Genomic DNA, 288358 nt, shown 5'->3' on the forward strand with positions numbered 1-288358 from the left:
ACGCTTGGGCCGTGCTGCCTTAAATGTTTGATCAGATTTGATGTGTAACCTGATTTATAGCTAATTAGCTTCTCACATGCCTTGCACTTTGCCTTGTCGTTTTCTTTAATAAAGTGATGCCACATTTTAGAGCGTTTTACTGCGGTCAATCTTTCTCTCAGCACTGTCGTGATGTTAGCGACGCATGCTCGTATGTAAACAAACAAAGCATTATTCAGTTTGTTGCACTAAATCCTACACATTGCACCTTTATTGTTTGCTGAAAATATTGTGTTTTCTTCCATATCCTAGAGAGACTGTGTTTATATCTTTTCAATTAAAAAAATAACCAAAGTACATTATTTGTCAAGGGGCGCCTAAACTTTTGCATACAACTGTAATTCATGAGCATCATAGTGCTCAGTTGTGAGAACTAAATCATGATGATTGCAGTGACCAATGTGTAAACATGATTTGTAAATGTATAGTCATTTTTCCAAATTAACATTTGTTGACTTATACTATATTAAGGAAACCCTGCACCTTGCACCTAGCACATCTTGTAAGTTTAACCCTTACATACTGTTCATATTCTGACCCTTCATGGTATGGAGCAGGTCATTTTTGACCCGGCTCCACTATCCCTTTATAATTAGTCCCTATACCAAATTTTGAACCACAAATGTATTTTGCGTCCATATATGTGTTATTAGTCATTAATAAATTGGTTTATAATCCTTCATTAATGTTTCAGAGAGCAGAGATAGTGCTTTCTTTAGGTATGACACTTTGTTTTCAGAGAAAATACCGTACTTTAATAATCACACTATTATGATTTCATGTTATCTAAAACAGGAGAACATAACAGCCATAATTATTTCTATGAATTTTATTGAAATTGAAGGATGCAACAACATTTTTAATGGTACATTTAATTATAACCATTAAATCCATCAATCAACACTGCCGGCAAACCACATGCCCTCTTTTTCTGTCAATTGTACACAATCAACTCTGCATTGAGCGTATAAATCATAAAACAAAACAACAAAACTGTTTGCAAATTTCAAACTTTGTGACAGTTGACTGTGGGACTGCAGATTGATAAGGGCAAGATTCAGACTACTGTGCTTCTGTGTGGGGATGGTGGCGTCGCCTTTGCATGAGACAAGTCAAAAGGTCATTTTCTCCATGTTGTTCTCTTCTAATACTTTCTCTTCAACTCACTGTCTTCTTTTTCATCTTGGAACAGATCCACCAAATCACTCCTTCCATTCAACCAAATCAGTGAAATAGGGGCACAGGTACTTTTTTATAATCCTATGAAAGCTGCTCTCCACTTCATGGAGGACTATGTTGGGCAACCACTATGTTGGTTGCCTGGGAATTGATGGGCTTGATTTGTTACTTTGTACAGGCTTGTTTGCAGGTGCAGATGCTGCGACAATGTCAAGACACCTCATGACCCTGTGTTCCTACTGTATGTACACCATATATGATGATGCCTATGCACAGTTTTACTTGTTCAGTGTTTCAAGACTCCCCCATAACACCTCAAAGGTGTAGAGGAGCCCACCTGGGTGGGAATCCTGACAAATGCCGTAATAGGGGGGGGGACTTGGGAAGTTCTTGTGACAGTGTCACGGTGCCCCTCTGTCCCCACTGTCCCAATGACAGAAATACACACACATGCCAATCTATAGTTTCACTGTTTCAACATTCCCCATAACAACTCTTGATTTGACCCTCTCTGGTGACTTTAAAATCCCTTCGAATAAATATTGGTCAAAATTGACCTGGATGACATATGTGCAAAAATTTGTACCAGTTGCACAAAAACAAATAATTTAATATCAATTAATAAATATTGCTGTTTTTGTATATTCCTGGCCACTTTAAAAATTCCAGGCTTAAAAAATGTAATTTAGGTTTTTAAAAAAAAAAAAGAAAAATTGGTTTCAAATGTCAAAATGGGTCAAATTTGACCCACATAGTATGTAAGTGTTTAACAAATAATAAAATAATGGTGTGGATACCACAAAACTATAACTTTTGATTACTGGAACTTTTGACGCCAAATAAATGATGCATTATAAGTAAATTTAGTTGATGTAACTTAAGACTGCAAATTACATTTCAGTTTCAACAGAAGTGAAGTGCTAAGGCCATGCAATTTGCAAATCATGTCCTCTACTTTCTTTCTGTGCAGGAAAGATGGAAATATTCTAAATGAAAAAAAAGACATGCAGAATTCCTCATCTGTCAAAATAACACTTAAAGCAAGTTATTACAACATCTGTCAAATGATTCTGATGGTATAAACTTGTTTGTAGAAAAAAAAAGAAACAATTCCAGTTAAAATGGTAGCAAGGGTCTTTCTAGACCCTAGCCAGGGTCTTTCTGATACTACCACTAGGACTTGTCAGTCAGAAATTTTTAAGTTCTATATGCAAGAGGTTTCAAGAGTAACTTAACACTCCATGAAAATGGACACAGGTGTACTCCAGGACCCTGTGACATCACTGTTGGAAGGTGTTATAGGTGCAACAGGCTTGAAAGTTTCAACCAGAGAGGGCAGTGAAGAAGTGCTGTTAAGTTGATGTTTTAAGTTTGGCCTCTGCGTGAGAGGTGTACATCTTTAGTGTGCTCCAGTGCCTCTAACACAATTAGAATGTACATACTGTATATCCAACAGTCTTACAACAGGAGATACTGCAGTATCAAGGAAAAGTGAGTAAAGATAATGGATGGATGGACGTATAGGGGTTTGATTTTCTGGTTGCTCAGCATAGTTCACATCCTCTGCATCTAGTGTTGTGGAAAGCTTTCTAAGTTGTCAGGTTAGAAAAATAACTCACCTCAGTATGAAAGAATTTTTGCTTTTGTTTTTAATCTTACAAAAAGTCTGTTTTTGAAAGACAAACAAAATCAAACATCAAGAACATTTAAAAGATACAGACCAATTAAAACCAAATCAATTTTCAAAAGTATATTTACAAGTATAATTACATATATGATTAGTGCCGGTACTACACAAGAGGTAAACCATGCACTGTCCAGTGTTGGTGGCAAACTGCATCACTACTTAATCACACATCATAATAGACTGCATATCAGCAAGAAAATCTTATGGAAACTGGCACTAGCCTGAAACAGAACATACCACTGATTGTTGTGGAACATGTTGTTGGATATTAAAAAAGACAAACATGTTCAAAGAAAATAAAGGAGCATGAAAAGAAAGAAAGAAAGAAAGAAAGAAAGAAAGAACAACACTTAAAATGAACTGGCCCGTATATATGGCCAGAAAAACGTTAAATAAGAAAAGCAGCAGTAGCTTTGGAGTCACATGTTCAGTGCATAAAAATACACAACAGGAAAAGGTCAAATCCCCATTGAAAGCAGCCTTGAAGCTTATTTTAGAGTTTGACACCCCCCAAAAATGACTAGCTGGTATTTTTTCATTTGTGAGGACTCCTGTAGCTCACTTGCATCTGTCCTGACTGACCAATCAGCTAACGTTGCCTTTTGTTAAACATTTCACAAGCTTCTGATTGGCTCACAGGTCAGACAAATCAACTGGTGTGTTGCTGTAAACGTAGGCAGCATTTTCTGTGTGCTACCTGCCTAACATACCAGGAAGGAGCCTAATTTACGTTACAAGCTATGTAAGACAAGTAATCATCTGATTTGTTTCCATGTGCTGCTAACTGAATGTATATAGATACATGGGTTTATATGGGTCTGCAAAACTATTTCTGACTATTTGTGCCTCTTTTGTGACTGACATTTTATTGAATTTTAGAAAGGCAGGAATATGAACAGACATAAAATAAGGAGAAAAGGACAATATGTACAATTGTAAGTGGGACCAAGTGAGCAAATACATTGATGCATGTGTGTGCGTGTACATGGGAGGGAGTTAAGCCATGGGGTTGTCTTTAAGGGCCATTAATGTAGTGAAGAAATCTTTCCCATTTCAAATCATACCATTCTATCCTGCCCAGCAGAGAGAAGGATACCTGTTCATATGCTGCTACGCTAGCAAGAAGATTATGCCAGTCCATGATTGATGGTGCGTTGGCTGACTTCCATTGTTGGACGAGCAGTCTCCTACTAAACATGATAGCAGTCTGGACCCATTCAGTATAGATAAAGGGTATTGTGTCTTTCAAGGTGGATGGGTCCCCCAACAGAAATAAACAAATGCAAAAGTTAATTTCAGCAAACCATGAATTTACACATACCACTAGTATTGTTGTTTGTGCAACTTAAATTTGGCCTGTAAGTTGTTGGAAGGATTTGAGCTCCTGCTCTATGTAAAAGGTCACTGAGCACTACAATGCCCTTCTGCAACCAATTTCCAATAGAAGGAAGATTTACCAATACGTGGGCAGGGACTGTACTATATACTAGACGTTGTGTCAAGGAAGGGGTCCAAATTGAGGATCTTTACAGTCTTCTTCCAAACTCCCATAAGGCATGACAGTGCAGGATGAGACTGAGCACTTGAAGGTAGAGAGGCAGAAAGGTAGGCAACCAAGGGAAGAGCAAGAGTGTGCTTTTACACTGAACCATGGGGGTGTCCACTCTGGAGGGAGAGACCCCTGTGCCAAGTGCTGTAGGCAAAAGGCATAATGGTACAGAAGTAGGTTCAGTATCCCTTAGCCTCCCTGATCCATCCTGTTTTGAGGTTTTTTACGGCGCACCCTAGCTAATTTACCATTTCAAAGAAAAAGGCCACACAGCTGATTAAACCTGTGGAAATACTTCACTGGGACTGTCACTGACAGTGATTGTAAAATGTAGCTGAAGTTGGGGACTACATTCATCTTTAATACATTAACCTTTACCCACAGAGAGAGATGAAGGGGTTCCCATCTTTCTGTGTCTAGTTTAAATTTCTCAAGTAAGGGTTCTATACTTGTCTGACAGGTTGGGTGGGAATAGGACCCCAAGGTACCCAATACCCTGATCCGACCATCTAAAGTTCCCTGGTTGGAATAAGGTTTTGGGACAGTATGCTGTTAGGGCAAAAGCTTCACATTTAGACCAATTTATTTTGAGAATCAAAGAAGAGTTGATAGTGGATAACAATGCAGGGATGGAAGTCTCTGGATTGCTAACAAAGGTCAAGAAATCATCTGCATAAAGCATCACCTTATGTGATGGGGGCCCTACGTGTATACTGGGGAAGTTAGGATCTAGGTGAATGGCGGTAAGTAATGGTTTTAGGACAGGAGCAAAAATGGCTGGGGAGGTGGGTACCTCTACAAACTTAAAGTATAGGGAAATGAGTCCATTAGTTACCACAGCTGCAGGTAGCAACACACTGCTAGACTCTGAAGCTAATGACCAGCCAAGCCCGTAGCTGATCCAGCGGGTTGCTAGCCCCGGCATGCTAGTTACCAGTTACCAGCCGGTAGTCACAGCTTATTGATAAAGTCCAGGGCCTTTTTCGGGTCATTGAACAACTGCTCTGATCCATTCCTTATCTGGGAAGACTTTGAGAGTGGCCGGGTACACAAGAGCAAATTTCACGCCTCACTCATTGAGCCTTCTCTTGCACTCCCTGAACTTTTGGCGCTGCATCTCCACCCCTCTAGTAAAGTTAGGAAAAATCCAAATTTTGTGGCCCTTTCAGCTGATATCCTGCTTCTCTCTTGCTGAATGTTAGATCAGAGACATGTCTTGAAAACACAGGAACTATGCAATGATAGACCTTGCTGGTTGGCTGTCCATATATACTTTTACTTTTCAAATAAATGATCTTAATATTCTTCAGTTTGAGTGATTGTTTTCTTTTGGTTTAAAACAACAGCTCCATTCTTGCTGTTGAAATCACTGAGATTATTTCTCACATTGAATTTTTGTAATTGAAATGAATATCAATGCAGTCTAAATATCAATATTGTTATATTATTTACTAAAATATTCAAAATCCGATTATGAAAATCTTATTCTTAATAATCAAATTAATTTGTTTCAGGGGATTAAAATCTTACATTTTGACAAAATCTGAACTTCATCGCAATCCATGGCAGATTATGGTTACATTTTGCCTTTACTAACAGAGGACGCATACAGTCTGTGCAGGCAGATGGGAGAGTAGTGCAATGTGCCTCTAATGTACATCTTTACAGTAGCGCCACTGTTAAATGGAAACAATTCAAAGCTCATAAAAGCTAACTAGCACCTACAACACATAGTGTGGAGTCTGCTATTTACTACAGATACCTTTGTTTTCACTGCAGCTTTCAGCATTTCAGGATACCGGATTTGTCAAATTAGAATAACAGTTATAATAATCATCCTTAATAATGTTATTCTTGAGGAGGAACAAATACTTATGCCTTGTTGTACGTCACTGTATCAGAGGACATTAAAAAAAATTGGCAATTGTTTAAATGATAGAAAATGAAAGTGTGTATTTAGCACCATATGTCTCTGTTGAGAACACTGTAAAGTCACCTTTTGCTCATATTTATGGAAACTGAATTAGGCCAAATACCCACTCAGACCTCTAAAACTGTCACAAAACTTAATCCAAAATTTAAAATGACTCTTTGGTTGAACTGCTCACAGCTCATAAACACATAGAACATGTGGTGAGGGGTCACAAGTACAGACTGCTTCACTTTAAATGGTCACAAGCCAAAAAAGATGGGAACCAGTGAATTAGACTAACAATTTAGACACCGGCAGAATTTTTCAGAAGACCTGATGATGAAATGGAGTGTGCTTTGTGGGCCACTGGCATCAGAAGTCATCAAACTGTGGCAGTGCAGCATAATCTGCACAGTGTTGTGATATCCTCATTTATATACTATACAGGGTTTGTGCTCCTCTTTCATGTCTACAATCTGATGTGATCTACAGTCTACTGTGTTTGTTTGAGGCTGGATCTTAAAAGTAAGCTGTTGTGGATTCTATGTGACTGGTAACCTGTTAAAAAACCAAGCAGAAAGTATGGCTGGAGCTCTGCTGATATGTGGAGCTGACACTGACCTTAAATTAAATATTGTATATCAAACACACAGTGTTGCCCACACCTGTTAATGTGGCACTATAATCAAAACTATTACTATTCATATTGAGTTATAGTAGATTTTAGAGCCTTGTGGTCTAAAATGCTGCTTCAAACACTTTTCTACTCTACCAGTAAAACAAAAAGCTAAAACAAATGGAAGCATCGGTCATGTTTGGCCTGAAAACGCTCAGATGTAAAGATACTGCATATGTTATGAAAATATCTGCCTTCTTTAAAGATACACACCCCATGTCTATTTTAGTGTTCTGTAGCAACCCTATACTCAGGGACGTATCTTTAAATCCATAAATGAAAGAAGAAAAAACTACCATAGCTTATGATATTTGACCCTGAGCTTCAGTTGTGGTGGTCGTGGCCATTGGAGGGCAGTGTAACTGTGTGCTCACACAGCCTCAGATATAGATATATAGAGAGGAGCACTGTGTGCTGGCCACAACAGAAAGTGAAAGAAGCTGATCTACCTGAAAACAATTTCATCATTGGCCTCCTCAGGATAAAGTGGGGGGTGTGGGGGCCCTTCAACATGTCAAGTTGTTACTGTGATGAGTGACTCTCTAAAACACTGCAGTCTTCATTCCCTCTACAGAGGAAACCAGTGCACCCTGTTAAACACTGAAGTATCACGTGCACAGCGAGAGGCTTTGTGTCTGATCTAATGAATCCCGTTGATGATGTGATTGTGCAGCAGCTCCTCTTTGTGGTTGTGCAGGGTGGGGTCCATCTCCTTGTCCCGCAGCCGAGCGTTCTTCCTGATCTCCTCCAGGGAGTACTCCTGCAGCAAGCTGCCATTCTCAAACACCGTCACCAGCAGATCCTGACGTATGCAGAGCACACAAAGGATGAGGTTTATTAAGCAAGCATCAAACTCATTCAAGCTGTAATTAATATGTGAGTCAAGAATTGAGGGCACAAAAATAGGAAAACTTCTTTTCAGTTAGAATTTTAAGTTAAAAAAAGATTTTCATGAAATCAAACCTCATTGTAAAAAAGTTTTTTGTGTCAAAGATTGCATTTTTTTGTGTAACAGCAATTCAGTGTATTTACAATCAGTGATTGTCTCTCATATAGTAGTTTATTGTTTATTGTTAGTGGCAGAGTCCGCCATTCCTACATGGGATTCAGATTACCTATAATGTTATCCAGCACAATTTGATCTCATTGATATCAGCCTCGATCTTCACTGTTCACCCTCTGTGCACTGTATCAGAGCTGTATTAAGTTACTGCTAATGCAAACCCAGCAATATCCTATTACTGCTGCTTCATATTAAAATCATTCAACTGGCAAGACACGATGTGACTTTTATTGTGAAGCAGTCACAGGAAACACAATTTATTTGTCACAGAGATTAGAACTGAATGCAATCGTTCATCAAGAAAAAGCAAAACAACTGTCATTTTGGTCATTTTTGGCAGTGGATCTGTTTCAATATTTCACAGAGTAATGGAAAAGTCAGGAGCAGTCACAGAGAGCTGTTAGTGGAAGAGCTGCAGGCGACAGGCTGCACATCTCCAACTCCTCACCAAGTTAACCAACTTAACTGTGTCCTGCTGTTGTGTGGAAAAATACTCTTGCTGTGTGCTGTTGGTTTGGGCGTTACCTTTTTCTTCATATATTCCTGACATTTCACTGGGGCTGTGTGTCTAATATGCAAAAAGCCTACTTAGACAAGTCTACCTAGGTGTAAATACTTATGGCCCATAGAATAATGAATACATAGGAAATAAGCGCCCTTCTTCCATAGATTCTTGCTGGAGGACCTGATGGCACTTGTTGTCGCGGCGGATACCAACACATCAGTGGGCTGAATAGAGACAATGTGCGGGTGGTGGTGGCAGACTGACAGTTGAATAAAACCAAGTGGCTAATAGACTGCTTTTGTAGCTGGAAGAAGTCATCTCATGATAAAGTTTTATGTGGAAATATTTTCATGATTCCATGCCATTCACAGTTGCCATCTTTCTCAGCTCAGCTGCCTGTTCCTCCAGTAGAGACTGACCTCTGGTGGTGCGTGCTGTGCACTGCAATACATCACCTCAATACAGCATCTCTGTATCAGTTTAATAGAAAGAAGAGTGTCTGTATTTTTGACAGTATTGAAAATCCCACCTTTGGGATTTCTAGATACCCTGGTATATGTACTACCTTGATACTGCCCAAGCCTAGTGTGCAGCATGAAATCAGATTGTGGTTATCACTGACAAACTTTTAATAGGATTGGATACTGGACTATACAGAACTGAAATCTTGACTACACCCATCAGTGATGTTGGGTGTGATCAGAGGTGCAGTGAACTCCTGCTTTTCAGCCTGCTATTTATTGACTCTTTAAAATGAAAGCTGAGACCCACCTCCTCAGGCTTGCCTGCCCCTTTCTCTACTGTCTCTATGAAACCATCAGAGTTTCTCCTCAGTGATAATCGACCCTTCTTTGACCTCTTAGATGGGTCGGTCACTGGTTGCTTGTAGACATCCATCTGGAAAAAGATGTACAAAAAAAATAGTTGAAAGAAATTTTAACAACATGCTTTTGACATGCTCACATCCCATGAGCACATTGAAAACCAGGCTCTGTGAAGATTACTGTATCCCATGATTAAGACAAAAAAGCATGTCTGGTCATAGAATGTTTTTATCAACATGTCTTATTACAGATTTAACAATTACTTTAATGAAAGTCATGGTTTTCATGCTGTAAGTGTGATAGGTATTAGTGTTTTTTAGCCCAGTAGATCTGTATAACAGAGCCACACACAGGCAAGTAACAATCAAAATACAGTAGCTTTACACACATAGTTTGTCACAAAGGGAAGGTTTGTTGTTTTTGCTCCGTGGGTCCTGATTTTATAGTTTCCAACAACATTTGAGTCATTCATTTCTGAGATTTGAGGAACACAGCAGCAACATGAGCAGTCCAACAACAGGCTTAAAACAAATGCTAAGTTGATGCAATTACGAAATCACTTATTTGGAATTAAGACAAAGGTGAATTTGTGCAATATATCCATTATTGTCATCCATTGCATTACAAAACTGTGTGTTTGCACAATAACATGAAGTATGAGGGGTCAAATTTGAATCACGACGTGCAATCACGACGTGCACGCCCTGCAAAGGTTGACTCAAGACCAAATCTACAAAAAGTGTGCGAAAGTGCATACCTAGCTGATGATCATGGTTATTCAAGACAACTTCACCCAGGATTAACAATCAATTATACAACTACACAGAACCAAGTTAGCTGTATAAGAGTTCAAGAATAGGATCACATTGTTTCCAAGGATGTCCAACTGATGAGTTAACAGCTACACATACAACTAAAACAATATAAACGTGTCCTGTATCAGGGCTAATCACTGGCTCGCTAGCTACACTGTACAGTGTACAGTAAGTTTTTAGAGGTTTGCCTGTTGTGGCTGAAAATGGCATTATGAGAGCGGTAAGAGTGAACAAAAGCTGAAAAGTTGCAAACGGACGGCTAAACAATGAGCTGAAACTTGTTATAAAGCTCCGTAAAGCTGAGTCGCTGATAATTCTCATAATAATTGTCATTTCATTCACTGTTATCATGAAAATATAGATTATAGCTGCTTTACACCTGTCTGATTGTCACACTGCTCATGCTGCTTGTCCTGATTGACTCTGTTTTAAAGGTGCGTGGAGTCCTTGAGAAATCTGTAAAACTAGAAAAGCAGGACCCAGGTTATAGGACAAGTTGCACCCTTCATTTAGTCCATGAATGTTGTATTTACTATAATCATGTCAGTTAATGAAATTTGAAAATCTCTTACATAAGGCAATGCAATGTCACAGCATCCACTCACCCCCTTGCCGTTAGTCTCCACATAGCTGCACTTGAAGGCACAGCTTAGTGTATCTCTGTTGAGTTTCTGAAGCAAAGCACTGCCACAACCAAAGAAAACATTCTCAGCACTCCAGCCTTCATCACTCAGCTTCTGCAGAATCTACAGAAAACAAAGAAAGTAATATTTCAAACACAGCATGACATCATCGTGACTTATATTTTATGTTGAGGCAAAGCAGACTTAATTGCTTATCACCTGGCGGTGCAAGAATGGAAAAAAAAGGAATAAACATACAGTATGAGCATTTCATAGCATATTTCATTAAAACCAACTTTAATTATAACTATTCTGAGGTAAGACAGTGAAGGTGTAACTGTCTTTTGGTAAAGACACAACACCATCTGTTCTTTGAAGGGTAAGGCTGGCATTATAAAATAAACAAATATTGATTTTACTCATTTTTTGACCATGACAAATACACTTTCTAATATGTGAACATAGTGGCCTTCATCAGAGCATTCGGCATGACTGTGCAAACCCTTTAATTCATCATCAAATACAAATATAAATACACCCTGGGTCTTTGGACCATCATTCCTATTCTGTGTCTACATAAGAGGTGTAGCACGAGCAGTCTGTTAACAGAGCAGCAGCAGCAGCGAGTGCTCCGTTTTTGTGTCTACACAGGAGGCATTCAGGCACACTGTTGAGTGTAGGTCAGTTGCATTTTGGAAGCGCTCAGAGCCAGAGACGAGCCATATGTAAATAGAAATGTATCTGTTCCATCAGACACACATGATACATGCTTTCTGTGTACACACAATTACCCATCAGCTTCTATGCTGAGATCTGAGCATACAGTGACATTGTCAGTCGCAGTTTCACATAAGTGAGCATACAGGTTTTGACTTGTCAACAGTTCAATGGAATTATCATTACTTGGAAATGAAAACAAAGGTCAGCATTTTATTATTGTTCAAACTGTTTGTTATAAGTGTCTGTTGGAGCACAGCAATTTTAGTACCATAAATTTCACAATCCAGATAACTGGGTAGTATTTTTTAAATGTATTGTTAATATTTTTGTATTACTAGAATGAAGAAAAAAAAGTCTTTAGGGCAGTGGTGGATCTAGAAAATTTTACACATTGTGGCAAAGGGGTGGCAAGAAGCTTTGGCAGGATGGCATGGCTGGGTGGTGGGAAGGGATCCCTCCGAAAATATACACATTTCTTCAGGTAAATGGCAACAGACAATGGCCAGTAACTATTTTACTGAGTGTGTTTTTGTTCTGGAACTTTTTATACACAGAAAGAAAACAAACCACACAGTCCAGCTAAAACTGATGCAAGAGTTTGTCATCCAGAGTGTCCCCCAGTCTTTATCTCTCCCAACTGGTTTCTATTTCTGTCCCTCTCTCATTCTACTTCTGTCTCATCTTTCTCACTCTGTTCTTTTCACATTTTATCAATGATTTTTACCACAAAATCTATGTTTTTATTGTAGGAGCATGTGGTTAATACAGTGAACTAAAATCAGTGATATTTGGATCATGGCTAAAATATAGTTCCAGTCTGTTAGTCAAGGATGCAACCTTTATGTGCAGACTCATGTGCTCACATCAACATGTAGGACTGTTTTAAATATATTTATATATTTAATATGTAATCAATTTATAATAAGCACTCACCAGACCTTTACTAAATTCCTATGAATGAACTGTCAAGCTCCACATTCCCTAAATGTCATACTCAGACATAATGTACTGCAATGACGCACCTGCAGCTCTTTGATATTTAATAAGATAAGGACTCAGTTAACCGCACAGGCTGTTTCATTTTACAACAAGTGATGAACTCAACTTATTCAAAAAAATGGGATACTAGCACTATTAGAACCATACTAGTTCCTTTGTAGCAAGCAACTTAACTTTTTGGCTAACATAACTTTGAATAAGATCTAATTATTGAATGTGGTTTGTCAGACAGGAGTTACAGTCATTACTGACTTGATTTTACTAACATTTCAAACAGTGAAGCTCTGACTTCACCTACAGATGCAGCAGAATGCTCTCAGCTGCTGTGTGTGTTACTTGTGGACTGACAGTGACTTACTGTGACTGAGTGCATCTGTGCATGTTTGGTGCAGTGCCGCACCAACAGTTTTCAGGTGCCTAAGTGGGCATTATGAATTATGAATTTTCTTTCTATTTCTTGTTTCTTTTCCCACTTTGGACAGCTTAAGAACAGTGGTGATCGAGAAATACGATATTTTAAAATGACAGTTTTAGGAGGTGGAAAGCTGGGGGGGTAGCTGGGTGGTCCAGTCCTACAGTAGGAGGGGCAGTCCTTGTAGATCTGCTCTTGCTTTGGGGAAATACCAGAAATGCTCCTTTTTGTCTTAGCCAGCTGGGGGTGCGTTTTGTAGGCTTGTTTGATTGAGATTAGCTGGCAGGCTACCAATGTTACACCGTACTGAACGGAGACAAAGTAAACAAACTGTTCTGGCTACAAGTCATGGATAGACAGTATTTTGCTAACAGGGATTTTGAAGAGCAATGACCAAACCAGCATGTAACGGGTCCGAAGTGACATTTGCAGGTGTGTTTACATGCTGTTTAATGTGCTGCAGCTGAGCAGTTCATTAGCTATCTAGCTGCTAACTGACATTTGTCTGGTGGCTCATTCAACAAGTTAAGGTGCAGGACAAGATGTGTGTTCATGTTTGTAAGGTAGATAAGAAAGAGACGTTAGCAGGAAAGCTAATGTTGGTTGTTGTTCAGAGTCTGTGGCTTGTGTTGTGTAGCAGGATGCAATCAGGCTCAGTGTGACCATCTGCTCTGCCTACAATAGAATGCCAAGCTACTTCTTTATTCAAGATTTAATGTCCTGAAATAAGGACTCCAGCTACTTAAGGGGATAATGGAACGGTAAATCAAAGAATTTAAAATATATATTTCTCCCTTTGGTTTGATTTATTTCTCAAGGATCACAGGACAAGTGATTTGCAGAGCAGATATGTTGTAGAAAACTGCTGTAGAAAACAAAAAAGGCAGTTTAATTTCAGTTGGACTTTAAGACTAGTGGGGACTATGCCTTTGCCGTCAAGGCACCTAAACCCTGGAATTCCTTGCCTGAGGAGCTCAGACTAACCGTAACTATCTTCTTTTAAATAACTTCTTAAAACTCATTTTTATCTCTTAGCCTATGAATATATTTTTGCTATTTTTATAGTACCATTGTGAGTCTTACACACACAATAGGGGCTTTAATTTCCCTATAATTTTGGTCGGTCAAGAATCCAGCCATTGTTTTAGTGACAAAAGAACAGACTGAAGGCATTTGTAATAGCTGAAGTAATGATCACAGGAAAACAAAAATAGAATATGCTAAATAAGATGTATAAAGGCTAGTCTAGATAACACCGTCTGCTACAACAACTAAACTGTTTCTTACCTCATCCACTGAGCTGAGGTCAATGCCGTCTCCTTGAATAATTCGCAGGTAAGAAGGCAGCACCTTGTATCCCATAGAGTTCAGAGAACAGCCAAAACACTCCTCCAAAATCTTGATGACCTGGAAGACACGTGGAATTTCTATTATATATTTTTTTATATTATAACTTAACATATCAGTCATGATAAATTGGTGCCATCTGAACATCTCATAATGTCAGTTAGTCTACATTAAATCATTTACTATTAATCAATACAAAGGAGAGCCAAAAAGAATAAAAAAATCCAGAAATTAAGTTAAAAGACACTTTTTTATACGTTTCGGAATTTGTGGGACTAACAGACCCACTAACAGTCAATACTTAGTTAATAAATAAATACTTGGTTAAACACTAGTTAAAGGAAACTTTGCCAATTTTCAGCCAGAACTGTATCATTGCAATGTGGGTAGTATATGCAAATGAGCAATGTTTAACTTCCCTCCATGTTCCCTTCACTCAGAGCTCCCCACTCATTTGCTGGCAGAAGTTGCCGGGTGACGCAAAACACGATATCCAGTGGACTTTGGAGATTTGCCTTAAGCCCCTTTCACATATGCACTGCAACTTTAATTGCAATTTTCCAGACATTATCCAGAGGAGCTGTATGTATGAATGCAAATGTCCGAATCAGTTGGACTTATATATTATCCTGCAGTGTGTTTACATGCACCTGAGTAAGCAGGATACAGTCGGTTTTCTCCAGAAAGTTGATTTCTTAACTGTCATATGAAAGAGAAAGCTGCTTTCTGTGATGGAAGTTTGGGATTAGAGAAACCAGGTTTCCACAGGTAGATTTACTACCTGGAGAACACACATTTCTCTGCCATGTGTAAGTGTAACCAGGTTTCTAATCAGCTTTTTACAAATAAATGTGCACAATAACAGACTGCAGACAGAACACATGGCGCTGAGCAGCTGGATGAAAGGAAAGATCATTACACAGAGCAAAGCATCCTAATATCTAAAATAATAGCAACCAAAGTCTGTCTGAAACTAAAACACAGTAGTCTGTGCACTCCAGCCTAGATGTCTAAATAAGTCTGTTTCCAGCACTCAACATTTGACACATTCATGCTGTGAAGAAGAGCTCTGCTCTTCCTGTCTGTCTGTCTGTCTGTCTGTCACTGTGCTGTCTGGCTGCTCTGACACACAATGTGCTGGATTTATAACACAAGACAAAACCAGAGCATCACTGTGAGATGGAATGCAGCACAATTATCATTGTATCTCCATTATCTTGTTTTCATAATCACTGGAAGCCAAAATAATAATTGAAAATAAAATTTGATTAACCGCCCAGCCCTATGTCTTACTGCTTAGTTTGAGAGAAAGGAGACTCAGTTGAACATTTTTATGTTTAATTTGCGTACAAAGAGTGTAACCTGAGGGAGTGGAGTTAAAAAAGTCTTTTTCTTCCTGTATGAAGAACTGAAGTAGTGTCTATATTGTGTTGTTGTCACTGCTATGCTGATGCAAAGCAGACCCATCACTGAGTGAAAACTTTTTTAACTTCTAAAAAACTGAAAAATAAGTTGAAAAAACAGTTTTAACAAAATTTCTAGCTTAAAGTATATGGAAGTATATAGAGCTCCAATAAGTGTGACTTTGAAAGTTTATCCTATAGGCTTGTCTAAAAAAAGTTCAAGAAGTTAAAGTACAATGTTACTTAAGTACAAAGCTGAGTCTGAAATCACACTAACGCAAACATAAAATGACCTCAGACGTGTTTATTTCTGTTGCCCCACATTGTCTAATCCAGCCCTGTTATTTACCTCAATAAGCGTCTCTGCGGGGTCTCCAGAGTCCGGCCGGATAACCAGACAGGAGTCCTGGCTGCGCTCCATGACTCGCTCCTTCAGCTTGTCTCCCCAGATGTGTTTGCAGGCATTGAAGATATCATAGCTGTCACTGACCACTGAGACTGGTCCAGAGGAGAACTGGTCAAGGACTCGCTCAAATGCATCCTTCTCTCTGCTCTTCCCCCAGGATATGATGGTGCTGGATGACAGGAAGGAATAATCAACAGTCTATAGATATTCAGAATGGTTTACACAAATGTAAATGACAATGCTCCACTTCTGCATTGCAAATACTCAGCAAAGTTGTACACACTCAAACATATGTTCTTTACATCCCTGTGAAAGTAAACCATCAAACTGGTTACACTGGACTGTCAGATGTACATGTGTAGCTTGAAACACGTGCATTTGCATATTAACCTAGGGCATGTTATGGTAAAATTAAACTGTGAAAGACACTACATATCAGTGTTTTTGAACAGAGACATGTTCATTTACTCTGGAGAAAGGAGTGCACTGTGAGATCAGCAGGCTACAGTATGAAACACATTTATCACTTTGTCTGTAGTCATATTAGTCACATTTCATCTACATAAAAAGTCACAAGCAGGATCTTTTTGTAATCAGTTATGATATTGGCAAACATTACACATTTACCTATGTGCATAGTCTCATCCCTGATGTGTGTGTGTGTGTGTGTGTGTGTGTGTGTGTGTGTGTGTGTGTGTGTGTGTAGTACCTATGCTCTGCTGCTGGGATTGAGAAACCAGCCATCGGGCAGCCATAGTATCTCTGAGCCATTAACAACCCAGCTACTGTGTCTGTACTGCAGAAGTTAACCAGATGAGCGGCTCCACCTAGAGCTGCAGACTGGAGAGCAGAAGTAGAAAATTAGCACTCACTTAGCTGATTCAAAACAATTCATTTACTTCAGTTCAGTTCAGTTCAAGGAGTCATGGTCACACACAATGTGACATTATCATTTTTTGCCAAGCTAACCACTGCTTAATAAAAATACAACAAAAACAAACAAACAAAAAACTCATTGAGGTGTTTGATCACATCACCGATTAGATAAGATTATTTTTATTTCGAACATGTTAAAATAACAATATATAGCCCCCCCCCTTTTTTAAATACTTTATCAATCAAATCAAAGCCAAATCAATCAATCTGCCTGACATCATTATTTTATGCCTCCAAAATAACTGAGATTTTCTTCGAACTAGTACATTTATCCCTCAACACATCTTGTGAATGATATAGTCCTGGATGGTAAGTTCCCCTCCAGTCAAACACCTATTTTGCTTCCTGTTCCTTTGGTTGCATGTTTACGCTTCACTGTGCAGAATGACGACACACAGAGATTGACACAAGGCTGTTTTCACATGTATGAGCTGGAGGGGGAACATTTCTCTGTGCCCACCATGAATCTGAGTTTAAAACATGGATGTACAAGCATGATTTTGTGACATCATGTGTGATACAGTGTGCATACATTGTGAAGGGACTTTTCAGTGAAGTAGGAGACATCTTGTGAAAATGTTTCCTAATCGGCTTCTTACTCTGAGTGATGGATTCCTACATGAACACAAAAATACTCTGCCAAATAGTTTTGGTTATTTCACAATGGGAGATTTCTGTTTTTGTGTTTTTGTCCTTGCTTTTCTCATTGGTTTGAAGTGGGTGGAACTCTGTTATTGCTTGAAAAAGGTCATGTCACAGTTGTTGGGTTGTTTCACCACTGTCACTGTCAAAAATATATAGACACTGCACCCCAATTGCTGCAGATGGTCGGGCCAGTGTGCTGCATGGTAGCTCTGTTTGTTCCTCAAGCACTTAAGTGTCAGAGCTGTGTGCCCCTTTTCTCAATGTCCCTCTTTCTCCTCCTGTCCTCCTCGGCTCTCAGGCATCTCTTGCTGGACCATCCTGGAACTGCTCTGCTTCCCTGGCTGTCGGTGCCATTTCCTGAGGTTTTCTATCTGGTTCCCCCGTCCTGCAGGGGTTCAGCCTCACCTCATGTCTCTCTCTCTTTGAATGATATCTTTATCCTTCTCTGTCTCCTGTGAGAATAATGTCTTTTCTTGTCTCTTCTCTCGTGTATGTGAACGGTGTGATATGAGTCTCCCATGTGTGCATGTGTAGTCCGTCCTCCTCCCAGTTCTCCATGGTGATGGAGGTCGTGTGACTATTCTGTTCTGGTGGCACCTGGAAACTGCTCAGCATCCTCTTCATCGCATTCTTCACATATATTATAAATCCATTATAATTTTGTTACCCTGTTAAATGCTGTATTCTGTAATTTGTGTTCTATTCTGTATATCTGTCTGTCCTGGGAGAGGGATTCCTCCTCTGTTGCTCTTCCTGTGGTTCCCCTTTAGAGAGGTTTTCTAGGGAGTTTTTCCTGATTCGACTTGAAGGTTTAAGGACAGAGGATGTTGTATTTCTGTATAGACAGTAAAGCCCCCTGAGGCAAATTTATGATATTGGGCTATACAAATAAAACTGACTTGACTTGACTTGACTGGCTTCCATCAGTGTGTGAGTATGTGTGTGTGAATGGTTGAATGAGAGGCAAAAACTGTATTAAACAAATGATCATTCAAGGCAGAGGATTTTTTACATGTCTAGAGGGGATTTTTAAACTTAGCTGACCGTGGCGTTTCCAGTCACCAGTGAGTGGAGCTCCAATGCAAAAAGCTACTGACTGACACAGATAATTCAGTACACTCAGTTCAGCTTGACTATTTGCTGTTAAAGATGTGTTCTTTCATGTACTGAACAGCTCTACTATACAAATAGTGCACTTACTATTGTATGATATCATAAACAGACTGCTGCTTAAAAATGTCAAACTCACAATGGGAGGGATTTTTTAAGAATCTTATTACAATGAAACACTTTCACCAAATCCGTGGTTCAGTTGCACAAGAGATTGATAAGTGAATTTACATTCCAGCTTTATGTGTTATTATGTAAGCCTGTGAGTTCTGTTAATCTGACCTCTGCCTGTAATCGGTGATATGAACAGTGCTATAATATATCATGGACATCATTTGATAAGGTCAGCATGGCACAGTCATATGCACAAAGAAGATATTTTAAGGTCATGAGGTCATCATGTGCATAGGTCACTCCCCATAGCACCCCATGCTATCTAACTTAACTTAAAGAGGCAAGGTGGCTGCTAAAGAAATAAAATGAGAAGGCCAACAGTTTTAGATATGAAAGGTAACCAACCTCAATGCTGCTTTTTTCTTACAAACTAATGATAAGAAAGAAAGACTTCCTAACCTCTTGTGAAGACACTCCTCTGTAGCCGAAGTCATGCAGTTTCAGGTCCAGGCCTTCCAGGCTCCCTGAAGTGGCTTTCAGGTGTTTGGCCAGGATCTTCTTAAACTCCCGGGATATGGTTGCTACTGTGATGGGATACCACATCTGAACCAGCATAGTCTATAGCCAGCAAGAAGAGGAGGTGGTTAAAAATAGGATGGGTGTGGAAAGAAGTAAGACAGAAGGACAGTTATCAGTTGATAAGAGAGGCAGAAGAGAAGAGAGAGGCCAGCTGTTGAAGCAAAGGACAGTGAAGATAAGCATCACTACTACAATATTGAGGGTGGGTCATGTCAAAACCTCTCTCACCTGAGGGACACGTCTCTATTTAGATTAGTTGTACATGAGGTGGTAAAGATACAGATTACCAGGGCATAATCAGAATCTTGTCACAGCAATTTCTTACCTCCAGTTAAATGTATGTATGTAACAATGCCCACAGCAGTACTGTGCAAAACTGACATCCTTGGTAAATATTAGGCCATTTCCTGTGAGAAAAGAGCATATAAACATGGAGGCACTCCAGGAATCTCTCCGATCTTCAACCTGAGTCCAATGATTATTATTGGCCAGCCTAAACATTAAAGGGGAACTCCGTTGATTTTACATATCAAATTGTTACAGGTGTTGGGGAGTACAACTGCATATGTGAAAAAAGTAGTATAAAGTGTGAAATCTGATAAACTGCCTCATGTGATGTCACTTGAGTCAGCATTGGTTGGGGCTGAAGACTATGAGTTTGAAAATGAAACAAATCTGGGGGTGTGGAGCAGACCTCTGTAGCCCACTCCTCACCTCTGCTGGAGGCTAGCAGCTACAGTCTACATTAGCCTCTACTAGCGTATCACACTCCAATCTGTACAGTCAAGTAAATAGAGTCTAGTTGCGCCAGGTTTTGACAAGGAAGCATATGCCTGGAATAAAAAGGACAATATCTGTGGTTCTGTTGCATCAATTTTAATCTGATTTTTAAAACTATCCATTCTGAGTCTGATAATGTTATAGGAGTGCAATGCTAATCTGTGGAGTACTCTTTGTGGTGTATGTATTAAAAAACCAGAAAATCAATTCAAAGACACTCACACTTTATCATACTGTCAATTGATTTTAGTCCTAGTCTTATTGTTCATTGCAGTGGTAGTTCTTTGCCTGCGACACTGCAAGCAACATCATGTCCCCTCGGACCTCTCCAATCTGCTCATCCAGAACATTTATGGATTTCATTTACCTCAATGTAGTTGGTGAGCCAGTAGAAGTTGGGATCGGTGTTTTCCACAGTGAAGAGCACGTTGCCTCTTGGTATGATCCTGCCCTCGGGGACAGCTTTGATCCGAATAGGAAGACGGCCATCATGTTTCTGACACAGAAGCAAGCACATGTACTTCAGCTTTCATATACTGTAGATGATGATGCTGTCTAGACAGAAAGTTGGAAACTTTCTCTATACCTCAAGGACTTTCCTCCAGCCTTCTTCATCAAATACAGCCTGTTTGAAGTGCATCTGGTAGAAGAGCTTAGCTTCCTGAATCTTCTCCTCTGTGATCACTGGGCCTGTAGAGAAGAAAACAAGCTACTAGAACCTCAGTCACATGCAGAGAACTGCCCAGCAGCTATGATCAAATAGTCATCAGTAAATATTTGCTGTATATTAACTATACAAGCTTAGTTAATCTTATATTTCGTGTCGACATGGTGTTGGATGTGAACGTACCTGTGAGGTACTTCTTTAGCAGATACTGGAGACCGAAGAACACCACTTCACTGAACTGAGAGCCTTTCTTGCGTCTGCATTCAAAGTAGGAGTAGATTTTACTGATGTTGGGAGGATACTGTTTGTAGTGTGTGATCTGCAAGAGAAACAGACAGAAGTCAAGCACAAACATTACAAACACAGACTTACTGAGTGTAACTTAGATATGTCAAAATGCAATTTTATTATTTTTAGGGTTCAGTCATCCCTTTCTAATCTTATCACGCCAAACAGATTTATATTGCCAAACAGGATGAAATGAAACCCTAGTAAGCACACTAATAATAAGCTGGAAACCGGAGGATTGTCTGCTCAACGTGATGCTTGTGTGTATAGTTAACATGTTTCCTGGATTCAAGTGGGAAAGAATGATGACAGTTTAAAGCATTGAGTCTCTTTTTGGGCTTCTACAGCACTAACTAAATAATCAACAGCAACAACCAGTCAATCACTGTGAGAAATAGCTTCAAGAGGCAGTCAGTCCACATACTTGTGTCTGACCATGCATTTCCCCTCCTCTACCCTTCTTCTAACTCAGAATCACTCAACTTACCAAAGAGGGAAAACTTAGGAACAGGCTCTGTCTTCACTGGAAGCAATACTAAGAATAGGCTCAGTCTTTACTAGAAGCAATGCTAAGAATAATCCTCTATGTAACATTAAGCAAGATAAAAAAAGTAGAAGAGGGTGGAAAAGTAGTGTGGTAACTCATTCAAAATAAAGTGTATGAAAAAAGAGTACAGATATTATGATTATTATTATGAACCTTTGACTCCTATGTTGTTTTTGCACAGTTTATAATCTCTTTATCTTAAGGCTTCTAGCATAGTCACTACATGTCTTAGCCATGCATGTCATATATTGTTCATTCTCAGAATATGTTACCATCATTTGGTATGTCAGTGGTATCACACATGTTCTAGGACAGTTTTTATGAAATCAAAATACACAATGTGAAATGGTCTGGACATATCTTCCCATTCACTTGAATGAGTAAGTGTGTCCAAACTTTTGACTGGTACTGTAACATATACAACAGTCACTCTGATTGTTAATTACTTTTAGATTCATAAATATTAAAGCCCCCCTCCACTCAAAAACGTCAAGTCTTCTTCCTACAGTTGAATGTTTAAGCTTCACTGTGCTAAATGATATGTGCATATATGTGCAGAGTTTGACACTCGAAGGCTGTTTTCACATTCATCTGATGAAGGGATAATGTTTCTCTACGCTCTCTGAAAAACATGAAGCCTAGTACACTGTGACTATGGACTTTACAGTGAAATAAAAGAAACATCTTGTGTCAAGCAGTTAAACTTTTGAAAATGAAACCATTTCTATATTCAGAGATTTGGATTTTCTCATAAGGGATAAGGAGTAGATTAGTAATTTTAAGAATGTTTAACTAGGTAACAATCTCTTGGAGCATCAGACACTCTGATCAGCCCTGTCAGCAGCTCCATAACCCCATAATTTATTTATAATTTATATTTTAACTCTTCAACACTGATAGTAAAATCATTTGTGTAATAATTTGACTCTGGTGTATATTTATACTGCATTTATACTGTATATTTCAATTAATATTACTTATTTACACATTCTTGCATATTTCTAATTTTCTATTTTTCTTAGAATTTCTCTATGCTTATATATATATATATAAATATATATACACACACACACATGTAATATATTAATATATGTTGTAGAATGTGAGCAACTGTAACATGGCCCAATTTCCCCTCAGGGATCAATAAAGTATTTCTGATTCTGATTAATTGAACTTTTTGTGCGAAAAACATATCTGACACAAATGATTATTCACAGCATATATGTCTTAAAACATGTCTGGAGGAGATCTTTGAGCATTGTGTTTTCACTGCCTATAGTTGAGTGAACTGTATGACAGATGACATTAAATCTTGAACTGGGGAACCATGGCAACCAAAGGGGAATGTAGTACTGAGAACCACCTCATGTTCACAGTTCATTTGAATGAAATCAGATACAGCCGTGCCCAGTCACACAAAACCAATGTAGTTAGAACTCCATGGAAACACCCTAAAATATCTGTCTGTACAACATGGAGGTAACATGATGTGGGGGACACCCCTACCACATAGGGTGGTGGTGGCCTAAAGGTTAGAGAAGTGAGCTTGTGACTGGAAGGTTCAATCCCCCAGACTGGCAGGATAAATCTGGGTAGGGAAAGTGAAGGAGCCCCTCTCTCGTTACCATCACTGAGGTGCACTTGACCAAGTAAACCCAACTGATCCAGTGGAGCAGCCTATGGTTGTACTGGGCAGCTTCCAGATTTGAATGTGTAACTGTGTGAATGTGATCAGGGCATTCCTGAAAAAGAGAAACTCCTTTGAATAAATAACAGTTAAAAATATTGTACACACACGCCCATAATGGTAGTAGTCATTTTGTTTTATAAAAAGCCAAAATTTGCCCGTCATACAATTTTAATACAACTTATACCATGTACCTTAGTGCTGAAAATAGTACATTCACACTCAAAAAAATGATAAAATGCAAGAATGCTTAAAAATGCCAGTAAAGGCATACCCCAGTAGCCTACTGGCTAAGACACATGCCACATAACCACAATGTCAGCATTTCGGTTCTGGCAGCAGACCTCTGTTGCATGTCATTCTCTATCTCTCTCTCCTCTTGTTTCCATCTCTCAACTGTCATTGTCCAATACAGGCATAAAATGCCCTGAAAATAAATATTTTTAAAAAAATTCCAGTAAAATTACTGGGCATCTGTGTGAAGTGTTATGGGCGCTGCTACACACACCAGAACTGGAGTGTGAAATTCTCAAATTTGAAATTGGCAGAAACATCCCAACACCGGTGTGATTGATATCCATGGTATATTACCTTTAATAGTAATACAGTACACACACGCTAACTTAAGACACCACCTAAAACACCCAAGACAGAGACACAGCAGGGACTCTGAGTTGGACAGCCAGTGGCAATGTATGAAGTTTGTTGCGTGATCATGACTTCTGGATAGAGAGAAAATATGCATAGAATATTGAGCTAATCAGGTTCACCTCGGATATCTTGTGATCCAGATGAAGAGAGGAGCATTATTATATAATCTGAATCAGATACTGTATGATACTACTTAGTGGCTTCGTTTGTTTCTTCAACCTGATATTTGGTGTGGTTACCTCATTTTTTTCAGTTCCTCTGACCTATAGAAAATATTGTTACTGGCCACAGTGGCAAAAATGTTTGACAGATTCACTGTCTGATTACAAATCTGGCCACTTTTCATTTACCACCCTGAAATGTGACAGGTGATTGTTTAATCATTTTTTGGTTTTGTTTTCCTATTGGCTTCAAAACTCATCAGAATTCACCTGAACAAAAACAGAAATAGCTGAAAAAACAGAGCAACCCTAAAGATGGTAAACACCACTAGAAAACAACCATTTACTAACACTAACAAACAATACCATTCATGTTCAGCTGGAAAATATTAGCACTGAGCCAACCATATACTCACATTTAGAGTTTTATCCAGAGGCTAAGCCCCTGTGCTCATGACAGTGCTAAAAGTTGCCAGAATTAAAGGAAGAAAACACAGGTCGCTGTGTCTTTGTGTGATGTGTTCAGGTGTTGATAGAAAGATCTGGACATCTGAAACTCTCGGCTGCAGAGCAGCATTGCAATCACCTGCTACTGTGTCACAACATCAGATCCAAAGCAAAAAGTTAACATAAAATATAGTACCATGTGCATCTGCTGGGATTATTGGCTACCAAATGACTGATAACAATTCATCTGTGGAAGGCTGAAGAAGAGGAAGGCTTTCATGTTCTGGAAAACATGTACACAAAAAGTGGAATATTAAACAGATTATAATAGATTTTTTGGTTACATTTGCTTTTTGATATGTTGAATTGGTAACGCATTTCTTTAAGTCCCTCTATTTAGCATTTATAAACTGTATACCAACATTTAATACATGTTTTACAACACACTATAATGTAATCATAGGCAGATGTAAATGTTTATTAATGTATTAGTCAACAATTATAACTCTTCCTATAGAGGTTGCTGTATAAAACAGCAACAATATAGTTACAATTACAATATGGTTTGTTGCAATCTGTAACCTCACCACTAGATGCCACTAAATCCTACACACTGCACCTTTAAAGTAAAGTGTTACTCTAAAATTTTAAAAAATAACACTGGTTAATGGGACTTCTTGGTTATCGAGGAGGTTTATGACCTGAAACACATCACTGAGACAAAATGCTGCTGAAGAACAAGAGTAGCAGGCAGCAGGTATGTGCACACAACAACATGATTATGGTATTAGCTTGCTCTTAACCAACCAAATCCAAAGTGTATGTAGCAAGGCGTGAGGACATATCAGACCTCAATGAATTCCTCAGAAGCTTCTGTAGTGAAAAGAAAAGCTCACAGTGCTCTGCTGTACTGGATAGAGTTGTTAATTATTACACTGGTTATGCAACTGAGAATTTCAGTAGAAAACAAAACACACAGCCAAGTCACATGTATACCTTTGGTCAGTGCTCAAGTGAAAAAGCATGTAGTCATAATCAACATCATCAGTGCTGTGAGACTCCAATTAAACAAGCAGGAATAATAAAATCTAGACTTAGAGAACATACACACCAACATACAACACATGTACTCCTGACTTATACAGAGATGGTGGGGCATCTATGATTAAAGGGAGATGTCTCTTCCTCTTCATTTGCTGTCTTGTAGTTCTTAATTTCATGTTCAGTTCATTTTACTTTCAACAGACTGACACCCATTAACTGGTAACTAACTGATTAATTTTTAAGATAAGTGGCTGGACCGTGTATGAAATGAGAGGGCTTTTCATTTGTATGTCTCCTTGTTACCATCAGACATAGACATAGCCAGTACTTTCAAGATGTTTGTTTTTATGTAAGTTTAAGTTTATTTATTTGTATAGCACTTTTCATACAGTAGCTGTAACTCAAGGTGCTGTACACATTAAAAACATTAAAAATACTTAAAATACAAAATATACCAGATTTTGGGTGTAGACTATATAGTGCTGTTGTCCTGCATCCAGTCAGATTCCATTCATAAATTCCAGGTTTAAGGGGACTCGGCTGTAGGCCAACGTTGTTTCCTGCCACAGCACAATTTTAAGTGTTTTCTGTTTGTCAAGTACTGCTGCTCCATTCGGCCGACACACAATCAGACGAACAAACCTTGATTTTCACCAAAAAAAGTGCTAATACCACACAGACTGCATCTTGAGCCACCTTGAATCACCACAGGGGAAATTCCTTCACTGCGACAGCCTTATAAATGACCCCAATACAGTGTGTTTCATGTGTGTAAAGTTTGCATTCAAAAATTTATTCATTATATTGCTTTTATTTTATTTGCCAGGAACACATAAGTGCTTTATTTTGAAAAGACATCAATTGCATGTGACTTGCGAAAATTGACAGTAAATTACACTGGCAATGGCACATAGATTCTCTCTTCTCAAATAGGTGTTATTTGGATTAACTGACCACATATTGGGAATCTAGATGGTTACTTTCTTACCTGAGAAATAATAAAGTGATATATTAACAGTACTACAGTGAAAATTACAACAGCTTTATCTCATTGCATTGCTGTCAGTTGGTGTGAAATGCATTCTGGGATCATTCTCAGCTGGCTTTGGCTGACCAACGGTGTATCTTCATCACTCAGCTACTCAGTAAGTCAGTCACAGACAATTGTGGTTGTAGGGCTAGCCCCGCTGTCGCGGTCTAGCCAAAAAGAAGTAGAGTGCAGCAGTAATGCCATGTTGTGTGTAATAATGTCTGCAAACCAATTTCCTGGAGGAAACTGCTTGATATGAGTACTGGCCTAATGCTGTGCATGTGGTCACCTTTAAATACCCTGCAGGAACATGCTAGGTATGTGTTGTAGTAATATTAGGCTCATTCAAATTAAAATTTCTAGATGAGTTAATGAAAAGGCTTTCATTGTTCGATCAACCATCAATACAGAAAAAAGGGTGGTTATGTCATGTACTACAGTATTTACAAAAGGACTTGACACATTAATGTTTTTTTTTTTTTTTTTAAATCAAGCAAAATGCTGCGCTGTAAACCTGGTCACCCCAGTCGACTTTTAGATGAGCTCATCACAATGTACCAAATCAGTTTCTATTATGTGATTGTGATGACAGACACATTGGAGGAATCCTCTTGGCTGTGCTGCTGCTATGGACTGCTTTTCAGGGGTTGTTGGAGCTAATAAAAAGGCCAGCTGGTCATCATCCAGAACTTTGCCATTTGGCTGCAGTGCAAACTTTGCATGACATCTAACAGTGACATTTGACATTTAACTCTACTGAGCTGAGCATATGCTACACACCCTGTCCCGGCTGTGCACTGACTCACTACTGGGTTTAGGTTGCGAATTGACTGAAATGAAACTGAAAGCTAAACAGCCAATGAAGGGTTGGGCTCTGTGACACACACAACTACAATTGCATGGTAGACAAAGAGGGCATGCATTACTGGCTAAGCATTGCAACATAATGAGTCACATCATGACTTGCACGTCAGAACGTACGTCTTGGTTCATCACACTGGACTCCAGGGACTACTGAAAAGTCTTGGGCTTCCATGGCCTCAAAGAAAAACTAAAGTGTAACTTTTTACTGTCATGTAATTCTCTTGAGGTTTGCACTTTGAGACAATTAGTGTTTCAAATTTCAACACTGGTTTCTCAGGTCTATGAAGATTCTCTGTCAGTGTTCCCAGACTGGGTGGTTTTCCACCCAATTGGTCTATTTTTAAAAATTTAATCAGGCTGGTAAAATTTGTTTTGAGTGGGTGTTAATCATTTATACCATTTGGGGAGTTTCCACAAATGAAAAGTTCAGCTAGTATATTCCAATAACTCTGCCCTTCCTCTGATCTGAGAGATAGTGCACTGAGTTAAGTAGACACAGCTCGACACACAATGACTGATAAATGCCTAAACCCAGTGCAATTTCAGTTTATTACAACAAAGTTGAAACTTTTTTTCCTGTTCTAATTATTATTCAGTCACAGTCCTGTGGTAAAAACACTTGTAACATGACTTGTAAAACTTTTAACATTTAATGCCATATTAACCTATCTAAGACATTTCTATAATAAAACTTCCATTATTGTAACTGCAGTTTTGAGTTCTATACTGTGGTATAGAATTATACTGATAAAACAAGACTACTGTTTATGGGGGCAATATATATGTGAATGTAATATAATAGTCAGTGCCAAGTCTTTGATTCTTTTTGCGCACCTACTGAATACAATGTTAATACTCACACCCTAAAGTGTGAATGCTCTAATACACTCCAAAATAGCCATAGACACAGACAGCAGGATGGACCTATACATGATTCTGTTTATACTACACTGAAAGTCTGCATACGCTTACATGTACACACACTGGTGCATACTGTGTGTACACCCATGCAGGCCCTGCGGTCATACATTTGCTGACATGGGCACTGGGCAGACAACAAATTGACCCTTGCAGCTCTGCTGACATGAAAAGAATATTTGGAGTTTAACAACACAGTTTGTGCTGGTGGCCACACCATTTAGTAACAGCACATTCCCAAGATACGTTTAGAGCCCTCTGCCAGACTGAGCCCCTGAGAGTGCAGCGGGTGTCTGAAGCAGCAGTTATCAAAAACCACACTGTACAGTGTCTGGTCACACTGGCAGTCTTGTTTGCTAATTCTTTGAACAGATATTACTTAATTAAAGCTATAATTTCGTTTTTTTCATATTCCTTAGTATTTTAGTTATTCAACTTTGCAGTTTGAGTAACAACCACATTTAACACTTATGCATAAGAGAAAGCTTAGAATGCTTGTTAAATAAAAAAAAATGTTAAGAAAAATGTGTTCACTACTCAGCAAAGATGTGAAGTATAGTTTGTTTCAGTATGGTGGTAAGTTACCGAAACTCAAGCACTGGCATTAGTCAAAATACATGGTTACTCATCCCCTGCCAAGTCCTATCAGATAAGGTTCCATGAATTCAACTTTCATAAATGTCTACGGCTGGGGCTTTATGGACTCTACCCTCTGTAGCCCGGGCTCCTGATTTTAACTAAGTATGGGCGTACTGACAACAGAATACATACAATAACTTATTGTGTAACGTTGCTATAGAACTACTGTTGGTGGCTTACACTTTAGTTTCGGTTTTTACATACCGTCATCTATTACACTGTTGTAGCACAGTCGAAGCATTCATTTCACCAGAAACGCAACGGCAAAGATATCTGTGGTGTGCAGTGGTATGTAGGGAAATACTGAACGTTAGCTAACTGTTTCGCGAAATAAACTGAATTTCTTTCAATTTAACAGGCAAACTCCCGAAAAAGGACAGAAAAGGAGGTAAGCAAGAAGAGCAGGTCAACTCACCTTATACGAATCCGTCGCAAGCAAGAAATTAAAATCCTGTGCTGCCATTGTTGTGATGAATGAATTAACGTAACTTAACGGTAAATGTAACTTCAGTCTCCGTCTCCTCGTAACAACTTAACAAGGAGGAACAGCAGCAGCAGGGAAAAGAAGCCTTGTGCGTCGAATTAATGTGATTTAACCTCCCTTGTCAACTCAGGTTGTGGCGTTAAGGCGCTGGTGAAATAGCCACAGCAGTATTCATTTTGTAGGTTGGGGGGTTGTTGTAAAGGGGCGGGTTTCAGTACGCATGGCCACGCGCATGTCTTCTCACCGCCTTTCTGACCTGGTACGTCATGCCGCATTCAGGCACACTGGATAATTTAAAAACGTTAAAGGAACACTCCGACGCTGGGAAACACACACGGTTTCTGTATTTATCGAGTTCGAAAACATGATTGATGTCGATGTAAATTCTATCTATCTATCTATCTATCTATCTATCTATCTATCTATCTATCTATCTATCTATCTATCTATCCATCCATCCATCCATCTATCTATCTATCTATCTATCTATCTATCTATCTGTCTGTCTGTCTGTCTGTGTCTGTCATTTGGAACTGAGAAATGCAAGACAGTCCTTCTTCTCAAACATCATCGCCAAAAACAATAATAATGCACGTGCCTTGTTTGCTACTGTCGATAAGCTAACAAATCCTCCTGTGTCAGTAGCCTCTGGACTTCTATCCACCAGGGCCTGCAATGAATTTGCCTTTGTCTTTGCTGACAAAATTCAGAAATTTAGACAAGCAATCGGTGCCTCCATATCAGGTACAGTGTATGTGTTGTCCCTGTGTCCACTCAAAATTAATTCATGTAGTATAACACAAGTTTATCCTATCAACCACAAAAAATTGGATCATACAAGATCTGAAATCCTCCTGCTGCTTTGATATTCTGCTGACAGACTTTTTCAAAAATGTTTCTAATTGCATGGCCTCAGATCTACAAATTGTAAACACGTCTGAAAACTGCCATCTCTCTCTCTGCTTTCTCTCTTAAAAAGAACAATCTAGACACTTCACTAATGAACAATTATAAGCCCATATCAAACCGTTTTTAGATAAAATATCTGAAAAAGCTGTTTTTCAGCAGCTGAACAACTTCTTGGCACTATTCAACTGTTTTGATGTCTTCCAGTCAGGATTTCGACCACACCACAACAGTGAGACTGCCCCTGTTAAGGTCTTCAATGACATCCACTTAAACACAGACAGTGGCAGAGTTTCGGTCTTGGTATTACAGGATCTCACATGATTGGAAAAAAAAAGTCTGATGTCGGTGCTACCTGTTTCCGGTTTATGCAGTGACAGCTCATAAAACACACATAAAACTCCTTGCTTGGTGCAAGCACTAAAAATAGTGAGATGAGAGTTGGGGCATCATTTTCTTCATCAGACTTTACCTAGGGCAGAGGCATTTTTATAGCAAGTGAAGTAATGTTCATTCCTATTTGTATGATTAATTATTTGTTGTTCATATATTGCAAAATGTATTTGTCCAAAGTACATAAATATATTTTTAAACAATTGTACACAGTGCTTTCTATGTATTGTACATAGGATATATACATGGTAACAATTCATGTAACCTTTTCTTCTAGCTTCACCTCATTGATTTCATGTGTTTGTTTGCTGTGAATTGCAGATTCCTCCATCAAACAAAGTGTTCAGAATTGCAGACTTTAAGAGTGTACTATACTGCAGGATTGCAGTCTTACAGCAGGGGTGCTTTAAGGACTCAAAAAGTGCACGAGATCCCTCAAGAACATACCGATTTTACTGAGGGACCACCCTTGGCGCTCAGACTAAAGTGTTTGAGTCCATGAGGGCAGACAATGCAATTGGAACAAACGTTCTTTCAGGAATCTGTAAGTGATATCACAAATGTTACATTCAAGTTGAACACAAGCACGACCACTGCAAGACACAATATGAACAATTGTAGAATACAGGGGGAAAAATGAGAGTATGGGATAAAGAACAATTCAACACCTTTTACTATTAATAGTGTTGATTTTATCCCTGATACTTTTCCTCCTTGTAATTACAAAATCAATCAAATATGTAAACAAGAAAAAAGAAAAAAGTAAGCAGATGTTTAATATAAAACAAAGCCTCACATATCAGTTAATGAGATAGAATTACTCTGGTAGAAAGATATTTATTTACAAAAACACAGATTTGCACAATTACTATTAGTAAGTATTGAAACAAGTGAGATGCAAACCTTAAGAATTTAAATATTGTTCAAGTGAACCTCACTGTAAAAGGTCTTAATCCACTGCTGCCTGCTTTTCTTCCTTTTTGTTGTTGTGCAGTGGCTTTAGTTTTATAATGTCTTTGGTGTTTTTGTGTTATGTTAAAAAAAAGGAAAAAAACTTTGAATTGCAAAAGAAAAACAAGAAGAAAAAGATGGACTGGTGAGACGAATATTTATGTTTGTGCTACACTGCAGACTACTTCATAGCTGATGTGATATAATTAAAACACAATACAGGCTTATCATGTACATGGTACATTTGTCTAGTGTTGCAGTGGTTTTATCATTACATGAAATCTGATATTGGACTTTAAAGGAGAAATTCACATTTTTCAAGTCACATTTTTCAAATATTTTCTAAATACAATATTTACATGCCCATATGTGCATTAAATTATTGGTCATTGTCATTGTTCCACTCAGAAATGTGTTTTGCTTATTATTACTTACTTATTACTATGATGTTACTTATTATTATTATTATAACTATTATTACTAGTTGGGTATTTGAGCTTCACTGTGCATAATGACATATGTGCACCTTAAAACAACAGTCAGGTGTCCATATAAACAGTGAAAGAGGTTTTCCTCACTGTAATCATTCCTCCTTTTCATACTGACTATTAAAAGATCTTTCAAATGTGTTTTCAGTCAGTTCTGAGTCACATCAAGGGGATATCTGACACATTTACAGTCTTTTTAGCATCCAATTCCCTCTTTGTGTTTCCTCAGACAGCGTTTCGAACAGCTACGGTGGAAGTATAGTAACAAAAAGAGGGACTTTGGCACTAAAAAGACTGTAACTTTGAAAGATATCTACTTGATTTGACTCATTTGGATGCTGAAGCTTCATATTAGCTTCAGATAAACTTTTAAATCCATTTTTACACAGAAGGAGGACTGTGGATTTTGTCCCCCATCACTTCCATTGTAAGTGCATTATGAAGGGATCTTGTAATGGTCAGTATGAACAGGAGGGATGATTACAGCAAGAAAAACCTGTTTCAATGTTCATTTGGGCATCTGACTGTTGTTTTTATACAGACTTGAAAAACTGTGAGCCCGTCCATTAAATATGAGTTTAAGGCATGTACCTGTAAGCATGATTTGTAGGTTCACACCTTATTTTTGTGCACAACTCGTAACAATAAGAAAATACATTTTTGAGTCTAGGGGGACTTTAAAGGGGACATATTATGATTTTTGTGATTTTTTTGTTATTTGTACAGGCTGCTGCTATGATGTTGGATGTCCATGTTAAACAAAGTTTCAGAACTTGGGGGAAAACGTATGTAAAAATGCTCCCTGTAAAAAAAAAAAAAAAAAAAAGCCCAGGTTTCAGCCTGTCCTGAACGTGTTGTTTGCAATGTTTGTTACTTTCCTGACGAGATGACGTCAGCTTGTCACACATGTCCATAAACAGCTGTCTGTTCTGTAATATTTGTTGCTGAGGTTGTTCCCATTGTCCACTCTCTTATTCTGGATCTTATCTGGGTGGATGTATTTGAGAATTTGCCATTTTGAGTAAAGACCGAGAAAGATAAGTTAAATCCTCCTACTGCTACTATTGTTTATGTAGGCTCTGAAGTTGGAAGCTGGCTAATAAGAACAGAATGTCTCATCAGGAGGGGGGCCTTACAGAGACATGATCTAAAATGGCCTGTTTCAGACAGAGGCTGAACTAGCTTGTTGTGCTACATATCACAGCCTCTTGATTTTGTACTAGATTATACATTTCTCAAAGAACTTCAGTACAATGTCAAGACATTGTGATATGTAGCACAACAAGCTAGTAGAGCTCTGTAAACGCAACCACGTTGCATGCTCACTGCCTTCCACAGAACTACTCTCCAGAGATTGAAAACATGATTACTGTTATCAGTCTTTGGAGCCACTTCTAAAGAAACTATGATGACCATAATCTTTTGTGGTGACGGAACATGTCACCCAGTGCAGCCGTGGGGCTCATTGATTTGTTTTTAATAGTTTCTGGACAACAACGGAAGTCTACAGCACAGAGGAATAAGATATATCAGGCTTTATCAGGCCATCATTATCCTTTTAGCAATTTCCATGTAAGAGATGGGGGACAACATCCACAGTCCGCGTTCTGTATAAAAATGCTTTCCTAAGTTCAACAAAAACTAATATGAGACTTCAGTAGTCTGAGTTAGACAAATCAAGTGGGTATCTTCCAAAGTTTGTGTGCTCTTAGTGCAAAATGTCCTCTTTGAGCTTCCACAGACAGCGTTAGCTTAGTTTGCTTGATAGTAACACAAAGACATTTCATAATAGAGAGACTGTAACCTTGAAAGATACCTTCCTGATTTCTCTAACTCAGACTGCTGAAGCCTCATATAATCTTCAGAATGCATCAGAATCACAATGGAATAGCATTAGGAAGGGATTTTTTGTGGTCAGTGCAGCAGACATCACCTGCTACCACAGACCTACACATTTGTATTTTTGTATTTCTTATTTATTAAAACATTTGCATTAATATAAAGCCTATGCATTACGGCAGTTTAACTGGATTACTGTCATCTTTTTTTGACCTTCTGCAAGGTACCCACCTAGCTTTAATTGAAACAATTAAAAATAACTTATTTATATTTTTTCCATTTATTTTGATCTCTGAGTGCACCAGAATTATTTATTTACATGTTACAATTGCAGATAGAGCACTTTGTTAATCCCAAGGGAAATTACAGTATTACAGCAGCCACTTAAAATAAATCACAAAATACAAAAACAATGAGGTAGGTAAGAAAACAAATACAATCAAAGCTTAAATTATATACAATAACTAAGTAACCTAACTCAAGTATAAAAATGAACAGAGTACAATTTTTTAATGCCACATTGCAGGCCCATGTGTCCTTTGTGTGCTGATAATACAACCTGGCCAGTGTTTGCTCTGTCTTTGTTCATAACTGTTCTTACATCATGTGTTGTATTCATTTACCTGGTTCATCCTCTCTTGGCACCTCTTGTCAATTCTCTCTGTGAATGGTATCCTTGAGTTTACCTCTTGTGTGGGTGAGTAGTCTGTCTTCTTCTGGGTCCTACCACTGCTTCGCTGCACCTGGAGGTTGCTTAATGTCTTCTCTGATTCCCTTTCTTCACTCTAAACACTTTTGCACTCCTGGCTGAACCTCAAACTTATTACTCTTTACTTAATATTATATGTTGATATTTTATTTACTTAATATTGTCATTCTGTTCCTCCATATTGTAATACCACTCCCTCTAGCTTGTACAATACAAGTATTGTATCTGTTCATCCTGGAAGAGGTATCTCTTCTGTTTGCTTTCCTGTAGTTACTCATTTTTTAAAACGTTTTTGGGGGAGGTTTTTCTTATCAGAATCGAGAGTATAAGGATAGAGGATGTCATATATACAACTGACTTCACAGCAGCAGAGTATGGAGGGCATCTTCAACCACAACAACATATGAGTTTTATGGTAGTACACCACTGACATATAAGCAGTAGGCTACTGAATATGTGTAAACAGTAACCTGCAAAATTGTTTCAGTTGAGATGGGTTTCTTGTGTTTCCAATGATGCCACGTATGACCTCGCTTTCAGATGTTCCCTCCTTCCTCCATCTCTTCAAACATTCCTACACAACATTGCGTGTTGCACTTAGGCAGAGCTGTGGGATACTCATGATTATAGTGTAGACTGTACTGTAAACTAGTGTACCTATAATAACTAGGCCTCAATCTCTTAGGACATTTTGATGTTATTGCTCAGTATTGTTTTGTTTACATATCCAGTTGTGTATCATGTGATTGTCTTCTTTTTATCATTCACCTGCCTTCTCTCATCTCTCTCAATTCATTTCTTATTTAATGAGTTTTACTGGCACAAAAGTTCATAAACAATTGCCAAAGCAATTATGTGCAGTCAACATATTGTTAAGGAAATGGTGAGTCACTCAATCAGTGTGTTGCAGTGTGTGTGTCCAGTGTGTACGTGTACCAGAAGAGGCATAAAAAAAAGATGAATAAAGTCATTATAGCAGCATGATGACACATGTGAAGATTCTTTTTTTTTCATGCCATAGATGGATGGTTGCCTACAGTCATGTTTTTTTCTGCCTTTTCACTGGATGTATCAGATTCTTTGGAGCGAGTGCAGGCAGCCAACTCGAGCTGCTATGCTACATTGACGTGTCATTAATGTACCACTCTCTGCATCACCTATCCAAAGCACTCCGAAAATGCCCAGCTCTTCCTCTGCTCTACCGATGCTGCTGCTGCCTCTTTACCCTGCAAATACATCCCCACTGATGCTGTTGCTTTGCTTTGTTTAGCACCCTCACCTCCCAGTCCCCTCCCCCATGGGGAGGTATCTGCTATCATCACACAGTATAATAGTGTATTCAGAAGGGAGTGGTGAGGTCAGAGCTAAGATGCTGAACACAAACTGTACTGCAGTGCTGTATTCTCAAGTAAACACATGTCCTACATAAGATGATTGACTCAAGAACATTGTCCTTATTTGACCCTGTAAGTGGAAAAGGAGGTTTGTTTGTGTCTGCCACTCAGCCTTTGATCAGTCACAGTGTGTGGGCAGTGTGCCATGAAGTGTTTAGCTAAATGACGTGATGTCTTCTTTGTCCTTTGTTTTGTTTCAAAGTCGAAATTTAATTTGTTTCTTCTTTTGCCAAGGAAGGTCTACAGTGTATTCTCCCATTGGCATTGAATTATTTTTATAAGCTGGAGTTGGAGTCAGTTGTTTTTAACTCATTAGACTTTTAATAATTTTGTGAATCCTGATTAAATGAAAAAAACTACTGTATGTACTGTAGCTGGATGTGGTATCCATTTTTTGGATTTTACTACTGTACTATGTCCCAAAACTGTTCCAGTCAAATTAATTTATTATATCCTTTTGAAATGCAGCGACACATAACACATTAAAGTTAGCCAGTTATTTGGAGAAATCGTTGGCGATAAGTGTCATTTATTATAAACTTTTTATAGTATATTTAATATTTCCATGTACAGTACTGTGCAAAAGTTTTAGGCACTAAAAGTAAAGTGAGAATGCTTACGAAAATATTGCTATAAACTGTTTTAATTTATCAATTAACTTCTTACAAAGTTGAGTAAACAGCAGAAACCTAATTGAAATCAATATTTGCTGTGAGCAGCTTTGCCTTTAAAACAGCAGCAGTTCTCCTCAGTTCACTTGAACACAGTTTTTCATGGTAACTTGCAGGTAGGTTGTTGTAATCATCCTGGAGAAAGAATGTTCTTCTTTGGATTTATTATTTAGGCCATCTCAGGTGCTTCTTCATGTAATCCCAGATTGACTCCATGATGTTGAGATCAGGGCTCTGTGGCCATACCATACCATCTGTTGCAGGACTCATCATTCTTCTTGTTGTTGAAAATAGTTCTTTATGACTCTAGCTGTATGCTTGGGGTCATTGTCATGTCATAAACAAATTTGGGACCAATCAAACACCTCCTTGATGGTATTGCATAATGGATAAGGATCTAAACATCTAGGGGGCCTAAAACTTTCGTACAGTACTGTATATTGTCACAACCTGACTCAAGGCTGGACAAAGGATGGGAGACCACAATTGAGTTGTAATTAAAATGAATTTTATATAACAAAGATAAATGAAACTTAACACAACCAAAAACCAACATGGTGGAAGTCAGAGGGGAGAGGCCCAATGACTGACTACCTCCAGCTTATATGGAAATGGGCAGTCCAAGTGAGCTGAATCTTCCCGATGACCCAACTCTGCCCACCAAGCTCCTGCAGGTAGAGGACTAATAGTCGGTTCAGAGAGGGTCGTCAAAATGGACAATTGTTCAACTGATATATCTCTTTTGGTTTTGTTACTTGAAGAGGTCTTGTTATATTTTGGATGTATGGATATATGGTGTTTTGTAATTGGATGGGCCAAATGTTTGGCATCCTACTATTAATAACTGATATCTTGTTTTTTATGTCGTAAAAATTATAAATATTTTCAGGTGTACACTGCTGATGTTTTTGACGTTATGGCTTGATTTGGGACCCACACCAGGTGAAGCCTGTCAAAACTTCACAGCTGTTTTTGGGAGTATTTTTCTTTACATTATGTTTGTTATTGTTGTTGTTGGCTTAATTTTCTGTGTATAGGTTATCTCAACATCCCAGACGTATATATGAAGTTTATTCATTAAATTAACAATTTATATTCATCATTAATTTAATTATTTGTTTGTTACGAACCAGCCGCGACGCTTTTATTGTGAAAGCCAACCCACTTTGAATCCGGTCTGGTGCTGTCTAAACCTGTCCTCTTTTGACTCAGCTGGATATCATCAAGTGGTCGCTTATCTATTGTGCTCACAGCTTGATCAAACTGATCCCAGAGCAGCCGGGGATCGAGTTTCAGCACCGCGGTCAGCTCCGAGCCCTGCCTCTTCCTCCCCAGCCGCCAGGCATCAGAGCACCAACACATCAACGTTTCCTCCTGTTTTCTCTCTTTGCGACCCCTCCCCCTGTATATCTGCTCTTATGATAAATCCCTCCTATGTGCTACTGACTGGCAGAGTTGTAACATCGGAAATCACGCAAGCAACTCGACTCTACAACACTTTCATTTTTCCTGCTGAGATTGACTCGTTTGACGGCAGTTTTTTTTTTCTTGAGAAGCAACAGTCTGAGGCGCTCATCAGTCACATTTTGCGTCTCCACAGCGGCTTCTCCACAGTGGATCTTTTCTTCTGTGGCTGACACTGAAGCTGATCGGCATCTTTTTTTCTACTTTTACAGTTTTACCTTCCCAGCAGGTATAGTCTCCATCCAAGCTCCAGCAGCATGTTGGATCCGTCTTCCAGCGAGGAGGAAGGGGATGAGATACTGGAGGTAGAGCGCAAAGAGGTGGCGGCCCCGAAGATCACCGGAGGAGCCCGGCTGTCACCGGGCCGAGGGGCCGACGGCCACGGTGGCGGAGGGCTCCAGCCCCGGGGCCGCGGTACCGGCGGTGGCCGACCCTCCAGCCCCAGCCCGTCGGTGGGCAGCGACAAGGAGAAAGAAGACCTGGAGAAGATGCAGAGGGAGGAGGAGGAGAGGAAAAAGAGACTCCAGCTGTATGTGTTTGTGATGCGCTGCATCGCCTATCCGTTCAACGCAAAGCAACCTACTGATATGGCCAGGAGGCAGCAGAAGGTAAGGGCAGAGTGGTAAAGGAGAAAAAGCCCAGACGTAACTTCATAGCTGTGATTCAAATGCATCTTTCATTCCTAGAAGGCATCTCATAGATACATGACACCAACTGTTGCTTCCACTGTCGCACCATGTTGCTGCATCCCTGTTGGCCGAATATTCAGTTATGTAAAAAAGAAATAGCTCAATTTAATCTACATTATAGCCTGAAATGAATGTTTTTTCCACATATTTGTGGTGTACAGCTCAAACCTTTAATACTTTATTGGAAAAGGTATCGACTGTGGTGGAGGAAGTGCAGTGAGATGATAGTTTACACATAAAGCATCTCCCAGAGGCATGGCCGTAACTCCTCGAGAGCAAATGTCGACTTGTATCTCTTTTAATTTCAAATATTTTCTCCTTCCACCCAACATCCTGGAATGATAATGACAAATTTAAACTGTGCTAGAAAGGGTTAAATAGGCTTCAGAAACAAAGACGTGTATTCATTCAAACTAAAGACAGACAGGGTTGACAACAAAAGGAGAAGCTAAAGGAAGGATGACGAGAGAGAGATAGGGAGAGAGAGAGAGAGAGAGAGAGAGAGAGAGAGAGAGAGAGAGAGAGAGAGCATGTGTATTCATGTTGTTCCCACCCATTGTAGTAGCGGTTGCATATGTGTGTATTGTCTCTGGGGAATTGCCCTCCTCCTGCTAGTCTCAAGCCCAGCTCTTCTTAGAACAATCTATTGCACAGGTATAGCTCCTCTACACCACTCACCAGTGCAACTGAATGACATCCTCTATCTGGGAGTAATGTGTCTTCTCTGTGCTCTTTATGAAGTGAAGAAGCTTTAACTGTGGCCTCAGACAACTTAATGTATATTAGACCAATGTGTTGGTTTGGTTGCAAAATACTGGAAACCATTCCATTTCAAAGATACGCTCTGTGACTTCTTTATAGCACTGTTTCTCGACTGGGAGTCTGCAGTACTGTATCAGTACTGCAGGCCTTTATGGGCACGTGTTAAGTGTTTATAGCTGTTCTAAACAGCGAGGTAAAAAATCGTCCATCTTAGGAAAGGGCAAGATGTGAAAAGCATCCAAATACTGTATGACGATAATGGTACACATTATTGGACAATCTTTCCTTGCAGGCAGTCACAGAACTCTATTTTCCTGAAATAGAGTGCAAATGCAAGCACAATCCTCAGGTATGAACACACATGTATGATAAGTATGAGTATGAGTATGATAAGCACATTTTTGCACTTTTGGTGACCACAGGCATTGGTGCAAACTGTAAGATGGAAAAAAGGCTGAATATATTATTAGTAGGAGGAATACAGAATCAGCAGGTGGGTGGGATGGGGATGAACATCAGTAAGGATCACAGACTGTATATAAAGATGGATGTAGTAAGGTGTGACGTCTCCTGTTGGTTTTCATTGGAGCCAGTTTAAAGCCCAGAGTTGCTGCTTTCGGTCGCATCTTTTCTGTTTGGAGCCAAGATCTTCTAAATAAGGAGTGCAGGTGTTACCTGTCATGCTCTGGAAACACACCCCGCTACCTCGGACCCAAGCTAGTGCTAGTTCACTGGGAACACTGTTTGGTGCACACATGGGTAATGCTAGATACTTTAGCTAAACTGTGCTAACAGGGCAGTTATCATAATCAAGTAACATTAAACTTTGTGAAATATTGTGACAATAATCTGACTCAGTGCGAGTCCCAGAGCCAGGGAGAGCAGCAGGTGAGCCAACTGTCAGTCATGGCAGTCAATCAATGCCCACATGGCAGACATCAGAGCCACTATAAGTCTTCAAATCTTATTAACAGAGCAATAATTTCCAAAATGACCACCAGCACACTTATTAGAGGGTCTAAATTTAGAGGTTGAGACCGTAATGACAAGTTTGATGTTTAGAACACAGATCATCAATTAGCAATCCAGTCAGAAAATTTAAACGAGGTTACCCCTGCTGTGCCATTAGTACATAAAATCTGCACACAGACCTTCTTTCAGATTGTAGATTTTAGATGAAATACACCATCATTCCTGCTGTTGTGTGATGACTACTGGTATCAACTACATGGAAAAGTTGTCGTGGTCTGCTCAATTAAACAGCATATTGGTACTGATGTTTGATTACACTCAGTGACATGTGGGTATTATTGATCTGACTCTTCCTCATTCATATAAAAAAAAATAATTTTGAAGCACATATCAATCTGCACTAGATGAGAAAATGTGAGCAAACCAAAAGAGGCATACGTAACATAACTGAAAGGATGATTTTGGAGAGATCTGTGTGCTTGTGCCTCAGCCAACTAAAGCCTTGAAAATTGCCCTGCATTTGTGATAAGAGGTGGTCTGAGCAGGTTTTAACACTAAAGCAATTTCATGCCAAAATGAGCACCAAAATTGCACTGTGCTGCCTAATCAGCATAAACACAGCCTTAGCTGTGCCTCTCCTCCCACCTTGGCACAAACATGTTTGTTAGGCGCAGATGCAAAAAAATAGACCAGTGCCTGAAGAAAATTGCATAAAGACTGCATTTGCCCTAACACTGGCTTTGCGCCGGTAAAGTAAAGCTGTAATGTCGCACTCAGCTGTAAATACAAAGAGTGACGGTAGTAGTTGTGTAAAATGAAAAAAGACAGCAGCAAAGAGAAGTTCATCCCACACATCCAGCCAGTCACTGTGGTAGTGGGTGTGTATTGTCAGATCATTTGTTTCAGAACTTTACAGAAATTGTCAAACACAACCCCAATTCCAATGTCAGAAAGGATTGGGGGAGGGGTTTTCAGACACAGTTTGACCATTTGACAAGCTTTTTTGGTTGAAGCACACTGATACCTTTACATTTTTTCTGAACTTGGGGCCCACGGAGCCCTAGTGGTCTGTGTTGGTATTACAGCCATTCAACAACAGCATGAGCCATGAGCTCTGAGCCTACACCTTGTCTACACCAGTCATGTAGTGGAAGCGGGATATCAGCAGCTTCAGTCCTCCAGTATCTACACTCAGTGATCTGTGTTGCCACAGTTCTGCTGTGCACTCAGAGTTTTGACAGAGCCCAATACAAAGTCACAGTACTCACATGCAAGTTAGAGGTAAAGAGGCTTTGGGTTGCAGCTATATGCATAAAGCCTGAACTATTATGCTGGTCTGCAGCTACCTCTCCAAAGGGTCCAGTTCTTAGAAGAGGTTGAGAACCACTGTGTTACAGCCAAACAAGAATTTCTGGGTCTGAAAAATTAGGCCAATGCGGTTGTAACTGAAACCTGCATTCTCTCTAATGGCCAGCAGGGGGCAACTCAACTAGTTGCAAAAAGAAGTCCAATTGTATGGAAGTCTATGAGAAAATTACCCTATTTCTCACTTGATACATTACCTCAGAAAACATTTTCCTGATGTGTTCATGGTCTCAATCATTAGTTTTAAGTTATCTTCAATACAGCATGATGTTCTTTTAAATTATGGTCCTATTTAGAGTAAAATAGATGATAAAGCAGGGTGTATTTAAGGGTGTGGTTACCTTTTGATTGACAAGTCACTACCATGGTGACAACACTGGTTATGTATGTTATATAAGGTAACCCCAGATTAGTGTAGCTGTTGCTATTTTAGTGTGTTTTCAGTTCATGAAAGTTAATTGTAACATTTTGGTCACCTAAAAAAGTCTTGTTCAGCATTTGGTTGTACTTTTTGTTTTAAGCCTATTTTTTCGCTAGCCAAAATTACCATCAGCAATATGACAGTTAATTATAGACTGTAAATGCACCATGCTAACCAAGCTAGCAGCTAATGCTAGCGTTAGGGTCAGCTCAACCCTCTTGTCCAAATATGGTCACTTCTGGCTCCAAAAAACCAGGATGGTGATGGTCAAAATGCTGAACTCAAGGCTTCAAATTTGGAGTTCACAAATCAATGGGTGATGTCATGGTGGCTTCGTCCATTATTTTTTTCTACAGACTATGGTTATAGCACCCAAACAAAAATCAGACACGCCACAATACACTGCTTTCAGCAGTAACTTGATTTATAAGATGTTTCCTTAGACACTGGCAGATTGTTCTTGAGGAAGTTGATGATTTGGTCATGAAACATGTTTCTTGAAAAATGTAAGAGTGCAGATGACAGAGACCCAAGACACGAAAGCATACTGTGACAGCCACTTACTGAAATAAGAGAAAAATCGATGTTTGTATCTGTGCGTCATTCTGACAATAATAATTGCATCTACAATTTGAGTTAAGCCAAGCAACTTTGCATTGATTCCACTGATATAAACTGTCAGGTTGAATCAATAATGAAGTTAGTTTCCACAGCTCAACTGTAAATGTATTTGTAAAACTTAAGCTCAGGTGAAAAGTAAGAGAAAGCAGTCTAGTGTTGTCTCCCAGTAAAGAACCTGTCATCTGGTTGCAACATCAGGTATCATAACAAATCTCTTAAAGTAGCAGCTATAAATTCACCACTGGTAACATTAAAGCAGCATCAATCAGTTTTTGACCACTAGAGGGAAGAAAAACATCAAAGTTTTCCTGTGCGCTGGTTTGCTTCCTCGTTGTGTGCATGTGCACATTGCTGTGTGTTCCTGGCCCCGCCTGCTTTGTTCTGCTTGGCCCATGAACTTTCCATCGGAATGATGTCATGCATGTAAACATAGCTTTGCTAGACTCTGGAAGAGTTTTATACATATAAAAATCTGCAGAGAGTAATAATTGGCCTAGTTTGCAGGTGAATGCTGTTTCACAGACGTCTCTTTTAGAATGGTGGTCTATGGGGAACATACTTTTTTGGCCACAGGGGATTTTTTTTTTGTTGCTGTAGCGAAGTTGATGACTGGGACAGCAGGGTTGACTCACCAAGCTATATCCAGCTTTCTCAATACATCCATTGCTTCATCACAGTGTCTTCCTGGAATCTTGACATTACTGTGAGGTTGCCAGGCAACCTGCCAAGACTAGGAAGTCAGTGCACCTAGTGGCTGTCCGCTGAAGAAAGTGTTCCAGCATGTAAGTCCCTGTAAATCCACAAACTGTTTGTAATACAAACTTTGTATTAAACAAAGGAGATACCATGGTAGGTGTATTCTTGAACTTTGGAGAGAGTCAGTCTAGCTTTCCCCCCCTGCTTTAAAGGTGTATGCTCAGCCAAATTAATTGCCCTCTGGCTGCATAAATCTTCACATCTAACTCTTGGCATAAAAGAGAATAAACATATTTATGTCCCAAACCTAACTATTCCATTAATATCAGTAAAAAAAGAGTAAAAGTCTGTTAAAAATATATTGTCATAGCTAACTGCAGGGTATTCCTTGCTTACTAGCAGTAGAGTTTGATGATTGTGATGTAAGTTGTTTGATCACCTTTATGTACAGTATATATGGGATCTGTTCACTGGTTGCTTAACAGTGTGTGTATAATCCAACTAGTGAATATGGCATCCTTATCCACCATGGAATTCAGAATTAATCAAAAGCACTTGTTTGCATAATGATTGATTATTGCCATTAGCATTTACTGAAACTGTGCTTTCTGAAGCATGAAATAATACAATAGAAAGTAAATGGAATACACTTCCTGCACCTGCTGAAGGCAACAGACCACACCACAGAAAGCTCAGCCAGTGGGGGAGGTGCTGGTTATAAATCATATAAACTGAGATGTCAGGCTGACTTGTGATTCTGCCATCAACAGGCAGCAGCCATTAAGACAGATATCTGTGGATCTGTGACTGTAAGGGCGTAGGTTTGGAGGCTGTGCACAGCCTTGACAACTTCCAACAATAAGACAAAGTGTCTTAAGAGTCATCACCTGGCTTCAGGGACATGCCAAAAATGGGAAACATATATGAAATGGCAGCAAATTTTATTTATTATAACAAAAACTATTAAGGCCGTGAAGCATATCAATATTAGATTATTAATAATGATACATCAATGTGTAAGCAGCATTTTACTGCTACAGCTAGTTTGAACTACTTTGTACAGTTAGCTAGTTTAGTCCAGTGGTTCCCAATATAAGGATTGGGCCACTCCAAAGGTCTCAAAAGATAAATCTGAGAGACAATTCATGGAAGAAGAAAGAAGAAAAAAACTGCTATGGCACAAATCTGTTTTCAGTTTTTGGACTTTTTGTCTAATCTTTGAATTGGATCATCTGGACAGTTATTGAAATAAACCCATGTGAGAGGGGAAATGTCTGTCTGGTTGAACTGCTGACAACTGATAGTACCAACTGGCTAAATTACACAGGCTCACAGAAGCTCCAGTACAGACTCAAACTTAAAGATCCCCTTCAGACATGCATAGAGAAATATAATGTATGTCTGATATGGTTTTTAAAATCACATATATGCCTTCTCTCTCATATATAGCTTACAGAATCTAATCTATGATTATGCAAATATATTTCATTTCAGAAGTTGAACTGCTGGACACAAAATGTCTCCTACTTCACTGTAAAGTCCATTCACAGTATTTGTGCACTAGAGGCTTCAAGTTTCAGCATCACACTTGTGTAAGTTGAATATTGGAGCAGGATTAGCTTCCAAACTAGTTGTGATGTCACAAATAGGCCCATCCCTAAAAATCAGATTTTCAAAGAGCAGAGAAAAGATTTCCACTTTCAACAGATGAATGTGAAAACAGCCTTCTAGTGTCAAACTCTGTACATACATCATTCTGTACAATGAAGCCCAAACATCCAACTGTAGGAACAATAAGAAAAACACATATTTGAGTGGAGGGGAACTTTAAAACTTAAAGCTTGACTTAGTGTAAAGTCAACCTTTAAGTCAAGTAATAAGTCAATCCACTGCAGTCAGATGAATGCACATTGACTAACTAACTGATGTGTCGAACACATAGTGGATTCTTGTATCTGCTGTGTTGTGGTAGCACGTATGTGGATGGACATTCATATAAAAATCCAGCTTAGACAGCTGAAGTGGAGCACACGATGTTTCAAATACTCAGCTAAAGATCATCCTCATGTTTACTCCATATTTCACACAAAGGCTACTGGTGAGAGCAGAGATCACCCCTACAGTGCTCACTAAAGGTCTTGTTATTTTCTGTCTGTGTCAACATGTTATTTTGGTGTCATCATGTTACACTGTATCCTTCACTGTCCCCATGAGGTTGTCCTCCACTCTGGAGAATGCATGATGAGAGACACTGCAGTAAGGGGCTTTAACGTCACCATCCCGCATGTATGAAGTGAGGAATGCTACATAAATTGACTGTGCTTACTAGCATATTTATTGATTACGCCCACTTGTAATCTAGTCTTTTAAAAAATATCAATATGCTATGTAATACCTTGGTGACTGAAATTGAAAGCAAATAACATCCACAGTATTTCAACTTTACATATGTCCAGTCAGTGTGGTAGTGAAAAAGCAACAGTCCCTGCTGCAATGTGATCACCACAGAAACAAAACTGATAGTGCATGCGTTACCATCAAGTTTCCATTCAAATGTCTCAAAATTAAAACCCCAAACAACAACAACAAAAAACTCATTAAAAAGCATTTCTGTCAAATGCCGTACCAATTCCTCCAGATCCAGGAATTCAGTTAGAGTTCTACATTCATGAGTCTGAAGGGTTATCAGATGACACAGGCACAGCAGTATACAATACCATGAGACATCTCCATTGGGAGATGTCTCCATCGAGGAAAGCAATGTAAAGTAATGTGCCAGGAATGAGCCATTGCAGGTATTTGATTGGTTATACAGTGAGTTGCTGGATGAGATTGCATTTTTTCTTCTTTTGCATCGATGGCGATCCATGCTGAGCAGTGATTCATTGAAATGAATGAGGGGGTTGCATTGACACTGTTTTTTTAATTTTTTTGTCCAACACCAAGTCTTATTACAATATCTGTGTATGGCAGCAATGTAATGGTTAATGTAATGGCAAAAAACAGTTTAAGTTATGGTTAGGATTAGGCAAGCAACGTTTGATTAAGGTTTGGGAAAGATCGTGGTTACAGTTCTTAAAAGGGCAAACATAATCGTAGGTCTGTGAAAGGACAAACACATGAAAGACTGACTTACTACATTCCCAACCACCAACTCAGTGTTTCTACCCTTACTTTCAGCCTTGCTGAATAAAAGGAACACTACTCTTGCATTGGCACTGAACATTGGCTCTGGATGTAAATTGTGAGGTGCGTAATCATCCTATACGAACATAATTCCTCGGGATAGTGGGCTGACATTAGCAGGTGTTCAGACTGAAAATAGTGCTGCATAAAAAAACACAAGGGGCTGTGTTGGTGGGAGTGTGTTGATACAAGTGAGAAGATGAAATACGATCCAGGAAGTCCAGTTTAAGTAATACATCCATGAGTTTGCAGGCTGCACAGCAGTTTATAATACTGAGGAAGGTTTTTACAGCTCAGGTGCTGGAGACAAGGGATGTCAACGCAGGATCTCACTGAAATAAATGAAGAGGCTGTGTTTTTTGTGTGCTAATATCAGTCTTTGAACATTCTAACTCTTCTGTTTTTCTGGAACATCGTGGCATTGTATTGCTTCTTCACAACTAATATGACATACATGTTCACAAATTAATTTGTTTGCTCTGTCCACCATGTGCTATTTCTTTTTACTGCATTCCACACAATTTATTTCCTGTATTGTTTGATATTTCCTGTGGAGAGGAAGCGTGCTGCATCTAAACGACCGGGAATAAAACAATAATTTATTCATTTATTCATTCAAAAAATCAGTTTTCATCTGTACTTTTTGCATCCCCACTTTATTTAAACACAAACACATCCATTGTGTGATCTAAACACAACATCCCATTCCCATTCAACTTAATTAAATTAATCATTTTGCAGCCATGCTGAACTCGCTCAGCTGAGAAGCTTTAGCAAAGCTGGCTTTTAGGTGCAAATATTTTCATCAGTTCATTCATCACTAAAAAAAAAGGAAACTGGTCCTGATTTTGGATTGGAAGAAAGGTGGGAATCACAGAAACATTTTGGTCATCAGTTTCAAGTGTTCTCTGCACTCGCAGAGAACACTTGAAAGACTCATGAATGCAAGACATTAAAAAACACGCCAGCATCACAGTTCAGACACAAAGTCAGAATCAGTCTGTGTGTTACGAGAGGATCTGTAGAGGTAGACAGAGAATGAAAGTCTAATTTGATATTCTGTGTTTAGATCTCACTCTGGAGCTCATACGCCTTCTCAAACACATTTGCCAGTCAGCTGGGAAGTGGGTGGTACTGCACCGGGCATGAGATGCTGTGGGCTGAAAAGAGAGGCTGTTCGTTGTTTCTTTAATGATCAAAACCTGTCTTATAAAGTCTTTTCAAATTGCAGTTTTAGCTCTTTAAATGTTTGTTGCAGGTAAAACTGCTTTTGAGGCAGAAATAATCTTAATGCCAAGTTAAATTTGGCAGCAGTATCTTTTTATACAAGGCTGTTTCTCATACCTTTATGGGTCTCCAGTAATGCCATATGCTTCCAAACCATAGTATTATGTCTAAACAAAATAATGCAAGCAAGGACAGTGTTTCCATGATGTCTTAAAAGACATCAATTTCCAGGATATATCCAGAACATTTTTCAATTACCTAGAGACTGATATTTTTGTGTACGTGTTACTTAAGTGTAACAGTTTATCTATGTGAAAAAGTGGCTAAGGATAGCATGAACTTAAACTTCAAGTGTGTGACATCAGGCACAGTGCACAGCTATCTTCACTGGAAAAACAATGTATAAAGTCTTGCACTTTAATGAGAAGACTGTTTTCACCAAAACAAACTGCTCTTTCTCCACAAGGTCCAGTGTCAAACATCTTTGAACAAATCTTTACATTTGGCCAAAGTCCTACATCAGGACTTTCATACTAGGTGTTACAACTCCAGAAGTCAGCCATTGTTAATGTTTATTACACGGCTTTGTTGAGTTCCCGATTATGATTGGTCAATTATGCCGTTCAATGGTCTGTTATTTCTGAATAGCAGATCGCTGCTATGAATGACAGACCATTGCCAAGGACACATGTCTGTTCATAGACTCTGGAAGACCACGTCCAATCATATCAATCTCCAGAAAGAACTCTGGTAAGATTACCAACTACAGCTCATTCGCCACACCCTGTGGCAAAAAAACGTTAGAGATAATGTCTGTGACTGGGCACAGATGTGACGGCAGCTACTCCGCTTCGCGTCAGGGTCCTGCATCACCCTATTGGGGTTCATTTCACAATAATGACCCACTCGCTGTACATTATCCCTTACTTTGATTGTTGAAAGTTAGAACTCACTGTAGACAAGATGAACTTTTCAGAACCAACCTCAAAGGCTTGAGGCCATCGAAGGCTTTAGAAGCCTGTGGGATGAAGGGCGGCCGAAGGGTGGGATGAATGGGGGTTGAGGGGAGGGAGAAAAAAGGGTGGAGACATGCATGTGAAGACTGAGTGGAAACCATGGGACGACCATGTATGAGAAAATAGATGTTCTGGTGGTCTGGATGGTTCTTTGGAGCTAACGGAAATGAAGTGGGTTGGAAGGAGGAAGATTCATGGCTTGCTGATGGTATGAACTAGTGATGGAGGAAAGAAAGCTGACTGAAGCACTGAATCGATATGAGGAAATTGCACTGAAAATGGTTCATTGTGTCGAAGCATTTGATACAGCTGGTCGACATCGATGAAAATGAGGGCATGCCCTCAATGATACCTCGAGATTTAAATAAAGGTTGAATGAATGAAAAAGAAGCAGACGGAGTTGAGGGAACTATATAGCTGTGGCTGGAAGAAGCGAAGAGAAGGGGGTGCTGTTTAATGGATAATATGGAAGGAGGAGAGTCAGGATAATGTAGGAGGGATGGGTTGAGGGTCTGGAGGGAGGGATGAGGGATGAAGGGATGAAAGGATGAGGGATGATGGGATGAAGCAATAGGGGTTGAGGGATGAAGGGATGAAGGATGAGGGGATGTGTGTGTAGGGGTAGAATGTGTGGCCCATGGATGCAGAGATGAAAGAAACAAGGAAAAAACACGAGACAATTCAGACACAGAGGGAGCAGGCACATGGGGAAATACGACCTGGCCCTCAGTGAGGGCTGAGGTAGTCTGCTGCTCTGCTATAGTGGGCAGTGTGATGACGTCATTGGTGTGCCGTGGCACACCAATACAGGAAGTGAGTGCCCTACCTAGTGCAGGTGGCACTGGGTAGGGAACCCAAAAGTGAGTGGCCAGCTGAAGCGGTGGTGGAAATGGAGGCTGTGTGCTCCTTAAGAAACTCTGCCCCCCAAATTCATGGATACACATTGCCAAGGCAACGGCCAAAGAGACATATGGTGGAATCCAGAGTGATGCACCAGCTGTAGAGTCAACTCTGTTCCTCTCAAACATCATCACAAGCAGCAAAAAGATTTTGTCTCATGTGAGCACAACAGTCCATCCACACTCTCCGCCTACCTGCAGCCTCCCCACTTCTCACTGGACCTGTGTTCAGCATCTCTGTCCACAGAAGCAGCCGTCTGTCAGCTGCAGCTCCTGTAGAGCTGAGAGGACAGCGGCCGGACAAACTGCCGTCACCAGGCTGACTGACAGCAGAAATTTACATGTTGGCTCCACGGGAAGAAATCAACAGTGTTTGTATTTATTGATTCATTGATACAGTTAATTCAAAACACATATACAGTGGGATATTTGTGTGATTTAAACAGCTACTTGCACAGATTATGCTTCACTAAACATGGCAGAGACAGACTTGGAGCGTAAAAAGTCTCATGGGGGGGGGGGTCCTCTGTGAGACTGTCTTGGATTCAGTGTGGATTGATACATTTAATAAAATGGAAGCGTATCTGTTCTGTGAGAAAACACCTTCTGGGCTGGAGACGGGAGACTGTCATGTCCTCATACAGATAACTGCTCTGACGACTGTGCACGAGCGCTAACGCCCCCTTCTGATTGGCTGTGGCTCGCTCTGAGCAACTGTATTTACATGACCATTTAAAGAGCCAGAGCTGTGTATGGACACCGGATTTTTTTCAGTGCACACACAGAACAGACAGCTAGTGGACCGTGAGGAGATATTGTTGAATTTGACAAAAAATGTATTGGATTAGAATCTCTGACTCTACCTTTAAGTCTTAGGGCTTGGGGGATATTTTTTTGAGCCAAGGGGATGACGTCAGAGTCAGGTAGAATGTATGTGTAATGTGGTGAAGATGACCAGCAGCCCATTTGTTGGAGGGAAAAGGATGAGATTCCCTGAATGGTTGCGGAAGTAGCAATGCCTATCCTGATGGAGTGGCCTGAGTATTGCAAAAGGCTTAGACAGACCACACTTGCCTTAAGCACTTAAAGGAAAATTTTTAAAAGTTTTTTTATGTGGATCAATCAGTCAATCAGCGTTGATGGTAAATACAGTATATTGAAGCAATAAATTACTCCATGCGTGCTATATTGATCGAGAAAGCTGAGTTTTTCTTTTGAAACTGCACCCCAGAGACACAGAGAACATAAAAAAATAGTTGTTGTTTTTTACACTATATCTCCATAGTTGAAAATTGGCAAAGTGGTTCTGCCTCAATTATGAATAAACCAAGAGTTAGACATGGGATAACCATAAGGCAATAAAAGAGGAGAAGATGGGTCTGAATTTTCATAGCTTTAAAATGTTAACGTGGAAACATAATGACAGAAAGCGGAATCAGTATGAGCAATAATAATGGGCTCTGTTGTAGTAGGCGGTGTGGTCATTGGTGTGCTGCATTGAGGTGGCGTAGGGCAGTGAACCTGGAAGAGCAGGAGGATTTGAGCTACTGGCCAGAGTGATGAAAGTTGAGTCTTTGTAGAGTTGGAAAACTTTGGCTTTATCATCATTTCAGAGGAACGGGATGTCCGTCTACCTGAGAATGCTGGAGGTTAGCAAGCGTCTGGTTGAAGATGTTAATTGCGGGAGGTAGAGCCGCCTCTGATTTGGCTATTGCGTGGAGGCGTGTGAAGTATCTCGATCCAAGCTGATCAGAAGTCTGGCGTTTGGAGGAGTAGCTCTCCTCCGAGCAGCAGCGATAAAAATGGCCTCTGTGGGGATGTGGTGGTGAAGGAGGAATGTCGTTGGTGCTGCTGGATCGAGAGTCATGGACAGTATTTCACTGAGGAATGTGGATCACGGAGCACAGGCGAGAGGTAAGCGTTTGCAATGCAAGTCTGTCATGGGTCATGTAAAAGCTGAGATGAAAGGGAAAGGAACAGATAAAGTGTGCCTTTGTGTGGAAATAGGATGAGTACAAGACATGGTCTTTGTTCCCTAACTTATTTATAAAACTTCATAAGTTGAAAATGTTTTTACTAATCTGATAGATGGAATCATTAAAACCAATATATAAGAGGACTATGTAAACCAACATGATGACAGAAAAACCCATCAGGAAAGCAAGATTCCATAAAAGCTCATCAAACGGGCTGTTGTAATGTCAGCTACAGGTAGGTACTGCTCTTTTTCCATTATAAGTCTGCTGAATGAGCTATTAGCAGTTCCTGTTTGCAGTGTAGCCATGGATGTACAGATAACTATCAATGGATTACTGTGGTACTGAAAAAATGTGATGATTCTCAAGCAAGTTCTGAAGGTTCTTTTGTCTCTGATTTCTAAGTGGATTTATGGAGGTTTATTGGCGATGGACATCGGAGATAATGATATCCTTAGGAGGTGTTAGTTACACTGAATTATATCAATATGTGTTTCATGTCTGTGTGTTCAGATTTGACTCAGTTATGATTCAGAGAAGGAGGGCGATTTTTTACGCTTCTTCACCTCACGCAATGTCTTTGCCTCACATTCAACTCCCTTTTGGCTTTCTCAAATGTCCATGGTCTATTATAGACCAGATCCTGTTATTCATTTGCATACTGTAATGCATTTAAAAGTTGATCTGAAGCTTATATGAGACTTCAGCAGTCTGAGTTAGTCATATCTAGTGGATATCTGCCACACTGACAGTCTTTTTAGCATCAAATTCCCTCTTTGTGTTTCCTCAGACAGTGTTTCCCTGTTGAGCTGTGGTGGAAGTATAGTAACAAAAAGAGGTACTTTGGGACTAAAAAGACTGTAACGTTGAAAGATATCTACTTGATTTGACTCATTTGGATGGCTGAAGTTTCTGATAACCCGGATTTCATCACTAGATTTCACTACCTGTGTATGCCCCGGAAACACCCATTTTCACAATCTACTGATCGATTTGAAGCTGATCATTCACCCACAACCCAGCAGCAAACCCAGACTGGACTCTCAGACTGACTGGAGAAAACCTGACTAAGCATCTTAAATGCCAGGAGAGAGACCTAGCTGGCAGCCCTAACAAAATACTAAAAAATAAAAAAGGAAAACACATAAAATCCAAGCTTCATATTAGCTTCAAATAAACTTTTAAATGCCTTTTTGCACAGAAGGAAGACTGTGGATTTGGCCCCCATCACTTACATTGTAAGTTTATTATTAAGGGTTCTTCTAATGGCCAGTAAGAACAGGAGACACAATTAAAGCAAGTAAAATCCAGTGTTCATTTGGGCACCTGAGTATTAGGGGTGGAACCAAATTCATACATGGTATTTGGAAAAGCACAAATAGTGGATTTTTACGAATGTTTTTTCGTACAAATATTTAAAAAAATTATTTGTTTCCAGGAAGAAAAAAAGAGTCAAATAACAGCACACAGGTCGGTTACATTGCTATCTCAGTCGCTCTCCTCTTTTACGCCGTGTTATGTCTGTTAGCAGCTCTCAAAAGGGGGAGTCACATCCACCTGCTGCATGACGCACATTTCCTTATTTGGACATCACTCCAGGAGTTGGGGGTGTTTCCCAGAGATAAAGCTGAGCTACTGACACATGCGAAGTGCTCCCAAGGGACTCTCCATAACCTTACACAAAGGTAGGTTAAAAAAAAGGCAATAAGGCCTACACCTTTCTGCTGTCTCTGGGGACATCCTTTGCAAGATAATTTATCGATGAACACTTTTTTTTTTAACACCTTAATATCCTATCCTAAGTGTTATAAAAACAGAGCAGGATTTTTACCCCTATTTCCACTTTTATTCAAATACAAATACAAATAATTTTGCCGGCTCAACAAATACAGATACAAATACAAATACTGGGCTCTCTGCACATCCTACTGACTATTGTTTTAAAACAGACTTGAAAAACTGTGAAACTTTAACGCTGTTACATTGTTTTCAATCAATTATTTGACTGAGCAAGAAAAAAGACATTATTTGCAGTATAAATGGTACCCCATATTCTCCATAGAATATATGTTGCATCTCTATGGGCAGACATTCCCAAAAATTTGAATATCTGGAATCTCATAAAAATTGACAGATATCAGTTAGTTTGCAACAAAACTGTTAGTTTGGCACCTAACAGATAATAAGAGTTGACATGTAAATACTCAGATGTCATGAAAGTAAATGATTATTATTTTAAATGTATAACATCTCTGCAATTGATGTTACTGATTATCTTGCAGCAGGCTACTTGCTTATATCTGCCATTCTGACAGAGACATATCATCCCTGTCAATCATGTCTGCTATCTGCACCGGCTACCGATCAATCATTTCTAATCCTGTTTCTTATCAAGATCCATTTTCAACAGTTGTGAGAGCTTTGCCAAAATCTCTGTATCTATATCTGTATCTGCAGAGAGCTAAACAACTTTAAATTGCTGTCTGAAGGATGGATAGCCGTGCTGATATAAGACAAGTTTCATGAAATGGTCAATACTGATATTCAGCATTCATTCTTCTGTTTTATGATCCAAAGTGAACTGATCACAGAGCCAACATCCCTGTCAGAAGCAAATCAGGTTATCCGATTGTGATTAATATCTACAGCACAGATTTATACTTGATGGGTTCCTCTTGTTCACATCATACATCTGTCATTTACTGAATTTATGCTATACATTAACATTGATAGTCATAGACTGAAGCAGAACTAAACTTGAGGATATGGATGGAGGATGGGGAAGAGAGATGCTACAGTATGTACACAGGGATGTGCAGAGTTGTATTTGTATCTCTATTTGTTGAGGCAGCAAAATTATTTGTATTTGTATTTGTATTTGAATAAAAGTGGAAAGAGGCTTAAAAATCCTGTTTTTGTTTTTATTATGCTTTTAATTTTAGTGTTACAATAAGTGCTTATGAATAAACTACCTTACGAAGGAGGTCCCCACACTGGGTCTCGAACTGGAATCTCCCAGATCACAGACTACCTATTTATACACCCATAACACAGAGACAGCACAGCGTGTAACGTGTCAGGAAGAACTTAAAAGGAGATTATTGCTTTGCACTTTTCACTTATTGCTTATTTTTTACAACCTAACTTTGTGGATAGGAGAAGGGGAACAACAGGTTATGGAGAGTCCCTCGGGAGCACTTTGCGTGTGTCAATAGCTCAGCTTTATCTCTGGGGAACACCCCCAACTCTGGGAGTGATGTCCAAATTAGGAAATGTGCATCATGTAGCAGGTTGATGTGACTCCCCTAGTTGAGACCTGCTGGTAGACATAACAGCGGAGAAGAGGAGAGAGACTGAGATAGCGATGTAACCAACCTGCGGGCTGGTGTTTGACATGGGTTTTTTTTCTTCTTGAAAACAAATAATTTCTGAAATTTCTGTGTGAAACAAATATTCGTTTAAAAAAACCCCACTATTTGTGCTTTGCTGAAAAACGTATTTCTATTCAGGCACACCCCTAATGTACACTATGATATTTTCTGTGCTGTCTTAAAATCAGGGAAAATGCATCGGCTGCGTAGGAGATTTAACTTAACTAAAGAACTAAAACCAGTCACTACACATGAAAACTTAGAAATCACTTAAATAACAATAGTCCAGAGGTGGAGATTGAAGAACCAATAAAGCTCTCTTAATTGTGTCCGCTCCATCTGGAAACAGAATTCAGTGTGGCTGTCAACGGTTCAGCTGAGACTTGAGCAACTAAACAAATCTGTCTCATGAAGCTGTGGGTTAACCTGCTAAAGCCCTATCTGCACAGGGCTGGCTTTACCTGTGATCCTCATGTGATTTGTCATAATTACAGAGATCATCTGTGCTCTTGATCCTGTGCAAATCTGCCACTTTCCAATCTGTGAGGTAAAAAAATCCCACAGCAAATTATTCAGTTTTATTGAACACAGAGGTCATCTCTGTGTGAATTTGCATCTCACTGTTACTTTTTTCCGACAAGGCCTCCTTGTTTCAATCATACCCAGATATAATCCTTTGGATTTGGTCACTAAATTTGAGTGAAGCCCACACTTTGTTTATCCTGCTGCATAAAACACAGATGTGACGGGTAAATTACAATGATTACAGCCTAAATCATTTGAGGTCCCCAGCTAGTACTAGTCCATAAAAATAGGGTACAAGTTTGAGTTCAACCCACATTTCTTTATTTGAAAAAACTGTCTGACTTTAAAGCAGGGTAGATCACAATGAACGCAAAATAATTTTGTGCTTCATGAAATAGGTGATTTACAAGTTGTTTGATGTTGTGATTACTTGTGCTCTCAATCACTAATTGAGCAATAAGTCAACACAGTTCATTTAAACCTGCAATAAACATCCAGCAGTTACGGAGCAACATTATCATTCATTTGGAGTTGTGTTTCTGTCCACCCAGTGAATATAAATCTGATATTCACTCTCTTTTAGCTCTGTTTTTGCTCTCTACCAACTCCTGGGGGAAATATCTGTCTCTTTAGCTGCTAAATGCTCCACTGTGTTCACCAGCTAGTTGCTAACTGTTCACTAGTTCACTAGTTGAACTCTGCTCGGAGGCAGATTTACTTGTTTTTATGCCAATCCACTGATTGTGCCTATTCCATTGAGATCAACTGATCTTTGTCTAAAATGTCACTGTTATAAATGCTGGTGTGACTGGGCCCTACATGGTACCTACATGGTACCTCCCTGATAAAGGATCAAAGGTTTTCAAGTGCAGTGTCAAAAAGGAACAATAGTATACTTTGCAGAGTTGCCCATTTGGCTCCAGTGAAGCTGTGTTGATACTCCTACTTGCCATTCTGTCTGAAGAAAACATCTCCTTTAATTAAACATGGGCCCCATGAGGCCTCTAGTTCACTGTGTAATATGTAAACTACTTCCAGCACCACTGATTGTCTTTACAACACCAATTATGTAAGACCTGGTGATGGTGCTGAAGATGAACTTCATATTACAAAGTCATGAATATACATACAGTATGTGCAGCCCACATGAGCTGACAACACATTACAAATGAATAATGCAAGTGCAAAACAGACATTTCCAAATGAGTTTTAAAAAGACCAAGAATTAGCAAAGAAAATTAATTTTCAATAAGTTATATTCAGACTTTCCTGCCTATAAATACAGTCTTGCATTTAGGCTAGACAATTATAACATTGAGTTGGCTGAAAATCAAGACAAACAAAAGTTCTCATTTTTAATTATCTCCAGAATTATTTGGGGTTTAGCACAATACTGAATAAAATGGAACTCTTCCCAAATCACATCAATCACACATCTCACACTATTTTCACATCTAATTTCTTGTTTTTTTTTTAAATCTGCCACCCTCATTAGCCAGAGGAAGAATACCAGTTCTTAATTGGACACCTAAAGATCTGTAGTGAAATGCTTTCTTGTTCTCTTTTGTTTTTTATTTACATTGCTTTTCTCTTCTAATCAGGCCTGGGGGGATTAGATTAGTATGCCCAGGTGAGATACTCGAAGCAGTAACACAATCAGGCCATCTGTCTGCTTGTTTTCTGCACCACAATAGGGGCTCTGATGAATCCACTCCTCTTTCCTCTCCTGCTCTGCTGCTCAACAGCTCTATTTCCTTCTCTTCTCGTTCTGCTTTTGCCATTTTTCCAAATCAGTGCTGCCTTAATCACCAACTAGCCTACAACAAACATGCGAGATGCTTAAAGGGTGTCTCTGGTGGTTCTGGGCAAGGGCAGTGCCCATGTAGCAATGACCCCCTGTAACCTCCCTAAAATGCAGTAAAGTTTTCTCTAAGGAACCATGGAAAGCCAGGACTCTCTCACTATAAAAATACCTATCACTGTCTTTGGAATAAAAGAGTTGATCATTTTCCTTATCAAACAAAAGGCACTTTGCCCATGTTTATTCCATCTTAATAGCGTTTTTTCAAATGAGTGCAACAGCGCCCCTCTGTGTTGTAATGGCTGGTACATATCAGCTAGCGTGTGTGGTCAAACCCAGAGTTACAGCCTTACCAGAGTGTATGGGAGGGATGACTATAGACTAGAGTATATAATATTATATTTATATACAGTCTATGGGGACGACTGGTGAGGTTATCATCCTTTGATTAAAAAACAGTTAGCTAAGTATCAGACAAATCACATATGGTCATTGTCATGTCACCGTGAATGGACAAGTCGCTAAAAAGAAACTCTGAGGTGAACTGTGAAGTCATACTCAGAACAAGATAAAAAGTTTCATTTCAATGGGCAATTGTGAGAGTTAGCTAGTTTTCGGCTGTAGCTAGGTCAATATATTAGCTCCAGTGTTTTGTAAGACTTGTTAGCTAGCAGCGATGTGTTCTGTCTACAAACAAACAACAAAGCCAGCACAGCAACACATGTAGTGAAACATAAATATAACATAAATAATGTATTTCCATGAAAGAAAGGGTCAACTTCAACGTCTCTCTCTCTCACACACACACACACACACACACACACACACACACACCTAAATCTCTCTCTCTTCTCTCCCTCTCTCTCTCTCTCTCTCTCTCTCTCTCTCTCTCTCTCTCTGTGTATGTCTGGCTTTTCATGCTGGTTTCTTTCCTGGTGGGTAAACGTTTCTCTGTGGTAGTCTGTTATTATTTATGTCTTTGACAATAAATTAGCAAAGGGATCATATTATGTACTGTATATGGTAATTAGTCTGGACACTGGAGATGTTTTTTTAAGATGAATTTCTTTAGATGATGTGTCTGATTTGGCTTCTGAACCTCTCCACTGCTAAACTGAGCAGTTTAGTTTAATTTCAGAGTAAATTAACTGGCCCCTCTGAAAGATTAGCCAGCTGCTTCTGCCTATAGGTGACATTGGTGGAGAGACATTTCATTCAGAAGCATTCATGTTGCTTTCTGAAGTGCTGCTTATGTCAGATTTTTCTGGATGACTGATCTGATCTTTGGTAGGATGTAATTTATATCCAATATCAACATAAAATGACTAATATTGGAATAAAAAAAAAAGTATCAAAAATCATTTCCTGGTGTCCACTTTTGTACAGTACATTGACACCTCCCACTTCTTTTAAACACATTTTGGTTGTGTTATGTGCCTTTAAGTTTTGACAAAAGGGTTCTTCTCAGACAGTCTAAAGCCTTTCTAAAGCTTTGTGATTTAGACAGGAATTTGCAGTGATCCAGACATGATGAAACAAAGGCTTGTAAGACAGATTCAGTGACTGTAAATCTGCAGGTCAGATCTTTGTAATGCTCTCAAATTAAAAACAAAACTGGACTAGTGTTGTGCCTGCAGTTGATAAATTTGAAACTGGGATCATAATAATTGCAGATTAAAGGTAGAGTCAGCTACTCTAAACCAATACACTTTTTGTCAAATTCCGCGAATATCTCTTCATGGTCCTCTAGCTGTCCCTTCTGCCAATCAGCAGCAGGGGATGTTGATGCTCGTGTACAGGACAGGGCAAAGTCATCAGAGCAGCTGTCTGTGTGAGGACATGACAGTCTCCCATCTCCAGCACCCATTGACTGGTGGGAGGGCTGACGAACTGGATAGTGAGAGGCTGTGGCCAATTCTCACAGAAAGTGTTTTCTCACAGAACAGATATGCTTTGATGTTATTAAATGTATCAATCCACACTGAATCAGAGACAGTCACACAGAGACCCCCCACATTTCTTTACATTCCAAGTCTGTTTCTGTCATGTTTAATGAAGTGTAATCTGAGCAGGCAGCTGTTTAAATCACACAAATATCCCGCTGTATGCATGTTTTGAACTAATTAACTGTATCAATGAATCAATAAATACAAACACTGTTGATTTCTTCCCGTGAAGCCAACATGTAGTAAATTTCTGCTGTCAGTCAGCCTGGTGAAGGCAGTTTGTCTGGTAGCTGTCCTCTCAGCTCTACAGCGAGCTGCAGCTGACAGACGGCTGCTTCTGTGGACAGAGACGCTGAACACAGGTCCAGTGAGAAGTGAGGAGGCTGCAGAGAGGCGGAGAGTGTGGATGGACTGTTGTGCTCACATGAGATGAAATTTTTTTTTCTGCTTGTGATGATGTTTGAGAGGAACAGAGTTGACTCTACAGCTGACGCATCACTCTGGATTCCACCATATTTCTCTTTTGGTCGTTGCCTTGGTAATATGCATCCATGAGTTTGGGGGGCAGAGTTACTGAAGGAGCATGGGTGGGGTGAATTTGTTTGGGTGTTTACTTCGAATATCAACAACCTTTCTCCAAAATGACTGACTCTCTAAGGGAATCTCCGATTGGACAGTTGCCTGCCTCCAATGTGCCCTCAAGGAGAAAAACATCCCCTGCACAGTCTGCAAAGCCAGGTTTTACTTCGAATATCAACAATCTTTCTCCAGAATGACTGACTCTACCTTTAATTTTCTGTCAGTCGACTAATTGACTTTGTTTCTTCAGCTGAAAGAGCCACTTAACAGCAATTGAAGATCTAGTTTGTGTTTACCTCCAATGGTTTAAACCCTCACCTTACTGCAGTGAGGTGAAGCACACTCCAGGATGTGTCAGTACACTATAACATCACTTTTGGGTGTGGTGCAACAGAACACACTTGTGACCCAACTACACCCATCACTGATGCGAAGTGTGGTCAGAGAGGGCAGTGAAATGCTTTTTTTGAAGGTAGTGTTAAAGAAGAAGGCTGGTGACTTTTTAAAAATGTTTTTCTTATTGTCAACAAATCTCATGTTTAGACTCAAACCAACAATGAACTCATCAAGTACTGTGTGTGTATCCAAAGCCTGATATATCTTATTCCTCTGTGCCATAGACCTTGTTGTCCAAAACTATTGAAAACAAGTAAGTGAGTCACAGCGCTGCTCTGGGTAACATGTTCCTTCATAATGAAAAGTTTGGTCAGGTTAGTTTGTTTAGAAAACCCATTTTCAGCCTCCAGAGAGTAGTTCTGTGTAAGGCAGACACCTCTGCACATTCGTGGGAACGTGGTTCTGTTACATTTGTGATGAATGTGGTTTTAGCTTAGTCAGTCAGTGCAGTCGTCTATGATCTGGGAGACTTGAGTTCAAGATCCGGTGTGGGGATCTCCTTTGTAAGAGAGTTTGTTCAGCTGCCTCAACAAATATAGATACAAATACAAATACTGGGCTCTCTGCACATCCCTACTAGCTTGTTGTGCTACATATAACAATCTTTTGATTTTCACTCTACATTTCTGGAAGAAGTTGTGAGGGGCAGAACTGCAGTATTTGAGACCTACTAATTAGTAACAGTTTTTTGCTCAGTTTTTACAGTTTTTTGTTATTATTTTATGAAAACTTGGGTCTTGCCTTCATCCAGTCACACAGAAAAGGGTGCACACAAGGAGCAAGACATAAAAATTCCCCCCTGAACTACAGCAGTGAATAGACTTTCCCCCCAACACTAACTACTTCTCACAGCTTCCAGTATCAGTGTGCCTGGCAACACAAAACCAGGCAGTTAAAGAAAGGAAAACCTTTTTGAATGATGCCATCAAAGGTTTACAGCACTTGTCTGTGTATATGTGTGTTTGTGTGCGTGTGTATGTGTGTGTGTGTGTGTGTGTTTGTAGCAACAGTTCAGTAGTGTCTGCATAATTCATGAGGACAGCATGTAGGCTGCTAATGATGATGAAAGCCTTGTCAGTTGGCCTGTTGTGTTCATGTACAAACACACACACACACCCACCCACGCACTCACACACATACACAGCACACACATGAACATACACCACATGCTTCAGTGTACGGCGGCCCTTTGACACATCCACTTATAGAAAGCAATGAGTGCGCTGTAATTAGGCTGGAGGTGAGTCATCATGCCAATCTGATCTATTGAGACTCTTAATATGATACTCATCGCCACCGTCTGCAGGGCCACAGGGCAATTACCATAACAAGTCTGCAGCCTTTTAGATAGCTGACCAGAACTTTCTCCACAAGCTTAGCATAAATACAAGCACTGCTGTAAATAATCTGTAATATGAATGCAATATAGGGCTGCAACTAAAGATTATTTTCATTATCAATTAATCTGTCGATTATTTGCTTGATTAATGGATTAGTTGTTTGGTCTGTAAAATGTCAGAATATGGTGAAAAATGTTGATCACTATTTCCCAAAGCTGAAGGTGACGTCCTCAAATGTCTTGTTTTATCCCAACCAACAAAGATATTCAGTTTACTGTCATAGAGGACTAAAGAAACCAGAAAATATTCACATTTGAGAAGTTGGAATCAGAGAATTTGAATTTGAACTCACTCTAAACGATTAATTGATAGAAAATAGTTGATGATTAATTTAATAATTGACAACTAATCGATTAATTGACTAATTGTTGCAGTTGTAATGTAATATAATATGTAATATGTCATCAAATATAGCAACTGTACTCAGGCCAGAACAAATGTAAGTAAATTGTACTCAAACTGTTTGGAGTTGAGAATAAAACCAAATCAGCATTTGCACCGTGCGCTCTGAAATCCATCCATACACTGATATAAAACACAACAGAAGAGGTGCTATTTAGATATAATAAAGACAAAAACAGGTGCTCCTGATGCAGCCAGAAGTCAGGGGAATGCAGATGACATAGAGTTGCAGTTCTATCAGGAGCTGTAAAGACTGATCCCTAATAAAAGCTGCAGGAAAAACATTGAGGGGGCGTGGAATTAAATGTACTATAATAGCTCACATGGTAAATTCACCATAAAGTACATTTCCACCGCACCAATCAATATCAATACAACAGAGTCATATCATGCTCACCAGTCTGCTGCTCTGAGTCTCTCCTTTTAAACTAAAGTACTGGTTTCATTCACTAATGCACTTTATTTCTACTTTACCAGGTTTTCACTCACTAAGATTCTGTCAGTGAAATCAGACACTTCCTGCAGAAGCTTCACATTAAAAGCTTTACGGGAAAGGGAGGGATTAAGTCAAATGTGAAAGATCTGCGCAGGAAGTCTTGACTTTCATTGACGGCACACTGATCAGAGAAATTGCAAAGTAAAACTGACTGGAATTAAGAAGTGAATGAAAAGGGAAAGAGAAACTCACCAGTAGAGTGGTGAGTATAACATCATACTCTGTTGTTGTAAGGACTTTTAGTAAATAAACTATATATAGAAATATAGATACAGGACAGGACAGGTTGAAGAAGTGTTGGGTTTACAATAACATGAAAGAGAATCACCAGCTGTAATAGTCTGCAGATGTAAAAGAGTGCTAAGCTAATTCTGGTACAATACATCAAATACATGAAAAAAGTGCATGGAAATTATATGTTGCATTTGTATTTAACTATGTAGACGTGTTAGTAAAGGCTTTTTAATTTTTATATTTGCAATGATATGGCAAGCCACTGAACCCACCAGGTGTGTGCGTTAACATGTATGTGCGTTAATGTACATACCATTACCCAGTGTTAACGTGTATACAGCTGGGAGCAACCGCTCTCTAGTCTACTTGTATTTTTGAAATGAGCTCGGGGAAAAAGCTGATCTCATACCCCTCAGGGTACCCTGATCTTCCTCTTGCTTTTATGTTGTGATGGACTAAACTTTTTAGTTTTGTTAAATTCCTTTTTTAAAACAAAGAGTGAAAAGATTTTCCAAAAATGCTTTTTAATTACTGTATTTGGATATTGTGATACGTCAGATAAACCCTTATGGCAAATGCTTATGTTCCTCTTAAAAGCTTTTTCCATACTCATCGGCTGGGCTGGAGTATGAAGAGGAGACATGTTTAAATTTCATAGTAGAATGATCTGCATTTTCTTGACAGAGTACACCAGTGAGTTAGTATAGCACTTTCACAAAGTTTAGGAAATTTTTAGAGACAAGATATCCAAAAACACTGGATCCTACACTTTGATAATGCAACTCAATCATTAGATCATCTATGCCTGATAAATGTGTAACCTCCTCAGAACTTCTGTAATAAATTTGTTTGGAAGCACAAGCAGAGATAACTCAGATGATGTCACTATGGCATCACAAGGGAGTCTTTTTTTCCTCCAGAGCCACAGGAGATATTATACAACTGTCTTCCTCATAACTAATAAACTGCCATATGTTTCTTAAACATTTTTCAAAGCATGAGGAACTCCTCAGACATCTGATACCACATGTGCTACGACAGCAAGGACACACTGCTCCTGTAGAAACACATCTCCTGTTAAAACTGCTTTGGTTTAGAGCTGCAACGATTAGTAGAGAAAATGATTGACAGATTAATTGATAATGAAAATAATCGTTAGCTGCAGCTCTGCTTTGGATGAACTGAACCATAGACCATGACCCAGCACGGTCTGGAGTCTAGAAAGCAGACACCTAACTGACACACAGACAGATTTCCGAGCTGTCTGTGCTTCTATTTACTGACAGCTTCTTGGACTAATCCCTGCTCTGTCAGTACTAGATTAGTGAAATCTATCTAAATTGAAAGCTTTACACACTGTCGATGACATTAGCATTAGTGAGATAATAATCATAAAAGGTTCATGTAAAGCCACTGAATGGAGGAAGTACAGTATTTTTTGGCACTGTGCGCCTGTTGGCCAGTGAGGAAACATTGACACAGTTTAACTATAGACAGAGACTTGCTAGTAGCTGATCCTGTGCCAGTAAATAGTGGTTGGTGTGTTTTGAAGCTGACTGAATACACAGGAACTATACACTCTCAATCTCAGCCTCATCTCAGCGCAGTGAGAACAGACAAGTCTTGCATATGGATATTTTCTGTCACATGAAAGGCTGAAAAAAAGAAATTGGAAACTTGCTTGCAGACGAGTGTTAACAGTTGTGTGTGTGTGTGTGTGTGTGTGTGTGTGTGTGTGTGTGTGTGTGTGTGTGTGTGTGTAGTCACGTGAGTGTGTGTTGTAAGCATTTGCCACTGCCCTGCATTTGTGTGTGAGTGTGTGAATAGGAGCTCTCGCCCTGATGAGCACTTTCTCCATCCTTTGTCGGTCTGCTGTGCAGTGTGTAATCTGGGATTAGCCGTCCATTTGATGTTATGTCATCACCAGGGAGCTCAGGCATGCTCTCTGCTAAGGGAGGGAGAAAGGGTTAATCTCAGTTCTAACATCTGTGAGAACACAAGTGTGTGTACTCATGTTTATTGTAGTTTTAACGTGTAGGTCCAATGTACAAATCTAAAATTCAATTTTTTTTTATCCTTATGTTGTCTGGATTTGTGTGAGCAGGAATTAGAAGGAATGTTCAGAAATTCTGAGGCTCCAATACAACATCAAACACCAAATTCACTTTAATTATCCTTTGAATCAGTAACTAGTAGCCATCATTGTAGCTGCAACTCACAGTTACTTTCATTATTGATTAATCTTCAGATTATTTACTTGTTTATTTGATTAATCATTCTGTCTATAAATGCTATTCAACCAGTGAATATTTGGCATTTTGCTTTAAATAGTAAACAGAATCATTTTCTGCCAATCAACTAATTGATTAATCGTTGCAGCTCTAATTATATAAGTACTAAAATAAACATAAATCCATGAAAGCACTCTAAATCTGCACAATTCTCAACTTCAAATTTGATCACTTTTAAAACCTTCTTAATAGCTATACAAAGAAAAAAATAATACCATTTCCACAGCAAAAAAGTTAAAACTATAATAAAGTATACAATGTTATTTTGTTTTGTAAGTTAATTAGGGATGCACTGCTGCTGATATGAACATTCTTGGCTGAATAGGGGTGATAGTGAATGAGGAATGATGTTCTATAGTCCCTGCTCTTGAAACTATACAAGCCTAACCGTAGTCTAAGGTAACACAACTGTTCTGACTACAGATCTTACATGAATTAAATGGTATGATGAATATAACATAAGAGATGGCTACCGCTGAATATGAACATATCTGCTGAAACAGTGGAAGGGTGCCAACAGTCACATCCCTCTTTACATAGGTGTCAAAAAAAGAATTTATTTTCTTGTACAAGAAGGAACGTTTCACAGCGCAACACACAGGATGAGGTTACAAAGAAAAGGCTCGTCATGGAGCATTCACAGTTGGTTTATATACCTTACAAATGGGCGTTTCAGTTTTCTCCTGTTGTTTACAGACACATTCCACAGATAACGTCATGACATTTTCTCAGTTCTCTAATTGGTGGCCAGCTGAAGATCCTTAAATCAAGATGACACCCTCCTGACCTGTCTCTGACCTTTATTCTTTTCTGACTTCCTCTAAAGTACTGACCTCCACTGTTAGCCTTAGCTGCTGTGTTTGCTATTTATGCAACATTGTAGAACCAAACAGGAACATTCACCATGACATGTAAAAGCAAGAACACACACATAGTATGATTTTATGACATCTAATCACAATATAATCCTAATTTTTATAACAATAGATCTACTTGTATTTTTCCCCCTTGAAATCTTCATAGAGTAACTTGTAGACTACACAGTGCAAGGACACTTCTAAACAGTTTGATGTGATCTTCCTGTGCGTAGTGCTATAGAATCACAATCGTTTATGGTTAGAACAGATGTCACATTTCTATCAAACCACGGGGCGCTATACAGCAGAAGAATGAGGCCTTTCTGGTCAAATGAATCTGACAAGTCAGCAGAAATATCTGTAAGCATGACAGCTGAAATAAAAAGTTTTATCAAATTAGGAGGTGTCCTAGGTAAACAAACTTCACATGGTGCTCCATTCAACTTGCATTGAGGTGTTATTTTTACATGTCCAGACATGCCTGGTCATAAGAAGAATAATGAATAATGACCCTGGGTGAATGCAGCCTGCAGGTCTGTTATTCTTTGACAGGTAAGCTCTGGTAGCTCTGCCAGAGGGCTAGACTTTCTTGTTTTTAGTTTTGCGGTGCACTGCTGTTTGGACTCTCTTGCTTCCTCTAGTTGTTGGATAACTGACAACATGTGTGCAGGTGTTTGTCATATAGAATTTAAGTTTATCCCTGGTTTTATTGGAAACATTACAATATCTATCCTCATTGACTCATATGTCTGTTCTTACTGTGTTAAATTTCAAAAAGATTTACAAAAACTGCAGCTTTTCTATAACTCAAAGGTCTCAAATGTAAAAACAATGATTGTATGGGAGGTGCAAACAGGTTATGCAAACCAATGATTGTGTATGTTACCTATCATCCTGGGTGGTTGAGTCTCGAGAGCAGGCATCACCCAAAGCCAAATATAAGAGCCAGGACTTGATGATTTAATGAGAGGACATAATCACAGAGCTGAACAGGAGAGCAAATCTGTAGAGACTGTGAGAGGCCCACTGCAACAAATCCTCCAAATTCAATCACCAAAAAGATCATTTGATCATGTGCCCTCCAGAGAGGAGAGAGAACATTGGAACATTTTCTAATCTGGCACCCCTATTGGCAGTAATCGGCAGGGCAACTGCCTTTGTCTGTGCTTTCCAAAACTGTTACAAATCATTGTTAAAAAAGAATGATGTTTTATGATGTGACAACAAGTGTTAAAGGGGACATTTTCTGCACATTTACAGGTCTATATTTTTAATCTAGGGCTCTACTGGAATATCTATTAATAAAAAAACTCCTTATTTAACTCTTATTGACCCTTTACACAGCCCCTCAGCTCAGCCTCTGTCTGAAACAGGCTGTTTTAGCTCCTGTCTCTTTAAGGCCCCTACTGAGCCCACTCTGTTCTGATCTTCCAGAAGCTGCGGCTTGGGAGGCTATGTAAGCAAACAGTAGTAGCAAGATTTCCCTTCTTTTTCTTGTTCTTTACTGGAAATGCAAACTCAAATACATCCATACATGTTTGAGCGGGAATATGAAAGTGGATAATGCAATCAACACGGAAAAACCTTAGCAACAACCTTAGCAACAAAGGCTAAAGAACTGACTCCCATTTATGGGCGTGTGAGGATATAACACCGCTCGCCACCTCACTGTTACCTGACGAGACGAGCCATGCTGGCTGGTCTGAAAAATAACAGTTCCAGTGAGCGCAGCGAGAGAAAGATCTGCTTTTGAGTGTGGCTTTCTTATTACATTGTTCCTAATATAGCACTCATGGATGAGCTCAACACCAAGCTTTTTTTGGCTAGCACAGCCTTAGTTGGTCTGGGAGGTGGCTGAAGCGGCAGGTACTGATGGTGCTCTGCCCTGCCTGCGTGCTCTCCTCCTTGCTGTGGTGTTGCGGCGATGGACCTGGTCTTGTCTCTGGCTTGAAGAAGGTGCAAGCGGCAGATGATGGCTCAGCTGTGCCTTCTCCTATTCCAGCCTCTTGAAGCGCTGAGCTAATCCTAACCCTAACCCAACACGCAGTCAGGTTTTTAATCGTGCTGATGGTGTGGCCTAGAAAATCAGCCTGCTCTGTTGTGACGGGGGCGTCCAGCGGTGTATTAGCTGCAGCAACACCCAACATTCCCAGATTGTTAGCTGCTGCAGCCACCTGTGCCACGGCAGCCTGAATATTTTTTGGAAAATATTCCAGCGTGTCCCTATCCTGCACCAGTGGAGGCTGCAGCTTCCTGCTCCCCAACCAGCCAGCTGAGTGAGGAATCAGGAGGCAGAGACAGCTTGTCTCTGTATGGCCCTGCCCTTTCAGGAAGGAAACCAGTCGCGCCGCTAGTGACTTCGTTTTCAGCGGCTCCTTCCAGGATGCTTCGACACACTGCCAAATGTCTAGGAGTAGAGGCAAAGCAAAGGCGGGTTGGCCTGCTACGTAATGCAAATTTCAGTGGGCGATTACGTGAGTATGATTGGAGGAGAGTATTCCCCATAGAGTCCAGTAGAGGACGGAGCCTGTCATGGAGAAACATGCACCTTTGGTTCAAACGGTTTACACTTCAGTGAAACAAAACTCACAGAAAAAAGTAAAAGAGTTTTAGGATAAGAATATGAACATTGTCTTATATTCAGGCCAATTCAGCAGTTGTCTATCTTTTCCATACCTTAACCATTGTGTAGCTGCTACAGTATGCACACATCTTCTAGAAATAATGTAAAAAACATTGCTGCTGAATGTTCCAGAACTTGGAATCCAGGGTATAGCAGAGTTGTCCTGCAGCAATTGTCCTGCTTTTTCTCTTCCTCATCCTTCCTGTAACATTCAAAACTGATCCACCAACCTAAAAGAGCTGAAAATGTTCAAAACTAGATGCAGATCAATCAGTGGACAAAGAGTCAGCAGGTGATCTATAACCTTTCCCTAGTCCCAGTATGATACTATGTATTTGTAATGTGGACTCATGGCCCTGTTTCAGAGCAGAGCTTAACCATTGCACTTGTAAACAAGCTGTGCACAAGACAATGCTATTCTTCCTGTAAGTTATCAACAAATATCTGAAGAGCACCTTTAAAAGAGGCACGTGACTGAGACCTCTGAGTTGTAATTTATCACTTTAATTTACAATGATTTGTAAGAGTATCCTCAGTAAAGATGCTTTGCAGAAACAATCATCTTTGACTTAAGATCCACCAGGGAAACAAGGCCCTGAATTTAAATCAAAGGCAAATATCACACTGCTATGCTGGGTAAGTCAATGTTATCTGAATTTGCTCCTAAAATACCTGCTGCTTTCAGGCTGTGATCTCAGCTGTGTGTAAGCCAGATCCAGCTCCACTCCAGCAGCCACACTGACTGGAACAATTACTGGCTGAGAGATAGCACCCACTGAGAGGTGCACACACACACACACACACACACACACACACGCGCGCGCTAACGGTGTTATCTCAGTTTTCTAGGTCTCAGATGGAAGCCGTAGTGAGTGGTCATCCACCACTCGTACCAGACACTGCACTGACACACTGCATTGCTGTTTGTCTGCTTCTGTCAGTCTGCCTGCCTGTCTGCGTCTCTCTGTCTGTCTGTCTGTCTGTCTGCGTCTATCTGTCTGTCTTCCTGTCTGTCTGTCTGCTTCTGTCTGCCTGTCTGTGTAGTAAATTTTTAGATTTTCAAACATGTCCTGAAGGCAGAGAAGAAGGGGATGATGAGCAATAGCTAACGTAGCTAACCTTTAATATGTTTAAAGACTATATTAAGTTTAAAATGCTTTTTTCAAATGACTTTCGTCGATGTCATTGCTGTCAGACAGTTTTACTTGTTTGTTTAATATGTTTGGCTCAGTTTAATATGCTTTGTTGTGTTCGCTTCATATTTGTAGTTGTGAATGCCTGATATGGAGCAACATAAAAGCAACATTTGTTCACCGACTTTGTCCTTAAGACAAATTCTCCCCAGACTTGGTGTTGTTTTACAGGGGTACTTGCCTGGGAGGCGGCACTGCCTTAGAGGCTAAAGTCAGGGAACAAACATCACGGATTACATGAAAGACTATAACATGTTTGCCTGCAGTCTTGCTCTGCAATATGTGCACTGATACTGTATGTATCTATATGTTTAGGTAGGTATGCACTGTATACCTGTGTATAAGCACCACTACACCCCTGCCCTCACTGTATGTTCTCATAGTTCTTGACTGGCTTGTCAAGCTGATGATGTTAAATGTATTAGTGTCATGGGCTTCTGGGAAATGTTGTCCTTAAAAGGCCTCTAAAAACAACTATACTGCATTGGGTTTTTGTTGTAGTTGTTGTTGTTTTCTTGTAGAAATGTACCATAACCAGACTAGAGAAAAAGAGTGAACCACATGACAAGAGCGAGATTATGTTGTAGGACTGGATTGTAAGTCATTTCCATTACTACCAATGTCAGAGTGATTTTTGGAAGTTTTCTTTTTTCTTGAAAATAAATGGAAAGTTGCGATTTCCCTGCAGTTCTCTATAACTACAAAACAATAAACTCTGTTTTCCAGTATTGCTCCTGTTTTTCCCCTTCCTCTCTGGCCTTCTTTTTTCTTCCCCCATTTTTCACTCTCTGTCATCTTCTCCCTGGAGAGGCAGTGCTATCAATGCGTTACATTATAACAGATGCCTCTTAACATGCACAACTGGAGTGGAACGATATTTTCAGAAAAGAGTGTATAGAGCCCCAGAGTGGTTGTCCTGGGGGGAAAGTGCTTCTTGTGAAAACAAAATGTTCTCTACATGCTGCCATGTGTGTCAGTATACTATTGAACGTGCACTCCAGATACTGTATACTGTATGTTGACAATACAAACCATACAAGACATAGTTACTGTATGAAATCCATTCAGTCTGCATATTTGATAACCGGAAATCCCATTAGCTCTCATAAGCATAGCGAATTATGAGTTCAGTATCAGAGCACTGTCAACAGCTGGTTTGATAACTCACTGCCCAAACTTCTTGCAGGAAAGATAAAATCTGAACTCAACAAATTATTAAGCTGATTAACAACAATCAAGAAAATGTTTGTGTCACAACAAGGATTTAAAAAAGAAGCTGTATTTTTTCAATGTTGAGATTTGTCTTGCATTTCTCGGAAGAGTTAGCATAGCTGCTAGCAAGAGCTAACTAGGTAGAATTAAACCTGTATTAAATTATTTTTTGTCCGTTTGGGGGAAGCACAACAAGCTGTTACCATCTCACAAAGTTGATATGGCAAAGCAGCAAGCAGTTGCCTGTTTACCCATCCAGTAGAGCAACATTAGTATTCATTTGGAATGGTGTTTCTGGCCTCATGACGAATGAAAGTCCAATGCTCACTGTCCTTTCAGTTCTGTTTAGGTCTAAACCAACTCCTTAGAAGAAATATCTGTCTCTTTAGCTGCTAAATGCTCCACTATGTTCCTCAGCTAGTTGCTAACTGTCCACCTGCTGATTGATGCTACGTATGTAGTGTATAGTCAGTTTATCTGGAAACAGGTTGATGAGAGAGGTGAGAGTGAACCAAACAGTAAAGCTGTGGGCTGAAAATGCTAAAACAATCCATAGAGCTGATGAGAACTGCACGTGTGAACTGCACGTGACTCACGTATGTGGCTTTGACTATGGGCAACCCGCTTTCACATTACACATAGTCATTTGAGCCATTGTTCAAATAAAAATATTAGGGATGTCCTGATCTAGTTTTTGTGGCCCTATCTGAGTCCCTTAATATTGTATATCTGCCAATACTGAGTCTGATCTGATGTTTTTTATATTACAGCTGAAGATATGCAGTGTTGATTTAATGACTGACAACTGATGTGCAGTAATACTATGTTCTGTTGAAGGTACACCAAATATAGCCATGCTATGGATTTGGATGTATTGTTTTGTTGCAGATATATGAATATGCTTCAAATATTGAGGTCCAGAAATTATTTAATGGGTTGCAAGAGCAGAAAATATGGCCTTTGGCACAAATTTTTTAACAAAGTACTTGATCCAAATACTGAAGGTCCTGGTTAAAAACTATAAAACTGATCAGCTCAAATTATTATAGCCAGTAGCTCTGGACCAAAGTATTGGACAGACAGACATCATCATTGTTAAACTCAACAAGAAGCATTCTCACAAAAAACAAATTTAAAATCCACAGTACAATGACATAAGTAGTTACTATTGACTTCATCAAGCATTGCTTGTTGGATGTTAAACCCTGCAGTCCTGCAAACTCATCTGCTGAGTTTCTTTATCAGCCAACTGTAGAGAAAGTTAATGGTATGATATATGTTGATCATGATTATCACAAGGTTAAAATAATGTAAGTTAAACCAAGTGCATTCTTATTTTGTTTCTGTAATAAAATGCTCTATCCTCATTCCAGTGACACATATTTTGTACATTACAGTTGAATATTTTAATGTATCAAATAACAGGTGAGCATCGTATTTTAAATGTTTGTTTGCATCCTTTGAGAACACTGGAGTCTATAGAGTCTCAGTACCTCAGAAATCATACATAATTAGATGGAGATAGTTGATGTAAACCACAGCATGAGTGTGAAAATGCCTCTGAGCAAACCTGTGCACTTTCCCTCTCAGTTTCAGGGAAAACCTTGTTGTTTTTATGAATGTAAATCTTATTTCTCATCTCAAGTCAAGTTACACAAAAACAAATTTATTACGGCCCCAAATCACAATACACAAAATCTGAAGTAATTTGTAGAGCATACAACATCCTCTCTCCACAGACACCAGTTTGGATATGACCCCTGCAGTTAGAGAACCAGTGGTATGAATAAGTGCTATTCCCCTTCATCATCTTGTTGTATATGCATGTTTGTGGTATAAAAAGCAGTGCACAGTAGTGCAGCAAAGCAGAAAGGGAACCCTCCTGATTTTTTTATCTCTCTATTATAACACGTTCTCACACACATATTGATACTGCTAATAACTTGTAACTTGTAGTTGAAATATGCTCCAAAGCATATCTTAATATGGAGAGGTGTTGCCAAAGGCTTCTGTGAACCAGGCTTATTGAACAAGCTGGCAGCAGTATAGAGATATTTCCCTCTCAAGTTTTTAAGCGAGCCTCATCCTTCTAACCATTCAGAGAGGGCCAAGTCAGGGGTGGGAGCTTACAGCTGTCAATCAATATGTGAATGCACCTCTGATCTACTACTCCTCTTGGCTCCAACCTTGCTTTGCTTAAGAGTCTCATACAGATGATAGCTTGATTTCCTGAACTTGCATATTGTAACTTAAAAAAAATAAAGACTGTCCTCACACAACATTATTCATCATTTGTTCAAACATTTAACCTGTATTAATGTTTCCCCTACAAGCAACATCTGCGTTTCTCCTAGAAGCAATAGCAGATGTAGACATTGTTATAGTGACACAAAATGACTGAGGGAAGAGGTTGGAGTAGATGGATGAGAGTATAGAGTGTCAGAATTCAACCCAAGAGATTGTGGTTCACATCCTTTGTCACGCAAGTCAGTGTTGGTTTCTTTGTACCATGACAATGACCTTTCTCTAACCTTGACCAAGTAGAGCCTGAGAGTTTATTTTTGACCTGGAAAGAAGAAGTTTTAACTGCATCTCAGCAAACCATTTTCTGTGATTCAAATCTTAACCATGGTGCAGTTTTTAAAAATTCATTGGACATTTTTGCATTATTAGACAGTCTGTAGGAAAAGCAGACAGAAAAGATAGAAGACTTCAATAATGGATAACATGGTTACATGGTGTGCACCTACAGCTATGCCAACAAAATAATTCCTTGTGCAGCTTTAAAAGTGAAAGTTCTTGCAAGAGTCTGGTGCTGCTGAGGTTGGTAGTGACAAATCTGCCACTGAGACACTCAAACCAAGCGAGACAACATACTGACTTACAGTTTATTTGTCTACTGCGGGGGTTTTCAAAGTCTGAGACTGTGTGCCTCGCCTCAGACAGAGCTTGGAAAAAGTTAGTTTACTTGCTTTGTTTCGCTCAATTCCTGGATGCCTACAGGATCATGATTATGTTATTCGATCCCATAGACACTCAACAGTTGAGCCAAGATAGCCTAATATTGCTGTTTGACATGTCTTCGGACTACACCAAACACATAAAAAAGTCTGTTCTAAGGCAAGTTTCTAAGTTTCTAAGGCGAGTTTCTGACTCATAAGGGGAAGTGGGAAAAACAGTAAAATTCCCCCAAAATACTGTATCTCTGAACTGTCTATTTAACCAAATCACACACATTTAGGCTATTCTATGTGATCTCCTTTTGATAACTAATATAATAACTAACATATTATTTTTTCACTTCCATTCACTGAGCCTCCCCTGAAACTGTTTGGAGCCCCCCTGGGGAAGCCTGCCTCCCACTTTGAAAACCTGTAGTTTACTGTACATATTTCCATCTGACCTCTTCTTCATTTAATGCACTGATGTATTATGGATTAACAGTAGCACACAGCTGGCTCTCCTGTCATTCATCTGAACTGTGAACTTTGACCCCCATTAAGGAAGCTGTAATCTCATACTGCTTCCTCTCCTGCAGTGGCCATGGTAACAGTTACCAGGGCTGCGGACGGGAGCTGGCCAGTGGGTGTGGAGTCTCCTAGCAGGGGGGCAGGCTCTTATTGGTCATTTCATTGTAGTGCTCTATTGTTTCTGTTGAAGGATGATGACTCAGTAGAACATATACATGTGATCATATATAACTGAGTTTATGAAATATTTCAACATGTTAATTTTATCTTTGCAAAACTATCCACCACCTCATTAAAACCCAAAGCTCTCACCATATCACTAGATGCTAATAGCTGAGCTAACAGGGAGATTTTTTCCTCTTTTGGATGTTGAACATTTTTCACCCAATACTTTTGCTATTTATGCAGTTAAAGGCACAAACACAATTTCTCATGTTGATCCACCCATCTGTGGTTTTCAAAATCATTCTCCATATTTCTCTTTTGTTTTGTGAGCATTATATTGGTGGCTTGGATCCACACCATTACTCTTAGCCATAGCAAACTGATATCTTCATGTCTATACAAGAAGACATACTTCCAGGGGACTGGAACTTGATTTTTATCTAGGCATAAAGGATAAATATTTAAGAAAGAAAAGGGAACAGGAACAACATTTCTGTAATTGCAAGCCATTTTAATGACAAAAGGATTATGTTTTGTTTTGATTTTAAATATAGATTGGGATTTTTAAAGTTTATGCTGTGCTTTTCATTAACTACAATAATCTCCCTGTCTTCTTTCTCTAAACGTCTCCCTCAGATCAGTAAGCAGCAGCTGCAGACAGTCAAAGAGCGTTTCCAGCAGTTCCTCAATGGAGAAACACAGATTGTGGCAGATGAGGCCTTCATCAACGCCGTCCAGAGCTACTATGAGGTGAGTCAGGGAGTCTAAATCTACAATATATACTCAAAAGACCTACGTATATTAAATCTAGTTATTGTTCATCTCAGGTGAATCATTTTGATTGTTTGCAATTTATTTACATATTAATTATATACTGTTTAGTTTTGTAAGCCGTTGACAGTGCCTTTTGTAGCTGTAGCTGACCTCTGACTTTGCTGTAGAATTAGTTAAATACCAAATTCTGTATGATTACTATAAATAGAAACTGTCTATTCTAACTTTTGCAAGCTGTTAAATTCCTCTCACTGAGCCTTCTCTGGTTTAAATGAATCTGTCCAAGCAGGAAAACTAATAATGGGTGGAAAAGTATCCAAACCTCAGTGGAGATAACTTGTCTTGCTCTGAGAAATGATGCAGAGCATGCGCTAAGCTCCTCAGGGCAGTCTTAATAATGTGCTCCCAAATGGCTAGGATTCAGTGGGCTTTATCCACCCAGAATAGAATAGGGAAATAAAAAGTGTAGAAAGAAGAGGCAGGATCCTCACTGCAGTCTCTATTCCACTGTTCATTTACTGTTTTTGGCATTTGACACATTTGGAGTGACTCACAGTGAGTAGAATAAGCTTCAATTCTTGGATCGCTGGCACTACGAGAGGCCAATAATAACAAGTCAAAGGTCTCGGCCTTAGTGCTGCTACTGTATTTACTGTGAACACAGAATAATTATGTTCAAGCAGAATGCTTAGTAAAGAGACCAAGAGCAGAGACAAGGATACCGGATATACAGCATCATACAAGATAAGTGTTGTGTTAAAGGTGCAGTGTGTAGAATTTAGTGGCATCTGGCAGAATGGACTTGGCAAAAATGAAATATAGTATACATAATATTGTGTATAATCACCTAAAAATAAGAATAGTTGTGCTTTTGTTACCTTAGAATGAGCCCTTTATATCTACATAGGGAGTGGGTCCTCTTCCATGGAGGCCGCCATATTTCTACAGTAGCCCAGAACAGACAAACCAAACACTGGCTCTAGAGAGGGCCTTTCACACTTTTTGTGAGTTTTGCGGCCATCGTAGGTTCACATTCATCTCCAAAAGGCATATGCTAATAACTCTGCTCACTATTTTATATGAATAAACATATTGCATATTCTGCAAAATGAAAATGAAGACATTTAAGCTGTAATTTGCACTTTTGTTCCTTAAAAGTCTCTTGAAACATAAAGACGATTGAGATTCAAAGTTTGTTTTTGACTTGGACCTTGATAGAGTTTTTGATTATATCATATTTTATGATCAATCGTTTTGGAATTGTTGATGTATAAATTTCTATTTTTTCCTGAGCACTTTAAGGACTTCTTACATATATATTGGCTAAAGGTTGAGGATATGTTTATTGTTGACCTTGGAAACAGCAGTTGAGAAAACAATTCCACCACAAAGCATTTAGTAGTTTAGTTCTGAGAACTGGGCAAACTGCCTGCTGATGAAGATCATGTGATAAGATCAAAAACCTCAGAAAAAGTACTAAATGGAGTGTGGTCAGATCGTTTTCTCAGTTAAGACAGCTGTTTATTTTAATATCCACTTTGAAATCCACAAGATGGGTATAAAAAAAACAACAAAACTCTTCTTCACCACATTTACACAGATAATATGATGCCGATATTTTTTATCATTCACTGGACAGAATATTTCACTGTTATCACAATTATGGTTCTTTACATCCTCCCACAAAAGATGAACCCTTTGCAATGCTATTTGCATCAATAAGCACACTCTGTCAACTCAGTCAAAACTGAGCACAAAGACATGAAACACATCTTGTTGGATTCAGTGTGACTTACACTTGGATCAAAATCCATAAAGACCCCCCTCATAACTGCAGATCTTATAATAATCACATCTTTTGGTTTTATTCACTATCAACATAATGCAGTGATTGTCTATGGTTACAGTGCAAACAGGACATTCTAATAGTTCATTTAGCAAAACTTCTCATGATATAAATTTGCCAGAATATAAACGAATATAGGTTAAGGAAACAGAGCTCAGGTTAATTCAAACTAGCTGTATCTAAAATTACTCCCTGTTTATTATATAGTGCTCGATATTTACCATCTGCCATTTTATTGACTGTCTGAATGCTGAGTATGTTAATATATTCACTGTATAGTGCCCTCAAAAATTCCACAATGGAATGAAAAAGTAGAGTTCATGACATGTACACTACTTTCTGTTAACAATCCCATAATGCAATGCTGAAAATTACTGTTGTGCGACAGCTGATGGTGATGACGCGAAATGAAGATGATTAGTTAGTGTTTGAAATCTTGATTTGCTGCTCACTATTGAGTAAACTATTTAGTGTCTATTATATAGGGAGAAGTGAATGAGTGAATAAGGGAGGATATTGGACACAGCCACTGACTCCATGGCAACATTACTTCCTGCCTTTATCCCCCAAAGCATTATGGGAACTGTAGTTTCAAAACTACGAACTAGATTATCCCCAGTAAAAGAGAAAGAATCTCAATAAGAGTGACAAAATCTGTTAATATGATCTTTTCAAACTTTTTTTGACACTATTTAGGCTCAAAATGTCCTGTCATGGTTCTTATATCCCTGGAATGCTGACACTCTCTATCCATCCATGTACAGATATTTTGCCGACGTGTGTTGAAAACCTGTGGACATACAAGCAAAAAAATTCAAATAATTTCAAATCGCACAAAACTTTTTTTTTTTTTTTTCCCAAAAAAAGCTGTTCTAAAACATGTATAGTACAACTCATTGAGTTATAACTATGTAGGTATTTGCATTACTTAATATAGAATAGCCATGTAGAAAACGTTATGACAGGATAGAAACATGACATAAATATTAAAGGTACAGTTCCTGATTTTTCAAATTTTCCTTCAGTCACAGTGTTTTAAAACTAATCATCTCTGCTGCGCTGTGAATTATGTCCATAAAAGCTCATCCAAGTAGAAGTGTTGCAAAGGAGGACATTTGGGGATTCGGAGGAGCTTTAGCAAAACAAGGTTTAGTTGGTGGTGCTGACACATTGACTGGCACTTCCTTATCAGTTAATGTGGCAGCACAAGCAAGCCAAATGAGAATGGTGTGATATTTAGCAGATGAAGCTGGTGGCACAGGTTATCCAATTCAATTAAACCTAAAGCTCTCAGCCCAGCTTTATCTTCAGGCTGAAACTGAGGCTGGCAGACAGAGAAGGAGAGGGAGAGATAGGGGGACAGGCAGAAATAGAAAGATAGAGAAAAAGAGAGGTCAGAGATGACAGGAATTTACCATCTATCAATCACAAGCCTGTACAGTCTCTCAAATATAAATCAGCTTTCACTCAACTCAAAAATGTTTGGTTTGTGATTGAAATTCTTCTTGTTTTCTCTTAATTGGTGAAAAACTTGTAAAATGAAGAAATCACTGTGTATAAGAGCTGCTAGGAGAATACTGTGTTTTCATGAAAGGATAAGACTGGATTTATTCTATACTTTTCTAATTGTCAACAGATACCATGAAAAGACTAAAACCAGCAATTAGTTTGTCTGTCTCTCAGTGCTTTACTATACCCTGTCTGTGGTACCCCAAACCTATTTGTTCCTACTGAAGATGTAAATCTAACCAGGACACAAATACTGCGTATACCTTTATTCTAAAAAAAGGCTCAGCAATTTTCTAAAACAGCTGGGCACTGTAGTTTTTTAACAAACATTACTCAAACAGTAGGCAATAGTGCATTTGTTGGGGACTATTTTCAGCGGTGGATTAGTCCACATTTTCTGCTCTAGAGAGTATTTCTGGAAGCAGGACAGTATGTGTGAGATTGAGTCAAAATAAACTAGTGTGTGTGTTCATAGTGATGAAGGAACATGTCACCCAGTGCAACAGTGTGGCTCACTGATGTGTTTTTAATAGGTTTTGGACAACATAAGGCACTGTGACACAGAGCAATAAGATATATCACACTTTGATACACACACAATGCTTGTAAGTAGATCAATTCATTGTTGGTTTTGGCTTTTTAATGTATGGGATATATTGATAATGAGGTAGTAACATTTGAGACTTTTGTACTGATGATTAAAATCCACTCAGATACAAGTTTTATTTAATTTATTATACATCAATAAATTATTATAAATAAATGTGTGCTTATACAGTATATTGCTTATTCCTAAATTAATGTATTTAATCAGATTACCACACAGCAAATCTGGACCATGTAGTATTCTAACATAGAAAACTGGTACTGCAAAGAGAAGGGGAGGCCCACCAGGAAGTTAGTCCAGCCATGCTTACAGAAATAAGCTGCTGTTTTTATGAATGATGAAAAAAAATTCTCAAAGTCTCTTCTATTCTGTTGTTTGAAAATATTCTCTTTGCTGTACAGTTAATTAGAAAAGACTGCCCTTTATTTTTTTCTGATCAATTTATTATACCATTTTTGTAGGTATATAATGTAAACAAATCATGGATAAATGCACACAGAGACACAAGTAGTCGAAAAAGTCAAAATAGGATACTGCATGTTGCATTGAGGTGAGTTATACAGAAGAAATAGAAGGGAAAAGAAAAAAAGAATAAGACTAAGAGATCCACATATAAAACACAACCAATACAGTCCTCACCCCCCTCTGAAAGATTACAACAGGATACAAAAATAAAACTTGTCTGTCAATTCACAAATCACTCTGTTGACTGCAGGTCTTCCTAAAAAGTGACCGTGTGTCTCGGATGGTCCAGAGCGGTGGCTGCTCAGCCAGCGACTCTCGGGAGGTTTTTAAGAAGCACATAGAGAAGCGGGTGCGCAGCCTGCCTGAGATCGACGGCCTGAGCAAAGAAACGGTGTTGAGCTCGTGGATTGCCAAGTTTGACACCATCTATCGTGGTGAAGAGGACCCCAGGAAACACCAGCAGAGAATGACAGCCAGCGCCGCCTCCGAGCTCATCCTCAGCAAAGACCAGCTCTATGAGATGTTTCAGCAGATCCTGGGGATCAAGAAGTTTGAGCACCAGCTCCTCTATAATGCCTGCCAGGTCAGTCCTCAACTCTAGTGTTTTTTACAGATGATATGAAACTTGCATTTTGGATTATGTGTGTGTGACATGTCTGTTCATCTGTCCTCATTAATTCCAAGACACTATGCCTAGTGTTTGGCCCACAGAATACCTACGTGTGTCCTTTGACTCATATATGCGGAGCAGATTGAGGGAGATGTTAAACCATTATTCCAAATTACTCCAACACTCAGATTGAATTGTCATTTACTTTGACTTCATTATCCAGGGGTGAGGGGATGTTAGTTTGCCCTAACCAATCAGTGGTGGCTGCCATATCCATCCAGTTGACATCATTTTCAGTAGATATACTGGAGAAGCAGTGGTAGCGGTTGCTAGGGGCAGGTTTGATTTGAGTTATTTCTCCACTTGTTGGCCATTTTTGTGACCATGACAATGACAATCGCCATGACAATTTTTCACCACCTAGCTCAGCCTGTGGTACTCTGATTGGCTCGGTTTTTTTTTTGTTTTGGTTTGGTTTTTTGGGTGGGGGGTTGGGGGGTGGGACCAACCTCCAATGGCCACAAGGGGCAACAATGAGCCCATTTTACACTTGGATAAGTGACATATACAGTATAAAAATGTGTTTTCAAACTATATTTTTCAGTTTTACAAGAGAAAGGACTTTACTGGACTAAGACTAACTGGTTGGTTTGAACTGATTAACTTACTCTGATATAGAACAATGCACAGCTGCTTCCCTAAGCTTTTCCGTGGGAACCAAAAGGGGCTAGCTGTCACCCTGCTTGTTACTGCCGTGTAGTTCATACACTTCACTGATAAACCTGAGAATTACACTGAATAAGTACCAGATAAAAGTTTCAGTTTCACTTCTGTGTCTGTCCATGCACACACCCTCTCTCTTGATCATGCATACGCGTTTTCTCTCTCTCTTTCTTTCTTTTTGGTGGGTCAGGTAATGACATTTAAATGTCGGTATCATTGAATACATTTCCATTCCTGGAAATTGCACCAGTTCACCGAAGCCGGGCTGCCTCTCTATCATTCCTCCTATCAATACTGGCCATGAATTGATCCCTTCTTAGAGCAACTACACTATGGGAAATGGCGGAGTCTATGGATCTCATCAGCAGTCTGAGCTACACCAATCAAGTGCCCTGAGAAATTACAGTCTTTGTCTCACTACCAAATTACCTCTGTGTTTCCACGAGACACAACACCAGTTATAAACCTATACACAGCTACCAGCATGAAGATACACACTCAACTTGCTTAACTGAGAATGTTAAAGTTTTAGCTGAAATTTAAAAACCATTTTTGCACAAAATGTGGATTGTGGATTTTGTCCCTCATTTCTTTCACTGTAGTTGGATTTCTTCCTGGCCAGTATGGAGAGGAGGAATGACAACAGTGACCTCAGCAAACATGAGAGTATTTTATAAAGAAATATAAAATTAGCCATAATTAGCCATAATTAACAGTCTCTCATCACCACAATATACTTTTGATATGACAGAAAGAGTACCAACTGTCTTGACTATAGTGTTGTTTGTATACAGCGATTTCATTTAAAATATGGGTTTGTGATTCTGAGCCTTTAGGTCAACAGTTTTTGTGGTTTTTTGTTATTCATATACTGTCATAATGTTAGATATTAAACATGGTCAAAGTTCCAAAACTTGAGGTTAATGTGCACAGCAATGCTTAATTAAGCTGGCCAGTCAGAACAGAATGGGCTCATTGGGAGGGGGTTCTTAAAACGACAGGAGCTAAAACAGTCTGTTTCAGACAGGGGCTAAACTGAGGGGCTGCATAAAGGACCTGTATAAAATAAAAAGGGCTTAAAGCAACTGTTTCCGAAAGAAACCATAAACGAAAATGCAAAAGAAGCCCAATACATCTCCAAAAATGCTAGCACAAGAAGAACAATGTGTGTGGAGACTTTTCAGGTTTTGTGGCAAACTGAATGCAGATAAGCAGTCTGAGCATGGAGGAGGAACAATAAGACAGGCTTCTATACATAGACGATCCACTATTAAAGTACCAGGTATTGCATCAGTGGCACTAGATGGAAAATGAGTTATTAATATATGCAGAGTGTAATGATAATAACAGGGCAGAGAGCTGGGCTGTAAAGGCAGATTGATATGGTAATAATGGTGTCCAGTCGTTGGCAGCTGAAGGCTGGCCTGCAGGTACTCAGCCAGTCTTTTGTCAGAACTCAGTCCATCACTGCAGAAAGTGCTCACTGTCAGAGCTCCTTTTATCTTTTCTATTCCCTTCACTGTTTCATTCCAACAATGGCTGAAGGAGGGTTTCTTACAGTATGTGCACACTAAAGGCACCGGTATACTCCATCAGAAGTGCTTATCAGATGGTCGAACAACTTTGGATACCCCAAAGGATAAGAATGTAGATGTAGATGTGAATATAGCCAATAACTCAATACAGGTGTTCCCATTGATGTTGATTTTGTTAGACAACTTTGCAATCATAAAATGGCGATGTGCAGCAGCGCCAGAGTCACTTTTTGCGTGTATAACAGGTAGCAATTATGAGCGGTGATCATGTCAGAATTTCCCGCTCATTCAGTTGTCTGACAAGAGAAATAGATTTAAGTGAGAATAATTAAATTTTGAGTGCTCTATCATTTCAAGACTACCTCTTCATCCTACATATTCCACATGTACGGGGACTGACCCCACGGTGGGAGCTTATGTGGATTACTCTCTCAGATACATCACCTGTGGTGGCCATGCTCTGAGCAACCCGTGGTTATATAAGTTTTAGTGTGTGTGTTTTGACATGAGCGTTGTCTGCTTATCTATTGAGTAGGAGAGATGGTCTACAGGTCCCTCTCTGGATCGCTACAGTGTCTTTCCTACACAGGCTGTTGAAAGCTGGTCTGCTCGCATATCCATCCATTGTGTTGAAATCCGACTTCGTTGGAGGTAGCGGCAGGCATGCTTCCCAGCTGATTGCTACATTACTGTGGCCAAGTGTGACTTGTGTGTATCGGTGGCAGCACTGTCTGCAATCACAGCCATATTCTCCTCGTGAAGTCCGACCTAGTTGGAGGACACAAACAGGCGTACTTTAGCCTCGGGTTATTCCCAAGGGAAAACTAAACAAACGGAAAAAAGCTGAGTAACAGACATGCCTCCACGGTCCACCTGGGCTTCCATGTCTTCGTGCTGATTGTATGGGGGGTAATTAGTGCCGCTTAGCGCATACTTTCCTTTCAGTCCACAAGCATTCACATATTTCATTTGTTGTGCTGAGAAAATGGCGAGCCCAGTAGGCCACACCTGTTCGGGCTGTGGGATAAGGATGCCAATGGAGGATGGTTGTGAGGGCTATTCTAGCCTTGTTTCAGTGCTAGATGGCCAAAGGAGGAGGTTGGCTCCTCAAGGGCAGCTGGATCTGCTTAGTTTCCTCATGGTGTATCTTACAGAGTCCCCGTACACATGGAATATATAGGGTGGAGAGACAGTCTTGACATGAAAGAGAACTGAAGGTTACATTGTAATCCAGGTTCTCTGAGTCAAGAGACTATTTCTCCAGCTAAGAGCTGCTCCGAAACATATTCCAATCAAGGTTAACTGGATAGGCCACACATGCGTGGTGCTTATATAACCATGGGTTGCTAATCAGTGCGTGGCCACCACAGGTGATGTGTCGTAAATTCAGTTCAATTTAATTTTTATCCATATAGCGCCAAATCACAACAGAAGTTATCACTTAGCGCATGTCTAGATCATGACCCAACATTTCCCCATGAGCAAGCAATTGGCAAATGAAAAACTCACCTTTAACGGGAAGAAATCTCAAGCATGACTGGGGTCTAGGTGGGTGTCCATCTGCCTGGGAACCTGGGTTACAATGTAACCCTCCATTCTTCTGTCATAAAACACAGTACAGATGATCACAGAGAGAGCAAGAGAGGACTGAACAGATTTACTATTAGCCAGGAGAAGCATATTCCCTCCTTCAGTCTAGGGATTGAGACTCCTCACTGGGCTGCTTGATATGAAGATGTGACCAAAGAACAGAAGATATATTGACATTGATATTATTTGATACCCTTGGAGTTCATATTATAAGAGATATGGCTAAAAGTTATTTTCGTTGAAGATTAATAGTATTATCAATAAAACGTCAACAATTTTGACATTTAAATGCTCATTACCTGTTCCCTGTGCCCAAAGTAATGTTCTTAGATTACTTTTGTTTGACCAACAGTCCAAAACTCCCAAATGTTGAACTTAAATTGTGATAGAGAGAAACAGCAAATCTTTTCATGTTTCAGTGGTTGGGATATTTACTGATTTCTTGGTTCTCAAAATGTTCAATTATAAATCAATTAATGGTCTGTTTTTAACTAATCAATTAATAGATTAATCATATCAGCACTATTTTGGGGACTGGAGAATTTTATATGAAGAAAATAAGCTCTGTAGTGAATTAAAACGTATAGACTCATGTTTTGATCAAGCATATAATCAAAACAAGATTATTCAAGGTTGTAGAATAGTTATGTTGTAGAATGAACTGTGAAATGTTTTAGGCATAAACTGAAACGCCTGTGGGAGGAAAAAAAACCCATAGAAATCTGGCAGAGAAGCCAAGGCTTACATGCTTTGGTTTTAAGACTACAAACTGTTTCACTCTAAATCCTTGACTGCCAGATTTTTAGTATTTACTGTTGCTATTTATATACTTTATGTGGATTTGACAAAGCATTTAAAATGATGTTGTATTGCCCAAAGCTAAAAGTATCTTCCACAAAAGTAACCATCGGTTTCTCAAGTGAACTAAGGATAAATAATCCTACAGTTAATTATACAAAACACTGAGTGACTGATTTTATGACATTTGTTCAGATAAAATGACTCACTGGAAAGCCAAAGGTTATGTTGGCATTTCCTAACAATAGACTCACCAGTGATTTTGACATCAATGCGTATACTACAATAAGATTAATTTGTACACTCTTGAGTGAAAATATGCAAATGTACATGGCAATACAAAGGATTCTCAGAGGACAATGTACTAGACAAGGCAGAGGATATAGAGGTTTATAGTATAACTTTTTTGTAGTTATGTCCCTGTTATAATGTACCAAAATGCAAAGCACAGATTTAAGGCCAGTGACTGTCTGTAAACATGATTAGGGCTGTAACTAATGATTCTGTTTTCAAAGCACCATAATCTCTAGCTTGGTAAGATTTTATCAAATAACCAGATATTTTCAAATGCACTTGTTCATCTTTTGTTCTGATGATTTAACCGGGAGAGTTTCATAACAATCCAAGTTGTAGAAGTGCTCAAACTGTGAGTCACGTAACATTGTCTATGGGAAAAATGAATGGTATTTTTACTTCCGGAACCAGGGGTGCCCGAAATAGCTTGTCCCACAATGTTCCTCTTTCAAACTTTGCCTTTTAAAACATTCATAATTCAAGGTTTCTGTTTATGATTTGTATTCTAGAGCCTATGGCAAGATAACTCTTATGAAACAACTCTGTGGCCAACGATGGTGTTGTATCAGATTGCATGACATTAAAAAAAGGTGTTTCTAACATTTTCCCAACTCATATATGTAAATGAGGTGGACAAAATATTAGAAAACACCTTTCAATATAATGCAGACCAATGAAACATCACCACAACACAGGTTTAAGACAGACCATATAACACATCAACAAGAAAAACTGGACATTTTAAGTAAAACTCAGTAGTATTTACTGCAGGACTGTTGTATTACATTACATCCTACAGGTGTTTCTATTTTTCTGGTCATTCAGTGTGTTTCCTAATATAGCCTAAAAACCTCTTTCCATGTCAGACCGGGGCACAAAATGGAAGCTTTTTTCCCCCTTTTCTTCTCTTGTGATGGACAATTGCCATTTCTCGAGTAGCCACTCAGAATTAATGAGGTGTAAGCTGAGAAATCCGCTGCTGTCTGTTCCAATACAGCACTGAAAGGAGACGTGGGGGAAGGGATAATGGGAGGTCTTGTTGGTGATTGCGAGGCTGTTACTCTGCGTTTGGGATGCTGCTTCGCAATCCTTAATGAATTATCATTTTAATATATGCTATTTTCATTTGTAAGTCCTGATACCCATGGCTGTGTGAAAGCTTTTCCTGCTCTCTGGATCCATCCAATGGTTGTGGAATATTATGAGCCATAGGAGCCTGAGCGTAGAGGAAATTTGTACTTACCTACCATAAATTAAACTCTTATTTACCTGGAATGAGGGGAGACAGGCTCCCCCTCTTTTTTTTAAGTGTTTTTCGATCATATTTTGGTAAGAGGTCCTGTTTTTTTGCTGTGCACTTATTTGCCATGGTTATTACTGCTATTTGCAGTGAATACAGATATAGTACATCAACACTGCACTCAATCAGTTTTACTCACATATTTGAGTATGCTTACATTCGTCACTTCTCATGTGTACACTCACAACATACTCAGAACTTCCTTAGAATTGTTATACTATTATACAGATACCAGTAATTTAATTTTTTCACCCCATTTCCCCCCAGCCTTCATCTGAGATGGATCTTTAGTAACAGGCAGCATCTAAGTGTTTTTTTTTGCATATTCATGTTGCAATATGGTATTAATGCAGGTGATTCTTCCAACCATACACATATTTTGTATAAAAGCAACCTTTTCTTCTCAAAATTAGCTTGTTGAGTTCATCCAAACTTCCTAGGCCAGTCCCTAACTGTGATGTATCAGGTTCTGAATATTTTTGCAGAACACTGGCTAACTATAATCTCAGTTTGTGTCTCTCACACATAGCTGCTGCTGTTATCAAGCCTGATTAGAGACAATGAAGAGACAACGTTGTACATGAACAATAGATTTATTCCTTTTCTGTGGCAGTAAACACAACACATGGGCCTGCCAATAACGAACAGTAATGTTAACCAGGATAAACAGCAGGGCTATGGCTATGTACTGACACTCTCCCACCATTCCCCAAGGCCCATAAATGAGCTTCTAGTGACTGTCAAAGCTCCACCGAACACTGGACTCTCTGTCTTTCCAGAGTGGACACAGAGAGTCTGACAGCAGCTGCCCATGGTTGGTTAGTTCCCCTGTGTCCCCTGACACCCACCCCAAATTTAGCTGTTTTCTGGTGTAGATTTCTGCTTCCCTCAGATAACTTTCTTTGAGCTGAGACATTCTAGGATATGCTCACAAATAGATTCCAGAATGATAACTAGTAAATTAATTTCTAAAGATGGACTGTCCTTGTGTATAAACTATAATGATATGACTACTCAGTATGGAGTATATTTCTCCATCTTTCAACATGAGATAAAACAGTTTTTAGACCTCTATCTTGTAAAACTGAAAGATCATGCTGGAAAACAAATCTCCCTGGCAGTGGATGAGACAGTCCCAAATGGGGTTAGTGTTTGTCCTGCATCATAAAGAGAGGGGGTTGAGCTAGAATGAACTGTCTCGCTTTCAGGGCTCCAGGTGTGATGATGGTGTTGGGATTTGGTTAGTAGCAGGTTTGGTTACTAGTAATAATTAATGATTATTAAAGATAATTATTAATTATTAACAGTCAAGAAAATTCTTTAACAAGAATTACTAATCACGGGGCACCACCCTGGGGTCAGGGACCAAACAGTGGATCTAGTCTCAAGAAGGAGTGTTCACTTAAAAAGGTCAATATCTGAGAGACATGAACATTCATAAGGTAAACAGTGAAGGTTTGAATCCGAGCACTGACTCTTGCAACCAACCTTTACCACAATAATACCAAAATAACTTCTCTTTCAGGTATAACAGAGTTTATTAACGTTGGCAATATAAATTAACAATCAATAGCAATTCAGTCAATAAACATCTCTCATCCAACTACAAACTATTAAATACAAGCAGCTATAAACAACAAGCAAGCACATGGCACATGTAGATGTGTGTGTGTGTGTGGGTGGGGGGGACCCATGTGGGGGAATACGTCAGGTCAGAGGAGGTGACCGCAAGATTTGAACAGAGACAATGGCTAATGGCTTCTGCCAGCTTAACATGTGTCTCTGACAATACAATAGCTTGGAGACAGAGCTAAGCTCTGCTATTGAGTTATCTACTCACCAAATGTGTGTATGAATATGTTTTGGAACGTATATGTGCGTGGTTAGTAAGAGGAGAAAGGGGCTGAATGCACCAAAAGCATAAAGAGATCCTAGCGGTTGTTGGAAGAAGCAATAATTGCTTTTATGACTCAGAGACACCATAAATGGACTGTGATCTGTCCACCGTGGTCACTGGCCTTCTAACAGATAAAATGCAATTTACTGGCTTCACACATGGTGGCAAAGTAACACAAAGCAGCCAAACAAAATCGGACAAAACACAAATCAGCTTAGCATGATAAACACAACCAAAACAAGCAGCAAACAACAATAATACTTCCACAGTATTCTCAGCAGCAATAACCAGACTCATGGTCCGTCAACTTCACAACAACAGCAATAAAGCTTCAAATAACACATTAGTAACCTATCTTTGGCAAGACTTAACCCTCTTACTTGTATTGCTTAAGGAGGCGAATAGAATATGTTTCAGTCCGTCTTTTGGGTCCGTCTCGGTTCCTCGGAGTTTGGATGCTGATGGGGCCGTCTTCTCACTCTGTCGGCGGGTTTCAAGAAGAAAAGCAGGTTATCCTCCTCCTTAACTTCTGCAGGTAAAGGGTGAGATCACTGGGTTGCATAGCAGTCTTCTTCTTCAGTTCCAGTAACATGCTCAGTTGAACACAGAGAAATCTCTACCTGTCCAGCAGCCTAATTAGAGTCAACGTACATATGGGAGTTTATCCCTCATAGCCGTGGAAACAGCTGGAAGCACGAATTTGAGAGTGTCTTAGGTGTTTATACTTTTGGTGATGTCACTGCCAGGGGACAGCATTCCCATGTGGGTTTTGGCAGGTCTCGTCCAATGGGAGCCGAGAGTTTGACTCTGCCAGATTTCACACCTGGGTGAAACCCCACCAGTTCATATGTTACTCTGTGAATCACAGTGCTGAAAATGAACTAAAGTGCTGAGTGCTGAAGTCACATATACTGTATGTGTAAGCAACAGGCAACAACGCTGACCCACAGCTGGTTCAAACATATACAACAGTGTGCTCAGTACTGCCTGGTAGAATAGAAGCGATAGAGCAAACGGTTATTAGTTCAGATATTGCGCCAATCAAATTATACTATCAACATCATCACCAAAATGAACAAAGCTTGGAGAAACACCAGTATAGGAGAGCTAAGACTGCAGAAAAATAATTTACATTTTTTCTTTTAGGGATTACAATTTTGACCAAATATGTGCACAAGTCAAACCAAACCATGAGGAGATATTAATGAATTTCTTACAAAAATTCAATCATCTACTTAACTTACAAAGACCACACCTCAGGTAAGAAATGATTCAGTCATTTATGGAGGTTAAAACAAACCAGGAGTAGCAGGATAGAGGTCAGTGGCCAGAACAGTCAGATGAGTCAGAAAGCCCAAGGTAATGAGAGGGTGAGTATCTCATTTTCAGAGTGTTAAGGCTCCCCAGAGCGGCCCAGCAGAACAGCAGAATGAGTAAGAGACAGAGAGAGAGAGAGGGGGGGAGGAAGGAGAAGAGACAGAAGACGAAGAGGATGGGGGAATGGAAGGGAGCGTGAAATGGAAAAAGAGAAGGATGAGAGTTGGACTGTTAGAATTGGGGTGGTGATTAGAAGGAGGCAGACAGGAAGTGAGGACCGGGCATTACACGAAACAAATACATTTCCACTAAATGAGCCATTTGTTTTCCAGTTATCAGTGCTGAGAGTAAATATTGGTTTCTTGGTGCGGGAGCTGCACTCTGTGGCTAATAACCACTTAAAATCCAATTAAAATCCAACAGTACCAAGCCACACTTAAATAACCAATCTCACAGAAGGCATATCTATAACAGTGCTTTCATTGGGAGTGGAGATGGCAATGATGGCAAGGCTTCAGTTCAACAACAGCTGCTGTTCCTCAAACTCAATGTGAAATAATTCTACAGTATATAAAACCTTGTGAAATTACTGACAGATGGCTCGCTGAGTCAAAAAAATAATATGATGCTAAGTAACTTCTGTACAAATATTTTTTATATGTGTCTCACACATCATTTGAACAGGCTTGAAATCCAAACACACAGCATACTGTATGAGGTTAATCCTTTAAATCCACATTGTGAGCTTGGAAATCCCTGCACTAAACGAGATGCTGAAACATCCTTTGCCACACAAGCATATGGTTTGACTTTGGTTCTAATGCAGCAGGCTAATGCAGCGCGTGCGTAACCTGAAGACGACCCTGGTTGGAACCAGTTGAGCACAGATGCAGGTTATGGCAGCTGGAACGGGATTTGTACCCCGCTGTCATCTTGTGCCGCCCGTGGCTCAGGTCAGATGCTTTTGAAGAAGAGCCAGACAGAGAACACCCCCTCCCAACTGTTTCAAAGCAACATGTTGCTGCCCTCATTAGTGGAGTGACTGCTGTCTGGCCCACGCACAATGAGCCAGATGATGAACGTCTCTATAGCTCAACCTAAGAGAAATGCAAATATGACCTATCAAAGTGTAAGTTCACTGTACTACAAGCAAAAAGTCTACATCCCAACAAGTCATTTGGTGTGTCCTTTTGCCAGTTATTTGAGTACTAAATATTTTGCATGGTGTTTTACGGGCTGTACCAAATGAACTATTTTGCCTTGCAGTGCGAAGTTTAAGATTCATGCTAGTTATGTGCCCATTACTGTTAGGGCTGTCCCATGAAACCCAGTTCTGAACTGGAACCAGTTCTAAATTTGTAAGAACCTGGTGCATTTTTAAGGTCGGCTCTTCTATCGGTAATAGAAGAAACCAGGGAGTGAGATAAGTAGATCAGAAAATATGGCTTTGGTGTAATTTATGGTGGGGCTGCAGCCTCTCCTCTCCTCTGCTCTCTGTGTCGAGGTTTGACCAAGGGTGGGGCTGAGCTCCTCCAACACACACACACACACACACACACACACACACACACACACAACGGTGTTATCTCAGTTTTCTAGGAGGGGATAGTGAACCCAGGTGAAGTGAAAGATAACGTTTTAGTCGACTTAATGATAACTATGCTTGTTAAGTAAGTGCCAATGAACATTTGCAAGTAAAGTGATAGTAATATATTAATATCCCAACTTTTCCACTTTAGCCAAGTATAATGTAAAAATGCATTAAGAGGTAAAAATAGGTGGATGGAAACATACCTGCTGAAGTTTTTACCATCAAACCAAGGCTTATAACCACAAAGTCACACAGAGAGACAAGAAGCTCATTCATTGGGCTTTTCCTTTGGTTGTCTTGAATCCTGACAGCAGCTTGGACCCGCAGGGGAAATTCAAAAGCTAGTTTATTCTGATGACTGACAGCAAGTCAGGCATCAGAACAGCTGTGCTCTTTTCTTTGTGTCGTTTTCTGCTCACTGGGAGCTCAGGAAGCTCAGAGAGAAATAGTAACTAATTAATAGTTGAGTGTTAGCTGCACCACAGCTAGACTTTGCCTGTCATTTGTTTATTGAGTTTACAGTAATATAGTAATAAGCTATAGAATAATAGAACAGAATAGAATAATAGTGGCAATAACAGAAAAATATTTATTTTAAAATAGTACATTTGTACATCACATGTGTCTGTTAAGTGGTTGTTTGTGTGAGCAACTTACATGCATGTTGGTAGAGCCATTAGTTCAAACAGGCCAGTGAACGCCTCAGAACAGCAAATGAGATGATTGTTCTGTAACAAACTGCACACATCACATAAAAAGCAGTGGGGTCAAAAAGCAAGGCACATCTCTTTTGATGAATGTGCCTTTGGCAGTAATGATGGCTGGAGCCGGGAGACAAATTGAATTGCAGGCCAACACAGCGGATATGTAGTGAGGGAAGAAGAGAGTGGGTGTTCTTTCCTTTTTATCAGATGGGTTTTAGCCATTAGGGCTGTGGTGGAGTCAGTAGCCACTGAAAGCCTCTAACTGGTCACAATAGACTGGAGACAATGCACTGTAAAGCATGGTGAGTGCTGAACCATTCAGTCCATGAATCAATAGAAAAATATCAAAGATGATTTCAATAATTAATTAAGGGGTCAGTTCATTCAAATCACAAAAAACTCAACAGCATCATCTCTTTCCAGAAAAAGAGGTCCTGTTGATTGGAACTGCTCTCTCACGAAGAAATAGTTCCTATATAAATGGTTGACAGTGTGTTGTTGATTGTACAGAGTAACAGGAAAAGCTGCTTCTGGAAAAGATATTGCTGCACCACAACTATCGGGTGAGTCTCTTCTTGTATAGGCAATGAGAAATGACATATTGTGTTGTTTAGTTTGGAGGACTTGCTGAAATATAGTTTCTCATGTGACAAGTATTTAAAGATTAAAAAAAACATTCATAAAACAAACAGACAAAAGTCTACAGGACTGTGAGACCACTAAAGCCTCATTCACACAATGCTTGTGACAGTTCCTGGTCAGGAACAGGACTCTGTGAACTTTTGCAAAATTAAATCTAGAACCAAGATGTAATTGCATAGCCTTTGCCCTTTTGTCTACAATTTTTCAACAGCATTCCCATTTGTCTGAGTGACACAAGATGCAATTGGAAACATGTAAGCCTGCCGTTACCATTTTTTCTCATTCTGTGACTGTCTGTGTAAATTCTCTCCCAGCTTGCTGTTCATGAAAGGTAAACAAGATGGGGTGGGACATGTACTGTGGTTGATAATCCAGTACAAGCTCACAGTATTGCTGTGAAACCCTTGAATTCTCTGTGCATATTTGCTCTGATAACACAAATGACAGAGGAGAGACCAAATAACCTGCAACTATGCTTCATCAAAGACACCGTGGCTGTCCTGGTCAAACAGAGACCTTGACCGCTTTGAAGTAGGCCTATGTGTCTGCGGTTAAGCTTAGCGTTTGGCCTCAGCACCGTGTGTGTTTATGTGTCTGTGTGTGAGAGAGAAAGAGAGATATGGAGTGTGCTCTGATGATGATGTATACCTTAAACTACTTTGTGAAACCTTTAAATGGTTATACACACGCACACACACACACACACACACACACACACACACACACACACACACAAACACAAACATGCACAAACACTCCCCTGTGCCCTTTATCCCCTTGTAGGTGGTTGCCATGGGAACTGTACACAGAGGCTACCGCTCATCCCCCCTCCCCTTCCCTTGCCATGCCAACTGTTGGCCCCTTATCTGAATTAAGGACAAGTGATTGCTTTTCTTTTAATCACTATCAGGGTTTGGGCCTGTTAATCCATCCAGAGGAGATAGAAGCTCGTTTAGATCAATGGAGAGAAGCAAGGAGACGAGGAGAGGCAAGATGAAGGGAGGAGAGGATTAGTAAGGATGAGGAAGCACTGACGTTTTTAATCTAATCAAATGTTGATGCTGATGATAGAAATGTTCTTTGTTACTCTTGGTAAAATGATAAATGTTTGGGTGTCAGTGACGCCTAAGGGACAGTGGGAAAATTATTGGAGTGGGAATGGAGGCTAAATTTTATCCCCAGAGTTAATATTTTTTATCAATAATAGTTATTAATAATAATTTGATCAATTCAAATTTTAGTTTTTGCATGATGTGTAAAATGTCTAAATCTTTAAAACCGAGTTATTACAACATGGACAAACAGGCTATTTGTAGTTAAAAAAAACTACATGCAAACCTGCTGCAGTTTACAGGACTGTGGTCACTCCACGTGGCTAGCTACTCTGATTATGTCTCAGTGAACCTAACGGGCACCTGTACGAAAGGGACAGACTGAAAATGACTCTGCACACTGATGTTCTGCACTTGTGTTTGTTGGCGAGGTATCACCTCTGCTTCCAGTTGAAACACTGGGAGATGACTGAACAGTTTGCAGATTCTTCTTCGGTCAATCTGCTCCTCCCTTCCTACTGGGTCACTAATGCTAGCTACCTAGTCTTGTCAAGAAACACCAATAGCGGCAGATCAATTAATGAGCAGATTTTTCAGCTCTGTCTGTGGGGGATATTCTGTATTTTATGTATAATACAGGTTTACAGGTGGTGCAGATCTTTTATTATTTTTGCTCAACTGTCTGAAAAAAAAAGAAAGGATCCTGCATTTTGTGAGCAAAAGAGAATCAATTAAAATTGTGAATTGACCCCAAGCTTGAAAAAAATCACGATTCTTTTATATGGCCATATCGCCAAGCCCTAGCAACTCGTGAAATTGACATGATGTGATCCACTAAGGAGAAGACGTATCACTCTGTTGGAGTTGTTGTAACTACAGAAACTCTCAGTCCACTCTGATTGTACAGTGGTGTTACAGAGTGGAACTTCTTCCCTCACAAATGATCTTTGGCTGAGCACAGAAACACAAGCCCAACAACAGCCAAGTTTAAATTTGGCCTGCCATCAAGTTACTCTCAGAATTAACATTAATTGGCTATTTTAGCCGATACTGATACTATTTAGCCATATACCGATAAATATGCTTTGAGTGGGCCTGATACTGATCCTTAGGATCGGATCAGGACATCTCTATTTATTGTTGTCCTCTGCATATGGCCATAGCACACCTAGCCCACACAAAAGGAATCTTTTTGATGTAATTATTCTATTTTATTTTTGATTATAAATCTCACAAGGAAAGAATGAAATAAAATATACATTTGGGATGAGAAGATGTGAGAAAAAGACCTTCCCTGCTCTCCCAAAGAAGAAAATCTGTATGGAAGATACACCATACAGATTTTTTTTTAAAGGGCATTATATAGTGTATAAGATGCACAGTGAGGTTTTGGAAACTCAAATAAAAATGGAAGAAAGTAAGTAGTATACAGGGAGGGATGATGTACAATCTTAAGAAAAATGCTCCAGATCAATGTGACACATTGCAGTTGTTAGCTGATTAGATATAGTAGATGAGCCAGCTCAGATTCAATTTTTACTCAGCTCAGATTTGATATGATTTGTCATATTTTGTTGAACTTGAATCATCATGCATGAGTACTGAATCAGTTGTCTAAGGTAATCATTTTCAACAACGCTTATTTCCTTTGAACAGACTGAGTTAGAGCTGAGTGTGATTTGGACATAGTGTTGATTGATAAAGGTTAAGCTGTGGACTGCTCCTGCAGGTGGCATTAATGTCATCATTCTACACTTCTATATGTCACCTTTTTAGACAAGTAGTTTGCAGCGTGCATGTTGTGTATAGTGCTTCTGAGTAGTTTTCAGGCTTAAAACTGCATAATTAGTTTTTGGCTTTTTTAAATGAATTTGTCTCAATTTGATTCATATCGTTGGTTTTGAGTTGATGTAATCATTCAGATTTTTCCACACATAATGGTTGTACTTTAGACCCCTTTAAATCAATTCTCTTCATATCAGTGGCTGGTTACCTGATGATGGTCAAAGCTGCTGCATTATTGCATTGGTTCTAAACTTTTTGTTTCTTCTTTTCTGGTTGCCTGATGATGATCACCAACTAGAGGTCACCATTTCTGAAATCTCATTTGAACAGAATTTATTTCAGATTCATGCTGCTGAAACTAAGATTCCTGTCAATTCTAGTAAAAAAACAAAAAGCAATTTATTATTGTTATCTCTATCAGACACCTCTCAGCAGAAGCTGCAGAGGAGTAACTGAAAACATTGATCCTGTGTGCATTACATTTATGAGTTTCAGGGCTCTAATACTGTTCATGCTGTCTTACTGACAGCCTATACCTAAAATGATTAGTTACACCTGGGCTTTTCCTGCTCTGACATCAGGTAAAGTTCAACTTCTTAACTCAGTGAGACAACAGTGAATTAATGGAAAATTCTGTGTTTATTTGAATCTGATGTATTTCCCATAAATGTGGCCATTGTGGCTCTTATGTCCCATGATAGTTAAAATGGGAATTAAAATGGGACCATAATTTACAAAATGAACATCGCGCTGTATTGAGTAAGACTTGAAACTAGCGATTGAAACCATAAACTCATTAGGAAATTGTTTACTGAGGTAATAAATCAAGTGAGAAGTAGGGTCATTTTCTCACAGACTTCAGACAGTCGGATTTCTTTTTGCAGCCAGTGTAGTCATGCCCCTCCTGGCCATTAGAAATACTGCCGGTTTAAGGCACTTCCGCATTGGCTTCACTTTTCAGGCCGGGGGCTAGATGCTTGGTTGCACTTCTCAAGTCTGCATGGGCTCCATGAGGGAGCGCTAATGCATAAAATTAATAAATACAGAAAAACAAGTCCCAGTGGAGAATTGCAAAGAATATTGAATGAAACAGTAAAAATACTTTGTAAAAAATAAAATAAAATAAAATGGGGACTAATGGTGATGGCAAGTGGAAGCATTTCAACTCTGCTACACTGCAGTTAGAAACTTGATTAAATGAACAAAATCACTCTGAAATAAAAAGTATTCTGTCAAAGTTCAAGTTACTTGATTAAAAGACCAAATAAATAAATTTTGAAATAATAGAGTGTAGCCTATCTAGCAAAAAGCTGTAAATGTAGCTACCTAATGTGAAGTTACAGTATCCTGAGTTAGGCTTGTTAAAGTTAGCTAGCTAGCTAACAGTAGCATGAAAAGAAATGTTAAGGTCCAGTTACTTACCCCTGAATTTTCTTGACTCTTCTTTGTTAATTTTTTATTCCATCTTCAATTATTTTTTCATTAGTTCATCCGTGGACAAAACAAAGTTTTCACTGTCTCCTGCCATTCCATGTCTGGGAACATAATGGGGGATGAACCAGTTTGAACCGGTTTAAGCTTGTTGAAAGTACAATTATGTACCTTTTTCTGTCAGCAATGATTTTGTACCTTTAAAATAAAACATCCACAGTTATCACCTTCAGGACCATTTCTGTACCTTGTAGGGTAATTTTCTGATGAATGTACCTTTAGGTACAGAAATGATACCCTCTCTCATCAACCTCATCTCCAGCAGCAGCACGTAGCTGTTTTCAGCAAAAAAACAAAAAACAAAGACAAAGTAAGCAACCAGCTGGTGAATGTAGTGGAGCATTTAGCAACAACAGATATTTTTCTTAGCAGTTGTTTCAGAGGAAGCCAGAGCTAAAAAGAGGGTGACTTCTGGATTTACATTCATTTGGGGCACAGACACACAACTTCAAATGGATGCTAATGTTGCTTTGTGTCTGTTGGATGTGTAAATTAGCAAAATAGGCATGTTTGCTAATGTGCTTGCCAGATCATTTTTAGCCATGCTAAAACATGCTTGAGCATGACTCTAGGGATAGCAGTGGTCTGTCAGTCCATCACTTTGGTCCAGACTGAAATATTATAGTATGCTATGCAATTTTGTTCAGACATTCATGTTTGCTTCAGGATGAATCATACTGACTTTGTGGAACTCCTGGCTGTTCCTCTAGTGTCACCATGAGACATATGTGGTCCAGACTGAAATATCTAACTATAATATGGAAAGCCATGAAATTTTCAACAGATATTCAAGGTCCCTAGAGGATTTATTCTAACCTCTTTGATGATCCTCTGACTTTTCCCTCTAGTGCCACCAGCAGGTCAGAGTTTTCACTTATATTGTGTTATATCTCAACACAACATCTACTTGATTAGCACGAAATTTGGTGCAGACATTAATGATTTTCAGACAATGTTTTCTGATAACTTCAGTGATCCTCTGACTTTTCCACTAATGCCATCATGAGGTTGACCTTTTAGTTCTGTACTGAAATATCTCAACAACTATTAAATGGATTACTGTGAAATGTGATTCCCACATTCATGGTCACCAGAGGATGAATTGTAATAAACTATTCATCTTGCAACATCATTTGGTCAAATTTTCATTTTGTCTGATACTTACCTGCAAAACTAATGACATTTCCATAAGCCTCAGCTGTACTTTGTGTTTAGTGCTAATTAGGAAGTGTTAGCATAATAACATGTTAGATCAACATGATGAACATGGTAAATATTATGCCTGCTGAACATCACCATGCTAGTATTATCATTGTGGGCATGTTATCATTTAGCTCAAGTACAGGCTCATAGCTGCTAGTGCAGCAAGCAGGTAAATCTGGCCTGCTCTCTGTTTGATGAGGAAAAATCCTACAGTGACCCCTCTGTAGAGCTTACTTGGTGCTGAATGGTACATTTAGAGATAGAGTGAGTTTAAGCCTTTAAGTAAACATAATGATGGAGCACCAGCCAAGGACAGCTCATATAGGAGACTCATCAAAGTTCCAGGAAACTTGAGGTATCAATGGCTTCTATTTAGAATATTAACTTTGTATCTATGAGGCTGATAACTATTCAACCAGCTTTTACCACTCAAAGCAAAGCCTCAGGAAAGCCTAGGAGCCCAAAAAGCAGTCATCAGATCAAGCAGTAGACACAGACCAGGAGGGATCAGTAATGGAACAAAAGAGAGGAGATCAAGGTAGCAGGCTAGACAGAAGGCAGAATAGGAAATGATGAGGAAACAGTTTGGAGGAGTTGTTATTCTCTGGGTGAAGAGGCCAGCTGCAAAAGCTTTACTCAGGGACTGAAGGAGGGAGGCAGGTAAATTGAAGATGGAGGAACCAGAGGCTGACTTGAAAAAGAGCACAAAAAAAGGGACATTGTGCATATAACAGCATACAGATCAAACCTCTACTCCTTGAAATTTGTGTAAAACAACTGTGATAGAAAAAATAAGATAAAACAATGCTTCAATCATAAAAGTTATTCCCTAAAATTGCTAAATAACATTCAGACATTCCTTAGTATCTTACTGATAATTTCACCTCGGATGAAATGAGGTGCACTTTGAACGACTGGGGCCTTAAATAAACATGAAGTTATCAGTGACTGACATTGACTGATGTCTGGAATATTTTATTTAAAAAAAAATGCAGTCCAGGCTGGAAAGTGTAACTGTGTCACAATTACACACTTTGTAATAGTTTTATTTGTGTTTTAAGTAGGTGATAAATTCACAATTCACAAAATAAAGTAGACATCTACCTTCCAGCATGCAGACTAAAATCACATGAAGCGTTGATGGACAATGTTGTACCACAGTTTACTCTCCCATTGTGAATTTAGCAGCAGTGTCCCAGTGTGAGAAATTGGCGTCTGGTGGCGCAGGTATGATTTCCGGAAATATGTGTGTGTGTGTGTGTGTGTGTGTGTGTGTGTGTGTGTGTGTGTGTGTGTGTGGTGTGTGTATGGAGAGAAGCAGGTTTCAGGAGTATCAGTTTTGACAATTTGTCATTACAAATAAGTAACTCCATTGTCCTTGTCACCTTGCCTCTCTGTCTCATACAGTTTTAATGCTTCACTGGATATTATTTCAGCACCTCTTGTTTACTCTCTGCTGGTCAGCTTTGGCTGCTGGGTAATCACATGCTGCTCTGTAATGTTGTGCAAAATAAACATGGACGCTCATGGACAATCTAAATGAAATAATACATGGCTGTAATTAGATTTTTGGCTATTGAACACATCATTGTCTTTGACATGCTTTTACAGGACAACAGATGTTCATAATGTGAGGGTACAAAGTAAATTTTAAGATATAAATTATGATCTTGAGAGCATGTATAACTAAATATTTTGCACTTATTATCGAAAAAATCTATCTGTGATGCTCCGTGTGTGTGTGTTTGCGTCAAAAATGGCTGTTAACAATCTAGCTGGGGGAGCGGTAGTCATGACAACAGGCTCAGACTGTCTGTTGTTTACTGAAGCAGAAACTCTGTGAGCCAGAGTTCCTCAGTCAAGGAACCAAGCTCAGTTCACTGACCCAAACATTCCACACCTGTTCCCATCATCACCTCCAGGCACAGTGTCCTTACATGCTTGTCAAACATGACATCGACCGAAGTACCACACTGGTAGATCTCCCATGCTGGTAGTGGGGAAAGTTTTCTTTGTTTTTAGAGATCATTTAGAGATCAACTGCAATACCCAGCAGCCATGACACCACTCAGCTACAGTTGAACACTAGGGCACTAATGTTTGCTATGGAGAAAGTGCTTTGCTGGACATACTGTAATAACAGAGTACTATTTAGTACAACATGTTGTCCAACCACATCTAAAGGTAAACAAGTAGCCGTTCCAATTGGCCACACTTGAATGTGTTGTAAAAAATCTGCCATCATAGAGAAGAGAGTGTCTGTCATGACAGCCAGGTGTACAGGACAGGCACAGTCTGCTTCCCCCTCAGCATTCCCTCTTTAGCCTCGATAAATTGATCCTGAAGGTTGTTCCTTGTTATATTGACCTCCCCCTGGCTGCATCACACTGCCTTGTTGATCTTCTTTGTAGTATCAACACAATGAATCCTACAAATGGAGCTAACAGCAGACATTTTCAGAGAGCCTGTCTTTAAAAGCATTTGTGGTGTTGTACACACGAAATGTGATGGGTAGTGGTTGTGTGGAAAAATGGAGAGAGAGACAGAAGTGAGAGAGCTTGAGAGAGAAGTTCAACCTCTGCCTTTCCTTCTCCCTGCACACACCTGGCAAATGCGTGAAGTTGGCATGATTGTCAGATTTGTCTGTTCCAGAAATGTATAGAAATCAATTCTGACATTGGACAGAGAGTTTCAGATGCTGTTAGACAATCCAACAACATGCACCTTGTGTGCAGCATATTGAGGCCTGAAGAGGTGCACTCTCTTGTGTGGTACCTATACGTTGTTGTGGCTCTGCCTGCTTTCAGGATGTCCTACTGTAAACTTCCTTGTTTGGTTGAAGTTGAGAAATGTTCCCATATTTTTGAAACATTGCAGCTCCTTTAAGGGCTGCAATGAAGAGGAGTGTGGTACCTTGGGGTGCGTCGAGGATGATTTCAGCTTTTTTACTGTACATTTATAATATTTTAACACATAAAAAATGAGACAACATTTACATTAACTACAATTTCATATAACGTTTTATCTTCTGTTACAGGGTAAACTTGGGAGCCACTGTCCCAGTCTAATACAGTTCAATGAGTGGATTCCACTACCACTCTAGGAACCTGACATCTTAGATCACATAAACAAAAACTTACAGTGGGGTAAACTGTTTTTGGCATTGGTTGCTTCTTTCAGATGATCTTTCAATGACACATTCAGAAGTTTATGCACAACACAGTTGTGAGAAAAATAAAGTCCCCTCTATGAAAAAGCTCTGAAGATTTTCAGAGTAGCAGAGGAGCTGTGCTCAGCCATTACAAAGGGACCGCTAGAATTCAAGGGAACATATTTGTCAGGCACACAAGGGATCACAGTTTTGGAGGTTTTCTATGCACTTCCTTTTTGTTCCCTACTGATCAAGACTCGACAGTGAGCTTAATATTTTGTTGAGGGGGTTTATTGTGCTCCACTGAACTGGTGCTTGGATTCACTTTGGATCACCATCAGGAGGAAAGCCAATCCTATGTGTAGTGTATAACCATTCATGCCATTTGAACCATTTAGTGGATGACATTACTGTACCAACTTTGATTACACTTTATTTTACTGGTCCAATATTTTATTAATAATTAACTATAAAGGAATTGTAACTGTGAATTCATAGGAAGGTTCTTGGACATGTGATAATGTAATTTGGTACTAACTAAAGGTAAAATGGATACTGTGTTCAGTTGGTCCACTTTTTATTGATTAATTCCAATTAATTGCTTGTAACTTTTAGTTAGTGCACAGCAGGTCGACTGAACATACAAACATCAGATCTTTCTACAGGCAAACATGCAGTTCAACAGATATGGAGAATCAAGTTTCCAATAACCAACTAATTTCTTGGGTTTAAATTGAGCAGTTCTTTCAAGAACATGCCTCTGAAAATCAACATCTGTTTATAAACTCAACACAACTGGCAACCCAAATAACTTAATTAATATGGCTTATATATTTGAAAAATTTACTGCTATGGTTAAGTTTAGGTTTAGGCACAAAAAAACTTGGTTAGAGTTAAAGAAAGGAATTTTTTGGTTTAAAATAACTTCTTTATTAAGGTTAAGGGACCTTTGTCATTACGGCTACTATAATTAGCACTTGGTTAAGAAACCAACATTGACTGTCGGTAGGAAATGGGGAAACACTGGACAGGAGTCGTACTGCCACTACAGGGCTTTGTCATTTGAACGTATATAGTTGTTTTTCGGTCATCTGCTGAAATAACTGATTCTGGCGCTTATCCTGGGAAGACAGACTCCTCAAGCAGGTCAGTCCAGTGCAAATAGATAGAAGCAGCCAATAATATTTAAACTGACAACTGACAACATCAGACTTTAATATTTCTTCACAGACTTCCTCTTGTGGGATTAATGCACCCTTTCAGTTCCAAAAAATGTCTTCTTATCAACCAATATTTAAAGTATATAGGCAAAAAACATTTCTCCTCCATTGCTTTCCAGACGTGTGCAAAACACATCATAACAGCCCAGCATCTGCTGTTTTTAGTTGGATTTTATGCAAATCAGCTGAACTAAACATCTTTATTCTTAGTAAATACCTGCTGAATTGAAGACTTGCAATGACTTTGTGCTCCTGGTGATAATTTGCAACAGGCTCTCTAAATATTTCCCGTGAAATCATTATGGTGTCTTCTCACCTGCCAGAGAGCTTCACGATTAGGGTGTAATCTATGGGTGGTTCTTACTGTCACCTTAATTCTCACCCCCTCTGTGCAGATGCGCTACACGAACACTGGGTGTCAAATATAGTGACTAACTGAAATGCTGCCAAGTGTGTTTGTTGGAAAGTACGACCAAACTGGAGGTACTGCTTAAGTACCCAGGACTCATGTTAGTAGCAGATGAAAGTGGGTACTCACAGTGACGCAGACACAGGAACAGGAAATGTTTGCATCACTTCCTGGAGGTTATTTTAGGACAGCCTGCAGCTTCTTGGAGAAGCAAGTCCAGAGTCCGATTGATTGATTGAAGACATCGGGGGCAGTGAAATTCAGTATTTTTCAACTCTGCAACTTTAATGTGAGAGCAAAGAAAGAGGAAAAAACATTGCATGACTTGAATCTGAGACACCAGACTCACTGTGATGTGTATGCATTCCTTTCTCTCTGGATATCAGAGGATAACAACATGGGAGTGTATACACAGTGTTGCTTTGCACACTTTTTGATGTGTACATTCTCTGGTTTGTATCACGGTTTGAGTGTGTGTGTGAGTGTGTGTGCATGTGTGTGAGACAGCAGTAATTCAAACATGCTCCTCAGTCAGTGGTAACAGCAGGGGTGGGTGTTCTGGCAAGATGTTAATGCAGCAAGGACAGATGGGTGAGAGAGAAAAAGACAGAGTGAGAGAACGTTCCCATCAGCCTTCTGTGCTTGATACTTTTTTCTGCTTACCTATGTGTCACTACACTACAGCTGAGAGACTAGATTCCTTACTGAAAAATAACAATCACAGAAAGGATATAAGACAATTGTAAAAGCAACAAATGTTTCTAGGAGTACAGTAAGGTCAGTCATAAAAAAAAAATGAAGGTACTTGTATATAATGTACATACATACACATGTGTACGGCATAGGGATGCAAATTTTAAGCAATTTCCTTAATCAATAGTCAACCACATTAACAATCGATTATCAATTAATCATTTATAGTTTAGGGGTGTGCCTCAGGAAAAAAAAACCCCAAAACATGTCAAATGCCAGCGCACAGGTCGGTTACATCGCTATCTCAGTCTCTTTCCTCTGCTCCGCTGTTACGTCTATCAGCAGGTCTCAACTAGGGGAGTCACATCCACCTGCTACATGATGCACATTTCCTTATTTGGACATTAGTCCCGGCGTTGGGAGTGTTCCCCAGAGATAAAGCAGAGCCACTGACACACGCAAAGCTCTCTCAAGGGACTCTCCATAACCTGTTGATCCCCTTCTCCTTTCCACAAAGTTAGGTTGTAAAAAATAGGCAATAAATGAAAAGCAATAATCGCCTTTTAATTTCCTCCCTACACATTACACACTGTGCTTTCTCTGTATTATGGGCGTATAAATAGGTAGAGGTCTGTCTGCAATGAGCAAAGATTTAGCTGCGCCTTTCAGTAGTCCGGTTTGCTGGTCTTCATATTTTATTTCATTTTATTTTATTCCTACTTTCTTAATGGATTTTAACTCACATGCATTATTTGTGTTTGTTGTAATTGTATTTACATGTGTCTAATGTTTTATCTTGTACACTATCCACATAGTTTTTGTGGCTGCAATTTCCGTGGTAGCTCATGCTCTGTAAAACACATTGTGCTTCCACCTGGAATGAAATGTGCTATATAGATAAATTTTTGCTTGCTTGCTTGAATGTCAAACCTGCATTTTTAAGCTGAATCACACTCTGGTTGAGTTTCCTCCTTGGTACGATTTGTGGTCTGTGGTTGGTCTGGTCATAAATGAATCCTGGAGTGGTTTGTTTGTGGTGGGAATGTGATTGGACATCCATCTGACCTCCAGGCACAAGGTGTACTCTGCAAATTTGAGCTGAATGGCTCCAGTAACCAGGTGTGCTTTATATATTGGGATGTGAATGAGAGAAGTCAACAGTGGCCAGCAGCTAGTGATTGAGGTCTGACTTGGACTACAATTAAGTACGTTGTCCTCTTGATATTTGGGCAGATAGGACCTTCCCTTGAACCTTATTCTTGTGTTTACGTTCTCATAAGGCTTTTTGTCATGCATTTTGGTTCACTTCAGGTTGTTTCTGTGTGAAAACCAAGGGGAAAACACAACACGTTTGCGAACTCATCCTCTGATCCACAATCAAACTATAGGTCTGACAATGCCCTAAGAGTACGAACAGGAATTTAGCAGTGAAAATAAGCTCCCAACCACAGAGATTCAGCAATAAGTTACAAAAGTCTTGAGAGCTGAAAAGCGTGAGATGGTTTAAGTGTAAGACATAGCTTTGTTTATCAGTCATTAGTTGCATGTTTTAGATTGACAAGTGACCCATGATGCATCACCTCAACAGTTAAACTAATGTATTCTGTGACAAAAAATCCCACCCGTCTGTTGAAATATATGTAGTAGAAAAGGATTTCTGCGTTTGTGTGAATAGACCATCAAGAACATGCAGAGTTCCATGGCTGCCATGGGCACACAGCAAATGTTAGACATGTGCTTTGGAAAGTCCCATGACATCTGGGCTATTGTTTGCCAGAAAGCATTTGGGAGACTCTGAAACAAAGTGGCAGAACGGTCTCTATTCTCTATCTTTTGGACTATACCAACACACTGAAATGATTACTGCATATCAGCAGAAACACCATCCACAGCACGAAGCCTGGTGGTGGCAGCATCATGCTGTGAGGAGGCTTCCCTGCAGGAGGACTTGGGAGGCTTGTGAAGGTAAAGGCAAACATAAATGTGGTAAAATACAGAGAAATCCTGGAGGGAAACCTGCTGTGGTCTGACAGTGAACTAAGGGAAAGATTTATTATCCAGCAAGATGACAATCCGAACTGTAAAGCCTAAGCTGCACAAGACTGAATTAAAATGTCTTGGAGTGATGGAGTGACAGCCAGACTTAAATAATTCTGCTCACACACGGTTCCAAATTGACAGCCGCAGCAAGACCCATGGGGTAAAAATGTTTCCAGATGTGTAACACTGATACAGACCCATCCGCAGACTCAAGGTTGTAACTGCTGCCAAATGTTACTAATTATTGCTTGAAGCGAATATTTACTGTATGTGTACACGCACACACACACAAAATGCACACTGTGGTGCTCTTATTCCCCATCAGCAGCAGCTGAAATGACTTTATCAACCCCCTGTGACTGTGAAGGTCTCCAGGGATGGCTCATGATATGAGCTGGGTCTCAGTGACTGGACTTTGTGAAGCAAAACATCACTGCAAATACGCTCCCAACAGCAATGTCACATCTTGAGTTGTATGTGTCAGGGAGCAGTAAAATTTGTAGTGATGTGATGTTAAACAACAAAATCAGGTTACCAAGGCAACAACCACTGAAATAAACTGATGTCATTTGTTGATTTTTTTTATATGTCCTTTTTTGATCAGGAGCAAGTGGAAAAGCTCAACAGAGTGTTACCACTTGTGTTTATTACAAACCCTGGTAGAGGTCACTGTAATGCAGGTCAGTAAGATTACAGACCGCATTTTTCCTAAAAATAACTCAATATGCTTTTTCAAACCAGGATCTCAGACCGTTTATTTCACATATGGCAAATTTTTTGGCCATTCGGGGGCAGCAGAACAAGCTGTAAGCACTAGCATAGGTATATTATCACCTTAAAAAGTTTTTTTTGGTGAATGTGTTAGCAAACCATTGCTTATTAACACATGCAGCAGACATAGAGCATTCATTTGGAATCATGTCTCTGGTCACCTGATGACTGTAAATCCAACATTACCACCACCAACTGAGAAAAATAGCTGACTTGTTAGCTGCTGAATGCCCCACTATGTTAACCAGCTGGTCACTAATTGTGTCTGTCTGCTGTTTGGTGCTGAGCAGGTAGTGTGCAGTCGGTTTATCATGCCTTATTACACATGCTGTGGCTTATGAGAGTGAATCAAACTGAGCTGGGTTAAACATGTTATTTGACCCATTGTTAATATAAAAATATTGATTGAGCTGCTTTAATATATTGCAATATAATAATCACATCAGTAACCAGAGCAGTGCTGTCAACCTCATGGAAAGAGAACAAACTTTGGTATGACTCTACCATTTAGTGACATAACTTCAATGAATGTATTCAAATTAGTGTATATATCATGATAATAAATTTGGCGCAACTGTAAATTGTGAGAGACAAATGAAATATGTCAACTATTTTTGCCCAGGTTACAGGAGGTAATCAGAGTTTGTCTTTTGGCATATTGTTTGTGGTGGGTTGTCCATCAGTTAAAATGGTTCCTGGCTTCCCCCTGTAGCAGGCTGTTTCATCTCCCTGCTCCAAATGGCCCTGTCTGCCCACGCTTCCTCTACCATCTGCCCCCCTGTGAAGACATGAGGCATTTCTTGGAACAACCATCCAACAGCTTACATAGGAAGCAGGGGGAAGGCAGCAGCCCATAACACTGACAGTGGTTTGAGGAAACTCAATCTGGTCCAGTGTAGTATAAGAGGTACATTTGATTTTTTAATCTATGATTGGCTTTGTTCCAAGAGCTGGAGGAGCTTTCTGCAGCATAATAACAAAATTCTTACTACAGTCTTAACCAGAGGAAGCAGTTTGTTAAAACCCTAATCCCTGATTGTTCTCCTTTAATGTTTACTGTTACGCGAAAGACCCTCTCTAGAGCCAATGTAGATATAAAGGGCTCAATCTAAGGTAACGATAACACAATGATTCTTATTTTCAGGTGATTATACACTAATGAAAACATACTTATGAATATAATATTCCATTTCTGCCAATAGAGCCCTCTAAATCCTACACACTGGTCCTTTAACATACAGTATGAACACAGACAGAAACCATTCCAAAATACTTATTAAATACTTATTATTCTCAATGCTCTCAGCACAGCACTTCTCTTGAATTGATATTTTTCTTTGTCCTCCTCTCTTTTTCAGTGTCTGCCTCCAATAGGCTCATTTTTTTAAAGAGATTTTTTTGGGACATTTTTTCTATTCATTATTGAATAGTGGGCAGTGAATAGGCAGACAGGAAACACGGGGAGAGAGAAATGGGTATGACATGCAACAAGAGTCCCTGGCTGGAATCGAATCAAGGACGTTGCGGTTATGTGGCATGCGCAGTAAGCATTCAGCTACCAGGACACTCCCCGATAGGCTCATATTAAATAAGACCCGTGCTCTTGACATTTGGGAACCAATCAATAGAACAATAAGAAACATGTGACCATGACAATAATGTGCATTTTTTCAATAGTAGTAGATAAATACTTGTAAGGGAGAAAAGTAAAGGAGAGAAGGCTGCTTCCTCCCTTTCCACTTGTCCCTGTTCGGTGATAGTAAAACAGCTGTGTGTCATTGGTGACTGGGCACTGTCAAGTTGTGAAAGAAAGGCTGAAAGTGTTCTGCAGTAATTGACATTAATATTAAAGTGTGGGCACTAATGTGTGGCACACACATATGTGGTAATAGTGACTGAGAAATATTCATTTCTCAGTCAGTTGTGTATTCTTAAAGAAGTTGTGTATTCTTTAAGATATTCTTTATTTCTTTTCTTTTCTTTTCTTTTCTTTTCTTTTCTTTTCTTTTCTTTTCTTTTCTTTTCTTTTCTTTTCTTTTCTTTTCTTTTCGCACTTTGTGACTGGTGTCTGTGAAAGGTGCTATATAAATAAACTTTGCTTGCTTGTTTGCTTAAGCGCTTTATCTTTCCATCTCACCCTGCGCTTACCAGAGCAGGTGGTAGGTTCCAGTTAGGTGAGACTCTGAGATTAGTAAAAAAAAAAAAAAATGCTTCTTTGCATGTCATCCTCCAAAAAATGTTATCTAGGCAGCATTACATTTCCCTCAAAACATATTTAGCTAATGCAAAATTCTTGTATAAAGAACTGGAGCACCCTGAATGAGAAGCTGTCCAGCGTGTGGCTTTTATTTTAGATAAAATACAGTATAACGGCATGACTACTGTACATTCCATGTGAAATCTCTTTTTGCAGTGAGCAACTGAAGTTAGCAACAGGGACAGTCACAGCAGCAGCTGAATGATGGATGATGAAGTTTGCATCAGTCTATATTTTGGTTTGATTAAGTTTTAGTCAGAGACTTGTGCATAATGGTGGGAATCAGTAGGTAGCAGTATGCAGTAAGAAGTGCAGATACTCATGGGCAAAGGTCAGAAGTTCCGGTACTCTAGCACTGTGTCATGATATACTTCTTAAGAGAAATGGCTGTTCAGTACTGCAACTTTACATCTGTAATTAATTTAGTTTTAAACTTTACCTGTATGGTAACTAGTGTTTACTATTTCCATTCTTCATTATTTTTCATTATTCATTCATTCTTCTTCATCATTATAATTACACATTATATATTGTAGTGATTTCATCAGTAAAATTCAGTGTGTGTGTGTGTGTGTGTGTGTGTGTGTGTGTGTGTGTCTTTCCTCAGCTGGACAACCCTGATGAACAGGCAGCCCAGATCAGAAGAGAGCTGGACGGACGACTTCAAATGGCTGACCAGATCACCAGGGTAAGAGACAAAGGATGGACGCATGGAGAGATGGAGGGATAGATGGATATACAAGTGGTTGGATAGAAAGGTGGAGGAATGAATGGGTGGATGGAGGGATGGATGGATGGATGAAAGAACAGATGGAAGGATGGACAGATGGATCGAGGGATGAAGGAGCAGATGGATGATGGATGGATGACTATGTGAAGGACCACATTAATGGATGTATGTATGAAGGAACAGATGTATGATAGATGGATGGATGAAGCAACAGATGGATGGATGGACAGATGGATGGAGGGATGAAAGAACAGATGGATGGATGGATGGATGGATGAAGGAGCAGATGGATGATGGATGAATGGGTGAAGGAACACAGTAATGGTTGTATGTGTGAAGGAACAGATGTATGATGATGGATGGATGAAGCAACAGATGGATGGATGGACAGATGGATGGAGGGATGAAAGAACAGATGGATGGATGGATGGATGGATGAAGGAGCAGATGGATGATGGATGAATGGGTGAAGGAACACAGTAATGGATGTATGTGTGAAGCAACAGATGTATGATGATGGATGGATGAAGGAACAGATGGATGGATGGATGGATGTATGTATGAATGAATGAAAGAACAGATGAATGGATGGATGGATGGGTTGATGGCCATGGGCTATGATGTGATAAATCTTCTTATCTTTCCACATTAACTGCTTTGTTAATATTTGATATTCACTTCAGTTGCCCCGAAAATATCTAACTTTGATTATATACAGTAAATGAATACTTGAGGGAATATTGAGTTGTCATGAACAGCCATGCTTGCAATTATTATTTTTTTAATGCTGTTGTATCAAGATCACAAGTTAATTTATGTCATTATCTTTAGAAAACAAAAGGCCAATTTCTTGAGATAACAAGATAATTTATCATGGGTGGAGCTCATTCTCATTTGTTCATTCCTGTCTTTTCCTCTCCATGTCTCCCTCACATGGATAGCTCAACTATTTAGATCAAGAAGTCTTCAGGTGGCTCTTAAGGACATGGGTTCAAATCTGTCATATGTTGGTTCTTATTTCCTCTCTCCACCCCACTTTCCTTTCTCCCATTAAGTCTAATAAAATGAAAATGCTTGGAAGGTATTGTTTGGAACTTCTCTTTGGCTACATGAAACATCCCATCATATTATGACCAGGAGTTAATCAACCTGCCATTTGGCAGTGACACATATGTCATTAATAAAGATGCTGTTAATAATAATGGGTACTCCTTGATCTACAGTTGTCAAGACGCCGTCTGTGCATGGTGTCATGGCACTCCTGATCTTTGATAAACATTTGTTTTCTCATGATATCGGGTTGATTACCTCATCTCTCTATAAAAGCATTAAAAAAATATAATTGCAAGCACAGCCATTCTTGGATTCCATAGATTTGGGTTGATAATAGTAATAATAATAATTAAGGATTAAGGATTAAGGATTAAAATAAGTAAACACAGTAAGACTAGAACAATAAGAACAATACTACTTTTTTTCTTATGAAGTCATTTTGGACATCATGCTCATTAATCAATGTGTTGTCCTCCTGTTTCTATTAGCTGGGTGGAAGGTTCCCCAGGTTTGCCTCAAGAGAGATGGAGGCCATGTACATCGAGGAGCTGCGATCTTCTGTCAACCTGCTGATGGCCAACTTGGAGAGCATGCCAGTGTCCAAGGGAGGAGAGTTCAAGCTGCAGAAGCTGAAACGAGGCCACAACACCTCCATCATGGACATGGGCCAGGAGGATGAGAACACCCTGTCCAAATCTGACGTGGTGCTGTCCTTTACCTTGGAGGTTGGTGGAGACTGATCAAGGAGTGCCACTGAATTTTGAAGATTTATTATCAGCACAAGTTAGCATGGTAATTTTACTGGTATATATTAAAAAGTGTAAGGCCAGAAGAAGAAGAAGATATTTGATGGGAATCTCCCTTTTAGATTGTGTGATATCTTTTGTGAGGTAGTGACAGTTTGGCCTAAGGTTGGTGCTACACTGTCCAAAATGGAAATGCTTCATCCTCTGGCAAGCATTAATGTGTCATGTGAAGATTATGGCAATCTGCCTGTTAGATTTTGATATTTATTGACATCCTGGAAGTGGCATCAGAGAGGTTAGACACAGCAATAGACAGACTAAACAAATGTACCATAATAACTTGAATATGAAATAAGAGCACTTTAGAATGATGGATGTGGTTAAGTATGCACATCCATCATTCTAAAGTCACTTATGGCAGACTTTTTTCCATAGTCTGACCTTTTGGCAACAGTGAATTACATAATGGCACTTGAATGATTACTTCTGGGACATCGAGATATACACCATCCAAACATGATGAACATGATGTACATTTGAATAAAAGCACAAAAGGTACTCCAGTGATTTAGTACTGCACTTCCATAATGTTGACAGGAAAAGAATGGTCAAAATCAAAGCAACAAAGGCTGACATATCCTTTTAACCTCTATGCCCACAGGCTTTCTGTTGGAAATCTTTAAACCAAACCAAACTTTGTTTATATAGCACCTCAAAATTGCAATACAAGGTACTTAACAATACAATGAAAATTCAACAACATAATGAAAATACAACAATACAGTGAAATTAAAAGGTAATATAACAAAATGATAAAACAAGAGTCATGGTAGAACAGAGAGACCAGTGTAGTGCACAGTAGAAGTGGTTAGATTATAATAAAATAGATTAAGAGAATGCTAAGCGAAAAAGGTATGTTTTAAGATTTCTTTTAAAGGTGTTTACAGATTGTGATTCCCTTAGCTCCTCTGGCAGGCTGTTCCAGAGGTGAGGACCATAGACACTAAATGCCGCCTCCCTATAGTTCTTTGTCATCTTTGTGATCTAGAGGGAGCATACATTAAAAGCATATCTGACAAGTATTCAGGCGCTAGTCCACTGAGTGATTTGAACACCAATAAAAGGACCTGGAAATCTATTCTAAAACTGACAGGTAACCAATGAAGAGACTTTAGGAAAGGTGAGATGTGTGTTCTCCTTCTGGTATTGGTCAATACACATGCTGCTGCATCTCAATGATCTGTAGCTTATTTATAACTTTCCTAGGTAGACTAGAAAGGAGAGCATTGCAGTTATCAAGCCTGCTAGTGATAAAAGCATGCATAAGTCTCTCAGTATCTGCCTGAGAGAGAAGTGGTTGCACTTTAGCAATATTTCTAAGGTGATAAAAGATAGTGTTTCCTAACAACCTGCTTGGTAACAAAACTAGAAGATGATAGCAATGCAGAGAGTAAAATACAGTAGTGGTCCGAGATTGACAAGTCAATTACAGACGATACATCAATCCTTACGCCTGGGACACACTGGGACAACCTCTTGCTTTTCATTTCGGCGCCCATGTTAACAGGTTAGAGCAGCCACACAGCCCGAGGCTGCTGCGTTGCGTCATCTAGAGATTCGAGGTTTCGCCTATTTTCTCCGTGTGATGCGTGTGGTTCTCAGGCGTTAGACCATGAGTGATAATTAGATCCAACATGTGACTGCGGTTGTGAGTCGGTCCATACATGTTTAATAAAATTCATAGAGCTCTACACATTTAGGAACTCAGCGGCTTTGGAGTCTGCTGCATTATCCACATGTAGATTAAAATCACCTATGACCATAATGTTGTCATAATTGGTACTGACAATAGACAACATTTTGGAGAAGTGATCTAAAAAGATAGGGCACTGTTTGGGGGGTCTATATATTGTTATAACAAGTACAGGGGGTTGGGATTTTAACAGTATAGCATGATGTTCAAAGGAGCAAAAATCACCAATAGGGATATTTTTACAGTTTAGGGCGTCAGCAAATATAGAATTATTCTCAGATATGAGTTTGTTATTAACAAAAAATGCTTATTGTTTAGTGATCGAACACTGAGAAGTGCTATATGCATTTTTTCCCATCCAGTCTTTCTTAGTGCATGACATGAAACATTTAATGGGATGGAGTTCAGATTACTTGCAGTTATACCATGAGTAGTAAAGTTTAACTGATGGTTAGTGGATCTCACATGTTGCCTGTTATAAATGTTAACTGGGATGAAATTAGAATGAAAACAAACAGCCCGACTGGGAGTATAGGGAGTATTTGTTTAGTAGTCCAGGCCCCTTGTAGTGACAGTGACAGACTGTAGTAACCACACAAGGTAACTGATTTAACTGACTTTGTTCTATTGGCATAGATGATATGATTACTTTGTGGGGGCATGGACTTTCTCAGTCAACTGGGACAGTGTGTAGGATGGCAAAGTCCATGTTTGCACAGAGAAAGTGTGCACCAGTGTAGTTGGGATGGAGTCCATGGGTGATTTTCATTACACTAACATGTCTCCTCACTTCCCTCATTTGTGTCTCTTTCTTGCGCCTTAGCTCCTCCCAGCGAGGATGAGAGAGAAAGATGCGAGGAAGAGATGTGAGGACGGAGGAATTTAATTAACAAATGGGACGTCCTCGCTCACTCCAGCGTCATTTTGAGGAGATGACAAGTAGTCATGACGCACTTCTCCCTAAATGTTAAACATGAATAAGTCAAAAATAGAAATTACTAAGTAACAGTTTAAACTCGAAAGTTTGCATTCAAAATTCATGTACAATTAATCAACACTTTACACTGTTACTTAATCATTTCTGCATTGTAATAGCTGGAAGGAAAACACCTGATAACTGCTCCAATGTTTTATCATTTGATTATAGATCCATAGCAGCGTCTGGCTGTCACAGAATGAGACACAAATAGACAGTTTAAATCTGTTACTGAAAGAACAGAACCGACATTAAGGAACAATAGAAACAACTGTGGCCTGCAGAATATGTTTAAATAAAATGTTGCTTATTTAGTTTGTGAAAATCTGATGTGCTTTTCAGGCTCAGGATGATTTTATAGGAGACACACAGCTGTGCTGCGTCATATTTTCCTGAAGGAGCTGAGTCGCACTGAAACTGACTGTTTACTGTCCTGTCAGATCAGCTGACCAGGGTCTGGGTCACAGAGGAGAGAGGACGTGAGGAAGCATAGAATTAGCATAATGAAAAGCACCTCATCTCTCTTATAGTATTGACTATGGTTCCAGAAGAGGCTGAAATTGTCAATGAAATGGATTCCAAGGGTTGTGCACTCTGCCTTGAGCCAGTTGTGGAGAGCCCAGCGGAGCGGCTGTAGCCAAGTGCAAGAGTTGGAATTTGACCAGAAATCAGGATCCTTTTACCAGTGGACAGGGGTGTAGCCAGGAGATGTCTGAAATCTTCCTTTAACATCTCAGACTGCTGTTTCCTGGTGTCATTTGACCCAACATACTCAATGATCATCCGGGTGGTGTTGTAGTGCTTTGGGTAGCTGTTCTAGGATGTCTGACACACAGGCTCCAGGAAGACAGTAGGCATGGCCCTCCTATGCATATTATGGGGTGTAAAAATAAACGTCTATAATAACTGTATTATGCATGAAAATTATATATTTTTGTATTTTTTCAACATAATTATATGTATTCTTTGACTAATTTTGTACATATGAATTCCCTGTGTCCATAAGATGCATTATACTGTCATGCCTCTCTTTTAAGCTTTTAAGGCAAGGCAAGTTTATTTGTTTTGCACCAGCAATTTAAAGGGCTTTACATAAAACATAAAGACATTAAGACAAAATGTAACACACTCGATGACACTAAAACCTACACACTGGTCCTTTAAGATGTTGCATGGTGCATATGGCTGTTTCACGGTTTTGGTCCATAATAAGAAACGACTGCACTCTGTACATCTTTGTATTAACTGTTGATACATTTAATGCTGTAGTGTTTGATGACTTAGACTAAGAAACACACTGGCCATAGAAGAAAATCATAGGGGTAGGATTCATCCCCTGGGAACCATACATATACACGACACATTTTATGCAATTCTAGACATTTTTTTTCAAGATATCTTGTCATGGTCCAAAGAGTTGTTCAGTAGAATTCAGACCTGATGGTGTTGTTGGAGAAAAAAGGTCAGGGGTGTAATGCTTATCAATTAAATTTTCCATATTAAAAAAAAACAATTATTGAAAATAAAAAAATTGGAATTAAATTGAATTAAATTTTATATCTATGGTTGGATAGAAAAATTAATATTAGAAAATAGGAGTGCTTTTATTTCTTTTTCCAGAAACCTAAGCATTCGACTCAGGTTGCATCTGATTGACTGGTGGGGCTGCCCATTGCCATGTCTTGCTTTAGAGTTATTTATACCACTTTCCCTAAGATGAAAGATGAAAAAGAATAATACACTAAACAATTTAGTTAGCCTATTTTGTGCCACTGGGGAATACATATGCAGTGTTTCTGTACCCAGTGAAGACCTGCAGGGACAGCTGCTGTCACCTGAAAAAAATAGAGAACTATGACAATATTTCATTTATATAAGTATCTGAATACAGTGTAACATATACAAAAATATAATTTGCTTAAATTCCACATGCAATCAAAAATAGATTAAATCATACTGTATGTAGCTCCATCTAATCCAGAAATGAGACATATATTGATGTCAGTTATAAAATGAGCTCCTATTTCTTTTACCCATCCATGTACAGTATGCACGTACTCATTCATCATGTAGCATTCTGCAGAACAACTGGTGATAGACATAACACATTTCTATTGTATCTACTTTGTTTTGTGTTGTGTGTAGCACATTTCTACACACAGGGCCCTATTTTCATGAAGGTGCAACAACCAGCGTAAGCAGCGTTCCAACTGTTTGGTATTTTCCTGACCTTGAAATTTGCTTTGCTCGTCTGTGTGGTATGTAGGTGACCAGTGCAGAGCACACAGTGCACAGGTGGGAGGAGACGCGTAGACAGGTGGGAGGCGCAAAGACAGTTGAATTTTGGTTCTAGATGTTGAAAACAGATGTCTCAGAACCACATCTGTTTCTGGTGCAACATCAATCTACTGCTGCTTTGGCGATTTTATCAAGAGCAAATTAAATACTTGCTGCAGATGTGCTGCAACAACAGATTAATGCTTGAAATAGAAATCATTTATTTCAGTTAAACACTTACCAACCAAAAAAAGAAAAACGGAAAAAAAAAACATTTAATGTGGTTAAAGCAGAGAAGTCAGTAAATTATCTGCTGTCCACAGCTGCTTTATACTGTATGAAAAACTTCTTCAGTTCATTAAATCCATGCGGCATCTGAAGGCAGCAGGACTGATATGTTGATAAATCTGCAGCCTCTGAGAAGTGCTGCGCCAGAGCACAGTGCTGTTACGCACGGCTGTTCATTGTAAATCACCTGATGTCACCAGGCTGATACTGTATAACCACACACACCTCTACACACATCAGACTAGTCGGTTAAAACTCAATATTCTGTTTTTGTATGAAGGAGACGTTGGAATAGCAGAGCTCATCAGCCTCTTTTCCAAATTTCTTTTTAGCAAAAGTGTGTCTCATTTTATCCTTGGAAGACATCACGGTGTAAACGCTGTTGTGTAACATTAATTACTAAACTATGTGACTGTGTATGAAGTGAGATACATTAGAATTATTGCTGAAAATGAGGTGAGTCGGTCCAATATAATCATATAAACGGCTTCATCAAATCAATTTCTTTATTTTTATTTCTACTGTTGTTGTAGTAACTATATATAAAAAATATTCCATCTGTCTTTGGCTCTAGATGTGTGGTGGTGTGTGTTCTTCATGTTGTGGTGCTCTGAACCGTCCAGACATTTCCTGAAGAAAAGCTTTCCATTGGCTGAGGTGATGTGATCATGCTTAACTGTGATTGGCACAGTTGTTTCAGAGCTATGAGAGCAGTGATGTGACTGGCTCAGAGAGTATTTAATAATCACCACACCCACTGATCTATATTCACCTTTGCTCAGTCCTTTTGCACGTTGCACTGCTGCACATACATGAACCAAAATAGCAGGTGCACATGCAGACGCTGACACAGTCCATGCGCCTAAGACCTACTACTTGCACTTGTCTTTGCACTTGCGTGCTTAAAATAGGGCCCACAGTGTGGTATCATGCAATAGATGCTCTTAAGCAAGACACTGACTACCAGGGTGGTCCAGGAAAGCAGAGACATGTCTCTGTTGGAGTAAACTGGCAAATAAATATCTTTTTCTGATTTAAAACAACCCAGCTACTTTCAAATTAATCCAAATCGCAGTTTTCCTCATGAACCATGGTTTCTCGCGATTAGCGTCTGGAGATGCTAATGAGACTTTCTACTGACTGATTTTTTTTTAACCTCACCTTAATTGGTTGACAAGCATATCTACTTCTATGTTGAAAACAAACAAACAAAAAAAAAAAGACTTCTTGCCGCTCGGATGAGAAATTATCTGTCCAGCATCTGTGGGTGTTGTTCCTCTACAAGGATCTATGAAGCATAACAGTCCAGAGGCACCATGGTTATTTTACTGCCTCCCTGTCTGTAGCATCAAGTTATATAAAAAAAATCCAATGTGAGTGAGGTGATCTTTCGAACAATGCATGTTTTCTTTAGCCTGGCAGCACCTGTCCACAATTTGTGCTTATCTGGTTGTAGTCTGGCAAGGCTCAGTGGAACCTGGAACCTTATTAATGACTAAACTATGAGAGCACAGAACAAGCTTTAAATCTGCAAGATTTGTAAGTGAGCAGATGGAGATTTACAAATGTGAATGCAAAACAGAAACTTAACTTTATGTGTGGTCAGTTTGAAGTGCAACCTTACTCTCACAACATTGATAACATCGAACAGTCTGTCCTTGCTCTGCTCTCTGCAACTGCCCTGTGATTACACACATGCTGGATGTATAGCTTTCTGTGCTCTTAGTTTTCAAACTGAAGAAACATGCTGACTCTTGTGAAATTGTTGTCAGATTGCTTCTACTGCCCCCCCCCCCCCAAGTCTCAGAGGCCAGAATCAAGCTTTATAGTTGCTCATGGGGCGTCCTGTTGACTAAATGAGTAAAGCCCCATTGGGACTGGATTTATTTCTCTAGGGGAAGTGCGGTGACTTTAACATTACCTGCCATGGTCAGTGATTTCAATCCCATCTGGAGTGCATAAGCAGGAAATATTTCCCCCCCCCACCACAGTAATAATTACAGTCCAAATGACCCACTGTTTTTCAGTGAACAAGCTCTTCCTCTTGTAATTTAAATCCCATCCAGAGTTACATTCCTGTATTTTAGTTTATTTCAGTGAATCTGTTTGTCCTTCTACTTCTTTTTTTATCAGTTCAGCGTAAAATTTAACTTTAGTGTGAAAATGTATCTAATCCAAGCTAATTGAATTGATGGAAACATTTGGACAAGATTTAATGTATGTGTTATGACTCAGAGGAGAATGATTTTTGACTCAGATTTACCTCATGCAGTATCTTTGCCTCACATTCAACTCTCCTGCACCACCCTGAGGAGGCTTTGGTCTTTGTTCTGTAGAATATCCAGAACAAAGCTGTCCAGAATGATGAGTGAAATTACAGAGCAACACTGCCCACCTTCCCCTGCAATGTTGTTGTAATGTTGTCAGTTGAGGCTTTAGAGGTTAAACTGTCAACTGTACAACAAAGGTAACCATGGACCATGTACATGATCATGAATTCAAACCACATTTCTTGTCAAGCAGGGTTCTGTCCTCACAGTTTCTAGATTTATTTTTAAAAGCTTGTTGTTCACACTGAAATTTCAAAAAAGGAAACGACAGCAACAACAGAAAAGTGGTTCAATTCTTCTTCTTCATCCTATTCATCCTGTTTCATTTGGCAAACAACACAATTGTGTGATACTGCCACCATCTGGTGAATAGTGTGGTTGAGCAGGTAAATACTAAATGCCTGGTCTACAGGGTAAACATCCAAACCGTCCCTTGCAACACTCCTTGATGCCTTATTTAGTGTTTTGGGGCAGCCAGCCACATAATACAGATGTTGACATGAAAATGTTGTTTTATGTTTATACGGTTAGACAACTGCACAAGTTTAAAATAGTGATTTGATTGAAGTTCATAAATGCCTCCTGCCAACCCCAGCTAACAACAATTCCTTGGCACTGACACTCAAATGTTACTAACACTCATGCAGTTGTGCGACAGCATAAATATATAGATATAGTTGACAATAACTGCACCTATTGTTTGATCACCTTCTTGACATACAAAATGGAAGAGGCAATATTAGCTTTATTGTCTTCTTTTTTCTAAGTTGTGGTTTAAACTTGTAATTTTGGGCTGTATAAATGTCCAATTATTTTGTTTCTCATTGTGTTTAAAATATGTCTCTCTGTGTGCGTTGCAGGTGGTGATCATGGAGGTCCATGGTCTGAAGTCGTTGGCTCCAAACAGGATTGTTTACTGCACTATGGAGGTGGAGGGAGGACACAAGCTGCAGACGGACCAGGCAGAGGCATCAAAACCCACGTATGTTCAGTACACACACACACACACACACAGCAAAACAAAGCCTTGGTGACTCTCATCACACTTTTTTGGTGGACACAATGCCTTGAGAATAGAGAGTGTAACTTCAGAGATGAAAATCTCTGATATTCTTAGTAAGATATGTTCCCAGCAGTGTCTTGACTAGCGGGGGTTAACATGTAATTTCATGACTGACTGAGGTAACAGTAGTTTGCGTCTTCATCATTTACACAATCATTTCTATAATTAAGCAGCAGTACCAATAAAACTGACAATGCTTCCGTCTCAGATGTAACATCACAGGTCCCATCTCGTTTCCATGGTAGCCACTCATTCATTGTCTCATCACTTACACTTCCTGAGAAACACCAGGTTTCTCCCAATTAACATACATATTATGTGATATTTTGTGATTCTGATACAACCTAGACAGTCTTGTCTTGACCAAAACTGTCTAGCCTCTGTTCCACTAGCTTCTGTAACTCAAGTCTAATCTCTCATTTAGCATTTCTTTCATCGTCTTGAAAAAATGAGGCGTGTTCCTGGGTTTACTTTCTGTTTTCTATTACAAATTAGCTCCACTACAGAAATTGCTTTACAGAAATTGCATACAATAAACTACAGCTCCCATGACAATTTACCAGCACAGCAGCTCAGCTACTTTCAGTCATGGTAACTTGGTTTCATCCATATCCATAATATTCACAAGCACTCTCTTCTGAAGTCAGTTTTCCAACTTTAGCTGTAATCTCTGCTGTCTAAACACTTCCACAGCGTTCAGTCCTCTCTGTTCTGCTGTTATTATAGATGGACTGCATTGGAGGCAGCAGAAAACAGATGTATTGAATAAAGAACGATATTAGATCACTTCTTTTCCAAATCACCCTCCTTATCTAAACATATGGCGTAAACACCATAGCATACTGTTAAGTAAGGTCAAGTTCCAATGTTGGATTTTTAGTTTAGCATTATTAGAAATATTAATTTGATTTTAAATGAAGTTTTCCTGCTTCTGGATCAGAACCTGGAAGTTCTGGTTTCACTTTTTTCTCTGTATGCTGGAGAATACTGTTTGTCTAATGTAAGGTCTCTGCACTATATGAACTGTTGATTAACTCAGGCACATTATTGATCCCTATAGGAACATTACAGGAATATTGCAGAGACTTTGTCTAATTCACCACTGGTTGCTGTAAAGTGTTAATCTGTTATTATTAGTCCCTGTAGGAACATTACAGGGACATTTTGTTCCAACAGTAACAGTTACAATACACTGTTATCTGCTCATGTCAGATGTGGCAACATAATTGGCAGGGACTGCCTTATGTCTGCTAATTACAAATGATTACCACATTAGAATCTAATGATCAGGAAAAGACATATTGTGATTTGATCTAATGTTCAACAGAGGAAAGTTTGGGTTATATCACTTATGAGGTAACAAAGGCTTCTTTGTAGAGATCGGTTGTGAATTATCTCACAATCACATGAGAAAACAAAGCTGTTATGATGGGATAACAAAATAAAGAGTGTAAATGATCACAGCCATGTCCTCTACAGACTTCAGCTCTGCTTGGCCTGATGGACATAAGTATGATAGACACCCGTGGGTGATGTCACAGGCGCTGCATTTATATTTTGTACAGTCAACGATTCAGACACTGTTTGTGCTCAGAAATTTCCTCAGTGGACCTCCGGATGCCAGACTGGGTTAACAGATGAAATACAACTATAAAGCCTTTTATAGTTCTCTTGCCTGACAGCTTTTTCGATCTACAATATTTATCTTACTCTGTCTTGATCATCCATTTTTTTCTGTGAGTCTGTGTCCTCTGTTAAAGAGAGGATGTGAGTAACATCTGAGGTGTGTGTGGGATGCTAAATGGATTTCTCCGGTGGAAACATCATTACTCTGCACAACCACAGGCCTCAAATCAGCATCACAGCAAATAACAAGGAAACATGCAGGAGTAGCACATGAAAAGGCCTAGTGGCTGCATGTCTAACATAATATATAATATAGCTGCAAGCGGCAACAACAAATTGGGAAGAATTGAAAAATTTGACATTTAGAGCAGAAGACCAGATGCAGATGACTGGAGAGATTAAAATGATGAAAGCATTTTGACTCTAGGCCAAGCCATTTTTTCAAAATAATTGTGAAAACGTAAACTTGATTATTACAGTGTCACCTTGAGGTCAATGACTGTCATTATATGTGCCTGAGTAGCAGGTGGAATTTGCAGCCCAACCTGCCAATTTTTGGTATTTACAGTTTTTGCCACACAAACACAGCAGAAAAAAAATAAAAATACATTTTCATGGGGTCACGAGAGACAACGTTCGATTTAATATGACCTCAATAAGCACTTGAAAACATATCTCATGCATCACTTGCTACATAGTTGCCAAGTAGGACTCACCCACCCAGGGATTCAAACCCTGGACCTTTGTATCATATTCAGCAGCTTAACCCCTGGACTACTGGCTCTTCTGTTGAACAAGCTGTCTTTTGTTTTCACGATCTCAAAGTTGAATACAAGGGAAGTCTATGGGACTGCAGCTGAAGTTCAAATATTCACCATGATTACAGATTTAAAGATAAATAGCTGAAAGACAAATCACATGATTGTGATCAACAAAGAAAGTTTGCTTGGTGCCAGGCTGGATTCAAAGTGTTGACGTCACAGTTGTAAGCTGACAGTAAATATTAACTTAGTTCTGCATACAGTAAAGCACTGCATTGAAGTCAATGAGAGTGAATAACTTGTATGAATGAAGCATATTTGATGTGTGCAAACAAAACACTAAACCTTAACCCATCTGGCTGGTGGAGGCCTGGGAGGAGGACAAAAGAAAGAGGTTAACAAGGAAGCCACAACTACCCAGGTGCAGGTAGTTCCTGATGCCCTCTCCAACCCGGCCACCAGCTCCTGAGCACAAGGCAGAGAGAGGGATTTCACAAAACTTTAACAACAACAATTTAACTGTTGGGGATACAACTCTGAAAAAAATCACACATCAACCTGCCTTTCTCTGGTATATTGTCAAATATTTTGGTGAATTATGTTCAAAAAGTGGATGAAATGTTGTGTTTAGAGTACAAATTACAGTAAGCTGTGATGCACTGTATGTTCTGACACCTGTCTATAATAGTCAGCATTACATTTTTCAGCAATTTGTGCTATAGTAGCTCTTCTGAGGGATCAGATTAGATGGGCTAGCCTTCGCTTCCCACATGCATCAATGAGTCCTGGGTGCCCATGACCCTGTCGCAGGTTCACTGGTTGTCCTTCCTTGCACTACTTTTGGTAGGTACTGACCACTGCATACTGGGAAGACCCTACAAGACCTGCCATCTTGGAGATGCTCTGACCCAGTCATCTAGCCATCACAATTTGGCCATTGTCAAAGTCGCTCAGATACGCTTGCCCATTTTTCCTGCTTCCAACACATCAACTTCAACAACTGACTGTTCACTTGCTGCCTAATATACCCCACCCCTTAACCGGTGCCATTTTAATGAGATAATCAATGTTATTCACTTTGCCTGTCAGTGGTCTTAATGTTTTGGCTGATCGGTGTAGATGTTAATTGATTTTGCATATTTTGAAAAATATAGAGCAACTTCTAAATTGACCATAGGTTGCAGTGAGGCAAACTTTTGTCACAATTCAGTGGATGTGCTGGAAAAAATCAGCTCTGTAGGATGTATGGGTGATTTATTTTGATATTTTGAAGTTTGGAATGTGAAATGTCTAGAAATTTAGATTTGTGATAATAAGCCACGCCCACTTTAATCATTCATCACCAAATTTTATGCATCGACTGAGTCATCACCCTGGATCGTGCGAAGTGAATTTCGTACGAATCCATGTGAATCTGCGATATAAACTTTTCATGTTTGTGGCGCCCCTAGTGGCAGAATATCCCAGGACTGCATTAGCGAAGCTCAGACCTAGTATCCGAACATGTGCACCAAGTTTGGTTACAATAGCTTAAGCCAATTTTGATTTATGAGTGTTTATGTAAAATTGAACTTAAAGACACGTCTAAAAGTGTATAATTTCAAAACGGATGTCCTGTTACTGACAAAGTTTCGGGATGATTGGCCCAATGGTCTCTGAAGGGTTCTTGAAAATAGGTTTTTGAGAGACTTGAGAAAAATCTCAAAAGTTGACATTTTTAGAGCAGAAGACCATCGGAGCGAAGATGCAGATAAATTGAGAGAAAACAGCTTGGCTTAGAGTCAAGTCAAGCCATTTTTAAGATAATTGCAAATTGAAAACGTAAACTTGATAGTAACAGCACCATCTTGAGGTCAATGAGTGTCACTTTATGGGCCTGAGTAGTGGGTGGAATTTGCAATCCACCTGCCACTTTTGGTGACTTTTGCTCTCACTGCCTTTCTCTCTTTTTGTCAACAATTTTTACTGGACAAATTGACTGGGGGTTCCACACGTCTGTTAGATGGGAGCATCATATTGAGACTGTTTCTGTTCTGTTCCGTCTCTGTTCTGATCGGCCAGCTTCAGGAAGGTGCCTCTTGGCAGACTTCCACCAGCTCTGGAGGCTACATCACAAACTATAGTAGTATGATTTCACTTCTTATTCTCCTTCTTTACAGGAAATGGCAACTTCTCAAATGCATTCGTACATGTGTGATCCCAAATCCAAATCAATTTTTACATTCGTTCATCTCAAGTTTTGGAACTTTGACCATGTTAAACATAGACATCCGACATTATAACAGTATGTAAATGACACAAGATCACAAAAAGCACGGTATGTCTCCTTTAAAGCTGCACTAATCAATATATCTATATTAACAATGGATCCAATGTAAAAGGGGCACTTACGTGACAAACCCACAGAGAAATATTACAAACTATGCAGTTCTCCTCAGCCCTATGAAACATTTGTGTCTTTCAGCTCATTGTTTTGGTGTATAACCCACAACTATGCAATGTAATACAATTACATAATGCATTACACAATTATAAATCAGCACAAGACATGAAAAAAACAAATTTAATAATAATAATAATAATAATAATAATAATAATAATAATAATAATAATTATGCATTTAGTTTGTACTGCACTTTTCATTTGCAGTGAATCTCAAAGTACTACCATGTTAAAAACATATAAAGAAAATAACTTGAGTTAAGATGAAAAAGGCTTCCTGAATAAAAAGGTTTTTATGCCTTTTTTAAAAGCGACTATAGTCTGTGCTGCCTTCAGATGGTTAGGAAGGCTGTTCCACAAGCGTGGTGCAGGAGAGCAGAAGGCTCGATCCCCCATGGCGCAGAGCTTAGTACTGGGGGCCTAGAGGAGTAAGGTGCTGGCAGATCGAAGGGTGTGGGTGGAGGTTTAAGGTATGATCAGTTCCTGTAGGTAGGGAGGCGCGTGTCCGTTGATGGATTTGTATGTGAGTAGAAGGAGTTTTTAGTCAATCCTGAAGGAGGCAGGGAGCCAGTGCCATGGAAACAGAATTGGTGTTATATGTGTTATTTTCACACTCTCATCAGGATCCTTGCAACGCTGTTCTGAATGTACTGGAGCTTCTGGATGCTCCTGCCAGGGATCCCCGTGAAGAGTGTATTGCAGTAATCCAGTCTTGGTATGGCATGGACAAGTTTCTCTGCATCTGACAGGAGAGAGGAGGTTAGAGAGGGGCAGAGTTTAGAGATGTTTTGAGATGGTAGAAATAGGTTTTGCATAGATGTCTTATATGGTCATCTAGGGTCAGCTGAAGGTCAAACCTAACACCCAGATTAGTGACTGAGGAAGAAAGGTAGAAAGAGGGATGTCCTGGCCATCAAAAGTGAGATGAGGTATGAGGGATGACTGAATCTGGTGTGGAGTGCCAATAAGGAGAGCTTCCGTTTTGCTGCTGTTTTACTAGAGGAAATTTGAGCTCATCCAGTCCTTTATCTCCTGAAGACAGGTGCAGAGGTGTGACATGGCTGCATTACTGCAATTAGTCACCTGCAGGGGAGAGACACAGATTAGAAACAAATACAATTTCCCAGATGACACCACAAGGGCCATCACACTGCAGATGGGCTTGGGCCAGTTTTGAAATACAGTTGGGTATCATCAGCATGAAAAATCTCATGTCTGTTGATGACATGACCAAAGGGTAAACAAGATGAGGCCAAGACCCGATCCTTGCGGAACACCACAGGTGACAGGGAGCGATGTAGACCTGCGTTCTGCCAGTGAGACAGAAATCACTTAAGTGCAGAGTCAGCCCAATGGTGGTGAGGAGGTGCTCTAAGAGGATAGTGTGATCGAAAGTGTCAAATGCCACACTCAGGTCAAGGAAAATCAAGAAGGAAGGGGACCCTGCACTAGCTGCCATCAGCAAGTCATTCACAACCCTGTGCAGAGTGTTTCATGTTTCAGTGCTGTGTGCTGAACGAAAACCTGACTGAAAGCTTCAGGCCAAGACACTCAATCAGACTCAGGACCGCCACTGCAAAATGACAGGGTGAGATGTCAACATGTATGTTCATATGACCAACAATGACAATTTTGGTTGACGTGGAGCAGAGTGAGGTGAGTGGATCGTGAATCTCATGGAGGAAAGATGAATTTGGTTTTGGGGGGTGGTAGATGTATGGATGTTTACATTTTTGAGCAAGGCATTCAGTAAGAAGAAAGATCAGGCATTAACAGGGGAGACAGTTACTGTTAAGCCCAGTGTATGATTGGTAAAAGAAATACAAAAAGTTAAGAATAGAGACATAAATACAGAAGAGGTAAATTGTCATAAAACTTTAATCAGTCACATCCTACTATGGTTAGGGGTGTGCCTGAATACAAATACGTTATTTGGCAAAGCACAAATAGTGGGTCTTTAACAAACATTTATTTCATAGCAATATTTTAAAAATTATTTGTTTACGGGAAGAAAAAAAAACATGTCAAATACACAGGTTGGTTGCATCGCTATCGCAGTCTCTCTCCTCTGCTCTGCTGTTACATCTTTCAGCAGGTCTCAACGAGGGGAGTCACATCCACCTGCTACCTGACACACATTTCCTTATTTGGACATCACTCCGGGAGTTGGGAGTGTTCTCCAGAGATAAAGCTGAGCTATTGACACAAGCAAAGCTTCTCCTTTCCACAAAGTTGTTGTAAAAGGTTGTAAAAAATAGGCAATAAATGAAAAGTGCAAAACAATAATCGCCTTTGAAGTTCTTGTCTACACATTACATGCTGTGCTGTCTCTGTGTTATGGGTGTACAAAATAAGTAGAGGTCTGTCTGCACATTTGCAATGCATTCGGTTTTAGCTCAGTGGTCAGCACAGTTGTCTATGATCTGAGAGACTCGAGTTTGAGACCTGGTGTGGTGAACTCCTTCATGAGATAGTTAATTCATAAACACTTTAACACTTTACTATCCTAAAATTTAAAGTGTAATAAAAAAAAAAAGATTTTCACACCTAGCTCCACTTTTATTCAAATACAAATACAAATATAAATAGTTTTGCTGCCTCAATAAATATAGATACAAACATAAATACTGGGCTTTCTGCACATCCCTAGTTGTCATCTTTAGCTGTTACCAACTACATCCTTATATTGTTCCTTCATTGCTGGTGGAGAAATCTAGATGTTAATCATATGTACACATACTCAAAACAGTATCTGTCGTCATGCATCCATTGGAAACCATTCATTTGACTTGTAATATACCATGACACAGCAATATAATACCAGGGTACAGTATTTAAAGGCTCTGGTTAAATATAAAAACATTCCCTCAGTAATTTTTAAAAAAACTGTTAAACAACTTACAGACTGTACCTTTAACTACTTCAACTGCAGACTTGTAACACTACAATGGAGCTTAAGAGTTATTCATAAGATGACTCTGCTACTCTGAGAGTGAAAGGAAAACTGCTCATTATAGTTATTCTGACTGTATATATCTGCCACGGATATAGTAGAGTAGTTTTGTCAAGACTCTTGGTTGTTGGCTAGTTGTCCAGCATGTGTTGAAGTGAAATGTTCTAACTAATAGACATAAGCAGATAGAAAGAAAGATCATGTACCTTTGTCAAACACCTTGTCACCTCTTCAAGGGTTACTTCTGAATGGTAAACACAATCATTTTTTTTCTCTTGTGACATGACGAAGAGCGCCCAAATTGTTGTTGTGAGGCTTAAAGTCCATCAAAAAATGTGCTTTGCTTCTTGTTCCTTCAGCTGGATATTGTTCTCTTCACTGTGCAGAATGATGTATGTGCAGAGTTTGTTTTCACATTCATCTCTGCTGAGGGAGGAAAGTTTCTCTGTGCTCACCTTAAATCTCAGTTTAACATGTGTACCTATGACCTTGATTTGTGACATCACAACTAGTTTGGAGCCAATCATGGTCCAGTATGCAATTTACACTAGTGTCATGTGGAAACTCGAAACCTGTAGTGCAATACACTAGGAGACATATTGCATCTATTAGTTAAACTGAATGAACAATGTAATTAAGTGAAATGAACAATATTTGCATATTCATAGATTCTGGATTTTTCAATGAGGGAGAATTAGTTGATGTCAGATTATAAGTTTTTATTGAGGTCATTTAAATTTTTTGTCCAAAAACAATGTTCGACACAAATTATTATTCAAAGAAAAGTATTGTCATATGTCATAAAACACATCTAGAGGGGATATTTAAATTAGAGTTTTGGAGACAGAGGGTCCAAAGATGGTAAACTGTGTTGTGTGGGGGACTGTTGCTAATATGTCAACACAGTTTTCCAAGCATATAATAATTAATGCGTAATCAAAGTTAATTAATCTGTCAGTAGAACTATAGCTGAAAAAAGTGTTCATTTAAACAAACGACTCTAATGATTGTCGTTAAAACAGTCAGGAGCACTAACGAACCAACTATCAATGACCTTGATAACAACCCCACATAGGTTAAATACCTGGGACTCCCAGCCAATCAGTTAGAACTGAAGAAGACCCTTGGATGAGAGGCAAAATGTCTTCAAGTATCTACAACCAAGTCCAGTTGCCCTTGATTCAACGCTCCTTGGATAACCATGACACGGATGACTGAGAATCTTCACAGACACACATTTGCAAACTTTTAAGCAAATTTGAAAACACAGATACAACATCATCATCATCAACATCATCATATTAAAGTTGATGCTTGCTTTTCTTATGTGTGTGTGTCCTTATGTGCCTGATTGTATCTCTCTCTCTCTGTGTCTGTGTAGTTGGGGTACCCAGGGGGACTTCACCACCACCCAGCCTTTACCTGCTGTGAAGGTGAAGCTGTTCACTGAGAGCACAGGAGTGCTGGCTCTGGAGGACAAGGAGCTGGGGAGGGTAATGCATGACAGTTGGCCATTTTGATTAGTATCCAATGAATAAAAGCATGTATATATAACTCATAACAGTTGAACTTATGCTGCAATACAATGTTTGTATATATTGTTTAGCTTACATACATTATTGTTATATGATTACTCTCAGGTCGTGCTCCACCCGACTCCCAACAGTCCCAAACAGTCTGAGCTCCACAAGATGACAGTGTCTAAAGGCTGCCCAGACAGTGACCTCAAGATCAAACTGGCCATTCGCATGGACAAACCACAGAACATGAAGCATTGTGGGTAAGTGGCTCTGCCATCTGAATGGCTCTGTGTAGGTGCTGGTGGTGCTGCATCAGGCAACTTCTACACGCTGGTGGCCCCAGTGATTCTGCAATGAGATGTTTAGATTTATATCTCTATATATCAGATTTATCAGGTTTTCAGCTGAACACATTATAGGATTGTTTGTGCCATCATGGTTCTACTTTAACCAAAGAATCTCTGAGGAACAGTCTTTGTTTCAGTGTGTACAGCTGAAAACACTAAGCGCTTTAGTGTGCAGTCTGAAGCAGGTTTTACCAGAAGAGAGATCTCAGACACAGCAGGGCTTTGCCTTGCCCAAGAGATGATGTTTTGCTTCCCTCTTGTGGTTATCAGTTGTTACTACACAGACTTCATATTCCACTGCATTCCAAGATGTGATGTGAACTTTTTTGCGAGGGCAGCACTTCTGCACATTTTATGATGAGGTCAACTGATAATATTTTGAATGATGTTAGTGGCTACAGTTTCCATTGTGAGCCAAAGTGGAGACAGAGAAATATGATGCCAATATACAATAGATGATACTGCTATAGTACAGGCCCTACACTCACCTATTAGTTCTGTTGCACACATTTGTCCTTCTTATAGACCTTTCTCACAGCAAACATTCTGATTTGTCATAGAAGGAAAAAGGACAGGTGGAAACAATAACATTAACAATGGCTCCATTCCATTTAAATGTTCTAGGAGTCATTGTGGAGAACAGCAGGTGGTCAAACTAAATGGGATGCAGCCATAGGTTATGTTATTAATTATACCTGTGCGCTTTCTGCAGTGGTATACCTGTCTGGCCATGTCTGTTGTGAAAAAGGTTTGATCGTTGATGAAGTTTGGTGACAGTACCTCACACAGGTTTAATCAGCCAGGTAAACACATATGTGAGTGTACATGGCCTTAAAATAATGCTTTAAATATATGCAGGACCCTGAGAATCACAGCTGGAGGTAGGTCTGATTGTGGCACATGCTTTTATTCATGGCCAACTTAAAGACAGAAATGATGTTTGGGTTAAGTGAGGTGTTCTTTGGTATGATGAAGTCTAGTGGGCTTTTGAACTAAATTGCAGGTAAGTATACAATAGCACCAACTATGATTTGCACCCAGTTTTAAGCTAACAGTCATGCAGCACTGTGGACGGGGGGGAAAAAATTGCCATCTGGAATTATGTTGCAGTGTTTTATACACACTCATGTGCAAACACTTTCTGATTCAAAGCTTTACTTTTCTGTCTGTAGCTGTGAGGAGCTTTTTTTCTGCCCTCCTCCCTCACTCTCCCCCATATGTTTTCTTTTGGGGGCCTTGGAGGAGGCTGCTGGGCTGCCCTGTAAGATGCCCACACTGCCTCCCTGCCATGTTACTTGTTCCACTCTCTGCACAGCACACAGGCAGGGCTCTTACGTGTCACCTCACGGATGCTGGTTTATTTAGGACGACAGGCAGAAGCAGCTCAGAGAGGGACCGGGGGGAAAGGCAGACTGAGGCAGACCGCGGCAGGCTCACCAGGGTAACCCACAGCTACCCTGGGGGCAGCAGAGGCAGATCAAACCGGGGTCCTCACCCTCAGATGTTCTTTTACAACAAAAGCCCTCTCTCTGTCCTTCTTCTGCATCACGTTCTCATGTCAAATCCAACAGAAAAGCCAACACAATGAGCCTCAGGACTGATACACACAAACATTAGTTTGCGTTACGTTGTGCTGTATTACATAGTAAAATGATGAGGAAATAATTACGACAAATGCCTCTAATTGAAGAAGTGCAGATTTACGAGAATATCACAAGCATGTTGATGTGTTATAAATTTCTCTGTTGCTGCAAAGTATGATTCAGCAGAACTTCATTTTAAATTTTAGTCTAGATCCCAAAGGAAATAAAATGTAAAAAAAACCCAAATTCAAGCTGTTAAGCCAGTTTTCTAAAAACAGTCTCCAGCAAAATGACCGACTGCTTAAAATTAATTCAACAATGTATAAGTAATATGACTGTATATTGTGTAGACAATAATTTAGTACTAAAGCAAAAACAACATTCATCCCATTTGTTGGTTAATGTACAGATCAAATTGTGGTCTGTTTATTTCAGCCTCTGTGGCACTAACATGTTTGAGGAACTCCTAGTTCTAGACAACATAAAGTGGCCCCTGGTCACTAGACGTCTGCATACACTTCCAATAGATGATGTTGACATGTCACATACGTTTGCAGCTAATCATATTATACTGAAATTATCACTATGCTGATTACTATCAACGCTCTTTCATCAGCTTACCTAAATCAAATGTATCCATTGTTGATGTTAGACTCTCTTCACAACAGACATTTTGATTTGTCATGGTCATGACACAGGTGTTATTAATAACATTAATGATGACTCTGTGACAGTTAACTAGCATGCATAACACCAGGACCCTGAAACTAAAGCAGCTAAATGGAATTCAGCCATCATTACTTTTATTATTTATGACATGGCTCCCCTCAGAAGCAAATGTATACAGTTTGTGCAGATTATTTTCTATGATTGTATTTGCACATATTTTTTTATCCATTTCATCAAACTGTAGATACTATAAGCCATGCAGTCGACAAACAAACAAACAAAACAAAAAAAAAAACACAAACAAAAAGCATAAATAGCACTTCAATTATATACAATGAGCCAAAAAAAAGTATATATACACACACACACACACACACACACACACACACACACACACACACACACACATATATATATGTAATGTATGTATGGCTGGACCGTGTATGAAACGCTAGAGGGCTAGAGGGCAGATACAGGAAGAGGTGGCATTTGGCCAACCAATGGTGTAACAACAACATACATTTTTCTGCTGCAAAGTATTTGTGATAAGTACTCTTATTATTAATTTATGTAAGTTCTGATTTGGCGTGGAATTTAATAAAAATAAACAAGGATTGAAATTAATTTTATTATCTACCAATGATTTTGTGAAGTTATACATTGATTTCCAAAAGTTGCCTAATTTCTCACATTCCCAGAACTGATGTGCCAAAGTGCCATCTGCTGTCTCACATCTCTGACATTTGGGGAGTTTTCTTTAGAGGACTTGTGCATTCTGACTGGTGTGAGATAATATTTTTGAATGAATTTGAAATTAGCTTCTTTAATTAATAAATTTTAAATTAATAATTTTTGTTTCTAGTAAATGGGAAATGAACTCTGTTACAAATACTTAGCCACATATCATTAAATTCCATGCCAAGGTCTGTTTTCCCATACTCTTGACAAAGGCTCATAAGAGGAAATATAACTTATGATTAATATATTATAGAATCCCTTAATCTTCCCTGTCAATGATGTAGCATATATCACCTTTTCCTCTTCTTCAGTTATATCCATACATATTATTTTATTAATGAGTTCATCAGACTCCTAATTTAAAGATACTTGAAAAAAAAAAATCCTTATTAGAAATGCTATATTGCGTACTTAGATCAATAACTGATTTAACTTTTGTGCCTTTTGTTAACTTTTGTTTCAGATCTTTAAGCTTCTCCAGCCCCATATTTGACCAGTCAAAAGTTTTAATCAAGGAGAGAGAGCTTTTTAAATCTAGATTTTGATAAATTGGTGCTAAAACTGATGTAGAGGATTCTATTTTCAAAAACTTGGCACAATCTGACCAACAATCTGGTGAAATGTTGATTTATGTTGTGTATATTGTGAAAACAAGTAATGAATATCAGTAATTCCAAAGGGATCTCACTACAAAAGTCAGATTCCATTTGTACCAATAATGACCCTTCCTTAACCACTGACCATGTTGCCATATTGCACAGTTGTGCTGATCAAAAATAATATTGAAAATTAGGTAATCCTAATCCCCCCATAGATTCTGGTTTTATGAGAGTTGAATGTCTTATTCTGGGTTTCTTGCCACCCCATGTAAACCTTGATGTTCATTTTACTGTATTAATTTTTCAGGTCAAGAGACATTCATTTATGTTTCAGTACACAAACATTTGTTGTACTGCATGTGTTTCACTTCATATCTAAACTGCCAAACAGGAAGTGGCAGATTCCAAAGGGCTTTATGGTAGGGGAAACCCAGAGTGTACCAGGTGGGTTGGTGTACACAGGGGGCTTAATCTTAAGCTTAATTTTGGTGATTGGTGTTTTAATGTACCCCAAATAATTAAGATAGTTATTGAGATTACTTGATTGATTGTGATCTAACTTTGGTTTGTCTGGAGAGGAGAGACTCCCAGTATTAAAGGCAGGGATAGAAGCTTTACTGACGAGTTTCCTTATGTTGTTTTTTTATTTATTTATTTTGGTTTTTAGTTTTTATACGTTTTTGTTTTCACTTTTGTTTTTTCCATTCTTGCATTTTTGGGTGAAGATTACTCCTGCCTCTACATGTCCTTCTTCCACCACTCTATGAGATTTAATGCTCAAGGATTTTTGAAATACTGAATTGTCTGGTTGCAGTAACCTCATTTTACCAGGAGAGGTCAGTAGATGCATTACACTACCACTGTACTGTCTGGGTCATTTCTGTACATACTGCCTGACTCCACATTACTGGAGCTCTTTAGACATAGAAAGATTAGACATATAAGATGTCACACTGTCACAAATATCAGTAAAAATGTTTTGTCTGATTGCATGTTTATTTGTTTTCTTAATCCCACAGGTACTTGTGGGCTATTGGCAAAAATGTGTGGAAAAGATGGAAGAAGCGATTTTTTGTGCTAGTTCAGGTAAGAACAAGCAATGCATGTGGGTTTTTTTGTTCCTACAAGGTAGTCAAACACTGTGTTGTACTGTGAAACACAAACAGCCACAAAGAATGGTACAGTATACAGTAGGTTAGGCCACCACTTTTCCAGCCATGAAAGGACATTTATTTCTATGTTCTTCTATCTTCTATTATACTTCTTTACTGCAATAGCACTCATGCAATGCCTTTGTCAGCACAGATCCTCAAGCTTATAGGTCTAGAGCTGAAATTAATAGCTGAGCAATCAATTAGTTAATAGAAATGGAATTAATCTTAAACAATTTTGATAATCAATTGATCATTTGAGTATTTTTTTAAGCAAAAATGCAAAGCATTCTTCTTCTAGCTTCTCAGATGTGAAGACTTGGTGCTTATTTTGTTTTCTATGATACTAAACTGAATATCTTTGGGTTTTGGACTGCTGGTTGGACAATACAAGCCATTTGAATATGGCAGCTTGCACTCTGGGAAATTGCGATGGCCACTTTTTTGCTATTTTCTGATATAGTATTTACAGAGTAGGACTGACATTCTTTCTAACTAAATTGAGGCAGATAGATACAGAAGTGGATAACAGGTTAAGGTTACAAATTCATATTTGTAGCTCCATTCACATTCATAGCTTCATAGCTTAGCGAGAGCTTCCAAAAATATATGGACATGTTTCTTTGATTTTTTGCTCTCTATCATACTTTTAAAACCAACAAGACAAATTTGGACTGAAGTGAATGTACAACAAGCCCCATAACCTGATCACACCCAACAGGAAAGCATGAGCAGCCATCAACATCAGCTCGGCTTTATGGCGATAATATTTTTCTTGGCCACACATTGTGTGTGCAGCAAGAAAGAAAGATGCAGCCAAGCTGTCTTCTCTCGGCTGTCAGAGGAATGATGGAGAGGCCAAGCAGGCTTTTGTCAGGAGATCGGGGGGTGGGGGAGTCGGGGTGGGGTGGGGGGGTGGGTGGGTAGGGCTGTAGCGGCCATTTCCTGGTGGCTCTGCATTGGGAGGTGGGCAGCAGGCAGGGGGGCGGCCTGTCTCTTGTGCGTTGGAGAGGATATGTCTCAGAGCTACAAGTTGACAGGGGATTGACAAAGTCGAGTGAACACTAGCTGGCCTAACACTCGCAGCTAGAAAAGCCTGAGCGCCGCCAACTTGAAGCCTCTCACTTGCTCCCAGCTAAATATATAGCAAGTGACAAATACTGGTCAATAGACTGCACACTCAAGTGTGTGTGTCTGTGTTTGTTTTCATGTCTGTCTGTGCATGTGCACGGATATTTTTCTTGAGGAGCAGAGACACTATCTGTTTGTTTGTGTGTGTGTTTGTGTATGTGTGTGTTTGCGTGCATGCACATGTACTTTTTGTTGCCGTTTTAGAGAAGTTGCATTGTAGACACATTGCACATGATTGTGTATTTTTTATTTGCTCACTGTTTGTTTTGCATATGCAAAGTCTTGACTGTATTGACTGTTGGCATTTTATTGTCCATGTCTGTCTTTATCACTACACACATGTTAAATGTGTCAAAATATTCATTAAGTTTGGCTCAGTCTCAGTCAGACATAAAACACAGATGTTATACAACCTCCAAATGTTTAATATGCCAGTCACAGAATGGAACTACAAGACATTAAATATTTATTTTTAGATTTCCACATCCCTCTGAATGCATTTTTACAGCTAATACACACTTCTCCATTAGTGTGCTTTAGTTTCTCCTCCTAGTACATTTGTTTAAGGATAGGTTCACATTTAATACAGTGCTCACCAGCCATAAGTATGAAGAGTTGTTCATCAGTGTACTCATTCCTCTTCTCCATACTGGCTGTGTAGTGACACTTCCTAGTCGAACTCCAATGTAATGCATTTTAGAGTTCTAGAGATGTCTCTCATCTCTAACAGCAGAAGCATCCTAAGAAGGTATGGATGCATGGCCAGTGTGAAGAGGAGGAATCAGACCAATAACTGTCTCAGTAGACATATGGTATGTGAATATTGTTTGATGACAGACTCACTGTGTCACTGTGAAAGTGAACCTATCCTTTGCACACAGCTGTGTATTATGGACTGTTTCTCTGGTTGATGAACGCATCCACATTGGGAAAAAGTTGGAAACAACCTCAAGTGATGTCACTTGAGTCAGCGTCAGTTGGGGCCGAAGACTACAAGTTTGAAAAGTAAAAAAATCTGGGGGTGTGGAGTTAGTGAGTGAGGTGAGATGAAGTGAGGTTACTAGACCTCTGTAGCCCGCTCCTCATCCGAATCTCTGACCTAACTGTTGGTGGGTGAGTTGCATTGTGGGTAAAATAGGCACCAGCTTTTGACAAGGAAGAAGAATGTGTGGAACGTAAATGTATCCGATTTTGTCAGTGAATGTGAAAGACAACTTTGAGATTCGATTTTTTATTATAAATTATCTGGTTATTCTGCATCAATACCACAGTGAGGGAGGTACTAAAACTATACTGTATGATGTATTTCCACCTTAAACTTGAAAATCAAACACCTTTAAGCTTGTGTGTCACAACTTTTTCTGAGATTATACTCACCCACAATTATTTTCACTTTTTTTTAACTTACTTTTTTTTTTTTTTTAACTTAAGATGATTACTTTCAACAATTAAAAAGTCCCATGAGGAAATGCATGTGCACCTTCTTTTGCAAATTTGTAAATTGGCCTGTTTGAGGAAAGTTTTGTCAACAGTCAAAATCTTTTTAAATTCAATGCAATGTTCTGCAAGAGATATCTGGTTGACTGTTTTTGTAAGGAACAGTTTAATGCAGTGTTCCAATACTATATATCTATACAGTAATAAACTACAGAGTTGTATTGATCACTGTATTGTAGTTATTGGGACCATGTACAGTGTTAAACATAAATGTTAGCATTTGATGTACTGTACCAGAGTTAACTTATAGATCATTTTCATCTGCAGTCCCTTCAGCAGGTTACGATTAAAACATATAACAGCACAATAACAAACGGTTGAAAGCAAAAAACACACAGGACACATAATACAAAATACAAAACTGCACACAATAGCACATCACATACACCCACAATGTCAACTATAAATTAATAATGTAAGCTTGTCAAATTAAAAGCAAGATTATTTGCGACCATGAGATGAAATGTAGTCAGTGGTTACAGAACTGAATAGTTTTTAGCAGATTTTTTAATTTGGTTTTGAATGTATTGATTGAACTACAGTTCTTCATATCATCAGATAGGACATTCCACTGAGTTGTAGCTTTCACACAGAAAGCTGATTGCCCAAATGCAGTGTGACGAAATGCTCTGGTACAATCTTGTATTATATAACCATTTAAAATTTTATAAACTAGGTACAAATTTGAGAATAATCTAAAATTCTCAGAGCTCAGTAAATTGTATTTCTCCAGTACCCTACAGTGATGGAAATGCATCGGCTTTTTGAGTTTTTAGAGTTAGTTTGTGTAAGGACTCAAGAGGTTTTATGGCTGTTTCTCAAGCCTGCCCCCAACATGTGATGCAGTAAGACATATGAGAAAGAATTATAGCATGCATAAATATCTTGGCTGTGTCCAAAGAGAGACAGTTTCTAATATGTCTAAAATTTGCTAAGTTGTACTTTATGGTTTTAACCATTTTTTTTAAATATATGAGTTTATAAATTTAGATATATTTAGATTATACAAAGTCTAACTACATTAGATGTTGCGTGGATGAAAAGCATTGGTTTACTGACCTCTGTGGGTTTAAATGGCTGAACTTTTTACACCCAGCATCTCAGCTTGTGTGGTGAGGTGTGGTCTGTTGTACTTGTGACCACATAGTGCTACATTATATCCCTGCTGCACAGTGAACAAAGAGCCTACGGTCATCTCATCTAGTCAGCAGCACAATCAGAATCATGAGAGGAGGGCAGTTTAAAAAAAAAATCTGTATTCAGACATTATTGATAGCTGACTCTTACCACCCTTTCTATTTTAAAGAAAACTGTGCTGCCTATAGTCAGTTTGTAGACTAAAGAATGAAAGAGAACTGACCATTTCAAGAAAATATATACTGTTTTAGAAGGGAATTTTTTTACTTGAGTTGTTATAAAGGTCATATATAATCATAAATTATCTTTTGTCAAAGGAAGCACAAAATCATGCTATGTGCCTATAGTTGTTTGTATATAGTCTAGTATATAGTCTTACCCACTGTGTGTAAATCTACCATATGAATGTATGAATATAGGCCCATTTGACCATTTCCTTATACTTTAATATTTTGTTCATTCAACATTCAAGCATCTGAAGTTGGAATATTGATTTAAGAGAAGACAAACTGCTAGTGTGTATTCATCCTGCAAGTGGAACACTATGTGTGAGGATATCTGAGTTTAATATCCTGATGCTGTCAGCTCAACAAACAGATGAGTAATTGAATGAGTTATGAAAAATTGCAGATTTTTGGTAAAACTTTTAAACTCTTTGACAAAATTGTTTTTGTAAAGAGATAATAAACCCGCCTACTTAATAACTATATCTGGCTGCCCCAATCATATCACACTGGACTGATGCTGCTGTGATACATTAAAAGTCAGGAAAAATATGCAGGAGGGACCTGAGGGAAAAAGAAAAGGTAAAGTTGTGTGAAAAATAATAGACTGTTGCATTCCTGCTCTTTTGTCTTGTGTTGCTGAGCAGAGAACTTTGCTAAAGTCACTTTGTAATGTGTCTTTTAAACTGTGTGTCTCGCTCTCTTGCTCTCTTACTGTTTCTCCCTGCTATAGTCTCTTTTCCTCTGTGTGTGTCTGATAAAACAGTGCAGCAGATTATATACCTGCTTTTCCCAGCCATTAAACTTCCTCTGTCACAGTGGCCAGTCTGCACAGATAAATCTAGTGCTGAGGATATTTTGTGCCTTTTCACTCCTTAAAATACATATTTCATGATCTCAAACATGCAATTTTCACCTGTGTTGCTTTTTTTCCCCAAAGCTCTGCACAGACCTTTAGTAAATAAGGAAAACTCAATTCAGCTGTTTAACACCTAAAGTCTGCATCTTTTGGTTCAAACATGGATTCAGTACATTTATTCAGTGGAGTGGTTTGTGTGGAAATCTACTCCTCTACACAGGCCTCTCTGCCTGACAGAGTATATACTGATATATACAGAGGCCTATATACAGAAATAGCCTTGAAACAAGATACAGCAGCTAGACTAACCAGCAGATAGAAGTCAACAGTGTTGCTGAAGTGTATTGTACGGCAAAGCTGCAGTAAAGGGAACTGTCACTTCCGTGCTAGAATAATGTCTTTATAGTATACTTAACTGTACATCATGCTAGAAGCAATATTCCCCGATTTAAAACCAGAAATGCTACCAGTCTCACTGTGCAACATACTCCTCTATATGAGTTTGAATTGATCCTTGTTATTACAAGCAACATAATATGGATTGAATTGGAAGTTGAAATAGGAGTACACTTGATCACACTTTCTGAATTTCTCCCTCTTTTCCTCCTCCACATCTTCTACTTCCGCTTCATTTTTCCATCTTACTCTCTCACTTCTCACTGACATTTATCACTTGCCTTCTACTTCTTTCCTCATCCTTCACACTTCCTCTCTGTCCTTAAATCACCTCCTCCTCCTCCTCCTCACTGCTCCTCCTCCATCAGTCCATAATCAGGACAGCGGTTGTGGCCTGAGTCGCCCCCTCCTCAGAGCATCCAGGCAGATTACAGATCAGCTAAAACCTAGCGTGTTCATGGTGGACTGAATGTAGTCGCACATATGTTCACATCTGTCTTTCCATTGAATTGAATTTACTTAAAGTTCTGTTCAGGGCAAGGTCAGCTCAGGTTTCATTCTCTTTAATTCAGCTCAGTTCACTTCAGTTAAATGCAATTAATTTCAGTTTCACTCAATTGAATTCAGTTCAATTCGAGTCAAATTATTTAAATTCATTCCTATTTATTTCAGTTCGCAACAACATACGGTATACATTTCAACCATACTGACATAATAAATGATTTTTTGATATTTATGTATATGTGTATAATGTGTATATTTTGGGGCTTATTAAAAACTGCATTACTCTGAGATCATGTCAGAGTTTGGATAGAAATTTTTGCTTTTGGCTTCTGAAGTTTGTTTGTGAACATATATGCCACTTTCAGCAAATCAACTCCAGTATTCACGTCCATGTGTTTCCTGTAATGATGTGAACATAAATGACTTCAGCAATCCCCTTCACTCTCTCTTCCTTTCTCATTCTTCTAATCTCTCTCTCCAGTTATGACTGACAGCTGAGAGAGAGAGGGAGGAAGAGAGAGAGAGAGAGAGAGGCAGTGGAAGAAAGGAAGCGGGTGTTTTGGGGTATGGGGTGGGGGGCTGTAGTTTAGACTCAGATTTGCCTTTGTGGTGTCCCGGAGGCCAGGGAGCTGCTGGAGAGTCGGTCCAGTTCCCTCCATCCTTTACTTGGCCTCAGGTCTCATCAGTGCTGTTGTGGGGAATCTCATTTGTCACACACACACACACACACACACACACACACACACACACACACACACACACACACAGAATACAGCTGCAGCTAGAGTGAGAGCTGCCACTTGCAGCGGCAGAGGTGGCGACAGCGGTGGATTGGCCAGGGCTGGTGATTTGTGACGACAGGCTGGTATGACTGGCAGCTACAGTAGCAGCAGGCCAGTTACAACTAGTAACAGAGTGTCACTACACTTCCTGTTACCAACACAGGGAGCATAGACAGGACTACAGCGATTAACTTAAACCAGGGTTACACCGATATATGGATCAATACTGGCCTTTTATTAACAGCACTGGGAGTAATAACCTGTCCTATGTAGCTGGAGTCCTTATTTCCATACAGGAAATCAAATCTTGCATAAAGCAGTTATTTGGTGTTCTATCATTGGCAGAGCAGATGGTCACACTGAGCCTGATTGCATCCTGCCACACAACACAAGAGGCACAGACTCTGAACAACAACCCACATTAGCTTTCCTGCTAAAGTCTCCTTATCTACCTTACAAACATGAACACAAGTCTTGTCCTGCACCTTAACTTGTTGAATGAGCCACCAAGCAAACATTCACCAGGGAAAAGTGCTGCAACATCAGTTAGCATAGCTAATTAGCTGCTCATTTAACAGCATGTAAACATACCTGCAAATGTCACATCAGACCTGTTAGATGCTGGTGTGATTCTTATTCTTCAATACCACTGCTAACAATGCGCTGTCTGCCCATGACTTGTAGCTTCAGCAGTTTGTTTACTTTGTCTTCGTTGTGTAAGGTGTAACACTGGCACTCAGCTGTGAATCAATCAAACATTTAATAACTTTAATGTCAGGACCTGATGAAGATTCAGAAACAAATGGTTAAATAAAATATGTGGACTGGATTTGTGTAGATTCTTCACATTTATCCAGGTAGTACAGTGCCAGGTTGAAATAAAACCATCCATTGGACAGCAGTTGTTCATTTGTACATGTTTCACTACTCACTCAAGGGTCTTCATTAGTTCTGCTAGCTTACTGGAAGAGCAGGACATTTTTACCTCTGTGGATGGTTGATATTATCACAAGAGTCACATACACACACCTCCTCTCTCTCTCAAACACACTTTCTCTCTCTCTCATACTGTGTGTCTTGCATGTGTGTGGTTACTGTTGTTCTCTTGTATCCATAAGTTGTCTCTTGGTCTGTAACTGCTGTTCACGACTGGATTCTTGAGGCTTTGCAACAAGTTGTTCTTATTCAAAGGTAGACAGTTAGCTGACAGTGTGAGGTCCTCCAGTAAACAAAAGGTGTAACTTGGATATTTATATTTTATTATATTTAGCACATTCATGGAACATGTTCAAGTTTCAAGACAATCTGCTAATTATTTTGATATTTATGTACAGTACATTTCTTGTCATTATGGTTCATTCTCTAAAATCATGAAAAAATGACTCACGGCTTGAGTTTGAATACTTATCAGACACCAAAACACTGCACAAAAGTTTTCTCTGAGACAGGATTTTACAACCCTGGAAAGTTATCATGGCTGTAACTATTTTATCTTCCATTGCAATAATTGTGAGGTAAACAGGCACCCCATTACACAGCAATCTACCAGGAATGTGTGCATCTCAAAAAAGATGAGCCAGGTTCAACATTTTTGCCTAATGACCCTGCTTTTTTTGCCAGAGCCCTCTGCATTGGTACCTCCGCCATTCAAATGAATGAGGGGACTGCGTTTTTTCACACAAGCTAAAATCTGTCTGAACATGGCCTAAGACTTGTTAATTCAAATTTTACTTCAGGAATAACAAAGCCTGGGCTCTTGACACATGGGTGAATAAGGTCAACAAAGAAGGAGAATGGGATCCCCAGAAAATTAAGACAGGGTGTACAGACTGTACCTAATTCCACTAAAATTCATTCCTACACATCTGCCAACCACTCCACCCTAGCAACCACACACCCCTTAAGAACCAACTATAAAAAACATGTCAACCATCGGTATTCTTCACACTTAATATTCCAAACTTCCAAGCAGCTAAACATATTTTTCACAGGTAGATTTGACTTTTAAATGAATAATTAGCAATAAATAAACCCACCTAGATGTCTGAACACATTTACAACTTCTCTACAATTATGCACAGAAATGTGAAACAGCTTCCTTGCAGGCAGTGTTTAACAGTGTGGTGATAAAAATGATCTAATTAACCCAACACAGATGTTGAGATGAAAGTTAAAAAAAAACTGTTTTTGCATTAGTCTATATCACTAACAGTTAAAAGATACAATATCTGAACTAAAATAACCTGCAAATAATTAATTTATTCATTGTTATCATTATTGATATGACTATCCTGGGCTTTGGAAGAGAAGGTTTTGAGTCCGTGATGTGTTGTATGTCCCATGATATTAAACAATATCAATCTGTTCAAAAATGTTCATATGCTATTTCATTTTTGAGGGAGATACTGTGACATTAATGATGATGATGATGGTACATGACTGAAATATTGAGAGACTTATTGTAGTTGAGATTAGAGCTTTCCTTTGAGGGACACTTCATTTTCCATATCATAACTGCTGGTTAACAGCAGAAGGACCAGCATATGACACACTCTCATTCCCTTCTGAGTGAGCTGATGAGTGAGCATGTCCTTTCTGTGATTGGTGCAGGTGAGTCAGTATACCTTCGCCATGTGCAGCTACAGAGAGAAGAAGGCGGAGCCTGTGGAGCTCCTCCAACTGGATGGCTACACTGTGGACTACACTGACCCCCAGCCAGGTAACACAGTTGTGCAGTACACAACAACAACTAATGCCAAAAAGAACACATCACTCTTGCTTTTAGGTTCATTACATTTATCAGTCAATTCACAGTTTATGGCATCTAGTTTACCAGAATTTCAGCACAGCATTGAATAACATTTTATCATTATAATGACTTAAAATCGAATACAGGTTGGATTACGTTTTCCACTAAACATATGCTATTGCTATTTAGTATTACATAAATATACACTTTAGTCTTCCCTGGTTCCATGAGAGGCCACAGATGGTAAATCACAGGCTGGATGGATTTAAGTTAAACTTGAGTTTTGATTCTGTGTGTTGGAGGTTTGAAGTTTGCCCAGCCTTCAATGGGAGCCCACACATCTTCACCTCAAAAGTTCACAGATTACATTTCACCTGATACACTGACAAAAAAGGAAAAAAATGTAGATACAGGCCCATTACCTACAAGAGGCTACCTGTGACTTTACAGTAACTAAAGGGTGCTCTCACACCCTCCTTGTTTAGTTCAGTTGAATCGAACTCTGGTTCGTTTTACCCCTTGGTGCGGTTCGTTTGGGCAGGTGAACACAGCAATCACACTCAAGTGTGGACCAATGCTACCAGACCGAGACCTTGTTTAAGAGGTGGTCTTAGTCCGGTTATAAACGAACTCTGGTATGGTTCGTTGTGGTATGAACGTGATCTGACCTAGATCTGACCCAACTGCAGGAAGCACTGCGCATTTTTTGAATTAAAGCCTTCTGCGCTGTGCATTGTGCTCCCTTCTCCTCTTCAGCCGACTGAAGGTAGCACGTTTTCTTCGTGAAATGTGAAGCAACACATTGTTTTCTAGACGTTGCCTTAAAGTGCCTTAAAATGTGTCATTCTGCTTGCATATTTTGGCTTGGTATATGGCCCAAATGACTGACACCATTTATAAAGCACGTAATTTAGCTTTTATTTATCATTATTCTTGTTAATAAGAATAAGAAAACAGTTGAAAAGTAGTCACTGGTGTGCATCTTTCAGCACCATGGAGAGGTGGAGAGAGAGAGATGCTGTTTATTTCAATAATAACAATAGCACACTTTAATTGCTGATAGAAAATTTGTTCAAAGACAGAGAGACAAAGAGAGAAAGACAGTCAAGTCCTCTCTAAGTGTTGTAGCCTATCTACCGATTCTGAAAAACAAATTCTCTTTTCTCCACCTGCCAACCCCACAAGATTTCTGACCAATGAACAGACTGACAGCTCCCACATGGCTTTTGTTGATACATTTTGGTTTGCCTCAAATTTACCAAACTGAACCAAAGGGAAAATGCAGCAAAGTAGAAACTCATCCATTGATTCAGACCAAAGCAAACAGACTATAGGAGTGAAAATGACCTAAGACTTCCTTTGACTGCCTCACAATAAGCAGGTTCAAGACTTCAAGATATTCTGCCCATGTTTGTGAAATTATAGACCTAGAACCCGGGTCATGGGCACTAATGCTATGATTGGCCCACCAAACCAGAAGGTTGGGATTAGACATACCATTATTAGTTGTTATGTTTAGGTATAAACCATGAGATGGTTTAGGTATACTGATGGAACAGCTTTACTGCAGGTTTAGTTTAATATTAGAAATAGCTGGAGTTTAATAGATTCAGTTTGGTTAAGGTTAGAGGAAGAATACGGGAACTACTGCTGTCTTTGCCCATAACTGTGGAGGTATCCATAAGAACACCATATACTGTCATTCTATTTGCATTTTACCATGAAAAGGAGCTTTAGGAAGTGATGCTTGAGCTGTGTGCTATTGTACTCCACTAAGCTTTTCAGGTGGTTGAAAGAAACCACACACTTGCAACAGAACACCTGGGGCTAGATGAATAAACAATGCGTACGCACAAAAACCATGCATACAACATTTACCACACATAAACTGCTATTTATGAAAACAGAATGTGTGCACCTCATGCATAGCTCAGACCAGGCATACATGTTTTTCAGAGCCAGCAGGTCATATGATGAGTCTGAGATGAAATATAAGGTGAAAGACAGAATCTAACAAGTAAAACATTTTTTTGTTTAGGTTGTTAACCAACTACACTGACTGTGTGATTTTGATGCATCTACACAGCGATCTGTAAAATCAGACCAATATTATCATTCTTTTCATTTATATAGGAGGCATCATTTTATTTTATCCTTAACTGTGACGCACCCTGTAAAGTCGGTTTTGATATGAGTGGTACAAACTAATGATTGATTACATTTCTAATGTTTAGTAATGATGATGAGATATCACTTACAATGTGATGAATTAATGATGTGGATGGTATAAATATCCACAGACATGTGTAATGGTCATATGTAATGACAGTTGTTGGAGAACCTCGCTGGTGCAGCACAATCAGTGAAACTGCACTTCTTTCCTGATTGTTTCACTGACAGATCTACAGACTAATGGTACAGGCAGTGAATTGATATAAAAATGGCTGTTTCAGGTCAGCCAGTTCCACCATGACTGAGATTTATAAAACAGAACCATGTACACACAGCTCTATCTGATGAAAATAATTTTTATGGATATTTCTGTCTTTGTGCGTACACACAGTTTTAGTCATGAATCTACACATAGTTTCTGTCAGGATGCATCACTGTCATATTTCCCAGGGTTGCTGCACCTTGATGTCCATAATTTCTCACAGTCGCTTTCTGGATTGGATTTTGGCTATAGGAAGAGAAAATTTGAAATGATTTTTTAAATGTTCTTTCATTTATTGTCATTTTTACAGCTGTTTGTTTTTACAAAGATGGATTTGTGATCCTAATGTTACGACATACTTTAATCAAGATTTTTTCCGTCCTTCAGGCCTAGACGGTGGTCGGACATTCTTCAATGCTGTGAAAGAGGGCGACACTGTGATCTTTGCCAGTGATGATGAGCAGGACCGGATTCTATGGGTGCAGGCTATGTACCGGGCCACCGGCCAGTCACACAAGCCAGTTCCTCCAACCCAAGTCCAAAAACTCAACTCTAGGGGGGGCACAGCACCGCAGCTTGATGCACCGATATCTCAGTTCTGTAAGTTGTTAACTCTCAGTTCTTATTTGTCTTTTGGCTCTCATACAACACAAATGCTTAACCCCAAACAGGCTGCTGCCATTTCATTGCCTTTAATTGGCTTAGTTGCTAAATTGATGATCTAACATAAGCATGATTTCTTGCTTTACAACCTATGTTCAATATAATTTTTATTCATACTGTAAAATAAAAATGTCTAAATCTGAACATTGATTTGCAGACCTTGGGTTGAAGGTAGAGTATCTATGGTCACATTTTGTTTTAATCAAAGAAATCAACAACAATCAATTAATAACGTTAGAATAAAAAGCTGATTTATTTTTATTATTCAAGGATTCTTGCTCTCTTTTATTGTGTTTAATGTCTCACTCTGTCTTTTACTGTACAATTGTGCCTGCAACTGTTTTACATATCAGCCAATGATTTCCGTAGTTTGTCTTCTTCCTGGTCATGTTCGGTACATGTTTTCAACTGTTACTGTTACTGTGCTGTTCTTTCACTGCACTTCTCTGTGCTGCTTCGCTCTCTGTTGTAGAACTACTGTAGTGTTAAAGTGTCGGTGGCTTTGCTGTGTGTCTTTATGTTTCTCTGTTTGTTCCTTCTTCCTCCTCTTCTTCTTCTTCTAAACCCTGACCCTGCTATCTTGTAGCTGGATTAAAGGGTAAGTGCTTTCCTCCCCTTTCTTTCTCTTTCCTCCTTTTGTTGTACATCATTCTTCCTCTTCTGAAAACTTACTGTTTTCCTATTTCTGTCCAATGGGACAGAAATACAGGAGATACTAACTTTGTTGTAATTTGAAGATGCATGCAGAAATGATTTGCTTTGGCTGTGCTTCTGTCTACATATATGTCATCTGTCCAGCAGGGTTTGACAAGATGTACTCTATGGATCAGCCTGCATACTGTAGGTGTTGCATTATAGGTTAGGGTTATGTTTTATAATTGCTGTGTTTTCATTAGAACTTTATGTTTGTAATTGTTTCAAAGCCATAGTATGTCTATTATTTAACAAACCTGAATTGAGATAGTTGCTATATCACCACCATCAGAGAAATGATCCCCAAACTGCAAATGTGGTGTATTTTTATTGATGGTTAGGATGTTTTTTATTATATACAAAGTCAGATTTGGAGAGGAAGCCTTCATTTTTTATTTAGCATTTTTTAAAGTGTATGCAGCAGCATTTACAGTCAGACTTTTTGCTTCTTATGGGCTGTAATTACATTTAAATCTGAAGATGATGCACAGCAATATCTATGAAGTGAGATTGTCCATAGTTGGGATTGCTCTTTCATGAATGTTTCAAAGTTGTAGAATGTATGGTTTAATGGACTTTTAATGTTTTGAACACTGAAACGCTGTTATAGCACTGCCATTATTGTATATAATTGTACGTCAGTTTTTTATGTACATCTTTGGTCAGAGGAAGGCAGTTTTAGGTTGAAGAAAGACTGAAAGAAAATATCAACAAATACATCACGCTGCAGGTCATATGGGCCTGGTCTTCTAATGACCCTATCTTATTTAGTGGGCTGGTCACTTACTCAAAATATTGCATCCTCTGCTACCTCTCTTCAGTGACAAGCTAATGTTAGTGTCTTACAACAGTCTTACCTTTCTCCATCATTTTTCCATCTATTGTGTTGAATGCTTCCATAAATTACATCTCAGATGGTTTGATATCATGATTATCCGTTCAGCATAGCATACTCTTTGAATATTGGTGAAGAAAGCCTAGTTAGCAGATACTGATAGGACAACTGGGCAGTCTCAGTTGGACAATGCATTTTAGAAACTAATACATAGTTTACTATTTGTGTTTGCTGCCTGTCATGTGAATCTAAGAAGTTTTCAAGAAAATAAAATGCTTAAACTCAAACCCTCATCCTTTACAAGCATAGACACATTTAGTCTTCCCCTCCCCAGCTCTGACACAAGTTCTTATAGGACTTCATAAATGTTCTTCCATACTATATACTATATGAGTGTGCTTAATGAGTATACTATACTCATTGACTTGCTTTGTAGCAAAATTAATGGCTGTGATAATACTGAGCAGTGTGAATGTATATTTATGTTTTATGTATGTGAATGTATCTGTGTGTTAGCCAGACATCAACCTATGACATGTATATATTTTCTCACATCTGAAGGCATTATTCAATTGCTTTCTTTAGTTAGTAAAAGATTATATGCAAAACCATGTGGGGGAAGGCATGAACTTTAATAAAAACTGTTAAACTTACAAAAAAATGTTTTAAGAAAATGTCATCAGACTATCTGTGGAACACAAAATGCACAATAACCAAAAACCAACTGAGATAGAAATGGCTGCAAATCAACACAACAAATAAATGAAAAACTGCTTCCTACTTGCCAGTGGCAGCGACGGCACCTAACGTGCATTTGTTTAAGTGAATTTACTGAGCGAGCTGTTTTTGACACAACCACTGGAGTCCCACTGAGTCCCAGCAGCTGGTAATTACCAAGTTAAAAGTGCAAGGCCATGAATTATACAGTGTGGTTGCTGCACAATTAAATCAGGCGGCAATCAGTCAATGTTACCAAATAACTACTTGCCTGTTCACACCTGGATCAGCGCAATGAATAACATCATGTCACCCCCACCCACCCACCCCTGACCCAATTCAAAATAGACTATGTTAAAACATTGTAACAACAAAGACAGAATTAAGAGTTTTGTTTTCAGTTGCTGAGAGGTGAAACTGATGTTCACAGTTTACTCTTTTTCTTGTTATGATGACTGACAGGTAATTTTTTTTTCTTATCATTCTTTTCATGATTCTTTTTTCTTTTTTGACAAATATGCACATATACTGATGCTAATTCTAACTTCCTGGCCCTCTGGAGCAGTGAATAGTTTACAAATCTCTGGACTGCTCTGCTAACACAACTTCTAACTGTATAGCAAACAGTAACACAGTGGCAGTTTCATCTTCTCCTCTCTTTCCTGCTCTCTCTCTCAATGTCCCTTTAAAATTTTCACCAGCCTGGTTATGAAGTTACTGTCATGTATTAGGGAATGATTAGGGAGAATGTCACTGTCACTAAGTCAAAATGTTTGACCCAATGACCTTTTCATGAACTTAGAAAGATAGCTTTGTTTAATGATGGCACTTTCCAATGGTTTTTATGACCATAAAGGCCAACACACACACACACACACACACATAGAGTGCATGACACATGTTAAAACATCCATTATTTTTCTATGTAAGGGCATGCAGCAGTAGCGTCAACTCACTGGAATACTGCACCGTCTTATTTCCCAGCATCAACATGGGTCGATTCTTCAGAAAATGACTAACATTCAGTGGCTACTGTACCATGACTACTACTGCTGTCTGTGTGAAGCGTACAGTGTGTTTCAGGCATCTACTAACACAAGCATCTGATGTGTGTTGCACTAGAGTTAGGATAATGGTCATAACCCATGCATGTCATCATTTACTTTGATTCCCAATTATGAAAATCAGCAAAATTATACAGTATTCACTCAACATGTTATTTGTGTTTTAGGTAATATTTGACTTTAAGTCCCACATTTAGCATTCATAAGCAGTATGCAAACATATAAGGTATATGGTTTATAACACACTATAATGTATTTGTAAGCAGATACTGTATATCTGTGGGCACTCATAACTGGAGGCTGGTGTATAAACAGATAATTAACATTACAATATAGTAAAGTACAGCTGTAATAATATAAAATATGTCTTCATGGACATAGATAGATCTGTTTATAGCTACATTATAGTGTAAACCGTGTCTTAAGTGTTTGTATACTGCTTATAAACGCTAAATTGGTGGACTTTAAGTAAAGGTTTGTACCTATATTTAAGTGTGAACTTTTACTATGATAAATGAAAAGTTCATTGTATTAAAATCTCAGTATTTGCACTGGTATGCATTAACCCACCAGTTGTTGAGTGGTTACTACTGACTCATATGATTTTATGAGCTCTGTTAAAATCAGATCAAGAAGATAAACAATGAGCAAAAATGTGAAGAGGTGAAGAATCGAAATCTGGCAGCTCCATGCACCAAAACTGCAGATCTCGACCATTGCTATACTTGAGTTCAACACAGTTCACAGTTGAATTTGAAGACATCAAAGCTGAACTAGAAAAAAATCTCTCTCAACTCATTGCTGATATTTTAAAACCTAAAGTTGTGTTGAGTTGGGAGGCTGTGACAAAATTAGGAAGCGTATCCTCATGATTAATATTGTAGGTTAGAGAGAGATGTTAGGTGTTAGGGGATCAATGAAGATGGTAAATGGTATATGGACTGCATTTATATTTTGCCTTTCTAGTCTAATTGACCACTCAAAGTGCTTTACACTACATGCAAACATTCACCCATTCACACACACATTTATACACTGATGGCAGAGGCTGCCATGCAACCTGCTCATCAGGAGCAATGCAACGCTTCCTAGCCAAAGCGCCTCACAATGTTTCTATGCTTACCCATTCACACAGACACTCACACATGATGATGCCCAAGCACATTTCGACATGCCGACTGGAGGAGCCGGGGATATTGAACCACTGATCTTCTTATTAGTGGACAACCTGCTCTACCTCTGAGCCACAGCTGCCCAGATCTTCATGAGTGTAGAGACAGAAAGATCTAGATGTGTTTGTGTGTTTTTCATGGTCAGTTCACAAAAAAAGCAAGCCACGTGTTAAATAGCCCCAAATGCTTTTGACCACCAAACCCAGGACCAGCAGTGTGGCCATTGCCTCCCGGTTCCTCTCCTCTGGATCTATAAATGAATAGCAGCCATCAATCATTGTCAGGGCCGTCCTCCCCCAGCCCAGACGGATGGGGGTGACTAATGTCACTGCATGTTACTGTCCAGCCCTCCCGCCTCCACTCCTGCTCACTCACATCAAACAGACCTGACAGGCCAACAGCTACAGACCAAAGGGGCACCGCAATGTCACCTTTTTAGATTTTTTGGGGGAGGGTGGGGGAGGACTTGTTGAGGGGACACAATCAGCTTCCAGCATCCCACTCTTTGTTTTGTTTGTTGATTGACAGCTGGGGTACCTTCATTCAGCAGTGAAGAGGATGTCAGACAAATCCCTTGATTACTGTACAGCTCATTATAACCTTCATTCACATGTGTCCCAGGACTGTGTCCACAGTCCACTGTCTTCACCTAAGACCAAAGTGAAATTGAATCTATGATGAGCTGTACAGTTATCAAAAAATAAATCCCTGTGGAGTGTTACCACTGACCCACTTGGGAGTTTCCTGTGGATGTCCAGTAAGAGCTGAAACCTGTAACCCTGATGAGAATAAACACTGATGTGTACGCTTCATCAGAATGAATTGAGTTACTCTGTTACTATGGTACAAGATTTTTAGTAGTGGACAAGGCTGCTTTACCAATTGGGCAAAGCATACACATGTCCCAGGGCCCCAAAAGCTCTGGGTTCACTGTAGGTCAGTTCACAGTAGGTGTTTGGTCAATTGATGACTTACAAAGCATTTGGGGGGATTTGCACCACTAATACAATACATTATTATGTAATCTTGTGGCATTATCTTGAAGAAGAGTTCTGTGTAAAAATCAACTTCCAAAACTTTAATTAGTTTATTTTAGAATATGCTTACATGGTTAAGATGTGAGTACAAGCTGGTGTCTGGGACTCAAAATATCTATGGTGTGCTGTGTGCGCTGGAGTTGAAGAGACCTTGGGCACAACAGGGGCCCAATTTTTGGTGCAGAACAAGGATCAGTTCTTTCATCATGCATCAAATGTATGTTTTTGGTCTTTGTGACAAACATGACAGGCAGGATTTTTGGTGTTAGAAGTTTAGGCACACCAGATAAAGCTTGATCAATTCATGTGTTGTAAAAGATTTTATCGCCATATTTAGCCTTTTTTTACTCCCATACCCCTGGAGACACCAGAAAGGTCACCTAGTAGTGACATTGTTGTGAAACTAGTTTGTCTTTAGTCAGCCTCTACTCCAAAACACTGTTTTAGTTATAGGGCAAAAGCAATAAAGCACACCATTGCCACACAACATCTTCTTATACAGTATCTGTGAATGCACTGACATATAAATCCCAAATCCAAGAACGTGGAGCAGGTACCCCCTCCTCTTTGTACCCCAGCAAAGCCTGGTGTAACCAGTTTGCAGGTTTGCAGGGATTTACAGCCCCCTTAGTCATTCACCCATCCCTCCATGATGTAGGTATAGCCACCACAGTTGAGATTAGGAGGCCCCCCCATGTTCTTGACTTGTTCTGAGATGTTCATGGCAGTGATTACTTATGGGCCACAACAGGGGTCTGGGGCCACCAACACTGCAGTGAAGTGGCATTAGGAATGGGGAAGCTTAATGGTAAAGGGGCGACTGAAGGATAGGGTAAATATGGGTAATGCAGTTTTGGACCTTGGTTATTCTTGAGTTGTAGGGTTAAGGCACATGGCTTAACATATGCAGTAACTGGCCTATTAGTGGTTAATGCAATGTACCGTTTTATTAAGCAGTAGACTTGTCCAAAGCATAGAGAAGTGATAACATTAGTCTTGCAGTCCATTTAGCTGTACAGCACTTCCATATGCTGAAGGCTTCCCTTTTATTGGATATTCACAATGTCAGTGCATTTTAATGAGCCCACTGGGAAAACAACTGAAGAGTGTACAAATTTTTTGTTTGCTGTCTTTTCTAATTGTAGTCACTCTTATGTCAAGAGAGACTGTTTAGCTATTTTACTGTTAAAGGAATATTCTATGTTTATGACATCAGCTGATTTCTAGTAGTACCCAACTAACAGCTACATGATTTTATACCAGTATTTTGATTAGCTGTTGAAAAATTTGAAAAATAGCTAAAACAAATGTAAAAGTGGGAGAATTTAGCTTGGTTACATTTGAAATGGGTAATGTCATGAATACTCTCTGTTTCCTCACAAACTGTGACCTTGAGAAAGACAATTACAGTAAGTCTGTTCATGGGTGCGCCTACTGTATGCAGTTTGCAGTGTGATTGCAGCATTTTATTGCTGCCAGCTGGGGCACTCATCAGTGTTTGTAATCTTCCTTCCAAGAACTCACAGACTCTGACTTTAGAACAGCCTTGTGGTCTTGCAACTTGCATACATTGGCCATGTAGCTAATGCAGCATTTCACTAGTGCAGCAGCTGCTGTCCTGATCAGTATATCTACTACACTTGATGCATTCTGCATCTACAAGTGTTTTGGCAACACCCAAAACAAAATAAATGTAGTTACACACAATGTATAAGTGGAAAAAAACAGACTTTAAATCTAAAAAGATGTTTAGAGCTGTGTAGTTTGAAGAATATAGACATGAATGTATGAATATGCATGAACACAACATGACCCCAGACCTCCGAACTAACCTTCAACCTCCAGATCAGCAGTCACCTCCTGAAAGCTACCCGGGAAACTCACACTTCCTGTCCACCTTAACTTTATCCTGCCTGTTGAGTCAACACTGGTAACCCTCATGAAGGGCCCATAATGGAGTCTAATTCTGGAAACAATAATAATGATAATAATAATAATAATAATAATAATAATAATAATAATAATAATAATAATAATAATAATAATAATTGATTGGCACATTTTTGAATTTGTGACATTTCATGTTGATCATTGATAAGCTGAAAACACATGGCCGCCGCTGCAGCACTATGGCGCATCATGTGACGCACGTCAAGTGCCGCCCCTACCATTAATAGAAAGTGTTGCGCTTCAGTGCATCAATAGGAAGACAGTAGTTGTCTGAATGTAATTCCAGTTCTAAGATTATAGCATGGGACAATGAAATGCCATGGGTGAGTTGCCTATTGCAGTTGTCCATTTTTGATTAAAAACTTAAAAAAATAATAATCTGAGCTGTGAGATTATATTTTGAAAGCATCAGATAAACCAATGATTAATTAATTTTTGCCTTGTAGATACAAACACAAGTGAAATAGTTAAAACTACAGTGAAAAGCAAGCAACAAACTAGTAAATAACATCTGTAGTTGGGCCAACATTGTATTGAAGTACAAAACAGCTTTTACTCTGGTGTGTGCCTAGCTGCCGCCGGTGTGAGAGTTGTACATAGAAAATAATAGGGGCGGCTGTTTTGACGCGCGCCATTCAGCAGTGGTATATTTTGGCCTTTATGGTGAGACTGCATTGGATAGGACACCAAAATCATCATTTCAGTAGGTATAGTATTCAAGGAGTTTTCAGTTATGTAGATAACAGAGTTTATTTAAAAAGTTACACAATAATTTTGTGAAACTGGAAGCCATTATGAATTATGACTTTGGTGTTTCTACATTTTGTAGAATCTAATTAAATTAGTTAAGTGTATAAGCCTTGTTGTGAAGTGTGCACAGCATTACTTTATTGTGGGTACTTTATCAGATTATTTGATTTTATTACATATTACCTATGAATTAATTCAGTGCCAGGGTGAACTTTATTCTTGTTTTTCTGTCAGGCTCTGACATTAGCCCTCTGTTTCTTTCTGTCTCCTCATTGGATGGGTAAATGGTTGTGCACAGATGCTGATAGAGCCCAGAAGCATGGCATGGACGAGTTTATTTCAGCCAACCCCTGTAACTTTGACCACGCCTCGCTGTTTGAGCTAGTACAGCGTCTCACCCTGGACCACAGACTCAATGACTCCTACTCCTGTCTGGTAAGAAAAGGCTTTATATGATTGTCACTCTGTAATTGTCACCCATGGTGTTACGCACAGTTGTACTCACCAAAAGTCGGTAAAGTGGCCATGTTACACCATATGATGACACAATACAGGTACAGCTAAGGTCTTGTTCAAACTTGGCTTTAAATGTGCATATTTGGAAAGGTCTAAATAACTCAAATTTCATCCTCCTCACATGAACTGAGCTGAATGTGAAGCTAATTTTATAGGTGGCGCGACTGCATGTAAAGTCAAGAGACATGACTGCAGGCAAGCATGAACTGGCCACCGGTTCATGTGACCTGAAAATATGTCAACTTAGGAAAAACTTTTCCATCCTAAAGCTTTATGACTCCAATTAATGAATGTACAGAGGAGATCAGGCTGGAGGATATTAACACAAAGAACAGGGGTTCATAGTAAGTTTTGAGATCAGTCAGTGTCTGAGCTGTCTGACTCAAACACAACACAGGTACACTACATACATGTCCAAAAGTTAATGTCTGTACAGTTGTTACATCTGCTGCATAAACAATCCAGTGGTTCAATTCATGTGAATAAAGCATGACAAAGATTCACTTCAGATTCTGAACACAGGTTAAGACACTCTGAGGACGCACTGAGACGCAGTTACTCACATTCACATTCAGAGGCGGACATGTCCACCTATCTATGTTGTATCTGTGGGTAAAGATACCAGTATTGTGAAGTCTTGAATGGCATGTGTATATGTGTATGAGCGTCTGGTTACAGACGAGGTGACAGCAGTGATTGTGTACGTTACCCACAGGGCTGGTTCAGTCCCGGTCAGGTGTTTGTCTTGGATGAGTACTGCGCTCGCTACGGTGTTCGGGGCTGTCATCGGCATTTATGTTACCTGAGCGATCTGCTAGAGAGGGCAGAGAATGGAGCCATGATCGACCCCACCCTGCTGCACTACAGCTTCGCCTTCTGTGCCTCCCATGTCCATGGAAACAGGTACAAATCAAACTGCTCACTTGTCTGAGGTTGTTTCCCCACAGGTACAAACTACCCTTAGATGCTAAAATGTAGTATTTTTTTTTAATTTCTAAAACTCAAGTTGGAACAGGGAAATGCTGACAAATTAATGAGAAACAGGCCAGTCCACATATAAGGGACATATGATGCAGCATCTGTTTTTTATGCTTTGATTTGTTTCCTCCTGCATATCTATTGATTTTCTGTTTGCATGTTGCTTGCATGCTCACTTTTCCTCTTTCTTTTGTCTTTTTTTCCTGTAAAACCTATTTACCTTGCTCACTCTCACAAAATAACCTTCCTTCCAATGTCCCCCAAAACCCTTTACTTCCACACAACCACATCTAGTCAGCGTGTGTCTGAGTTGTTAAACTGGCCGGTATCTGAGGCCGAACTCGAACGAGCCCTTTTCCCCTCTGTCCCTGAACTCCCTGCCCACACTGCTAAGAGAGAACTCAAAATCATTGAGTTCATGAAGAAAAAGGACTTGAGGTCCCCAATTTTCTCAGGAAGTAGAAGGTAAGTCATTTTATCGTGTGTGGGGTACAGTCTAGATAAGGGGAAAAACAAAAACATCTCTTTGCAGGACATGGAAAAGCTCTTTCTCTATCATCTATTGTTTATGATAATATCTTGCTCACCAAAATCACTACTGAGATCTGAGATAACAGTTTTTCAGTGGAGTCTACCAACATGAATGTTCATACATTTGAGCATTTAGTTTGTGTGTTTATAGGTGGTCCTGTGTACGCAGATGCAGTAACTACAGGGTCAGAGCTGAACCAGGCTCTGCAAAATCTCTATTATTCATGGCCTCCACCCAGTAACGCCACAGTCCCATTACTCCTGCAGAGTGTTTTACCTGAAGACTCACATTGTAGTTCCTTTGATCATCATCTGTGATATGAAAACACCAGCTACTGTATGCACACAGCCACACAAAGAAATAAAAAATGCTCTTTCTGGTCATAGTGTCTCCTGTGTGGCTCCTGATGGAAGGAGAGGTAGCATTACTAGCGTCTGATTCACAAGTAGTTTAGTCAACTTTGCAAATTTTCAGCACTGGAGCAGAGAACAGGAACAAAGGTGAAGAAACAGGGCATGCATCATGCGGCGCTTCTCTCCTTCCCCATCAAACTTCTTTATTTCCACTACAGTTACGTTTGCATACAATCAGTGGCTCATTGAGCCACTGATTGTATGGCCAGTAACATCCAATCATATTCATGCAGGTGTACAGTGTGGACATTATAACCTGTCACTATCATTATTTACTATGCTGACTACTTGAAGCCCCCTCCACCACCACCTCCTTATGTGGTATTTAATATTGTTGAATTAACTAAGATTTATTTTCATGTATGTTTATTAAGAGGATAGGCTCTTTAAAGGATAGGTTCACATTTTTTCAAGTTTGTCTTAAAACAACTGTCATGTCTTTATGTATACACTGAAGCAGGGTTTGCCTGCTGTAATCATTAATTCTCTTCATATTGGCCATTAGAATATCCCTTGCTAATATGCTTCCAATGTAAGTGATGGGGGACAAGATCTGAAGTCCTCCCTCTGTGAAAAATGCATTCCAACGTTTATATGAAGCTAATATGAGGCTTCATCAAATCAAGTGAAAACAGTCTTTTTAGTATATAATTCCCTCTTTGTGTTTTCCTGGACAGTATTATACTGTTGAGCTGCAGTGGGGGGATAGTAACAAAAAGAGGAAATGTACTAAAAAGATTATCTTAACTTTGGAGATATCCATTTGATTTGTTTAACCTAGGATGGCTGATGTGTCATATGAATTTCAGATTAACTTTTAAAACATTTTTGTTTTAAAAGGGATGTAGATTTCACCCCTTATCTCTTCCATTGGAAGCACAGTAGAAATGGATCCTTTAATGGCCAGTATGAGTAGGAGGAATGATTACAGCTAGAACATTCTGTTTCAGAGTTCATATGGGCATCTGGCTGTTGTTTTAGGATGCACTTGAAAAACTGTGAACCTGCCCTTTATGTTGAAACCTTGTTGCTACTCAGATTCTTTGAGAGCTCCCTCAAACAGCAGAGTCTCTTCTGCCAAACCTAACTGCGTAATCATTTCCTTAAAATAGTCAGTTTCTTGGTGAGTGTCTCTGACCAAACTTACAATAGTGGTTAAAATTTTGAGTGAAACTATGTTTGTGACATCCCCACATCTGATTTTTATAGATACCTGTCAACCAAATATTTACAGTGGTTGTGGCATAAAACAAAATTAGTAGCATATTCCTAAACTTGTTTTTAGAGGAGCAGTTTTCAGTCAGAGATCAAATGGTGTCATTTCCTGAAGGTTCTATAACATTCTAACAGGCTTGTGGTATGTGACACAGGAGTCATCTCTGCTTTATTCCAGTATGCACCCTGTTATCTAAGTTGCAGTATTTACCTCTTGTCTAATCTGCTCTGATGTGCTCAGACATCAAATCTGTCAACATCACAGTCAGCCGTCTGCAGATGAAGCGTAACAAAGACAGACGAGGGCCACTCCGGCGCTGAGGGCAAAGGTCAGGGAGGGCTGTCTGTCAGTGCCCACACCCCCGCCCCATTTCACCCTCCACCCCCCCATTTATCTATCTATCCATCCATCCATCCTTCCTTCCATCCTGCTGACAAACAGTGACTGAGGACTGAGGCCTTTTCTGATAAGGCTGGACAGATGGACAACACTCGCTCCAAGAGAAAGAGAGAAAAAAAGAAGAGAGGGACACATAGAAGACAAATATGATGAGAAAAGGAGTTTGATTGAAATCTGTGCAGAGAGTAATGTGGAGATTCATCACATCCTTTTTTTTCCAGCAAAAAAAGGTACAAGGCATCAAAAAGTTGTTCCTTGCTGTCAAAGGACAGAGTTCAGCACAGTTTATTACTAATATTCAAAATAATACATGTAAATTCACATGTAAATGTAGATTTAAAAAAAAATCCAAAAATAATGGGCCCCACATATACCCACATCCACATACACACGCATCAAACAGAGACCTGGCTCTGCCAGTTCAGCCATCGTGCCTGGAGGTCGAGGCATGACAGGTTGACAGGTTGTCATGTGTGATGGCCGAATGTCTCCGCTGCCAATGCTGCTGCGCGTGCCCCCGTGCACACACCTTACCCAGACCACCCCACCCCCTACCCAAACAAATACACACAAACACCCCACCCCCATCCCTGCCTCCTAATAGCCTGCTGGCCCGGAGGTGTTGGTGCACCAAGTTGGAATCAGTTTCCCGGTTGCCTGTTAAAGTGTCAGGATTTGATTTCTGTCCAGCTAAATGTTGACTCCATTTAGATCGACTGTCTGTTACAAAATGTCTTCAAAATAAAAAAAATGAATCTCTGCTCTTTATTTATTATAAAATATACAGTAATTAAAATTGATTAGATGATAGCACCACTGCATATTTACAATTCAACTGAAGCTTTTCGCTACTATTACATCTTATACAGCTATAGATTATGCTTTATGAATCTAAAGTGAATGAAACACAATCATCAAAATCAGTGGGAATGAATGTGATGTGAAATTTCTCATGTACTGTACTTTTGGAATTGAATTCAAAATTTCAATTCCAACTTGAACACTCATATTATCTTAAATGCAACATTACATTTGATGCTGATAGATAGTATACCATCCATACACACGTGTAGGGATGTGCAGAAACATTTTGAGGTGCTATGGTTGTGAAATGTGTATTTCAAAATATTTGAGATTTTTCATATGGAATATGGTTTTGATAGGTAAAGAATTAATTAAATTGTTTATAGACCAATTGAAATGTTTTATTTCTGGAAAGTAACTGTTCAGCTTCAATATTTTTGGACTTACTTGGGGGTTGATTATTTTTATTATTGATTTAATATGGCAGTTATTATTTTTAACTGATTAATTGTTTGGTCCATAAGATGGGTTAGAGTTAGGGTCAGAAAATATATAGTGAAAAATGTGACAGGTTCCCAGAGATCAAGCTGAAATTTTCAGATGTTTTGTTTTGTTGACCATCAGTCAAAACCCCAAAAATATTAGTTTAATGTCATAGAAAATTGAGAAAACCAGAACATATTTACATATTGAGAAACTGCAGTTAAAATTAGTTGAACAATCAATAATCAAAATAGTTTATAATATGATACATTTTCTGTCAATCAACTAATTCATTAATTGTTCTAATCCTTTGAGCTCTGCGTGATTATTTCTGGAAATGAGAGTGAACAACTATAGAGTGCAGTCTAAAATAATCAATTATGGATAGCAGCACACTACACATTATTAAATGTAAATTCCAGCTAAAGCTGCATTTGATATTTAAAAAAAAAAAAAAAAAAAAAGAATGTTACATGGTTATGTACTTAAAAACCTGATGTGGTTGTCAGTTGTATGCAAATGAAGATGTGAAAGTGTTGCTGGCTTGTTGTCTGTCTGTCACTGATGGCTCATTTACTTGTTGTCGTCATCGGAGCTGTGAGGTCATTAGGTCAAGCAAACATGAGGAAGCTGCCAAGGAACAACGCGCGGCTAGAAAAAAAAAAGAAAAAAGAAAAAGAGAGCCCTGCAGGACTTAATTAGTGTGAAATTTTCCTCTTTCATTTTTTGTCACAATGTGAAAGGTATGATGACTTTTTACTGTGAATTTTTGTTATGACAACCCCTCTCCCATTTTTGTTTGAGGCTTGCACATACACATCTGATCACCAGCCACAAAACAAAGGGCTCAAGCCACTCATTATCATGTAAAAATAGTCAAAATAAATTGTTCTTATTAACTGATCCAAAAAGCACCAGTTTGTTATGGTGCAGGTTCAGGCTATATTCATTAATTGTAGTATTTACAGTGTTACTGTTCTCTACAGTATGCTACAATTTTCATTAGTGAAAACTAGAACCTTTTTACCATTTTGGTGACTATCTAACCATGCTGTTAACACTGTATTTACTTTAAACAAATATGATAATGAATAAATCTTGTTTAGCTGCCAGCAAGGTGAATTCAACCAGTCTACAAGCTCAAACACTTGAGCTCCATCCCTCAGCTTGATGATTTTCAGCAGCAGAGGCCTACAGGTGGCTGTGACACACTGACAGTGTCTGTTCAAATGTCCATGAAAACTGAGGGGAGTCTGGATGAGATGATCGCTGATGCTGAGCAAACTGGTACCCCTCGAAATTGAACACAGCACCCATGGAGCAGTGCTGTGTGTGTCTGCAGCAAGTACACTACACACACACACACACACACACACACACACACACACACACACACACACACACACACAGTTTCATGCTGTCTGCTGAAATGACATGTCAAAGGGGGGGCAGAGAGAGAGAGAGAGTGTCATGTCTCCTGCTTCTCATCATGCTGTCATGGCCACCAGTCCAGCGCCTCTTCTGTCACATGCACTCTGCTCACACTCCACCCAGACCCAACCATGTCACAAACAATAAACACATCAGAAACACACACACACACACACACACATATACAGACACACACACACCTGCTTGTAAAGCTGTAATTGCTATGTATGTATTGAAATAATCATGGAAATGCTGATTCATATAGTACAATAATGATATAAACATTATCATCTGCTGTTTAAATTGTCTTAAATACATGTGTTAAAATTTCAACTGAGCTAATATAAGTGTGATGTTACATTTCAAAACTTGTCATTGTCATTTAGGCATGTCTGCCGTTCACATAAATATGTTAATTCACTGATGTTATCTTTGAGAGAGATTAAAAATGTGTGTATGTGTGAATATGGAAATCTGCCAGTAATGTGTGTGTGCATGTATAGTAGCGGAGCAGACACCAAGTACATTTTCCTCAACTTGTGCTTCTAATAAAGTGTACTACCTTTTTAGATGACACTGATCACTAGTTATGATGAAAGTCAGCACCACCAAGTCTGAGGCCACATTTTCCTGCTGGAAAATTGTGGGTTGCTCACTTCCAGTTAAGAGTGAGTCACTGTCTGAAATGAAGAAGTATATCATGGTGGGGGTAAGATTGAATGTGAGATTGACTAGTGGATTGGTGTGGTGTCAGCAGTAATGAAGACACTTTACTGTCATGGTAAAGAGAAAGTTGAGTCTGAAGGTGAACCTCTTGATTTACCGGTTAACGTATGTTCCAACCCTCACCTATGGTCACAAGATTTAGGTAATGACCGACATCGGGGAAGAGATCACAGATACAAGTGACCAAAATGAGTTTCCTTCAAAGGGTGGCAGGGGTCACTCTTCAGTGTTCAGTATGCTTGAAATGGACCAGGTCATGCGAAGTGTTGGTTAACCACGTCTGATATGGTTGTTTATACATGTCATGAATGCCCACACCTAAAGGTGGGGCGAAAGCCTGCCCAAGAAGTGATGGAAGTAGTTGTTTGAAGAGAGAGAGGTTCAAATGCTCTACTTCCACACCTCTGTACACCTGAGTTGTTTGGCATAAAGTGAGTGTGCTTGGTTGGATTGTTGTTTTTGAAGGTTACAACATTTGTCAGACTTAGCCCCCTGTGCATTCCGATGATGGGATGGTGTGGTCTTCAGTTGCAGCACAGTGACACCCTCAGAGATAGGGTGAAGAGCTCAGACATCTGGAAGAAGATCGGATTGGATCCACAACCAGAACATACTGAAGGGATCATATATGCCTAGGAACGTTTTGGGATCCCCCAGTAGGAGCTGGATGATGTGACTGAGCCACCTTATTTAAACTACAGCCACTGTGACCTGGACCTAGAGAAGGAGAGGAAGATGGATGGACTGATAGATGGATTTTTACCAAAACATTTAGGAGGAAATAAAACCTCAAAGATCATCAATCCATACTTTACTGTGATATAGACTCTCTTGGAGGACAGTCTGCTTAAAGCAGTGATGTAGTGGGGAAGATTTTTAGCACGTATGCTATAGAACCCTTGAGGTACATACAGTCCCAACTGTGTGGGATCAGAATAATCACTGTTAACATCTGCATTTCTTTATTGACAATCACTGCAAGACCTTTTTCTGTGCTATGAGTTGACTGTGTCATAGGAAAAATGAAGATATTTCAAAATCAAATGTCATTCTATTCTTTCATTCCCCCTGGTATGAGCACATGCTGTGTCATTTGCCCTGAAATTTTAGTGGCATCTAGCAGTGAGATTGCAGGTTTTAACCAACTGAATAGCCCTCCCCTCACCCTCCCCTTCCAAGTGTGTAGGGGAACCTATGGTGGCCATAAAACCTGCAAAAAACACGAAAGGCCCTCTCTAGAGCCAATGTTTGCTTTGTCTGTTCTGGGCCACTGTAGAAACATGGTGGTGCAATATGGCAGGCTCCATGGAAGAGGGCTCACTCCCTATGGAGATATAAAGAGCTCATTCTAAGGTATTCTTATTTTCAGGTGATTATACACAAATTAACACATACTTATGAGCACATTCTGCTAGATGCCACTAAATTCTACACGCTGGACCTTTAAGACAGATTTTCTGTTCTGGAGGAAGTTTTTAAGATGTTTTTTTTTTTTTTGTCCCAACCTGAGTTTGATTACCACCTTCCCCTAACCCCAGTGCTCTGCTACTACACTTCTGAACTGTTAAGATCCGTGGTACACAGGCTTATATGCAACTTTAAAGTGTGTTGTTTTAGTTGTGCATGTTTGTACTCCCCTCAACTCATCAGTAGTGATAAAGCACAGGCCGGCCGCAGAGACTGCAAAGCCTTTCATTTCATGTCAATAAAGAGTCTATGGGGATGGTTTGTGTCGCTCTTGAACCTCTGCTGTTGTGTTTCAGGCCTGACGGTATTGGCACTGTAACCGTGGAGGAGAAGGAGCGCTTCGAGGAGATCAAGGAGAGGCTCCGGGTGCTGCTGGAAAACCAGATTACACACTTCAGGTAAGAACAATGTAAGACAACCGTGCACTGAACTCCTGCCAGTTAAGACTGTTGAGGTTCAAATGTTCAATGAAAATCCACTCTGTTGCTTCCACAGGTACTGCTTTCCTTTTGGACGGCCAGAGGGAGCACTGAAAGCAACTCTGTCCTTACTTGAAAGGGTAAGTCATTCCTACTGCTGGACAGATGCATTTTTTATTTAGCTTTCCCAAAACTATGAAGTAGGCAATGCTTAAAAGACAATTTTCAGTCGTCCTAACCTTCTTTGTGATCACTCATTTTGAAAGTCAATATCATCTGTATGTCACTGATCTGTTTTTACACTGTGTTCCTATGTGCAACCATCTTTCAAAAATAGTGTTTCAGCCAATATGACAAATCATTAAGCAAACACATTCACATCACTTGTCCTTTCATGATAAGGTTTTGTGCACAGTGGAAATGAAAACTGTTTTCATCTCTCTGTGTCTTTCATTTAAGGTTCTAATGAAAGATATTGTCACCCCAGTCCCACAAGAGGAAGTCAAGGCTGTGATCCGTAAGTGTCTGGAGCAAGCAGCTCTGGTCAACTACCAACGCCTGTCAGAGTATGCCAAACTGGAAGGTAAGCTACTGCTCATTCAGTGCTCCTATCTTAATCAGACAAGGACTTTTTCCTTTATGTCAGTGCTGTACTGGAGTAAGAGTACAGCATGAGCATTCTGTCTTGACATGGCTGTTAATAAGACAGCTCTACCTGCTAAGTCAGTTACACTGAGAGTCTCTTGTTACATATTGATTCACATGTGAATGATTCTAAATGCAGTGTCGAGATGATTTCTGATCTCAGTAGCGCAGGGCTTGCAAAGGTTAAGCAACTATTATTGGAGAGCTTATATAATATTGTGGGATAGTAGACAATTCTTTTTTAGCCAAGGTATGTAGACATCAGTTGAAATTAAGCCACTATATTACATTAGTCATGCTCAGGGGGGACTTTCATGTTACATACATGAAGTCAAATTATGATCATGTTTATAGCATTATTATGAATGGCATTCTAGCACAATGAAACATTTTTACTAACTGATGAAATTAGAAGTTAGGACATTTAGTCTCTGGTTTCCTGCTTTGGGATTGACTTCTGTAAGTTAAAACTAATGTACATAAAGCTACTTGCCACATATGTGCCTGTTAATGGAATCAATGGGAAGAGTAAAGCAGCTATAAGGTAGAATATTTTATTGCACTGCAAGTATGAATTACAAGACTGGCTGACGCAGAAAAGTAACTCCTAAATCTTTCTTTCCAGCTGCAGGAAAAGCTTCTCCAATCATCTGTCTCATCATATTTAATGGCATGATAGTTGTTTTAAGTAACAATGCTTTGTTTGTTTTGCCCTTTCTTCGGCCTATTTTAGTAGCAAATGTACAGTAAGTAAAAATGCATTCAATTCTCCTCAAATCTTTATGCTGACTTCGTCCACCATGCCTCAGCTTCTCTTTCAGAGAGTCCTACACTACCTCTGTCTCCTACTTTGGCCTGCCTGGTAGCTGAAGTGATGCTCCTTTTCCCTTTTTCTGCCTTCCTATGTTCCCTTGCTCTCTGATGACTTCCATACTCACTCCTCTCTTTTGCTTGTCTATTGGCTTTTGCTGCTTCTCATTAGTTGGTGTTCGAAAACAGGAAGGCCAATAAACAAGACATGATGAGACTGCCTGTTGTGGCAGTTCAGTATTTTATTTTCTCTGTTGCATGGTTCAGGTTTTCTTTAGTAGGCATCATAAATATTCTACAGACCTCTGAAACATTTTATCCTAAACTGAGGCAGATCACTTACCTGATACCTACTTATTCTTCAAATTTCACTACACTCTTAACCTGCTGTATTTGTCACTCTAAACTAAGGAACACTGACATTTGGGACATATGCTTGTTTGCTGTCTTAGCCAGAGTGAGATAATGTCAGTTTCATCCCTGTGTGTCCAGTACAGAGATGGGTCCTGAATGTGCTTAGCTAAGCTTAGCACAAAGACTGGTAGTAGGAGGAAACATGCTAGCTCAGTTGAAAGAAGAAATACATATGTCAAAAACTCCAAAGCTGTTGCATTTTCTTAACGTGCAGCCATTCAATTAAAGAATCATCTGGGTTTTAATCACAGCTGGGACAGAGCTCAAACCTGGTTACCTCACTATAAGGACTGGCCTTTTGAGATGCTGCATGCAGTCACTGTACCTAGTAGTTATTTGTTTAATAACCTATCTAGTATAGGGCTGAATAAAAAAAAAAGATTTTCTGATTAAATGCAATTTTTATTTGATTGATCAAATATTGAGTCTTGAAATCCAGAGATCAATCTTTTAAGTTACAAATTAACGTAGATGATAGCTGGCTAAATTAGCTGTCATTATTCATGACAGTCCTGTAAATAGTGACGTGAATAATTACAGTCTGTGGGCTAGAGATCTAGAGCAAATCTAGAAATCGCAACTAGGAACAGGCTGAAAAAACAGAAAACTCTGCACACTTACAGTTATTAATTATAACTTGCAGTTATAATTGAAATTCTTGTTGATCAAAGCCACGAATCCGACCTGCATTCAAGTCAGAAGAGGTTAGCTAGATCAGATAACGCACATTCAAGGAGTATAAGACAGAAAACAGGCACATTTTCCAAAATGTTGTTGTTCAGTTAATGCTGAACTACTTCAAACAGTCCGTCCTCACAAGAAAAACAAGAGTATAGGTCTAAAATTCATGCCAGCAAAAACAACCAATAGTTACGTTTACGCCATCTAGTGGCCGTAGTAATTATGACCCGGGACAGTGACGCTGCTCAGATGATGTCAATATATATAGGTGACTTGATTTTGCCTTAGGAGGAGGTGTATTGGGTAGATGGTGAGATAGTTGGATGGCAAAATATGAATTTTACTGCAGGAGACTACTGTCCTCTTCCCGTTTCCAGCTGTAAGTATCATGTTTCCAACTGCGAGTTAAGAACATTTTTTTTAAAACCACAATGTTGTGGTGTTTACTGTTGCCATGACAGCGAAGCTTGCATAACTTTAAGGAAGTATAGACCACGTTTCAAGTGATCATTTTAACCCAAACCATGATCTTTCCCTAGCCCTAATTAAGTGGTTTTTGTGCCTAAACCTAACCAGACCTTAATCACAGCATTGTCACATCATAAAACATCATTATTTTTTAACAGTGATTCGGGAAGCCGGAGTGCATAACTACAGCTGCTAGATGGCATAAACATAACTATAGATTGTTTTTGTTGGCCTGAATTTTAGACCTTTACTGTTGTTTTTTTAAGAGGATGTGTTGACTCCAAATGGTCCGCTTAAGACGATGTCTGTAAAGAAACCATCACCTCCCTGAAGAAACTAAGGAAGATTAACCTTAGTATCTCAGTTGTGATTGTTGATTATCCCCAAATATCCTTTCCCTCATACTGGTGTGCTTCCTGACCTATGGGAAAAAAACTCTGATATTTCAGATTTTACCTCTGCTTGGCGGAACGAATGGTTAATCCAAAGTAGACAGCTCAGCTGACCCTTGAACCCCAGACACACACACATGGATACAGCCTACTTGTACCCTGGTACTTGTCTCTCATAGTAACTGGGGCGATGCCATCTCATTCACTCTGTTGACTTGCTAAATCTCAGCTAACTGTCCCCTCCCAGCTAAAAACATAGCCTGAAAACTGTAAACTCTAAGGTTGGACTGATATGCTGTTTTGCTGACTTTGGTCTAACAATGAAAATCAGACATGGGTCAGTCAGCATCATCCAACTCAGATACAAGATATGAGGGTTTGATGCAGTTTAATGATATATTTGTAAGGAATGCTCTCAAAGGTGCTTTATGTAGTATTTTAATTGTTTAATTAATTGCTACCGCATTACTCAATTAATTTTGATACATTAGTGTTATTGTATTAAACAAACAAGACGATCAAGGAACTTTTATCATTGTCTATATGGCATTTTATGTAATGCTGAGTTATTTACAGCTCAGAAAGAGATTGCTCCACTGCATAAATATATGGAATAACAACAGTTAGAGATTTAGTTTTATTTTGACATATGGACAAATTATGACATGAGTCAAATGAAAACAAAAACTCTATTTTACATTTAACTGTATGACACAACCATGTTATAACAAAAATGAATGAAGAATGAAAAGTATATTTTAAAATAAAGATAACAGAATAGAATAAAGATGAGAGAAATAATTTGTAATGGTTAATTCAAGTGTAGCAATAAATTATTCTTGTTTTGCTTTTCATGAAAAGAAAAATGACAGAAAGCTCAAAATGAAAATAAAAAAAACAAACTGGGCTTCTGTATTTGAGTTAGAACTGTTCTTTTTAAAATCTTATGACAAGTTAATGAAATGACAGAAGAGGATGCTGTTCTTCCAGTGCAGCTAAAGTATCTGGCAATGGCAGATGAGGGAAGGAGTCCATAGAAAAAAACCCTCCTCTTTAGTAAAGCTAAAGAAACCGCTGGTGTAACAAAGAGCCTACACTATAATCATTTTGACTGTGGTTTCATTTGATCACTGTAATTATACCACAGAATGATTCATCTGATAATACTACATTGGGATTTCAAAATGATACATATTGCACCTTTGATACAATATTTTGACCCTACCAAGAATACATTTTAGGGAAAAAACACTCTATACTTAATTCACCAATATGCTTTTATGGCATGAAATTGGTGAAATTGGCCTTGAAAACCTCATATCGGTCGAACCCTAGTGAACTCTGTGCTCGTCCTCTCTGACCCTGGCCTCTCGCATGCCTCGGTATCCTCCCTCTTTCTCTGTAGGGAAAAAGAGAGAAATGTATGAGCATCCTGTCTTCTGCTTGGCGTCCCAAGTGATGGATTTAACCATTCGTGAGTACTTTCCTCATTCCCCAGCCTCACCCTCCACCTCTGCACCCTTTTTATTTTACTCTTAAACCAGCATGCACGCCCAACCACTGCAAGTGACCTCACATTTTTGTCATTCCTGATGTCTTCTAAGGTTGAATCTGTTGTTTCAGTCTGTAAAGTCTTCTTGTTAGTTTCTTAAAACGCTTCAAGATGAGACACATTACAATCTGTCTGCAAGCTTGTTTTCTGTCCTGCCCGAATCAAATGTACTTTGTCTGTCTGCGACTTGAATGCATTTTTACTTTGCTTGTGTGTAAATCCTCTTCAGTGTTTTAGATCATGGTACATTCAGAGAGGACACCCACATTCTACAGTTATTTGAAATGTCTTTGGACCCAATTCAGGCCAGCTATCAAAGTGAAGGTTACACATTCCCATTGTGAAAATGCTGATGTCTTTGAATGAAACCACCTGCTGATACTGAGGGAATATATTACAATTATTTCAACAGGTTTTTAAGCTTTTTCTAATTTCCTCATATTGGATTTTAGGTCAAAGTGAAGATGCTATGTGTTTTATGTCTGTTTTTCTTCTTTTCTTCTTGTATATCACAAAATGTACTTAAAGAAGAAACCTTTGGCTCAAAGGTTGCCGATATATGTCAACTAGATAATCTGATTTACCATCAATCTCTTTCTCTCACCTCCTTCCTGACACATTCCTGCCTTTCTCTACCTCCTCTCCATCCTTGCTACCTGTTCTTTTTGTATTTTTTTAAACTCTCACTTAGTGGAGAAATCTCAGAAAAAGCTGAAGGATCCAGGTGACATTGTACTGTCTGTCTGTCCTCTGCTGTTAGCTCATCCCTGACCAGAAAACACCCAGTCTACCTTAAACCATACCACCATGAACCCTGTCACAACCTTCCTGATACTTACCTGACCAAAGTCAAAGAAACATCACAGGAAATGTGCCAAGAATGTTGTGATTGCATAAGTGTATGTTTCCCACCCTGTGGTGTTTTACGCTGCTCTGAAACCTCAGAAAGGAGATGTAACTTTTCTCGAGATAAGTTTAGTTCAATAGTTCAATAATATAAAATACAATGTCAAATTTGGTCTCACCCAATTGAATTGAGCATAGGAACTGTTGCAACATTGACAAACCATGATAGGAGAGAAGGAATATGTTGATGAGTAACCCAGGAGAGACAGACAGAATGCCATCATCCAAGCATGGAAGAAAACATTATTTGCATGAAGTTAGCATTCTTCTTTAAGAAGGCCATGAAAAACTAAATGTGTGTTTAAAGCCACTATGTGTAAAATGTTTATGTGATTATAAAATATTATTTCTGATGGCAACAGTTTTTGTTTGTAGAAAAGTTACACAATTCCAGTAGTAATGTTTGCAGTCTATGTGTTGCTTTAAACCTATTCCTATCAGTGTTCTTTAATACAACCAGTGGACAATTTCAAATTGGATATTTTCAAATCCGACACATAATGGCTTTAAAAACTGCATTTCACGTCAAAGTGACTTGAGATCAAAACTAATCCAAAGCAGCATCTACTAATTCTTGTACCTACATTAAGGCAAAAATCTAGAGTTGAACGTTTACTAAACAGAAATAAGCAAGTGCTCCATCCAAAGGAAACTGTACCCAGCAACAAGTTACACAATGTCAGGTTAAAGAAGACCTTCAACCTTGCAGTATCACAAATATTGTCACTACTGAAAGAATTCAAAATATTCCGGTTCAAAACCTGAAAACTCATAGTTAACATCTATGAAGTTGTAAATGATTAAGTTCATTAAAACTTGACGTGTCATTGTTACACATTTAAATATTTGAAAAAATACAACTTCATAGAAAATGATTGCTCTTTGATTTACACGACTAGACTTCCAAACTCTGATGTAATCCTGCTGACTTGACAGACATTACTAGATCCGAACAATCCCCCATTTGAACCAGTACAGAAGTCCCATTCTGTGGAAGCTTTCAGCCATGTTAGCATGACTTAAGCTCCACCAGGCAATCCCCCATCAGCCCGCTGTGTTGTCCACAACATCACTGAGCCACAAGAGCTCTGCCAGTGGGTGGACTGAACACAGTCATGACTCTGACATGGCCAATTCAACTCCTATAAAGCCCTGTGTGTGTATGTGTTCTTATCCAACAGAATGATGTTGCTGACATCAGAGTGAGACAGTATAAACTGGACCATTACACACACTGTGGTGTTTTTAAGACATTTAATGTGTCTTTATTCCTACATTCGAACCTTGACCTGTTGAACTTCTTGAACTGCTTCCATTTAGCACACTGACATTATTGAAGAGTTCTGCAAGAGTGAAGGAGAGTGGGTGGGGCAGTGGATTCCAGTAGTATTTCCTCCACATTTTTATGTAAGTTAGCTTTTTTTTATATAGCATTTTTCAAAACAAAGACAGACAAAGGGAGCAGAAGACAGACACGGTGATAATAAAAAAAAACAATCAAGTTATTGTTTTTTGAAAATGCTAATAAAAACAACCTCATTTTAAGATGCTGTTACAGTAAAAACAGCAATTCTTACAGAGGAGTTTAGACCAAGAATGCATTCAAAGGCAAAAGCTTATGGTGGCTAATCTTAGCTAACTTAACCTTGATATTGTTGTGTAACTTTCTGATATGGCTGTTATACTTGTGCTGCTATTAACCTTCATTTTAACATTTAACTATCCTGTAATCACTACTTGGGCCACAGTGGTTTCTGTTCAGCAAACGTTACATAGAATCGGTGACAGGAAGTTAGTGAAGAAATGCTAATACTAGTGTAATGTGTGATCACTATCTCTTTTGTTATTTAACACCTCACCACAGAGCTCAGGAAGAGTTGGAGCTGAGTTGCAGTGCAGACTAGCTTAGTGAGGTGTACAAAATTTTACACTAGTTAAGGACATGTCATGATAAAAGCATGGATGAATTTTCAGAAAGTTTAATTTTAAAAGAGAGCCTCAATGTTTCAATTTAAAGATCATCTGCAGACAAGTTTTAAGACATATAAAAATACTTCAATTCACTGCTTTGAATGTTAATTTGTGTCTAATTTCCAAACAAAAAAAGTTAATTACTTTGTTAAAATTCTTAAAATGACATCTACTTTACAGCTTCTCTCTCACTGAATCTATGAATATGGAAATATTTTTAATTTCAAAAGTTTAACCACTGGATGCAAGATGTCTCCCACTTTACTTAAAAGTCCATTCTCAGTGTATGTGTGCTGGAGGCTTCAGGTTTCCACATCAAACTTTTGTAAGTTGCATACTGGAGCACAATTGGCTTCCAAGCTAGTTGTGATGTCACAAGTCATGCGTGTTGGTAGGTGGGTAGGTAGATAGTGGAAGAAAAATACATTTCGGTTCATCTCTGAATTTCTGGAGTTATGTAACTCTAACTCTACTCTCTAATCCTATCAGGACTTGGGTAAAATATAAGGCCTTTCTCAATCTGCATTCTTGTGTGTACTTGTGATGTGGACTTGAGGGTGAAATGTCATTGGTCACAGCCCAAGTATCATTTCAAGTCTGCATCCAGCCAAGTACAGTCCAAACAGCTGGAAGTGTTCATGCCCCGCCCGTTTTATTGAGGATACTTTGGGAGATGAGGTGTGTGGACTTTGCAGCCTTTGCTATGGAGAACATTTCAGACAGAGCTGAAAAAACACCTCATTTCTGCACACAGGAACAAAACACTGCAGCATAGCAGCTGAATTGATACAAAACAAATTAAAACTTAAAGCTTTCTGACTGGATGTTTGCTACAGCTGCAGTGCTTCGCAGTGCCCTGCAGTGCAGTGCAGTGCAGTGCTTGGACTCATTGTTGGCATCACTTCTGAATTTGTTATGTACAAAGTCTTGTACCTTTGACTACAAGATTTGTGTCATACCTATTCAAGTGTAGAACATGCTCCAAAGGCAAGTACTGAATTGGATTTTTACTTTTAGAACCCTGGCCATCCAATATAACCCCACCCACTTCTCTACTCTGTTATAAGTGATAATGCACAATGAGGTGTTCTGATTATGAGAATAATGGATGAGGTGGCGGTAAGGACCGCCACTCTGCTTTATGTCATTGTGTTTCCACTTAAGAGTCCACTATTCTCTATATCAGAATATGTTGGAGTGCAGTATCATGCTCAAACCATGGCTACTTGCCAAAGGAAAAATAAAGCAAGGCTACACTAAAACCACTAATCAGTTGAACCCATGTTTAGGTTTATGCCATCAGGCATCTGACAACCAGTCTGTCAATTAGAAACAACTATCGTACTTCCTCAAATAAAAGATGGTAATCAATTAAAAGCCGGGTCTCTGATAATGGCCAGGGGCGCGGTCGACATGAACAAATAAAAGTCAGCCCCAGAAAAAGGCTGGGTAAAAAACAAGGGTGGATAAACTCCTGCTGCCTGTTATATAATGTTCATGCCAGTTAAGCATAAATAGTAGTTACCTGGATGTACCTTCAGTCCTATGAGTACATGCGTCGCCCTCTAGTTGACCGTCAAAGAGATGGGAGGGGGACGGAGGAGAAGCAATATCATTTAAGTACGGGGATAACGGTGCATAATTTAATAATATGGACAGTAGCAACACTGCATGAGTATGGGTAACCAGGGTAACCAGGGTAACTTGGCTAAGCCAGTGAGCATACCTCCGTGAGCATGCTACCCACATAGTACAGCTAAGTGGTGCACTGCCAAAACGTTCTGGGTGGAACTCAAGTGCTAGAATTATTGTTCCACACGTCGGAGTAAGTGGATTACTGGTAATGCAGTAAGAAAAATTTTACAGAGCAAACGGAAGCAGATAAGAAAACAAGGAGGCTTCATACTAAAATATGAGCAAATATACTTATCAAACAGAGGGAATTAGAAATAAAGGCCTCTCTCTAATATAAGCCTGCTTCCAACAAAGGCCTGGTACCCTCTGCAGTTGAGATAGATAAAGGCCCCAGCCACTATTTGAGTAAAAACGGTTTGTTTTCTGGCTGTGGTATAATTTCAGTCCTCTCACTGAACATGCTAAAAGACATAGTTGGGAGTCCAAATTACATTCAGTACAGTATTGTAGGATACAACTTCATCACCTGAAACAATCAAACTGTAAACTGATAACCTGCAGCAATTCTGCTGTGAGAGACAGATATATCTGAGGCAAAAGCAGTCAGATACACAATATAACCACTACATTACTGCATGATGAGTGTTAAATGTACATGCTGTTTACATCCCTCGTCACGCCCATGTTTTCTCTGGATGACAACATCACTGCTCTCCCACACTGACAGAGATGTACTCATTCGCTACAGACAACAGGCCATCACTACTTCCAGTCACCCAACAATTCCATCAGCACTCATGAGGATAGTATTGATATCAAAAATGCTTTAACAATATGTAGTAAACCTGGAAATACAGTATAACTAGTGCTGGGTACAGAGTGTGTTTAATGCACATGAACTTCAATTAAATATTGAATAAAATGAACACAATTATGATTTAAATCAGGAAAAATCTGACCTTAACTCACAGTTCTCTATAATTGATGCTACAAACACTCTTTAAGTATTAAGGTCTGATACCCAGCCCTAATTATAATAACACTATATATTTCACTATGATATTTCATGCTTGTATTTTTAATATGACCATAAGATTGTCCCAGTGATTTAGGCTGAGGCTATAGACTGGACTAAGGATCACTTTTGAGGCAACAGCTATATCCAAAATTTGTGAGTGACTTAATCCTTTAGCTCCAGTGTTTTGCAGTAGGCAGGATAACATGCATGTTGTATATTTTTGTGCAACCTCAGACCAAGGGTGTTCTTATACACCTTATGTATAGGTTGCATGCACACAGTAGTAACAACACCCTATGTTTAAGAGAGAATAAATACTGATCAGACTCAGAGGCTGCCCACACTGACCTTTGACCATTGTGCTCCAGAGAATGTAGGGCGGTTAGTCACCCCTGCCAAAAAACTGGAGGACACCATTCGCCTGGCGGAGCTGGTGATTGAGGTGCTTCAGCAGAATGAGGAACACCATGCTGAGGTCAGTGTACTGGTATAAATGCATCAACTGCACACACACACACACACACACACACACACACACACACACACACACAAGCTTCTGGTTTCATTGTGGAATGAGCTGGTGGAAAGAGCGGCAACTGTGTGTGCAAAGCCAGCTGTAGGAAGGGAGGAAACCTCTGTCATCAAAAAATATGGAAATGTGTGTGTATGTATTTCCTACACAGTCAAACTAGAATTTACAATAAACTGTCAATAAAAGATGAATAAAGAAATATGATTCACAAAAAAGATAATCTCGTAATAAAAGAAAGTATATTAGTTGCTAAGAAAGGACAATGGGCATCATGCAAGAAGCACTTGTATGAACAGATTTGTTTTTTAATATGCATGTACGAGTGATTTAAAAACATTTGTGGCATTCATCAATTTTCTTATACTCAGAATTTAGGATGTGGATTATTCTAATGATCACATTTCAGGACCTGCACCTCCTCATGAACAGGTGACATTCATCAGGCTGAAACCAGCGACTAACGACAAATTCAGGCAGTTAAGAGAGTTTGTTGAATCCCACGTAGGATTTTCTTGTTTTCCTCCTGTTGCTTTGTGCAAGAACAAATATAAAAGAAAAATAAGAAAACATTTATGCATGAGGCCCATTGTGTTTTAGGATGACACTTAAAAGCAGAGACACTGTCAGTCAACACTGTCAGTTGATTACATATTTTTGCCCATTTACTGTGGATGCTGTGCTATTTGCATTACTGTAACTCACTTTCTTTTTGTCACTTCAATACTTAACCAAACAAAATTGAGTTATTCCCTCTCTGCTTTTTATTCCAATGATTTATTTGGTTTGCGGGGAAATGTTTGAACAGGGAAAAGAGGTATGTGATTGTCTAACTGATCTTGATGCCATATTCCCCGTCTCCTACCCCACCCTTACTGTAAGTCCTATGCATGCACTTAATGATACGGCTATTGTTGCAGCGGATCATTAATGTTTCCCTTCTCAACAATGACCCAGAACCCCTTTCAGCTTGTGGTTACTGCTAAACCAGTGCTTGTGGCAGTGCTTGTTAGCTTCTAAGCTAGCAACAGTTTTTCCTTTGGTGATGAGGAAGAGAGGCAAGCACTAAGGCAATTTGTCTTATGCCCAACCTAGAAAACAAAGTGCAGAGCTTTTGATGCTGAATGTGTAATTATTTGTCTGAAACAGTTCAACTCTGTGCTTTGTTTTCTCAGAGTTTACCCCGAATCATCCCTGAATATGCTAACCTGTTTCCCGTGTTTAGTCATGTGTCATTTACTCTACCAAGTCCAGTAAGTGAGCTCGGGGAAGGTGTTGTGTGACCTTCCATTCCCTTAGAGAAACCCATTCCTCTCCATTGGACTCTTCAGCACACACAATGGAGGAAATGTGAGGCATGCTTTGTGTGATCAGAGATTACATTATTACCTCCTTTGCATTTCAATAAAATACATTACACTGCTGCTCATATAATATTCACACACTGGTGAGATAGCCTAACCAGCATTAGACTCTGTGAATTTACCGAAACGAAAAATTGAACTGATACCAATGCCAATGTGAACACAGTCAGACCTTAAGGTTGTTTTAATTTAGTGTTGGTAGATTCTTTCAGTTTCACGTATGTGGCTCTGATGCTGGTTATTGCTCATCCTATTTACTAACCCCACTTTGTGCCTCTCATGTAATCATCAATTTTATATTTGAGATTTTCTACTCATTATTATGTTTGACTTGAGCCACAGTTTTTGTCAAGAATGAAACTGCAGAAGCGTCTCAAAGCTTATGTTTTTGAAAACATTTCATACCTCTGCACTGCCTGCCACTTAATAATAGTCCTCTTACTGGTGGCTAGAAAGTCACAGCGGCCTAAACAACTGGACGAGTAAGCAGCATGGATGTATTATGACAACTGGATACAAAATGGTCACCAATTTTCTTAAGGCTTACACATTCTTGACCCATTGTCGTGGCACTTGCACTCCAATGAGGAAAGACAACTCTCAATATAGCAGTGTTTCCCCTATAATAGTACAGGCCTAGTGGGCCGACGGGCCAACGAGAACCCCCACCAGGCCAAAAGTATTTTTTTAATGCCAAAAATAATAATATTTTTTTAATGCCCCTCAAAGCAGTCAACCCAGGGGAAACACTGTGTAGTATTGTTACAGTTTCTTTAATGCTCAAAGCATGGCACTCAATACAGACAGAGGAGTGAGCCCCAAACAGTGGGGCGAATACTTCTTAATCGATTTCACACCAAGGAGGAGTTGTTGTGACTACTTTATGCATGATTATATCCAAACAGACATCTGGATCTGGCGGGATCTGTTTCAGAATAAACAGATGTTCTTTGTTTCTCTTTCACACCAGAACATACTGTTCAGATGCACAAACATGATTTCTATGACTATCACCAAGCATTATAACCTTTCACAAGTTCACACAAGCATTTATACATATTCATACAATAATTTCTTTCACACCCATAACACATGAGCTGTAGAGTCTTTTCTCTGGGTGAGCTGTTTGACTGCTTGCATACATGACCGAAGTTTGATAATAATAATTGTTAAATATTGTTTTTTGATTTTTGGGTTGTTATTTTTTTACATTTTGATAAGGATCCTTTCACTTTGGTAGTTAAGTATTGTGACCAAGATATGTACTGGGCAGGAAAGTTTACAGGAAACACAAATATTTTTAAAATACATAAAAATAAACTACAGATATATCTGCAATAAGCTAAAAACAGCTGATAATATGGGCCTGCTGATCTATCGATTGGGTTAAATTCATAAGCTCCTATTTGCAACAGTAAGTACATTTTCAAAGTAATGTTATGCTGCCCAGATTACCCTTTGTATCAACATAATGAGAAAACATTTCTCTGAACATATCTGTAAAACCTTCACTGTCAATGTATTGTCATTTGTTTTGCCCCCATATTCATTCCTGACAACTAAGGCAATAATAATAGTTGTATGGTATTGTTCAGAAATCTCAAAGCTCTTGGTTAAAGTTAGGAGGAGAATGGTGGTCTTGGTCTTGGTAACGATGACTTGGACCGCAAGACAGGAAGTGTTTCCTTTTTCAATAGTTAACCAAAATGATACTTTCCCGAACCCAAGCAGAGTTTTAGCTGTCTAAACCTAACAACACAAGAAAGGGATGATGCAAAGCCCAGAGTCACAGTCCTGAGCTTTGTTCCTCCAAACATCCAAACGTCCACCCTGACAACCTCCCTACAACATCTGTGCGAGCATAATGTAACACTTCATGAACTGCCAATAAACATAATCCAAAATATATTTGGCAAAGCCATTTAGTAGTATATAAATGTCATTTAAAGTACAGTTTAACAAACATCCTGCCACAAATTTTTGTTAGGCAGTTTTTTTATTTATTTTTGTTGAAAAGAATGTTTTTTCTGTGTGACTGGAATGTAATGATCAGTGTAAAAGTCTTAAAGGTTAAAATTGATGATTATCTGAGTGGCACAGACTGGGCCTACCTTCTAGCCAACTATCCAACACCCAACTATCCAATGCTAAGAACTCCCATGGCAAGTGCATGAACCCCCCCACCACCACCACCATGTAAGCCCATGGGTACATTCACATTACAGTGTTGACAGCTTGATGTGAATGAGCAAACACCATGGATCCTTAGGGGTCCCTCTTAAGAGGCCACGACAAGTGTGGGGGCGCATGGAAGAAAGCGAGAGTTTTTGATGTGCATGAGAGTAGCCTGGTCCCTAACAGTCACTCCACTGCATCTATTCAATGGGGTAATATGAGTGTGGTGCAGCTTGCTAGCTTCTTTCTTCTGATTGACTCGCTGAAGGAGCTGCGGGTGAGTGTTTAAGTAGCTCCCTGCCATGCCTGTCAAGGAGCTGCTGCTGTTTCCTCTGTGGGCCAACAGAAAAGCGTGTGATTTTCCGTGCCCAAGCACTGTTTTTTCTGCTTCGAGTTGTGAAGAATCCTTCCCCGGAGATCACACAGTGAAGTCGTTGAGGCAACAACTTGATTTCATATGTTGAAAAGTGAGAAGGAGAGCCAAGAGTCTTTGCAATAGCTCAGTGGAGTTACATTACATCTCTAACCATTATGGTGAATGAGATCAAAACTATTAACTCTAAATTCTTAAAGACATGCCCATTGGGGAGGACTTAAATGTATTTTCTTTTCATTCTCAACCTCTTGTTTTTCTTCCACTCCCTGTTCTCTGCCTTCTTCCCCCTCACTGTCTTTCCCTCTCTCTGTCTGAAGGCCTTTGCATGGTGGTCAGACCTGATGGTGGAACATGCTGAGACGTTCCTGTGTCTCTACTCGGCTGACATGGATGCAGCTCTTGAAGTTCAGCCGCCGGACAGCTGGGACAGTTTCCCCCTCTTCCAGCTGCTCAACGACTTCCTGAGGATAGACTGTGAGTGGGGATCTATTAAAAGGAAACCTTCAATATTCAGCATGAAGTAGCTATGTGTGCCTGGCAGTTGGTCTAGCAGGTCCTGTAATAATCTCATAGTACACATCATAATAAAAAAAAACAACAACACATGCATTAGGCACGATAGTATAGCACTATATGTACAATTTGAAAAAAAAACACATTGGCATAATAATTTTCACCTCACTTTATTTGTGCAGATTTGACCACTGGGGTGTTTTTACAGTCAGTGCTTTTTCACCAGAGACAGCTACTGTAGAGACTATATATACATTAGCTACCTAGCTACAATATACACGCTATCTATGTGTGTGGGGAGTGTATCTGTCTTTGTGTGACAGACACCCATTGATCTCAAAACATACCAGGATTCTAGTTCTTTATTTTCCTTCAGTTTCTTGTTCCTCTTGTCATGTCACAAAGTCATATAGCTTTAGAATAAGCAGGAAATTTTTGACTTTATTGACTTTGTAAAGTTTTTACATCATTATACATGATCTTTGGACATTATTATAATTTAGTGCTGACTGCAAAATATACTCTTTTTTTTTCAGTCTATATCTATATATATTGTCAATATTTCCATTCGACCTAAAACTTCTCTTAAACTGAAAATTCCTTAGAGGTATATTCACAACCTGAACCTATTTAAATAAATAAATTATACCAAAAAAAAAGTTAAATGATAAAGTCAGCATGCTGACATGCTAAAATGACAATGCTAACATGCTGATTCAAAGCAGGTATTATGTTTAACATATTCATCATCTTAGTTTAGTGTGTTAGCATGCTAACATTTGAGAATTGGCACACAACACAAAGTACAGCTGAGGATGATGGGAATGCCATTGGTTTGCAGGTATTTGGTCATAAACCAAAGTATAGATGAAAAATTGGAGAGTCAGAAAAAGTCACATAATTGTGGAAATTCATCCGGTAGTTTTTGAGACATTTCGCTAAACTCTCAACTGCACAGAGGCACTAGAGGAAAAATCAGAGGATCATCAAAATCCTGAGGATTCATCCTCTAGGTACCATTAATGACTGTGCCAAATTTCATGGCTATGTCCATTTTGGGAAGTGGGGTGTCTGTTCCTAAAGGACTGCCATATGATGGGTTGGAAATAGCTTTGTTTCCCAAGTTTCCCACTTTATTACCAAGGAAATGTTTCTAGCATGATCAGTGTCGTTTTTATCACCCAGCTTTTTTATTATGATCAACTACAAAAATCAAGACCATTTCTGATGAATGTTTACAGCTGCTGTTGAATGTGTGTCGTCTTATGGCCCAGAGCGGTTTACATACTGAACTGTGTGTGTGTGTGTGTTGGTGTGTGAACAGGACCAGGAGTGTCTGACTGAAGATAATGGTTAGTTCTTGATGTTGGTTGCTGCAGGCCAGCCATCTCTCTAATGAACTGCATGCAGTTGCCTGCAGGAACACTGTAGAGCTGTCCGTGGTCCTGTAAAGGATACACTTCACTGTTCACAATGTGGACTCAATCTGCGGGGTGCTAATTGTCCCTGGGGAATGCTTCCCCTTTTCAGTTTGTCAGTCGGGAGTCAAGGAGAAGGCAGAGCATGGTCCACTCATTCAGCTGAACAGAGGCAATTGCAAATAGCTTGTTATGCTCACTTGTTTGTGTCATCAAATTGGCCCCTTTTCATTTACTACATATTGTCAGATTGTGTGAAAATGGAAATGGAAGTGCATAGCAATGGACGTAGCTACACCAGCCAGCCGTTAACAGAGAAAGGAAATGAACTGTATTCTGTGGGCACTAATATGATGACTATAATAAAAACAGACCCCTACAGATATTTTGTAAATTTTCTTGTGCGCTAGAAATTGACTTCAACTTTCTTTCATTCATTCATTTATTCAACTTTGATGCAACAGATAAAATAACCATTTGCTATCAATGTTAAAAAGTATGAAATTAGAAAAACAAAAATCTAGGCAGTGTTGGTTGTCTATACTCTCATTGGCTAAATTATTTGACTGAAAAACAATTGTTTAGATTGTCAACATGTGTAGTTTATGTTTCATCTGTAGATTGCTTTAAGACACATTTAATTGATTTTCTTGGTCAACAATAACTTGGTTCATCTTACCACCAAATCCTCCAAGACCTCTAAATTGATTTGAAAGGACAAGTCTAGTGTTATTCTATATTTTGTTATTGCCAACAAATCTCATGAAAAGACCAACAATGTGTTAGTCTGTCTCTCAATACTTTTTGACTTCCCTACCCTGTCTGTCTCTCAGCCTCAATCCAGTGGTTACCACTAAATATATAAATCTTTCAATCACAATTTAAAAAAACAGACTAATACCTTCCTAAAACAGCTGGTCAATGTAGTTTTTAGCAAATGTTACTCTAACAGAGAAATAAGATATATCAGACTTAGGATACACACACAATACTGTTGGTAGATCATTTCATTGTTGGTTTGGCTCTGCATATGAGATTTTGCTTTAATGTGGTTCTGTATTCTATATGGTTCTCTGTTTTATAACACAAGAGCACATCATCAATGAATGTGCATTATACATAATGCACTCTTTAGTTAAGTTATTGTCCAATTTTTAATTTAGTTGAGCACCATATTGATACTTGGAGGTTTTTGTTGTTTTTTTGTCATGGAGTCCTAAAATCCTATTTTCTTAAATCAATGACATTGTGTTTAAAATGAAGTTTTAAAGAAAATAACTGACTGTATGAAACAGAAATTAAAATGAGATTTAAAAAAGTTGCAAGATTTTTATAACTTAATGATAGGCATATAAAAACAGTTAATTAGTCAAAATACAAGGTTTTTACAGTATACTTGGCAAGATTCAGGCTCCTTTCAAGAGGTTCTCCAGCAATTTTCATAAAGTCTGGGGACTTTGAAGTCACATCCAAGCAGCAGAGGTCGAGACATCCCGACTTTTAATCCCTAGTATGGGTCAAAATCCAAAAAATTTGCATCCTACACTTCCCATAATGCACCACTGGCATCTTTTTGTCAGACCTTCACTTCCTGGTAACTGCCCACGGCTTTTAAACCCCACTCCCCAGTTTGTAATGGAGGCTTTCTGTTTGTCATCTTCAAACCCAAGCCAAGATGACCATGATGACATCACTGTGACATCATCAGATGTGATTTTTCACACTTGACAAAGCTCCTCCAGACCCAGAAAGTACATTATACAACTATTTGCACAAGATGAGTAGTACTCTCAAGACTTGTAATCTGACATTTATGAGTAAAATCAGTGTAATGCCCCTTTAATCTGTATGCAATAAATGCAAAGACACTGTGTAGATACACTGGAGCTCTTCATGCCAGTCTATCATCCTTTCTTTTCTCAATAGCTGCCTACAAACAAAGCATCGGACCACTGTGTTATTCTGCAGCACAGTACCGTCAGTGTGACGTCACACACAACAAACCATCCTCAATACCAACATACGAGCCAGCAGAGCCCCCCACTGCTCACACAGCGCATACTTTACTAAACCCTATCATCATTGAGACATCTTTTCCACAGAAGGTCATCTGCTCTGTTGCCCCACAGCGGTGCACTTATGTAGCAGTAAATAGCCTTAGCACCAGACAGGCGCCAAAGTCGCATTGCCATTCGAGGAGTTAATGAGGTCTAAAGCAGTGGTAGCTGGGCCATGGCGAGCCCTGCGAACACACTCCTGGACACAACACATCCAAGTGGACAGCAGCCGCTCAAGTGGCTAATTGGGAGAGTGGCAATCAGGGAACACAACAAACATTGCACCTACTGTGTATCATCGACCTTGAACTCCAATGCCAACACACACAAACACAAACACACACATGCTCAGAGGGGGAGAGAAAAAAGAAGAGAGAGAGGGAGAGGAAAAGCAGACACACTGCATGGAGCCGTGAGGCATCACATTAGCACACACTGGCCTCCATTTTATCTCCTGTGGTCTTTGTCAGTGTTGTCTTTTTACCAGTTGGGAGCCGGCGGAGACTGGGGGAAATGTGTGTGACGGTTTGGATTTAGAAATACCCTGACACTCCGACCTTTGTTTAGAAAGATTGAAAACTGGATATGCTGTGTCATACCTGCTAATGAAGAGCCAGTGTTAGCCACAACCAGCAGCCTCCTGACATATTTCATTCGCACCTTCTAGGACAGGGCTTTTTCACTGTTGTCAGGCCAGACTTTTTTCTCTAAAAGCTCTACCCTGGAGAGATAAACGTAATATTATTAAACACACTTTTACTGTCAAAACAGCTGAATATGCAAATATGCATGCTTTACAAAATTCTACATGAAAACATTTCCATAATTTCACACTGAATCTCAGGACTGACTAATATGATACTGAAGCGCCCCCCCCCCCCCCCCACTCCTATCAAACACTGAAAACTTAAAATTGATGTATTTTACAAAATACTGAACTATTCTTTTAACTCACAGTAGAAAACTTAAGAACACTTCACATTATTTACTGTACGTTTAACAGACCGGGGGCACATGCCATTTCCTTTAATTGCATCCACGTTTCTCTCACTTGCGTCTTTTCCTTGCATCTTAGTTCGTCCCACTGAAGATGCAAAAGATGCAAAGAAAGAGGAAATATGTTTTTAGAGACATTTCCTCTGGAGCGTCATGTGAAACGGTGGCAGCTGATCACAGCTGATCAGCTGTCAGTCGGCTTTAACAGCTGTAGAGACTTTTGAAGGAGTTTGTGTCTACACATGTGCACTATGCTGACACTAATAAAGGTGCACAGTTATCACTGCCAGAGCAGCTGTTTTCTCTCTGCAGCCTGTTAGCTGTTTAACAAACACCTGCACATGAATTAAAAACCAGCATTCTGTATTTATATTGTGTACTGACTCCTGCTCAGAGGCACATCAACCATTTCTACTGGCAGAATGTGTTTATATTATTAATTCATTATTTGCATCTGCATTTATTAATATTCTGATAGTGAATTCATTATTTAATAACCCATAATTTAATAACCCATCTATTAGGCTAAATGTTTCAGGGAAAATGGAAATTATGTAACTCATATCAAACCTGATACTCAGGAATTTTCAGCCTCACATGTGACTGAATGGTGATAAATGATGTAAAATATAAATGTGTTTAAACTGTGTACTACTGTAATTTTTACCAGTAATAACAGTTAATGGAGGAAATAACAGATCGTTAAAAGAAAAATCTTTCTAATATATGAAGAAAGTTGTTTATGGTTCTTTTGTTGATCAGACCGATTTTTAACAAGATGATGAATCAGAAAACAAATAAAATATCAAATTTGGGAGTGAAACACTCGAGTTTAATCTGTAATGTTGTGATGTATCAGATCAGTCTGATGAGCTGCAGCATCCAATCAATACCTGATATCCAGTAAGGGGGCGTGTTGGCCAGTGAAAGACTTCTATGAAGAATCCTCACTCATAGCTCTTCAGGGATCCTTCCTCAATCCTCAATCCTCGCTCCTCAGAGCAGGAATAAGCACTTTTGGAGGGCCTTCAAGATGGTGGGCTGGAATGATTTCTGGGTCAAGTCAAGAATTGAGGAGTGAGGAACGATCAAATAAGGGAATTGAAATGCACTTTGGGCTTCGCAAATGATACCACATGACTCATCACTGACTACTTGGTGTGTCTTAATTCTTCCCTCCCATGCCCTCCCTCAGATAACCTGTGCAACGGGAAGTTCCACAAACACCTGCAGGACCTGTACGCCCCCCTGGTGGTGCGGTATGTGGACCTGATGGAGTCCTCTATTGCTCAGTCCATTCACAGAGGCTTTGAAAGGGAATCCTGGGAGCCTGTCAAGTAAGGACGCCTTCACTTACTAACTTTTACCTATCTCCTGCAACTACAATAAGGATGTGTTGTGGAGGATTTAGCAATTTTCACTTTGCAGACCTTTGCACAGTTTCAGCTGGTTTAGACTTTATTAAGCTGCTTCAATTCTCTTGTATGTGTACTAAAATAAAAACAGGTGTAGGCATGTTATGTGTATATACAGATTCACAAGACTTATTGGAATATTTGATTCAGTTTGCATTTTTGCCATGTTGTTTACATAAATGAATGTCTACAAGGGACATCTCATTATCTAAATTATACAGTAGCTATATACACAGATCTTCCATGTGTTTCTCATTCAATAGCACATAAATATCCAGAAATTTTGGAAAGTAAACTACAGGCTATAAATGTTGACACAGACTCATGTGACATGTATGCATGTGAAAATAGCTTTACTCTATTCTGTCAGCTTATGTTGTAGTTGCTTTGATGATTCTACAGATTGAAGCAGAAGAGCAGTTCTCTGAGAACAGGTGCAAGTCAGTGATCCTGTTTAAAAGTCTCTCTCAGTCTTTGTGTTGGTCTGTATTTGTTTAGTATTTTGATTCAGTTTCTGCTACAGCTGAAAAAACTGACATATCATTTGCCATATGCTCAATATTTTCATTTAAACAGTATTGTTCCAAGACATACAATATTAAATTCCAATTTAATTTAGTAAAAATCTGTTATGTACATCTTTTTTAATCATGATTGTTTTCAAAACATATTTTTCGCATTTGTCAAAGATACACTTTTTTATCGCACCTAATAATAACCCCAAATTTCAAAATGTGTCCCGGTTCCATACTAGACAATATACTGTATACACTGTTTATGTCTGTATATGTGCAATATTTTGGCAGTTAATGCAGAAAAATGTAGTTTACTGTGTTGTACTAGCAGGAAATGAAACAAGGTCTGCATTGACAGATGTTAAACATACTTTGGAACTTAACCAAAGGTAAATAAAAGTATATGTCCAACAAAGCTTTTAATAACACCACATTAGACCATGTTAAATAACAGATGCATCTTACATCCTGTCCTGACAGTTTTTAACCACATGTCATCCAACACATTTGACAGAACACATATGCTTCATTTATTCAATACAGCTCACTGATTAGTCAGAAACTCCAGTGTTTATGTCTAATCAGCCAAAAAGGTTTGTTTTTCAAATTAATCTTAATTGTATGTGTTCAATTTTATGTTAATCTTAAATAGAGCTAATGAAAGATGGGAAAGAATTCAGATTTGAATCAATAACTGAACCCAACAGCTGCTCTATGCCACTGGGATGCCATGCTTTGCACAATGTTTTTCATTCTTCCATTTCTGCTGTGTGTTGCCTTGTGGGACACCAGTGTTCATCAACACCACACCCAAAGGATTAGTGATTTTACTTTTTAAGCATTTTCCCAGGCTAGCTAATACGGTCAAAACACAGAATAAGTTGATAGTATTCAGTCTGGAGTTTGTCATGGATAGGTTTCAAAACCACAGTAAGCTGGGGAGATGTATTGGATTTGGAGCTGCTAACAGGTGCTATAACAGGTAGCGTATCTTTGACTAAAGTGTGACTTTGGTAATTTATCTTCAATTTTTTTGGTTTTTCACATCAGCTTTGAATCTCTGCCTTCTGCTTTCTCTTATTCTGTTTTCTCCACAGGAGTATAACAAGCACTCTGCCCAATGTCAACCTCCAAATGCCCAAAGTACCAAATCTAACAGTTCCAAGTGTTAACCTCCCACAAATGCCCAGCTTTTCTCCACCCAACTGGATGACAGCTAATTATGACTCAGAGTGTGTATCTGCCTTGTACAGCTTGAGACATGCATCCATGTCTTTGACATGAACGTGGTATCTAAGTCACATGACCCCCAAGCAATAGGCTTACCTAACATTTATATATCCAAAGCATTTTTCGTAATATACAAATTAAATTAAATTTAAAAATAAAACTCTAATATTTCTATCAGACAATGTAATAAATGTGTCCAATGTGTAGAAGAGTTAAAATAAATAATGCCATTTGACCAAACTGCTGAGATGAGACATGTTTTTTTTGTTTTTTTTATCTTATGCATATTGATAACTATCCAAATTAACAAAATTTTTTGACTGTAAATAAGTCAAATTAGTTTTGAATGTGCAGTGTGCTTTTTTATGACTGGTTTTATTATGCTTTATATACATGATATAAATACAGACATTGGCGCAGCAAGTTTCTGATTTAAAGGACAGGTTCACAGTTTTTCGAGTCTTAAAGCAACAGTCAGGAGCCCAAATGAACACTGAAACATGTTTATCTTGCTGTAATCATTCCTTCTGTTCATACTGACCATTAGAAGATCCCTTCATAATGCACTTACAATGGAAGTGATGGGGGACAAAATCCACAGTCCTCCTTCTGTGCAAAAATGTATTTAAAAGTTTATCTGACGCTAATATGAAGCTTCAGTACAAATGAGTCAAATCAAGTAGATATCTTTCAACGTTACAGTCTTTTTAGTGCCAAAGTTCCTCTTTTTGTTACTATACTTCCACCGCAGCTCAACAGGGAAACACTGTCTGAGGAAATACAAAGAGGGAATTTGATGCTAAAAAGACTGTAAATGTGTCAGATATTCACTTGATATGACTAACTCAGACTGCTGAAGCCTCATATAAGCTTCACATCAACTTTTAAATGACTGTGTGGACACACTGTGGATTTTGGTCTTTTTTGGAGGAATGATTACAGTGAGGAAAACTTCTCTCATTGTTCATATGGGCACCTGATTGTTGTTACTTTAACAATAATACAAGTTACTAAATTATGCAACTTAACTGTTTAAAGTGAGACCATAATCAAACTTTATGAAGTTCTCTCCAAAGCAATAGTTACAATATGGCTGTAAAGAGGGAGTAAAAGAATACAATACGTAGGTAAGATGCTTGTCATGTTCTGCACAATTTTAAACTTTCTGAGATTTGAGAAAAACTGTTCCAAAGTTGAGTAGCCACAGCACCCAGAGGAATTTTTACAGCATTTCTAAATACACCTTTTTGTTTCGTGCTATAGGCAAACATTATTTATTTACTTGAATGATGTGATATCAGTGGGAATTTTATTATATTAATATGTATGTGAGCTTGTGAGTACTATTATTAAAAGCACTCTACAATATACACTTGACACATCATCCATAGCACTTTGAAAACTTAAGCGAAACATTGTCTGCACCAACCACAGGGATCAGAGGTGTAAAAGCTCCATCGTACGCCGCAGCTTCCTGCAGAGTGTGACGCTGTCACCACAGCACATCCATCCCTATTCTCTCGTCTGGGATCTTGTGGATACACATTCAAAAATACCAGCTCTGAAGTTTTCATTGTAAAAAAAAAAATGATTAGACAACCTTCACTTTATATTTAGTAATGAATTCACTTCCCAAAGAAAAGATGCCAACAGAGATGGTAGACTTTTTTCATTTGCACTTTCCAAGATCAGGAGAGTTGTAAGAAATATCAAACTGGTTATCCAAAAGTACCTACCGAGGCAGTTTTAGTGGTGTACAAAATGAATATTAAAGAACTTACATAGATGTGGTAGATGTGTGTATATGTCTGTTGCCAGTGTTGGGGTGTTATACAGGGCCAAAACCACGTTCATGCCAACGTCATGGCATGGGGCATGTTGATGGATGTATGGAGGAGGCAGTGATTTGGACATGAAATCCTTTTTCCAATTTTTCTCCCTCATCTGTAAATTAAATATGAAATGGAAAGATGCAAAGGCATAACAAGAAGACATAACCCTAACCCTAACCCTAACCCTAACCCCTAACCCCTAACCCTAACCCTAATGCAATCAGCAACCCCATCCCCCCAAAAACCCTAAAAAGCCTAATACCAAGGTCATGAATCTTCAGCTTTTCCACAGATTTTGAAATCAGGTGGCTTCACACTCATGAAGAGAAATGTCTCTGATTGCTGTCAGATCTTGAACACATGAACAGACACCTTAGCTCTTTACCACTGTCTCTTTTCCCTGTCTGAGCCTGTTATTATAGCCCATTTCCAACACAACTGGAAGTTACTGTACACTGTAACTACAGTTATAAATACAGAGACATGAGCTCAGTGGTAGCTGCTGTCCTGGTTATGAACTTGTTATGAACATGCAGCTTTCTGTATCTTTCCTTCCCAAAGTGTTTCCTGCAGTTACCTGCTGTTGTGGCACCCTGGCCCCTGGCTTCTCTCTTCTTGCTGGGGGTAGATGGTTGAGAAAGGACCCCTTGTGTCTGAATTGTTCCCTGCACTGTGGTTCTGTCTGCTGAGACTGGTTTAAAGCTGTTGAAGGGAGAAAAGATTTTAATTATGTTGGTGGTAATAAGGCATAATTCTGGTCCCAGCAGTCCTCCACAGAGTGTTTTACTCAAACATGTTAACACCTTTTCCTAGTTGATATTAACAAAGTGAAGGTTCCCACACATCCTGGAAAACCTGTTGTTTTAACCCAGTAAAAGGTCATGACCAAACTGCAGAAAAAGTAAAAAGTTAAAATCCTGGAAAGAATAATTTTTTTATGTAGTAATAAGAAAGTTTCGAAGTACATTACACTTTCCTCAACCAGCAAGCCTCCTGGACTTCCTGAAACATGATCTCTTGGAATGAGTGGGAATCCTGAATAATAAGGCTTCACATGTATCATTTGTCAGCTGTAAAAGAAATACACATTACAAAATGAATGCAATCTTAATGCTTTCTAGGCACATACTCAGTGCTGGTACTGTCTGTTCCATGGCACTACTGTTTTTACTAACACTCACACATACAGTACAAAGATGTGTATCCTGCACCCACACATTCACACAGTCTAACACACTAATATTGCTTGGTGTGTAAATGACAGGATGGAACGTGCATAAATTTTCACCTTTACTCACAGTGCAGTGTGTATAACAGTGTTAGCATGGATGCTGCTTCCCCACTGCATACAGTCTACATACTGCATGTGGTACAAAAGATCTATTACATGTTTTAACAGTCAAGTAAACACAAGTATTTACACAAGTTATTTGTCCAAATAAACAATTATATATAAAACATGTTGAAAATACAGGTTTGACCAGTGAAGTTTGGAAATCTGAAAAGCAAAAGTGATTTTACGTAAAAAATATTAAAATGTTTATAATTCACTATAACAAAATCAATTCATATTATCATTTTCTTTGTTTTAAATTTCTGTCTTTGAATGATTTGTACCAGTAAAAGTAAATTCCCAAAAGGGCAACTATTTTAACAACCCATTAATCATTTATGTTATTTTTCAAGCAATGAAACAATGTAAAAAATGCCTATGATAGTAATTTAATATCTCTGGGTTTTGGATTGTTGTCAGTAAGAACTTTGAATACATCACATGTGGCTGTTTGGAATTATCTTTAATTTTACAACATATTCGGACAATTTAAACTGATTAAAAATGGTTGATTGATTAATTGAGCAAATAAATGCCAGATCAATCCATAATTAAAATAATAATCATTATTTGCAGCCTTAGTGGTATCCAATAAAAAGTTTTATTTGATATGTTAAGAGTGAAAACTCCCACAAAAGTTGTTCTTTATTACCAGATAACAACCATAGTCTAAAGTGAAAGACAGAAATCTATCAGAAACTCCTTTCAATCAACCTGAAGTGTGCATGAACCTAAGACAACCATCCAAGCATTTGATTGAGGACTGTCTCTTCCCTTTTTATTACTCTTGTACTGAAAACACTACATTCTGACCTCTGACCCTTGCAGTAATGGCTCAGGCACATCAGAAGATCTCTTCTGGAAGTTGGATGCTCTGCAGACCTTCATCAGAGATCTCCACTGGCCAGAGGAAGAATTTGGGAAACACCTGGAGACCCGGCTGAAGCTGATGTCCAGTGACATGATTGAATCATGTATAAAGCGGTAAGACATTGTTTAAATACAGTATATAGAGGTCTGGTTGCAAGTAAATTGCAGTCATTAATAATCTATATATCTTCAGTGGAAATATGTGACCTGTTAAGTCTCAAAGTCTCAAATTTTACTTATTGTATTTACTTGGAAGATGATTAGTAAGATGTTAACTTATTTTGGAGGAGTTGGGGGGTTGTTTCTACAGTCCTAGCTATGGCCCTGTATGTTTTTCCCCTCTGAAGGACACGGTTGGCATTCGAGGTCAAGCTTCAGAAGAGCAGCCGGGCTACAGACTTCCGTGTGCCGCAGTCCATCTGCACCATGTTCAATGTCATGGTGGATGCCAAGGCCCAGTCAGCCAAACTGTGTGCCATGGACCTGGGGCAGGAGGTAGGACTGAAAAAGAGAGGGAACCCTGTAACTGGGAACATAATTTAACCTGACTAGTCTAGTTTAATCTGCCAGTCACTCCTCATGGTCATCATACAGTTTCCCTGTTAAATGTCGTATCATTTAAAGGTGATGGAGGGATTTGGCTCATGGAGGGAGCTGAATGGAAATGCATTGTTTGTGTTTCTGTTTTGAATGGCATTGTCAGATAAAGGTCTCAATGTCTTTTTTAGTTTCTATTTTCTCTCTGGTACTTACAGCTTTTTTTTTTCTTTTTTGTCTCTTACTTCTTTTGCAGTATTTACATAATTTTACATGTGCCATGTCACCTCTATCTTTCTTCTTTTCTGCTGCTTTTTTTTCTCCTCTCTGTCTTGTGAAAGTTTGTTAGAGAATGGGTAAGTGTGGCTACAAATTCAATTGAAATCTCACCCTCCGGTTCCCAAATGTATAATTAGTCATCAATTTTCCCTGTCTGTCTTCCTCCTCTTGAATTGTTTGGATTTCATTAGCATATGTGTAGATAGTATTGAATATACATGGGGTAAAAGTGAGAGATCTCATATTTCACAGAATCTTGGGAATTACTGACAATGAATTAATTATTGCTAAGTCCTTAGCTGGGTTCTGTTGGTGCTGCGAGGCTAAACAAAAGGATTCCTCACAGTGCTACTGCCTCTGAGTTTCCATGACAGCAGTTCTTTAGCAGGACTAATTGCTCCAAAGTTCCTCACTGGTCTCTATATTATAAGAAAACAGCAGGGCCGTGCAAATAGTTGGAAAGCACTGCATTCATTGACATGTAGCTAAATTAAAAAGGAATAGAAAGAAAGAAAACCAGGAATGTGTAAACTGTGTGTGCTTTGAGGAAGCACATTAATATTTAATAAATTCTCTTGCACACACAATAAAATTTGTTCCCACAAGATAAAGTAAAATCAACAGACCTTTTAGAAACTTTGGATGCTCTGTTTCAGAAATAATATATTAGTCAAACCCTGTAAAGGAGCTGCACACTGTTTATTGTTTTTAATTAGAATGGCTGTCAAATTAATTACAATACCTGTTTTATGTTTTTATTACCGTCACTAATTACTATTCAATAAAAGGACAGTAAACAAACCAGATGATGTGATAATCTTAGTGCTAATGTTTATCAAAATTAAGAGTACATTTCTCCTTAAAATCCCAGTTCCTTCCCGTTTCAGTGAAGACATTGCTCACCTCTGAAGAATACTGTTCTCCATTTGTTTAGTGCTGTTAAGTCATTCAGTTTTCCCTCCACATCTGGCCTGCTAGCACACTGGGCCTCATGCAGGAACCACTCATACCAACAGATTTGTTCTTAAGAGGTACATACAAGTGATTTAAGAAAATCTGTGGTATTCATCAATTTTATCAAAATTATAATTTAGGTACAAACTAAATGTATGAGTCAGTTTTTATTTATATAACCCAATATCACATATCACAAACAAGAAACACTAGTTTGACTAAGAATAATATTTTTTTAATCTGTAGGCTATAATATTCTCTCCTCTAATATCACTGTGAATGTCACATGACCGCCTCTCATATTAGTCATGGAACACTTTGTTTAGAAAGACGTTTTTTTAGCATCTAAATCTTAAATTTGTTCTGTTTTTGTCTGAAGATTTTTGACAGCAGGACTTGAAGCTCAGCACTGTCAAATTATTGTTTTTATACTCTTTAGTAACATTTTTGTGAATGATTGGGCGTTGACTGCGCTAATGATCAAATCTCATTAACCTTCACCTCCTCATGAACAAAGCTCAAAGAAAAAACAGAGCATTTTAGGAGAACAATACAAAAATGTTCTTACATGAGGACTTGTATGGGCTTACATTCATTTCATACGTTTTGTTTATGCTAATTGTTTTTGATTCTCAAAAATGATTTAATGATACATGAATATTGATATCGGACAATGACTGTCACATGTGTTATTGAAATGTAAATACCAAGGCATAACAATTTTCAGCAAAAGTTGTCCTTTTAACTTCAAAACTCTTAATCATCATCAACGCTTTAAAGTAGGGATGTCCTGTGTTTGTGGCCCTGATCCCCATCTGAGTCCTTTATTAATGAGTATCTATCGATATCGAGTCTGATCCGATACCCATATTTACCAATATGACACAGCTACACAGTGCACACTCAAACTAACTGTCATCATTATGGCCATCAGTCCGATTTGGTAACATGTTACTCACTACTCAGAGATCTCAAACACATGGAATGGCATCCATTAGGGCAAGTTACACAAGCCTTAACCCTGTCCTTTGTACAACAAATAAATCCTGTAGTGCCTCAGTCAGACCACGTACCTGACGTTCCATCCTGTGTGAGTTCTCTGTTGCACTAGCTGGGTTGTTGTCTCAATCTTCGTAGCTCAGGCTCTCCTCCTGTGGTGGTGTCAGCATGTGATGGCTGCAGGAAAACCACAGGACTGCTACCATCTTGAAGGACATTGTGCATGTTGCTGTCTGTGTCTCATTACATTCTTTCGTTATTCTCTTCCAGTTGTTTCAGAAAAAGAGGTCATGACCAGTGATTTAAAATTGTCCATGTGATAATCAGCATTTGTAATTAAGGATTCACGATATCATTGGTATCGGCCGACTAAAGCTCTAAAATGAAATATCAGCATTGGCTATTTCTGCCGATTATCAGAGGCTGATTCATTGCCATCTCCTCTGCCGCCTGACTGTGCTTCCCTCCATGGACTGTTTCACCCTGAAGGTCCCGGTGCTTCCTCCGCAGGCTCCACTTCACTCAAGCTGCCCGTCAGACCCGCTGCTTCTTCCCACTTTAACCTGAATAACAAATCGGGGCTCTCTATGTGGATCCAACCAGAGCACTGAGCCCTGGTTTGTTATTCAGGTTAAAGTGGGAAGAAGCAGCGGGTCTGACGGGCAGCTTGAGTGAAGTGGAGCCTGCGGAGGAAGCACCGGGACCGTCAAGGTGAAACAGTCCGTGGAGGAGCTTCTATGTTCGGCTGCACAGATAGGAAACACTTCGGCTGACAGGATGCACCACTCTGTTTGGAAAAAAAACCTTTTTGGTTTATAACGATAGTTGGCAACCAGCGTATTAGGTGCATTACCACCACCTTCTGCTTCAGCTTGTGGACCAGATATTAAATCCTACACATTAATCCTGTCTGTCTAACTCAAAGAAAACTCTACTGCTCTACCCACTTGGCAGGTTCATTAAAATTTTAAGGCTTCCTAAATTCTTCCTTCATATATTGTCTTTCTTGATCATACTTAGTATAATCTATGCTTGCATGCATCATAGTCTCCTCAGCCAGTTGGAAAAAAATATCTGCATATATTGGTATCGGCAATTGGCCACAATGAGTTGGAAATATCGGCATATCGGATATCGGCAAAAAATCCAATATCGTGCATCCCTATTTGTAATCAGCTGTTAAGACCAGCATTTTCATAGTGTATTGCACAAAAACATCAGATTGGTATTTCCAGTTGAGAACATTATCCTTTGCTTTGACTCCAGCATACTCTGAAGATGTTTTGGTCAGGATGAGGTTTTTGGAATCCTGTATGAGGCTAGTGCTGCTTGTCCTAATGGACATCATTATAAAGATGTGTATGGATACCCTGTCTTAAAATATCTGTGTCTTATCAGTTACATGTTATCAAGATCTCATAGCCATGATAACCAGAAGATAGTGTATAACTGTCTAACGGTAAAAGATGAATTCAGTATAAATTGATATAAAAATGATGCTGGGGTTATTGAGTGTGGATGAGAGGAATAACATGTTTTTTCTTCCTCTGCAGAGACAATACCATTCCCAAATTGACAATCTCATTGAGGAGACGGTGAAGGAAATGATCACTCTTCTGGTAGCAAAGGTAGAAAATAATAAAGTACACATTTACAGTGAAAAATGTATTCAGCATGATGGAATCTGTATTTAAAAAAGTAATTTATAAGTGTCCAGCAGACAAGGACATGAACTAATTCACATCAACATTACTTCTGTATAGTTTCAGAATACCTGTACTTTACTTATGCATCTCCATTTGGGAGGATTTGACATTTTACTGAACTACATTTCAGAGGAAATGATTTTATTCTACTCCACACTGCACAGCTGCACATATCACTTACTTTACTTCTTATCCTCTTTTTCAGTTTGTGGTCATTCTAGAGAGTGTGTTAGCCAAGCTCTCCAGATATGACGAAGGAACACTCTTCTCTTCCTTCCTATCTTTCACAGTAAGTAACACATATACATTTTTTCCAGAACCATCCTTTTCTTCCTAAAACACCTTCCACCAAATTACTCACAAGCTTCATTGTTGTGGATGTGATGAGTTTCCAGTGTAGAGGATAAGTTGAGTGCATGAGTCATCAGACTACTCTGAAACAACCCCACAACTTAACCCCATTATCTAAACCGCTGATCTGGAAGAGAATTGGCATTTGTAACTATTGTAAACAATAGATTTAGTAGAGTTATCATGTTTAACTTTGACCTGCCATACTTGCATGTTAACTTTTACTATGTAGTGAACAATTACAAGAGACCTTTTGGATGTTTTCACCTCCAGGTTTCTCTTTCAAATAGTCCCAGTCTGATAATTGGATCATATTGGGAAATTTTGGTTAAAGTTGTGGTTGTCTCATTACTCATGTTGCTGCCCTGTTCAACTCTGATCTGGCAAGTTCATGTCCTCACATCTTTGCAGTAAAAATTGGTGAGTAAAATGTAAGCATAACTGAGGAGAATCTGTAAAAATCCTGCTGTAGGATTTTGGTCATCACTCACTAACAACACTGCTTTTAACTTTACTCAAACATGCTGTACTGTAAACTGGAATTTATTATGCCATGTTTTGTCATGTTAATTTTTAATGTTCATTTGAATAAAGTTTGACCTTTTTGAAACCTTCCTCTCCACCAAATAGCTTAACACCTCAGCTGGTTTGCCGCAGTGTAACAAAAGCCAGGTTATTGAATTTGTGAGTGCACTTTTGCAGTTGAAATCACCACATGAGTCACTGTTGCTAGTTCAGCAGGCACTAAACTCCAGGCTGTACAGTCTCACCACTGCAGCCTTTGTTCTGGAAAGTGGAGCCACAGCTGGAGTCCTGTTTTTTTCACCCACTTCTCTCTCCTTTATGTCAAGGTGAAAGCTGCCTCAAAGTATGTGGATGTACCTGTAAGTGAGACTTATTTATTTCTCTGTGTCCATCTCTTTCTGTGTATGTACACTGCTACAAACATCCCCTATTGAACCTTGAAATGCCTTAATCGTTTCATTACAAATCACATTTATTTACCACTAATTTTATTTTTTTCCTGCAAAATGGAGGACTAAAACATTTGCCAGTTGAGCAAGAGAAAGAGCAAGAGTTTAGCTTATTAAATAATAGTGACCACTGAGTGTTACATTTTACAGTGTCCACATGACTTGAAACATATCTTTTATTCATTTCTGCACTGTATTATCTTGTTACCTATTAGCTGATTTAATGCCACTCAAAATATCTCACAGATGCAGTATATTGGCCCAGCTGATCTGTCAGTCAAGCTCTAGCAAGAACTTTCCAGGAAATGTAGCAATGCACCAGTAAAATGCAGGGAAGAAGACTACTAGAGGATGTAAACATGAATTTAACCTGTTAAGTGAAAATGTTTTATGAAGAAGGTAATGCATCAACAGGTTTGTTAGACCTCAAAGATACACAGAATGTATTTTGTTGAGATACACCAAATGTAAATAATTGTTAATTTACAAGAAAACTTTACATGGTACCTTTAAATCCAGGTGTAAATGGAAAATGAATGTAGTTGCATTCAGCATGAAAAGTGTATGGATTGGTGAATTTAATGGCTCAATTTGATCTTACTGTGCAAACTAAATATAACTATAAATATAACTTATAACCTCTTAATCATTCATGTAAAAGTAAACCAAAACCATAAACAACCTTTAAGACTAAGCATTGGTGTTTTACTCCTTGAAGTGACTTACTCTATGCACACTTTCAGTTTCAAATGAAACGTTTAAGGTGGTTTTAAGGATTAAAGTGAATGGATTTTGTTCCCTGGAGATGTGTATGTGTTTGTGTGTGTTTCTTGTGCTTGTACAAATATTTGACCAAGCTTTCACATGTAGAATCATAATCCAGATGGTATTGGTTGTCGTATTTCCACATGGAATGTCCCTGTGTTTCCTCCCCCAAATGTCCATTCATATGCATGTGGCCAGACACTGACAGCCTGCCTCGTGCCTCGCTCTCTGTGCAGTATACATTGTGAGTCCATGTTGTACAACACATGCCCATTCTGCTGTCAGGGTAGCTGTGGTGGTGGTGGTGGTGGTGGTGGTGGTGGTTGTGTGTGTGTGCATCAGATCTGTATTAGCTGCCAACACTTCGGCCGTAGCAACATGCCAAATTTCAAATTAATGCCTTGTCAGTGAATGTGACGAGGCACTGTGTATGCTGGCATGGGTCGCAGTTTCCAGCCCAGCATGCTAATTGTGTCCTTAATGTACAAAATTAGAGTTTCACTAGTAAAAAAGAAACTCATTTACACATTGTAAGCCTCATTGCAGATGTGTTAACTAAGTTTAGTGGCAGTTACCAATGGGTTTTTGTGATTGTTTTTGGGATATGCATGAGTTGGAGAAAAGAGAGGGAAACTGAGACCAAAAGGTTAAAGGTTCTATATGTAGAATTGTGAAGCAATTTACATGTATTAATCATTTTTTATTGCCAATGAGTGAACGGGTAGTAATGTAACATAAAAAATGAGACCTTCCCTGACTTTCTCAGCTGTCTGTAACAGCCTGTGGACTGATTTCTGTGTGAAGGACCTGGGCCATATTTTCCTCAAAAACCCAACGGAAGTGACCACCAGCATAACAACACAGCAACACAACATAAACAGTGCTATTTGACTAGGAACACCCTGCATATATTAGCTCTTCAGCTAATGAAACAGCTAGCTGCCTCCATCAACCACTACACATTTCACAACAAAACACCCTTGCAATGACAAGTCGCCCACTCCAAAACACATACAGCTAAAACAAATAACGCATTGCTCCCTGGCCACAGCTCACTGAGCCTACCAGTGCTTTGTAAACACACTTGGTAAAAAAAAAAGTTGGTGGTTTGCGGGTTGTGTCAAAACACAATGTTAGAGATCTTTTATGTAATTATGAGAAGTGGAAGTGAGGAAAAAGACAACACCTGCAATTGTCTTGTGCTGCAAGCACGCATGCGGCCACACAAGCGCAAGCACCAGGATGTTGACTGCACCTCCTTTAACGGCCACAGATGTCAGTAATGAGAGGGAATTTCTGATTCCTACATATAGAACCTTTAAAAGATTTTCATTATCTTGAAAATGGCAAGATGTGTTCATGTAAGAAAGAGAACTGTCCTCATCGAATATTTTAGATGTCAGAATAACAGGCCTCCTCACAATCTGGCCCCCACAATCAAACCCAACTGAAGCTGCAGCGCCCCTTTCCACTTTGCACATGCCCAGACTGTGAGGCTTGGTTCCCAGCCAAACTTGACTCTCTGACATGAGCTGACTGAAGAACACCAGTGCCCTGTACTTCTTGAACATTTTAGAAAAGTATCTCAATTTGAATGTTTATATACTTAGTTTCCACTGAAATAATGTGAAGTCACATAATGTAGCCTATCTTAAAAAAGGTTATGCTGGAAATCCAGAACAAGCCACTAAATCACAAACATGTCATGTGGTTACACTTCTGTATTGATCTATTGTAATCACGGGTGAAAATGCTCATTTTAGCTGGATTAGTTTAATTCTGCGTTAGTATGCTCATTAAATACTACTATTTTATGACCTACTTAAAACAGTCATATCAAGTCAAATAAGGATATAGGCAGAATACTTTAAGTTGGCAATGATGCTTTTTAGCCCCTTTTTATCCAAAAAGTTCCAGGAACATGATATTAACCACTCAACATCCAGTAAAGGCTTATCTATAACTTATCTGTATCTGAACAGTAATTCACAAGATATTTTTTATACTTTGTCATTGCTATTTAAATTGTGAAAAAAGCAACATTTTTACAAATCCCTCTGTATTTTCTAATCAGAATGAAACATGATATTAACTACTTAACATCAAGTAGTTTTAAGGTTGCCTGACAGTATAATATGTATGCTGTATCAAATGGTACCAGCTCTTAATTGAAGCTGTATGGTGTTCACATGTATGGAGTTCATACTGACTGACTGGACCTGCTAGCTAGTTGTTTTGGGGTTAACTTTATCCACTTTGAAGAAAGTGATTTCTTGTAGATAATAGCTGCAAAATGAATATATATAGTTTTGTATATATTTAGCAAATATAATTTCATTAGAACAGGGTAAAAGAATATTTTACACTTAACCAATTTTTTCTGTCTTACTCTCTTTTCCGTGCCTCTTGCAGAAGCCAGGGATGGACGTGGCTGATGGTTACGTGACTTTTGTTCGTCACTCCCAGGACATGCTGCGGGAGAAGGTCAACGAGGAGGTGTACATAGAGAGATTGTTTGATGTGAGTAAGCCACAGCACCTCCTCCTCTATAAAAGGGAGACTTAGTAATAACAAGGTTTCATTCATTCCACCTGTGATCATTTGTTGGAGGTGATTAAAAAGTCCCTCCTATCAGGAGAGTGATCCAAAGCCAAATGATTAGATTCATGTGATCACTGATAACTCAACCTGCATGTGAGCTTTAATCTGAATAGAGGTCAACACAGCCACAGTTCTTTCTATTGTTGTCATTTTCATTTATTTGAAGATATCAACAGACTATTTTAACCCAAAACCTTAAACAACACATTTATACCACATTGGATGACATTATTACATATATTCTGTTTTGATCTCTGGCAGCTCATCAGGTAACATATAAAACTTTTATATAAGGCTTTTGTTAGTGTCAGACTTTAGAGTGCAAGTATATAACTAAGTGTACACAGTATGTACCAGTACAGACCCGATACGTATCGAACCCACAAATAAATCAGCACTTTGGATTTGTTCATTCATTTTGTGCCAGCACTATTTTCAAGTCATTTTGTGAAAGTGACTGTACTGATGCATCAGTGTCCTGCTCTATAGCTGACAAACTGTAATCAACTCAAGCTGTAATCAACTTGTAACAGTCCCATGACGCTGTTTGCCTCCATTGCATGAGATGAGGTCAAGTAACAGCAAAACAGTAAATCTCTAAGCCTTGCTGCTGAGCCTCCTCTTAGGTCAAACTGGAGGATTGCTCCCCAAAATGTGCCAAAACAATCCCTGCAGTGGGATGAGTTGCATATTGAGCTGCAGCTCTCTGTGGATCATCTCTGCTTCTCTTTTCAAAGTCACTCTCGTATTTCTGCATCTCTCTCTCTCTCTCTCTCTCTCTCTGTTCCTCGCCATTTATGCTCCTTTGTCTCATGGTGTTTGTGTGCAGTGTGTGCTGATCTTCAGGAGGGATTATCCTCACTCTTTCTGAGTCAGCAAACAAAAGTTAATCAATTGAAAAAGAGGCACAAAAGATCACTTTGTAAGATGGCTTAGCTCCATGTTTACAGGCAGCCACCCACCACAGATTCTGTACGCATTGGCTTTTTCAGGTCTTACAAACATGTCGTCTCATGAACTACTTTTAAAAGAAGAATTAAAACTCAGAGGTTAATGAGTTGTGGATTACTGTGAAAAGACAGAGCCAGTACATTTAAGGCATAGCTCAATCTTTTTGTCATAAGGGAGTGCAACACACACTGGACACATAGTAGAGTAGTAGTAGTCAGGTGCAGTAGTTGAAATGTATTAATACAGGGACCAAATATGATTGCCAGATGTTTTGGTTCTGTCCACGACTGGAGGATTTTTGGACAGGTTTTTTTGATGTCCTTTTAAATCTATGTGGTCCAGTTATTGATTCTAAATTTCTGACTGACATATGCGGGATGGTCCCAGAGGAGAGAAGCGGCTATTATCAATGTGTTTTTCAATAACAATGTATGAGTTGACAGTGTGTAAAAACCTACAGATAATGATCAGCAACTCTGCAGCTCCCCTCGGCTGTACAGAGCTTTATAGCGAGTTTCAGCTCGTTGTTTAGCTGTCCAGCTACAACTTTACTCTTTTGATTCACTCTCAGCGCTCCTATAGTGTCACTTTCGGCAGCAGCAGGCAGCTGTTTTCAAAGAAAAAGCTCTAAGAAGCCACAGCACACTATCTGCTCAATACCAAACGGCAAACAGACAGTTAGCTGTAGACTAGCTGGTGAACATAGAGGAGCATTTGGCAGCTAAAGAGCCAGATAGTTGCTTATTTCCACAACCAGCAGGTGTGTTTCTGTCCACCTGGTGAACGTAAGTCCAATACTTGCTCTCTTTTAGCTTTGTTTTTGCTCTCTACCATCTCCTGAAGGAAATGTTGGCTGACAAGTTCAACTTAGAAGATATGGCTGGCAATTTTCTTTATTTTTCTTATTGTCAACAAATCTCATGTTTGGATCCAAACCATCAATGAACTGATCTACTAACAAGTATTGTGTGTGTATCCAAAGCCTGATATATCCTATTCCTCTGTGCCATAAACCTCTATTGTTGTCCAAAAACTATTAAAAACAGGTCAATAAGCCACACCACTGCACAGGGTGACATGTTCCTTCATCACAGGGATTATAGTTTGTTTAGAAACAGCTCCAAAGACTAATAACAGTGATCACGTTTTCAGTCTCAGGAGAGTAGTTCTGTGTAAGGCAGACACCACTGAGCATTTGCGGGAACTTTGTCCTACATTGTAAATTTCTCAAAGAACATCAGTACAAAGTCAAAAGACTGTGATATGTCATGGCACACCTCAAACTCAAACGGTAACGCATACCTCTCTTGGCTCAACAAAAAAGATCTGGGAACCTTTTCTGCTCTATTTTCAAAACTGGACATATCTCTTGATGTGTTTTTGTTTAGACCGTCATCTAGTTATTTAATTGATCACGAGAGAGGATGTGTCAGGATCTGGCTGGCTTACCCCCTCAGCTAAATACCTTCCAAGGGGAACACCCTACTATGCAGAAAGGATACTGTAATCTGGAATCAAAGATTACCCCCACCCTTTCTTTTGACATCCAAGTAAACAGGATCACACAAACATGTTTTCTTCGACCCAGAATCTTAGCCAAAATTACGTCCTTTCGAAACTTAACAGATCAGGAAAAAGACATCTATACTCGTATATCTTCTTGTTGAACTTTTGGAATTTGCTTTATCCAGAGTTTGGGTTTCCCTTCAGTTGTTTCTTATTAGGGCCCAAGCACGAAAGTATGCTGGCACTGAAAGTGTGATGAACCTGTGGTTTTTGTGCAGATTATTATTGTTATTGTTATTATTTTTCCCCCGTGCCATTGCATTTTTGAAGGGCTTGGGATGCTTGAAAATTTACGACAATTGGCACACATGTCAGAACAGAACTGGTGAAAAGTGCAAATTTCTGTAGTGATTGGGAAGTCAGCTGTTTTGGATTTCGTGCATCAATTTTCATTTTACAAATACATGTTCGAGGCCTTTAGGATGCACAAAAACTCACAAAACTTTGCACTTATGTTCAAGGTGCAAAGTTTTGTGAGTAAATATTTTGAATTGATATTGCAATTGGGCTTGGCGTGGCATGTCTGATCTATAGCGCCCCCTAATAACTCTTAGCATTTTTGAGGTGCTAGAGGTGCCTGAAAACTCATGAAACTTTGCACATGCATCAGAAGTGGCGTAACTTGATATCTGATATGATCTTGAGCTTGGGTGTGGCAGAATGGCTCGATAGCGTCCCCTAGAAAAGAAGTCAAAGCCCCCATCTTTAAATTTTATGTAGATGTACGAAATTTGGTATTCAGATGTAACATCTCCAGGCTTTAAAAAAAGCCTCATGGGGCCATACCTTAAGCCCAACAAGAAGTCAGCCATTTTGAATTTACTGTGAAATTTTTGCGCAGTTTGAAGCCATTCACAGGTGTTGTACTTTAACGAACTCGTACAGATTTAACCCTAGCGAAATTTCTTAGGTGACATCTACAGACCTTTGTGATGCTTATTTTGGAGCAGTTGAGGTTTCATGGAATGCCCTTGATGTGGCATGCCCATCAATTCTGCCCAAAACATTTTTGGGAATTAAACAGGAAGTTGTTGTAACTCAAATGTACATTGTCCAATCTGCCACAAATTTCTCATGCTTCATAAGAGTCCAGGCCTGAACGCATCCACATGTGAGTAGCCTCTTTTATACAGAGAACCCGAATTATAGCCATAAAGAGAATCTGCCTTTGAGCCAATTGAGTCAAAGTCATAACACCACCTACTGACAACAGGAAGTCAGCCTTATGACAAACATCATCCGATTTACATAAAACTTACGTGGTCTGGTCTACACATGATATACAGCAACATGACTTTGGGTGTTCTCTAGCGCCACATAGTGGACACAAGAAGTTATAGTTATCTCCTACATGCAATGTCCAATATTCAAGAAAATGTATATCCATGTCAGTTGCCCTCTGGTGAATGTATTGCTGCATTATTATTTCACTTATGTAGTATTGCCTATGGGCAACAGGAAGTGAGGTCTAAATAACACATAGTTCATTAAATGTATACACAGTTTTCAATGTGTCATTTCCAGCGCCATGTACTGCACACAGGGACATGTGATTTAGCTGTCAGCTCTTCATCCTGACTCTGTGCGTTTTCATGGTTTAGTCTCTGAAGACTGAACAGTGGAGACGTGTATACAGTTGCAGCTATCTGTCTGTGCCATTGTGTTTAATGGAGGCCTTGGGGTGTAATCCGTCTCCTATCCTCTTCCTCTCTGTTGGTCCTGACAGAGGGTGACAGAGAGGTGTCCGGTGCTGGATGTTTGCAGTTTGTTGCTGCATCTTGACCCGTTGCTTTGCCATGTATCCGTTTTTCCTCCACGAGAGCGTTTCTGCCAGGATTTGTCTCACCCTGACTTCTCTTTGTTGTCATTTTGTATCAGTTATCCCTGCGGCGTCACAGAGGCCGATGAAGGTGTCTCTGGCTGCTCTCTGCAGCTCTGTTGTGCTTTTCTTGTCACTCCACCCTTTTTATCCATTTCTCTCTCTCTCGTATTTTTATCTGGTTAACAATGGTGACATATAAGATGGAACATTAGTGTTTGACTCTAGGTATATAGACAAAGCTGTTTTGTGTTATTTTTCTGATTATTTATCTGATTATCATTCACCTGAAGTTATTTTCACTTGCATGCCCTTAGCCCTGCATTATGTCTCAGTTCCATTGTATAAACCATTAACTATAGTGGATGCACCATGTGCTAATGTTGACGCTACACTATTATTGTTCTTAGTATACAATAATGGAAGTAGAGAACTGCTAGAGCCACATAAACATGAATCCTAGGGAGTAGACAGTAGGAGTGTGTCTGACTACAAATACCTTATTCGGCAATTTTACGAATATTTGTTTCATACAAATGTTTTTAAAATGATTTGTGTTCAGGAAGAAGATAGATGAAGATGTCAAATACCAGCACACAGGTTGGTTACATCACTATCTCAGTCTCTCTCCTCTGCTCCACTGTTACGTCTATCAGCAGGTCTCAACTAGGGGAGTCACATCAACCTGCTACGTGTCGCACATTTCCTAATTTGGACATCACTCCTGGAGTTTGGGGTGTTTGCCAGAGATAAAGCTGAGCTACTGACACATACGAAGTGCTCCCAAGGGACTCTCCATAACCTGTTCTTCCCCTTCTCCTTTCCACAAAGTTAGGTTGTAAAAAATAGGCAATAAATGAAAAGTGTAAAGCAATAATCACCTTTGAAGTTCTTCCCTACACGTTATACGGTGTGCTTTCTCTGTGTTATGGGTGTATAAATAGGTAGAGGTCTGTCTGCAATGAGGTGATGAGTAAAGTTTTAGCTCAGTAGTCAGCACAGTCGTCTATGATCTGGAAGACTCCAGTTCAAGTCCCGGTGTGGGGACCTAGTAGACAGGTCACAATCTCTGGTTATGGTGCTCATGGGGGAATTGTTGGGTCTCTGTAAATTAAAGAGTACGGTCTTGACCTGCTCTATGTGAAAAGTGCCCTGAGATGACTTTTGTTGTGATTTGGCGCTATATAAATAAAAATTGATTGATTGATTGATTGATTGATTGATTGATTGATTGATTGATATAATGGTAATCATTTGAGAATCTCAAAAACAGTCTTTAAGTGTATAATGTTGAAGACAAAAAATAGTTAGTACTGCATCTTTTGTGGACACACAAATTTCCCATCTGACAGTGTGTAAGAGTTTGATTTTCACTGAAAAGCAAGTATAAGCAAGTTATCTCTCCATTTCATACTATTATATTTTTAAAAGTAGTCATTGTAGCGCTGTAGAAGACACTGAAGTAAATGCTATAGAAGTAGTGACCAGTTAAAAGCAAATGTTCATGAACCCTCACAATTATAGTGTTACAGGCCACCAAAGCAGATACCCCAGTATGTAAGTGTGTGCGCGTGTGTGTGTGTCTTGGTTGCGGGGGTGCCGTCTTCGTAAAATAAGGTCAGGGAGGACTCCCCTTAATCTTTGCTTTGTTAGGCAGCCCCTCCCCTCCCCTTGTGGGCTGCAGACTTCATTTATTTATCTGTTTTGTCCGTTTCCACTGGTGAGGATTACAACCTATGTTCCATACATGTTCACAATAGGGTGGCTTGTTACATAGAAATCTTATGGCTTATGGGTTGACATTCCACTTAGTTTTAGACCTGCGTTTGGAGAGTTTGCAGTGTTAGTATTCCACTTTGGTCTATTATTTAATCTGACAACTCTTATTGGGGTGAGATAATTTCACCTGTTTCACCAGTGAAAATCAGTTTGTCAAAATGTTTCTAGATGTCTGAACAACTCAGCAAGTTGATACATATTCAAGAATAAGAACCTATTAAGCATAAAAAGACTTCAGATACAGATTTATTGAAGCATAAACAACAGGTACACTTTTTTTTGCAGAATTGTTTAAAAAAATAAAAAAGAAACAGAGGGGAAGAAAGCAGAGCAAAATAACAGCTGCAAAGACAACAAAGTACTTGGCAAACAATTCCCAAACAATTCCAATTCCCATTTTCACTTGACCATATACTGTATAATCCATTTTGCTAATCCAAGACTAGAAAGACATTTTATGATGTTTTGGTGACCTGCCAGGGCACATTTTTTATGCCAATTGACAAGATTAAAGTCTTAAAATCTTTCAATGGGCCATAATGTAGAATGGAAGAACTCCATCAAGTATCCCAATCCCATAATGGTTGATTGTAAAGAGATTCCACTTTAAATCACATCAACACATCAAGTCCTTTAAGCATGTTTCATTTCACACCAAATTTAAAGATGAACAGCGCTGTTTTTTCATGTTCGGTCCGGTTACAGCCAACTGAATAGAATAGAATATGATACTGTCTTTATAAAACTGTAGGTTAATGGTAGGAGACAGAACACAAGTTCAGTGGAGACACTTTCCATGTGCCTCAAAGCGATTTTGGTTTCTTAAACATGTTTGGCTGGGATTTCATCCAGGGACAGTAAGCCTTAGGTTATATGTCATTTTAATTGGGGTTATGACATACATTTATCCCAAGACGCCTTCTAATATCAGCCACAGTAAGCAGATTATTCCACTATGGCCTCTTAATATCTAAATATGTGTCAACACTCATAATTTGACGTCTAGAGTGACAGCAGACAGGCCCATATGTGGTCTAATGCTGATAATGTTAAACAAACAACAGCGTCTCAAGAAATGAATCATAATCTGAGACATATTAAGAAGTGCTAATACCCATGTTATGACATAGATTGGCGGGTAGGGGGGCTTGTTGGAGCAAGACATTCTTAATTGATATTTGACCCACTTGCAGTTGTACTGGAAAAAAAATCTTTATTTTTGCTAGAAACATGTTACTTTTTTGGTGTTTAAATCAGATTTACTTTATGCCATTTTACTAACACAATCCTGGCCAGCAATCCAATCATGGAATTGTTATATTTCATTTTCTGTTGTTGTGAAAATTGCTCTGAGGGCAGGTGTCTGTGGCATCATGATTAAACTTACATGAAAATCCCCTGCATAGAGGAGGCTGTCATGAAGTTGCTTTTATTTTCTGACCTGTGGCTGCCTCAGGTCATGTGCATATTAAACCGATAGTTCTGAAAACATTTTGCACCCACACTAAGATAGCATTCTCCCCCACTGAAAACAGCTTCTTCGAAAACACTCTCCAGAGTGGGTACACCTTATGCCAGGGTGGTGGAAAGGATACTCAAATTCAGGAGGAGCAATGTGGATTCCATCCAGGTCGTGGAACAATGACCCTGCACTTTATCAGCAAGGATACTGGATACTGGTCATGGTGGTTTGCTCATCTAGTTTACATATAGGTTTTGTAAACCTCAAGAAGGCTTACCCTGTCCCTCGAAGTATCTTGTTGGGGGTACTGCAGGAGTATGGAGTACCGGTCCCTGTATAGCTACATGAGAGTGAGTGACATCTTGTCCATATTCTCGACAGGAAATCAGATGCATTGTCAGTGGGCATTTGGTTTCACCTTGCAGGGCTGTGCCTTGTTACCACCTCAGTGATTTTCATGGACAGAATCTCTAAGCACAGTCAAGGTGGAGTAACCACTATGATGGCCTCGGGATTGCAATTATGCAATTGAATTGGTTCGAGTGAATTATGGCCCCAAGTGAAGTAGTTAGAGTTCAAGTATTTTCAGGTCTTGTTCACAAGTCAGAAGATGAAACGAGAGATCAACAGACTGGGTGGTGCCACATCAGCAGTCATCAGGATGCTGCACCAGACTGTGTACTTCACTCATGGTGAGGAGCGAGCAACGCCTGAAAGCATAGTGCTTGATGTACTGGTTGATCTATACTCTTGGCTGAAATTAGTTTCAGGAGCTTGGAGTGAAACCTCTGTTCCTTAATGTTTAAAGAAGCCAGATTGAGATAGTCAGGGCATCTGATAAAGCTGCCCTCCTGGGTGGAAACCCTGCGGCAGACCCAAAACACCCTGCAGGGATTACATATCCCATCTGACCTGTGAATGCCTTGGGATCACCCAGTAAGAGCTTGAGGATGTGGCTAGGGAGAATGTTGTATGGCCTACCATGCTTAGCCTGATGCCACCACAACCTCGAACCATATAAGTGGTGGGACATGGAGGGACAGATGGATGAATTGATGAAAGGTATCAAAACTTATGAGACGTGGAGTAACCAGCTATGCATGTCTTTAACCCAACCTCTAACCTGATGATTATTATGTCCAATTTTGTTGTTTTCATGAGCTGAAGAATATATTCAGACAATAAACAATTTATTGAATCTTGCATCTAGCATCAGTCTTACTATTTACCAGTGGGTTCATCAGAGTTGCCTTCGTAAACTTTTATTTATGATGCATACATGTTGTCGGATTGGTAAAGATTGTTTATTTGCTTGTGTTTTGTCTATTTGCATGTGTTTTATTAAGTGTCAGAACACTGGACACTCTTGGCCACCAAGTGTGTTGAAAATGACCTGTGTGTTTGTGTGGGGAATAGGGAGAAATTAATTTGGTCCCCCCTTCCCTTTCCCCCCCTAACCCTCTCTGGTTTAGTTCTTGAAAGAGTGGCTGAAGAGGCCTGGATTTAAACAGATGTGCTTAAATGATACTGGAGGGGGGACTTAGCACGGCGCAGCCTGGGGATCATTGATTAAAAAAAGCCATGTCTTTAGCCTGAGCCAAATCCAGCCCTGCACTGATACACCACAGCTTCATGACACACTACATGACACTCCCCCTGTACCCAGCTCAAGGCAACAAACATGCTAGCCAGGTTGGAGGCGGGGGAAAAGGGGAAGAAAGGAAGAGGAGGACAGAGATGGTGCTGTAGAGCCTGTGAGTTACGGAGCCACCTCCCCCTTTCTCCATCCCTCCCCCCGGGGCTGGAGTTGCAGATACAGGGATTACACAGGTCAATTATACACTTAATCTGCCTTTGCCCGGAGGGGATTAGGAGTGCGGCTCATTGATTGATTTGAAGTATTTCCGTTGACCTTGGATAGTTATCAGATTCACAGGCGTGGCGAAATTGCACTTCTGTGTGACGAAAGTTAAAGCGCTTTTTAATCGCTGCTGCTCCTCCCGTCTCGCTCTGCTTACCAACTGCTGGACGGCTGTGACGGAGCGGAGCGAGGGCAGGGGTCAGATTGAGCTGCAGATTGGGGGATTTAAGATTGTTGACGTTGCCGCCGTTGTACTTCGGTCACGGCGGGTGGGTTTTATGGATGGGTGGGTGTGTTGGGGGGTTGTAGTGGTGACAGAGAATGCCAGAAGACTAGCGAGCGATGGAGCTGCCGTCATACCACTTGGCTGTCCGGGGACGCTTCACCACTTTGCCGGCTCCGGTCACGAACTGCCGGCCTCACAGCCATGCCAAGTGAACAATTTAATCAACACTGAGCCCAGGCAACACGCAAACTTAACTCCCTCAGCCTGTCAGATGCATTATTCTGCTCAAATGACTCGTTTATGAGGATAAAATAAAGAAGACATCTTTGTTTTGTTTTGTCTGTTTGTTTTTTTTTAAGTTCCATCATGGAAAAAGTTATTTATCAAATTTTTTAATAATAGTTTTCACTGATAACATGGAATCATAATTGACACAACTTCCTATCCATAAGGTTATAAATAAAAATTTAATAAAGTTCAGTTTTGATCAAAACAGTTAAGTTTTCAAAACTGATTTTAACAAATTTAATAAAGTTGGAAAATCAGTTTTGATCAAAAGATTTTGATCAAAACTGATTTTTAAGGGGTTGGGTGATATGATTGAAATCAGTATAAGGATATTAATTAGACTAATTGTCTGCTATCGATATATATCTTGATTGCAACTCAATAGATTAGTTGATTAATTGATCAACTGTAATATAAAATAAAAAATGAGTCACCAAAAATCTTGATGATGGATGAGTTGTATTTTTGCTTTATAAAAGTACTAAACTAATCTGTTCCAACTTCAAAATTGAGAAGATTTGGATTTTGGGAACTTCTGATGGGCATATTCTGACATTTTATAGACTAAATGATTCATCAACAAAGAAAAATTTAAACAACCACAACGATCCTTAGCTGTAGCCTAAATAACAAGATAGCAAATGCAAAACTACCAACTACAAATTAATTCTTCACAAAGTTAAAACAAAATCTTGAACACATTTTTTTGACAATTGTTGATTATAAATTGCTTTGAGACATTCATTTGGACAACAGAATTTTGTAAAATGACATAAAACATGATACTGATACCCAATAAGAAAACTAGAACCTATTACATCAACCAACATTGTAGCTGCAGTTTTTCTCTGCAATGTTTTTCTGTAGCATTCACTCTTTCAGTTTTCTGTTTCTGAGAGACAATGACCAGATGTCTTTCACCCTTTATCCACAACAATATGACTGCAATACTGCATTGATGTCCTCTTGTTTTTCATGCCAGTCAGTAATCTCTTTTAGGTTGAAGTAAAGTAACTGTAAAAGGATTACACAAACCAATAGGGAGGAAAATAATGGCCGTAGTCGTAGGTCACAATAATAAAAAAAGACCAGCAAAGCGGGATAGGTTAGATTGACTGTGTGACTGTTCAAAACATGTTCTGAAAAGGTTTCACCTCCATTTAATGAAGTCTGTAAGCAGCTTAGAGTCCTTAATAATTACTGGGAGAGAGCATTTTGTTTCCCTCCTTCGTTTCTTTTGGGTCTAAATCTTCTGTGAGCATTCCCAGCGCCGTGTTGCCAGGAGGAAACAGCTAAGGACACTAAAGCCATGGTCATCCCGAGAGGAGGGAAATACAAGTTTAATGGAAACTTCTCCTTTGTCAGGTCCTGCTGGTTTATTGATGGGCTGGTGCGGTGAATTGATCGAGGACACACATGTCATCTCTCGGGTCTCTATCACCCTTTTACAGCCCCCTTCCATCCCTCTTTCTCTCCGCCTTGTTAAAAAGGGAGGTACGGTGGCATTTGTTTGATTAACTTGTCTTACAAAAGTGACAGCTGCTCACGGGCGTATGTGGATGAGTGGCCCAGCGCCGCTCCCTCTTTGTACATCTGTCAGAGTCGGAGCAGGGCGAGCAGGGTGAAAAGAGACAAATTGGACCCAAAAAGAAGGCCATTCACCTTCCCCAGACCCCCCTCTGGCGCTCCACCCCTCTATCCCATTCAGGTGCTTGGCGGGACCCTCAAGTGCTTGCTGGCTTATTCCATTTTCGCTCCCCCTATAGAGTTCCATGAGCCCACAAGTGTTTTAGCCCTCTTTTTCCTTCCCTCAATCCACCCCTAAGCGGCTCTTTGTAAGTAGAATGGCTCACTTTTCTCAGGGCCTGGAGCTGGCGGCTTTTTTTCTTTTTTTATTGTCCACCACAGAGCTTTTCTGTTGTTCATTGTGACAAGGTGAGCATGGAGCTGGCAGAATGGGGGCCTGGTGGTGCTGGTGCTGAGATTGGGTTTGGGGGGTTGGGGGGACTTCCTACCTACTGTGTGAGTTACTATGGTAATTGAGAGTCTTCATCAATGGGCCCTCTCTGATGAGCTGGTGGGCAGGACTAGAATAGGCCAGCGGTGGGCTCTGAAAAGCAGAGCAGGTAGGATTAGACAAACCCATTGTCCAAAGTGCATAATGTCTTGCAGTCAGATTTAAAGCCCCCACCCCCACCAAACCTTATCCTTATTTGTTTCATTGTCTGTGTGTATGCATATATGGGCTGTGTGTGTATACCAGTATAAGCATGTGTGTTTGAAAGAAAAAGTAGTGTTGCTTTATGGCAGTCAGCGGCCTTCCTTCTCCTTCACAAGGAAACCTGTCACTTGGTATTAGTGTTGCCGCACCAGCAATCATCATTCCATGCCTCCTGCTAATTGCAGACACAGCTGGGTCTCAGCAGGACATGCTGTCTCTCTCTCTCTCTCTCTCTCTCTCCCTGTCTCTCTCTCTCACACACACACACACACACACACAGCTTACATACATGGCCTTAGGCTACGTCCAACACTAATACGTTTTCATTTTAAAATGGCGTTTTTAAATGTGTTACTGTGTGTCTTTGTTTGGACCGATGTCAAGGTGGAATTGTTACTGAAAGTAACAGATGACATGACTGTAAGTCGTGACTGATAAGACCCAATCAGGAAGCGAACATGGGTGCCTGTGTCATCGTTTTCAAAGGCCTCCATTTCCACCTGTCCAGGCTAAAATGCAATCCCAGAGTTTTCAAACTAAAACAGGGTCAGCAGCCTTTTCAAAAGTCTCTGTTTTAAGGGTTCAGACACTTGGTGTAAATGTAGCAAAAGTTATGTGTTTTAAAACAAAAAACGTATTAGTGTGGATATAGCATTAGTGTAGCAATAACAATACAGACTTCTAATGTCTCTTGTGTAGGAGATCAGACATCCACACCAAGTGGTCAGCTAAATGGTTGCATGACCATGAAAAAGGGTATGCCAATCAATAGCCATTACTTATGATTATCTATTTGTATTTAACAGTAATTAAACTGCCAATAAGACCATGAATGTATTTTTTAATATGGGCTTTACATTTATGCATTTCACTTTTATGTGAACTCATTGGTGGCAATTGGTCATACATGAAGGTGATGAGGCATCTGTTTCTTGTCTTACATATCTCTCTACAAAAGAAAAAATATACAAACATCCATTGACTTTGTACAGAACTGCAGTCAAGACCCCCTTTGTCAAGTCAGTATATATAGACCACTGGCGCAATAACGGTGTTACCTTTAGATATTTTTCTGTTACTGTTGTCCGACAACCACAGTAGTGATTTCAGTGCAGCAGTGCAGTGTTAGCCTTGGTTAGCAGTCAAATCACTGTTTACACTATTTCATTGAAACACTAAATAAGTGGTCACAGAGGGAGTCAGAGGAAACAGAGCATAGCTTTACCCTGCTGAGACCAAGCAGAGAAACCAGCCATGTTTGTCAAAACACTCCCCATGCCACTTCAATACTTAACACTTTTTCATACTCAATGAGATGAACACGCTTCAGTTTAGACTCAAACAGTACTGAGGTTCAACAGCCAGCCCTAGTTATGTCATTTAATGATTTGAAAAGTGAACAGAAGAACAGGTTTTCACATTTAGGCTATCCTCATCATTTAGGATATGGCCTGAATCTTGGCTGATTCCTCTATTCACACTTCACTGAGCTTCAATCAGAAGTGTTTGTCAGATGGTTGAATGTCTTCAGAAACCTCTCTCCCTACACCTTTCTGATGGCAAAACTGGAATCACTGTAACTCTCTGAGACTGACAATCTGACACTTAGACCTACTTCACGCCGTGATTGGTCAGCTGTGCAAAGTGAGAAAGTAAGCAGGATTTGAACTTCTCTCTCTAGTTCTCCTTTTCATTTGTTACACAACCATTTCTGTCACTTTTAGCATGTACAAAGGAGTGCAACTGAATTGTATGAAAATGGACAAAGGAGTCTGAAAATGTCACAGTTATCCCCATATATGAAGATGATCACGTCTCCCCTGTCTCTATGACAGCCGGCTTTTCACTCCACCTTCGAGTGTGGCCTTTGGAAAAACCGAACAATTTTGCCTTCCAATGTGGTCAGACAGAGTGTGATATGAACTAGTTCTTTTCTATCATGTCCTAAGGATTAGTGAGTCTACTGTAGATCCAAAGTCATTAGCATACTAATAGTGCATTATCCAGTGCTACTTTCTGAGCGTGGAATGTAATTTGGTTGACAACACAATCAGGGAATGAACAACCTGCGCTTCCTCTTCAACATGTGAGGACTTTTATTAACTGTAATCACTTAACTCCTAACTGTGATCTTAACCCTTGATAACTTTAACCCTTAACGAAACCAAAAACACAATCCTTATTCAAATTTCTGCCCTAAACATGAATCCTTAACTTCAGATACACATTTAAAAATAAGCTAAATGTCAGCATGTTTTCTCATCATAGGAACTATTTTCTAAACAAAAGAGGCTGGTTACTTTTAACATTTTTTTCAATACTGGTGCCAAAATGATATCTTGTTTTCAATAGTAAATCACTTTTGTTCAATACCTTACATTTTAAGGCAAGTATACACACTTTTATTTACAACTTTTTAATCTAATCAAATAAGCCCAATTCTCAAGTGATTAATGTTGTCTTAATGTAATGAGATACACAACAAAACTAACAAAATGTTCATTTAAATTAGTTAGTACTTGAAAATCTGACCAAGCATTTAATGCCAACTTTCACATCTTGACACTCTTTAATACTCTCCTGACATAATCCAGTCAGTACTTAACAAGTATTAAGGTTCCTTCCTCAGCCCCAAATTTTAAACGTACACACATACACACATAAACACAGGAGCAGCAGCAGAGGCAGAAAGAGGCAGAGTCCCAGGTTGCTTGTAATCCCTGTGTACCTCCTGTGGTGAGGCCCCTCCTCAGCTCCAACATTCCTGGCTCTCAGCAGCACAAAAGCTCCTGAGCAGCTTCACAAAGGAGGGCCTCTGACCTAACAAATCGGTTGGCTTTTTGGGGGTTTTGCAAGTGTGTGTGTGTGTGTGTGTGTACAGATGCATGTCTTTTTAACCCCTTTCACGCACTTTTCTCTATAAACAATCTGGGCGTTGTACATGTATTTATGTGATATGTAAAACTGTGAACTTTAAAACCACACTGCTTTATATGGATATGTGGCTATATGAAGCCAGAATGCTGCAAGTTCAATGGGTATTATAATGTATGACTTTGCAATGTGAATTGTTAAAAATGATCAAGGTAAGAGTGAGAGCTGGATGTTCTTATGGAGACTGATGTGTATGTTAAATCTACTTTCTCTCCCACTCCTCTTTGTATGAGTTGTGTCCATCTTTGATACTGATGTTGTGTTGGATTCACAGTTGATCGAATTTTGATTTTGTCTGGATGGTGCGGTTCTATTTTTTGTTGCTCATGTTAACTGCATTGTCCAAGAGGATGTTTCCCTCTGAAGGCTTACCTGGCAACAGGTGAATAGTGATCAGAATTAGAGCAGCAAAATAATTCAATGAGAAGTAGTGATTTCAGACAGTCATGTTCAGCATGTTTACCATGAATGAAGTGCTGTTGTGATATTTACTGAAAGTGTAAGTTGGCTGGCTCTGGGTGCACAGGTTTTGACATTTTTTTAAATGGCAGAACCCATGGGAGTTACACCCATGCAATATATTTCAAGATTACAATGTGTTGACATTGCACCAATTTGCCAGTCAGTATAGAAGAAACTGATGTACAAATATAAAATGAGCAGGATTTAAAAAGTACCCTCTTTACTTTTTCAAATGATATTGTCTTACTGTTAATTGATAAAATATGAGTGCCGGTAATACTACTGCCAATTTCAACTTAAAAACAGTGCAGAATAGTGAATGAAAAGCAGCTGGTCAAAATGCCATTTTTAAGTCCAGTATTAAGACACTACAAGCTCAAAACATTAGAATCAAGGCCAATTTCCACCTCAGGACATTTTCTAAGGAACCATTAGAGAAACTTGCCTGCAATTCAATTTGATTCTGTTTATTTTATCTGACCAGGACAATCCACTGAGTCCACTCATTCTAATCAAACAATAAAATCAGAGGAACCAGAGTCTAAACTAATAGGGTGTTTCCACCACATGAACTTTTTCAGGGGACAAAGAACCTTTTGAGGAACTCAGGAACTTCACCTGCATTTCAGCCAGAGGAACTAGGAACTGCGTTTAAAAATTGTTAGATAGTTACATTTTCTGCTATAGTAGTTACAGTTACAGTACTCTGGGAAAACTACTTTCTGATGGTTTCTGATGGATCAGGAGCTATGGGGGCAGAGTTTGTAGGGCTGAATGTTGTTGACTGGTTATACACACCCCAGCTGCTTCAACTATCCAGCTTCATTTTCAAAATAAAGATGTAATTGGTGCCATAGTATCAATACAACATCTCGGATTGTACATTTCTTGATGTACATTAATATACATATAAATATATCATTAATATAACTTATGTTGACTGCTTCTCGAGTTGTTTAAAAAAGAGCAGGAGAAAGAGAGCATGTGTGAATGAGTTGAAAGCTAACAAGAGCAAGAGTTCTACTGTGGTTATGTTCTAAAGCAGAAAATAATAACTCAGTGTTACACCCAGGGGTTAAAGTGGGATTTGGCAGGTGGGGGAACCCTAAGATCCGGCGTAGCGGTGCAGCGGGGGAAAATGACTCACCTCAAAATAACTCCCAAATTGATTTGTACTGTGAGCTCCTGTGGACTTGTTTTCTTTGTGGACAGCCTATGTCACCAGCTGACCTTCTTTTAAGGATCCATTTCTTGACACATTTTTATGGATCCCACTGGTCCAAAGGAGGCCAAACAAAAGAAATGAACATCAGTGCTGAGACTTTGTTGGTTTGTAGTTGTGGCTGTAGTGGTGTTATTATATTGTTCATTTCAGAGAATCTTCTTTCACAGCACCGCTAACAGACAAGACAAAACACAGACAAGCAAAATAAACATTACTTAACTAAAAACAACTTACATATAATAACATTGCACTATGAAATAAACACAAGTGCATATTTACTTGACAAGCAGCATCAGGTCGATTGGTCCAGATCTCCTGATGATGTCACAGAGGTATAGATATATCCATTCGCTGTGAGCACAGAGAACCTTTCAGTTCAGATCAGGCTGGTTCTCTGGTGACTGTAAAGAAAATATGCACAACCCAGTGAGATTATTGGCACTCATCAGTACAGATCAGCTGTGGATGAAGCATGATGCTGGACTGAAACTATGTACTGACCCAATGTGCTATCCTCATCCTGGAGCCCTCAGACCTGCAGGATTAGAGGCCTGAGTGAAGGCCACTGCTGAAGGTCAGAGGTGATGATGATGAGAAGGCTGAGCAGGTATCTCAGCTGCAGCTACTTCATCCTGCTGTCTGTGACTCTGCTTTTACCAAGAAAAATATAATCACAGATATAAAATACATGAATACATACACAAACATATCAATCAGTCCTGCTGCTCCACACGCTGCCTCATAGTTGTTCAGCAGCTGAATGGACCTGAACTGCACTGACTTTAGGTAGAGAAAGGCAGAACTAAAGCAATCTGAATTTACTGAACCAGCAGTGTGTTATTAGAACACAGGAGACATACAGGATGAGGGGTAGGGTGTAAACATGAGAGAAATGAAATGAAAATAACGCATTTCACTGTAAAAGGTCACTAACTTAGTGAAATATCAGTGTGCACGTGTATTCCAAAAAAGGAAAAACAAACTACTGTCTTGTGTCAGTATCAGTCTGGAAAGATTCCAGATCAGTTTTGGACAGCTCAGACAACAAGATGTAGAATTCCCACACAAGTCATTTATATAACTCACAATTATAAATATTACTGAGTTAAGTTGTTTATTTACTGAGTTACATTGTGCACAGCTGTGTCTACTGTTTGGCTTTATTTGAATCAGTTTATCAGTCTGACTACATCAGAGACAATAATGCTCCAGTGTATTACTGTCAGATACAGGAGACAGAGCAGTACAGTCATTTGTTGTTGTTCGTTGATGTTATTACCAATTAATATTACCAATGTTATTGCGTGGAGAGATTATCAATGACATTACATTATGAATATGACTGATATGATAATACGATAAATTCAGAGATAAACAACATTGTCTCTTACTTTTCATCTGGTTCCACAGCAGAGAAACAGCTGAATAAATGTCAGGAACAAACTTCCTCAAGGCCAGCAGATGAATATCAGCTCAAACAAAGAAAAGTCTTGCAAGTTTCATTTGCCACAAACAAACAGACACGAGTATCTCATATTTTGGCTTAAGTTTTCAATGACGTTAGTCTTGGAATCACTGCTTCTGCTTCTTCACTTCCTATGGAGTCAACAAGCGGAAATATGGACTTTAACCCCTGGTTACGCCACAGTAAAATGCAGACATCATTTTAAAATTACTGTCAAACTGATCTCATCTTCACAGCTCCACCAGATGTGGTAAAAACAGGAATGCGAAACAGTCTTTTAGTCATGATGTACAGTACTTCTGGGTTTAGTTCCTGAGGCTCCCAGGTACCTGGAAATATTTGGTCAAAAGGAGACATTAGTATAACGTATGCATGTAGGACAGAGGTACGTTCTGCCCACATCCAGGTCATATCGACATTTTTTTTTTTTTTTTAAAAGGTACATTTATCTATTGTGATGCACATATCTGCTCTTAGAGTGGAGTGCAAGTTATCTGCTGATATGGGCACCCTGCAGTTCTGGTGAAACTTTAAGGCAAATGAGTATTGTTTGCCCTACAAATGTAAAAAGGCCTGTGCCATTTCATTACACTACACAGCAAATATATGCAAAAGGGTCATGAAAGAGGTGAGTAGGTGGAGGGGGAGAAGAAGAGGTGTGCCATTTTTTGCATCAATCCTGCTGGTGGCAGGACCCCCCTGCCAAGCGTCATGTGAAGACTTGGGTGTGAACGCTGGCTTCAAGGCGAGGTTTGTGTGTGTGTGTGTGTGTGTCTGTATGTGTGTGTGTTTGGCAGTGGGTGGGGGTTTTGGGTGGGATGGGTGGGTTGGTGTCAGATGGGGGCAGGAGGTCGCTCTGTCTCCCAGCTCTCGCTCGAAGGGGGATGGACCAGCAGATGTGTGTGTGTGTGTGTGTGTGTGTGTGTTGTGTGTGTGGTGTTGTGTGTGGCGTGCATGTCGCTTGTGTATAGGTAGGGGTTCATCAGCCTGTCGTGAGGTGACAAAATACACACAAATGTACACACGCAGATAACCCGGTTGAAGGAATGGAAGCCCTTTCTTCAGATGGAACTCGTTAGAATGTCACAGATTTGATCCCTGTCGGGTTATGGCATTATGTATTCAGAGCCATATTACGCTTGTTTTGGCTGTCAGCAAGTGCTGGCCCCCTGCTGATCCCCATGCAGTCTAAAAAAGAGAGCTTGGGTGAGTTCGTCTGTTCTGTTGATTTTCTTTTGTTAGTTCCTGCCAAAAGGAACAAAGCTAGAGGGGCCATTACTGTTCACTTGACAAGCCCAGCAAGCGTCAAAGTGGCTTTCAACTTTATCATGTAGACGCCAAAATGTCTTAATCCTGCCCCTAAGGACTGTAACCTTGTCCAGGTGTCTTGAAGTGAAATATGGTTTTTACGTGTGGCTATTTGGAAGTAGACATAGTTGGTTTGGAGAGCTCAGATAGTTGCAAAAGTGTCAAGTGTTGTAGTTGTAAAGTGTCAAGTGACAGATGTTAGGATGCAAGAAAAGGATTTGATAATGAATTGGTACAGTAAATATAAGTTATGTTCCGCAAAAAGACAAGAAAACAACAAGACTAGGTCAAAACCTAGAATATGGCCGGACTGTGTATGGTCAATGTGCAAAACTGTGGCCAATTTGTTACAGGGATAGTCAGTGGTCATTTCTATAATGTGAATTCCTGGATATGAAATGTTCATCTATACATCTGTTCATTTTCTGTAGTGGTCCCAGTAATGTTTGTTGTTATGTATTGTTAAAATATACTGAAGTAGCATATCACAAACATTTTAGTCAAAAAAAAGGTTATAAATGCAGTTGCAAGAATGATACTTTCCACTCAGTATTGTTTTGGGATGTTTGATTTGAAATTGAACTTATTTTAATTTTAATTATAACTTTTCTTATTATCTGTTAACTGCCCCTGCTCTTTCATCTGTTTCTATCTGCAGATGTCTGTAAACATCTGGTCTCATCCATATGTTTACTTAGGATTAGCATGCTAGGCTAACAGTCTATCAGCTGTGTGACTTTATATCCATGCTGTGATGTCTTTCAGAGCGCACAAATAAACACCATAAACACAGCTGTCAGCTGCTCAGTACGGTGCTGTTCAACCGGAAACACTGTGGCTAAACCTTATTTTTATAAAGTCTATGGGCTACACGCAGCACAGCATGGCTATGCTAACCATGTTAGCCATGCTAATTAGCTGATAGCCACCATGCAGGCTGGTAAAATGGATCCGTTGCACCTCTTTGTATCTGCGGCTTGGTGCTCCTGTCAGTGTCGGAGCCTCCGTGTGAGACGCTTCATTTGGTAAATTTGTGTTTACCGACTGAAGCGCTGACAGCGAGAGTGTGCTTGGGGCTCCTCTGTAAACGCCCCCTGAGGATGTAATAGAAACTCTTAGGGAAATGGGGACCGATGTTGTAACTTCATTACTCAGCACTCTGTCAGTGAGTCAGTGACTCAGTGGGTCAGTTATGGACAGACATTTGGGGTTATACGGCTGGTTTGTGGCCAGTCCAGCCATAAATTGGTGGAAAAAGAGAAAATGCTAAACCCAGACAAAGGTCAGCCTTATACTCTGACTTCCACAAAGTTCTAAAACTTGTAGTAGACAAATTGATCAAAACCAATTATCCAACAAGCAAACATGATTCACACAATGATTGGCCAGGTGTGTGGTGGTGAGAGAAAGGCAGGATTTTAACTTCTCTCGAACTCTCTTCTGTCATTTTTCACACAACTAGTTTCGTCATTTTTTGTATGTAGAAATGCAGCAGTGTGAAAGCCTTCGGGAAAACCTTGTCCAGAAGTGTGTGCAACCCCTCTATTGTAGGCTTTTCACCTCGCCTACAAGTGTGACTATTCAGCCACAAAAGCTATAAACACTTTTTCCTTCAGATGTGGTTGAATGACACTAACTAGGAAATAGGGGTGCAATGGTACTTGTATTCAAATGAGAGACCCATAACACTGACCGAGTGTAGCACTATTATTAAAATATGCTCAGTTACCTCCATAGTGAAACGATACCGTGTCTCCCGGCCTTTCACTCCACCTGTAAGTGAGGCTGCCCATCACCATCCATCCTCAGCCATCTAACTGGAAAGGCTTAATGGAGGCTGAATTCAGCCTGGCAGGAAGGCCTGCAGCCTGTAGACAGTGCTCAGAGCAAAAAAGAAATAGGCATTCTATCCATGACATGTTGTGGAAAGAGAAATAAATGGGACGAGCCTGAAGGCCTGAGAGAAAACTAAATATCACTGTGTCTTCTACCTTTGTAGAGCTCAGAAAGAGCCAAAGTAAAACTTCCGGGTTCTGTTCCAGACGAGCGAAAATATCATTCAAAATCCCATCGACATTTATAACTACGCTAATAACTAAAAATCCAGAATTGGAACAGAGCCTTTATCAGCAGTATGTCATGTGGTTCATAGATAATGGTGGGTTGTTTTTTTTTTATTCATTATTTTGTGTTTTTAGCAACCTTTAACAAACACAGTTTCCCATAAGCCCTAGTAATCCAATGATGTAATTACACACGCTGCTGTGCTTGTATTTTTTTCATGGGAGCTGTAGTTTTTTCTGTATAAGTTGTCTTAGAATATAGAGTAAACTCCAGGAACAAGCTTCATTTCTTTAGAACGACAGATGAAAGATTGCATTGAATTACAGAAGCCAGCGGGACAGACGCTAGCCTGGACATGACATCATGACTTTGGCTCTCTGTGTTGTTACTTTTCATTTTCAGAAATGCATTCACAATGGGCCTCATTCACTGATATGTGCGTAGAAATATTCTATAATTGCGCAAGCAAAATTACCATCAAATTCATGACGTGTGCATTAGCCAATTTTGTTCTTACCACTGAGCGTATGTTAGTGAATCAGAATCATTCTAAACTGACAGGCTTGTGTCCGCTATCAATAACTAGCATACTACCACGCCCACATTTCTCTATATAAAGAAAGTTGTGTTGGAGTGGTGCAGTAGTGGAGAGAGCTGTCAAGAGGGCTGTGATGGTAAAAATGTAGAAAAACTTTACTGCTAGTGAAATGCAAACAATAGTTTCAGAAGTAGAAGCCAGAAAAGGCAGATTTGGCTGGTAAACGTCATTGGCACAATCGTTTGGAGCCTGATTGTGAATCCTGTATACAGCCTGCATACCTGTTGCACCACTAACACGCAGTACGTTCGTAGCAAAATAAAAAGTTGGTGAATGTGTAGATCTGTGGATTTGACCAAATAAATCTCTACTGCTACACCAGGTGTGCATCGTGTTTCCTCTTTGTCCACAACAGACCGTGATGTAGTGAAAGCAGAGCGTCCCTCCCTGAACCACTACTGAACTGTCAGGCTGTGAGGACACTGAACAGGCTGCTGGTTAACTAGCTGCATATATCACAGTCAAATCAGATGCTGTCACATTCCAGTATGGAAACTCAGATATGTAAGCTATTGTCATCTACATGTGGGAACAAGACAATTTCAATATATTAATAATTTCATCACATTTATGATGATTATTTATGGTCTTAGTTTATAATTGGTAAATAAATTGTGTATTATTAGCGATGTCCACTTTAAATGATGTATATGTAGGCCCAATCATTTTTTAAATAACTGTGGTTCTAATACACTGTTTACATTGAATAAATATTGACTATATAATTTTTTAAGAATGAGGGACATTTATGATTTGTGCATACGTATGGTCTTAGGCAGTTCTAAATTTGTTTGCAGATTAAGAATAAATTCAAGTAAGAACATGGTGATGAATCCCAGCTTTGTGCTTAAAATGTTTGTATACACGGTTGAAGCAAAGATTTGTGCATATGCAGTGTTTGTGAATGGGGCCCAATGTTCTTTACCAGGCTTTACTGTATACATTCTGCAGGGAGACTTCAGGGAATCCTTCAGATTCAGAGCAGGGCTGATGCATCTCATAAGCTGTAGTCTACAGTGTAGGGCCTGCAGCTTTGAAAATGAACAGCTGTGTACCTGATTGTGCATGCAATGTCAAGCACAGCCCATCTGCATGGAAGCATGTCTGTGATTACTTCCAAGAAGATGAATCTCTCCAAGACAACTTGAGAATAATGCTCTCCATAAGGACCAAAGTATATATAGTTACAGTTGGTAGTTAAACTACTTCTGTAAACCAGTGTTAAATGTATGTAAGCATAGCTACTACACTTACAGCTTGATATAGCTTAAAGGATGTGATTGTCAAAAACTCTGTGCAGAGCCAAACCAACAATAAACTGATCTACTAACAAATATTATGTGTGTAGCCAAAGCCTGATATATTTTATTCTTCTGTGCCATAGACCTCTGTTGTCAGTGAGTCACACCACTGCACTGGAGTCTGGTCACATTAGATTGTTTACAAATGGCTCCAAAGACTAATAACAGCAAATACATTTTCAGTCTCTGCAGAGTAGTTCTGTGTAAGGCAGACACCACTGAACATGTGCTGGATGCTGTTCTGTTTACAGCTTCACTAGCTTGTTGTGCTGCAGATCACAGCCTGTTGACTTTGTACTACATTTTAAAATTCTAAAAGAACTTCATTACACACACAATGTTTGTAAGTAGATCAATTAATTGTTGGGTTTAGCATTGCATGTGATATGTGTTGACGACCACTGTTTGCATCCTTTCTACCAACAACCATGTTCTCTAACCTCAACCAAGCTAATTTTAGTCACCTTAACCTAAGAAAACGCTCACATGGGTCATTATGAAAAGCAATGACAAACCTTCTGTTGCTTAGTTTGGAGGACTTGGGGACAAGTTGACTTGTGACTGTCTACTTTTAATTACAAGAATACTGAGCGTAAATTCAGACATTCTATTTTTGATCAATTTCTTTTACAAGACAAACTCTCATAGAGAACCAGAGTGAAACTGGAACTTTTGGATTTTCTTCCAGAAGTAAAAACATCATTTAAACATTTAAATTTGTAAGAATGCAAACATAACTTTACTCAGCAGTATGTCATGTGATGTCGGCAAGGATAGTGAACATGTTTTATAGTCGATTCAATTTTATATATTTGACCCAAAAAAAGCACTTCACAATCTATATAGCACACAACACCCTCTGTCCTTAGATTGAGATAAAGAAAACTGTCCTGTTTTATTTCTCAAATTCAGTTTCAGAAGTCTTTGTGTCCTGTTCTCCTGGAGAGCATTTATACCAATCGTGCAGATATCTTCACTTTCATTCAAATTCAAACTGGCATTAAAATCATAGACATCATGTGTGCACAAGATGTCCCTGACAGACCTCCAAAAAAATGCCAGTCATGGCAGGAAGAAGACTTGTGACATAACTGTCAAGTTTGTTTTTTTTTTTTACATATAAAATGAAGACGAGTAAAGCGGAACAGGACACAAAATGGCTGCTGCAAAAATGGCTGCAGATGGGAGCTGTGTGGCACAGTGTAAAGTCTAAAGAAAAAGGAGAGCAAAGGAGGAGTGGATGATGGAAAGAGGGAGAGCAGCCAGTCAGTGGATCAGTCACTCCAGGCCTGGCCTCTCAGCAGGGGGTTGTGCTCGGGGCGAGATCACAGGCCTGCTGCCACGCTGAAGCCTTCACAGGCACACAGCGACAGATAGGAAGCTGCTGGCACCAGGTCGCCTCACTGATTCACCCCAGCACTGCCTCAGCACAGCCATCTTCTCTTTCACCCATCTTCCACTAATTGAGCTTGACCTGCTCTTTTCCTCTTCCTATGGACTCAATAAGTCTCAAATTGCAGTGATCTTGGTGTCCTACTGAGCAGGTTATGGTCTTTTGGGTTTGGTCTAGCAAAAATTCCAAAATATTGTATGGTTGTTGTTCCAGACACACAAACTAATACTCTGATTAATCATCTTTAGCATTGCAAAACTTACAATCAGTTTTAACTTATTTTGGTTGTTATTGTGTCTTTTAGTCTAGGATTTAAAGTATTTCCAAACATTAAGAGTGTGCAAGGCTACAGCATGAGTTTACCTAGTCCACATCTTATTCAATGAATATCTGAGTCATCACCACAGGCGGAGGTCACTGTAACAACAAAAGTATCCTCACTGTAGCACACAGATGGGTGAACACAATACTTTCTTTTACTACTCTTTTCTTAAGAAGCATGAAAAGCTAAATGTCATAATCGCTGCCAGAGCCTGAAGACACACCCAAAAAGAAAACAAAATAGAACACGAAAAAGTGAACAATTCCTACACAAATCTTTAGTATATATCCGCTCATACCCACTGTAATGGATGGATGGCTGGATGAATGGACAGACAGACTTCATCTTAAAAATGTATTTTTGACATGAAGATTTCTATGCAGAACCAGCTATAGAGCAGAGAGTATTGATGCCTGTGCAACCAGTTATTGTGGTTGGAAAAACTGGTTAGCAAATATTTTTGCAATAAGCAGAATATGCCTTTAACTTTGTACTTTATTCAATTTGATGAACAATAGTGCTCTTATTTAATCCTTATGATAAAATGTTGTTCATTTTCAAGGATAAAATCTTGTACAACTTAGAAATTACCCTCTGGCATCTCATCTCCCCTAAATACACACACATACACACACTGCTACCCCCTTCCTCTTCATTTCTCCTCCCATTCTTCTCCAAACCCCCATTCACTTCGCTGTGACCCTGACTGTTGAAAGTCAGTCGGCTTCTATTAGTATCAGCCCGCGCTCATCATTATCCATCAATTAGACTGGCAACAGCCAGGGCCCACAGAGAAACATCTGCAGCCTTTCGGCTCTGTTTCTGCATGGCTGCCGTGCTCTGAGCTCACTGTGCCTCGCAGAGGTCGCTGTGGAGAGAGCTGGACTAAATAGAGCAATGGCAGAATTTCAAGGTTGAAGCCTGTAACACCTGTGTAAATGATAGTACCAGGCTACGACGGCTAGGTTTGGTACCTCTGCTTTAGGAGTGCTGACTGAATTGTGCCTTTTGCATTGCAAAGTACGAGAACACCGAATGCTTTGTCATATGTCTTATATAAGATAGTTTTTCTGTCATATATTTGCTGAGAATGCTGGCTTCTTTGGTTAAATAACAAAAGATTTCTATAGCATAAGCACATTTATATTCCTCAGAGCTAGGTATTGAAAAATGTTTTGTTTTGGTACTCTAAGAATGGCCATGTATCACCAATAGTATGATCAGCACTGCTTTCCTGATTCATTCATTAATTTCCTGAGTTTGCTTCATAATTCCTCTGCACTATTTGTGTTTACAAGACATCAGTCTGATATGTGCAGACAGCTGCTAGCTAGTGTTAGCTAACCCCACACGCTAATCCACACATCGTCGACTCCCACTGTTGTGACTCAAGATGGCAAATATAGCCAGCTATCATCTATGTTACTTTTTAACTTTAAATGTAAGTAATAATTTGGATTTCCACAAAGTAGATATTTTGCACATCATGCAGCCCTAAGTGAACCACTTACAACAAATAACCCCTGCATACACATAACATTTAGCACAGATGTACACATGTTAACTGAGAAAAGGCACAAATGCAAAATTCGATCTCTGGATTTTAATAATCAATATCGGATCATTCAAATAAAAATTACAATTAATTGGAAAATTGTTTTCTTTTATCCAGCTCAAGCCAATAGTATTGAAAAGTTTCATTTAAACAACATTAATGTTCAAAAACAAAAGTGCACACATCATACAGATTACTGAGATATACCTCTCTAGCAAAAATACAGCACTGCAAAGCCTGTGAAAAAGAGGTAGTGGTGTGCTCAAGGACTGTCTTGATCATATAAAACTCAAGAAAAACACAGGTGCTCTTGAAGATAAGGGTCATCACATATAAGGAATAACAAACTTTAGGCACTCATGTGTGGAACAGGAATAAAAAACTCTAGGATTAAGTTAAAAAGGTTTTATTCAACATGGCTACTTGCAATAAAAAAAAGACCGGTTTCAACCATAAAGGTCTTTATCAGGGTACTTGATGCAACGGTATATCCTGGTTTAAATGAGGAGATTGATTACATGCCTTTTCTATAAATGTAGAATATTATTATAGACAAAGACAATTTATTTTTCATTTCTTAGGCATTAAAACCTCTAGATCCTAAAAAAACATTAGTTATTCCCAAACATTACAAGATAGAGAAGATCAAATATACAGGCCTTACTTTTCATACAGATGAATTTGAATTCATGTATATGGTTACATAATATTAGTAATTGATTATTTCTGGAAATGTATTGATTGTTGTGATGTTGTTTTGGTCATTTATTTCTCATTTTTGTGCAGGATACTTTTTGAGTAATTGAAGAGGCGTGCCATCTTAAAGATGGCTTCTCATTGTGATCCAATTGCTGCATTCACTACAAAGCTTTTTACATACTCAATACCATACAGATTAATAGTGAAATATAATGAACCACTCAACTTTATTTCAACAGATGACATTTAAAGGTTTATGTTAAGTTATTAATAAAACACATACACATGTCTTTTATTTATGTTGGCATAGAAACATACAGTTTCCCTTTGCTGGTTATTAATGTTAATTACCCATTATACAGCAAGCACTACCAGACTTTCTGACACAGGCTACAAACACTAACGAATCCCACACAGGTAAATTGTTGACTTGACTACAAACAGATGTGAAATTGGGAATGTTTCAAAGCCCTGTCAGGCCCTGTCCATGATGCTGAGTGTCTTCAAACACCACCCAGTGAACCATAACATCAGTGGGCCTGTCTAAATGCTATCAGTAAAATGACTGAGTAATTACAATCTTTTGATAGACATCTTTGTCCAAAGTGGCTCATAATAAAGTCATTCAACCTCCATAAGAACTATGTCATCAAAAATTTCAAGTGCTGTTTAAAAAGGAAGGTCGCTCACCTGTGCTTTATATTGATGAAGTTCTTAATCACCACTTCACATGTTGCTGTGTTGGTAATGTCTAGTTCAGTTTACTTAACACTCTACCTTCTATTGCTCCATCTTACTGAGGCTTGGTAGCTGATAGCACTGGTGTTTCTGGAATACCTTGTTTTATTTCAATGACATTCATTGGTAACTTTGGTGTGAGACTAGAGTCAGACAGGGACAGAGTCTTTACCATTCACAGTTTTGTGGTTGACAGTAGCCACACCTGATTGATTCACCTGGTTTCCCTTCAATAGACCTGACAATTGCAATATACTGTTCCATCACCAAGATTTACACTTACAACACATCCAAATCCAGTGGGGTGCTATACATAAAATTCAGTGACACATTGGGAGAAGATGGCCATGATGACACGATAAAAAAAATGTAATATTAATAAATAATAATGATTAATAAATATAAATGTGAATAAGAAGGAAGTCCTAGTTTTCCTTGGCTTCCAGGAGAGAATGCCCACACATTTTGTGTGTGTGTGGGGGGTGGGTCTCAGAATCACTATCTTTGCTGCCGTTAAAACCCTCAAGAGACATGGGTTCATCATTAAAGAGAGACCGCAACAGTCAAAGCTTGGAACATACTGCTAAACTGACACCTAAAAGATTTGTTTCATGGCCTTTGACAAGTGCCCATAGGTCTGTCACCACAGGGTAGTCTCAGAACATGTTGATGTGTGCCAAGAGCATCATAAGCTTTCCTCTTTATTAGGATCCCCATTAACTGATGCCTCATTGGTTGCTGGATCTTCCCGGGGTCCACACTTAAATAGATCCTAAGCCTATAGGACTATCTGATGGGGCCCCACATGACAAGAGTAGAAACTGTTTTCCTAAGCTTGGGTCCCAGGCAAGATTGTGTGGGCATTTCTGAACTGCAGAATACAACCACCGCTATAGAGAAGTGCCCACTCTGTGCTGTGTGTCATTTTCAAATGGCTTGATGAGGCTGTGCAACCGACACAACATGAATGTCTTCAGATTAAAGATGTCTATCTGCAAGGATTTACTTGTCAGCGTTGTCCCCCTGGCTTCTCCCTCAGTGATCCATGAAACTCAGTGTCATGATGATACACTGTAAGGATGGCATCACATGCTTTTCCTGCCAAACACACCATGAGCAAAGTTGATGGACCACAGACATTAATTTTCCGGGTTGTATTTAGTGTTGAAATGTTGTCATTTGATGTGTGTATTCTAGTGTTAATTTTGTCAGCTATTTTTTTTTATTTAGTCTTTGTCCTGTGTCAAATGTCCTTTGTAGTTTTTATCATATTACGTCAACCTCATTCTGTTTTTCTAACTCAAGTCTTAGTTTGGTAAAGTTTTTATTTTTTAGACTACATTTTAGCCTTGTCTTTTTTGTCAACAATTTTGCATGTTGATATAGTCACAGTTAGTGTTTAATGGTGCCGTCTTATCATTGACTCATCTTAGTTATGGAAAAAAAGGCTTTTGACAAACATATTTAGTCATAGTTTTCGTTAATGAAATAAACACTGGTGTGTTCAGAAGTTAACTAGATTTAACTGTACTTCATGAAATATCAGATGATAATTTGTGTGTTTATTTGTTTTTTGTTACAGCAATGGTACACCAGTACTATGAATCTTATAGGAACATGGCTCACTGACCGTATGGACCTGCAGCTCCATGTCTATCAGCTGAAGATTCTCATCAGGGTCATCAAGGTGAGGACAATTGCTTTTTTTCATATTTTCAAATCACAAATCTTAAAGCAAGTTTCCAAAATGTTTCCAACAACTAATGTTAGATATACTGTAAATTAATATTCTCAATGACAGGTTATTAAATTAACTCTTCTTTAACTCTGGTACATCACAATATTTCACTGCTGCTATCCACATAAACAGTCCCTCACTGGCTTCCCACCCACTAACACCACCAACTGTGGTAGTTGGAACACCCATACAAGCTGGGTTTTAACCAGCAGCTGAAGTTGACATTTTTGTGTCCACATTCTTGTCTCAAATAACCCTGGACCTTCATACAACGAGACCAATTCCAGGTGTAACCTTAAATGAAATAGGAGATCTGACCTATTTTATATTAGCTGAATGGGATTCAGTAAGTGATGCAAAGCAAGGTGATAATATCAAAGCATGACGATGACACAGTTGGAATCACAACAGCTTATCTCAATTCACTGTCACACATATTTTGTTGATTAATCATTCAATATCATCAGTACAGATTGCTACTAATAATGTACCTTATGTGTAGTATGAGGACAGAAAGCTGAAAACCACATGGCTTCAAAGCATAATGCTGTAGTCAATGTGTCTAACCTTGGGACTTGCTTACAACTTGTCTGAGCAACTGACCACTCATGTTACTTGCCCTTACTTGCACTGTTGGACTCATTTTTGGTGACCACATTCTAAGATCGCAGCAGTTATTTTGAGTATAAGGCCATATTGAGATCACCATGAGGGCTGCATGAAAAAGGGCAGCCCCACTTTGTAACACAAAGGCAGTATTTCTGCAGTTTACCTCACCATGGTAGCAACGAATGACAGTTGCTGTCCTGATACCTTTCCACAGGTGCATTCATGTCTCTGCAGAACCCAAAAAAAAAAACACGCCTTCACAACAAAGTCCCTTGTGTTGTTTTAACACAGGGTGGTTTTCCGTCTGAAAACCAGCAAATGTTATAATAACCAATGGAACCCATGACTAAAGCTAGAATCTATCTCACAAAAGTTGTAAATTGATTTCTTGAATGTCTTTGCCAGCTGTTTCTGATTCTTTTGTTCGGGATTTATTCATTCATTCTTTAGAAAAAGTACCGTGACTTCCGCCTTCAAGGGGTGCTGGACTCCACATTAAACAGTAAGATGTATGAAACCGTGAGAAATCGGCTGACCTTGGAAGAAGCCACTGCCTCAGTGAGGGAAGGAGGGATGCAAGGCATTTCCATGAAGGACAGCGATGAAGAGGACAATGATAACTAGATCAAAGGGCCTCAAAACTACAAGAATGTCAAATCGTTTCAGAGGGTGAGCGGTATACTGCCTGAGAACCCATGCAGCCTTTCCATGAGGTCAAAACAGACTGGCCTAACATTCATCTTGTTCCCTCAATTTCTTGCTTTGTTAGTTTTTGTTCCTGTAATAGTTCCACGTTTCTGTCAGAATTAATACATGAAGAAAATGCATTTCGTGTGTATAAACACTTGCAAGACATGAGTCTGTCCTATCAATGCTCTTCATTTTGAAATTGCCCACATAGGCTTGTCAAGCTTTAATTCTTCCAAAGTGAAATTCATAACAGCCAAGTACTAAAGGATAGAACCTTAAATCTATCAAACACTGATTGACTTCCCTTGAAATGTGAGCAAATGAGTTTCCAGAATATCTAAGAGGCCAAAATGTGACAGAAGTGTTTGAAATGAGTACAAATGTGACCACGACTGCTTACTGGCCTTATAAATATGATAAAGAAATGTAGGTGATTGCAATTAATGTATATGGAGTTCATCTCTTGAAGGCATGAACTATATTATGTTGTGCAACCCAAAATTTCTACAGTCTTTGCTGTTGCTTGTCACTAAGATTTCTCTTTCACATTTTGAAAAGTACATACAGTATAGAGCACTCTTACTCTTACTTTAGGCAGTTCTGCTGGAAAGCAGCACAGTGATTCAGACCACTATGCTGTGGTTGCAAGTGAAATAGTGAAATTTATACAGAAGTTTGTTTTTTTTAAGCCATATTGCTATTAAGAATTGGCACTAGAACTGTATTTGTTGGTTTAAGATCAAACTGATCAGTCTAAGACAGTTAAAACTAAGATATTTTTCCCAAATTACTCCTAAATGTTCTCAAGCAATATGGATGACTATTTTGTTCCCAGGTTTATGAACAAGGCTATGATTGTGTCTGTGATGTGCTAAAAAAATGTGCAGTGAGTGCAGCTACTGTATGTTGTAAGGTTGCATTGTTGTAAAGTGTAATGGTTCTCATATTACTTTCTTTGTAATGGGTCTGCATCATTTCTCATCCATAAAAATCATGTGCTGATATGATGTGACAGTGAATGCACAGTAATGGTTTTTGTCTGTTCTCTGCCATCTTTTAAAAACATACCTGATGTTTTCCCAAAAAGGTTGCAACAATTCACACAGTAAAAGAAATCCAATGCACCATCAACAATAAAGTTGATGCCTGCAAAAATTGAGTAATTATAGTAGCAGTGACAATAAACTACAACAAACCAAACAATTGATCAGCATACTTTTTAACTTGACAAACTTTTCCTTCAAATTTTAACATCCCAAAGAAGCATTCTGTTGTCTTTTTGAGAAACCGTTTGCCCTCTTACGTGCTGTTGTATGAGTAGATCATTATCAATTTCATCTGTTTCCTGTTGTTCTAACAGCGTGTGTGTTCGACCCGTTGGTTTGGTACTCCCTGTGAACCAAAACATTACTGTTGAATTAACCTAATACAGTCTGAATAGGTCTATGAGTTAGCATGCATGGAGCATTAATTCCAAAGTGGGAGTCCCATCCTGAATGCTTTTTTTCAAAAGTGCTAAACCATGCTAGTCAGGTTAGCTAAGCTCAGGAAGTGTCATCGCTTTGGTCAACCCAAATCAGTCTGTCTGTTATGGAAATAAAGCAAAAACAGACTAGGAAGCAAGTCCCTCTCCCAACATTATTCAAGAATATCCATTGAAAACATCTTTCTATGGTTACGTAACGACCAACGCAAGCAGGGCTTCGACTGGTTGGTATTTTCCTGACCTTGAAACTGGCTTTGCCCATCTGTGTGGTATTTATAGGTGACCAGCACAAAGCGCACAGTGCACAGGTGGGAGGAGAGGTGTAGACAGGTGGGAGGTTTATTCAAATGAAGCAGCGCAAAGACAGTTGTATTTTGGTTGAAATTTGGTCCTAGATATTGCCCTGAAAACAAACATGTCAGAACCATGTCTATTTGTGGTGCAACATCAATCCTCTGCTGCTTTGGTGATTTTATCAACAGGATCAAACTAAATACTTGCTGCAAAGATGCTGCAACAATGGATTAATGCTTAAAATATAAATGATTTATTTCAATTAAACACTTTCCAACCAAAATCGGCACAGGAAATAACGTTTTATGTGGTTAAAGCAGGGAAGTCAGTAAATTAGTCTGCATTGACCTATAAATGAATGTGGTTGATTCTTACAGTATCTACTGTCCACAGCTGTTTGTACTGTATGAGAAGTTTCTCCTGCGGTTCATTAAATCTCTGCAGCATCTGAAGGCAGCAGGACTGATATGCAGCCTCTGAGAAGTGCTGCACCAGAGCACAGTGCTGTTACGCACAGCCGTTCACTGTGTTTACTTTCATTAAATTGCCTGATGACACCAGAGGGGTGTTCCATTAATGCATCTAAAGAAAGCTGCGCTTACTTAAAAAAGCCTGGCTTGAATTAACGTCAACTTTCACTTAAGGCTCAAGTCATTCCACTAACACAGTTTAGCCATGTCTAGTCAACTTTAACTCTAACCAGGCTTGAATAAGCTTGCATTGTGCGCGTGCACAGAGTTCATAAGCAGTCGCAAAAAGATACTATGTCCCAAAAAGAAGGGAAAACTAGAGCTGCTTTCTTCTCAGCAGGGGAACAAACTCTGTTGATGGAACCATACCAAGAATATAAAGGAGTCATCACCAAAAAGAGCAGTACTGCTGCAATTAACAAGGCGAGAGAGATGGCTTGGCAAAAAATTGCTGACAGATTAAATGTGCAAATTATACAAGCCTACATAGGTGGGCAGTGATGGCCTAAAGGTTAGAGAAGTGAGCTTGTTACCAAAAAGTCATAGGTTCAGTCCCCTGGACTGGCAGGATATATCTGAGTAGGGAAAGTGGAAAGCAGCACTGGCCCCTACCTGACTGTGTCTATATTATCAGTAGGTTAGATAATATCAGATGCATGTTTAAAATCATGGTGGAGGCAACTTAGGAGAACCAGCTACCAGTTTACCATTATCAGCTGCTCCTTGACACATTTTCTTTTTCACAGGACGTCTATTCGATTTACAAGCGTCATCGAAAGTTAAAATTAAGAAGTTGCAGTTGGAGATGAAGAAACTAGAGAAGGATATAAGTACAGTGGAAACCACTATAGTGATCATGTCTGTCCGGGTCAAATATCACTATAAGCAGATGATTATTATAACCGATTTTTTTTCTTTATTTCTCATGCAGAATACCATCTAATTGATATTTGTATATTTATTAGCCTACATGAATATAAAGTACAGAAATGGACAGCTATTACTATATCACTATTTACTGAATTTTATTGACTGTTTCAAAATATAACACATCAATTGCAGTGTGCGCACATTGTTGAAGCAGCAGGTTCTGACTTGTGCCAATGACAAATTCTTTCTTTTCCTCGGCAGCAAAACAGGCAAAGAGAGCGGTTATAAAGTAAAAAAAATAGAATTACCATAGAGGATGGGAGGTCTGTCTCTCTTACAATAACATCTGATGGCTTCAATATAATCACTTACGGCCTGGAACTATACATTTTACTTGACTACCACCTTGTGTGAATGCCACAAGTTAGATTAGAGAGTGAGAGTGCTGCATTTATCCTTTACAAAGAAAGTGATACTGTGTCACTGATTTGAGAATCAGTGTCAAACTACAGATACAGATAAACCTATCAGTGACGACACAAGCTGCATTTTACTGTTGGAATAAACTTCCTGTGGTATCACTTCTTCAAATGTCAGTACTTTGATTTCCACATCAAGCTAACACCTCTGCCATGCTGCTTTCTTTATTTTGATTAATAGATAAGAGCAACGCAATACACATATCCTGTAGTTTGGTTTTATCACACTGATATATTCCTGTTTACCTTTTTCACTTTTCGAATTTAAAAAAAAAAGTTCTATTTTAGTCAAATATCATTTAAATAATAGAGTTTATTTGCCATCTATTATATAAATTCTTGTATGTGCCCTGTTTTTCATTCCAGGATGTATGATGAGGCTAATCTTCATTTTTATAATGGATGATGGGAAGTGAAGTCTGCCTGTACCTTCCCTCTGTCAGTGTTGTTTTCTTTACTGTACTCCTAGAGCTGTGTGTCGCCCTGTGTGCAAGTACTGCATGTCCCTGGTATTCACTCCCCAAAGTGTTCTTGCTCCATGTGTGAAGTTACCAGTGGGTTCATCATGCTTCTGCCTTCTAGAAGAACCCACCAAGGCCAAGAACATTTGAATAAAGGTAAATAGCAACTGTGGAAAGCACTTGTCGCCTCATTCATTGTTGTTGTTGCTGTGACTTGACTTACTGAATGTGAAATCAGATGAAAACAACCTGGTGATTTGTTCAAAAACAAGTCTAAAATGTATCTTTGTATTTGTTTAAAAAGGTTTAAAATGTTTTAATAAGTAATACATTTAGTTTCAACACTTGGCAGTTGCTTGTACTATTTTCCACAAAGAGTTAACCACTTAGAGTGGACAAGGTTGTTGTGTCAGTAGACTGCAAAAAATACATATTTGTTAATCCACGGCCCTGACCTCCTCTCCTCCCCCACAGCAGCATTTTCTTAAGAAAGAGAGTCTGAGATTAATGCTGTGGATTAAAGCATCAGTCATCTTGAGATTTGATATTACCGTCCAGAAGGAGATTGTTGATTTGATCTCTAGCAATTCTTTCAATGACCAAAATCAAATCAGGAGCCCAAGATGGGAGCTAAGACTGAAGTCAGGAGGATTAGATATAATATAGTCCCAAATTAAAAGAAGACAGGATATTTTTTAATTATTTTATAGAGGGGGGGAAACAAATCCTTCTTAGGATAACAAAGAAAGACAAGATTTTGGATGAGAATGAGGTAAATCAAACTACTAGTGAAATTTTACTTTCTCCCTGGATGATACTAATGCTCACTGAAAAAAATATCCATGTAGTTGTTTGCATAAAAAGTTTAGACTTTTTAGCAACTGAACATGAATCCCACTATATATGGGTGAGCAGAGGACAAATTGCTGCTGTATTATTTAGCTTGATAATAATATTAGCACTTAAGATGAGAATATTGACATCAGTTTCACCTCTGCCTTTCCAATAAAAAGATAAATCTAGGTTGTGTTTAGCCTAGCTTCACACGAACACTAGAAGCTCCAACAGACATGAAAAAATACACCGTTTAACAGCTGTCAGTTACAGCTGGAGCTACAACCAGTCTTTGTGCTATGCTAAAGCTCTATGCTAATGCTCTTCTAGATCACACTGATATTAATCTTATCATCAGACTGGGTGAGAGAATTTCACAAAATCTTGAACATTGAAGAAAAAGAAAGATTTCTCACTGTCCTATTTGAGGAAGGTCTGGCATGGTTGCCCTATAATGTATAATTACATATAATGGAATTGTTATATAAGTCCAACAGCGACATGAATCAACTAAAAATGTTTGGAGTATGGTGGTGCCGGTATTTTTTACATGTTTCTCATGTACCCAGTAATTCATCCTCAGAAATGAAGGCTGCCAACATTGTTACAGGACGTGAAGCAGAATAGAAAGGAGAAAGGCTCCTTTGAGTTGCTCTTGACCTTAATTGTCTCTACAGAGGCTATTCCTTCATATCCTATACCAATGAGAATAATCAACAGCAAACGCACAAAGCAGCCACCTATTTTAACATCCAATCTGCCAGTGAGCTACTTCGGAATATCATTCATTTAATTTCTCCATGAATATCCAGGCACGATTGGGCAGTTCTGTGCGAGAGACGACACCAGGACGGATTAATGGGCCTGGAGATTTATGTCGGCACGATCTGAGCTGCTTTGGCTTTTAAGCTCCAATCAAGTGGGGAAATGGGAAATGATAACTGTATCAAAATAAAAAGAATCTCCAACTGACCATCACAGTGAGAACTGGCCCTAAAGTCTTAGAACTGACAGGCGGCTGCTGTACTGTGGGGAGTCCTGCAGTAATACGGATGTGAGAACGAGCCGTTCCGACACATTGAGTCCATCAAGCAGTCTCCGACATGATGCGCGTGGATAATGACAAAAGGGAAATGAAAAGATGAAGAGAGAAATCAGCCCATGTGTAGACATCGGAGCTGCCAAATAAATTGGACTGTGATTTGTTGTGAGGAGGTATTTCATTTACAAAGCTTTTCACAGTGTCCTTTAAGGTAAACAGCACCCAAACAGAGTAGGCCTTCAGCCCAGGAGATGAGGTTATTTTTGTACGCCTGCTTTGCATGCCAGAAGTGTCAAAATTGCCTGCCATTTGAGAGGGCAGGTAGATGTCAGATCCTTTTAATAAAAGCAGCCCCCAAAGCCTCTTATGTTTCCCTCCCCATGCACCAAAACCTTCTTACTGTGGCCTTAAGAGGGGACAACAAGCCCGCTGATTAATTTTAGATCTTTTCCATGAAAAGAGTAGCTTATAGTTTAAAGCAATCTCACATAATGTTCAGTCAAGACATGAGGGCAGATTGTGTTATACTGCAGGGATGAATATCACACAGGACTGTTTGTCCTGGTTCATGGTCATATACAGTAAAAGCCCATATGGGGATCAACAGTATCACAGACTTACTGAGGCCACTGTTATTATTAGATGGATGTCAGGAGTTAATCCTCCCCCCTGCAGCCACATTTGATTGTGCACACCTCTCTTTTTACCAGACATTTTCCCCTTTCAACATTTTTTTTGTTTTGTTTTCCATAGTTTCAACTGTAAATGGTGACAAAGGATTGTAGTAGTCCTGATTATGATCTATTAAAAAGAAAAATAGGTCTAGTCCCTCAGTTCATTTTTTTTTTGCACTTTTACTTAATTATTAGGATTTATGTATTGATCAAACATATTTTTAATAACCAGTTAAAAAAAGTTGACTGCAATTTTCTTAGACGTAAAGCAAAAATGTGCTACAACAGAATTATTACACATTGTTGCTTTACATCTATAAAAATTGCAAAGAACATTTTAGAAACGATTCTGCTTTGTTTGTATTAGCAGGGAGATCAAGTGCATCGAGACAATAGCTCTTAATTTCTCCTTAAACAGCATCAACAAATGACAAGTGTGTGTTACTCCATGTGACACACAAACAAATCTAATGTGTTAGAGACACACAGGACTGAAACAGCTCTGACCTGCTTGAGGTTAGAGGTGGGACAATGGTTTGTTATTGCAACAGATTAAACACTGTGAAAGCAGTCTCTCTTCATAACTGGACTGGGCCTGTGTTTGGGGGTGCAGGTTGGCTACAAGTGAGTTGTATATTAGTTACAATTTTTATCTTTTCGTTTTAAACACACAACATTAATTCTGAATTTTAGTGTTTCACACAGTTGCATAGTGTGTCATATTGCTATTAATGTCTGCATGAAGACAGCAATAAATTCATACTGTGTCCCTAAGATGCATGGGAGAAAATCCTGATCTAAATTGTGAATGGAAAAAGTCGTGACTCTCATTTTGACCAGAACTGTGCAGCCCTATCCTAACCTGCACCTGTAGTGTGAGATGGGACACTAAAGTGAGAGAAGCATTCTCCTCGAGGTTGAAAATATACTTCAGTCAAGGTGTGACAGTGGATCCACTATGTTGAAGGCATAAAGATGAATCTACTATTCAGAGTAGGAAACTTGGGCTACATTCACACTGCAAGCCTTAGTGCTCAAGTCTGATCTATTGCTCAGATCCAATTTTTTTTGTTTGGCTGTTCACATTATTTTTTAAATGTGGCCAATATCAGATTCCAATGTGAACTGCTCACAGTCCTGAACTGACCCACTTGCACAAAAGAACAATAACAAAGATGTCACACACATTACATTTTCATATGAGGCCATTGAAGTCAGCGTTTACAGTTTCATTTATAAGATGATGTGCAGTGGAAGCCAGCAAATTCATGAGCAGATGATAACAATGACGAGCATGAGGAGGAAGAGAGACAAATTTTTAATTATTGCTTTTTGTGAAGCAATTGCTACTACTTTTCTATGGAGGGGTGTGTGGATGCGAAGTTGGAGCCAGGAGTGGTGGGATCGTGATGTGAATGGATTCACAGAAATAAATTTCATCTAAAATTTCAGGATGTCAAAGGTTGCTTTCAACTACATCTGTCAGCACCTCTTCACAAGACTCCTGTGGCAAGTCCCTCAGTTCAGGTGACCCATCCCACTGAGAAAAAGCATAGGAGTTGGGTTGTATTGGTTGGAGTAACGTAAAAGTAAAATTAATCCCGATATGACTGGTCAGACTGAGGTTGCATTGCAAAGTATCAGAATTGTATCTGATTTAGGACTACATATGAAAGTGGCCCAAATCAGAATTGAAAAGATCAGATTCCATTTGATTTGTGTTTTTCACACTATTCTGAAAAAAACAGATCTGAATCACATAGGAGCAAAAAAATCAGATTTGGGCCACTTTTGTCTGCAGTCTGAACATGACTTTGGTGGTGCTGTGCATTGTCAGGCAGGCTGTGCACTTATTAGGGGTCAAAGCAGCAAAGCTGCTGGAACCCTGTTGTATTTGTTAGGATTATTATTATTCTTGTGCACTAAAAGTATCTGGGTCTCAGAAACTGTAACAGCCACAGTTCCCAAACTTGGCAGATAGTTTGGAAATCTCACCCACTACTCAGACCAAAAAAATGATAATGATTGGCCAGATGGTGGCGCTATAACAATGAACTTTACATTTTGGCCTATCACCTTTGAAGTGCAAGTCTGAGAATTTTTTTTTTCCTGGATCCTGTGGAATTCAGACAAATCTTTCCATAAGCCATCTATCCAATTTTGTCCAAATATGGGTTTTTTCGCTACTTCTTTTACACATTTTGAGCAATCAGCATCAAATTTGGCACATAGCATATCTGGACCAAGCTTGTTGATATTCCATACCGTTTTGAAATCACACATTTTTAAACCTGTCTTGAAGTTCAATTTTACATAATTGCTCATAAATCAAAATCAGCTTAAGCTATTGTAACCAAAATTGGTGCATGTATTCAGATGCTAGGTTTGAGCTTCGCTGCACAGTCCTGGGATATTCTGCCTCTACAGGGCGCCACGAATGTGAAAAGTTTATATCTCATAATTAGCTGCATGGATTTGAGTGAAAATGTTTCCACATGTTCTATGGTCATGTTCAATTCATTGTATAAAGTTTGATTGGTGAAAAAAGAAGTGGTTTACAAGCATGAACTCATGTTTTCATGAATATTGCAGTCAAATTTCCAAACATCATTTGAATTTCACCATAGGTCCTACAGTGCTGAATGTTTTTCAGCACATCCACTGAATTGTGACAAAAGTTTGCCTCACTGCAACCTATTGTCAATTCAGAAGTCTGTCACTCAATATTTTTCAAAATATGTAAAATCATTTAACATTTATATCTCCATAAGTCTTCATTCAATCATTACACTAGACATCACATGTTTCAACTGGTGTTCAGATGTGTCAAACGGTGAGTCAGCAGTGATATTGAGTGTCTTACTGTAATTTGTACTGTAAGCACATTTTCTATTTCATCCAATTTCTTGAACAAATTTCACCGAAATCTACGACAATACACCCAAGAAAAGCACTTTGATGTGCAATTTTTTCAGATTTTTTTAAATTGAATTTTTTTAGTTTAAACTGACAAAAATGCTCCTGTTTGGCCTGTCACTTTGTTCCCTCAAAATGTGAGAGGGTGCATGACAAAGCATGTCCTCAATGGTTCACAGTGTAAGTCACCTCACCTGAGGATACAAAGGTCCTGGGTTAAAGCCCCAGGATGATCAAGTCTTCACCTACTCTTCAAGCTTTTCAAGCTCTCCTCTTCTCTAAAACTGTGCATTGTGCTTGGACCCTGTCAATTGCCGCTTGGGGCTATATTTATACTGTATACTTGTGTACAAGTCAGCATGATCACATTCTTACATTCATTCATTCTGTGATCCATCACTATGGTTAGCATGAGAAGAGTTTACAAGATATAAATTAGTGACTGGAAAACCTGCTGCATGTTGGCTTCACTATGAACAAACACCCCCAAGTCTCATACAAATTAGGTTCATTTGAAACTATTCTGCTTTGGCAATTAATTCATTGTTAGCACTCAGTAGTATGAGGTTTATATAGAGCAGTCAGCAACATTAGATTTTAACCTAAGCATGACAGCCGACTAAAAGTTACATCCACAGTCCTTATGTTATGTCATTATTTTGAAGGACGGGAAGAATGAAATGCACGACCCTCAGGTTTTGTCTGACTGTATGAAGATACAACAATAATTTACAGAGAATAATTCCACCTCCAAAAAGGCTTGGGCCAGTTCTGTCAATGGATCCTCAGATTTTGAGTGATTCAAATGAACTTGGACAAACATGCATCATCTGCATATTCTCTGCCAGATACAGTTAGACCCTGATGCCTGTACCAGTTATTGCTTTGTGGTCAGAGTCTTCAAAGTCAAATCTTCCAAAATTCATTCTAGTGAGTTGAAAACCTCTGAACTAGTGCTCCGAGGAGCTCCTCTGTACCGCCCATGACTGCCCAAGGATTCTTGTCTTCACCTGATTTACTACAGAGCCAGAGGCCACACACACACACACACACATCTGTTGTGATCTATTATAATCTTACATAGCAGAAGAAATCTCATAGAGTTGTTTCAATCATTCATCCACATGCAGAGATGAAAAAAAAATGATTCACAGTCATAAATATTCAACAAAATGCTCTTTGGCACACATTTCTCCATTTTTTTCTCCCCATAGTTTTATTCATCAGAGATTATTATGACTGACAGCCACCACTTAGCTACTACCAATAAGGTCTCTGAGGTCTGGACCTCTGTAACATTTTGCCATGTACTGGCTACTCTCTTTTTGGTTGTTTTTGTGAATGAAAGCAATTTTTGTCACCTAAGTGACATGGCATTAAGTTTCCCTGTGGATTGCCCATTTACATGCAGAGTGTTTTCAGGGTTTCCCTCCAGTGGGAACGAGAATCACAAGATCTCTGCAGGCAGTGAAGTAAACGAGTGAGGTGAAAAACATCAGTGAGCTGCTGCTTGATATTTCTAAGTGATATTGATATGATTGATATTATACTGATTTATAGTTACAGGTACATCCAGTGCCTGGGTTGTCCCATGATGTTTACTACACTGCTGAGTGTTTTTGGTGCATCACACCGAGTCGTCACCGTCAGTCAGGATAATAACCAAACCCCTCTGTCCTTGTCGTGGATAAGGCACATTCTGTTTTTCCAGCCCACCCTGAACAGTTCTCCACTCTCCTCTTATTCCTCTCCTCTGTCTGCCTTCCTGCTCCAGCATATGTCATTTTGCCTGCGTAGAGGTAAAGAGGCAAGAGGGCCTTGTGTCGCAAACTGTGGTAAAAACTCCAATTGAGATGCATATTCCAAATGCACTGTATACATGTCCAAAGAATGCTAAAACCTATATAATACTGGCATGTCCCACATGTCTTAATCAGAAAATGCTACATTCGAAATAAGGCCCGATTCAGGATATTGAAATGGAATATGCATGTAAAAGTACCCACTGACACTGGGCGAGATCATGATCTTTCCTGAACCTTAACCAAGTGCTACCAGTCCTGAGCAGAAATTTTGTTGCAAATAAGTGCAATTTCTGGGAGACAGGGTTGTTGAGAGGTTAGAAGAGAAAACATCAATATGAATAACATCAGGCATTCATATTATTTCTAAACCCTGATAAATACGGTGTTTGTGTATGCTTGCATAGTGTACATAAATATGTAGCATAATAGCCTTTTCCCCAGCTGTTATTTCAGCTCGTATTAATTAGTAGTCATGGTAACCAAATGGAATGAAACTGGTCTTGTACAAAATATATGGGGAAATAAATCTGACTCATTGCTGTTGCAGTGTATAGGTCTAATATTATTTCACAGATAAAAACAGTCTGTTTCAGATGACCTGAAAACTTTTCATTTTGACACGAGAAGGCTGTTTTCACATTCATCTGCATAACTAATTCAAAACAAATTTATCAGAAAAATGAGCACTTGGACAAACATCAGAGTGATAAGAACTAGCTAAAATGACAGAAACCGTCTTTGGGAAAAATTTGGATTTATGAAGTATACTGCAACCAGCCACCAGGGGGCAATCCAGATTTCAGGCCTCACTTTTGGGGAGCTGTCATGTCATCCATCTTTTTAAACAGTCTATGGTTCAATTGGACTGAGCGTCTCTGTAGTTCCAATAATTCCAACAGACTGAGACATCTGCCCTGGTAAAAACATCAGCTGACCTCATCAAGTCTGTTTCAGGAGTCACATTCACCAGTCCAAGTTTTATTCATATCATATGAATATTTTCAACTTATCAACTTAATAATTTTGAACCAGGAACTTCAGTATTTGAATAATGTAGTTTGTGCAGTTTTTCCCCTATAATTGCAATGAGAATCCCTGCCAGGCCAAAAAAATCTTATTTTTAATGCCAAAAATAACACCATATATCCATTCATTTAGAAATCAATGATCATTTGTGTTCCGAAACGTGAGTCAACCTCTGTGTCATTGCCTGGGAAACTCTAGACGTGGCCCCCCTGAAAGAAACAAGTAAAAAGTCAACAAGAGTAATTTGTTAATGTAATCCGCCCAAAAGCTGGACAGACGACAAACGTTTGAAATTCAGGCCAAAATATTCATATTTTTTAAATGTACCCAACCTGAATCTGATGACAGTGTGTTTGTAAAAAAAATTGTCCTGAGTGGATCACTGGGAAATAAATAAAATATGGGAAGACTCAGTGTCAGAGAGCCCACCTATACTTAACTTAACTTAACTACCTATACTAAACAGAACTGCACAGGTGGGCTCCACCACCAGGTCAGAGCTCACAGAGGGTCAATAGCTAAGGCTTATGAAAACATCTCCTGGAAATCTCTACACAGTCAATCCTGCAGATTTCAGTATGGTGCCACTATGTGCAAGGGAACACACTGATCTTCAATTTTTTTTATTTATTTTTTTTTTATTTATATAGCGCCAAATCACAACAAAAGTCATCTCAGGGCACTTTTCACATAGAGCAGGTTTAGACCATACACTTTAATTTACAGAGACCCAACTGGGGAAGAAGCCAATATAGTAACATGCATTGATGGTACATGAATGCATACAGATGGAGAGGAGGAGGAGGAGAGAGGAGCTCAGTGCATCATGGGAAGTTCCCCGGTAGTCTAGGCCTATAGCAGCATAACTAGGGGCTGGTCCAAGGCAAGCCTGGCCAGCCCTAACTATAAGCTTTATCAAAAAGGAAAGTTTTAAGCCTACTCTTAAACGGAATCTCCACAGGAGAGGAGCCTGATAGCTGAAGGCTCTACCTCCCATTCTACTTTTAAAGACTGTAGGCACCACCAGTAAGCCTGCATTCTGGGAGCGCAGTGTTCTAGTGGGCTTTGTAAGTTGGCAGAAGGATTTTAAATTCTATTCTAGATTTTACAGGAAGCCAATGTAGCCAAGCTAAAATGGGAGAAATATGATCTCTTTTTCTAGTTTTTGTCAGTACACGTGCAGCTGCATTCTGGAACAGCTAGAGAGCCTTTAAGACTTGTTATGGCAGCCTGATAATAATAAGTTGCAATAATCCAGCCTTAAAAATAACATGATCTACATTTTCAAAAGCAACCCCAAATCTGGTCATGCAATGAGAAGACCATAAAGACCTTTACTGCTATCTGATATATTCTACCTGTAACTTTTATCTGTAACGTGTTTAAAATGTGAACATGAAATATGCTGCTGAAATACAGTCAATTATTAAAGCCTTAAGGTGCAATATGTACGAATCAGATATTCCTACTCACTAATGTCACCGATGGCCATTGAGTGAACTACAGTCAGCATCCTGATGCTCGTGCACGTGCTCACAATCAGCGCAACAAGCAGTGGCGCTAACATTAGCCAGCTAAAACCACAACATCACAATTTCACATGCAGTGATGCAGTAATGTTAGCTTACCTGACTGTGTTGTGGTGGATGCTGGTCATTTGTTGACCTTAGGGGACTCCATTTCTAAGCTAATGTTAGCTAGTGTTGCACCCTGTTGGCGCTGGAGAGAGGCAAGCTACTTAGGAGTATGAATAAACGTCACATCCTTTGGATTTTCGTGGAAAAGCCATCGCACCACTGTATATGCAACCAAGAAAGTCAGGGAAGGTCTGATTTTTTAAGTTACGTGACAATCCGTACGTTACGTTACAATTCTTACATATAGTACCTTTAAAAGTGTGTGTTTTAATGTATTGGGATAATCATTCATACACATATTTAACATTTATTGCAGACACTGATGGTGGTCCTGGTGCTAAAACATGTTTGCCCACACTGAGTGAAATGGAATTCTTTTGTGCAAGCCACGTTCTCCATTAATTGACTGATGTGAACACAGTGTTCATCTTTGATGCTATCTAATGTGATGGTAACAAACTCCCAGGAGTTTGTTACCATGGAACACGTGAAAGCAGTCTAACTAAATACTCGTAATGTTTGACATCCCATCCTGTGTACCACCTTGTACCACCTTGCAAAGCTGTGTACCACCTTGCAAAGCTGTCAGGGCAGCTTTGGATGTTCAGTTCTTTGTCTATGGGCTACATTCATTTCAACATCAGTACTCAAGGAGGCCGGGGCATCAAAGGTTGGCCTCCTGCCCCCCACCTTACTGAGCCGTGGGCCAGTCCTACTAACTACGCAGAGGAAGAGAGGGGGTCACAAGAGTAGATGTGAACAGGGATGTTTGGGGAGAATGAAAAGGGGTTTGAGTGTAAAAGTGGCTCAGGGGGTGAATGCTGAAGGGAGGGGGGGTGGGGGGGGGTGGAAATGTGTGCTGACAATCTGCTAAGGAAATAGACAACTGAAGTGAACTGAGGGGCAAGTTGCTCAAGTGGTTGTTTTATTGAACCAACGTCTGTTATCTCCACACTCCCACACTGAGTAAAAGAAAGAGAATGTGGAAAATACACTCACACACTATGTCACAGGTGTGTGTGTGTATGTGTGTGTGTGTGTGTGTTTTTTAGGACATTTTTTTGAAGTGAGGTCATTGTGCTGCAAGGGGATGTCTTAGCGGCATTTGTGTCCATGAAGGTTCAAAGGTTCAAAGGTTCAATCAGTGATTTTTCTACCATATAAATGAGGTGCTGCATATATTCACATGTTAATACTCACATTACTGATGTAAACAAGCCCTTAAAAGTAAACATTGATAACCTCAAACATAATCCAATGGGTCGCTCTAGGATCTAAAATTAAACTGGATTGGAAGTTGCTATCACCCCCAAATTGAAGTCTTCCAACACTACTAATACTACACAATGAGTAAATCAAAGTTTGTTTTCTGATGCTGTTCAAAATATTTGTAATATTCTTAAACAAACAGCAAAAAACAGGCTTATATTTAAAGTAAATCTTCCAACTCAAATCCAATTCACCAGTTTGGGCCAATGGTTCAAATAAGACATGGAAATGCACTTGATATGAAATAGTGCATCACTGACAGCACTGTTAGGTAAAATGATGAAATCTCACGGGATGGCAGTACAAGAGGCCATGCCATGGTTTAGTAGTAGTTTAGTCTCTGTCACTTGCATTCATCACTAGGGCATTCAGAAACAAGGGTGAAGAATCGGCGTGCATCACACTGCTCTGCCCTCCTTCCCATGGTCACAGGTTGTCATTATTGATTGGTTGCAAAACTTTAAGAAGGCGGGTCTTATCTAATATGAACCTGTCAGAGGGCAAATGCTAGGAGAGGAGAAGAGTAGAGATATGGACAGATAAGAGTGGTGTACTGAGAATGAATACCAAGAGTACTTTTAGTTGAGACTGTGATTGACAGTGAATGATAACCCTCATCCTTGAATTATTTTGGTTTAGTCCATTTTGTAAATCAACTGAAACCAACGCCACCCAGTTGAGTGGCAGACACGGCAGGGAATGAGTGGAGCAGCAATAGAAAGCTAGTCAAACTCACCTGGGTTCAGGTAAGGTGCATATCCTCTTATTGACAATCAAGGCATTCAGTGGTATTTAAATCCCCTACATCTAACCATTAATCATTGCAGCTTTGCCATGACACTACAAAATTTCCATCAACCCTCTGCCTATTTTCATTATGGTTATGTTGTTAAACTTTGTAGCCTACTATGCTGTTGTACTGTGTTTTTCTGTGCAAAATGATGCAACAGGGAGGAAAAAAGGCTCATGCTTTGACTGACAACATGAAGTGACTCCTTAACTGATGATCCAAATCATCGTCATTTATGGGTCAGCCTTATGTGTAACAATAACACTGTGCTCACCAAGCTAATTGCTGAGATATGGAACACACAAATGAGCTAAAAAGAAGTCAGACAAGTCAAGAAACACGTGCAGTCAGACAGGTTAGCTAAACACATTTTGGAAGAGAAAACAAATGCCAATTATATTTCCATTACATGGACAATCTGGTTCAACTTTGACCTAATTGTGCAGAGTTTTTCTGTGCAATGAGGGATTATTAGCAACATCTCGGGTGTTAGGGGCGAGAATCTTTGGTAATCTCACGATTGAAAAAGGGTGCACTTGTCCACAACAAAAAAGAGCCTGCCAAGTGGATCAGGGACAGACACAGAAAGAGTGGAAATACACCTGGGTGATGTCCTTCCTGCTTCCCTTCCAGCCAAGAAGGTAAATGTCTTTTTTGCAACACTAAAATATTTTTAATCATAAATCAGTACAATATAGAATATAACATAATGAAATATATAAACACACCACTCCCTCTCTCTCTCTCTGTTTCTCTGTCTCTGTCTTTCTCTCTCTCTCACTCTATGTTTGTATAGTATATATTGGTAATAATCATATCACCATTTTATTTTAGCTCTAAAAGCTACCTGCAGGCAAGCACCTCATCCAGAGACTCTCCAGGCCCCAGTGGACAACAGAATGTCGATGAAGAAAGCAGATCATCTGCTTCAACACCATTTGAATGGAGCAGGCCACCTCAGCGCCTGTTGTGAATCCCCAGGGTGCCAGGTGAAGTGTACCTAGCCAGGCAGATAGTGGAAGGGTACCAACAGTATCAAGGCCTTTTAGCAAAACTCCTTCCATCTTTGCATGGCAGCTACAGAAGAGGGCACTGGATAGAGTGGAGCAAAGGCTGCTTGGAAGAAGCACTGTCCAAACAGTCCGTGCCAAACGACAAGAAAGAGGAAATGTACTAGTTTTGCCCTAAGTTTGATGCCAATCTTAAACCAGCTGAACGGAAAGGATAAAAAAGAGGTGAAAATCAGGATTTTAAATTTGCTGGATGAAATTGAGTCATCCTCCTCCACCCTTACCCAAGTTCCTGCCTCTCACCCACCACCACCATAGCACCAGCAACAGTATGACATCCAGCCTATTCCCAGTACCTCTTCTGTCAGTTACCCATCTGCTCCAATAAGACCAATGACAAGACAACTGCTAGACTCAAGTGAGCCTGACTGGGACGTACGGGACTTAAGCAAAGACTATGGCAAATTGTAAAAGGCTGTGCCTAATATTTTCTAACTTTGTGTAGTGCCCTTTGATGTACATTATGCCATGTAAATAGTTATTCTGTGTTTATGACGCCCTAAACTTATTTGCTACATTTTAAAAAATAATAGTTTTTAAGGGTGTTTTATATTTGGTTCAAATTTTGTATCTTAACAAATAAAGTGCTTTTGGTTGAGAACCATATAACTTATCTATACTTATTTGTGTGATTTTAAACAAGCAAAGTATGATTATTTGGATTAATGTTCCTATACATCACTGTTATTGGGAGATGAAAATAAACAGAACACATGCCTAGAACATCATCGTACCTGACTGCAATAGCAGGCCTTTGCTTGGGTTCAGTTTGCTGCCTGTAGTTTGTAGTTTGCCTCTGGAGGCATCTGCAAATAATGGATAATAGATTTTCCATCTGCCGGACACACATACAAAAGTACTGATGGTGGTGCTCACTGTCCAGTCGCAGCTCTGACACCAGGTGGTAGAAATTCCTATGTGTTGGCCTCCTCTGACTGAGGAGGCCAACACATAGATAATAATATAATCTTCAGATTTGACAAAGTAGTAGCAACAGAGCCAGTGCTCTTCTGTTTACAGCTGGTGCTGTCCATGACACACAAAATCTGAGAATTAAACAATTTATGTAACAGCAAGCTTCCAAAAATGGAGACTCCTGCAAAAAACAAGGCTATGGTAACATTATATGTTTTATATAGCTATGACAAATTGCTTTTGTAAACAGTAGCCTATGGCTATGTAATGTAGGTTAAAATATGAAAATAGCCTACTTTGCCTTCAGGTTCAATGTAAAATTATGAATGACCTAAGTGTCAATCATATGCATCAGTGCGGATAGAAAAATAGATCAGGAATACTCACACATATGAAATGAAAACTACACACTGCACAGAAAGTTTGGCTGCTCCTTTGCTGCTCGATGCTTTGGAATGTGCGGACAGGATGGAACTGGTATAGACAGTCACTTCAGTGTCGCATGAACACTGTCGTCTTGCGAGTGCGACACTGACATGATGCTTGCGGTCTAGACAAGGTGTAAGTGCTGCAGCGTGTTGGTCAGCCGGTCTTGTTTGTTACTGTTGGAGTACGCTGCTCCACTAACGTTTAAGTATTCACAATATACTTCACATTCATCTCACAAAGGTTATTTCTTAGTCATTAAATCCAAAATGCATCCAAACGCTGCCTATTTTCAAGATGAACTACCAGACTATCCAGGTGCTGCGCTGCTCTCACAGTTGAGTTCTGGCTTTTTCGTTCCATCAACGTAACGTTATTAACTGACATTTAGAAAATGGATTTTTGACATTTGTCAAGAATCGTGATTCTTATGTGAAGGTGTACTCACTTTCAGTTTTGCCTCTAAATAATAAAAAATAAAGTGCTTTGGATAATCTGGATAAACTGATAGCTTGTTTGCAACCAGTCTGATTGTCTGCTTGCCTTTCTTGCCCATCGAACTTTATCGTTTGTGTTTTCAGATCTCAGCACCTTACCTAAGGTAAGGGCCACTCCCTTACAGTTTAAAACATTTACCAAATCTATGTATTTGCAACTCCTCTGAGATTGTCAAATAAAAATACAATTAGAAAAAATATATTCCGGATTGATTTACTGTGATAATGTTATGATTAGATTCAGAAATCAGTGAATGGAAGCTGGCATTTGAAAGTTCCTCACAAATGCAGTAAAACGAATGTAGGTATATTCTTGCATGTGTGTGGCAGCAGAGGCGAGACAGTGTGACAGGCCACATGGCAGCTGGTGTTGGTGGTGGTGGGGCGGGGAGGGCAGGGGGTGCTCAGGAGGACAGGTGAAGACATGACAGGCTGAAAAAAAAACTCTACGGTGCTTCAGGACGGAAACTCAGGCTGACAAAAAGACTCACGCAGGAATCTAGTCAAACAGTCAGTTCTGCTGTTCCCAGCACAAACACGCCACATCGCCTTGACACACCGGGTTTTCCTCTTTGTTGGCACCCTTCGCTAAAAACTTTTCTTCTTCTTTCAGAACAGAAGGAGGAAGTAAGTAGACAGAGTGCTGGACATGAAGTCAGCACTTACAGTTAGTGGTGCCACAAAACCACAGTTCTGATTTTGATTCCAATATTAAGTTTTATTCATTTAAAGATTGATACAATTCCAGAGTAATAAGTAAGATTAATTGTTTGTCTGTAAAATGCCAGGAGTCACTCTTAATTAGTCTCAGTGATAGGAAACAGGAAGACAGCAGATCCTAACTTTGGAGAGGCTGTATCCAGTGCATGTGTGATTTTTACTTGACTTAACTCTTTCAGTTACATTATGAAGCTAATTATTCAGTCCACTCCGTCTCTATGGAATTGACAGAAAAGACTGCTGCCACGATGCATTTATTTGGAGTCATTTCAACCTGAAAAAGCTCTAATCAGAAGTGAGCTTGAGTTGGATGTGGAGCTTAGACCACCACGGAGAACTTGCCAACCTATAGCACTATGAAAGTGACATTTTTGTTACAGTTTTAATTCAAACACTGCAGAGGAACTAGAGATCATCTCTCCACGAAGACACCAAACTACAATCCTCTGGGCTGCTGCTGGACATGAGCACAGAGTCTTGTATCCATCACTGCATCAGGAAGGTAAAGGTTCATATCATCACATCCTGCTCTGTAACAAGAAGCACTTCCTCTTTCAGTGTCTACAAACTGACACAACTGCCACAGGTCTCATGGCCCAAACTGTGTTTAATCAAGCTGGTACAAAGTGAACAGACAACAGTTTCAGTCAAAAAACACATACTCCATTTTATTTAGTCCATTTTTTTATAAAAGACAACTTGCCAGATTTTGTCAAGGATAGAGCAATAAAGTCCTAGACTTTGTCCCTGGTGTTTTAACAGTTATTGATTTGAAATTCAAGTCACACATCAAAATCTCCATACTCATCTCCAGTGAGCCCGTATCCATTACTGGCTCATTTAACTAATTAGCCAGATTTCATCTTGCAAACTCAAGATTAAAGTCTGGAGGCAACCAATTGAGAATTGACTCAGCACACTCAGCAATCATGTAGGTAAAGGAAGACCAATCAGTCAACATTTAGATCATAATGTTTGCCCACATATAGAAAAGAAATGCACTTGAAATGTATAATTTCTTGGCCACAATATTATCTTGTTGCAGATATACTGGGACACGTGTCAGCCAATAAGTAGCAATAAATTGCAGTACAAAAATGCCAAAAATATCTTTGATTTAATTTAGAAACAGTGTTTTAGCTTGTTCATCAGAGAGTATTAAGAGTATTAAGTTTTTAACTGTAAAATAACTTGCTCAGTGCATATTTTGGTCACAATTCAGTAACAATATCCATTTTTAATGAATATCAGACAATATATCATTTAAAGATTTTTTTTAAAATATTGATATCAGTATTGGCCTCAAAAACTTAGAGTGAGCTTTATTTCCAATGCATGGGATCCTCTGAATGCATTTAAAACTTTCTAAGAGGATTTAGATTCATTCACATTAAAAGTGTTCATTTTAAGAAAAAGGAGCTTGTGTTACTTTCATTCTTAAATAAACTGTTGGGAATTAAGTTAAATATTTATTTTCCACATGAATGACCCTTTTTGAAAATTCTTCCTCGTCTGCTAATGCCATATTTACTGCCTCACTCAGTACAAAGACTATGATTTTCTGCACTTACTACTGCAGCAGTAACACCATACAGATTTTTGACTGTTAGTGCTGTTCTGTACACAGCCTACACTGAAAGAAAACCCCACTGTGTGCTCATTTAAGATTTGGGAAGTGCAGTTTTTAAGAATGAACACACCACAGCCACATTCAGAATGAATAAACCTAACCTGCTAGATCACATAAAACAACCACCACACAGGCTTTTCTCCTGGACATCACTGGAATACCACGGATAGATTCTCTCAGTCAGTCAGGGAATATCAGAATTATCCAAAAGAGTTTTCTGATGTCAATATAGTAGAAAATACTTTCTAACTTGCTTCATACATTTATAAAATGATGGTTTTCAGTCAGAGCAGAGTGGAAACTAAACTGAAGGAAAAATAAACCAGTAAGGTGTTTCTGGGTAGTTTTAGACATCTGATCTACATTTGCACTATCCACACTCCCACTACTACCCTTGCACTATAACTTACATATTGCATTTATTTTGCACAAGTGTAAAACCTCATGGGTATATATTTACTATTTCTACATGTAACTGTATATAATATAGTTCTTCTCATTTTAAATGTCTTAGTTGGTGCTACTTTTATATACGTTTAGTTTCATATACTGATTGTTTTATTCTATTCTGTTTAAAATATTTGAATATGTAAATACATTGTGCATGTAGCATAGAGGGGACTTAAACTGAATTTCACTGTGTAATCCTGCATTGTATAATGAAAATTAATTTTATTAAAATGAACCTTGAGCCTTGGGTGACTTTCTGGTAACATTTTTCCCCGAGTTTAATGCAGATACAGTATAACGTCTAACAGATTGTTGTTATAGCATCAATTTCACTGAAAAATATCCAATGTGACTGAAAGTTTAAGTGAAATCAGTTAATACTGGTGAGATGAAATGCGCAAATTCCGTGGGAGAACTCCCTCCCTAGTCACACGTTCCTGTCTCATTTCCTCAGGTTTAACGTCAGTGAAAGTTGTCACTGCGACTGGAAAGTGTGAGGACAACTGTCTGTGATTTCCTGTACAGAGATGTGTGAGGCTACAGTTGGGCACATTATCAGCATGTTATTTCATTGGCAGTAGGTTGACATGGATGCCTGTTGTGCTTATTAAAGAATATATGGAGAGATTTGGTGTTTCAAGGTGACTTAGACACCAGAGGGGGGTTCACAGGTGTGGTTAGGTTTACGATAAGGTAACACCTGCTCCAAAAAGAAATGATGCTTTGCTACGTCAAAGCTTCAGATTGGGCTACTAACAAACCAACACAAAAACACCAATAAAATTATTTCAAGCACAAAAAAATCACATATAAATAAGTTATGAAATAATGGGTGAAACATCAAGTTTGTTCCACACTGTGCTGTCAATTCCAGGACCGCTATGTCTTATATGAAGAAATTATTGTAAAAATATTCCCTTTTATTAAAACAATAGTGTGAATTATTCTCAAGTTCAGTATCAAATGAATTTAAATGAACACATTTGGAACATGACAAGTGGTGTCAATGATGGTGTAGGCTACTTAAACTTGGTTGTTTAGTACAGTTGGTCTAAACTAAACATCTGACATTATAAAAATGTATGTAATGGTAAGTTAATTTTACATTTACAACCAGCAAGGTATCACGAAAAAAATATGAAAATATGATGGAGTGATCCGTGAGCAGAGAGTGTAGGCCTACATGTCAAACCTTAAAGGGGACTTATTAAGCTTTTCTTTACTTTCAGTCATGTATATAATGTTACAATGTCAGATGTTTATATTAAATGTGGCCAAAGTGTCAAATAATGAGGTAAAGGTATGTAGAAGTAATCCCTGTGAACAAAAACGCACTGGCTTCACACTGCTCTGAACACTCGGTTTCAAACTGTTTTTTCTACTTTCAGCCGGAGCTGACATCAGCTTGTGACAGATTTCTTTCTATGGTCATCTGCCCCACACACAGCGCACAAGTTCACTACTCTGCTCCACTAACATTATAGCGTTTTTCCATTGTTTTGGGGGTAGTCATGCCAAGCCATGACTCGAGTCAAGCTAGCACACTGTGAGTGTTTTTCAATTACACAGCAGGCAAAGTACAATGACTAGTTTACCTGTTGGAGGTGTGCTGGTCATCTGGAGCTCTTCATCAAATATCATCATCACTGTGGCTGTTTCTGCTTTTACTATTCCTTCCTACATTATTTCTAACTGATCGTTCAACATAAAACCTTCAAATATCTCCAGATGTTGTTGTTTCGACTGGTTTTTAGTGCTGCTATTTTGAAGCTCTGCTAATTCGAAGCTCTGCTAATTCAGTGAGGAACACCTTTCATTTCCTGTAAATTCTTCACAACAGAAGTCCCGTTATTTAATTATTTAAAAACTTTTAATTTGAAGCAGTAAAGCAGGAAATGTTGGGTTTGCACTGGCGGTAACTTAACATGACTCTGATAAGTGCTGCCCCTTGAAGGCTTCCAGAAAGCTGGCCAATCACAACAGAGTAAGCTCATCAGGGAGGGGGGCCTTAAAGAGACAGGAGCTAAGACTGCTTGTCTTAGCTGAGCCAGAGGCTGAACTGAGGGGCTGCATAAAGCACCAGTAGAAGATAAATAGGGCGTTTTTTAAACTGTGAATCATACAAAACTACTCTAGTGGAGTCCCAGAATAAAAATACAGAGCTGGAAATGAGCATAATAGGTCCCTATTACACGCAACAAGTGTGACATATATCGCAACACAAAAGACACACTGTCCAACACCCACTGAACCTATCCACAGCTTTAAGTGGGCTACAGAAGACACACCGTCATTCAACACATTCAGCAGTCTGCAATATAACACTCAGCAAAAAAGCCAAATAATATCCATACAACTATAACACATGGAGGTCTTCACTTTTCAGGTTTGATGTATTCTAGATGTCCACAGGCAGAGTAGCAGTAAGTCCGGTCAGTAAAATCCATATTGAAGCAGCTGCCGTTAACGTTATTTAGCCAGAGTTCTGCTTGAGTGAACTCCACTGAATTATCAGTGAAAAGTCAGTCCGGTCAGTTTAGCAGGCTATTTTATTCGTTTCATGTTCTTACTTTTCTTTTGGTTGTTTTCGTTACTGTGCTCCACAAAAATACTAGCCTACCTAGCTGGCCTGCTTCATCTCTGACCCCAGCATGACCTTTATCCTCCGGCTGGCAAGTTGAAGCGAACAACAAAATGTTGACAGAGAGAAAACAAAAAACTTAAAAGGTTTGTAATTTGCACAGTGGATATGTGAGTTTTTATTCATTTTGATTCATCTCAGTGCCTGTTAGCCTCAGTGTTTGTGCCTCATTCACTTATTATCATACAAACCATAAATATGAACAGCCAAGTGGGAAAAATCATTCACATCAGCCTTCTAAATGAAGAAACAGGGATTTTTCATTCCAACAGACAGATACAGACCTAATAAATAATACATTAAATGAAACAAAATAAAACCTAATGTTACAGACCTAAAAGAAATAAAACCTAATACTATCAAAAAATGAGTTTGAAAAAACACAGCGCTGAAAAAACCAAAAACATAACATTGTAGAGAGAAGGTTTGCCACATCCAGCCAGTCTCTGTGGCTCTCGCATGCCTGCAGGCAAGAAGCAAGAGTCCCTTAAAATCAATGCTTGAGCTAATTGCTGTTGGAGCTGAATAGGGGAGACTGGGTTACAGCAATAGGATCAATGTTTATTGTGTGGATGAGCTGCCAATTGTGCCTGAATAAACTCAAATTAGAGTATTTTTGCCCCATTTACATATGAGTAGCACACAGACAACAGACATTAATCCTTCCATGCTGAGATGCAGGTGTCAAACAAAACAGAGTAGGGACGTTTTTTAAGGTTATTACCAGGAAAACTAGTGTCATAGGATGGCAACATGCTGGGCTAAGTCTGTAGGGCTTGAGGTAAATCATCACCTTCCTCCATCTTCAACATCAGTGATTAAAAACAGAAGGGGATTCTTCCTAAGAGAAACCTGAGTATCAGCAGCAGAATGACACTTTATTCAATATCTCTCTGTACTAAATACATGAAACTGTTCTACAAAAACCTCAACAACCGACAGACGCTGATAGCTTCTTGAACTCTGCTGGCTTTACAGGTGTGTGCATTTTTACACACATGTGGTGCTGCCAATCATGTTCAAACTCACAGAACATTATTTTAAATTCTGGTGACGACTGCAAAATCCAAAAACAATATGGTTCCAGTAGTGAAGCTTTGATGCCTAGACCCCTAAAAATACCAACTGTGTCAGAAGCGAACCTGAATTATGGGTAAATATGTATACAGTAAAATGATACAAAAAACATATATATTTCAATTTGCTGGAATGGGACAGTCACTAAAACACATGTACTGGCTTTGAATAATTCACTCTAAAGTGTGATATAATTTTAATCAAGTTAAAAAAAAAGTGATAAGTGGAAAGTGAGGGTTTCAAAAGTTAGATAATCTCCTAAAGAATAAAAATGAATTAAAAACAAAACAATCTTCTGTGTATATAGGCCTCTAGTGAGAGACTGTTGGAGGATCTACATCTTTTACTACACAGCAACACTGCAGATACATGAACTTTACAGGAACTTGACTTTGAATTATAACCAGTTCCTCCCCTGCACCACAGCTCCTGCTAATACAGACTGAATATTTGATACCACCTCTAATAACTTCAATCATGACTAATGACTTTATTAATGGTTAATAAATATTTTATGAATGCTTTACACATCAGTTAGAAGCCATTAATAAGATCATGTTTTGGGTTGCCAAAATGTGAAAAGTCCCTTGGCATGTGATGAGCCTCATGTAGTTATAAATGTTGGTTTAAATGCTCACAGGTTTCTCATTTCTCTAATAAATCATCCAATCTGCAGCTTTAGAATTTTTAATAATAAATGGATTTTGGTCTTGCAACTCTTTCTTAGAAGCTCAGTGGTTAAATGCTCCTTCTGTTGAATTAAAAGCCAGAAAGATTTTTCACAAGCAGGCAACTCAAAAGTTGTTCTTCCTAATGGCTCACAACTGCTCTCTGAAACATGAAGTAAATGCTTCATTAAGCATTAATAAAGCCATTCATTACCATTTATAAATCCTTTATGTAGGGTGTTGATGACTTCCTAATGCTCGTCATGTCATGTATATAGACTGAGTATTTCATTCTTATTTTGCTGTATTTATTATTTATTTATTTATCAGTTTCTTACCTCTTCAGACTTGTACTTCTGTAACATGTGAATTTTCCCTCATATTATCATATCATATTATTTGATCATATTATGTTTTTATCACAGAGATGAAGGTTTCATAATGACCCAAACGGCTAATACCTTGTTGATAAAATTCTCATATGGAAATATGAGGATGGTTGAACAAAAAAAAATGTCTAAATGAGTTTTATCAAAAGCTGTCAAAGCATATCATATGAAACACTGGAGAATATGTTCAGCTCGAAGTGGTTTTTATATTCAAACACTCAATAAAAATGAACGATGTTGAATGAAACATATCATCTCAGATCTATGAAGCTAATTCTATGATAATTATCGCAATACTCATTTTGTCCATATTGCTCCCCCCTGTGATCCCTCTTTTATTCCCCGCCCTGCCTCGTCCTGTGCGGACGCGCTGTATGAACTCTCCCTGCATTACACATTACCGCCTCCTTTCTCCGGCTCACTTGTCGGGAGTCTCTCAGGTAAAATGGCCTGTAAACACATGAATTCAACACGGCCCTTGTGGCAAATAGAAGAGAGGCTGCTGCTCATTGTAACTCCCACACAACACTGTGGATTCCAGCAAACTTCTTGTATGCCTCTTTAGAGGGAAAAAAGCCTCTCTTTTCATTTGTCCTTGTATACCTCTGGCCAAGCTAAGTCTTTTCTTTTTCCTCTCTCCCTCTTTAATCCGTCCCTCTATTTCAGGAGGAAAAAAAAACACAAAACCAGGTTCACGCAGTGCTTTAGTGGCTAAAAGTGAAAGAGCTTGTGTTTTTTCTTTCTTTTTTTTCCCTCCCTGCGCTGAGTTGAGCCTTGAATCGCTCTGGAAAATTGCTTCTTTTGAATAGAAGGAAGGAGGAACAACGTTTAATAGGATCCAAAGGGAGTCTCTGCTCTTAAACAGGTGGAAATTGGACGTCCTCGAATTTATACAAATAGTAAGTAAGTATAAGCCGGCGTGGAAAAAGGAGGGACCCCATCTCCGAGGATTAGCAGCTTTCTGCTGAAAAAAAAAAAATTCCAAAACTGAAAAAAAAAAAGAAAAAGATTACTGTGTGAATGAAAGCAGCAGACTTACACAACGTCTTCAGTCTACATGTTAAATGATTAAAACACAATTGTGATCATAATATTTTCAGTTTTTTCGGGGGAACTGCTTTCATATTTATGTCTCGGATGACATATGGTAGCCTATATAACCGTGCCACCCCCCCTCTATAGTTAGTGTGAGGGCGTGCAGGTTGATGAGGGCGTCTCCCTGTCACCCAGTTAAGAGTTTGGGTGCCCGCTGATGTCAGGAGACAGTGATCCGCGCTGAGGAGGGGCGGGCGCTGCCAACATGTGACAGAGAGCAGTCGGCTGGTTTCTTTACACCCATCTGACCATTCAAGAGGTAAACTTCAACTCCAACACTGACTCAACTTTATTCTCTCACATTCTCCAGGAGCTCCGACTGCAACATTTGTTTGTCTTTTTGTTTTGTTTTTTTGTTTTTTCCTCCCGTCTTCTTCTTCTCCCTAACGAGCTCTGTAATGTCCTGTTAATTTTGTGTGCACTAGTTAATGAGCATTAATCCATCACCCCTGGATGCTATTGTTGCGGGAGGGATGGCCATTTGAATGCAAATGCGTGACACTGTGACAGCAAGGTGCTTATTAAACTGATGTGTCCTCCTGTCTTTTCTGCTGGAAGCTCAGGAGAGTGAAAAGACGCGGGGCAGCTGGAGGAGCGGGTCGGACTATAACCCGGGAGTTGCTCACACCAAGTTCTGCTTTGCTGTAAAGAAAACAACAACAACAACAACAACACCAACAAAATGGCAAGTTCTGCCTCTCTTGAGACGGTGATGTCTTGCGGTAGGACCGGACCGTCCGCGGCTCCCAAGACCCTGGCCTTCTCCATAGACCGGATCATGTCCAAGAGCTCGGAACCGAAGGGGAGCTCGGAGGAGCGGTCAGAGGGGAAGAAGCTGCTGGGGCTGTGCTCCCCGATTCCCTGCATGATTCCACTGCAGCCCTTCAGCTACGACCTCCAAGCCAAGGCGCTGATGAACTACTCGGAGCTGTGGAGAGCCAGTTTCAGGGGGACTTTTTGTGGATCCGCAGCCGCGCCATGTAAAGGGAACTGTGGCGTGTGCGGCAAAGCGGAGCCGGGACTGAAGCAGCCGCTGCTGACGCCGGGCAGCAGGGTGGTGAAACCGCAGGTGATCCACCAGGCCTTGGCCGTGCCCAGCAGCGGCTCACTCTACTATCTCAACTATCTGGACACTGCGTACCAACAATCGGAGCTGCTAGCCGGACACTGGTTCTCCAGCCCGCAGGCCCAGGCCTCTCTGTCGGCGCACCACAGACTCTTGCTGCTGGAGAACGCCAAGCTGGCCGGGGTTGGGACAGAGAAACTGCCAACACCTCAGTACCCACACAAAGAACATCTGCCGGGGCAGCTGGACCAGATAGTGAAGGACAACCACGGCCTGAGCGCAGAGAAGAACGGCGTCAAGACGCACAGTAAACTCGGCAGCGGCGCGGCAGACGGAAAACCTAAAAACTTCACGTGTGAAGTGTGTGGAAAGGTAATGTTATTAATTCATCCAGTGTGTGCAGTATATATATCTGAAATATAGTAGTTTAGTGTTTTCTTTTTTTAATTGTAGTTTTTTATTGAAGTGTTTTGGAATTGCAGTTTTTAAATGTAGCCTACATTAGATTCAACATGTTTAGGTAAATAATGTAATTGAAAAAAATATCTATTAAATGACTTTCATTAAAACGAAAATTGTCCCCCAAACTAAATAAATAAAAATAAAAAATGTTGATTCAGTAGCAGCCAGATTTAATTCCAGGTTATCTAAATTAATCATTTTACATTCTGGTTCATTAGAAACTCTTAAATCTCTGGCGATAGTTGTTATAATTATTCTTAATAATAAAACATGTGTTTCATAATTTCCCGCAGGTTTTTAACGCCCATTACAATCTGACCAGACACATGCCGGTGCACACCGGGGCCCGGCCCTTCGTGTGTAAAGTGTGCGGGAAAGGGTTCCGTCAGGCCAGCACGCTGTGCAGACACAAGATCATCCACACACAGGTTCTTTCTCCTCTCTACGTCAATTTAAAGCTCATCAAATCCCGCCTCTGCTTTTATTTTGTTTTGAACATTTTTTCACTCTTTTTTATTTCTCCTCTGAAGGAAAAGCCTCATAAATGCAACCAGTGTGGTAAAGCGTTTAACAGAAGCTCCACGCTCAACACTCACGTACGGATCCACGCCGGATACAAACCTTTCGTCTGTGAGTTCTGCGGGAAAGGCTTCCACCAGAAAGGTAAATAATCAGTCATCTAGTCATCTAGAGGCTGAGCTCTGTTATTCAGGGCCTGCTTGATGTTTTTAAGGTGCTTCATTATTGTCCTCATATGCTTATAAAATCATTTCAGCGGCTGATAGAGTCTGTCTGTCTCCAAACTGTGTTTATACAAAGAAGAAAAAAAAAACCCATAATGAATATATTTATTTCCTCGTGTGTTTTGTCCTAAAATCTATTTTCTTAAAACAAGAAAAACAAATCTTGCCATGTGGTTAGATTATTTCATATATTTCCACATTAATGAACTTCACACTCAGATCATTTTTCTTGACATCTATCGATCATCTGCCAGTTTCAAGATGTTAACACTTTCTAAAAAATTCCTGCGCTGAGAAACAGGTGAAATCATTTCACCTCACATGAAGATTTTATTATATTTGGAAGAAAACATGATTTTTTTTTTAGAATTCAAAAAGACAGAAAACAGGAATTCCTGCACTGTGTTTGCAGTCTGTGGTGTTTATTATATTGTCTCTGCTGGACAATATTTCACAGTGTTGCTGTAGTGCTCTTATAATAAATCTTTTTTTCCACTGGACAATCCTTTGTTTCCTGGTTAGTTGGACATAAATAAAACAGGCTGAACTCACTTTTCATAGGGAAACATGATCAGTGACCACCTTTACTCCATACTCTATTTTTTATTTTTGTGAAGGTGAGGTCGTGCAATGCTTTGTCTCTCAGTGTCAGGATAGAAACGCTTCACAAACACATAGACCATGGTGCGATGCTGATGGAATCCCTGTAAGCAGGCTGAGCTGTCAGTATGAGGCTGAACTCTCTGCAGGAAAATCCATGTCTGTACACTGTGAAGGAATCCTCAGTGTGGGACCTGCTGAAACAAACATTAGCAGGAGCAAAAGCAGCTCCATCCGCTGCTGCTCTCAGTCATCTGTGAGAGTAATGAAAGGAGAAATAATTGCAGGCCCACCGATGAGCATGAAGCGATCAGTGGAAATAGGACATGTCACTTTATACGGACTAATTCTCCCTTCAAGACGGCAGCATTTGCTCTGGGTCAGCTGCCAGACCTCGGCAAAGTTGGGAATCTGGGCTTTTTTTTTTGTTGAGTTGTCGCTGCACTTGATTTTGACAAAGTTTGACAACTTCTTGACTTCGACACACAAAACCCTGATTAATGAAGGCTGGACAGAGCGGAGCGACTGAGGAGGCTCTAACTTCACAATGAACTGCTGACCTTGGCAGGGAAAAGAAAAGAGAAGAAAAAGAGGCCTCTTTCATGCTCACTTTCTTATAAAGTCCCAGTAAACAGCAGCAGTGTCTCAGCCTCCCCTCCTGCTTGTCTCCACTTCTTTAAATAGATCACATCTATCAGATTCACCTTCTATCAAATATATGCAGAGAAAGCATCATCATTATTTTTCTATGATGCTTCATTTTTTTTCTTGAATAAAAGGTAGCATCATTTAATTACATTTATTTTGATGTGTTTCACATTAAGAGAACATGTAGAAATTGAAATGTATGAATGAAAAATAAGATACCAGAGAAATATGCTTTTTATGATGTGCACTGATTTTTTATTTCTACAGATGAATTTTTCAGGGGCATATCTTTCATTTTTTGCTCTTCTTTTTTTATCCTATCATTCTGTCTGTTTCCCTGTTTCAGTGGCAAAGCTGATTTAAAATCATTATTTCATTTAATTCATCATTTTCATTCATTTACAGACATGTTATCTCATATTGTTTCTACATATATTTTGTCACATATAACGTCCTGAGATTAGACACACTGACGGAGAAGAACATGTATATAATATTTTCATTTGCAGTCAGTGGAGTTTGTGCTGCTTTGATGTGATGTTATTCACACTCATTGATTAGTTCCGTTATGATGAGCGTCTTCTCTTTAACTTCTCCATTGTGAGGATTTGTTTTGGGGTTTTTGACCTGCTGACATCTGAACATTCTGGGCTCTGGCACCATGTGATGAAATGTGTTGAAACATTTTATAGATTAAACAATCAAAAAATAATCAATCAATATCTTCAGGTTGTGCATGTGTTCATTGCTTTTATTTTAAAATTATTATTATTTTCCAGGAAACTACAAGAACCACAAGCTGACACACAGCGGGGAGAAGCAGTACAAATGCTCCATCTGCAACAAGGCCTTCCACCAGATCTACAACCTGACCTTCCACATGCACACGCACAACGACAAGAAGCCCTTCACCTGCGCCACGTGCGGCAAAGGCTTCTGCCGCAACTTCGACCTGAAGAAACACATCAGGAAGCTGCACGACAACAGCTTCTCCTCGGCCACAGAGGCCTCCAGAGAGCTGCAGAGCTGAGCCACGCTGCCGTTCCCCTCCTTTCATTATTCCACCTCAGACTGTGAGAGGCCTCAAAAAAAGACTGCTCCTGCATTTGTAGCCATGCTGAAGAGTTTTCCTTCAGTTAGGAATAAAGAACAGGCCAGAACAACATCATACACTTAACACTTGGTCCCATACTGTAGGAACATTATAGGGATTTCTCTGTCCAGTTAGAACTTCTTCCTGAGTTGCCGTTACAAGCATCACACAGGGAGAACTGATCTGTCTCCATGATGGAACTGTAAATAATAGGTTATGGAAATAAAAAAAATGTTATTTAAAATGTGAATTGTCTGGGGAGCACCTTCGTATGTTGTGCATTTCACAGAAAAAATGTTAATGTGAATAAATAAGTTATAACTTATAATGAAAACTGAATGTTTGAGCCATGTTGTTTCCATTTTTTTGAAGGCATTTGAAAATAAAACTGAAGGATATGATGAAAGTTGTTTTGGAGTAAGTTTATTTGTATTTGTCTATGTGTGTGGTTGAGTTGACTGCTGTGGTCCTGAGGTGCAGAACACTCTTAACAAATCAACAAATAACACTTGGCTGAAAAAGAAAAATGCAATTTAAATGAAATAAAAAGGAAAGTGCATGTTAGGAAGCAAAAGATGATTAAAAACGAATCAAAACAGCAACATTTAAAAAAGTGAAAGTGATAAACAGTTGTGAATTTCTTCACATTTGTTGTTGATTTGTTTTGTAGGTGGTATTTTTCTTGCTTTATTAGATTTGTTGTGTTTTGAACCTCAGGACCAATAAACTACACACCTCACACATGTCACATGATACATTATGATCAAATCTATTTGACAGGTGAATTCCTCATGTCATGCTCTCACTATTTAAAGCATATATATATTAGCCTATGATTCATATGCTGTAAAGTTAGTGTGTGTTTAGTTAGAAACCCACATATAGACTCAGCCGGGCTCTACTGTATACTCTGCAGCCACTTCGCCTCAGCATTTATTGACAGACACGATCTTAATAATGCAGCATTTACACTTGACTCCGGCGTAATGGCGCAAATGATCAGAGATAACATGGACCCTTGAAAGCGAATTACATTAACCAGCTAAACGGCCTCGGGAGGCCTGATTGTGAAGGGGGGCGGGCGCATCCGGAGCCGCTCATCAGAACAGGAGATAATAGAGCACTCAGGCCGCAGCTCCTCATCCAGGCCTCCGCGTTAATAGAGCACAAGTTATTCTCCGCACGGCTCCTGGAACAATATTATCCCTGCACACATTCTGTCGAGAGGCAGGTCCGTGCTCCCAAATGGCGCTCTTTCTATTAACAGCCAATTAGCGCTCAGCCGGGCCGGCCAGGCCTGCAGCAGCCTGACAGGGCTAATATTGCCAGATGAATGATGAATGCCCTGCTCACCTATTTCATCAGTCTGCACCAGACACACACACACACACACACACACACACACACACACACACACACACACACACACAGTGAGCTGGAAACTTGAATAAAACAGCCGATAGGGCTCGTGGACAAATTCAAATTACAATTGTTAACAAAAGCCTGTAACCTCTTGGTCTGATGAAAGCCTTTGGGGGGGGGGGGGGGCTTCAACAAAGCTGTTCAATCCGACAATCTGGAGATGCGAGGTTTTCACTGGATGGAAGTGATAATGAGATCTGAACGGACGATGAGATGAGAAACATTGATTTGCAAAGTTTCATAAAGTGATTTTTATTTGTAGAAAATAAACCGCACTACATGCTTTTATTGTTGTTTTACCATAAGCAACAAACACAACTGTTTCATTTTTCTTGATTAATTCAACTGTTAAATTATAAAACATACATTTCTGAAAATGTTATCTTCCGACTGAATGATTCAAGCGCTTTCTCCACAATAATCCTCTAAATAAACAGGCTACTCATCTCTCAGGTTCAGTCCAAAAAGTCAAATGTGAAAAATATTAACCCCAGAAATAACAGCATCAGCTTTAAAAAAAAATCCAGATGTAATTCGGATTATAAACCTCTAAATGAACAGAAACAAAGATGCGTCCTCTGCGTCGCTCCGATCATCACAAATTCCTTCAGAGCGGATAAATGCACACATGTGAGTGAGCGCATATTTCCATTCATACAACATTTAGAGCGTTGCCTACCTAATGTTTCTGCGCTATATGACAGGAGCAAGTTTCCCTTCTATCCAGAGCAATGCACACACACACACGCACACACACACACACACATACACACAGCAGCCTGTGTGCACATGAGGCCAGCAGAGCCTGCAGGCTGCGGAACATGAACAACAATGTCGGAGCAGTAAACAACCTAAAGGCGAGCAGGTTGTCCTTTTCTCTGCACTTTTTTCCCCCTCTGCACCTCTCCAACCGCCTCAACATCCACAAACACGTTAATTGGCGAACTGGCGCTTTAATTAGGGCGCGCCCACGCGGAGGAGATTAGGGGCTGTGGGGAGGAAAGGAGCGCGAGAGCGGCCGGGAGCGCGCGCTAATCAACTGTCAACAACATGAGGACATCTTTCTTTTGCTCCCTCCGCCACCGGGGGGATCACCGGGGATTCAGGCAATTTACGGGCCACAAAGGAGCTCGTTTGAGACAGGAAGAGAAGAAAAGAGAGAGGCGGACTTTTGTCTGGCCGATTGAATTGATTGTAAATGGGAGATTAGCGGGGAAGCTTCAGCAGCAGCCCGTAAGTGCCCGATCGAGGAGGAGGGAAAGAAAAGGACCAATTAAGTCTACCAAATGTTAACTTACATCAGTTTCCCCTCAGTTTAGCCCACATGAAATTCCAATTAAAGCGTCCCTGTTGTAAAGCTTTTTTTTTCTTTAGAAGAGGGTGGAGGGGTGACAGTTGGTGTCACTACACCAGCCAGCAGACAACGTTCCCACAACATCTCATAACATTAATACAAGCTCTGCGATGGGCCATTTGGAGAGCAAGACGAGCATTTACTGTAATACTGACTGAGAATATCAGTGTGTTCCTTTCAACTGACCTGTAGGATATCTACACAACATCATCACTTCAACTTTATTATCAAATACATTCAAAATGAAAATAATTGAAAAGCCAACAACTTTACAGTTTTACGACCATTTTTTAAACTGTAATATATTAATGGGGACAAAAAGAAGTGTTTTCCGTCTGTGCATCCTGCTGTCTCATGATACAAACTAGAAAAATGATTTTTAAAAGAAAAATGTGCTCACTGCTTTGAATTTGCAGTAGAAATATTTGAAATCATTTCAGTGTCTTGACATGTTGAGTGTTTGGAGGTTTGAAGATGTCTTTGCATGGCAGGAGAAGTGAATCAGTATTTTCAGTCTGTGTGTCTGGCAGCATATCAAATGTGTGTATGTATATATATATATATATATATATATATATACACACACACACACACACACACTATTTTTTTTCCACAAAAGGTTTATTGATCTAGGTTTAACATTCTGAGGACATGATAATGAACATGATATTGAAAGGTTTTTTTTATAATATAGAATATTCTTGCATGGATACTTATAAATGGTTAAGACAACATTGTGTCAAACAGTTGTATGTTCATGGTGGAATGTTTGAAGCATTGTAGGATACAGGATATCCCAGCTGCTTACAAAGTCAAAAATAACTGTTGGATTTTTTTAAATTGCAGTTTTAACATGTTAATGTTCAGCAACAATCTTCATACTTAATATCCATCCATCTTAATATCTGAACTTTTTAAGAAGGGTGAATGGAAAGAAGGGAAAATGAAGGAAAAGAAAAGTTTTCCTGTATTCATGGCTTTTCTTTCTTTCTTTTTATTTTATGCTAGCACAATGGCAAAGTTAAAACCAAACTAAATCTTTCTATGGCCCCTAAAAGTCTTGGACTGGCCCTGATGTTAGAACCCCCCTGGCCCTCGTTAGGGAAGCACTGGCCCTTTGGTACAATGAGCCTCCAGGATTCATTGTAAAGTACTGAGGGGTTAATGAGCAGTGGCTTCACTTCACTCCTTGGCTCCGTTCCTGCTTTAAATGAGAAGCAGTTGAAAGGATGGAGGATGGAAGCAGTCACAATGGAATTTAGAAATGATCAGACTTTATGTTTACAGACACAGAAATGAAATCATCTTATATTTCTTATCAAGAGCAGGCCTGCTGCATGTTTGATGAAGAAAAGAAGTGTCAGTGACCCTGCTTTGGCTTAAAAACATAGCAGTGAATGTGTTGGAGGGGGGGGGGGCTGAGCACTGAGGAATCCAGGGTGTGATGCATGAAAATGAGCCACTCAAGAAGCGGCCGTACACACAAGATTCAAATGGAACAGCCGCGCCATTCACTTGCACCTCATTTAGATTCTTTTACAAAGTCAACCCCGAGTCTTTCTCAACCAAAACCTCATCAGAATGTCTTAAAGACAGCGGCGAGCAGCTTGTCCCTGGGATGTGCCTGCCTTGGCATGTCAAGGGCACGGTGGGCCGGGAGGTGCTTTGTGGCTGGAAGGGGAAGTGGTGGGGCTGCTGGGAACTGAGCAGGGAGGGAACTCTCATCGCTGATCTGTTGTCAAGACTCCACTCTCTGACCTCCATCCGTCTGTCCGTCCGTCCCTCCATATCTGTGTGTAGCTGGAGGGTGAAGAGCTGAGGGGGGAATCTCCGTCTCTCTTCTTGGGTGGAGGTGGAGGAGGAGGAGGAGGAGGAGGGTGATGCAGGCCTGACCCCACCAGGTTTTGGTGTTTCTAAGCAAGGAAGGATGACGATAAAGGCATTTCTATTCATGCTTGACCCATTTCATGAGCAAAAAAAACATTCCAAAACTTGCAAGTCACTGCTTGCCTGCCACATTTCTTACAGTGTAAGATCCTCTAAAACACCAACACTGTCTCCTGAACTGAAAAAAATGTCAACAATTTTGACAACTGATTAATCATCTCAGTCATTCATTCAGCACAAATGTCTCCTTGGACTCTTGGAAAACTGTTAGGAGCATTTTCACAATTTTCACAAACATTCATGCAGATTAAACAATTGATCAATTAAAAAGTAGTAATTGACAGAATAATGAAAAGAATCATTAGTTGCAGTCACATCTTTTCTCAACCTTTTTTAGCACATGACCCCATCACTGTATTCTAACATTATCATCATCCTTATAAAGTCTGAGACATTTTCCTGCATCTGCAACAGATATTTCAGACATCATCATTCACATTTAGGCCTGTAAAAAGTCTACTACAATAACAAGTATCTTTTAAAAATACTTGAAAAATTGACAGTACATGACAGGTCAAAGGTGAGGTATTTGAGGTATTTGGGCAAACAAACAAAAAAAAACTGATCACTGCAGACAAATCAAAGCACACATAACACAATCTTTTTCAAACATGTAAATCTTTGTCCAGCTAATTACAAGCAAATTAAATTTGGTTTTCTGTTACTGCAAACCAACGAGCCATTTTCTCCCTCACGCTCCGGCTGCACTCAGCTCTTTTCTAGTGGCATTAAAGCAGTGTGTCATTGTTGTGGGAGGATCAGTTGATTTGGGGATGTCCGGTGCCACGGTTAATCCTTTTGACCTGACCTGGCCCTGCTGGGAAATGTCCTCTCCTCCTTCACTTTAGGCCACCGTGTTAATGATGAACCACTCTGCTGGCTCACACAATTAAAAGACCCCTCAGTCTGAATGAAACTCCGCATGCTGCTACACAACGAGCTGGCATCACTCCAACATGAGCGTTCAGTGTAAAAAAAAAAAAAAAAGATTTTACTTGAAATGGCAGCTTAAATAATATTTCATACTGAAGCAGGAGTGAAAAACATGACTGAAGTCATACAAAGGTTTAATAAATGTAGTAAATAGATTAAGCATCTTTAAAAAATATCTTCCACAGTGATCAACAGTTAAGATTCATCTCTTAATAAATGTACTCCTCTGAATCAGTGATTCTCCTCTGTGATTGGCTGCCTTCACTGTTGTTAGCTTTAGTTTAGCCAAGTGAAGTCATTAATGTTCATGTTTAATGTCAAGATTTATAAATGGTTTTCTATTATGTGTGTGTGTGTGGTTAAAGTTAGGGAGAGACTGTGGCGAAGGCAAATAAGTGGTAAAAAAAAAAAAAACTAAGTACAATTCTCTATAAAGTCACATGACTTCCAGTAATGACACCCAGTGCCTGTGACTCCTAGAATGGTCCAGTATGAGTGGAATTCCCAGGAACACTGAGCTGCTGTTGTTGACACAGTATTACTAATAATCCAGTCATTAATGCTACAAGTCAAACATCTGCCCAGACAGAATACTTGTTAAATTCTAACACATTTTGAACACCTTTTATCCAAAGACAGTGAAACTGATCCTACATGTCTAGATAAAGCTGATGATGGACAGCCTCTCATGTTCATGTGTTCAGAAATACAATGTTGGGGCAACATGTATTTTACTAAACCATTTCTAACTCTAACATGAGAGATAAGAATATAGATGTGTGCCCAAAACAGCTTCTATAATTGAATATGAGAGTAAGTGACTGTGGTGTATGAGTGTAAAGATGTTCCACTCTCATCTCCACTGAGTGCTCGGTACCTTTCCTTAAGTAAGATAGCAATTGAAGTGTTTGCTTTGAGTGGTGTCTGTGATAGTAAACTGATTAGAGTGCAATAAAAGACTTGATGAAGAATCAAACGACATGCTGGTGCCGTGCGTGGCTCCGTGCCGAGGGAGAATCAATATCGACAAAAGGCGCAAGAACACGAACACGAAATTCATACGTGTCCTTTCAGCTGCCCGCTTAATCCCTCAGTCGATATGAATCGCACTGCACATTCTGACTTTACCAGGCGACGGCAGAAAGACATCCGTGGAAGCTTGATCAATACAGTGACTGAAGTGGAATTCAGCGAGCCCGATCCCCCCCCCCATCACCAGACTTCCTCTACCAGCAATAATGCAGCTCCAGTATATTCTAGTCTATCTGGGGAAGAAGCTCCAGAAAGCTGCTTCTAAGTTGAAGTGCATGGACTCTTTTCTTTAGAGGAAGCTATGGGAGAGCAGAGAGGTACGTGATTACAGTGGGACGAGTGAGGCGAGGGGCCGTTAAAGAGGAAACGTTACACTGTAGCCTGTGTGGTGGACGGGGGAGCTGTGCCAGGCTACCTTAAGGCCAGTGTTGCTTCCTCTTAGTGTATGACATGAAGCCTTCTATTTAATTTGAGACAACATGACAACAGTCAAGGCCTCTGTGAAGGGAAAGACAAAGAGCTGGCAGCCCGGGCACTTAAGTGGAGGTGACATGCCATGATCAAAGGAGAGACTCTGGATTTACAAGCTTTGCTCAGGGTCAGAGGAAAGCCTCAAACAGCGCCACCAGGCACCAACACTCACATCTGTGAAGTCTGAAATGCTTCAACTGAGAAAAGAAAATGAAAAATTTTTTACTATTCAACAATAAAATGTCATTTGCAATTTAAATCGCGTCGGCAGTTGATACAAATCTGTGATCTCTCCGGGCTCGAGATCCAAACAAATGAAACAGACTCGAAGTGTGAAATAACAGGCTGCAAAAAACGCAGCACGCCAAAATATTTTCCCTCCTCCATTCTTTCCCTCCCCTTCGCTTGCCCCTGCTACACCCGCAGCATATCACTGAATGAAATGCAGCGTGCAATTACCCATTATCCAATCAACTGGAGTCGACACTTAACCATTTGCACGGCTTTTGGGCTCAGCCAATTATCTGTCAGGGCTCTCAGTGGGCTCTCAATAGCCAAACTGCGTTGCATAATCTTGTGGCTCCAGATTCATGCCACGCCACTGGAGACAGAGGGCTGTCTGAGGGGTCATTGTTGTTGTGGGTGGCTGGCAGGGTGAGCCGAGGTCTGGTCAGTGACAACAGTGGCGACTCGGGCTCCTGCAGCCTGGGGCCTCTGCCATTAGAATACATAATGCGGGGCTAGTCATTTGGAAGGGCTCCAGATCGTACTCTTCAAAACCCTTTTAGATAATTCGCTACATCGCATCTTCATCCCCCCCCCCCTTCACCCTCCCACCACCCGATCTTGTCACCCATGATTGGATGCACAACACAAATACCTCCCCCCCTACCCCTTCCTTCTTTAAATCCTGCCCTTGACCTCACCGCACTCACCCCCGTCCTGCTCCTTCACCAAACTGGCACCCCGCCACCCAGCCCCTATCAGTTCAGACTGGTCCAGTCAGTCGGTGGTGGCCGGTGGCTAGCTGCTACCGCCTGAGGGCCCGCTGCACTGGGGCCCCAGCTGAGGAGCCGGGGCAGCTGCCAACCACCGGCCACTTCAACCCTGGCTGTCCGGATGACTGCGTTTGTCAAGCCGCCACTCCGCGTCAGCCCAGCGCAGGTCTGATCACAGACAATTAGGGGTTAAAGTGTAGGAGGGGGCTGCCGTCTCTGGTGGTGTAGAGAGAAGACGTAGAATGTGATGGGGGGGTAGGGGTGGGTCTTCATCCACCCTGGCGGTCAAGAAGCAGGTGCTATGCTTTTTTGCATCTGGTGACAAATGAGTGGAATGTTCCTCTCATTACTTCTGTGTCTCTGCTCTGTACTTCCACACACACACACACACACAAGGTCAATGATATCAGCCAGACATGATGTGGGATGTGTTGTTGTGACCCCTGTAACCCCTTGAATGGAAGCAGTCATACTGCATGGGCTCATTTTGTAAACAGCAGCTGACAAAGCTCCAAAAACACTTCGAGTGCAGCTGGAACAGCTAAAGGGCCGTGGATCCTGCAGAGCAGCGTCTGATTGTATTTCTCTAATCCATCACTGTGTAATGTCTCTAATGTACAAGACTCATATAACTATATCATGTTTATCATGTCACTGTTCTTTGCGTACATTTACCGTACTGTGAAATTTATCATAATCAGAAGTGTAGCGATTAATTTTCCAACAGTGATGAGATTGCATCATATCACCCAGTGACATCCTACAACTGCTGAATACTTCACATGTAAAGTTCTACAGCCAGATACACTCCTGAGTAACAGGCCCCACATATTTAATATTAACACAACTGTCCTTGTTTGAGAATTTTATTGGTAACTTGACAAATTGTAAAATTTTATAATTATATGATTATTTCAGTCTTTAATTTCAGTTGAATTATGGGACACTGACATACAGAATGAGAGACAGAAACAGACTAATGTATAAATAAAAATCATTTATTGTAACTAAATATTGTATTTAAACTATTTCTAAACCAGCTTTTCTCTTTTATCTATGACACTCGCTCCCTCTAGTGGTTTTTACACAGCACTGCACTACTACACTCTGGTTTAACAGCTCTCCTCAGTTAGAACTCTGTAGAAAACTTTCCAGTAGTGCTGAAGGTCAGCAGTCCTTGTCAGAAAAACAAGCTCACACCTGCATTCATATAATGTAAAGTGAGATTATTTACCAATAGTAGAACTTTGGAACTCTTGTGCTTCACGACACATCGGGACCGTTCAGAATATCAGGTCAGCACACTGATGCTTTTATCATTTCTGGTGTGATGAGTGGTGAATTTGAACTCTTAGAACTAGCTGATAAACTGTTCAGTCGTGCTCAAGCTTCAGGTTTAAGTTCCCCTCCTCACTGTCAAGATGCACACAACACTGGTGTCCTAACCTTCCACTGAAAGTTTTTTTTTTCACAAGTGGACAGAGCTTCATTTTTTAGTTCTGGCTTGGTGATCTCCTCTTAGAATCAACAGCCCTGTATTCATCTGTATCATGTGACCAACAAAAGGTAAGTCTCCATCAGAATCAGTGCTCACCTATCTAGCAGACCTGGGTTTGGGGCGAGGAGGCAGGCCCTGGTTTTTAGCTGTGCCAGGTTTCTGCTTGGCTCTCCTGGGTGGCTGTCCTGGGTCGTCAGTGGGGTGTGGGCCTTTACCCAGGAGGAAGTGCTCCCAGGCCGGGGTGGACTCTTCCACAGACGCCCAATATTTTGTCTGAAAGAGAAACAACAAAAGCTGTCCTGTTAATATTATTGATTAATTATAGGGATGCACAATACTGGAATTTTTGCTGATATCCAATATGCCAATATTTTCAAACTCATCTCGGTGCAGATAGCGATATATGCACATATCTTTTCCACCTGGCTGAGGAGACATTTACACATGCAATCATAGATTGTACTAAGTGTGATCAAGAAAGACAATATATGAAGGAAGAACTTAGGAAGACTGGAGTTCAGGAGCTCAGCATTAAAACTTTAATGAACCTGGTTGCCAACCGCCGTTATAAACCAAAATGAGGAAGAAGTCGTCCTGGTTCCTATCTGTGCAGCTGAACACAGCAGCTCCTCCACGGACTGTTTCACCCTGATGGTTCTGGTGTTTCCACCGTAGGCTCAACTTCACTCAGCTGCCTGACAGACCCGCTGCTTCTTCCTACTTTAACCTGAACAACAAACTGGGGCTCTGTGCTCTGGTTGGATCTACACAGAGAGCCGGGCTAGCTGGGACAGGGTTTCCCATCCATTCAGTTATTTGTGGCGGCCCGCCACAATATCAACAATGACCACTACATATTTTTTTTTACTATTTAAAATGGTAAAATTTTATTTCATAGTAAAGCTGCGTACAGTGCATTGATTCGCTCAGCCCTCTTGCCCTGCACTCTCTCTCTCTTGCTCACAAACACATTGACAATGGACCCGTTAGTGAACAGTCCCTCTTCTCTGTGCGTGCTCTGAATCAAAACATGATCATGCTCCAGAGGAAGTATACTTGGTCAGATGACTGACACTACAGTTATAAACTTCAGTGTCTGCTCCGTGAGTCTGCAACAGAGTCACAGCACAGAGCAGCAGAGTCAGATGTCTGTTGTCACTGTTAGCCAGCAGCTGCTCTCATGTCTCCCCAGGTCTCAGTCATCGTTCTCAGCAGAAACTCTCAGGATCTCTGCCTGCTCTCGCTGATTCTCACTCCGGATGGCAGGCGGGTTGTTCCGGTTCTGGTTCTAAGCGCAGTCAGTAAGTTCCCTGATGTTTAGGCCCAGCAGGGGGTCAACTTGCAATACAGTGGCTGAGACCCTGCCAGTTATCTCTGATAAGTTAGTCTATGTTCTTAACACAACACTGTCAAATTACAGCTGGGTTGTCAAGGTTAGCTTTGCATAGCTGATATTTCATTTTAAAGCCTTTATCAGCAAATACCAATGACGTGCTGATATTCAATAAATATCAATACTGATCAAATTTGAAAAAAATGATTGTGATCATATTTTTTGCCATATTGCCCAAACCTCTGATGGAATGAGGATTAGTCTGTAAGTTACCTCTCATAAGAAAATCTATTAATATTTTTGTACATGTAGATTTATTTTGAAAACCAAAGTCTTGCAAAGTGTGCATTTAGAGTTTATATTGATTATGGAGGAGCTCAAAGAGATGTTTTGAATAACTGCATATGGATTCAGCCTACAGAGTTACCTGAATGTTGCTTATTTACATGACAAACAGCTACTGTATGAACAGTTTATGGATTAAATGACCTGAGATGTGAACTTGTGATGCAGACTGCCGTCACAAACTTCACATCATTTCACAGATCAAACAGTTCTTACCTCCAGAGCGAGGAGGTTTGGATGGGGCAGCTGTTTCCCTCTGAGGCGTTCCTCTATCTTCTGTAAATCCTGCAGTAACAGAGAGCAGACACCTTTTATTCACAACTAATCTGAATAAGCCCTGTAATTACCAAACCTGACTGTCACTGTTTACTTCCAAGAATAACACTTTTGAAAACATTTGATTAATGACATTGCCAGATGGCCTCAGTTTTCCATTTCCACATTCCCACTATCTCCACCTGCCTCAGTCCTCTGTCAGTGTCTACACAGGATGTGTTCAGGCACAGTACTGAGTGGAGCTCACACACTTTATCACCAGAGCTCAGAGCTCAATACACAATTACTGTAGTTACAAACGTGAAGCGAGGAAAACAGACTGTGTTCGTGCATGTCTTTCTATCTTTCAGAGAACCAGTTTCATGTGAAAACCTGCATCGTGAAGACATTTCTGTGTTGTGAGGATGTTTTGGCCGGTCCTCACAACTTCAAAGGGCAAGTTGAGGAATTGGATTTAGGTAGAGTTTAGGGTAAGTGTTAGGTTGTGATGGTTCAGGTTAGGGTAAGGGGCTAGGGAATGTATTATGTCAATGAGTGTCCTTACAAGGATATAAAGACAAACATGTGTGTGTTGTACAGTCTGCTGTTGCTTCTAACTAACTTCACTTTAAAGTCCTAATTAATCAGGTAGTGATAGGCAAATGATTAGGTTGGAACATCTACATGATTGAGGATGGCCTGATGCATTTAATTCCTTTTACTCTCTTTTTGAAAGCTATGACTTCTGGGAGAATATTTCTTTCTGAGTGCAATATTGTAATAATTATGGAAGGTGTTACCACATTTCTGGAGCATGTAAATCCTAGAGAGGCTCCAGTCTCAGATGATATTTTATTCCCATAATATGGAGATGATCTCATGTGGTATCAGACCCAAAGATCAATCATCTTCAAGTCCCCCCTCCACTCAAAAATATGTTGTTCTTCTTGCCCCTACAGTTGGATGTTTGATTTTCACTATACAGACTGATGGATCTGCAGAGTGTGTTTTCACATTCATCACTGAAAATCACATGTTAAGAGCACTGAGAACAGACTTTATAGTGAAGTTAGAGACATCTTGTGTCCAGCAGGAAAACTTTTGAAACAAACAATATTTGCATATTCATAGCTTCTGGAATTCTTCATGAGGGAGAAGGAGGAGATGTCATTTTAAGGATTTTGAAGTGGAAAAGTATTTTTATGTGTCTTAATAGATGTCTGGAGAGGATTTTCAAGGACTACAGGCCATTCACTCTCACATCACAAACAATTCATTGATTGATAAAATGAATTGTAGATTAATTTTCAATCAGCTGAGTAATCAATTAATCAATTGTTTTTTAAAAAAAAAAAGCTAGTCAAGCAGTTGTCAGTCAGTCACAATGTGGGCTTGCATCAGGCAAAGTAGGAGCACCTAAGTAGGGCAGCCATGTGTCCTTCCTCACCTGCAGCAGTGTATTGTTCCTGTGGCGAGCAGCCTCAAACTCCCTCAACTGCTGCTTCCTCTGGATCTGCAGCTGCTCTCTGTGGCTCTCCATCTGCTCCAGCAGCTGTGCTCTCCTTCCTAAACTGCTGCCACACACAGTGGAGAACACAACTGTGTCAGAGAGACACTACCAGCCTCCATATTCCACTAATAATCCCCAATGAGAACACTGATCATGTGATCTCACTCAGGTGTATCAAACAATACATAGATAGATTAACAAAATGACTTTTACATTTCATGAGCAAAATGAATTGAGTTAACAAAATTAAAGGATAAATTTCTAGATTTTTTCTTATTGTCAATAAATCTCATGTTTGTTTGTTTATTCACATTAGTTTGTTTAGAAACGTGGGTCTCAAACAACAAGCGGGTAATTCCAGGAAGTGTTCCATCAAGCTGGATAAAGGAAAAGCCTCGCTAATTTAAGTGAGAGTTCTGTTCCATCACTGCAGCTTGCTCAGTAACCATGGTAACTTATTCAGCAGAACTAGCCTGCTCCATGGCAAGCTTACTGTCAATTTAGCTGTGTGTCAGAGAATGTCCAACGGACGGACACAGATTCCCAAAACACGGTTCCATTCCAAGTGTCTTTTCACACTCACATCACTTGTCCGTGTTGGGAAACATGAAACAGATGAAATGTGAGGGACTTTTATACAAATATTTCATTTCATCTCCATTTTATTCATGATCACTTCCTTTTATTTAAAAGCTTACTATTTATAATTTAAGAAAAAGTGTGCCAGTGTTGTTTTGAAGTTATTTATCTATTCATTCATTCACTCATTTTGTTCAAGCTGTGACGACAAAAAGAAAATTAAATAAAGTACGAAGCATGACCTTCTGCTGTGTTTAAATGTATACAGTGAAATAGCTTATACTGATCACAGTTACAGTGATCAACTGCTTATATGGATCAAAAAGCTCAGGACAGAATCAGTCCTATACAAGATTTGTGCTGTTTAAATAATTTAAACATACATCTGACATTATCTAGCCGACTAATAATATAGCCACAGTCAGTGATCTGAATGTTCATTTATTAAAAAATAAAGATAAAACCATGAACAGGGATAAGTACTGCTCTTTACTTTCCCCACCCAGACACAGCAACTCCACTGGCTCCAAAAAGATGTCCAATAATACATATAATATAACTTATAATATAACTCTTCTTGGCTGTTAACTCGTGAAGCTTTTATGCACTTACAGTAACGTGATGACTTCAGTTGTCATCTTTCCACTACTGTGTGTTTCTACTCTGGGGCTCCGCACACACAAGGAGGGCTCAGTCCAACCCGCACTTACAAAAGAGCAGAAAAGAGAAGCAACGAGCTTCCAGCGACCATAAATGACGTTAAGTTACATCCATGGGTAAAGCTACATCCCAAGTCTCCTAAATTTCATCTATGTGCACGTTCATCCATGTCCGGTCCAGCTGTTATAATACATCCAAGGCACTCATCACTTCTGGCCATGGTATTAAGCTTCTGGCTCCAAAAATCCAATATGGCGACGGTCATAATGGCAAACTCGAGGCTTCAAGACGGGAGTCCACAAACCACTGGCTGACGTCGCGGTGGCTACGTCCATTAACAGTCTATGGACTCAAATCACTCCATGTTCACTTTACAGTGTTATATGGCTTCGATTACAATTAAAAAGAATCACAGGGAAGACTGAATTAGAGAGACTGATGCGGGTGAACCTACAGCCTTCAAACTAGCTAACTATGATAGCTGTAGGATAGTCTTCATGGGAGAACCACCTAACTGACTCTGCTTCGGTAAAACTGGATCTAAACTAGTTCATAGTACAGACGATATACTCACATTTCCTCGTGTTTCTCAATTAATTCCATCTCTTCGGGTACAGTAGCACCCATTCTTAGTAACTTAACACTTTCTTGAGTCCTAACCATCCGAGGGAGCCGGCAGGAACCAACGCTTTTTCTTCTTCTTCTTCTACTGTTGGCAAACAGCTTTTACGCGTATTACCGCCACCTGCTGGATTGGAGTGTGGATCAGAGCGGTTACATTAAATTCTCCTGTGCTCTTCGAAACATTTGAAAATGGCCATGTGTTCCACATCTTCTGAAGTCTTCTGCAACATTTATTTCAAGCCAGGTGTCATGCGATTCCTTCCAAGTATAACATTACGTGTCTGTCTCTCTTGCTGGTAACTAGGACAGTGCAAAAATACATGCTCCATGCTTCTGCAGCCCACAATACACACATCTACCAGTAGCATGTTCATGATGTTCAGATTACTGTTCAGACCAGCGTGATCAAACCTCATCCTTGTTATCATGTCCTCCTCCTTTCTATTTCTATTGCTTTCTCTCATTTCTCCACTTTTCTTTGAATGCAATAGTAATAAAACTGTTATTTTCTCTATCCCACTCTTCATGACATTTCTTTTCTAATTTCTGATTTGATTGTACACCTATATGTGGGAATCCATATGAATTTAACTTCTATTCCTGCCCTCTTAATTCTGAAGATCATTTGAGCTACATCAAGCACAATGTCATGTCTCCTATCTGACTGCATGTATGTGATACTTAATGTTAATGTACTAACAGAATCAGAACCTACTAAAACTGATATTGATTTGACTTTTTCTAACTTTTTCAACTTAGAGCTAGTAAAATATCTAACAGTTCCCCTGTATATACTGTTAAGTTATCTTTAATTCTCTTATTTAACATTACATTTAGGTCTGGAATAATAAACACTACCCCTACTCCATTATCCACTGTTTTAGATGCATCTGTATACACTTTAACTTTTACAGAATAATGTCCTTCAATGTATCTAATGACTTAATTTTTGCTTTAATTTTTTAAACTATTTTCTCCTCTAACATCGACCATTACTTCTTCTGGAATCCATGGTGGGACAATAGATAAGAGGTTTAACATTTTATCAGCTGTTCCTATCTCATTGACCTTGTGCTCTATTGTCCAGCATGGTTTTAATAACCTCAGATGACTCTCATTATGTCCTCCTCAGTTTGCCCAGTATGTTAATGCTTGTCTCTATGGGCCCATCGCACAGTCTCAAAACTTGATACTGGACTGTGTCCAACTTTTTTTTACTAATGTCTTTGATGATGATTCATAGATGTACCAGTATAGATAGCTTTCAAAGCAGATCTATTTGCTCCCTGCTCTCTGCCCTTCAAACATCTAATACTATTCAGTGTCTTTTTACATCTTTCTACTGTTTTTCCTGGAACGGTCAACTCTTCTTTGTCTTTGAGGTTTAATGGCAGCATGCCATCTTTGGTGTTACATTGCTGCCATCTTCTGGAGATTGTTAACTCCTACAGAGTTAAGTTTATGTAAGTAGCCTATGTACATTTTTATGGTGGTTGACCTGCTCTTGTGTTTTCTTTTCTATTTTCATTGATCAGAACAGAATGTACAAACAACATATATAAAACTGATTATACCAGGGATATAGCCAATGGATACAAAGAAAAAATAAAAGAAAAAATAAAAGAAACAAAAGAAATAGCTTATACACGTGCACATATAGTCATAGCCTACACATTATACATATACAAACACATTAAACCTACAAACATACATATAGACACGTATAATTTAAAAAATATATATATTAAACTCTGTGCATATACCATAGCCTATTTTTTTACAAAAATACCATGTTTTGATCACTTTCTTGTCGACACACAGTAGGCCTATCTGTGATGCAATGACAGCTCATGACAGAAATGTTCTGTTTTGGTTTGGAGTCAAACCATTTCTTTTTATGTATGTGATTTTTTTCCATTATTAAAACCAATTGTACAAAGAAAAAATCTTTGTCCATGACATTGTCTTCAAAACAAAGAAGGATGTATTTTTCCAATAGATGGATCCTTTGGTCTGTCTTCCTTCTTATATAATGCTCAGTGTCCATCCAGAATAATTTGCAGCGAAAAAAAACAGATGGGAAATTACTTTTTCTAATCCACAGGAATTGCAAGAATATTCAATATCCAGTCTAATCTATAATTTATCTTTCTTTGGTTTAGGGATGAGACCTTGCCAAAGTGTTGGGAGCAATGATTCATTTGTTATGGCCTCTTCAAACATGGCAACCAAGAATGGGACTAATTGTTTGTAAAATTTAAAAAAAAATGTAAATCTTGTAATATTAATTAATTACACCATCATTCCCTTGAGACTTATTGTCTTAAAGTGACACGATACAATTCTAAACATCAGGTTCATTATTTAAAATAAGGTTAATCTTCTGGTCACAAATAGACTTACTACTTTCATACTACTACATACTTTTGATATCACCTGATATGTTTTTAGAAAGACACTGCTCAAAAAAATTAAGGGAACACTTAAATCACACATCAGATCTTGATGAACAAGTTATTCAAATTGAAAATCTTTACTGATGTACATTGTACAACCAAAATCATCAACCCACTGAGGGCTGGATTCAAAATCACACCGAAAATCAAAGTAAAAAATTGAAATCACAGGCTGATCCAACTTTTATCACAGCAACTCATAATGTGACTCAGCAGTGTATATTGCCCCCATGTGCCTGTATGCACTCCTGACAATGTCTGGGCATGCTCTAATGAGTCAGCGGATGGTGTCATGGGGGATCTCCTCCCAGACCTGGATCAGGGCATCAGTGAGCTCCTGGACAGTCTGTGGTGGTACTTGGCAGCGTCGGATGCAACGATACATAACATCCCATAGGTGCCATAGGGCTTTTCATAGTCTGGCTGGGAAATGGTATATCTGAGATCTGAAGTCTTTACAAAGTGTTTGTTTGTTCTGTATCTAACCATGTGATATCGGATTGATTTAGGTGGATCCATTTGTGTGTGTACATATGTATATATATATATGTATACATACATGCATATATATATTGAGAATAGAGAGAATAATGGTAAAAATGTGGAGCAACCCTCTTTGTGTTTTTGGTTTTTGTTTGAGTCAGGAGATTTGAACCAACTGATGGTGGGTTGGGTTGGGATCATTGAAAATAGATAGAATAAGTATTGTCATTTTAACAGTGGCAATTCTGCCCAAAATGGAGAGTGCTAGGTTCATCCAGCAGTGGAGGTCATCATCTGTTTTTTTGAATAGTGGAGTGAAGTTGAGTCCAGCTCTGACAGCCTGGGGGAAACATTAATACCTAAATATGTGATGTTACTTGTGCATAAGGGAATAGGTGGTGTATGGGCTACCATATCCCAGCTGTTACTATGTAATGGAGGAATGGAAGATTTGTTGCAGTTAATGGAGTAGTCACAGATATTGGAGTATGATACAGTAAGTTTAATTGTTTCTTGTAGTGATGAGTGAGGGTTTTGTAGGAACAGCAATACATCAGTCGCATATAAACTGATCTTATGCTGTATTTTGGGTATTTGGATTCCTTTTATGCAGATGTTCTGACGAATGGCTGCTGCTAAAGATTTGATGAAAATGGTGAATAGAGAGGGATAGAGTGGGCATCCTTGCCTAGTCCCTCTGTGCAATGTGAAACTTTATGAGGTTTGTCCCTTGGTGATGACAGTGGCTGAAGGAGCTGTGTACAAAATCTTGACTCAGTTAATAAATGATTCCCCAAAGCCAAATCTTTCTTGTGCGGTAAAAAGGTATTTACAGTTTAGTCTATCAAAAGCTTTTTCTGCATCTAAGGTGGCTATGATGGTACCTGCTTGTTGTAATGATGAATAGTGCGTTAAATTAAACAGTCTGCATTACTGGATGCATGTCTATCTTTGATAAATATGAAAAAAGGATCATCAGAGTTTGGGCCATAAGCATTACAGATTGTGACTGAGCTATAGTTGATTGATATGTTTATGATGATAAAACGTCCTCCGGGATCTTCTGATAGTGGTATTATGGACTAATGAGACTTTTTTGTTTATTAAAATGCATACATATTTGTTTTGTATTGTAAAGAGCAGAAAATAAGTGATCAAATTGTGATGATTTTAATTTAATATGGTCTGATTCTGATAGATGTGTTTTTGTAATAAGCATATATCTGTTTGTAGGTTGGCCAAGTGATTCAATACTTCATTTTTCTGGCCTGGGAACCAATTCCACAGACATTCCAGGTTACAAATTTGAGTGATGACATGTTGAAAAGATTATTATGAGGAACTGGACATTAATGCTTATTTAGGTGTGTGAGTGTAATTGTGTGTGTGTGCCAGTCGGTTGTCAAAGGTGTCCCTGTTTTACAGAGTTCCAGGAGGCTTACTCCTTTCTTTGTAAAGTACCTGGCAATGAAAATGCTGCATTCTGCATACAATGCAAGAGTACATTTTTGGTTGCATGTGGTAGAAAGGTACATTATATATATTATAAAAGATCATATTAAAAATGGCCAAACATAAGCGGTGGCTATAAGCAGGAAGTAGGACAGTTGTGATCTACTTCAGTGGGGAAAACACTGGTGACAGCCATCTGAATACTCCTGGTAGGTTTTTTGTCATAAATTTTGTCGTAGACCAAATACATTGTTGGAAAGGTCTTGGCCTGGAGAGTAACATATGTCAATATGAATAATCTACATGGCTCCTGCTTTGAAATGCTGACCTTTAAACCTTTACCTCAGGGCATGTTTGAAGGCTTATGATTCAGCAACAAAAGGGGCTGCAGACATGGGAGCAACTGTTATAGAAAGCTCTTGACTTCAGCTGTCATGTGAGTATAGTCAACAACTGGGGACCCTGTCAATTATGAGTAAAATATGGTTAAAAGTAATTTTCACCCATTTAACTATTAGATATTTAAAATCTGATAACACAAATATGTTTACCATCCCCTTAAACTCATCAGTGTAAAGTTAATCAGGGATCCTTGTTAACAAAATCAGCTGATGCATCATCACAGACAGACTGGAAATAAACCTGCTAACATTAGCTAGCCCGATTCACTCACCAGCCAACAGTTCACAAAAACTCTGATTTTAATCCCACTGCTTTGGTTGTTAAATTGTCACATTCAGTGGTTCTGTCAGTCAAACTGTCAGGTTTTATCATGTTTTATGTGAGCAGCCCGCTTTCAGAAAAGGACAGTAATAGTAAATCTCAACATTTGACTCATCAGGTCCACCAACCAGACTGACATGGACCATTGACTGGTACTAATAAAATAAAATAAAGAAATAAAAACAAGGATAAAATCTTGTGATTGAATGTTGAGTAATGTAGCTGTTATAGTTAAAAATTAACAACAAATTAGAAAAACAATACAGCTCCTTTTTTCTTTCAGAGTCCCGACTGACAGAAAAAAAATGTGGTGCAGGCACAAAACATAATTCCAATTGAAATATATTTGTTTGACAGTTGTGCTGAGTCTGAGCCTGTCTATGTACAAGAATGTATAGATTAAAGTCCGTGACTATTTCATGAACTGCTGTGAGACTGGGTTGGGTCATTTCACGTATTCTGTGAGATCAGGCTGAAGCAGACCCACCGATAAAACACTTTACATGAGTAATCAGTTATCAGCAGACAAAGAACTTAGGAATCCTAATTTATTATGAAGAAAAGAAACTACTAGCTTCACCGTTGGGTGAAAACCTTGCATCTCCAGTCTGGGGGATTTTAATGTTGTAAAATCAGTTTTAAAAAATCACCTTTTAAGTTGATATTTTGAACTTGTTAGCAAACATTTGCTTATTTCCACATCCAGCAGCTACAGAGCAACATTATTATGTGTTTCTGATCACCTGGTGAATTTAAGTCCAACATTAACTCTACCAATTCCCGAGGGAAATACAGTATCTGTCTCTTTAGCTGCTAAATGCTCCACTATGTTCACCAGCTAGTCTACAGCTAACTGTGTCTGTTTGCTGTTTGGTGCTGAGCAGGTAGTGTACAGTGGGTTTTTAAAGCAGCTTAAAACAGCTGCCTGCTGAGCTGAAAATGACACTATGAGAGCGCTGAGAGTGAACCAGTGAAGTTGCAGCAGTGAGCTAAAGTAAAGCCGAGGGGAGCTGTAGAGTCGGGTTCATCACTATGAGCGTCACAAATGCAATTCCCAGCAGAGCGGCCAGTTAGCAGAGATAAAGTTAGCATTGAGCAGCATTATATCTCTCAGGCTTCCATTTACAAACCTTTTTCCTCATTGAGTCCAGTTATAGTACCAGTGTAAATGGTAAATGGTAAATGGACTGTACTTGTATAGCGCCTTTCTAGTCTTCCAACCACTCAAAGCGCTTTTTACACTACGAATCACATTCACCCATTCACACACATTCATACGCTGAATGGGTACAGGGGCTACCATGCAAGGTCCCAACCTGCCCATCAGAGGAAGCTAAGCATTCACACACATTCATACACTGATGGCACAGCCATCAGGAGCAATTTTTTGGGGTTAAGTGTGTAAGGATTAGTTATGCGGATCATTGCAAACTTACCAAGAGCTCCACATAAGCCTGAATGCTGCCAGAGCACATCGGTGGACAGTGAAAAAAACCTCTGAGTCTACCATCTCCATTTCAGCTTGGTATGGGAAACGATTGTGGATGAAGGAGTGAAAAACTACAGCCAAACACTGTTTCTTTCCATTTTCTTTATCATTGTGGACGATGAGGAACTGGGACCTGATTGTGCTCAAGCTGGATGCAGCTGCATAAGTTACAGGGAACACAGACAGGCTGTTGTGCTGTTCTGTAGTTTTCAGAGTTGGCAACATACAATATAATACTCTGTGAGAAAGTCAGGTTTACCAAGCACTGCAAAGTTTGTTGCAGCGCAGAGTTTTCAGTTCTGACGATTCCCACCAGGCACCGGTTGATGCTGCAAAGCCTCTCCAGCTGCAGCGCCTCTCTTTTGGCTGCGGCTGTAACGTAGCTCTGGTGGCTGCTTCCTTTTCCTTACTGTGTTGTGTCCGATTCCACAGCATGATATTCGGCCTCATAACAGTGCTGTAGCCTATATATGATTCCAACATAATATTGTAAAGCTTTTTTTTTTTTCAAATACATTTTTGATTCAGCTTTTCTGTCCACCTGAGACTCATAACTGTGGGGGAATTATCTGTGTTCCATGGGTCATTATCTTGCCATCTACTATCCTGGGAGCAGCGGGTCATGAGGTGTGACCTGTGATTTGGTGAAGGGTTTGAATACTCTCGTCAGGAAGTAGACCGCAGAATTGAGTGGCATTGCATAATGTTTTCACTTGTACTGTAACTCTGTTCTCCTCGATCGAGCTTCAATAAACGTTCCTGCATAAGGCATTCCAATCCTGTGACAAGTTCTTCACTTTAGGTTAACATCCTCTCCATCAGTTCTTTCACATATTGGCATCACAAACAAGGATTCCAAGAGAACAACTGTCTGGTAAGTGAAAAGTTTCTTTTTATCTTGCCTTCCTGAGTCTCTGTTTCTGCAGTTTGGTTGTTAGCATCTAAGGCCTGGGTAAGGTCAGAGCTTCAGTGTCGGGGATGATGTCCTGGCTAAACTCTCTGAGAGCGCTGCTTGGGACAAAATGTGCCATATAAACCTCTCAGTGGATGCTCAAATCAAAATTGATAAGTAAAAATTGTGTGTTGGGGGGGGGGAATCTAGTGAGATAAATAAGGTTGACTCAATGTGTTTTAATCTTATATAGAGTTTGTATAAAGGAATCAAAAGGCTGTGGTTGTAAATGTGAGAAAAAAGACTGGGGGGTGTTTTCTCAAACCCCTGCAGCACCACAACAGGGTGCTTTTTTCCAGGGCAGTGTTAAAGCTGTGCTCGACACAGACAAGACCCACAGTGAGGTTAACCCTTTGGGAAGATGGTCTGGGGTAAGCTGAAAGAGGCTTATTCTCGGTTAATCAATACTGGTGGTGAGTCTGCGTCCGTTGGGAAAGTAGGTTCTTCTTGCTTTTGGTTTCAGAGACCTAGGTGCCAAGTTTTATATTTGTGTGAAGGTGAAATTCGTTCTGAGTTTTTGCTTATACTGGTCTCAAATCACCAACACTGCAAAGAAAAAAGGAAATAAAGAGTATGGAGACTGGTGATGCTGCTGGAGCTGCTTGTCTTACCGTGAATGCTGTGAATATGTGCTGATGCAGTGTTTTATGTTGTGTATGTGTTTAATGCTTTAAAAATGAACAATACTCAACAACAACAATAAAAGTACGGATGTAAAACAAGAAAAGCAACAAAATAACTGCAGCAACAAGCAAACAGAGAGACAATCACAGTCACAGTGCTCCCGATTTCATAATGCAGTGTAATGCAATGTTTTCTCCACACATGCCT

At 39.3% G+C, this 288358-nt stretch overlaps 4 protein-coding genes across 9 annotated transcripts; 2 read left to right on the forward strand and 2 right to left on the reverse strand.

The window, feature by feature from the left end:
* Positions 1–1928: 1928 nt before the first annotated feature.
* nampt2 (nicotinamide phosphoribosyltransferase 2) lies at positions 1929–29956 on the reverse strand. Of its 2 annotated transcripts, XR_010928265.1 has the most exons (12): positions 29682–29956; positions 21174–21309; positions 20910–21013; positions 20691–20819; positions 19424–19582; positions 16869–16999; positions 16103–16328; positions 14291–14410; positions 10855–10995; positions 9382–9507; positions 3543–7844; positions 1929–3494 (listed from the first exon to the last, which is right to left on the reverse strand). XR_010928265.1 is itself a non-coding variant. In XM_067588508.1 (11 exons), exons 1-11 carry the CDS (start codon positions 29727–29729, stop codon positions 7683–7685), a joined length of 1482 nt encoding a protein of 493 aa, XP_067444609.1. In that variant the 5' UTR covers positions 29730–29956; the 3' UTR covers positions 1929–7682. The 2 variants fall into 2 exon arrangements, 1 of the variants encoding a protein (XP_067444609.1); XM_067588508.1 differs by having other exon boundaries at positions 1929–7844.
* An 8382-nt stretch (positions 29957–38338) lies between these two features.
* On the forward strand, positions 38339–236987 carry cadpsa (Ca2+-dependent activator protein for secretion a). Of its 2 annotated transcripts, XM_067588510.1 has the most exons (29): positions 38339–39173; positions 75993–76106; positions 80808–81140; positions 110238–110318; positions 111902–112138; positions 120644–120765; positions 130010–130121; positions 130269–130408; positions 135104–135170; positions 144376–144484; positions 147336–147548; positions 156128–156264; positions 157061–157248; positions 165091–165192; positions 165290–165353; positions 165673–165796; positions 170029–170097; positions 176074–176180; positions 180467–180623; positions 186329–186470; positions 188161–188295; positions 192287–192442; positions 192676–192823; positions 196651–196725; positions 197009–197092; positions 198006–198038; positions 201306–201413; positions 231314–231418; positions 232529–236987. In XM_067588510.1, exons 1-29 carry the CDS (start codon positions 38823–38825, stop codon positions 232700–232702), a joined length of 3987 nt encoding a protein of 1328 aa, XP_067444611.1. In that variant the 5' UTR covers positions 38339–38822; the 3' UTR covers positions 232703–236987. The 2 variants fall into 2 exon arrangements, with proteins under 2 accessions (XP_067444611.1, XP_067444610.1); XM_067588509.1 differs by lacking the exons at positions 170029–170097; positions 188161–188295 and having other exon boundaries at positions 38343–39173.
* A 22674-nt stretch (positions 236988–259661) lies between these two features.
* fezf2 (FEZ family zinc finger 2) lies at positions 259662–265680 on the forward strand. 2 transcript variants are annotated; one of them, XM_067588513.1, is made up of 5 exons: positions 259662–260658; positions 260958–261837; positions 262221–262355; positions 262458–262590; positions 264698–265680. In XM_067588513.1, the coding sequence occupies exons 2-5, from the start codon at positions 261082–261084 to the stop codon at positions 264946–264948; spliced, it is 1275 nt and encodes a 424-aa protein (XP_067444614.1). In that variant the 5' UTR covers positions 259662–260658; positions 260958–261081; the 3' UTR covers positions 264949–265680. The 2 variants fall into 2 exon arrangements, with proteins under 2 accessions (XP_067444614.1, XP_067444613.1); XM_067588512.1 differs by having other exon boundaries at positions 259662–261837.
* A 3278-nt stretch (positions 265681–268958) lies between these two features.
* cep15 (centrosomal protein 15) lies at positions 268959–280078 on the reverse strand. Of its 3 annotated transcripts, none has more exons than XM_067588516.1 (5): positions 279923–280078; positions 278047–278170; positions 276561–276629; positions 274763–274939; positions 268959–269700 (listed from the first exon to the last, which is right to left on the reverse strand). In XM_067588516.1, exons 1-4 carry the CDS (start codon positions 280009–280011, stop codon positions 274763–274765), a joined length of 459 nt encoding a protein of 152 aa, XP_067444617.1. In that variant the 5' UTR covers positions 280012–280078; the 3' UTR covers positions 268959–269700. The 3 variants fall into 3 exon arrangements, with proteins under 3 accessions (XP_067444617.1, XP_067444615.1, XP_067444616.1); XM_067588514.1 differs by having other exon boundaries at positions 278047–278173; positions 279923–280071; XM_067588515.1 differs by lacking the exon at positions 268959–269700 and having other exon boundaries at positions 274146–274939; positions 278047–278173; positions 279923–280074.
* Positions 280079–288358: the final 8280 nt, after the last annotated feature.

This window comes from Thunnus thynnus, chromosome 4 (genome assembly GCF_963924715.1).
Source record: "Thunnus thynnus chromosome 4, fThuThy2.1, whole genome shotgun sequence".
In the NCBI taxonomy this organism is placed as follows: domain Eukaryota; kingdom Metazoa; phylum Chordata; class Actinopteri; order Scombriformes; family Scombridae; genus Thunnus; species Thunnus thynnus.

Bases quoted from the DNA above. Each gene is read 5' to 3' on its own strand.
- cep15 (XM_067588514.1), bottom strand. From the start codon at position 280,011: ATGGTTAGGACTCAAGAAAGTGTTAAGTTACTAAGAATGGGTGCTACT. The intron at 278,174-279,922 runs GTGAGTATATCG...TGTGTGTGGCAG, and splicing joins ATTGAGAAACACGAGGAAAT to CAGTTTAGGAAGGAGAGCAC. The intron at 274,940-276,560 runs GTAAGAACTGTT...TTTCTCTTTCAG, and splicing joins CAAACCTCCTCGCTCTGGAG to ACAAAATATTGGGCGTCTGT.
- cadpsa (XM_067588510.1), top strand. From the start codon at position 38,823: ATGTTGGATCCGTCTTCCAGCGAGGAGGAAGGGGATGAGATACTGGAG. The intron at 170,098-176,073 runs GTGAGTACTTTC...ATTGTGCTCCAG, and splicing joins AGTGATGGATTTAACCATTC to AGAATGTAGGGCGGTTAGTC. The intron at 201,414-231,313 runs GTGAGTAAGCCA...TTTTTGTTACAG, and splicing joins ACATAGAGAGATTGTTTGAT to CAATGGTACACCAGTACTAT.
- nampt2 (XM_067588508.1), bottom strand. From the start codon at position 29,729: ATGGCAGCACAGGATTTTAATTTCTTGCTTGCGACGGATTCGTATAAG. The intron at 14,411-16,102 runs GTAAATAACAGG...CGTGTCTTCCAG, and splicing joins CCGCAGAGACGCTTATTGAG to GTCATCAAGATTTTGGAGGA. The intron at 7,845-9,381 runs GTGGGTCTCAGC...TGCATACGTCAG, and splicing joins GGGCAGGCAAGCCTGAGGAG to GATCTGCTGGTGACGGTGTT.
- fezf2 (XM_067588512.1), top strand. From the start codon at position 261,082: ATGGCAAGTTCTGCCTCTCTTGAGACGGTGATGTCTTGCGGTAGGACC. The intron at 261,838-262,220 runs GTAATGTTATTA...AATTTCCCGCAG, and splicing joins CGTGTGAAGTGTGTGGAAAG to GTTTTTAACGCCCATTACAA. The intron at 262,356-262,457 runs GTTCTTTCTCCT...TCTCCTCTGAAG, and splicing joins ACAAGATCATCCACACACAG to GAAAAGCCTCATAAATGCAA.